The following is a 279702-nucleotide window of genomic DNA, read 5'->3' as shown; positions in this document are numbered from 1 at the left end:
GAGAAGTAGAGACAGAATCCCAAGCAGACTGTGCAATATCAGTGCAGAGCCCGATGCGGGGCTCGAACTCACAAACGGTGAGACCATGACCTCAGCCAAGATCAAGACTCGGATGCTTAACTGACTGTGCCAGCCAGGCACCCCATTATTTTCTCTTTAATGTGTGAAATCACCCACACTGAAGACATGCCTGGATCCAAAACACAGTCTGCCAAGTTAAAGTGTGTTATTAAGGAAAATACATTATTTGAGGAATATCCAATAGAACTGCATGAGACAGGTCAATAATTCTATACCATGAAGCTTTCTTAGCAATGAAAATCCAGTATGGACTAGAGGCTATGGCCTTACCTAGATTGATAGTCATTTGTGCTATGTATCTTTTTTTTTTTTTTTTTTTTTTTTTTTAAGTAGGCTCCATGCCCATTGTGGTGCTTGAACTGGCGACCCTGGGATCAAAGTCAGATGCTCCACCGACTAAACCAGCCAGGAGCCCCTGTCCTATGTATTTTTCCACACACTCGGTCATCATATTTTTACAAATTGACACTTTTAAGTGTCCATGGGAACATTCTCTTATGCCTCATGTAGTGGCCATGAGGACATGCCTTGTGAACCTTTGCTACAGGGAACAATTGGCTGAGGTCCTAACTGCCTCAACACATGCCTCCCAGGCGCTGCTCCCTGGCACTGAGTGTGTGTAGACCCTCTAGCAGACCATCCCTGGAAGGTATGGGACTCTTCTTCGGCTGACATTGGCTCGAGATTCCCCAAGGACTTTGCTGAATTTTCCTTAAACTGCAGGGCGGCATCATGCTTCCACTGACCATTCCCCTCTCCTTCCCGTGGGGTAGTCTTGCATCTTGGGCTCTCCCCAGCTTTAAAAACTCCCACCTTATTTGCTTTCTCACAGGCATGTCTCCTGATAAAATCCTTGCATGTTTCATCACATCTTGGCATCTGCTTCCTGGAGGACCTGGACTAACATCACAGAAAGAGCAATTTTCCAAAAGCCCACGCTCGCAAAAGGAAAAGTCTAAGCTATTTCATGTACCGTTAGCCTGTTCTCTACTCTGTGGGGAGACTGAAAGTCTCTACTGAAAGTAGAGACTGTTCTCTACTCTTCTGGGGAGACCAGAAGAGGGAACTGGCTACTTGCTACCATCATGAGAATTCAGGTTAATTTTGCTATTACAATCCCATCATCACACTCTTGCAAACCAGGGGATAAGAGCAGTCAATGAGTATGCTGGAAAGAGAACAGATACTGTCTCCTAATATTGAGTAATCTCTTTGAAGCCTGATTGTTTACAGTTTCTCACTTGCCAGGGTTAGACGGCTCTGTCCTTTGCACATGCCCCATTTTTAGAGGGCCTACTTCCATTACCCCAAGAATTCAGGTCTTAAAGAATATGGTCAATGCTATAGACAGCAGTGTTAGGTACTGTAAGTCTGCACCAAAGCACTCATGAACTGTTTTGTAGATGCTCCGTTTGTGTGCCAAATTTGACCTCTCCGGTGTCCATGCTAGTTAGTCTTGACCAGGCCACTTAGATCCGAAATCCTCTTTCCAAGATGTTTTATGTTGCAATTCTTTATCTCAGGGTCATGAGTTCAAGCTCCACATTGGGCGTAGAGATGACTTAAACAAATAAATAAACAAAAAATAAAAATGTCTTTGTGAACATGTTCTCTTCGTACCTGAGAGGATGCATTTGATTAGGGATTCTGAGAAGCCTGGGATTATGATTTTGGATCTAAAGATGCCGATAATCTGGGACATGTTAACTTCATTTTCCTGGACGTTGCTTCTAATCCATATCTTCCCCCTTATATCACTGACTGGGAGTCTCTCATAGATGTGGGGAAACTTCATGCTGTTAAGAAACATCACAATGACCTTTGAGGTTGATACCCTGAGCAGTTCCTTGTTGTATTCTCTGTTCTCCCGGGACTTGGAGGTGGGAATGATAATTAGGAATTTCTTATAGGCTCCCACTTTGTCCAGCTCAGTGATCAACAGAGAGCTCCCCTGGATTCCCAAATTGTCATCTTGAGTCACAATGCCCACTCAGATCCATTTAAAGTAGGGTCATTCCCTGGGCCCAGGATTGGTCACTAGTGTCCTCTGCAGAAAAGGAGTCTCATTACTGAGACAGACTCCAGTGGGTACATAACTGACCCAGAAAGTGAACACATCTTTTTCATAAATCAGAAGCGAATCCTGACAGAAGCGTATAGAAGGAATACTGAAACCTATCCTTACATTTAAAGTTTTGATATGTATGATGATGTTTCTATACCAAATCGTAATATACATGTAAATTGTTCTCTCCAGTTTATTTACTTTCTAAATAAAGGTGGGGCAATTCTCAGCCCTTGGAAATAATTTCTCCCTAAACTCCTGGGCAGAGGAGGCAATGTAATCTAGGTTCAACTAGAGCAGACCTCTTAGAGTTTAATTCCCAACGTTAAAGGCAAACGTATCCCTGATATTAAGGAACAGCCGGTTCTTTTGTTTGGCTACTTTCTGTATTTAATTTAAATACACATTTAAAGTAAATAAATCTAGGGGCGCCTGGGTAGCTCAGTCAGTTGAGTGTCCAACTCTTGATTTCAGCTCAGGTCATGGTCCCAGAGTCAAGGGATCGAACCCCACCTCAGGCTCTGTGCTGGGCATGGAGCCTGCTTGAGATTCTCTTTGTCTCTCCCTCTCTCTTTCTCTCTCCCATTATCTCTCTCTCCCTCTCCTGCTGCCCCTCTCCCCTGCTAGCACTCTCTAAAATAAAGTAAAAACAAAATAAACAAATCTAAAAAGAAAATAATGAATAAATCTTATTTTGTATTCTTGATAGTCCAGGGATGGACTAACCAATTTACAGAGAAATTACAGCTTAAGAAAAAAGCAGAGCATTTATGAAATGACTAAAATAGCTTCAGAGCAGCTAACACAGCTTTGCATTAAAAGTCATCTCTTGATTCAAACTACATGATTGGAATAATAGATTTCCCCATTGTTTCTATTGCACTATAGCAATGCCTTTCCCCCTTGACAATCAGACATGTAGCTAATGTGGTTCCACATCCCTCAGATTGTATCCCTTCCTCCCATAGACCTGCCTAAGAGGAAAGCGGTGGTCATAATCAGGAGTGCAGAGGGAGGGCATTTCCAGGGCTGTTGTAGTTTCTCACAAGATCTAAAACAGTGAGGGTAGGTGCACATGATGTTGAAGCTGAAACAATTATTATGATTATGATTTTATAAATTTGGAACAGCTACATCCCCAGAAATTCTGGGCAACTTGTGTTCTAATGTGTATTTCACCATTGTCATCCCTGTGCTTAGGAAAAAGAAAAAAACTCATTAGATAACCAAGGCCCCCAAATAAAGTCCCTATTTTTTTTAATGTTTATTTTTTGAGAGAGACAGAGCATGAGCAGAGGAGGGGTAGAGAGAGAGGGAAACTCAGAATCTGAAGCAGGTTCCAGGCTCCCAGCTGTCAGCACAAAGCCCAATGCAGGACTCGAACTCATGAACTGTGAGATCATGACCTGAGCTGAAGTTGGATGCTCAACCGACTGAACCACCCCAGTGCCTCTAAAGTCCCTATTTCTTACCCTAATGTCCAGGATCCTCTCAGTATGAATCATGCCTTTTCTGTCAAAATCCAGTCAAACCAGTTATCTTATTTCCCAAATATTCTATTTACTGTGAAAATACACCTTAGGTGGAGGATAGGTTCTGAATTTAGATGGTGAGATGAATCAAATGACTTCATAATTATTCCTGTAAAATCCTTTACCTTATCCAAAATATGTGATTTTGTATGAACACTTGTACACAGCAAATATGTATATATGTAAAATATATGCAGTAATGTACAGTATATCATTCTCGAGGGGAACTATACTCAAATCATTTAAGTTATTTACTACTCAGCTCTTTTCAGCAAATACGTGAAGATTCTAGGCTCTTGCTAGCTTGAACATCTTCCTGTTCATCAATATCTTGTTCTCTTGTAGAACAGTTTAATTATTTCCTTGAACTTCGTTTTGGTGTTTTCCCATGGCTCTCAGTTAATTCCCATGAGTCTCAAAACTTTTTCATTTCTTCCTTGAAACTGTGAACAAAGTTATCACGAGCCACTTTTCTGGTTATCTGAATGATGCATTTTATTTCTTCGGCAATGGTTGAGAATCCCTTAAAATCATTCATGTATTTTTATTTTATTTTTTTTCTTGAGGGAGAGCACAAGTGGGGGAAGAGGAGCAGAGAGAGAGAGAGAGAGAGAGAGAGAGAATCTCAAGCAGGCTCCATACTCAGTGTGGAGCTCAACGCACGGCTCCATCCCACAACCCTGGGATCATGACCGAAGCCGAAATCAAGAGTCGGACACTTAACCGACTGAGCCACCTAGGTGCCCTGCCCCTCATGTATTTTTATTAAAAGTTTATATAATGACCAAAACTAATAGGTAATATCTTGCATTTATTGAGGATTTCCCTGTGTTCCAGGGACTATCTCATGCGCTTTACATGAATTAATTTACAGCATCCACATAACAACTCTGTGAAGTAGGTGCTATTGTTTTCCTCATTGTACTGATGAGGAAACAGGGTCACGGGAAAATGTTTGCTGAATGAGGAGGAATGCCTGTGTGCTCCTTTACATTTTGAGGGGGACTGCATTGTGACTTTGGGTTGAAACTGCAAGGAGGTTGTTCAGATTGGTGGGTAAAGGGTGATAAAATGAAAATGAGCTTTTTATTCACTCACCTGAGTTAATCTGTATAGTTCCAGCAATCTTGCCATGAGCATGGACAGCGCCGACTGAGGTCCCCAGTTGGAGCAGGGATAGGAGCGTGAGCTCAGCAACTGTAGTTGGATATTGGGTTTTTGGACCCTGTCAGGAGGCATGTGGTTCCCTGAAGGGCCCCTGAGATGAAGCTTCCAGACCTCCAGATGGAAAATCCTAGAGTGAGATTGGGTAACCGATGGATGTCTCTGTTGATTTCCTCAGTCACAAAGAAGAAAACCCAAGTTGCCCAGTAACACCAAGCTGTGATTCTTAGTAAACAACAACAACAACAAAAATACAAATCAAGTTTTAGAATTTCCTAAAACCTACCCATATATTTACAGTCTTTTAATGAGGTGTTTTTTTTTTATGTTTTTGTTTATTTTTGAGACAGAAAGCATGAGTTGGGGAGGGGCAGAGAGAGAGGGGGAGACAGGAATCAAAGAGGGCTCTGCGCTGACAGCAGAGAGCCCAACTCGGGGCTCGAACTCACCAGCTGTGAGATCATGACCTGAGACGAAGTCAAACACCCATTCTACTGAGCCACCCAAGTGCCCCATGAGTCTTTAAAGAAATATGTCCACAAAGAGTCTTTGCTTTCTTTGGGCGTGATGAAAATCACTGAATCTCCTCCATTCCAGCTCTCCAGCTCCAGATGATCCCGTCTAATGTGTTCAGGGCAGGGATCAGGGTGAGGCAAATGAAGCAATCACCTTGGATGCAAAATTTAAGAGGGCACCAAAAAACTCAGTAATCAAGAGAAATAATGTTTTAATGCAGTATTTTCTAAATCAAAATTAATGCAAAAAAGTCCATGAAAAACAAAATATCAGACTTTTAGATAAGACAAATTGTTGTTTGCTTGTTTTATAATCCAGGATTATTGTGAATTTGGAAGTTATTTCTAATCAGCTCATGGTTCCTGGACTATGAAGCCATCACATCCCACTCTGTACAGGTTGTCATTTTTTTGGTAATTTTTATCTATCTATCTATCTATCTATCTATCTATCTATCATCTATATTTTTATTTTTTAAGTAAACTTGATGCCCAGCAAGGGGCACAAACTCACAACCCCAAGATCAAGAATCACATGCTCTACTGACTGAGCCAGCCAGGCGCCTCTATAGTCATTTTTTCTTAATTATGGAGCTTTTATTACCTTTTCCAATCTGATTCAAATCACGGGAAGATATTTTGGTAAGTGTATATAGGGGCATATATGTTTCTTTTTGCTTCAGGATCCAATATGGCTTAGAATAGCACTAGATGGATACTAAAATTTTTTGAGTGACTCAAAAATCAAAACAAAATACAGTAGAGGGTGGCACTCTACCCCTGCTCCATTCACTTCACTCCCTCCAATGCCTACATATAATTTTCTTGTGTACTCTCCCAGTTTTCTGTTGTTTGTAAAAGTAGCCATACACAAAGTACCAACCTTTGCCTTTGTTGATTTTCTTTATTGTGTATCTGCTTTGTATTTTAAAAATTTCTTCTCTTTATCATATATTTTCTTTTACTTTGTGTTTAAATTTGCTTCCACTTTTAGTCTTCCAATGGAAACTGAGATGATGGACTTTCAACCCTTTTTTTTTTTTTTAAAGTTTATTATTTGAGAGAGGGAGAGCACAAGTGGGCAAGGGTTAGAAAGAAGGGGAGACAGAATCCCAAGCAGGCTCTGCGCAATCAATGCAGAATGCGATGCGGGGCTGGAACTCACAAACAGTGAGATTATGACCTGAGCTGAGATCAAGAGTCAGAGGCATAACTGACTGAGCCACCCAGATGCCCCTCAACCTTTTTTTTTTTTTTTTGTAACATTTATTTATTTTTGAAAGACAGAGAGACAGAGCACAGGTTGGGAGGGGAAGAGAGAGATGGAGACACAGAATCCAAAGCAGGCTCCAGGCTCTGAGCTGTCAGCACAGAGCCCGATGCAGGGCTCGAACCCACAAACCGTGAGATCATGACCTGAGACAAAGTTGGATGCTTAACCCACTGAGCCACCCAGGCACCCCTCCTATTTTTTTGTTGTTGTTGCTGATTTTTTAAAATTTATTTTTGAGACAGACAGAGACAGAGCATGAGCAGGGGAGAGGCAGAGAGAGAGGGAGACACAGAATCCGAAGCAGGCTCCAGGCTGCGAGCTGTCAGCACAGAACCCGACGCGGGGCTCGAACTCACAGACCGTGAGATCATGACCTGAGGTGAAGTCGAATACTTAACTGACTGAGCCACCCAGGCGCCCCACCCCTCCTCTTATTTTTATTGATCTCTACTTTCATCAAATGTAGTAGAGAATATTCTAAGTCCTTTAAATTTACTGAGCCTTGCTCTAAGGCCCAGTGTACAATCTAACTTGAACATTTCATGTGCACTTGAAGGGAATGTGCACTCTGAAGTTGCTGCGTGTTCCTTGTGTGTTCTATAAAGTATATATGCCACTCAATTCAAGATGGTAGACAATATAGACATATTGTTCAGCTCTTCTAAATATTTAATATTTGTTGTCTAGACATTCTATCAACTGCTGAGAATGGAGTGTTATAATTTCCAATTATAAAATTGTGGATTGTTCTTTTTTAAAATTTAGTTCTGTCAGTTTTTACCTTGTGATTTTGGAAGCCCTGATATTAGGCACATAATATATTAGTAAACTTAAAATGATCTTATTTATAATATTAACACGTCACATCTGTAACATAGTTACACATTATAAGATTTACCAACCTTGATGAATTGACCATTTTATCATTATAAAATGTCCTCTGTTTATGATGATACCTTCTTGAATTCTATTATATCTGATATTAACATATCCAGCTTTCTTATTAGTGTTTTCATTGTGTATCTTTATCTCTTGAATGCTCACCTGTGTTTCTGTATTTAAAGTGTTCCTCTTTTAGATATAGTTGGGTCATTCTTTATTCAGTCTGACAACCTGTCAGTTTTATTTGGAGTGTTTCTTTTATGTTTAATGCAATTGCTGATATGGTTGAACTTAGGTCTCCCAGTTTGCTGCCTGTTTACAATTTGTTCTATCTGTGTCTCTCTTCCTCCTTTCCTGCCTTCTTCTGGGTTAAACATTTTAAGTTTTATTTATTTAGGTAATCTCTACACCCAATGTAGGACTCAAACTCACAACCCCAAGAGTCGCATGCTCCCTGACTAAGCCAGGAGGCACCCCTAGGGTTAAACATTTTTTAATATGTGATTTAATTCCTCTACTTGCATTATTATTTAATGGGTATTCTTTAGGGATTACAGTATCATCTGTAATTTCTCGTAATCTCTTTAGCATTACTACTGTTTGTCATACTAAATGTAGAAACACTTTTTATTTACCTTTCCTTCCACCTACATCCCTTGAAGTTCAGTATTAATTCGTGCACACAACTAAATTTTATTACAATTTCAGGAAATTCTGAGATACAAACTATACAGTTGGAGTCAAAAGTTTAACCCTTTGAAGTTCCCTTCTAGTCACCCTGTCTCCACTCCTGATTTTGGTCTTTAGGTTCTCCTCTTGTTTCTTATGGTTAATATTTGCCATCATCGGGCCATGGGTAGCAAGCAAAATATATGATCCTTGTGGGCAGAAGGGGTTGAGAAAGCTGTAAGCAGGCTTAAAAGAGCACATTTAGCAAGGGTAAGGGGCCAGAGCAGAAGTTAGGATCAGGCAGCTCAATTTACACAAAGTCAGAGAAAACAAAAAAGGACCAAACAAAAGGATCCAACGTCAGGTAAAAGAAAGGATGACATTATATAATTGGCAAGAGAAAAAAAAAAGGCAGAAACAAGGACACAGAGAGCTCCCGAGAATGAACGTGGGTTGTTATTATCCTTCCTTATTGACTTGATCCTTGTGCACTAAGAGCCTAAGTCAGTGGTTCTTAATCTTGGCTGCATATTGGAACTACCTGGGGAGTTTTTAAATTCCTGATGCCCAGGCTACACCCCAGGCCAAATTTAATCAGAATCTCTAGGACTGGGACCCAGGTATTTTTCAGATGATTTCAGTGTACACCCAGGATTAATAAGCAATGGTTTAAAAAAATTTTTTTTCAACGTTTATTTATTTTTGGGACAGAGAGAGACAGAGCATGAACGGGGGAGGGGCAGAGAGAGAGGGAGACACAGAATCGGAAACAGGCTCCAGGCTCTGAGCCATCAGCCCAGAGCCCGACGCGGGGCTCGAACTCACGGACCGCGAGATCGTGACCTGGCTGAAGTCGGACGCTTAACCGACTGCGCCACCCAGGCGCCCCAATAAGCAATGGTTTAAATGTTTGCAAATGTTCAAGTGAACAAGTGGAGTGCAGGGACAGAGAAAAGGAGGATTTCCTAGGCTTCGATATTTTTCTTCCTCTTTATTTTCCTAGAGAAACATCCTGGTGATTTTCCTCTTTGGGATCCTGATCCTCCACACTTGGCTTCAGGTTGAAACTGCTATTTAGAGAGCCATCGGCCTCAAGTACTGTTAAGTCTGCTGCTTGGAGTAGTTTTTCTACTGACATTAGATGCTTAGCTCCTGACTCTCTTTTCTCTGACTTAACCAGACTTTCTCCTTCTGTGCTCCCCTAGGAATTCTCCACTCTTCAGCTTCTTGGGTTCTGTTACTATACCTCTTGTCCTCTTCCCATACCTAATACCATTTCAAGGAAGAGAGCTATTTTTTGCATGATGCAGCCTCATACATTTTTGTAGTACCCTGTAATATTTAGAACACAGGTCTACATGATCAGTAGAGAATACATAATTCTTTTTCTTTTTTCAATGTTTACTTTTAAGAGAGAAAGACTGCCAGTGGGAAAGGGGCAGAGAGAGAGAGGGAGACACAGAATCTGAAGCAAGCTCTAGGCTCTGAGCTGATGTAGGGCTTAATCTCATGGAGTGCAAGATCATGACCTGAGCTGAAGTCGGATGCTTAACCGACTGAGCCACCCAGGTGCCCCTCTTTTTTCTTTTTTTAAGTAAACTCTGCCCAACATGGGACTCGAACTCATGACCCCAATATCAAGAATTGCATTGAGCCAGCCTTATTGAGCCAGCTGGATGCCCCAAGAATACATAACTATTTCATGAATTTACTGCATTCTATTCATCATGAATTTCTTTATGTTGATAAAAGGCTGAACGCACACTGAAGGTTTTCTCACATTTCTTACATCTGTAGTGTTTTTCTCCTGTATGGGTTTTCTGATGTTGAATAAGAGATGAACTCTGACTGAAGGCTTTGTCACAACCACTGCATTTATATGGTTTCTCTCCAGTATGAGTTCTCAGATGCTTTGTAAGAGATGAGCTCTGGCTGAAGGCTTTCTCACATTCTTTACATTTGTAAGGTTTCTCCCCAGTATGAATTCTTTGGTGTCTTATGAGAGCTGAGCGATCACTGAAGGCTTTCCCACATTCGTTACATTTGTAAGGTTTCTCCCCAGTATGGGTTCCTTGATGTTGAATAAGAGCTGAACAGTAGCTGAAAGCTTTCCCACATTCACTGCATTCATATGGCTTTTCCCCTGTATGAGTTCTCTGATGTTGAGTGAGGCCCGACCTGTCACTAAAGGCTTTCCCACATTCTTTACATCCATAAGGTTTTTCTCCAGTATGAACTCTTTGATGTTTAATTAGGGATGAGGTATCATTGAAAGCTTTCCCACACTCCTTGCATTTATAGGGCTTCTCTCCAGTATGGATTCTGTGGTGTTGAATAAGGTATGTGCTTTGGTTGAAGGCTTTCCCACATTCATTGCACTCATAGGGCTTTTCTCCAGTGTGAATGATATGATGCTGAATGAGGGCTGACCGATGACTGAAGGCTTTCCCACATTTGTTACACTCGTAAGGTTTTTCTCCCGTGTGAATTCTCTGATGCTGAATAAGTGATGAGCTCCGACTGAAGGCCTTTCCACACTCAGTACATGCATAAGGCTTCTCCCCAGTATGAATTCTCTGATGTAGGATAAAGGCTGAGTAGTAACTGAAGAACTTCCCACATTCATTGCACTTCCAAGGCTTTTTCACTGAGTAAATATTTCGATGTTTGATTGGGTTTGAACTTTCCCCAATTTCATTACAATCCTCCACAGTGGTTTTCTTGTGTTTAATTATGGCTTCCCTTAAATCTTTCTTCTGGTTTCCTTGCTGCCTTTCTAATGTGCCTTCACATTGCCAGGCTTCTATCAATCTGGAGTCCCAGGCCTCAACCTTTTTAAGTCTTTCTATTATCAGCTCTCTTTCGGAGGACACTTCTTCATAAAGTTCTTGCTTTGAAAAAGATTCTTTAGTTTCAGGTATAGATTCGGAATCTGAAATAAATAAAAAGTACACGTATTTTTGTTTTCTCTGTGATGAGAGAAAGAAAACTGCTGAGTTAGCAAGAGGAAAATAAAACAAAAATGATGCTTTTTAAAAAGTGTTTATTTATTTTTATAGAAAGAGATCCAGAGAGAGGGGCAGAGAGGGAGAGACAGCTCCTTGCTGTCAGCGCAGAGCCCAGCGTGAGGCTTGATCCCACAACCATGAGATCATGACCTGAGCTGAAACCAAGAATCAGATGCTCAACCAACTGAGCCACCTAGGCAACCCCAAAAATGATGCTTATTAAACATGTTTATTAGAATGTTTTCAGAAAGCACTTCCTGGCAGTGGCAGAGGAAGTGTCAGAAAATAACAGAGATGGGAGAATGAGTAATATAAGGCACAATAAAAGGACAATGAGGATGCTGTACTTAAGAGAGTGGAAAACTGAGCAGACTAACCAGAAAGGAGGATATAAGCAGGTGGGATGAGAATAAATGTTAATATAAAACATCTAGAGAAGGGTGGAAAGATGAAAACACAGGTTGAGATTAGACAGTTTTGAAAAAGTACAAGACAAAAAAAATCATTTATAATAATCACCCAGAAACAACACTTTTGACTTTTTAAATAGTTCCCTCCAGTCCCCCAGAAATAAGTCAGAGAAAGACAAATATTATATGACTTCACTCATATGTGGAATTTAAGAAACACAACAGATGAACATAGGGGAAAAGAAGCAAAAATAAGATAAAAACAGGGAAGCAAACCATAAGAGACGCTTAAATACAGAGAATAAACTGAGGGTTGCTGGAGGGGAGGTGAGTGAGGAGATGGGCTAAATGGGTGATAGGCATTAAGGAGGGCACTTTCTGGGATGAGCACTGGGTATTATATGTAAGTGATGAGTCACTAAATTCTATTCCTGAAATCATTATTACACTATATGTTAACTAACTTGGATTAAAAAAGAAAGAAAGAAATGCTCTTATAGGCAGAAGGTGATTGATACAAGTCAAAAACTTGTATCAGTGGGCCAAACTGATCCACCACAGACCAAATCTGGCCACTCTCACTTGTTTACATATTGTTTATGGCTGCCTTCATGCTACAATGGCAAAGTTAACTAATTGCCAAAGAGTATATGGCCCACAAAGCAGAGAATGTTTACCATCTGGTCCTTTATAGAGAAAGTTTGCCAACCCCTGATCAATATAAAAAATGAATAGTGCTGGCAATGGCATAAGTGAAAATAGATATAAAATTAATTTTTTTCTTACTAAAAAATTTTTTTATGTTTATTAGAGAGAGACAGAGCATGAGCAGGGGAGGGGCAGAGAGAGAGAGAAACATAGAATCTGAAGCAGGCTACAGGCTCTTAGCTTTTAGCCCAGAGCCCGACACTAGGCTCAAACCCATGAACTTTGAGATCATGACCTCAGCCGAAGTCAGAAGCTTAACCAACTGAGCCACCCAGGGTCCACCCCCCCTTTTTTTCTTATTTTTAATTACTCTAAGAGATAATTGACTGTCAAACAAAAATAGTAGCAATGTATTGTGATTTTATAATGTAAAAGTAAAATGCATGAGAACAATTATACAAAAGATGGGAGAGAGGAATTAGAAGTCTCCAGAAGTAAGGTTCTTATACCAGACATGATGTGGTATAATATTCTTTTTCTTTCTAATAAATGTTTACTTATTTTTGGCAGGGGAGGTGCAGAAAGAGAGGGAGACAGAGGATCTGAAGCAGGCTCTGTGCTGACAGTAGAGAGCCCGATGTGGGGCGCAAACTCAGGAACTGTGAGATCATGACCTGAATTGAAGTGGGACGCTTAACCGACTGAGCCCCCCAGGTGCCCCTGGTATATTACTCTTTGAAAATATACTGTGATCGGGGTGCCTCGGTGGCTCAGTCAGTTGGGCTGCTGACTACAGCTCAGGTCATGATCTTGTGGTCTATGAGTTCGAGCCCTGTATCGGGCTCTATCCTGACAGCTCAGAGCCTGGAGCCTGCTTCCGATTCTGTCTGCCCCTTCCCTGCTTGCTCTCTGTCTCTCTCTCTCTCAAAAATAATAAACATTTTAAAAATTAAAAAAAATAAGAAAAATTTAAAAATAATAAAAATATACTGTGACTGGGGTACCTGCATGGCTCAGTTGGTTAAGCGTCCAACTCTTGGTTTTGGCTCAGGTCATGATCTCATGGTTTATGAATTCTGTCTCTCTCTCTCTCTCTGCCCCTCCTCTGCTCTCTCTCTCTCTCAAAATAAATAAATTTTAAAAATAGATAACTGTGATTAATTAAAGAAGCATTTGGGAACTCTAGGACAACCATTAAAAGAACTTTAAGGTTTAATGGTAAGCTAATTGTGGATATAAAATAGAGTAAAAAAAATATGCAACCAAAAAAGTGAAAAAGGAAGAAAAATGAATAAGGAATAGATGGAACAAATAGAAGACAAGTAGCTACATGTAAGATTTAAATCCAACTATATGGGGTGCCTGGGTGGTTCAGTTGGTTAAGCGTCTGACTTCGGCTCAGGTCATAATCTTGCAGTTCGTGGTGCAGCCACTCTGGAAAAGTTTGGAGGTTCCTCAAAAAATTAAAAATAGAACACCCTATAACCCAGCAATTACACTATTAGTTATTTATCCAAAGGATACAAAAATGCTGATTTGAAGGAGCACGTGCACCCCAATGTTTATAGCGACACTATTGACAATAGCAAAATTATGGGAAGAGCCCAAATGTCCATCAAATGACGAATGGATAAAGAAGATGTGGTATATATATACAATGGAATATTACTTGGCAATCAAAAAGAATGAAATCTTGCCATTTGCAACAACACGGATGGAAATAGAGTGTATTATGCTAGGTAAAATAAGTCACAGAAAGACAAATATATGATTTCACTCATATGTGGAATCCAAGAAACAAAACAGATGGACACAGGGAAAAGGAAGTGAAAATTAAGATAAAAAACAGAAAGGGAGACAAAACATAAGAGACACTAAATTCTATTCCTTAAAAAAAAAAAAAAAAAAGATAAAATGAATGATTGCAAAAAAAAATTGACCACATATGTGCAGGTCTATTTCTGGACTATCTATTCTGTTCTATCGATTTACATCTATACCAGTACCACACTGTTTTGGTTACTATAATTTTATAAATCTTAAAACCAATGTAATAAAGCTATCCTTTTTCTTTTCTTTTTTTTTTTTTTTCAACGTTTATTTATTTTTGGGACAGAGAGAGACAGAGCATGAACGGGGGAGGAGCAGAGAGGGAGACACAGAATCGGAAACAGGCTCCAGGCTCTGAGCCATCAGCCCAGAGCCTGACGCGGGGCTCGAACTCACGGACCGCGAGATCGTGACCTGGCTGAAGTCGGACGCTCAACCGACTGCGCCACCCAGACGCCCCAAAGCTATCCTTTTTCAATACCAGAAATAGTAAACTTTTACTTGCCAAAAGAGAAAAAAAGCCCAATTCTGAGCCCAGAGTGATCAGGGATCTCCTAGGAGATCAGGGCTTTCTGGATTTTAAGCAAAACTATGGCATTTTAGATGCCATGAGTTATAGAGGAAGTTTATGTCCCAGTAAGCAGTTTGCATTACAAAATAATTTCCTTACCCCAAAATACCAGGCTCCCACAATTCTCCACTTTCATATCAATGCCCATGTACCTTTGGGCAGAATTCAGCTCTTCTTCCTCCACATGACTGAAGTCCATTTCCTCATCCTTGACTGTCACCAATTCCTGGAAGAACAAGCATATTCTTTAATTTTTTTTATGTTTATTTATTTTTGATAGAGAGAGACAGAGCACAAGTTGGGGAGGGCAGAGAGAGAAGGAGACACAGAATCGGAAGCAGGCTCCAGGCTCTGAGCTGTCAGCACAGAGCCCGATGCGGGGCTTGAACCCATGGACTGTGAGAGCATGACCTGAGCCGAAGTCAGACGCTCAACTGACTGAGCCACCCAGGCGCCCCAAGAATAAGCATATTCTTATAGAACTTGGGGAGGAGAACAATCTATAAGAGACAGTATTTTTTAATATGATGGTTAAACCTTTATTTTAATGGAACAGTCTAAGATTTCTATGTATTAGTCTGTATTAGGGAAAATAATAACAGCTAACGCTTATATTTTCTATGTGCTGAGCCCTTTGAACTACCTCTTGTAATGATAACTTCATGAGATAAGTACTATTATTAACAGTATTTACAGATGTGAGGATCAGATATGACATCTGGACCCAGACAGTCTGGCTCCAAAGGTATACTCTTTCGGTTCTTTTTTTTTTTTAATGGAACAACATATTTTATTTCATTTCATTTCATTTCATTTCATTTCATTTCATTTCATTTCATTTCATTTCATTTTTACTTTACTTTAGAGAGAAGAGCATGAGTAGGAGAGAGGGGCAGAGGGAAAGAATCTTAGGCAGGCTCCATGCTCAGAGTAGAGCCTGATGTGGGGCTCAATCCCCCGACCCTGGGATCATGACCTGAGCTGAAATCAAGAGTCAGACGCTCAATCAACTGAGCCACCCAGGCACCCCATATACTCTTTCTTTAAATTCAAGTATAGTTGACATAAAGTATATTAGTTTCAGGTGTACAACATAGTGACTTGATAGCAAAGCTCTCCTCTTTCCTTTATTTTTCTGTCTCTCACATATTTTACTAAATAAATCTAATATAAATTAACCACTGGGGGGCGTCTGGGTGGCTCAGTCAGTTGAGCGTCGGACTTTAGCTCAGGTCATGATCTCGCGGTTCATGGGTTTGAGCCCCCGCGTCCGGCTTTGTGCTGACAGCTCAGAGCCTGGAGCCTGCTTCGGATTCTGTGTCTCCCTCTCTCTCTGCCCCTCCCCTGCTCATGTTCTGTCTCTCTCTCTGTCAAAAAAAAAAAAAAACAAAACAAAAAACATAAAAAAAATTTAACCACTGAATGACAACCAAATGTCAATTACTAATTGCACTTAGTTGTTGTAGATGGGGTAAGTCTCAGATATGTAATTTATACTGATTCCTGAAATATTCTGAGATTTTATAGAGCTTCTGCTTGATATCCTGAATGTATTCAGAGAGTCATGCTGTTCTTCCTTCTCTGTACTTAGGGTCATGACTTTTAGATTTATCTAGTTATCTTTTAATAATTGCAGTTGTTCTGAATGAGTGGATTTACTGATTTTATGTTTTTTAAGTTTATTTACTGATTTTGAGAGAAAGAGCATATGCACGTGAATGGGGAAGGGGCAGAGAGAGGGGGAGAGAGAGAATCCTAAGTAAGCTTCACGCTGTCAGCACAGAGCCCAGCAAAGGGCTCAGTCTCAGGAACTGTGAGATCATGACCTGAGCCAAAATCAAGAGTCGGATACTTAACCAGCTGGGCCACCCAGGCACCTGAAATTTACCTTTTATGTATGTATGTATGTATGTATGTATGTATGTATGTATTTTGGATTTACTGATTTAAAAATAATTTTTTTATGTTTTTTTTTTTATTTTTGAGAGACAGAGCATGAGTGGGGGAGGGGCAGAGAGACAGGGAGACACAAAATCCCAATCAGGCTCCAGGCTCTGAGCTGTCAGCACGGAGCCCAACATAGGGCTCGAATTCACGAACCATGAGATCATGATCTGAGCTGAAGTTGGACGCTTAACCTACTGAGCCACCCAGAGGCCCCTAAAAAAAATTTTTTTTAACGTTTATTTTTATTTTGAGACAGAGTGTGAGCAGGGGAGGGGCAGAGAGAGGGAGACACAGAATCCAAAGGAAGCTCCAAGCTCTGAGCTGTCAGCACAGAGCCTGACGTGGGGTTCGAACCCACAAAGCATGAGATCATGACCTGAGCCAAAATCGGCCACCCAACCGAGCCACCCAGGCACCCCCACAAGATTTTATGTTTAAGTAATTTCTACACTCAACGTGGGTCTCAAACTTACATCCCTGAGATTAAGAATCGCATGCTCCACTGACTGAGCCAGCCAGGAGCCGCTGTGAGCCTCAGTTTTACTGTGAAATAAGCATCACTCCTAACTCACATGATTTCTTGTTTAAAATAAATGAAGCTATGTTTGAAAAGTGGCTCTAAATGTTAGAGTTCCCCAGAGCTCAGTTGTGAGACATCTTCTCTTCTCCATCCATTCTTTTTTTTCAACGTTTATTTATTTTTGGGACAGAGAGAGACAAAGCATGAACGGGGGAGGGGCAGAGAGAGAGGGAGACACAGAATCGGAAACAGGCTCCAGGCTCTGAGCCATCAGCCCATAGCCTGACGCGGGGCTCGAACTCACGGACCATGAGATCGTGACCTGGCTGAAGTCGGACGCTTAACCGACTGCGCCACCCAGGCGCCCCATTCTCCATCCATTCTTACATGCCTATAAGCAACCTGTTATTTCTCCCATCTTAAAAAAATAAAAAATAAAAACCCTCTTTGGTCTTGCTACTGCTTCCTGCTATCACCCTATTTCTGTCCTCTGCTTTAGCGTAAAACTCTCCAAAATGGCTGTCAGTCATCCCTGCTTCCAACTTCTCTCCTATTCTCTTCTGAACCCTTTCCGATCAGGCTTTCATTCCTACAACTCCATGACATTGTTCTTGGCAGTGACCAGTGATCTTCATATTTTTAAATCCAATGGTTAATTCTCAGGCCTCATCTTACTTGACTTAGCAGCAGCATTTAACAGCTGATCACTCCCTGCTCCTTTTAAACACTTTCTCCAACTGTTTACCAGGATGCCAAACTTTTGACTTCCTACCTCACTGGCCACACTGGCCACATCTTCTCAGTATCCTTTGTTGGTTCCTCTTCATCTCCCTGATCTCACAGTGTTGGAGAGCTCAGTCATAAAATCTCATCTCTTTTCTATTCCCTTAGTTTTGTGATTTAAAATACTGTTCACACTACTACCAAAATCAGTGCTCAAGCCTGAGCTCTCCCCAGACCTTCAAGTCTTCAAGGAAAAATTACTTTGGTTCAGTTCTCTAGTTGGGATTGCCGTGGACCTCCAAAGCAAGATGAAAAAAGCAAATGACACACTGTGAACTCCAAGCTAAGATTTCATATGAGGAAATCAAAGACTTGCCTGGAACTCAACAGGAAGGAGCTCAACAGTGGGTTCCATTTCTTCAATGTTCTGTTTTTGGGGCAGAGAAGCATCCTCGGTAGTAATGGCTGGAAGGACTAGAGGGAGAAGAAAAAGCTATGAAGGAGGTAAGCTCTATTTCCCCACTTCCAAATTCATTAGGACAAAAGTTATCACAAGCCAGGTAAATTGTATACACAGGGCCCACTTGACTTCACTCCAAAAGGTGGGATGAGGGTACAATAAGACGATAAAGTGAAAGTCTGTTGCCCAAAAAGCTAAGCTTATAGACCCACAATACATCAACCTTTTATAATAGCCTACCAGGGGGTGGAAAATGGAATATTCTCTCTTCCATGGCTGCAGAGGGAATGTGGATGGGCACAGGAGTGCTGAAAGAGGAAAATGGGACTGGAGAATGTGTCACAAGGAGCCTGCTTAGTGATTTCCAAAATTGGTCGCTTACTGAGTTTCTCTACTTGGGGACATGTCTGCTTCCATTTCCTTTCATCCAGGGGCATCTAACCTTTTAATTCTCATCAAAGGTGTTTTTCCACTTGTCCCCACTTTCAACTTCATGTTTATTTCTGTAATTCTTACCTTCTTCCTCAGCTTCAGTGGTCAGATAATCCATGATTAGATTCTCTTTTTTTGTCCTGTTATTGCTATGATTTCTCCTTTGTTCGCTGTTTCAGATGAGATAAACACGGACTTTCCAACAATACATAATCTGCTTCTTTGTGAAAATCATTCAACTCTACTCTGAAGTTCTGGAGAGAGATTTTGAAGTTAGGCTTGCCATCCTCTGGAGTTGGTTCCTGCTCCCTGGGGCATCTTCCTCTCTATCTCTATTCCTAGGAGGATTATTCCTATGTGTTTAAGTCTTAGGGCCTCAGAAGTAATTCTTCTTTGCTTGTAACCTTTATTATTTAGGCTAAATTAGTCTCCACAGCTAGAAGAGCATTCTCTAGAGTACTGATATCAGTCACTATATGCCAAACCAGGGCAAAACCAGGAGAGAATCAGTGAGTGCAGTGAACTGTGAGCCTCACACCTGGCTCCAGACTGTGCAGAAATACCCAGGAGACCCTAAAGCACACAACTGGCCATAAAACAGCCTGTGATTATAGCATCAGGTAACTATAAAAGCAGGACTCCCACAGTTCATTCATCCTTACTATTCAAAGAGACAGGCAGTTGATAGATGGGGCCTGTATACAGCTGATTCCTAACCTTTTTAAAAGACCCTGAAAATGTACAGGCCAGGATTCCCTTGCATGGTCAGGGCGAGAACAAAAGACTTCAGTAATAACTGACAATAATAACTGACAGACAGTAACTGGCAGACAACATGGGTTCCCTCATGTCAAGGAAGAAAAACTAAACTTTAAACCAGGCTGAATGACCAGGAAGAACAAAACGAGTCGGTACAGCCTAAGGGGACAAGCTGACACAAAATTCAACAGAATTTGCAAAAAAGACACCTGCAGCACATCCTGTTGAATGGCTGCCACATCTTGATACTCCCACCAGAAATAATTTATTAACTGTATCCTGCTTGCACTTGAAATGCGTGGTTTGGGACTTGAGCCTGACCAATCTTTGTAAAGGGCACGGAACTTGCGGTTTGTGCCTGTTTAACCGCAGGCTTAATCCTTCCCCTTGGAAGCGTACTCTTGGCTTGTAGCCAAAGGCTGCGTCCTTTGGGGAACGAGTAAGACACAGACCCCACTTTTTTTCTTTCTGTCCCAGGAGTTCAGGTTAAGGCTCTTAGTGCAGTGGCAAGATTTAAGGCCCAAAACGGCGGGAGCAGTCGCGCTCCCACAGTCCCCCGCTCGGCCACGCCCCCTCCACGCTCCCGGACTCCACTTCCCAGAGGGCTTAGGGGCAACCGCGCTTCCCGGACGCCTCCTGGCTCAGAACTAAAGCCTCAGACCCGGCTTGCCTCCCAGCCGGAGAGAAGCGGGAGGATTACGCACAGCACCGGGGAGCGGGCCTAGGACGAGGGCAGGGCCGGCCCTTTATGTGCCGGGCCGCAACCTGAGAGCCTGGCCCGGGCTGCTGCGGGAGGCACTGCAGCCGCGCGCACGGACCGGCGGGTCGCCGACGCCCGCGTCTCAGGGTCCAGCTTTCTCTTACCCCCGGACGCGCTGCCCACTCGGCTCCGGCCACAGGGCGGGTCCCCGCCGGGCTGCGCTCTGGGAAAGACGGAGGGGAGGACGGAGTCGCTTTCCGGACACACGGAGCTGTGGGGGAACAAAAGGCTCGAGCCTGAGGCTCCGTCTGGAGTCGCATCTGCGCACTTGGAGGCGACCCCGCCAGGTCGGGGGTCCCGGCGGAAGGACTCCACTTCCCAGAGGGCTCGGGGACATCGGTGCCTGCCCTCGGGGGGGCTGGGGGGGGGGGGCTCTGGAGAGCGAGGGGAGAGAACTGCAGGCCTTCAGTGTCAACCTTAAAATGCAGACATTTCCCCATCTGATAGGTCTCCTTTCTGAATACAGTGAGAATCTGTCGTTTAAAAGCTCCAAGTATTTTCAGTGTTGGATTATTAATTGGTGGTGGTGTGGGGATACACCTGTTACACAGTCTTTTTCCCTAGTATTTCTCGTTCTTACAATAAAGCCCCGAGTCTGCAAACTCACTGCTAGTGATTTCGTTGAAAGCATTCTGATAAGTAAAAACCACAGGCAGGGTGAGAAGCCATTGTCCTGGTTGATATAAAATAAACATGAATAGGAGGGAATTCACAAGGAAAAGTTAGATGTGAGAAAAAGGCAAGTAGGGAGGTTGGGCTTTGAAGTGGGGATTGTGCCGACCTGGAGTTTATGAACATTGGTACTGGATGGAAGTCAAAGAACAACCAGAGGAAAGATACTTCTTTTTCTGTTTATAAAGGCTCGAGGCTGTAGTTCCAGTTCTTCACCAGGAGAAACCAGTTGTATCACGTGTCCTTGCAGTCCAAATTACCAGCCACCTGAATAGTTCCTCCACATCTAATCGTGCCTTTCTCAATCCATGCTATTCAAGACAGCCAAAATGAACGTTTAAAAATTAAATCTGGGGAGGGGCGCCTGGGTGGCTCAGTCGGTTAAGCTTCTGACTTCAGCGCAGGTCATGATCTGGCGGTTTGTGAGTTCAAGCCCGGTGTCAGGCTGTGTGCTGACAGCTCGGAGCCTGGAGCCTGGAGCCTGCTTCGGATTCTGTGTCTCCCTCTGTCTTTCTGCCCCTCCCCTGCTCGTGTTCTGTCTCTCTCTGTCTCAAAAATAAATAAAACAAAAAAAAAAAATTAAATCTGGGGGGCGCCTGGGTGGCTCAGTTGGTTAAGGGTCTGACTTGGTTTCAGCTCAGGTCATGATCTTGCAGTTCATGGGTTCCAGTCCGCATCAGGCTCCGCGCTGATCATGTAGGGCCTGTTTGGTATTCTCAGTCTCTCCTCTCTGCCTCTCCCCTGCTCTCTCTCTAAATTTAAGAAAAGAAGAGAAGAGAATTAAATCTGTTTATGTCGCTTTCCTCAGAACCCTTCAGTGACTTCCCTCTGCTCTGGAATAAGACAAACTCCTTAGCACAATTTATAAAACCCTACATAATCTGGCTGTGCCAATCCTGAATTACCTGCTACTATCTTCCTTTCATTCTCAAAACTCCTCTATTACATAGGCTTTTTGGTAACTCGCACATCCCAAATTCTTTGCTGTCCTTTACACATTCCCTTTATTTAGAATCTCTCTCTACCATCCTTCAGATTTCAGTTCAAAAGTCACTTCAGGGAAGCTTTCCCTGAACTCCTTCCCCTTAATTCAAATTGATTTTCTCACAGAACCTTGTTCATTCTCTTTGTAGACTTGCCACAATTTGTAATTATACATTTTTTTCAACGTTTATTTTATTTTTGGGACAGAGAGAGACAGAGCATGAACGGGGGAGGGGCAGAGAGAGAGGGAGACACAGAATCGGAAACAGGCTCCAGGCTCTGAGCCATCAGCCCAGAGCCCGACGCGGGGCTCGAACTCACGGACCGCGAGATCGTGACCTGGCTGAAGTCGGACGCTTAACCGACTGCGCCACCCAGGCGCCCCTGTAATTATACATTTTTTTTCTGCTACATTTTTAATGTATACCTTCCTTACTTGACGGTAAGCTCCATGAAGACAGAGACCATGCATATTTTGTGCATCACTGTCCCAGTGTCAAGCACAGATCCTTGTCAACAAAATTGAGTGCTGAGAAGATGTCCTTCCACGATTATGAATCCCAGCTTCAGCTAGGTCCTAGCATAATTTAGCAGTCCTTTGTTTATCCATAGCTATCTCCTTGTATAAGTGGTTGTCTCCCCTTCTGACTCCATTCTGAGCAGCCATTGCAAATACTGCTTTACTAAACTCTGCTTCATGACCAACCCCTCTCTCTTAGTCAATGAGTTCACTACCATTTATTTCACAGAACAATGACAGGTTTTCAGGTAGGAATAAATCCAGCTTTGGGTTAATTTTATGTGTCTACTTTAGGGGGTGACAAGATAGTTGGTAAAACATTTCTTGGTGTCTAGGTGAGGATGTGTCTGGAAGAGATTATAATGCATTTGAATTGGTAGGCAGAGTAAAGAAGATGTTCTCATAAATGCTAGTGGGCATCATCCAATCCATCAAGGGTCTGAATAGAATAAAAGGACAGAGGAAGGACATATTTGCTCTCTCTGCTGGAGCTGAGACATCCATCTTCTGCCCTTGGACATTAGCACCCCTGGTTGTTGGGTCTTCTGACTTGGACTGGAATTTACACCATTAACTCCCCTGGTTCTAGGCGTGGACTAGAACCTGTTACCAGCTTTCCTGGATCTCTAGCTTGCAGATGGGACTTCAGCCCCACTATTGCAGGAGCCAATCCCTAATCATAAATCACATTTTATCTATCTATATATTTCCTATGGGTCCTGTTTCACAGGAGAATTCTGACTAATAAAACTTCCCTGTACTCAATCCCAAAGTCATGGAGTATCTAAAATATTTGGGAATGAGGCGCCTGGGTGGCTCAGTCCATTGAGTATACGACTTCGGCTCAGGTCATGATCTCTCGGTCAGTGAGTTCTAGCCCTACGTCGGGCTCTGTGCTGACAGCTCAGAGCCTGGAGCCTGCTTTGGATTCTGTCTCCCTCTCTCTTTGCCCCTCCGCTGCTCACGCTCTGCTCTCTCTGTGTCTTAAAAATGAATAAACGTTTAAAATTTTAAAAAATATACATTTGGGAAGTGGAAGGAGGCACCGATTACATCAAGGGTGTCTTTCCTTAGGTGTATCTTAACCACGCCTAGAGTTATTACATTATTGTTCAAAATCTTTGCTGCCCCTCCTTGCAAGAGGATCATACTTTCCTGCCCAGTTGAATTCAGGCTTGGATCTGTGACTTGCAATAACCTTCTCTTGAGAGAGAGAGAGCCATCCTTTTCTGTTTAAGAGTCAGATTCTAGTCTGCCATTTCTTTTCCCTCTGCCATGAGACTTAGAATATCTCATATATAAGACTGTTCGATCGGTCTGGGTTCTGGAGTGCAGACATGGACACCTAGCATGAGTAGGAAAGACACCCTGCTTGTTGTCACTGAGAATTTTCAGGTTGTTTGATTCTATAGCATAACCTAGCTCATACCTTCAGAGATGCCTTCTGAGCACTTTTAGGGCAATACTTTTCAAATGAATGTATGCTTGTTTATCTTGTTTTGTTTTATCTTTTAAGTTTATTTATTTTGAGAGAGAGAGCAGGGTAGGGGCAGAGACAGAGGGAGAGAGAGAATCCCAAGAAGGCTCTATGCTGTCACCATGGAGCCCAAACTGGGGTTCAATACCACAAACTGTAAGATCCTGACTTGAGACAAAGTCAAAAGACCAACCCATTCAACCGACTGAGCCACCCAGGCACACCTATCTTGTTTTGTCTTAAATAATGAAGGAAAATAATTTTCCCATCAACATGTTCCCCAACATAATCATAACAGGCAGCTTTAGGTCCTTTAAGCTTAAAATACAAAATACAAATAAAAGCTTAACTGCAAAATTTTAATAAAGATGATTAAATTAACAGGACCTCTTTCTGCAGTGTGATGTGCAGATACTCATGATACTACCACTGTTCATAAAGCCTTACAAAGACAGTGAATACACTCTGACTGAAGGCACTTCTCAGCTTGAATCTCAAAACCACGACAAGGAACACACAATATACACAGAAATGATCCAGGAGTGGTTGTCACAGTTGTTTCATAAAAAGTAGATTTTACTGTTTCCCCTGATTCTAATACACGCAGGTTTCTTTTACATTTTCATATCTCTGCTATCCAGAAGTGCCTTACAATTGTTGGTCAGGTGTCACTGGTGAGTAGTCACCACATCATGGATATCAACAGCATGGAAGAAAATCCCAGAGACAACAGTGGAGCATACTTAAGAGTACTTAAGAGATGCCATATTACCAATACGCTTGGTAAGAGTAGCCAGAAAAATACCATGGGAAAACATGGGCACAGACAACATTGAGTGGGAAAATGATTCAGAAAAACAGAATTCTGAAGGTGAAGAGTCTAGCAATGCCTTCATCATTTTACTCTCCTTTTTTATGTGAGTACAAGAAAAGAATATATCATTAAAGGGGCGCCTGGGTGACTCAGTCGGTTAAGTGTCCGACTCTTGATTTTGGCTCACGATTGACGAGACGGAGCCCCTTGTTGGGCTCTGCACTGACAGCACAGAGCCTGCTTGTACCTACTGTACCCTGGGGACTGAGTTTGAGCTTAGTGTCTTCTCCCACATGACGTTTGAGTTGGTGATTTTTGTCAACAGTTCTCCAATTTACTCTTTTTGTTTGTTGTGTTCAAATTTTCCCCAGCTGTTTTCTTCCCCCAACTGGGTCCCAACCAAGACCATGATTTCTGTGACATTATTTACCATATCTCTTCTGCCTTCTTAGTAGGGTGCTATTAGTCTTTCAGAGACAAGGGTGTGATAATAGTTAAGTACTCAGTTGTCGGGGCACCTGAGTGACTCAGTTAAGCATCCAACTCTTGATTTTGGCTCAGTTCATGATCTCAAGGTTCATGGGTTCAAGCCCAAGTCAGGCTCTCTGCTTAGGGATTCTCCCTCTCTCTGCTCCCTCCCCCACTCATGCTCTCTCTGTCTCTCAAAATAAATTTCAAAAACAAGTAAACATATTTTACTCTTTAAAAGAAAAAGGTAGCAATTGCCTTCTTTTTAAAACAGAACAAACCAACCACATAGTCTTTGTCAAAGGTGCAGTTCAAGAACGCTCTGTGTTAACGGCTGGAAGAGAGTCCCCATCCCCACCACGTGGTCGCCTCGGTGTTTGCCTCCCTCTTGGGTCGTTTCTGTCACGTGTACAAATCTTATCAGACATACAAAGAGAATCGTACTTCCCTGAAAGTCCAGTCTGTTTTGTTCTCTGGCCTGTCCCCAGCTCCTACAACAGTGCTTGAATATCCTGGAACATTTTGTGTGTGCATTATGCTATTATGATTATGCAAATGTTTGGGAAATGAATTAGGAAAACTGCTCTGAGTCACTGTAAAGAGGGGGAAACCTTCAGAAGCAAAGAAACTCACCCACAGCAGTGCCTAAGTTTCTCTTTACAGAAGGCAAGGGATGATGGGGGCGGGGTGAGGGGGAAGGTGTAGGTCAGGTCCAGGCATTTGAACTTAGGGAAAGGAGGGATGGTCAAGGTTGACTGTTTCTAGGCATATGACTTGGGGAGTCAGTTCTGCAGGTCCCTTCCAGGAATGTGAACGTAGGGGGGGACAGGGATGACAGGTCGGGTCCCCGCGCCACTTCTGTGTCCTCTGAGTAGGACTTGGCTCCAGCTAAGAACCCAGAATGCTCCCAATCTGAGATCCCAGGAAGATGATTGACCTTCATGTAAATTTCCTTCCATTTGCTCCCGCCCGCTTTCCCTGGGTGGGTAGAATTTCACCTAGCGCCTGCCGCTTCTGAGGACGCTCCTGTGTCAAAAGAACTCTCCCCAGTTCACCTCACATTCCTTCTGAATAAAATTTGTTCTAGGGGATGCTAGAACCTGAAGTTCTTCAGAAGAGGCGGGCCCAGCAGCACTGTGGGGGATGGATAGCGGTACCTTCAAACCTCCAGGGAGGGGAGGCTGTTTCTGAATGGTGAAGGCAAGAATTCTCTGAGGCACCCTCCCCTCCCGTTTACCTCTACTTTACGGACCTTTTCATCTTGCTTTGTATATCTCCATAACAAAAGGACCAGAAGCCCAGAGAAGCCCAAACTGTCTGGTGCATGGATAGCAAATATTAACCCCTGCAACTGAGAACTGAGGAAATTACCAGATGTTAAATACACGAAGAGGGTCTGGTGCCAGAACCACGGTAACGCATCTCACTGGCTCAGAAGGTTGCGTGTTCACATCACTTTAGCTTCAAAGCAAGTGCTATGCTGTCGATTCCAAGATTTCATCAGGCATTCACAACTTTAGAAGCAGTACCTAGAGTGCTGCCTGGCTCATTCAGTAGAGTGAGAGACTCTTGATCTCAGGGTCTTGAGTTCAAGACCCACGTTGGGTTTGGAGATTACCAAAGAAAGAAAGAGGAAAAAAAATCCCTAGAACATTTTTTTTTTTTTTTTTTTAAGCTCAGCAAAGGACAGACTTTTAAACTGAAAGGGGAAGTGAGGCTGGTGTAATGAAAGCTTAATCATGATACGTCCACCTCGATCTCTCTTTCTGCTGGGTTTCTCCTTGCTCTCAGGTCATGGCAACTGGTTTGTATCTGAAACCTGATAGTTTCAAATCTCTACTGGAAGGACGATTTTTAATGAATCCTGAATTAAAAGGTGGTAAATGCCAGGGCAATTTCCACTCTCAGAAAGTTCAAGAACAGCATCCTCAACATAATACATTTTGAACCAACCTCACAGTATTTTCTCTTTAACCACAATGTTCAGAGACTTTCGACAGGAAGCTCAAACCATGAAAACTGTATGTGTGTGTGAGCTTGTGGGGGGTGGGGGAGGGTGGGAGAACTGGAAAACCGACATCTTCTTCAAAATGACACAAAAGCAACCAGAGAGATTGTGCCATGCCTGGCTAGCGACCCAGCAAAACTACTTTTACACCAGAGTGAATTCATTAGGAAAGTCTGCCCTGTTTTAATGTCTTCTCTGAAGCATAGTCCCGATAAGGATAGGGACACAACGACCTATATGTCTGCTCCTGGGGGGGGGGGGGTTCCCTTCCAGGTCATCCTCACCCTTCAGTTTAAGTGCCTGTCCATTGCTGAATTGTTCCCAAGAAGTCCCTTTGGACTAAAGAAAAAGAGAAAGCCCAAGGTTGGGAGGTAGCAGACAGACGCTTTCGGTATTGATTCGGTGGCCAAACAGAAAAGCCACCGCTGTGACCCCGACGTGATTTGAACACGCAACCTTCTGATCTGGAGTCAGACGCGCTACCGTTGCGCCACGAGGTCGTGAAAGCTGCCCGGGTTTTTGTCCTTTAGGACAACATGCATTTCAGCAGTTGTCAGGTGCAGCGTCCGGTATTTTTTTTTTTTTTTTTTTTTTTTTCCACACTGCTTTTATTTTGACTTGGGACTGGCTATGAGCTCTCTGTCCCTTTTACAACGGGGCTATTCAAAGCAAAATGTAAATGTAAATGAAGCAAAGGAGGAGCTGAGGGCTGGGAGGATACTCGTAATTCGGGAAAGCCACCTCCCCAGGGCTTTTAGGGAGCGTTGCCTGTGGAAATGCCAATCGCAGCTCCCAGGGAAGGCAAGAGCGGAGCCAGGGGCGCGGGTCTCTTCTCTCCAAGTCCTTCAGCAGGCGGAGCAACAGGAGGATTTGCGCTCCGGTCACACCTAAGGAGCGAGACTACTTCCGTTTCTCAAAGAGGGCACTTAGAAGTTTCTTTTTCTCTTTTGCTTAAAAAAAAAAAAAAAAAGCTCACATATTCATTGTAGAAGTCTTATTAGATACGGGGGCGGGGGGAACACTACAATAAGTAGGTTGAGCACTGCTGACACAAAAGACCCAGGGGTCGAGGAGGGGAGAGTGACGCTTTGCGGTTGGGATGTGGGGCGTGACCACGGGTAATACGTTTCCGTAGCAGCGCCGCGTTCATTGATTGCGCTGAGTGAATGGAGCGGAGCCGGCATCAGGGAGATTGTGGACGCAGGAGGCATGTGACAGCCGGGTGTCCCCGACGTGGGCATCATAAAGGCTCCTTGAGTGAAATTCCAAGACTGATCCCGCCATATCCTTGCCGGTGTAACTGGAAACCTTCCACTTCTGCGTTTTAGGACGCCCAGACCAGAATGATGATTTTGAGCTGGGAACAAACAGTAGTTTAGGTACTTCCTCATTCGTGGGTCACAGACAGCCTGTCAGACTAGCTCTGTTGGGGACACTTTATTTTTTTAATTTATTTTTATTTTTTTACATCCCAGTTAGTTAGCATATAGTGCAACGATGATTTTAGGAGTAGATTCCTTAATGCCCCTTACCCATTTAGCCCATCCTCCCTCCCACAATCCCTCCAGTAACCCTCTGTTTGTTCTCCATATTTAAGAGTCTTTTATGCTTTGTCCCCCTCCTGTTTTTATATTATTTTTTCTTCCTTTCCCTTAGGTTCATCTGTTTTGTGTCTCAAAGTCCTCATATGAATGAAGTCATATGATTTTGTCTTTCTCTGGCTAATTTTGCTTAGCATAATACCCTCTAGTTCCATCCATGTAGTTGCAAATGGCAAGATTTCATTCTTTTTGATTGCCGAGTAATACTCCATTGTGTGTGTGTGTGTGTGTGTGTATGTATGTATATATATATATATATATATATATATATATATATATATATATCACACCTTCTTTATCCAGTCATCCATCAATGGACATTTGGGCTCTTTCCATACTTTGGCTATTGTTGATAGTGCTGCTATAAACACTGGGGTGCATGTGCCCCTTGGAAACAGCATACCTGTATCCCTTGGATAAATACCTAGTAGTGCAATTGCTGGGTCGTAGGGTAGTTCTAGATTTTTAATTTTTTGAGGAACCTCCATACTGTTCTCCAGAGTGACTGCACCAGTTTGCATTCCCACCAGCAGTGCAAAAGAGATCCTCTCTCCCTGCATCCTCACCAACATCTGTTGTTGCCTGAGTTGTTCATGTTAGCCATTCTGACAGGTGTAAGGTGGTATCTCATTGTAGTCTTGATTTGTATTTTCCCTGATGATAAGTGACATGGAGTATTTTTTCATGTGTCGGTTGGCCATCTGGATGTCTTCTTTGGAGAAGTGTCTATTCATGTCTTTTGCCCATTTCTTCACTGGATTATTTGTTTTTTTGGGTGTTAAGTTTGATAAGTTCTTTATAGATTTAGGATACTAACCCTTTATCTGATATGTCATTTGCAGATATCTTCTCCCATTCTGTCTGTTGCTTTTAGTTTTGCTGATGGTTTCCTTCACTGTGCAGAAGGTTTTTATTTTGATGAGGTCCCAGTAGTTCATCTTTGCTTTTGTTTCCCTTGCCTCTGGTGACTTATTGAGTAAGAATTTGCTGCGGCCAAGATCAAAGAAATTTTTGCCTGCTTTCTCCTCGAGGATTTTGATGGCTTCCTGTCTTACATTTAGGTCTTTCATCCATTTTGAGTTTATTTTTGTGTCTGGTGTAAGAAAGTGGTCCAGGTTCATTCTTCTGCATGTCACTGTCCAGTATTCCCAGCACCACTTGCTGAAGAGACTGTCTTTATTCCACTGGATATTCTTTCCTGCTTTGTCAAAGATTAGTTTGCCATATGTTTGTGGGTCCATTTCTGGTTCTCTATTCTGTTCCATTGATCCGAGTGTCTGTTTTTGTGCCATGTTGGGGACATTTTAAACTGAAGACTTGAGGTCTCTGGTTCTAGGCTGCCTTTCTACATGGGCCTTACTTTTTACCACATACCCAGACCCCCTGGAGGAAACTTAGAAGGTCCTATGCCATTTATAAGAGAGTACACACAGTAAAGCTTCCATTGTACGTGCTGCAGTGAATTTGCTGCAGCGACAGAAGAACCAGACTTCACTCTGCCAGCATTTCTCAGAGCTTGGACCGAGTCACTAAAATTTGCAACAAGAAGAAAAGTATCTTTTTGTTGTTTCAAAAATGGGTTTAATTTTTCAAATACAGCAAATGATTCTAGTTTTAAATTGAAAATAGGGACTTATGAGATGTAAAGCATCTATAGATATATGTCCTTTCAATGAGAGTCCATTTTATTACTTTTTTAATGTTTATTTTTGAGAGAGAGTGTGTGAGTCGGGGAGGCACAGAGAGAGAGGGAGACACCGAATCTGAAGCAGGCTCCAGGCTCTGAGCTGCCAGTGCAGAGCCCTACGTGGGGCTGGGGCAAACGAACCGTGAGATTGTGACCTGAGCAGAAGTCAAATGCTTAACTGAGCCACTCAGTTAAGGCACCCCTAATGAGAGGCCACTTTAAAGTAAAAGAACAGTCGGGGTGCCTGGGTGGCTCTGTCAGTAGAGCATGTGACTCTACTGGGCTTGTAAGTTCAAGCCCCACCTGGGATGTAGAGATTACTTTAAAATAAAATCTTTAAAAATAATTTGAAGTAACAACAGTAAACAGTACGGCCAGGACAAGGACTTGATCATTTCTATGTCTGAAATGAGGAATTCTCCCACAGCTCCAAACTGGGTGTGTGGATTTCTATTCCCCCAAGGAGACCTCTAACACCAAATGCCCTCGTAGGATATCAAATAGATCTCAGTGAAAAGATAAATGAAAGAATTAAGATAATTGTAACATATAACATTTAAGGGGAATGCTTGCTATAAGCCTCCTGCCCCTTCTAAGTATATTGTTAATCTTCTTACATACTCTCTGTGGTAGACATTGTTATTATGAGTCCCACTTCTCTGGAGAGGAAATGGAGAAACAGAAGATAAGCAAATTGCCCAAAGTGATTTATCTAAAGAAGTGGCAAGAACAGTTCCAGCTTTTCCATCATTGCCCAGTTAGAAGAGTCTGGGGTGAACAAGTTCCCCTCACAGTTTGGATGGGTCATTTATCCTGGGTCACTCTTGGGAGTGAAAACTCTAAACCCCTCCATTACATCCATGGGAATTGTCTCTAAGAGGAGGCCTTGTTTTATTTTTATTTTTTTTAAGTTTATTCATTTATTTTGAGAGAGTGTGTGTGAGTAGGAGAGGGGCAGAGAGGGAGAGAGAGAGAGAATCCCAAGAGGCTCCATGGGCTCTATCTCACCAATCTTGAGACCATGACCTCAGCTGAAAGCAAAAGCCAGAGGCTTCACCGACTGAGCTACCCAGGTGCCCCAAGGAGTCCTTGTTTTAGAATGGAGGTATTGGGGGCGCCTGGGTGGCTCAGTCTGTTGAGGAGCTGACTTCAGCTCTAGTCATGATCTCATGGGTTCGAGCCCGGAGTCCAGCCTGGTGTTGAGCCCTGGGTTGGGCTTTGTGCTGACAGCTCAGAGCCTAGAGCCTGGTTCAGATTCTGTGTCTCCCTCTCTCTCTGCCCCTCCCCTACTCACACTCTCTCTCTCTCTCTCAAAAATAAACATTGAAAAAATAGAGTGGAGGTATTTGTTCAAGTATATGGCAGAATAGGTGGTTCACTCTTTTTTTTTTTTTTTCCTGCATATGTATTGATTTTTTAAAGCTTTGTTTTATTTTAAGTAGGCTCCACACCCAGCGTGGAGGCCAAGGGAGGGCTTGAACTCGGGAACCTGAGATCAAGATCTGAGCTGAGATCAAGAGTCGGAGGCTAGGGGCGCCTGGGTGGCTCAGTCGGTTAAGCATCTGACTTCAGCTCAGGTCGTGATTTCACGGTTCTCATGGGTTTGAGCCCCATATCAGGCTCTGTGCTGACAGATCAGAGCTGGAGCCTGCTCCAGATTCTGTGTCTCCCTCTCTCTCTGCCCCTCCCCTGCTCATGCTCTGTCTCTCTCTGTCTCTCAGAAATAAATGTGAAAAAATAAAAAAGAGTTGGAGGCTAGGCGCCCGCTGCACATGTACTATTTTTTATTGACATATAACACTGTATTCGCTTCAGATAAACAATAGAATGATTTGATATATGTATATATTGTGAAATGGTCCACTCTTTTATAGATGTAAATTTTCACCAATTTCCCACATAGCGGCTCAGTGCCAATTCGGCCCAATGATCTGTAATGAGCTCTTAAGTGTAACTGTCAGGAACAATCCCGAGACTTCCCACGACGAAAAGCACAGAGCTTTGAGGTCAAGACGTGGTTCTCACCTCATGGTTCGTCTTCCTTCATGGTCGCTCGGTTCTGAAAATGTATCAGTAGTGTCTGCACGGGAACGCACTTGCAGCTGATCCTGTCATGGGGAATACAAATATCTCTGGAATAAATTGCACCCCACCCCCGCCCCGTTCATAACCTGAAAATCATTGCTTGTGCCCCTAGGCCCTCCACCCGAGGGAGGGGTCATCACGGCGCTCCCCTCCGGCCTCTCTCTGTGGCCTTCCAGGCTCTGGATGTCTGCGGTGCCTGATCCCCCACGCGTGCCAGGTGGCGGGCATGGGGGGAGGGGAAAAGGAGGGGATGCAGGTGCCACCGATCGTTCCCTCCCTCGTGCGGGTGAGCCTCCCCCGACAGCGGTCTCCGCCGCTCGCCAGCCCCTGCTCTCCAATTCACGCACGCCAGCCGCTCCAGAGCCTCTCCAGAAGCCAAGCGCTCTGCCCCGGGCTCTCCCCTCGCAGATGCGATCTCGGATCAGACCCTGGACCTTACGTGTCACCCACTGAGCTCAAGGCAATCACCTCAGTGAAAGGGAAGGGGATTTCCTCCGGCGAATTTAGCGGCAGAGTATCAAGGACCACCCGCCCAGCATTGGGTCCCTGCGCCACTGGTGGGGGTTCAGATCCCATCAAGGAAAGCCCACCCCGGGAAGGTGGGAGTTACAGAACCAGACGCAAGGTCAGGGTCATCCCCGACTCCGGTTGCTTGGGACCAGCAGTCCAACTTGGAGGTAAACACCGTTTAAGGCTCAGTTATACTCCCCAGACACCGTCCATGGTCCGCAAGCACCCTAAAGAAAACCTGAAATGAACTTTGGAGAGAGGTTTCAAGGAGCACGAAACCGTTTAGATGCGAAAAAAAAAAAAAAAAAAAAAAAAAGAAGAAGAAGGGGTCCACACGATCCGCCTGCAGGACTCTACCCAGCCTTCCTCCCCACGCCCCCACGCTTTCCGGCTGGAGGCGCCAAGAGTGGAGCGAGGCTGGGACGAGCAGGGGGTTGGGCCGGACGCCGCTGGGGGTGAGGCCAGAGCCTGGCCCCGGGCGCGCTTCCACCTGCGGAGCGCAGGCTTCTGCTCCGGGAAGGCGGGGAGGCCTGGGCTCAGGGAAGGGGAGGGTAAAAGAGAAGTTAGCTGCCCACCTCTGCCTGGGCGAGAGTGATACGGCCCTGAACACGGGTGTTCGCCACATCGAAGTGACTGTCTGGGAGCCCCCTTCCCACTTTGCGCATCGACTTCCCTTCTCAACCCAGACGCTGGCGCCCAGAAGTCTAGGAGGTAGAGGCCGCTCCCAAGGCGTAGCGGCCTACCGATCTCCCTTTCCCCAGAGGCGGGGCGGAGAAGGGAGCAGACGGTCACCTGTGGGCCCCAATCGCCCATTGTTGAGGATGGAGGCCCCCACGTCGCCTCCGCACCTGGCTCATCTTGAAAAAATAATTTGTTAAAGCTTATTTGTTTGTAATATCTACACCCATCGTAGGGTTCTAACGACCCGGGAGATCAAGAGTAGCACACTCCTCCGACTGAGCCAGCCAGGCTTCCTCGGGCTTGAAATCTTGAAGGGTCCACTAGAGACACTGCACGAAAACCTCCAGGACCAAGGAAGGTGAAGGCCAGTGCACTGGCTGGCGGAGGCAGGATGGAGAGGCCCCTCCAGTCTCCCCAGGGCGCAAAGGTGCCCGCATTGCCTTCCGGGAGGGGAAGGTGGGGAGGAGGAGCGCCGGTATTAGGCCTGGAAAGATGGAGAATTCCGGTGAAGCGCGGGAGAGTCCGGAAGGGCAAATCGGCCCTCTAGTCTTGTTATTCTTCGGGCAGAGGATGACTTCTCTGCGGGAGTCAGGTGGGGATGGTGACTAGCACCAAGTCCCATTGTGACGTGCCCGGAGCCTCAGCTGAAGATTGGCGGGGTGTGTGGGGGCGGGGGGAGGGGGGTGGTGGTGGTGGTGGAGGGGTGGGGATAAAAGCCCCGGTCGCCAGGACCTGTACTGGACACAGTCTTGGCGCCCAGTGGAGGCCCTCCAGCTTTTGTCCTTCTGCTGGTCCCTTCCTTCCTGGAGCCCTTTAAAGCTGACTCTACAGAGGTGACCATTCTGACCCGCTGCTCCTCTCCTGATTCTCAGGCATAGACTCAGGTTCCCACTTCTCACCGTATCTAGTTCTTCTACCCTTGAGGAAGCCAAAGAAAAAGTAGGGAGGGGCGCCTGGGTGGCTCAGTCGGTTGAACTTACGTTGTCCGACTTCGGCTCAGGTCATGATCTCAGTGTTGGTGGGTTCGAAACCAGCCTCCAGCTCTGTGCTGACAGCTCAGAGCCTGGAGCCTGCTTTGGATTCTGTGTCTCCCTCTCTCTCTGTATCCCTCCCCATGCTCCCCCCCCAACTCTGTCTCTCAAAAAGTAAAAAAAAAAAAAAAAAAAAAAAAAACATTAAAAAGAAAGAAAATAAAAAGTAAGGAAACACCAGGCTGAGCCCCATTGGCTTCAGAAGGAAATACCCAACTTCCAATCCTGTTGGAGAGCACATCACCGGAACAAAGGACATTGTGAGACAATGACCCCAGTGTTATGGGAAATCTCAGACAGCTTGGAAAACTCTGGCCGACAAGGGAAATTGAAGTGACCGTACGAAAGCGTTGTCAGCAGTAAGATCTGTTTGCAGAACACACGGGTGAAAATGAGCGTCAGAAGGAACAGATGCCAGGTATTCCTCACAGCAAGGCTTTTGCAGCTTTTGAAAAAAGATGCAGACCTCTTCCCAATCCAGAGAACAGAGGGGTCAGGTGGGCAGGGGCTGGGCAGACCTTGAGGAGACTGAATCCTGACAAGTCCTTACCGCATGTGGCACAAACCAGAGATGAAAATGTAGGTAGAACCTTTGAACAACAATAAAAATCAGAGCCCTAATGAGCACTGTGGTCAGAGGTTCTGGGTCTGCAAAAGGAGGAGAAAGAAAAAGAAAGGGAATGCTAAACACTTGGGCTCGTGCCCATCCTGGGAAGTGTCAGGGCCCTTGTGGGTGACGTGACAATCACATTTCAGGATAAAATGAGATTAGTTCACCAGGTCCCTGTAATCTTTTTTTTTTTTTTATTTTTTTTAACGTTTATTTATTTTTGAGACAGAGAGAGACAGAGCATGAACAGGGGAGGGGCAGAGAGAGAGGGAGACACAGAATCTGAAACAGGCTCCAGGCTCTGAGCTGTCAGCACAGAGCCCGACGCGGGGCTTGAACTCACAGACCGTGAGATCATGACCTGAGCTGAAGTCAGACACTTAACCGACCAAGCCACCCAGGCGCCCCAACCAGGTCCCTGTAATCTTAAATACAGTCATCCCCCACCCACCACCACCACACACACCCCTGCCCCAGACAGTCTGTCAATTCCAATCACCAGCATGCTGTGGTCAGCAAACTTAGCTTAGGTAAGTCCACTCTGCCCACATGCTGAAAGTGGCAGGGACAGATTCTTCAGGAAAATTACCATTTAATTCTGTTTACATCACTTCTTTAGATTCCTGTTATGGACTACATGTTTGTGTCTTCTAAAAATTCATTTGTTGAAACCCTAATCCCCAATGCGATGGTATTTAGGAGGAGGGGTCTTTGGGAGGTAATTAAATCATGAGGGTGTAGCCCTCTGGACAGGATTAGCGCCCTTATAAGACACACAAGAAGGAGGCTCTCTGCTACATGAGGATATAATGAGAAGGCAGCCATCTGCAAACTAGGAAGAGAGCCCTTACCAAGAGGTGAATCTGCAGGCACCTGATCTTAAACTTCCAGTCTCCAGAACTATGAGAAACGAATTTCTGTTGTTTAAATTTCCCAGTCTGTGGTTATCTGTTAGAACCACTCAAACTAAGACAGTCCCTTCTGTTTTTTATTATATTGCAATTTTCCTAAGACTGTGTATTTCTCCATTTTAACACACATTCACACCTTCCTTCCCATTTTCCTTTCATTGATCCCTTCATCATTTAATTTGGCATTTTGTACCATTTTTTCTTGCTTTTCAGTTCTTTGTGTTTTCTACAGCAGTGAATTATGAATTCTCTTCATAATGTGCTATATTTTTGTTGATGCCCGTTTTTAATTTTTTCAACTGCCTTTTATTTTATTTTTAATTTTTTTAACATTTATTTTTGAGAGACAGAGACAGAGCATGAGCATGGGAGGGGCAGAGAGAGGAGGAAACACAGAATCAAAGCAGGCTCCAGGCTCTGAGCCGTCAGCACAGAGCCCGACATGGGGCTTGAACTCACAAACCACGATATCATGACCTGAGCCGAAGTCGGACATTTAACCACTGAGCCACCCAGGTGCCCCTCAACCGCCTTTTATAGTTTCATTTATTTTTATTTTCCCTCATCTCTCATTTTGTCTTCATGATTTATGGTATAAACTTTATTTCTAATCTTGGTGCCATTATTATTATTATTATTTAGAGAAAGGGTGCCAGTGAGCAAGGGGCAGAAAAAATCCCACAAGGAGCAGAGAAGGAGAGAGAGAAGTGGGGCTCACCTGAAGCGGGGCTCGTGTTTCTCACCTGAAGCAGGGCTCAAACTCACCCAAGGTGGGGCTCAAACTCACCAAGAGATCATGAGATCATGACCTGAGCCAACGTTAGATGCTTAATGACAGCCACCCAGGCTCCCTAAGCTTTGTGCCTTTTGAAATTAACTTCTCATTTATTGTTTTCTGTGTTCTACTGTTTCTTTTAACCTGCTCTCTCCCCTGTTGCAATCCTCCTGTTCTATTTCTCTTTACTTGCATATATATCAGGTCCTCCAGGATTTCTTTGTTCACTCTTCAACTCCTCTCACTTCACTACTGGTGGCTAACTTTGCACCAGGTGTATCCCCTCTGCACTACCCCCTCGTGCCTCCTTGCCATTAGAACTTTGCTTCGCTCCCACTCTGTGATTTAAAAAAAATTTTTTTAATGTTTATTTATTTTTGACAGCGAGAGACAGAGCATGAGCAGGGGGACGGGCAGAAAGAGAGAGACACAGAATCCGAAGCAGGCTCCGGGCTCTGAGCTGTCAGCACAGAGCCCAACGCGGGGCTCGAACTTACAGACCGCGAGATCATGACCTGAGCTGAGGTCCGACACTCACCGACTGAGCCACCCAGGAGCCCCTCCCACTCTGTGATTTTTAAAGCCCCTTTTCTTATTATATTAGAAATGCACTTGGGGCCTTATTCACCTTTGGTGCACTGAGATGGCATGCTGACATGCTTCTTGTACTTCTAATGTATTGAGCATAGTGACTTCTTCAATTGCTGTCTCTGTGGTTTTTTTCATTTATTGTTTTGCTCATTTTCCTCTCTGATCTCACAATAATTTAACACCTATTGAACATCTTGAATGAGACAGCCACGCTTTGAGTTCAGAAACAGAGCTTTAATTTAAGGAGCTCAATTTTTATAGTGGAAGAAGCAGGAAAATAAGCTGACAACTGATTGATGCTACCATGATGTACTTGCCAATAAGAAAAGAATCAGAAGGAATCTTGTTTGATAAGTGAAGGTAATGAACCCTATCCCCCAGCACCATGTTGAATGAGACAATTATCACAATAGCCTTTGTTAACTTGTAAGGAGCTCCCTGTTACAGGGTGGTTCTCCCTGGTATATCTGGTGAAAGGAAACGTCTCTCAAGGTCACCAAAACTGCAATGGCCACAACTTTTTGTCTAACAGTTGCCCTATCCCCTCTGGAAACCAAATCCCAATGTCACCCCCAGAAATGCAAATCCTTTTAGGACAAATCTTAATGGGTATGATGACTCCTACTCCCACACCCCCACACACTGCTGGTGACAACTTCTCGAACTTGTCAGGACTTAAGGAGAAATTTTCTGGCAACACAAGAACATGCCATTCAAAGGCTCCTCAGAGAGCACTGGGTTTTTTGTTTGTTTGTTTGTTTTTTGTTTTTGTTCTCAGAGGAGGAAGGAAAGAAAAGGTATTCCAAATGAATTAAACTATAAGGAGACAAATGTCAAGAAAATGGATCTCTGCCCCAGGGAGGAGTCCATTTTCTTTTCCCTTATTTTTTTATTTTTTTATTTTTGAGAGAGCACACGGGACAGCACAGAGCCCGATGCAGAACTCAAACTCACCAACCATGAGATCGTGACCTGAGCCGAAATCGAGAGTCAAATGCTTAACTAACTGAGCCCAGGTACCCTGAGGAGCCCATTTTCTTGATGGACCTAGGAAAATAGTAAATTACAGCCCTCTTGCCCAAGGTGCAGATCCTGGCATTGAGCCTCTAGTCCAGGAGGTTTACATGATGCTCCAGGGACAGCAGGATCCTGGGGTTCACCCCTTCCTTGTCCCTGTTTTCTTCTGAAGATCAATGGCTAAGGGTTAGAAATCATGGGTCTTGGGGAAATCTGTGCATGGTGACCCCAGGTTTTATTTCTCATTGTTTTCACATAACCACAAATCCTATGTATGTATGTATGTATGTATGTATGTATGTATGTATTTCCACAAATCCTTCTGTTTTTCATACTTGGGCTCTTTCTTGAATAGGGAGGAATATCGTGCAATCCCATGTGTACAAAGGCAGGAAGCTCCCCTGCCAGTGCTGCTCCAAGTACACCCCTACTTTAGAGAAGGAAGAGAGATTAAGGGAATTGAAGCATCTTGCCCAAGTCAGAATTTCTTAACCAGTAATGGTTATCGTGGCCTTTCCAGAAAAAAACAAAACAAAAGAAAACAAAAACAACCCAGATGGTGGTGAGACATCATTGTGCATGGAAAAGAAGTGACAGAAAGAAGGGCTGGAGTTGTGTAACCCTAGGTCTTGCTTTTTTCTGTCTTCAGAGCCCAGCCCAGAGCTGGGACACATAAAGCTATGCTTGCATCAAACCTACATGGAGCCCAAGCCTGGACACCAGCTTTTCTGGTAACTAGGAATTCTGTGAGAGTCCCAGCTTATCTCCCATCCAACACAGTTGGGAGGAAAGGTCTTCATATGCCCCTGTAAATTCCCACAACAATTTTAAGGCGACAAAGTAAGAAAGCCAGGACGCTCTTTTCTCCTTACTTCCCATTTCTGGCTCCCTTCCAGCCTCCTCCCTCCTATGATGGGAAGCCCAGGCTGAGCCCTACCACCACCACCACCCCGTCCCCCACCCACCTACCTCCCTACCCCATTCCCCGCTTTCTACGACGGAATACCCGGACTTTGCCCTCCAGGGACTTTGCCCTTCCCCCTATGGCACACTTGCAGCTACAGCCCCGCACCAGCCGCGACCTGCTTCCCATGAACCTTTGCTCCACGCTCCCGCGAGGGCGCGTGCTTCCTACCCAGCAGTCCTCGCGCGGCCCGGTACAGCGGACACCCAGGACTCCAAGATGGCGTCGCCCGGTGAGTACCTGTACCCGGTTAAGGTTACAAGATTGAGGGCAGGATCCGGGGTCCGGGGTCCGGGGCTCAGAGCCGCACTGGGAGGGGAGGGGGCTGCGGAGCAGCCTGCCCTTCATTCAGGGCCTTCTCTGCGGCCTCACCGGAGGCGCACCGGACCCTTTGCTCAGGGTCCTGCACCATTCGATCCTTCTCCCCTCGCTCAGCCGCGCCGCCCGCCTGCCCAAGGGCCCATGTCTCTCGGCTGCAGCGGGGAGGGTGAGGGCAGCCGGGCGACGCGTTTGCAAATTTGGGAATGCACCACCTCCGGCTCCCACCCCACCCCCTCGCAGAAGTATCGCTATAGTTGTCCCCGCCGTCACCCAGGCGCTTTGCATTTGAATCCTACGCGCAGCTTCTGCCCTTCTTCCCAAAGCTGAAGCTCAAATTAAGCTCCCGGAGGAGCTAACACCCAGGATGGTGCGTGACGCCACGTAAGGTTGGACGCATGCATATATGTTGAATGTGCGTTGAGTAGGCTTAGAGAGGTGAAGTGGCTTGTTCAAGGTCACAACTAGTGAGAGGGCTGAGCTAGGATGCAAACCTAGGTGTCTGGGGCCTCGTGGTAAACTGAGCTTTAATTGCAAGTGTGGCCTTATGATCTGCAAGCTTTTCAGTGACGTGTGTATAAATCTACACTCATCGTACTGACTCACTTTTTTTTTTTTTTTGGTATGGAAACCATTTTTTAACCCTAGATCCTCACAGTAGCCTTGTCAGTAAGTCTCTGTCTGGAAGGTTGATCCCATTGTATTAAAGATATGTTTATTTAGAGAGCGCATGTGAACGGGGGAGGAGAAGAAAGAGAGGGAGAGAGAGAATCCCAAGCAGGATCTGTGCTGACAGCACAGAGCCAGTCTTGGGGCTGCATCCACAAACAGCGATCATGACCTGAGCTGAAATCAAGAATTCCCCGCTCGCTTTTACGTCTGGATTTGGGAGGCGTTGTGTCGTTTTCGGAACAATGGCTCTCAGTGGCATAACGGAGCTGTTACCTGGAGATGTTCAGATACAAAGGAAAACTAGAAAATACGTGAGGGAATATTTGCTGGGAAATTACTTGGTTGGAACCTGACCAAGTTCCTGGGAGTTGACGAATACTAACAGACCTACAAATGTCACTGGCTAGCAACGTAATTTTTTTTTTTTTAATTTTTTTTTTCAACGTTTATTTATTTTTGGGACAGAGAGAGACAGAGCATGAACGGGGGAGGGGCAAAGAGAGAGGGAGACACAGAATCGGAAACAGGCTCCAGGCTCTGAGCCATCAGCCCAGAGCCTGACGCGGGGCTCGAACTCACGGACCGCGAGATCGTGACCTGGTTGAAGTCGGACGCTTAACCGACTGCACCACCCAGGCGCCCCGCAGGCGCCCCGCAACGTACTTTTTAAATGAGGGGTCGCTGGGAGTTGACGAATACTAACAGCATCCTGGGAGTTGACGAATACTAACAGACCTACAAATGTCACTGGCTAGCAACGTAATTTTTAAATGAGGGGTCGCTGTCTTTCCATTGAAAGAGGCCAGTTTGCTGTGACCTTCCTAAGATGTAACCCATTTCTGGTTAATACCACCAGATTTACTTGTGAAAAATCGATAAGGAAAAGCTCTTCATTTAACTGACATGGGAAGAAAACCTACAAATCAAGACAATATTTTTTTATTTCTGTAAACAGGTTATGAAACCGCATCAAATTCAGATTAATGTATTTGTAAGATTTAAGCCATTACTTTTTATGTCATACTGCCCTAGAGAATCCTAACCTGTTAAGCAGATTACTTTGTAGATCTATTTCTATTTTAAATACAGGAATGCAAAGGAAGGTACATATTTTTAATGGAGAAGTCTTTGATTTCAGTTAACCAGACTTGTAATCAGCTTATTGTGAATGTTTCACCTTTGGCCACCTGTTTGAATTTAAAATCTACGATTGTAATTAAAGCTGAGTGAAAATTTACACTGAAAAAAAAAAAAAAAAAAAAAAAAAGAAAAAGAATTCCCTGCTCAGCTGACCGAGCCACCCAGGTGCCCCAATTTTAAAGGTGAAAATAATGGTCAGAGATGTGGTGTGGCCTGCCTGAAACAGAGTTGATGAACCTATGTGTGTCTTACCCAGTTTCTGTATTCTTAATATCAGCATGGAGAAATGAAGAGGGGATCAGATGAGAATGATGCTGTTTTTCCCATCTGTAGAAACAGGCATGAGAATATCAACAGTGGTTGTGTTGTTTAAAACAGGATGACATGTGAAAAGGAAGCATTGAGACTTGGCATCTTGTTTAAGTAGAGTGGAGTGATGAGCACTGTGGACTAAGGACTAAACAACTTAGTACATGTAAGGTCCTTGAAACACTGCCTGGCCCAGTGCTAGTCATCTCAGCTTTCACTCTGTGACCACTGAACGGGGTCATGTCACTTCTGGTCCATCCAACAACACGACAGGTGAAGGAATTGAAGCCCAGGTCTCCTAAGTACTGATGATCATTTAGATGGTGTCTGTCAGGGGCGCCTGGGTGGCTCAGTCGGTTGGGCGGCCGACTTCGGCTCAGGTCATGATCTCACGGTCCGTGAGTTCGAGCCCTGCGTCAGGCTCTGTGCTGACAGCTCAGAGCCTGGAGCCTGTTTCAGATTCTGTGTCTCCCTCTCGCTGACCCTCCCCTGTTCATGCTCTGTCTCTCTCTGTCTCAAAAATAAATAAAACGGGGCACCTGGGTGGCTCAGTTGGTTAAGCATCTGACTTCGGCTCAGGTCATGATCTCGCGGTCCGTGAGTCCAAGCCCCGCATCAGGCTCTGGGCTGACAGCTCAGAGCCTGCAGCCTGTTTCAAATTCTGTGTCTCCCTCTCTCTCTGACCCTCCCCCGTTCATGCTGTCTCTCCCTGTCTCAAAAATAAATAAATGTTAAAAAAAAATTTAAAAAAAAAATAAATAAATAAAACGTTAAAAAAAAAAAAAAATTAGATTGTGTCTGTCACCAGAGCATAAAGCCACTAGTTTATTAACAAATATGAATTAACAGCATAGATGAAATTGGGTCAGCAAACTGTGGCCAATGGGCTAGATTTCCTGTGGTCTGTTTTTGTATGGCCTATGGACTAAGAATGATGTCGTGTGTGTGTGTTTGTGTGTGTGTGTTTAGTTTATTGATTTTTGAGAGTGAGGGAGAGAGAGAATCCCAAGCAGGCTCTGCACTGTCAGCACAGAGCCCAATGTGGGTTTCGAACTCAAGAACCGTGAGATCATGACCAGAGCCAAAATCAAGAGTTGGACACTTAACCGACTGAGTCACCCAGGCACCCCAAGAATGGTTTATAAAAACAAAACAAAACAAAACATCCAGCAACTGTGTTACAGAGGCTCTATCTGGCTTAAAATTTTTACTCTCTGGCCAACCCCTGGAGCTGGATTTAGCATTCAGAAGATACTTAGCATTTTCATGCCTCTTCATGTAGGTGGACAGTATGCTTCTTTGAAGTCATAAAAGTCAGGCCAGGTAGCCACCTACCCTCCCAAAAACATGTACCCCTTTGTCAACCTTCACTGTAAGTCTGCCATGACCACGAACTGTGTGTGGTGTTGTTTCCACCTTCACATAGCCCATAGGCAGAAAGATAATTTCCATTTACTTAGTACCTAGGGGCACCTGGGTGGCTCAGTCTGTTAAAGCATCCGACCCTTGATTATGGCTCAGGTCATGATCTCACAGTTGGAGCCTTGCGTTGGGCTCTGCACTGACAGGACAGAGCCTGCTTAGAATTCTTTCTCTCTACCCCTCTCATTCTCTGTCTCAAAAATAAATGAACATTAAAAAAAATCTATTTACATAGTACCTAGAGCCAAGTACCAAGGTGAATCCTATTCTTTTTTTTTTCAATATGTGAAGTTTATTGTCAAATTGGTTTCCATACAACACCCAGTGCTCATCCCAAAAGGTGCCCTCCTCGATACCCATCACCCACCCTCCCCTCCCTCCCACCCCCCATCAACCCTCAGTTTGTTCTCAGTTTTTAAGAGTTTCTTATGGTGAATGCTATTCTTAACCTTATCTTACAAAGGACGAAACTGAGGCACAGAGGGCAGTAACTGGTCCAAGGGCACACAGAAGTGAAGAGCCACTAAACCCAGAATACTTGACCCCTGAGTCTACTCTGTTCATCACTGCACCACTGGTAGAGTGCAGAGGGATGTGCGGCACTGCAGAAGTGTTGGGGGAGGGTTCCAGTATGACTGCCTAAAGACTGAGGTCTTTGTCTTCCATTAAGAGAAATTCTTGGAAAAAGTATAGATGCATCTCTGATGAATCTGTTCATCTCCTGGAGTTTTGTGATGGTGCTGTGTTTGGCTTTCCTTAAGCCTAATGTGATTCCCACCCCCCCACCCCCACCCCCATGCTTATAAATGTTTAGTTTTTGTTAAGGAAACACTCTATATGTCTAAATATATAGAAAAATAAATTTTAAATTGTTGGCCTTTTCTCCTGTGATGTGCCAAGGCACCATGCCAGCCCCTGAATGTGGTCACGATGTGAGTATGTTTTCATAGTTAAAATACGGTTTTTCTTGGGGCGCCTGGGTGGCTCAGTCCGTTAAATATCTGACCCTTGGTTTTGGCTTAGGTCATGATCTCATGGTTCCTGAGATTGAGCCCTTTATCGGGCTCTGTACTGACACTTGGAATTCTCTCTCCCTCTGTCTCTGCCCCTCTCCAGCATGCACTCACTCTCTCTCAAAAAAACAAAAACAAAACCAAACAAAAAAACAAGCTTTTTTTTGTTTTTTCAATTTTTTAATGTTTATTTATTAAAAAAAAAATTTTTTTTTTCAACGTTTATTTATTTTTGGGACAGAGAGAGACAGAGCATGAACGGGGGAGGGGCAGAGAGAGAGGGAGACACAGAACCGGAAACAGGCTCCAGGCTCTGAGCCATCAGCCCAGAGCCCGACGCGGGGCTCGAACTCACGGACCGCGAGATCGTGACCTGGCTGAAGTCGGACGCTTAACCGACTGCACCACCCAGGCGCCCCTAATGTTTATTTATTTTTAAGAGAGAGAACGTGAGTGGGGAAGGGGCAGAGAGAGAGGGAGACACAGAATCTGAAGCAGGCTCCAGGTTCTGAGCTGTCAGCACAGAACCCGACACGGGGCTCGAACTCAACCGAGAAATCATGACCTGAGCCAAAGTTGGACATTTAACTGACTGAGGCACCCAGGTGCCCCAACAAAAAAACTTTAATGGAAAAAGTGTTTCTTTTGCACATCTCCCCCAACGTGGTCCTATTATTAAAATCATGTATACTTTTAATGTATTTTTTATAATTTTATTTTTATTTATTTATTTATTTAAAAAAAATTTTTTTTTTCAACATTTATTTATTTTTTGGACAGAGAGAGACAGAGCATGAACGGGGGAGGGGCAGAGAGAGAGGGAGACACAGAATCGGAAGCAGGCTCCAGGCTCTGAGCCGTCAGCCCAGAGCCCGACGCGGGGCTCGAACTCACGGACCGCAAGATCGTGACCTGGCTGAAGTCGGACGCTCAACCGACTGCGCCACCCAGGCGCCCCAATTTTATTTTTAAATAAATTTTTTTTTTTCTTGAGGGAGACCATGGGGAGCGGCAGAAGGGGAGGAAGGGACAGAATCCCAAGCAGGCTCCATGTTCAGTGCAGCACTCCACACGGGGCTCAGTCCCATGACGGTGAGAACATGATCTAAGCCGAAACCAAGAGTTGGACACTTAACCAACCAGCTGAGCTATCCAGGCACCCCTTAAAAGCATTGTTAAACTTTATTATGGAAGACTTCAAATACAAAGGAAACGATAATGTAATGAATGCTTTATACTCATTACCTAGTGTCAACAGTTAGCAACATTCTGCCATTCTAGTTCCATCTATACCTTTCTCATGCACTCCCCACCATGTATTCATATTTAAAGCCAGTTGGTTTTAGAATGACATGTTTGTATTCCTCACTGCATGCAAGAAGGCTTTGAGACTGTCGCAAAGGTATGGAGTAAATGTTAAGAAGAAATGTGGTATAGTTATCCTTGAACTATAAATAAAGCCTCCTGATCCAAGTGAAGACAGAAAGGGCATGTAAGATGTGTACTATTAAACTTACCTAGGAATAGCTTGGACAGGGTGACAGAGAAAGGTAATCATTCTCGAATGACATTATTGTTTGCTGTTGGGTTAACATCATAGACACTAAACTCTCCAGCAGAGATTTGGTTCATTTGAGACTGTCTCATATTTCAAAAATACTGCCAAACTAATCAGTTCTCTGCACAGAACTAAAGGGTGTGATTAATCCCTAAAGTTCTTTATGCTTAAAATGTACTAAAGTTTGGGGTGCCTGAGTTGATCATTCGGTTCAGTCTGACTTCAGCTCAGGTCATGATCTCACGGTTTGTGGTTTGAGCCCCACATCAGGCTCTTTGCTGTCAGCGCGGAGCCTGCTTTGGATCCTCTGTCCCCCATCTCTCCTGCCCCTCCTCCCTATTTCTCAAAAATAAGCATTAAAAAAAAACAAACCCAAAAATGTATTAAAGTTTGGTTTGTATGCCATTTCTTTCTCTACCTTTGTCTTTTGTTTGTTTCACCATAGTGTAGATCTTTTTTTTAATAATTTTTTTGGAATGTTTATTTTTGAAGGAAAGAGAGACAGAGTCCGCAGGGGAGGGGCAGAGAGAGGGAGACACAGAATCTGAAACGGGCTCCAGGTTCTGAGCTGTCAGTTCAGAGCCTGACGTGGGGCTCAAACTCACAAACTGCGAGATCATGACCTGAGCCCAAGTTGGTCACTTAACTAACTGAGCCACCCAGGCGCCCCTAGTGTAGATCTTAATGACATTTCAACAATAATATTAACAGTTGACAGTTCTTTTTTTTTTTTTTTTTTTAACAATTTTTTTTTTCAACGTTTATTTATTTTTTGGGGACAGAGAGAGACAGAGCATGAACGGGGGAGGCGCAGAGAGAGAGGGAGACACAGAATCGGAAACAGGCTGCAGGCTCTGAGCCATCAGCCCAGAGCCTGACGCGGGGCTCGAACTCACGGACTGCGAGATCGTGACCTGGCTGAAGTCGGACGCTTAACTGACTGCGCCACCCAGGCGCCCCAACAGTTGACAGTTCTGAGTACTGTTTGAAATGCTTTTTTTTTTTTTTTTTTTTTAAAGAGAGAGGGTGCAAGTAAGGGGCAGAGAGAGAGAAAGTAAGACTCACCTGAAGTGGGGCATGAGCTCACCCAATGTGGGACTCGAACTCACGAACTGTGAGATCATGACCTGAGCTGAAGTCAGATGCTTAATTGACTGAGCAACCCAGGCACCCCAAATGCTTTTACATAGATTCTCATTCAGTGCTTGGAATAGCCATTTAATAGACAAGGAAACTGGAGCTCGGAGGTTATATGGGAGGGTAGTGCTAGTGCTTGAGATAAGGAGGGGGGAAGGAGGCCTTTTAGGACATAGCATTTAAGTTGAGATAGCCATGTGGTGGCTTGGGAGCACTGCACATACCAAAGCCCTCAGGTGAATAAGCAGAAAGGGGTCTGACTGAAGTATGGCGAATGGATGAAATGGTTGTCTGGCGATAGAATGTTGGCTCCTGAGAGCAAGGCTCTTGTCTGCAGTCAGTGCTGTACCCACAGTGCATAGCATGCTGCCTGACATACAGTAGGTGCTCCATATTTGTTGGATGAGTCTAGATGGAAGGTTGGGGCCAGTTTGTTTGGGACAGGCAGTCTAAACCATGACCCTAAAGCTATGTATGCAAGTCATAGGCTTGTGCCTCCACTTGTCACCTGTGGCTTATTGACAAACACTCAGTCTGGTCCATCTGGGCCAAATGTTTGCTTCTCCAGATGACCTATAGCAAGTTAGAAGCTGCCATTAAGCCTTGTATTTCTGTTTATGACCCAACAATCCTTGCCCTTGTTAAATGTTGGGAGATATTGAGATCTGTGGGATTCCCCTTAGTGGACTCCTGAAGGAACTTTAGTCTTTCCTTGGATCCCCAAAATGGAGAAGAAACCTTTGAGTGATTTAATCTGGCTCCTTCTCTGGTCGGTCATCTTTAAGAAAGGACAGTAGTCTTTGACTCCTTACCCTGAAGAGGATACCTGCTCAGCAGCTTTTTAAAGTTGATCTCTATGGGGAGGATGGAAAGGGAGACCATTCCCTTATTTAAAAAAATTTTTTTTTAATGTTTATTTATTCTTTGAGAAAGAGAGAGAGCATGAGCAGGGGAGGGACAGAGAGAGGGAGACACAGAATCAGAGGCAGGCTCCAGGCTCTGAGCTGTCAGCACAGAGCCTGACACGGAGCTCAAACTCATGAAACACGAGATCATGACCTGAGCCGAAGTCGGACTCTTAACCGACTGAGCCACCCAGGCGCCCCGGACCATTGCCTTCTTATGAGCATCTGAACATTCCCAGTTCTCCCCCACTGTGGTCTTCCCCGGTCCCCCTCCTATTTTACTCTTAAGTTGAGATGAGTACAGTATGGCCTCAACCAGGAGCCCTTCCTCATCTCTGTCCCCAGACTCTCATTGGAATATTTTCTGGGGCCCAGTGGATGATTTGGAGTGGTTTGTATTAAGCCATTAGACATCTGTGGTCCCAGGTCGGTTGCTTGAAGTAGAAATCAGATTGTCTTGATGACCTGAGGTTGAGCACTGCCTCCGCTCCCTGCATGCCGTGTGACCTTGGCCAATTGACCCAATTTCTCTGAGCCAGTCTCCCCTACCCCTTATAAAATAAAGGCATCAGCCACCTGCTGTGAAGATTCAGTGAGCTGATACATGTAAATATTAGTTTTGCAACAGTTTTTTGGTCCTCCACTTTACTTTCTTCCTCATGGCCCTTAGGTTGTTTTTACATAGTTACTGTTCTTCAGAATCTTGTTCATTAATACAGCTGTCGCTTTATACAGACTCTGACTTAAAATGAATATGGTATAATATATTTACTCATAATATTACCTGTGTGTAACCTCTCTGTAGTGATCTTATTGAATGGTTGAAATAAGTGACATAGAAGGATGCTGTTTGTCTCACTGGAGATTTTTCAGTGTGTCTTTCTACTCTTCCTTTTTAGTACCAGTGAAAGAGAAGAAGCTCATGGATGTGAAGCTAGGAGAGCTTCCAGGCTGGATACTGATGCGAGATTTCACCCCTAGAGGCATTGCTGGCGCATTTCAAAGAGGTCAGAGCCTTTGGACATGTGTAAACAAAAGCAAATGCCCAGGTCTCTTTTTGCCCTGAGCTAGCTCAGCCTGATAAGTTATGGAGAGAAGGACAGAGATGAGTGGTTAGCCCCTGGATCTCCGTGACTGGTCCTATCAGAGTCTGGCTCTAAGAGATTTCAGCCAAGAAAATGTTTTCTGCTGCTTGGAATCAGTACCACTGCCTTTGTCTTAAATATGTCTGTGAGCATTTTTACATTGTAAGATTTTCCTTAAAGAGGAAATTGAGTTTGAAGCATGGTAGCCATCAGTCTGTAATGTAATGCTCGTATCTCTGCCAGGCAACAAACTTCCAGGACGAATGTTTGAAATCATCTATGCTTCGGGCTGTGCATGATCAGAATCAGTCCTGTAGAACCAGTGTCCTCATTCCAAGAATTAGACACCCACATCACCCCAAGGGGACCTGTGTGGTCTCCAGCTTCCTGGGTGTGTGTGTGGTGGGGAAACCTTCCTTCCATTTTTCTTTCCAGTTCTGGCCACCCTGTAGCTGGCTCTTGTGTGCCATGTTTCCTTCTGCCCTGAGGCCTTTCCTGAACCCAGATTAGAACACTCTGCCTTTTCCCCATACTTAGTTTACGACAGTCCCTGACTCCTCAGCCTGAGTGAACGTGGCCTGTTCATGCCCACAGCTCCCTGTACTGCTCCTTCACAGCTTCCCTCACAGTTGTAAACTAGGGCCTTCTAGGATCACTTCATTCTTTTTGTCAACTAACCCATGAGCCCAGAAGGCAGAAACTTTCCTCACTGGTGGGGGTACCCAGAAAAGAGATGATCGCACAAAGCCTTCCTCTTCCCTGATAGGCTGACCCAGCTGGCCACAGCTAAGTGGCCCTTACTGAGGTTGGATTTTGGGTCAGAATTAGGGTAAGAAGATCGCATAGGGCTGGAGGTGAGGGTGAGGTAGGATCAAAGGCTAACAGGCTGAGCCAGAGAGCACAGGAGCAGAATCAAGGTGGGCCTGCCTAGTGGGGTCTTGTCCTGGGCTCCTGGGGCAAAACCCATGGGGCACTTGTGCTCTTCCCTTTATCAGCCAGTGAACTTAGGGGTGAGTGGCTTCAAGAGCCACAGCAGGACTGGATCCCTGAATTTAAGCCAGCCTCCACTTTGAAGTGTGTGCCTCATTCACAGCAAAGCAAAAAGTGCCCTCCTCTCCTGTTTGCAGGTTACTACCGGTATTACAACAAGTATGTCAATGTGAAGAAAGGGAGCGTTGCTGGAATTTCTATGGTGCTGGCAGCTTATGTGCTTTTCAACTATTGTCGGTGTTACAAGGAACTCAGTGAGTGTCTCTCAGATTGCCTTCCCTTCAGTGGGGTTTCTCTCATCAGGGTGGTATTGGTTTGCGGTCAGGTTTACAAGTACATCATTCTACCGACAATTGAAAGATTGGGAGGGACTTGTTAGAATATAGAACGTAGGATGTTATTTTAAGTGAGAAAGTTGTGGCAAAGAGAAAATACAGGAAAAAGTGACATGAAGCTGGGATAAAAGTAACACTTGGGAAGCGTTCTCTAAGGTACTGCAGGGCTCCGTGGAGCTTCATCTTCCCAGCAGCCAGCGCGAAGAGAGAAACAGGTTGAGTGGTACAATCCAGGGTCTGTTCAGTGCTCTGGAAGAGGCTGGCTTTTCCTGGTTCTAAGACCAGAGAGGATCTCCTGTGGTGGGAGATGCCCAAACAGCTCCAATGGCAGCCACGGACTGGGTTTCATGGGCAGTTTCTTACAGTGTCTGGCCCCTTGCCAGTCTGTGAAATCCAGGTGATGCTAGCTCTGAAGGCCAGAATCTTGGGGACTTTTGAGTGTGTGTTCCTTTTGGGAAGGAAGAGGCTGGCCAGGCAGCAGATTCGCTCGAGATGCCTTTGTACCTCCAGGTCTGTGGATTCTGCCCAGATGCTGGCAGGCAGGTTCTGGGTTGTCTCCCGAAAGTTCTCAGGACGCTTTTATGTGAATTTAGCCGCAAGCCCTCCTGTCGTCTTGTGCTTTCACTATACCTTACCTGAAACTTACCACCTTGCCTTTCTAACTTCAGAACATGAGCGGCTACGCAAGTACCACTGAAGAGGGCCCAGTATGGAGGCAGATTCGGCATTCCTGACCGTGACCTTTGAATCCTTTCATATCCTAATTCAGAATTAATGTCCAATAAAAGATGACTGATACTCAGACTGCTTCCCTGGTCGAGCCATTTCCCTGCCCTCTAAGAGCTCTAAGAGCTGGGGTTCTTGTGGAATGCCCAGCGCTTTGAATCCACGGGGGGCTTCCTACCACTGCTTTGGGGTCTCATCCCAGCTTACCGTAGGTGGGGGTGTCATCTAGTTAAGCCTGTCAAGTGCCCAGAGGGGTTTCCCTGCTCTTTGCCTTGAATGTTGCATACTTCTGGCCTCTTGTCGGCTGATGGTTTTACATCTACGGAACTGGGGAACTGGTGCCCAGAGTTCTTAAGAATGCCTTCCCCTCCCCAACCTTTCTGCATTTCTCAGGCCACAGAACCTGTAGGAAGTTCAGTGGGATGACTCAGGGGAGCGAGGGAAAACACAGGCCCTGACAGAAGCTCACAGCTGCCCATTTCCAACACCTTCATCCTTACCCTTCATCAAAGGTCTTCAGTAGGGGTGCCTGGGTGGGTCAGTTGGTTAAGCATCTGACTTCGGCTCAGTTTATAACCTCAGTTTGTGAGTTCAAGGCCTGCATCAGGCGCTCTGCTGTCAGCACAGAGCTTGTTTCAGATCCTCTGTCTCCCCCCTCTACTCCCCTCAAAAATAATAAACATTAAAAAAAAAAAAAAAAGTCTTCAGTAAAGTGATATGAGGGCCAGAATTGGCCTCTTGAGGTGTGTGGTAAGCACATATACGGCATGGAGTCTAAGGGGTGAGATGCTGCGGCTAATTCTCTCCTAGAAGATCCAAATTTGAATAAGCAAGTATCATCCAGCATCTGAAATGAAGGAGACCTACTATGTGGCTGTTCCAGAGGCTGAGCTTCCAGACTTCACCAGCTGCCAGTACAGAGGCCCTTCCTTCCTTCCTTCCAGCAGGTTCACGTTTGTTGAAAGGGGACAAGCAAGCTCTGGTATGGAAGCTTTGTGCCAGGCATTGAGTGCAGCCAGGAGCAAGAGTCCTCTCCTTGGTGTGGGTCCCTGAAGTAACCAGACGCAGCTTAAAAAACAAGCTTTAATCGATCTCATAAAAATTGTTCTTGTAACTGAACTTGAACAGGCCCACTTGCCCAGCAGGCTGCAGGTGACAGTCTCACATTTCCAGGTTCAGGGGCAGGAGGTAGGTGCACAGATAGACTGTGTCATCGATTTACTGGGTGGTCTGCAGCTCCAGCTTAAGGCATACCTTCAGCCATGCCACTGATAAGGAGGCGCTCCAAGGAAAGGAGCCCAGAACAAAAAGCCCCTCACTTGAGAGCCCTGTGCCCTTCCTCTCAACCACTGCCACCTTGGAGCAGGGCCCAGTCGTAGAGAGAAGGAGCGCACTTAAGTTTGTCCCAAGGGGCCGCCTCATTCAAGTCACACGGACAGGCACAGCTTCTGAATTCAGCAGGATGTGGAGGAAGCAGGCATGACCAGCTTTAAATGATCCAACAGCCCCTGGGGTCACCAAGAACTGGTGTTTAATGAGGCCTCGAGGGGAAGGGCTGCCTTCCCTACAGACTGCTTGGCAGGAGCCCTTACCCACCGCTTCCTCCCCTCCCCAGAGGGCGGTGTGCAGGGAATTGCGGACAGGTGTCGATGCCTAGACAGACATGATGCCGACTTGACCAAACTGGAGCACTTGTCCCCTTTTAAAAAAGTTTACAGCAAACAATAGGGAAACTGTCAGACGTAGCCCCTCAGAATGATGAACCCTGGCGTGCTTGCCTGCCTGCTCCAGCCAGAGTTGCACCAACACTGGCATTAAACAGTTATGTGCACGCTCCCAAGGATGGCCCAGGGTGGTCCCCGAGAGTGGGGACCCTTGGGCTGCTCTGAGCTGGCTCCAGCTGCTGTCACTGTCCACTGAGAAAGGCCAAGTGGCCTTTGGTGCATCTGTTGGCGTAGTGTCCTTTCTCGCCACACTGGGAACAGCAGGGAGGGAGGGAGGAGACAAAAAAACAACACCGTTTTCAAATGCAATTTTCAGGTAAGGTAGCACCTGCCAAATACCAGGTTCGGTATGGGGACTCCAAAATTCTCAGTCATCCAGACTTTCATTCAGACACAACGAAGAAACTCCAAAGGTATCACAGAAACTGCAGAAACTCCAGGAACTTGGCAGATGGAAGGGGGCTGCAGAGCCAGAGGGTGACCTGAGAGCACACAGCAGGGGTTTCTGCAGGCTGGGCCCATGTCAAACATGGGACCTATCCATGGAAGGTCTGTCGTGGGTGGCAGGATGAGGAGAATCCCATGGGCATCGAGCTCCCCCACCTGTCTGGGGACCAAGCCCCTCTGGAAGGCTGGCCAGTCACTTACCTTTCTGAGGCACTGTCTGAAGACGGGAGGCAACAAGGTGAGAGAAGCCACAAGGCTCCTTCCCCAACTCGGGGAGTCATTGGCATGGACACGGAGGGCGGGCTGCACCCACAGTTTTCCTGCCTGCCTCTTGCACCCTTGCTTAAGCAACCCCCCCCCCCCCGCCCCGGGGCAAGTTTTGGTTACAGGATCAGAGAGATGGGACAATGGTTAGACTTGGGTGAACAGACCCAGAAAATCACTTGAAAAATCTAGCACTGACTCTGACCTGTCCCAGCTCTGATTTTCCAGGCCCTGCCTTAGCTTCTCTTCATTCATTCTTTTCACTCCCCAAAAAGAAAGGAATTAAAAGGTAGTGAATGGCAGCCTCAAGCACGGGACAAGGGTCAGGAGACGGGTAGGAGCACTCACCCTGCACTAATGCACCCAGTGCTTTCCCATCCCCAGCTTCCTCACCCTGGAATGCCTAGATCTCTCGTCTGCTCTATCCCCCTGACCCCACAGTGCCTGCGTTTTCCAAGGCTGTCTGATATGTATGTGTGACTTTGGATGAGTGGCCTGTGGAGCTGCCGGCTGACCCTCTGGTGAGATCACCAGAGGGAAGGACTCACTGGGGCCCTGCTCACAGCACCTGGCATATCTGTCAGCTTCCACAGCTGGCCCTGGAGAACCCAGGATTCCTACAAGGTGTCTTGAATATCAACTATGAAGAGCCTGACGTGAGAAGAGGTTGTTGGGTTCTGGCTACACCTTTGTAAGTTCCAGGACTTGGGAGAGCTGGCTTCAGAGGCCTCGCTGCAGAGTCCTGGGGCAGGGTGGGGGCGGGGGGTGTCCAGAGAACAGCTACAATGCCTCTGTTTCCTCGTACTTGACGAATGACTGGTCAGAAGCTGTCTGTTCTCTCCTCACCTGGGAGGGCTCAGGCTCAAATCTCTGAGGCATTCTGTGAACCCAAGTGCACATTTAACTTTAGTTAAAGCACCTGGGAGTGCTTGGGGGCACCTGCCTTCCCCTCCTTGCAGAACACAAACCCCTCCTGGGAAACAGCAATAACAGTCTTGGTTCTCTCAGTAGAGCTGGCCCAGGGCAGGTGCTCAGTGAGTGAGTGATGGCTGTGGGAAGTGGCTTAGCCTTTCTTAAGAGAAAGTTCTAGGAACAATTTAAGCTAAGCGTACGCCCCTTGACTCAGACCTTCTACTTGTAGGTATGGATGCTGCTATCAGACTAGAGCTCACAGAGATCTAAGTGTCAGATTCAGCATGGTTTTTAGTAACAAAAACTATAAACTGCTATCCGCAGAGAACTGGGAAAGTAAATTGCAGTTATATTACACAGCCAGTGAAACCGATTACATTCACATATATTGACATAGTTCAATCCACAACATAGTATTAAGAAAAAGAGACTATAGAAAGTTATACATACTAGGGCCCTATGTACATTAAAATGTACTTTCATTGTGCTTATGTAAGTTTGGCACAGCTGTCCTCTAAGTGGGGTCCCCCATGGGGCCTGAAGGAACACCAAAACCAAAAATCGTGACAACACAGCACACTAAGTCAAGTGGCTGTTTTAGGAAAGGTGGGAATAGAGATAACACTGTGTACCTGAAACATCTCTGTCCTCTAAATGTTTTTACAGAAAGCGTGTACTAATTCTGTATTTTGTATAATACTGAAATCTGAAGTTTTTGAAGCCTAGTTCTACTATCAGTTGTTTCTGCTGACTTCCCTCAGTGGGGTTTGCTTCCTTCTAGGTTTTGTGATTTTTGATTATGAACTCATTCTTCGGAACTTTAGCTGTGGGAATTCTGTGTGGTTGGGCTGAGAATAAATTCCTCATAGAGCCAGATTCCAGGGGCCCACATTTGGGGCTGTTTCCGATTAGAAAATTCAAGTCTGTATAGCTTTCACCAAGGGTGTGCATACAGCCCCAAACTCATGAAGGGTCCGTTAGTGACTATGAAGTCTCAAGGCACTTTTCTCCCCCCTTTCCATCCAGAGCCAAGAACAATACAAGTTTTCTAGCAGGACTTTTAAAAGTTTACCCTTCCCCTGAGCGTCCCACTCTGTTCAGGGGGATTCTAATCTGTTTTTTTCCTGGGTGGTAAAGCTGTCTCTCTCATTCGGGTATGTGCCCTTGTGGGATGTGAGGACATCCAGAAGCTTCAGGGCTTACTCCCTTCCCTTAACCCATGCTTCCATTTTGTTACTGGCCTCTGGAAGATTCCCCTCCCTTTCCTTCAAACTCTGTCCTTGCATTCAACAGCATGTATGATCGTTCTGTTGGCTCTGGTGTGTCGTGGAAGGAAGCAGCATGGTCTCTAGCCCACCAGAGTAGCCCATTGTCACTTTTATGGTCAGCAAAAACATAGATGTTTTCCTTTTTCAAAATTAACTGTCTGGGGAATGAGGGAACAGCCCCTGACTGTGAAGACCCTGCCCCATCCCCCAGCCCCAGGACTCACCTTGTAACAGGTGACCTGCTCCAGCGGCCGGGGTCCCCGGTTGCCTGCGCTGCTGTTTTGACTCTGCATGACCCCGATGACCTGCGGGGCTCTCTGCTGATTGGGAGAAGAGTTCTGACTCGTTAACTGGATCAAGGAGGACGACCTTTGTAATGGCGGATTGTTACTTTGCTGGAAAGAGTTACACAACACGGTTTTACTGCGGAAAACACGTGCACGCAGACTACCAATGGGGACAGGAAAAAAGAGGGCGGGACTGCTCCCGCATGACCAGCAGGAAGAAGGGCTTCCGCGGTGGCCCTGCTCAGGAGAGCAGCCAGAAAAGAAACATCTGGTGATGATGGCAGGAGCCGCTGCCCGAAAAACACCATGCAGACACACAAAAACGAAAAATAAAAGTAGAAAACAAAACACCAAAGAGACGAGGAGGTCTCTGGGGCAGCAGGGCGAGGGCATGAGCAGGCCTTACTTTTGTTTCTGAGGTTCTAGCTTCAGGTCAGGATGAACGCTTGGTTCAGCCAGATGTTTAGCAGCCTACACGGCGAGCAACAGTCACAGAAAAACAGTTGGAGGCTGACGTGCTGACCTGCGGTCTAGGGGCTGAGAGGGCCCTCCACTAGGGAGTCATGTGAGCAAGGGGGACGGGGGGCTCGGGGCTCGGGCCGGATAGCTAGGCCACCTCCTAACCAAGAGGGGTCCCGGCCCGGCCTCCGCAAATACAGGAGCACTGAGCTAGAAAGCCCCAGGTTGTCATGGCTGTACCCACACCCAGTTCCTAGCTTTGCGAGGAGTTCGGAGTCGTCCCACAGCCTCCTGAGGGTGGGGGTCAGTGCAGTGGGGCCAGGGGCGGGAGGGCATGCCCCCTACCAGCTGCTCAGCCTGTAGCAATGAAGGATGAGCAGGGCTTTGGCAATGGGGTCAGAGTCCAGCCAGGTAACAGGTAAGGATTCAAGATCAGTAGGCGGGTTTACTCAGCCTGTTGAGACCCTGCTTAGTGCACCTGGCCAGCCCTTCTGGGCCCCCAACCCTTGACTCCCGGTGCCCTTGGTTTCGGGGGTTGCTGCTGCAGATTTCCACTTGTCTATGGCATCTCTCCCTCTCCTCATGCTTGAGGGGATCAGCCCATTGCTGGGTTGTGGGACCCCCTTGTCTAGAAAAGTGAAGCCAGCTGGTCCTTCAGCTCTGTTCCCAGCCTGTCCTGCTAGGAACCTCCACTCAGAGCGCTAAGGGTACTGGCAGGAGAACCAGTCAGCCTCAGTTCTGCTCCCCAGCTGCTCCTGCCCAGCTGCGGGACCTCAGACGAGGCCCTCCCTCTAGTTTGTTTCCCTGTTTGAAACAGGAAGGGCTGGAACCAGAAGCAAGAGCAGCAGACCCACGGCGCTTGCGCTGCCCTCCGCTCTGGCCCCTGGAGTGGGGGTGGGGGGTGAGGCACCACTGAGGCCCTCGCCAGGCAAGAAGGGGCGAGAAGCCAAGTGGGCATTCGGCTCTAGCAGACATAGCAGAGAGCCCTCCACCTCTACAGGGAGATGCAAACCATTCTGCTCCCTGAATTTTCTGCTGGAACTCAGGGTGACTCCCCTCCTGTCCCACCTCCTCACTGCCTTCTCACACATCACCAGCCGGGGCTGTGGCGGACCGTGCACCAGGGCAGGCAGTGCAGGGGCCGGCAGCACTACGGGGCCAGGGAGGGGCAGGGGCACAGTACCTTTGTCGGAGGCTGCGTCTGCTGTGGCAGTGGGGGCTGCTCGGTGGTTCCCATCGGCAGTTCAAATCGAGGGCTGGTCACCCCGCAGCCAGAGGGGATGAGAAGGAGAAGAGAAGAGGGGATGAGAGAGGGGCCATGCCAGGAGGTATTCCCGGGAGATCACAGGCAGCCTCTGCCCAAGCACAGAGCAACTCACCCAGACGTGGGGAGGGTGCCGGCTCTGAGCTCCGCCCCTGAAGCCTCTGGGGGACAGGGGTGAAAAGAACTGACTTGCCTGGGCATCTTTGCCCACATCTAGCTTCGGGACCTTCACAAAGTGCTGCCTCCGGAGGGCTTTTTGTTCATGGGACCTCCCCCCCCCCCCCCCCGCCCCTACATCCACTTCTAACTCAGGTGCCAGACCACCTCCGACAAGACACAATCCCGAGGGACACCCCAGCCGCCCCGCAAGCAGGAATCCCTGGGCCCCCTGCAGGCTCCTGGCTCTCATCCAGAAAGCGGCGCCAAGTCTGCAGCAGCTGCCACCTGCCCACTGGGTGGCAGTGACCAGGATACCATGCTTCTGTGCAGGTGTCCGTGGTGTGGACAGAAGCAGCCCAGGGTGGGGGGTGGAGGGGAACGACACTACTCTGTGGTCCCAGCGCCACCCCAGGGAGAAGTCCGACTCCACAACCACCCAAAGTGACAGATGTGCACTAAGGCCCAGGAGAGGAGCTCTGAGCCCTGCTGGGCAAGGTGAACCCCGCTTTAGAGGCTACGGACCTGCCTCAGACCAGGTGCCAACCCTACCACCATGTGACCGAGGCCAGTGGCTAAGCTCTGAGCCTCAGTGTTCCCACGCGCGAAATGGGGTCATCCTCTCTCACACACACTTGAGAGTTATACAAACTAGTGTATGTGGAATCCCAAGCTCTGACTCCACAGAGGCCCCCAAACTGCAGTCTCCTTCCTTTAGGGCTCAGGTTCTTAACCAGAGGTCCCTTACAAGGCATGAGCTTTTCTCATGCACGCAGCCCAGCTTTCATCAGATCTATGACCCAGGAAAGGTTAAGTGTTGGGCTAGGCAGAGCCACCTCTGAGCTCAGGGAGCAGCAGTGACCCCTGCCCCAGGTCCTGTGGGGACACCACCTAATGATCAAAGCCCAGCTGGACCCAGGAAAGATCTAGAGGGCAGCAGGGCCTGGGGCAGGAGTGGGGTAGGGGAACAGGGTCTGGCTACTCACTGCATGAATTTACACGAGGGCCCCTCTGGGCAGAATCCCACGAGGTAATTCACACAGATGACTCTCCGTGTGTGCCGGTGCCTGCACAGGGGACCTGTGGAGCCAAGCGTCTGGGTCACTCAGACTCCCCTCTTCGGGGGATGGCCTCGTGCCCCCGTGCCAGTCAGAACCCTGCCTACACCACTGCCTGGGGTGCAGAGAGCAAGAGCAGGGCTTTAGATGCTGGCTCTGTCTCATATCCATTCACAAGGGACAGCAGGCAGGGCACACAACCTCTAAACCAATAGTTTCCTTACCGAAAATCTAGGTGAGAGTGCAGTCCACACAGGAGCTTTGGGAGGCTCGGGCAAGCTGAGGGTGTAAAAAAGCCTCACTAGCCCCAGATGCCTAACACCAGATTTTGCTGGGACAGGTAGAGGGTCATGTGGGGACAGGAAGTAAGGACCAGCGTGTTGCTGGGGGCCCAGCCACCCTAACACCTACCATGCTTGCAGAAGCCACGGTCGTACCAAGGGCAGTCCTTGATCTTGGATTCAGGGTCGATGTGCAGGAAGGGGCACTCCTTGTTGCTGCACTCCCCTGCAGGGAAAGCCAGACGTGCGTCCACCTGGGGCAGCTCTGGGAGAGCCAGACCCAGACCCACCTCATGGCTCTCTTACCCAAAGGGGGTATCCTGGACACTGGGCAGGGGCCCAAATATGCAAAGGCACCAACTGAGAGCAGGAAATAATTGGCCTACCCTGATGAGCCCTTCACATCTACTAGCCAGGACAGGCGAAGGTCTGAGGATTCCACCTTTCAGAACAAACAGGGAAGATTTGGGAATTCAAGGCTGAAGTCCTGTGGCAGAATGTGATAAAGCCTTTATGACGACAGCTCCTCTTAGGAGCAACTGGACCAGCTGGCCAGTGGCATCGTTCACCCAACTACGGGATCCACCCCCTCCGCGCTTGCCCTCCCCGATCCATGTGACACATGGAAGGACAATCTGATCACTGGTGGCCAGAGAACACGCAAATCCCTTTCCAGACCCGCAAGCCTCTATGTGGTCTAGCCCACTCCTCCCCAGGCTCCTCCACCCCCGGCCACATTGCCCCCCGCCCCACGTGACCGGCCCCTTCTTAGCCTTCAGATCCCAGCTCAGGTCTCCCCTCTTGAGAAAGACCTTCCTTGACCACTTAGCCTAAAGGAAAATATGGTCCTCATGTGGTCCCATTGCTGTTTATTTCCTTTAGAGTGCTTACTGCATGTCATTTTCTTTTCTTTCTTTTTTTTTTTTAACGTTTATTCATTCTTAAGAGTGAGAGAGACAGAGTGTGAGTGGGGGAGGGGCAGAGAGGGAGACACAGAATCAGAAGTAGGCTCCAGGCTCAGAGCTATCAACACACAGCCTGACGCAGGGCTTGAACTCATGGACCGTGAGATCACGACCTGAGCTGAATTCGGACACTCAACTGACTGAGCCACCAGGCGCCCCTTGCATATCATTTTCTTTTATTTTTTAATTTTTTTTTTTAACATTTATTTATTGCTGAGACAGAGAGAAACAGAGTGCAAGCAGGGGAAGGGCAGAGAGAGAGGGAGACACAGAATGTGAAGCAGGTTCCAGGCTCTGAGCTGGCAGCACAGAGCCCGATGTGGAGCTCAAACTCACTAACGACGAGATCGTGACCTGAGCTGAAGCCTGATGCTTAACCGACTGAGCCACTCAGGTGCCCCATGCATATCATCTTCAACTTTGTCTCACTGCTGTCAGCTGCCTCTTTCCCTGGGCCACCAGAACAAAAGCACCGCGGGACGAGAAATGGGTCTCTCCTGTTTACTACTGATACTCCAGTGCTGAAAGAGGACCCTCACTTGTGTCACAGGTAACAGAAGCTGCACGGTACATGTGCACCGGGGCGAGCTCTGTGGGGAAAGGGCAGGCAGAGAAGCATCAGAGGCAGTGAGGAGGTTGCCAGGCCCGGCAGGAATGAAGGAACCCAGGCCAGCCTTCAGGGGTGCTCTTAAGAGTCTTCCAGGAGGGCTGTCTCCTGCCTTTGGGTCCAGATGGGAGATGGCTTCCATGAAAAGGGGACACCCCCCTTCCAGTGCTGGTTCCAGTGCTGGTTTGGTGGTGGCAGTGGGGGGGAGGGGGTTGCGGCTGGGAAGCCTGGGTCCTACTTCTGACTATCTGTGCATTGACTTCACAGCTTATGCTACCTCTACAAAACTATCATAATAAACCAGCAGGGCATGCCTGTCGGGCTGCTGGAATAATTAATGTCTCCTAATGACAGTGCTTTGAAAGCGTGCTGCATGTCCAGTGCTCCCCAGCACCCCCAGCCCACCGCAAAGTATAGCAGGCTTCCAGCCCCCCGCTGAGCCCCTGCACAAGGCCAGTGGTCCCAGGACCAGAGCCCATCCTCATCCTGACCAACAGGGCTCCTTCCTGGGCAACCTCCACCCACAGCAGAGAGCGGTGGATTCTAGTTCCATCAGGGAGCATAAGAGCTCTGCTGAGCAGCCCCCTCTGCCCCCGCTTCTCCATGCAGTCCTCAGGACAGCCAAGGGCACATGTTCTCTACACAGCGAGCAAGGCAACCTCAAGGTGAGGAGTGGAGCTCTTGGCCACCACAAGACAGCCCCCTGTTTAGGACAGTCAAAGTAATACCTGGGATCGCACTCCCAGACAGAAGGAACCAGCTCAGACCTGGGGGGCAAGGAGTCGCCAGTCTGGAAGCAACAGCCGATATGAGGGAAAAGGTCAATGTGAGCAGAAACAAGGCCTCCCGCCAGCTGCACCCACCATGGGACCCTCAGTTGCCTCAGCTTCCAAAGAACTTGAAACTAGAGGGCCAGCTGAGGTTGGCAGGCACTGCGTGAGGTTCTCATGTGAAGCTGTAAAGATGGGAGTTAGCAGACACCATGGGCACCTGAGCAGCTGTTTATCCCCTCTGGGCCTCCGTTCTGGGTGCCTCTCCAGAGCTCCTGAGCCTGGATGTCCGAGTACAGAGAGGGGCCGGGCCATTTGCTTACCAAACTTGGAGTAGAAGTAGCACTCAGGCATCTTGGTCATATCGTACTCGTGCAGGAACTCGCACTGGTCCCCCTTCTTGCACAGCCCCCGCAGCCAGTGTTTACACACAACCGTCTTCTCGCCACTGATATGGCGGAATGGGCACATGCCCCCTGCCAAGAAAGACAGCGCACTGTGAGGAGGGCGGCGCCTTCACCCCACATTTCCCTGCAGTATCTGGGAGCAACATGTCCTGGGCGGCGGTGGTTGCCCCTGGCAGAAGGCAGTACATGGGCACACGTCTAAGTTTTAGTACTTCTATATTTTCTATGTGTTTTGGAAAAACCTAACTAAAACATCAAACCATGCTTTCACAGATATTACTGTAAGATGGAAACTTTTTTTTTTTTTAAGATAGGAAGCAGGATTTATTGGTGGGCATAAATAGGGAGGGGTAGTGCTGAGATTCTCATGAGTGCAGAGCCCACCATTTGTCCAAGGGGCCACGATTAGGGATGTATTTGACCCCATAGCCATCTGGGATGAGCTGCTTTTCTGCCACCATGTCTTCAAATTCGTCTGCATTAAACTCAGTAAAGCCCCACTTCTTGGAAATGTGTATCTTCTGGTGGCCAGGGAACTTGAACTTGGCCTTGTGTAGGGCCTCAATCACATGCTCTTTGTTCTGCAACTTGGTATGGATGGACATGATGACTTGGCCAATGCGGACCCTGGCCACTGTGCCCTGGGGCTTTCCAAAGGCACCCCGCATGCCTGTCTGGAGCCTAGACTGGAGAAAGCGTGAGGCCAAACTTCAATGTCCACCAGAAAAAGCTGTCTCCGAGGTCCCTTAGGGCAACCCATACAATCAACAGGCTGTATAGACCACCAAGGAGGCTGCTGTTTGCAGGCACACCACACCGGGCCCCATGGGAAAAGAGCACAGTCGGCTTAATTGGCTGCAGTAAGATGGAAACTTAATAAGCCTTAGGGTGGTGGGGAAATAAGCTTATTTGTTAATTAAAGAATAGCTTTAGTGATACACAGACATAGCAAAAATTGTAGGGGTAGTGAAAAAAAAAAAAAGATTGGGGTTTGGGAAACACGGCTCTAAGAAACAGAAGGTAAAGAGGATACCAGCAGAAGCCTGGACCCCAAGTGGGCTCCACCTCTAGTTATAAATGCCCACTTAGCCTCCAAGAATTAGGAAAGAACATCAACTTCAGAATTGAAGAAATGCTCTGTATACAAACTGGCCTTCTGTGGCAGGAACTGAGCGACCAGCCACCCAGATGGGACAGAGCTGCACCCTTGGAAACTCGTATTTATTTTTATTTCATTTCATTTTATTATTATTATTATTTTTTTTTTTTTTGGAAACTCATATCATTTCATTTATTTTTATTACTATTATTTTTTGGAAACTCTTCTTTTTTTTTTCTTTAAAAAAATTTTTTTTAATGTTTATTTATTTTTGAGACAGAGAGAGACAGAGCATGAAAGGGGGAGGATCAGAGAGAGAGGGAGACACAGAATCCGAAGCAGGCTCCAGGCTCTGAGCTGTCAGCACAGAGCCCAACGTGGGGCTTGAACCCATGGACTGCGAGATCACGCCCTGAGCCAAAGTCGGACGCTCTATCTCTCTCTGTCTCAAAAATAAATAAACGTTAAGAAAAAAAAAAATTTAGTTTCCAAATAAATTTGCCTACAGGAAGAAAAATGCCCAGACCTATACATGGCATGTAAGGTCTCACCTGCAATCTGTCTCCTTATGAATCAATGGATGGTCTGGTTCCAGCAGCCTCTGTTGGAGCCCGGTTAGTATGAACAAAGCTCCACAGGACAGACTATTGTAGGGGTTTTTCATGAGAGGATACAGAGGACAGTGAGCTTGTGCAGACTGTAGAATCAGAAAGGCTTGGGTTCAGACACTGGCTCAGCCACTCACTAACTCTGTAATCTTGAAAAAGTGCCTGAACACCTCAACACTCACACCTTCTGCCCATGTCACAGGTCAGCTCGTGGCCACAGGGAAAGTGAGGTGAGAAGGCAGACTCAGAGTGAGGGTCCATCCTGTGTTTTAAATTTCAGGCAAAATACCCCATAGTGTTCCTAGCCTATCCAAAGCACAGTGATTTCATCTAGGGACACTGTTAGTCTGCAGCAAACCAGACCTGACAGCCTATAAGTCTGCTTGAAGGCTGGGTGGTGGAAAGCACCTCAGGAGGAATGTCGGGGAGCCAGTGATTTCTTACCTTTGCCACAGGCAGCTTTCAAAAAGAATTCGCAGACAGCAGCCCCTGACTCTGCAGAAAGGAAAACAGAGACATCAAACAAAGTGAGGTGTGACTAGGGACAGCTGAAAACACAGGGAGGGGACCCTTCTTGCCTTTAACCACAAAGGGTACAGGAAACGTTCTGGCAAAAAAATGCAAAGCCAGACCAAGCCAGAAAACAGCTGCTCATTTTAGCCATTCCCTGCAACATGAGACACATATGCTGGGACCAGTTATTCTGAGAACCTCCTATAAGCAAGATGCTTTCAAGTGGCTGTGGAAAGGTTAGGGCATAAGATCACAGAAGTTAATTACCCCCAGTTCGGACATGGGATGGTCCAGAGGGCTAAGACTGTGCATGAGAAGTGTGGCCACTTGAGGGGAATGAGGCTACAGGGGGCTCTTCCAGGCCACAGACTGGTAGGAGAACATGGATCTCTGGCAGTCATAAAACACAACATAGGGAACCGCACACCGAACCAGTCAAGAACACTGGAGAGCTCACCTGGTTTTACTAGGAACTGAATGGCCATAGACCAAGTGGTCTTCCACAAGTCCCTTCCCCCTCCCAGGCCTCAGTTGCCCCATCTGTGGATTGAACGCAATGACCTCTAGGCTTTAATGTTACAACATCAGATTCCAAGTGTGTCCAGAAAGGAAACAAGAAAACTGCTGGGTTTTTTAAAAAAAGTGCTAGACATGGGAGCACCACTTGGGTGGCTCGGTCAGTTAAGTGTCCAAGTCTTGATCTCAGCTCAGGTCTTGATCTCAAATTGTGAGTTCAAGCCCGGCATCAGGCTCCGTGCTGGGCGTGGAGCCTACTTTAGAAAATAAATAAATGAAAATAAAGTGCGAGACATCCACCTAAGTTGGGGGGTGGGGGAGCCAGGGGCTACCATCTGAAGGTGGAGAAGGAAGGGAGCTCAGGCAGCTGCCCAGCTGTGATGAATGACCCAGAGCTGGGGTCCAGAGAAAAAGTGAGGGATAGGCTCCCAGGGGGGCAAGTCTCAGAAGAATGGAGCTTGAGTGTCTAATTGGGAATCTCCTACAAAGAGGGACAGGTGGTCCTTCCTCCAGCAAGACTCCTCCAACCGCCCAGTACTGATGAAAGCAAGAAGAGGGTGCTCAAAGTGGGGAGCAAGTGGAAAAGGTGGATATCTAATTATTTTCCTTTAGTTGGGGGAGCGAAGTAATTTCCAATCCAGGACATTCGCTTTCATTCAAGAATTATTTGAACAGCCAGACATGGTTCTGCCCTCCTGAAGGTTGTATTGGGACAGCCCCAGGGGAATCAAAGATCCAAGAAAGGGGGGCTCCCGAGCCTGAAGGGGGTCCCAGAATGGGGAGGAAAGGAGTCCCAGGCCCGATGGGGAGCAGGCCCCGGGACCGAGGGAGAGGGGTCCCGGGGCAGAGTCGGTCGCGCCCCTCGCCCGCAGCCCCGGCCCCGCGCTCACTGTCCATGCCGGGGAAGGGCAGCGGCTGTGCCCCGAGCTGCTGCTCCACTGCGATCTCCAAGTCGAACTTGATGTGGTCCACGCTGGCGATGATTTCCTGCATGGCGGCGGCGGCGGCCACACGGCCCGACTACCCCTGAGGTCCCTCGCCGCCCTCACACCTCTACCCGCCACCGGCCCCACCGCTCACGGTCCTCCGCCTCGTCTCGCCTCGCCTCGCCGCCGCCGCCGCCGCCCGAGGGATGCCGGGAGCTCCCGGAGCCCGCGCCGGCCTTTCGCCTGTCCAGACCCGGCCAATAGAGCGCGGAGTACGGGACGCTCCGCCAGGCCCGACTAGCTGCCCGCCGATCTCCTGCCTCGCCTCGCTGCACCGGATAACCTGCATCCGCGCGCACCGGGTGGGGAGTTCGCGTAGCGGACTGAGCCTGCGCGAAGTCGGCGGAGGCGCGTGTCTACGGGAAGGTGGCCGGGAAGGAGGGCCTGGTGCGCGGCGCTGTGAGGCGGGCACGCGAGTGGGGGCGACGCGGCGGGGTGACGCGGGGCCGCACTGGGGGTGACGCGGGGCTGGAAGTCCGGGCTGCGTTCTCTGGGCCAGACTTTTCGAGTGGGAGCCCATTTGACCTTTCCTGGAGCCCAGTACTTGGGCCGGGACAGGACAGGGGCCGCGAGGGTCACCGCCGGGGTCGGAGTGGGGGACGTCTAGTGAGACGACCGAGGCTCTAAAGGCCGGTGTGGAGTGGTCGGGCTGGCCAAAGGGCCCCTGGGAGCGTCTGCCGAGGGGCGGATCCCCCAGAGTGGCCAGCGGCAGCGCGTCACTAAATCAGGGGTTATTAGCTTGGGCAGGTTAATGAACTTGGGGAGGAAGAAAATTACACCTTTAATTTTCTCTGTGTGAAATGAGCATTTCCTTCCGTGACGGAGTAACGTTAGCAGTGCCCTAAACTAAGTCGTGATTTCCAGTGGGGAGGAGGGTAAATGATGGTTGGACATAGAGTATCTGCAACTACTTACAAGCTATCATTTATGCCCATCACTGCTTTGACAGGATGACAGAATCTTGGTATTCAGTGTGTTGCAAAAGCAGCGTATAAACTAATGTAGCATGAGTTTGTTTTCAAAACGATTTGATACCTATTTTGATATCATTGGGTTTTTTTTTTCTTGCAGTGTTATGTGTTTCATTTAATGCATATAAGCACTTTAATATGGCTACCTGAAAATTTTAAATTATATATGTGCTCACGTTATATTTCTGTTAGAGTTGCAGGCCTCATCCAACGTGGAAAAGGCCCTTTGTGCTAATGTCACTAGGGTGGTGGTCAAAAGAGGCTGTCCAATATCTTACTCGGACCTGGGTTGGAAGTCAGCCCAAGCCCAGTTCCACAGCTGGCCGGTCTTACCCTGATATTCCACTGTACTGCGGCAGGACCCCCCCAGCCAGTTGCTCCCCTTCCTGAGCCTCAGTTACTAATCTGTTCAATCTGCAGTCACTTCTGCAGTCTTACCAAAAAATATTTTCAGGCTGGCTATTCTGGTGTTTTTTCTTTATTAAAGAGTTTCAAGTATGCAGACCAGGATGTCTAGCTGTCCAATAGAAATACAGTGCAAGCACATACGTGATTTAAAATTTTCAAGTACTCGTGTTATTATAAAGTTTAAAAATTGGGAAACTCATGTTAATTTTCTTTAGCCCAGTGTGTCCAAAATTATTTCAAAATGTCATGTCGAAAGATTATCGTGTATATATTTTACCTTCTTTTTTTTTTTGGACACAGTCTTTGAAATCTGGTGTGTGGTTTGTACTTAAAGCACATCTTCATTCAGACTAGGCATATTTTAAGTGTTCAGTAGCCACGTGTGGCCAGTGGCCACTATATTGGACAACACACCTCTAGTCCATTTACCCACAGATTTTGCAGGAAAGACACGTTTGAATTAACTTCCCTGTGCAGAGGCCCAGAATGCTGACAAATTTTTCCTAATAATACATTATAATAGCTACGATTTCTAAAATTTCTATTAAATGAAATGTGCTAAAAATACCTCATTTAATCTTTACCCTCGTGGTGAGGTCGGTAGGATTATCCTCACTTTTTAAATTTGTTTTTATTTTTTTAATGTTTATTTATTTATGAGAGAGAGAGCGTGAGTGGGGGAGGGCAGAGAGAGGGAGACAGAGAATCCTAAGCAGCCTCCAGGCTCCAAGCTGTCAGCACAGAGCAGATGCCGGGTTTGAACTCACGAACCGCAAGATCATGACCTGAGCTAAAGTTGGACGCTTAACTGACTGAGCCACCTAGGCACCTCGGATTATCTGCATCTTGCTGCTGATGATATCTAGGCACAGGAAGGTCAAGTAATGGGCCTAGTCCCACAGGACTCAAACTCAGCTCTAACTTCAGTCCCCGATCTCTTAAATCATGGCTTGATAATATCAATAGCTTATGTCTGTCGGGTGTTTACTATGCCAGCACCATGCTGCAGGCCATGTATTCGAAGCCTCATTTGATCATTGCTACAGTGCTGTAGTTGACCCCAGTTTACAGGGGAGGAGGCTGAGACCAGAGCAGCCAGTGCTGGGAGACTCGTGGGTGATGGTTTGGCAAAACTGAAATCTGAACCTGGGCTTTCTAATCTCAGAGCTTGTGCTTGTACTCACTTCTGTGTCCTCTTTCTGCCTCTTGTGACTACAAGACCAGTTAGACTTCATTCTTTTTCTGACCTTGCCAGGCCCTAGAGGGGAAAAGCCAGAGATGGACCTTGTGAGATTCGCCCGGCTCTTCTCCGGCCCTCGCCCAGTGGGACTGTATGCCCTTCAGCACCTTGACCCTCTCAGAGCCAAATGGGCAGGAGGCAGGGAGGGGCCTAAATGGCTGAGGGCTGCGGGGCTGACACAAGCCTGCAGCAGCTCCCCCTCTCAACTGCCCCTTGGCCAGGGGAACCAGAAGAACAGGAGCAGCGTCAGCTCTGACCTGAGCCAGCCTGGCCCCATGGCCACTCAGGAGGAAGAGGAAGAGAGCTTTGGGACCCTCTCCAACAAATATTCCTCAAGGAGAATGTTCCAAAAATCGACAGCCCATTTGTATAACCTACGGCTCAGGGAACAGAGTGTTGATGAAGATGAGGAGAGGGACCTGGAGCCAAAGCCATGGCGGGGCCGGAAAAACACCCCTTACTGGTACTTCTTCCGGTGCAAACACCTGATCAAAGAAGGAAAGGTGAGGGAACCTTTGGATTCTGCTGCTCCTGGGTCTACTTCTTGGTAGTTCAGTATTCTTAAAGGGCCACCTTACCTTCCCCATCTCTAAATATTTGGATGCTCAGGGCTCTTCTCTGTCCTCACTCACCCTGGGTGCTGCACTAGGTGACCCACCAACCCCCTGGCTGTCAGTTACAGTTACAGTTCTCCTTGTTACAGTTCTCATGTTGGTATCCTCAGCCCATCCTTCCCAATCTGCATATGCAGCTACCTCACCATCTCCCTTACACTTACCCACATTCATCTGAAGGTTTTGTTCACAGCCTTGTTTTCCCTGCACTGTCTTCATCTCACTAAATGGCGATGCCTCTCAGGCCAGATGCCTTCAGGCCATCCCCAACTCTTCTCTTTCTCTCACCAGCTCCAGGTTCAAGATGTTTCCAGTCCTAACACTTTCCTCAGGGCTACCTCCAGCCTTAACCTCAGCCCCTCAGCTATCAAAACCCTTGTCACTGGGCTCCCTACTGCTCACACCACCTCTTTCTCCCACATCTGCTTGCAGCACAGAGCCATCCTATTAAAGCAGAAAGGAGATTGTTATTTTTCTTTCCAGGACTCCCAATGTGTTCAATGACATTGATGTTCATTTTATTAAGTATTGATAAAAACATTGCATTTATGTTTAAAAATCTCTTAGGGGTGTGTGTTGAAGATTTGGGGAGTGAAATGATGCAATGTCTGGAATTTGCTTTAAAAAATTCAGTTTGGAAGGGGCGGGAACAGGGTATGGTGAAACAAGATTGGCTGAACATTCATCATCGTTGTAGTTCTATTCTCTTTTGTGTGCGTTTGAACTTTTCTTTCTTTTCTTTTTTTTTTAATGTTTATTTATCTTGAGAGAGAGAGAGAGAGTGTGAGCAAAGGAGGGGCAGAAAGAGAAAGGGAGAGGGAGAATCCCAAGCAGGCTCCGCGCTGTCAGTACAGAGACTGACGCGGGGTTCGATCTCACTTACTGCAAGATCACGACCTGAGCCGAAATCAAAAGTCAGACGCTTGGGGCGCCTGGGTGGCGCAGTCGGTTAAGCGTCTGACTTCAGCCAGGTCACGATCTCGCGGTCCGTGAGTTCGAGCCCCGCGTCGGGCTCTGGGCTGATGGCTCAGAGCCTGGAGCCTGTTTCTGATTCTGTGTCTCCCTCTCTCTCTGCCCCTCCCCCGTTCATGCTCTGTCTCTCTCTGTCCCAAAGATAAATAAACATTGAAAAAAAAAAAATTAAAAAAAAAAAAAAAGTCAGACGCTTAACAAACTGAACCACCCAGGCACCCCTGTTTGAACTTCTCCATAACGAAAAGTTGAGAAACAGAGAAGTCAAAGCCTCACAATAGCTTATGAAGTCTGCAAGATCTGCCTTCCACCCTCCTTAGCTTTCCACTCGTCTCCCCCTCCCTCACTGTGCCACAGCCATTCTGGCCTCCTCTCTGCTTCTCCAACTCCCAGGGAGACTCCTGCCTCAAGCCTTTTGCCCTGGCTGTTTCCTCGGATAGCTGCATGCTTCCTTCCCTCGCCTCCTTCAGATCGCTGTTCTGTCATCTTCTGGTTGAGGCCCTGCTTGGCTGTCATATCTAAAACTGAATCTCCCATACCCTTCTTTTGGCACTGCTTGCTTTATTTTTGTTTTAAAACCTATCACCATTTGACACAGTGTATATTTTTCTTAGTTATCTCATTTGGTGTCTCTTTCTACACTAGAAGATGTGTTCCATGAGGGATCTCCCTCTTGTTCATAGCTGTATCCCAGCGAATAGACTTTGCCTGGTACATAGTAGGATTCAGTAATTACTGGCTGAACCGACGGACAAAGAAAATAATTAAGTTGTAAAGGAGTGAATTGAGGATTTAAAGGGGGTGGTATAGGAGTAGGGATGGGGTAGAGACGACTATGGGCCAAGGGGATTTGCAGCCAGAGGAAGCTAGTCATTCAGGGCTGCTGTCTTGTGCCATCTCAGGAGGCTGCTGCTGTGAATGGCCCCCTGTGATTGTGCAGCACAGTGGCCCTGAGTGTACCTACGAAACTGGCCAGAACCCAGTCTCCCATCCAGCTTAGACCCAGGGGGCTGGCGCTACAGATGGGGTCACCAAGGAAGCAGGGGGAGGGCAGATTCCAGGATCTGCAGAATTAATATTTTCTGAGGACTTACTGAGGATGAGGCCCTGGCTCCACTCTAGGCCCACAGACAGGCAAAGACAGGCAAAGGCCCTGCCTTTGAGGAGTTTAACATCTGGCTGGAGGGAAGGCAGGCATGGCACGGGGGCTGAGAGCTTTTGTAGGTGGTGGGAGTTTAGGGGGCTTTTCTTCCTGGCCACCACGAAGCTCCCTTGTTGCAGAGCACAGGAACCAAGAAGCTGGTGGCAGAGGCCCGGGGTGGATGTGTGGCTCCCGGGCACGCCTGGGAGGGTCCCTCAGTCTCAGTCTCCTTCCCTTTTGCTGAGGGTCTCTGAGGCTGACCTGAGCCCCCTCCCATGTCCCCCCCCCCGCCCCTCCCCCCCACCAGCTGGCCGAGGCCCTGGAGCTGTTTGAGAGGCAGATGCTGAAGGAAGAGCGACTCCAGCCCCTCGAATGCAACTACACGGTGCTGATCGGGGGCTGCGGGCGAGCCGGATACCTGAAGAAAGCCTTCAGGCTCTACAATGATGTGAGTGGGGGCTGGGGCACGGGGCCAGAGGGGTAACGCTCCAAAGAGCATGGGCTTTAGAGTCAAAAGGAGCTGGGTGCATATCATGAGATGTCACCTGCTGGTGCATTACCCTGGTCAGACCGTTTAACCTTCCCAGCCTCTGTTTCATCATCTGTAAATTGGAGGTGGTCTTGGAAGATTACATGAATTTGTAAGTCCTCCGACCAGGGCAGGCCCCACCCGACCTCTTCCTTTTCCACTGCTACCCACCCCCAGTTTGTTTCTCCTCCTTACCCCCCATGCTCTATGCACATGCACACCCTTCTTTCAGAAAAAAAGGGCTTTTACTTCTCTTGGAAGATGATTTTACTTTATATTCATCCACTTTTTGTGTTGTATTTATCACTCACAGAGCCAGGAAGCTGTTTCTTTTGTGAGTCAGGAGAGAGCTTTGCCAAAGAGGATAGTAGACTCCAGTATTAGAGACCCCATCCTCTCTTGGAGTCAGAAGCTGGGAGCATCCTTTCTCCCAGCAGGACTTGTTGGGAGCCCTCGGCTGGTCATTTGGGATGCTCTTACTGTAGGCCTGATCATCCCTGGCTGGAAGCAAGGGGGAAGAGTTGTGGTTACAAATGATAAAGTAACATGTCCTCTAAAAAACCTAATTAAATACCATGGTGTAGAAAGACATGATCAGCTAGCCAGCAAAGAGCATTCAGGTGGTAAGTGAGGGGCAGGTGGGGCCAGAGGGTATTTATTGTGGTTCTTGGTAAACAGTCCAGAAGCAGGCACTTGCTTACACTTGGGGGATCCTTAAGGGAATTGGCACATGTCACCTCGGAGAAGCTCAGTTCATTCTTTTTATTCTCTATCAATTTGCTGCTTTTTTTCCCCAATACACTTTTTATTTTGGAATAAGTTTAGATTTATAAAAAAGCTACAAAGATATGTTTTCCCAAATACCTCTCACCTAGGTAATCCCCGTATTAACATCTTACATAGTGAAGGTACATTTGTCAAAACTAAGAAACCACCACTGGCACATTACTGTTAACCGAACTCCAGACTTTACTTGGATCTCACCACGTTTTCCACTGATATCCTCTTTCTATTCCTGTATCCCGTCTGGGTTCTCATACTGGCTTCTCCATTTTGTGATTATTATTACTTTTTTGAGTTTCCTTTTTTTTTTCCCCTGTGACATTGACAGATTTAGGGAGTGCTGGTCAAGGATTTTATAGAATGTCTCTCAATTTGTACTTTTTTTTAAAATTTAAATTTTATTTTTTATTTTTTAAAATTTGCATCCAAATTAGTTAGCATATAGGGCAACAATGATTTCAGCAGTAGATTCCTTAATGCCCCTTACCCATTTAGCCCATCCCCCCTCCCACAACCCCTCCAGTAACTCTCAGTTCTCCATATTTATGAGTCTCTTATGTTTTGTCCCCCTCCCTGTTTTTATATTATTTTTGTTTCCCTTCCCTTATGTTCATCTGTTTTGTCTCTTAACGTCCTCACACGAGTGAAGTCATGTGGTATTTGTCTTTCTCTGACTAATTTCACTTAGCACAATACCCTCCAGTTCCATCCATGTAGTTGCAAATGGCAAGATTTCATTCTCTTTGATTGCCGAATAATACTCCATTGGATATATATGCCACATCTTATTCATTCATCCATCAATGGACATTTGGGCTCTTTCCATCCTTTGGCTGTTGTCGATAGTGCTGCTATAAACATGGGGATGCATGTGTCCCTTCGAAATAGCACACCTGTATCCCTTGGATAAATACCTAGTGGTGCAATTGCTGGGTCGTAGGGTAGTTCAATTTTTAGTTTTTTACACTTGATCTTAGCCAAAAGGCCGAGAAGCGATCAATTTTTAGTTTTTTGATCAATTTGTACTTTCTTGTGATGAGGTTGGGGTTATGGGCTTAGGGAAAGAATATCACAGAGGTGAAGTGCCCTCTTCACTTTGTGTCACGGGACCTATCACAAATGACATTACCTTCTTGGTCACTTGGTGAAAGTAGTGTTTGCCAGGTCTCCCCACCTGTACTGGTTTTCCTTTTCCATTTTTCTGTGGGTGTCCTTCGCAGCCGCTACTACTATTGTTGATTACTTATTTGTCTGGTATGATTCTTCCTGTCTAGAGCATGAGCTCAATGAATACAAGCTGTGTCTGTCCTGGTAACCACTGGTGGCCAGTGCCTGGCTTGTAGGAAGTCCTCATACACGTCTGTTGTATATGTGAGTCCACACAGAGCACGCATCATCCATCCTCAAAGTCAGGATCACCATCCTCATTTTTCAGAGGAGGAAACGGAGGCCCTGGGAGATAAAGTGCTATGTCCAGAGTTACCCTGCTTGAGAGCACTGGAGCTGGGATTTGAGCCCCAAACGGCCTGACTCTAAAAAGAAGTTTCTTTACACTCCTCTGCAAGCAGCTTGTCACCTGCCCTCAGTCAGGTGGCCTTCGTCTGGGAAATAGCACTTGGCTTTACCAGGAGCTTCTCAAACTCGAGCTTGCTCAGTCACCTGGAGGGCTTCATAAGCACAGCGTCAGCCTCACTCCTGGGTGTATGACTCTGCAGGGTGGGGGATCCTGAGATGTGCCGCTAGTGTGGGGGCCACTCTCCTACCTGGCCCTTGCAACAGCCTTTCAAGATGATGGTATCACCCCCGTTTTTCCAGTGAGGAGCTAGCTTGCCTGTGACCACTCAGTTAGGAAATGTGGGAGCAGGGGTTTGATTGTTCCCTCCTACCTTTCCCCAGACCACGTCCACCCCATAGATCTTCACAGTCAAGGTGACCTCGTCGGCCAGTGGGTAGGAGCATCTGGAGGATCCTGCTAAAAGCATCTCAGGCCCAGAGTGGGCTGATGGCCATGGGGAGGGTGACTTTGGTGCATCTGGAGTGCAGGGGTAGCTTTCAGAGTCCCTCTGGCTGAGTCAGGGTTTTGGAGAAGTAGGCCCTGGCATATTGCTCAGCTCCACCTTAGCACAGGCCCTGCTGGGGGCCTGTTTAATGGAGGAACAGAGTCCTCTCTAGCTTCCTCTCAGGGCAGCTTGTCACCTGTGTGTCCAGCTGACCCCAGAGCCACTTCCAAGTTTCTTCCCATCAATGCAGATGAAAAAGCGGGACCTGGAGCCCTCAGATGCCACATATACGGCCCTGTTCAACGTCTGCGCTGAGTCCCCCTGGAAGGACTCTGCTCTGCAGAGTGCCCTGAAGCTCCGGCAGCAGCTCCAGGCCAGAAACTTCCAGCTCAACTTGAAAACATACCATGCACTGCTGAAGATGGCCGCCATGTGCGCAGACCTCAGGATGTGCCTCGATGTGTTCAAGGTGAGGGTGCCTCTTCCTTCCTCATCCCCCGCTTGGGGCCAGTCTCACGTGGCAGGTGTGAGGTTGTGGCTGCGTCCCTCGTGCAGGAGTCAGTCGTGGCTTCACGACTCAGAGGCCTCGTGGGACACATAAAGAGGCCCCTCCCCTGCGCAGGCAGGTTGTGTGTGCCGCTGTGTGCTGTGTCTCCCTGTGCGGGACTCGGTGGTGCCGCAGAGGAGGGCGGGGCTTTATAGCGCTGAGGGCAAGTCAGCGCCCAGCAGGGCAGGCCTCCTGCCTAGAGAGAGCAGTGGGAAGAAAAATCCTGGTTTCTGGGAGGGCGGAGTCTGGCAGGTCAGTGTGCCAGGTTTGAGGGGAGCAGGTGAGTGGGCTCATGGGAGTGCTGAGCAGGGGCCTGAATGCCTCAGGGCTTTGGCCTGCAGCCTCTTTTATTCCCCAGCTGCAGGGTTTTTATCTCCAGTTCCGGAGAAGGAGACAGTGAGGGAGGTTTAAGCAGGGAGGACCGAGAGCAGGGTGGTGGTTCTGCACTCTCAGGTAGTGAAGGGAGATCAACATGAGTTAACACCCAGACAAAGGCTCATGGGAAGCAGGGAAGGCTCTAGGTGCCTATGACCAAACCTCGGGAGAACTGGACACACCCTTGGCAGCGTTGTCTTCCCTCAGGGCCGGCCTGCTCTCTACTTTTAAGTTCTGTCTCACTCTTCCCATGGCTGACCGACGCTTTTCCTCACTACTCCAGTGAGGTCCCACCTGCGCACTGCAGGAGCCAGGACCCGATGGAGTGTCTAAGTACCATGTGGTGCGGGACAGCCTTTGACCAGTCCCTGGGTTGGCTGCCTTGAGCCGGCCTGGCCTGTGGGAGAGGCAGGGTCATGGGGTCTCAAGTCTGGAGACCTCCCTGAGTGACAAATCCCTCTAAAGGGTGCTGTGTGAGAGGCTGGTGGCTGAAGCTTCCAGAAGAGGGCGGTGTGGCTGATAGGCCTCTGACCTGTCCAGAGATGGCATTGGTATTTTATGCAGGTCACTCTGGCTGATGGGGGATAGGGCCCAGTTCAGAAAGAGCAGTGATTGTCCAGGAAGAGGGAGCATAAACTAGAAGCTCACTGAGATGGAAGAGTTGGTGACTGAGGGGGAGACGGGAGAGCGGCAGCAGACCGGAAGGGTGGGAACACCCATGCTCACAAGAGGGACAGAGGAAGACAGGCTTAAGGAGACTCTGAGGTGCTGAGTGGTGGAAGAAATTTCAAGAAGTCTGGCCAACCCCGACAGGCCCGGGAGAGGCCAGCGCCATGAGCGCGTACCATGTGCAGGCCCCACACCTTTTGGTAGGGTTGTTCCAAAAGTCCTCTAAGGCACGTCCTACCTGTGACCCCACTCTACAGATGAGGAAGTTGAGGCCAGGGAGCTTAATGCCTTTCCCACACTCACAGCTGGCCTATGGCGAAGCTGGGACCTAAAGCCAGTTCTGTGCAGTTCCAGTGCCTCAAGCACAGGGGCTAGAAGTGGCTGTGGGGATGGTCTTTGCCAAGGGGCTGCACAAAACTGATTGCTTCGGCCAGGAAGAGCAGCCTGGAAGGAGTGGAGGACAGAGTGCAGGCAGCAGCTGGATGGCTGTGCTCAGGAGCTTGTTCTGAGCCACTCTAGAGCCAGATTCAGGTCCCACCTCTTCAGGATGCACAGCCTGGGGTGCGCTAGGAGTGTCTGCCCTGAGTCAGCCCCGTCGGGCCCAGGACTGGGCTCTGCCACAGGTTCTCAGTGTGACCTCTGTTCCCTCCCCCAGGAAATTGTCCAGAAAGGGCATGCAGTCACCGAGAGGACCTTCAGCTTGCTGCTCATGGGCTGCATCCAGGACAAGAAGACGGGTTTTCGATATGCCCTGCAGGTCTGTCCCTCCCAGCTCTGCCTTCCTACCTCTTCCGCTGTGCACCTGTGTCAGGTGCAGATGATGATGCGTGCATTTGAGCGGCTGTGACGGCCCTGTGCTGGGTGTTTTTATATTTGTGGTATTTTGGCCTCTGCAAAGCACATGGCTTCCCACCGTTTTACAGATGGCAGGGAGAGGAGGCCCTCAGACGCGGCATGGCTGACCCCCAAGTGAGGGCATAGCCAGTCCTCTCCCACTCTACCGAGTGGCCTTCTGTGCAGCTAGCTCAGATCGGCTATGCTCACGGTCTCTGAATGCCCATAGCACACTTAGCCAGAGTGCTTGTTCAGCCCACCTCCCTCAGGCCCCCACTCAGCATCTCTGCAGGTGGGACCCAGGGGTCTGCATTTAATCCTGAGAGATTCTCATGGACATCGAAGTTGAGACACACTGCTGTGATTCCACCTCAGGTCCCCCGAGAGAACCCCCCCTAATGAAGTGGGGTGGTGGTATTAGGAATGGTACCACAGCTGCTTTCGTAGCTTCTCACAGGTGGGGAGGACCCAGAGCTCACCGAGAGCCCTCCCACTTAAGGCGGGGCCCACAGACTGGCAGCTTAGCTTCACCTGGGAGTTTGCCAGAGAAGTAGGGTCTCAGCCCGACCTGGGCCTACTGCGCCTAGATCAGCATTTCAACAAGATCCCCAGGTGGCTGATCCACATGGAGTGTGAGCCCCAGTGACCTGGGACAGCCCTGACCAAAAGCTCGCCTTCCCTCTGCAGACTCCCTGGTAGCAGTAGCTTTTTTTTCTTTTTTCTTTTTTTTTAATTTATTATTTTTTTTTTTTTAATTTTTTTTTTTTAACGTTTATTTATTTTCGAGACAGAGAGACAGAGCATGAACGGGGGAGGGTCAGAGAGAGGGAGACACAGACTCTGAAACAGGCTCTAGGCTCTGAGCTGTGAGCACAGAGCCCGACGCGGGGCTCGAACTCACGGACCGCGAGATCATGACCTGAGCCGAAGTCGGCCGCTTAACCGACTGAGCCACCCAGGTGCCCCTGGAAGCAGTAGCTTTATAGTGAAAATCAGCCAAGATCTTGTTCCTCCCTTTCCTTGTTCTAGATCTGTTCTAGTTAGAGGTAGTTTGTAACGCTAATAGCTGGTTTGTGTTTTGCACCTATTAAACTGCTCAAGCTAGGCACCAATAGCCCTGTTTTACAGACAAAGAAACTGAGGCTCACAGAGGTTAAGAAACTTGCTGAAGGTCCCAGAGCTACGAAGCAGAGCTGGGAATTGAACCCACATCCGTCTGACTCTTAGAGCCCAAGCCCCCACTAAACCTCAGTTCTGTCAGCGTTTCCCATGGGGGTACCTGCTGAGATCCTTGCCCTTCTTAAATCCCTGTCTGATGGGCAGCAGATGTCTTGCAAGCTGCACCCACCTGGGCCTGACCAGCCCTTACCTTGTCTGCACACTTACCCTGACAAGGAAAGGAAGTCGGATGTGAGCTCTCATCCCACTGAAGGTGGCCTTCTTTTGAGCCCACAAAGGCAGTGAGACCAGTGAGCCCTGTGTGGCATCTCATGGCATCTTAGAAATGGCGTGGTTTTGGTGTCAGACTGACCCAGACATGATCAGGGCAGTCCTCTGTGGAAAACACAGTTGAGTGTGCAAGGCACTGTGCTGTGGGATAAAAATGATCTCAAGAGGAAACAGGGCTGTCAGCTTGTGAGGCACTCTTCCTGGTTGAGTCCCCTTCCATTGTGCCTGCTCTCCAGGAAGTGTGAGAAGGCTGCACGGGGCAGGGCACACAGTGAGCACCCAGGAAGTACAACTAAATCCAGTTCTTAAGTCATTCTAGACTCTTCCGGAACCTAGCCTCTCTGATCGTCCCTCCCCAGAGGAGTACAGAGAAGGCAGGCAGAGACCCAGGGCAAAGTCTGTTCCCAGTACAGGGGCCTTGGGAGAGGACAGAGAGATGAAATTGCGAGAACAGTTTTGGGGTAAACTAGAGGGAGGACAGGGGTCCTCCAGAGAGTCCTCAGATTCTCAGGATTCTCAGTTGTCTAGAACCTGGCGTTGGATTAGATACTGTCCAGCTCCTTCCTGTGCCCTTTGCATTTACCGAATGGTTGTTGACTCCCTGTGCCAGCTCTGCCGAGGGCTTTTCTGAGAAGGAGCACAGGGCCAAGCTTGTCTCTCCCCTGTAGGTGTGGAGGCAGATGCTGAGTCTGGGGCTGCAGCCAAGCCAGCATGGCTACAACCTGCTCCTGGGGGCAGCTCGAGACTGCGGCCTAGGGGACCCGGAGGTGGCCTCGGCACTGCTCCTGAGGCCCAGGGAGGAGACAGTCTTGCTCCAGCCCCTGGCAGGTGGGTTTCGGGCAAGGAGGAGAGCCCAGGCCCGGGGGGGCGACGGCATGTCAGTCAGGCTGGACGTGGAGGCCCTGGAGAGGCAGCTGTTTCTGGAACCTTCTCAGGTGCTTGAGGGCCCTCTGGAGCCTCAGGAAGCCAGAGGCCCCAGCAAGGCCCAGCCCGAGGTGGAAACCAAGACAGAGCCTGACCACATGGTGGCCCTCACTTCTTTGGCCCCAGAGCCTTCTCCCCGGGGGCCGGAGACCAACCTCCTGACCTTGGGAGCAGTCTCCCCAGCTGTGGTCTCCTTTGGGACTGTGACCACCCCGGCTGACCGGCTAGCCTTGATGGGGGGCCTGGAGGGCTTCCTGGGCAAGATGGCAGAGCACGGGCTCCGACCCAACATCAAAACCCTCACACTGCTTGCTGAGGTGGTGGAGCCCGGGAGTCCCGCGGAGTCCTCACTGCTGACCGTCCTGGACACGCACCAGGTGGAGGCTGATGTGACGTTCTTCAACACGCTGATGAGGAAGAAGAGCAAGCTTGGAGATCTGGACGGGGCGAAGGTGAGGGGCTCAGAGGCAGGCACCAGGTTCAAGGCTGCGGTCCCTCCTTTCCCTTCTCTCCTCTGACCTTCTGACTGCAGGACCTGGCTCCCCTGCAGGGTGTGTCATCCGTTCCTGCAGTAGGTGGCCAGACTGTCTGGGGCCTCTGTTCTGGGCCTGGGCCTGAGCCTGGGCTTGGGCAAAGCTGACAGTCGAACGGTGAACCAGCCAGCCACTCTCCCCATCCCCGTTGAGGAGCTCCCAGGTGGGTGGAGGCAGACATCAAACATCCTCACGCTGCTGAGGGGCACATGGGACACGTGGCCTAAGAGGCTGGTGGCTCCCAAGTGTGCCCACCCTTCAGCCACAACCCCTGACACACACACACTGATTTAGCCCTCTGTGTTAAATGCTGTTCTACAAGCTTCCCATCCTTTCCTCTCTTCACTGGCTGCACCACAAGGCTGTGCTGGTACAAGCCTTCCCCATTTCACAGATGGGGACACGGGAGTCCTTGTGGGATTTTGTCAATGTGTCTTTGTCACGTCTCTTTTGTCAGAGCACTGACCTGGGCTCTTGTGGGCTCTTGTGTCTTGTGAAGAGACACAGCCTCTGCCTTCAGGCCCTCAGTGCAGAGCACACCTTCTAGACAAGGTAAACATGACAGAACCCCTCCCTGAGCCAGGCAGGCTGTGAGGCCATCTTCTTCCGCAGCCCCTGGCCCGGGCAGTCTCGGCAGTTACTTCCCACGCTGTTGTTGGCGCTGTCTCCTGCCTTAGACACTGAAGGCCGAAGACCAGGATGGATGACCGACAGTGGAACAGAGACAGGAATGTGAAGGGATTCATGTTCCCATTCACGTTCGGGGAGAAGGCAGGGTAGTCCTTGCAGAGCAGCTGAACTCTGGGGAGCTGGGCTGAGAGCAGCATCTAGCGTGGCTGCAGAGGGGGCTGTGAGGCCCCCGAGCATTGCTGTGCCCCCGAGGCCTACAGCACCCAACCGGGGCTTCAACCAGGGAAGGCTCTGGCCGGGCCCGGTGGGTTACAGCTTACAGAAGTGCCATGTCTGTCCCCACAGGCTCTGCTGCCACTCCTGGCAAAGAGGGGGATCCTTCCCAACCTGCAGACGTTCTGCAACCTGGCCATTGGGTGCCACAGGCCGGGGGACGGCCTGCGACTACTCACAGACATGAAGGTGAGTGGGTCCTGGCCAGGCCAGGTGCTGAGAATTCAGGGTGGGGGGGTACTTGGGAAGAGAGGGCCTGGGCCCTCCTGAACCCCCAGGCCTCTGCACCGAGACAGCATAAACAGTGTGCATGGGGGTGGGGAGTGGGGATGCTCTAGCTTCAAGTGTATAATGGCCATTGGCCCAATGTGAGAGAAAGTGGACCCTGGTCCGTTGCTGCAGGAGCCGGCATTGAAAGCAGAGGGTGTGACAGTCTTCAAGGTGGCTGTGGTGGGAGAGATTGAGGGAGGTCGTGGGGAGAGACTAGGCCCGGTTCTGGAGGGACGGAAGGTATGACCGGAGCAGGGATCTATCAGAACTTTGGGGGCAGGGGTTGCGGTAAACCTACAGCCAAGAGCCAAAGAGGTGGTCTGCACGTGGTTTACTGCCCAAGTCCACTGATTTCTGAGCAAGTTCTTCAGGACTGAGGGAGTAGGATCCTCAGCTGGGTGGGCTGGGCCTGCCCTGTGGGGCACACGCTTTCCTCCTGGAGCGGGAAGGACAGCCCATTGTTGCCACAGGGTTCTGCCCTTCTTGCCCTGGTTGCTGGTCTGCAGAGCAGGCCTGAATGGCAAGGTAAGCCCCCTAGCCTGACACGCACGGTAGGCTGCTTTGTCCCAACAGTGGCCATCTCCTTGCTGATTGTATGTCTGTGATGTTCCAGAAATCCCAGATGACCCCCAACACCCACATCTACAGCACCCTCATCAACGCCGCCCTCAAGAGGCTGGACTACACCTATCTCATTGACATCCTGAAGGACATGAGGCAGAACAGAGTCCCGGTGAATGAGGTGGTCATCCGCCAACTGGAGTTTGCAGCCCAGTACCCACCCAGCTTTGATCGGGTGTGTGCACCAAGTTCCAACTCACCTGTCTTCTCTTTAACCACCCCTGCCTCTCCCCTCACCCCTAGGGCCGGCCTTTCAGCGGTGGAATTCCGTTGCTTTAAACTGTCAGTGGCTTCCCTTAGGAGAAATTCCAAATTCTTCAAAACACAGCCCGTGAGTCTCCGTCCCTGTGGCTCATTTCATCTTAGGCTACTCTTCCCTGTATTCACAGTCAGTCCTACTGGCCTTTTTCCTGCCTTGGGGTTTTTGTATTCCCTCTGCCTTGATAGGCTCCCCGTTTTTCCCACAACTGGCTCTTCATCCTGTGCGCCTCAGTTTGAATGACTCTTTCTCAGAGCTGCCCCACTACTGCTGCCCCTTCCCATCACGTACAGCACTGTTCCTTTTTGCCATGCTTCACAACCTGTCATTACACGTGCACGTGACTTTCACCTTTGCAAAACCATAAGCAAAACCTGGAGCTGGAGACTGCCTGGCTCTGCTGGCTCCCCGGGGCCTGCCCATTGCCCAGTGCCTAATGCAGTCTGTTTGTCAAGTGAATGGGACAGCAGCAGCAGCAGTGAAAGAATCTGCTTTGTACTGGCCACTTCTTTCCCTGTTGTTCTGAAGAGAGCAGGCTCGGGGGCAGGGTGGGGGTAGGGGGCTCAGATTTTAGGTCTATGGAGCCAGACTCTGTGTTGAGTGGCTCCAGAGCAGCTGTGGCCTGGAGGAAGGAGCACAATCCCAGGGGGTAGGGAGTTGGCAGGGACACAGCAAGGCATGGGGTCAGGGACAGCCGTGCAGGTGCAATGCTGGAATGCCATTTTGAAGGCCCAGTAAGAATTCATGAGATGGCAGTAGAGAGCGTGCCTGGCAGAGGGCACAGCAGGGAGTATTTGGACAGTTGGTTAAGTCTTCTCATTGGTTCTTCCGAGTTATGTATTTTGGATGCTAATCTTTTGTTGGCTCCATGTTGCAATATCTTCTAGTTTGTGGATCTGTCTCTTTACTCCGTGGTGTAGGGCCCTCGGGGGGTCTTCTCAGGTTCAGTCAAGTCACTGGACTACCACAGGCCCAAAGCTTATTGGATTCAAATTACATTTGTATTCCCTTACGACGGTGACGTATTTCCATTTGAGATGGTCAGGTTTTTGTTTTATGTACTTTTAGGCTGTATGACATACATACAAATTTAAAATGGTTGAATCTTTTATTTATTTATTTTTTTTTCTTTTTTTAAATTTTTTTTCAACGTTTATTTATTTTTGGGACAGAGAGAGACAGAGCATGAACGGGGGAGGGGCAGAGAGAGAGGGAGACACAGAATCGGAAACAGGCTCCAGGCTCTGAGCCATCAGCCCAGAGCCCGACGCGGGGCCCGAACTCACGGACGGTGAGATCGTGACCTGGCTGAAGTCGGACGCTTAACCGACTGCGCCACCCAGGCGCCCCTGGTTGAATCTTTTAAATCAGACTGTTTGTCATCATGTGGTAACAGTCTTCAACTTGGACATTTTTTGGGTTTTTTGTACATATTCCTCTGCCAGCTTTCCTTTGGGATCTGCCAGGTTCATGCTGTTTGCTCCTTTCCTGCCTGCCTCTCCAGAGACCACTACAGCAGTGCTGAGAATGGAGAGAGGCACTCAGGCTGTGGAGGCAGAGTTAGCACCCGGGGATTCTAGCTTGGGGGGCTGGGGTGACGTCCCTGGTGTGGCACGGCAGCTCGTATTTCGAAGGAGTGTCAGCAGAGGAAGTCTGGTCTACCCCACAGCAGCTTTGTCTCTCTACATAAGCTGCTCAGGGACCGAACAACTCTTCTGCCCTCTCCCTTTAACCACCTAGGAGCAAGAACAGCTTCCCTGAGGCCTGAGCCAGCTGCCATGGCTTGGGATTAGCTACAGGTAGCCTGCAATGACTAATGGCTCCTCTGAACCCCATGCGTTTCCATTTGTAGTACAAAGAGAAAAACACCTACCTGGAGAAGATTGATGGCTTCCGAGCTTATTACAAGCAGTGGCTGAAAGTGATGCCAGCAGAGGAAACCCCCCACCCGTGGCAGAAGTTCCGGACCAAGCCCAAGGGGAACCAAGACGCCATCACTGAGGCTGATGTGGACAGAGGCCTTGGAGGCAGGTGAAGGGAGGCCCCGGGGACTTCCGGCAGAGCTGGAACAGAGTGCGTGGTGTTTACAGGGCTCCATGGGAGCCCCGGGATGCTTTCCATAGCTGACCCACAAATGTGTTCCAGTGGCCTCCAGCGCAAGGGAATGGTCGGGCCCAGAGGAAGCGCTGCAGCATTCTGCAGGCATCGGTATGAGGACACACTGGGCCCAGGGCCTGATGAGTCCATGGCAGGTCCAAGAGCAGACCGGCTGACCTTGGCACGCCCTCTCAGGTCATCCTTGCCCCCATCACCGATGGGGAAAGTGAACTGGCTCAGAGTCACACAGCACCTACAAGGTGGAGTCAGGATTGAGTCCCAAGGGTGACGGGTCCCTGGGGTCTGGTGCTCACCCACTGGGTTCTACAGATGGCTGGCTCTCTGAAAGAACAAATGCAGGGCCCAAAAGGTTTAAAAGTTTTATTTCTACAAATCACAGCTGATAAACACCAAAGCCTTAACATGTAGAGACCATGCTCCCACTCGGGCCTGGAGCACCGCTCTGCGAGAAGAGCTGCTCCCAGGAGAGGGCGTGATGCGACAGGCAGAAACCTGCGAAGTCCAAGGTTCAGGGTGAAGAGAGGTCAGGGCCCGAGGGCCTCAGCCAGAGCAGCCCCGACAGCCGCAGTGCGTGCACTCGATGATCCGGCCCTGCAACAGAGGACAGCTGAGACACCGCACTTCCACCATGTGCCACCCCTCCCCCCACGTGCAGCAATCCTCCCACCAAGAAGGTGGTGGGACATTCACGGTCTACTGTGACGCTCTTCAGAGTGTCTGCAGGACACTCTTCAGAAAGCCCTCCATGATGGATGGAAACAGCTACTGTGGACCCTGAAGCTACACTTCTGTGCACTTAATATATGCAAATTCTATGTACACGCTTATCCCCCCACCACAAAAGGAAAAAAAAACCTGTGAGCAATTCTTGTTATTCTATGAAGTGAGCATGACACACCCTTCAATACGCTGGAAGTTGGGTCTGTGTATTACTTGGGGCTCAGTGCCAGGGGCCTCTGGGCTGGGGAACTTTCTAGTGGGGGCACCGGGAAAGAGGATGTACACCTGAATCTGTATGGCAGCCGAAGAGTCCTATCCCCTGGACCAGGTGGGCCCCCATGTCTGGCTGGGGGCTTGCCCAACAGAAGGCCCTAGAGCAGTGGTTTGTGTTGATTTTCCTTTTTCCTGTTTTGGAGGAGCAAGACCCTTACCTAAGCAAACAAGATCAGAAGGTGAAACCCAACTAAAGCTAAAGCAGGCTCTATCCTGGCCGCAGGGCTGGGGCAGCACCGCGGACCCAATGCCACCACAGAATCCTGGGGCTCTCAGAGGGGAGGCTTCTGCCACTTCACCACCTCTCCCTGCCCCTACCAGAAAATTCACACCCAGATTCTTCCCTTGGGGAGGCAGCCCTCTCCGATGCCCCTGCCCTTTGGCCTTCCAGGTGATTCAGGGAGACAGAGCTACCCGCTGAGCTAAAGCCCCGTGCCTGGAGTCAAAGCTCTGTAAACTGTAACTAGTGTGCAGCATAGAGGGACCCTGTGATGAGGCACCTGTGTGACAGGCGGCCAACTGGGAGGCAGGCAGTCCAGTCTGACCACCTGGCTCGGCCCACAACGAGCAGCCAAGGGTGCTGCACTCAAAGGCCACTAAGGCTAACATCACGGTAACTGTCTGCCTCCTTCTCTAGCTCCAGTTCAGAGAGGCTGATGCTGTGAGCTCAGCTACTGCACACCCAGCATCATTCCGGAGCTCCCCAGAGAACAAGGTTCTGACAGGAGAAATACAGTGTAATTCTGAGGAAAAGGAGGCATGGAAAAAAGCGTACCTGAAGAGTGAGCCCCAGAGGGGAAGGACAGGAATGTCTGCTTACTGGCCTGTGCTTCCCTGACTCAGCCTTCCCACCCCCAGGTCATACATGAGGAAGGACTTCAGTAACTTGCCCAAGGGTGGAGTTGAGACTGACCCCCGCCCCAGACCTAACACGCCATTGCTGCCAAACTGCCGGGTGTGGGTTCCCCTAGAGAGAGATTCCCTCTCTTGGGAATGGCCAGCAGGCCATCCGGCAATAAGGACTACATTCCAGCCCAACAAAACAGTGTAAAATCCCCTGGCGTCACCCAGGACACACTTCTGAACTGAAAAAGGAACCTCCAACTTGATCATCAGATGTTACAGGGGCGGAGACCTCACTTACCACTTCCAGCTTGCTTTTGGGGACCCGGCAAATGCAATTCGTCCCAAAATTGGTGTCCCGTGTCTGAATGCACCGCAGGCAGCATAAATTCTCATACCCCTGCTTTTTCCATTTTGCGATCAGGTTTTTGTCTGCGTAGCCTTCTTTAATACAATATTCATATAGTTCTGTCCAAAAAATGGGGAAAGGGCATCAGACCACGGTATAACACAGCTGCCCCAACCCATCACCACTCTTCCTTAAAAAGACTATTTCGCCAACAGCGGCCCCTCCCCACCTTTTTTAGTGATAAGACAAATGACATTTGCTAAGGCTGTAAGAATAAGAACCATTAAACGTGAAAGCCACTCAAGTTGTCCAGGCCAAGAGAATTAACTAATTACCTCTGCTTATGGCTTTCCGCTTATAAAAGAGATCAAAAATATAGCGGGTTTTCTGGTGGTGGATCCTGAAGATGGGCCACAGAGATTCCACTTTCCTCTTTCCCTCATGAGGTTCTGTTTCAGCTGGGGAGAAAAAGGGGCGTGTTTGTTTTGTTGTGGCAGGCAGCGTTCAATCACAGGTCACAATGTTTTGTTTTTTAAATAACTAGGGATAAAGAATAAATCGTACTTCATACCCTCTAGGTTTGCTGTCATCAAAGTGACAGTAACAGGTGTTGATGTGGAAAAATTGGATCATATGCTGCTGGTAGAAATGTAACATGGTGCAGCCTAGCCTCTCTGGAAAAGTCTGGCACTTCCTCCAGGAGTTAAACAGTTACCAAGTGCCCTAGCAGTTCTCTTGCTAGGTATATTCCCAAAAGAACTGAAAACACATGCACACGGAACTCCTCCATGAATGTTTAGGCGGCATTATTCACAATAGCCAAAAGTAGAAACAACCCAGCCTCAACCCACTGATGAATGGATACACCAAACATAACCCACCCACAGGACAGAATATCATTCAGCCGTAAAAAGAAATCAAGTATGGACTTACTACAACACGGATGAACCCTGAAAACATGAAGCCAAGTGAAAAAAACGTCATCCCCAAAGCCCACCTACTGGATGACTATCTGCAGAGACACAAAGTAGGTTAGTGGTTGCCTCAGCCTGGGGGGCAGGGGAGGCACTACTAAAGGGTGCAGGGTTTCTTTTGGAGGGGTAATGGTTGCTTGATTCTGAATATACTGAACACCCTTAACACTTCAAAAGGGCAAGTTTTACAGAATATGACTTCTGTCTCAATAGAGCTGTTATTTTAAAAAAGATAAAAAATGAGCCACATGATTTAAACATGATTGAAGTGGCAATTCTGTCTCTTAGCAGCTCCAAGTTGATCTTTATCACCTTGACTCAGTTTTTAGAGAATGGAGAAAGGGGAGGAGTGGTCAAGAAAAATGTGCCTCCGTTTCTCCAACTTTGGGGACATTCTATGACTTAGGACGTAGAACTCAGCTCCACGAACAGGATTCTGTGATCCAAGCAAAAGGCAGGTGTTGAGGCCTGAGCAGTGCGCACTGTGTGCCTGCTGCAGCTGAGGCCCTGATCGAGTGCTGAAGACAAGGCAGTGGGGCGGACAGAGCAGGTCTGGAGCCCCGTTCCGAGGAGGGAAGCAGATCAGCACCTGGTGGGAAGTGGTAGAGGCCAAAGAGAACACAGAGGGGATGGCAAGTGGGGAGAGGGGGGACTGCCACTTTATACATGTGATCAAAGAAGGCACAAGAGGGACATCTGATCACAGACCTTAAGAAACAAGGGGTGGGCTGGGGACTGGGCAAAACTGGTGAAGGGGATCACAGGTACAAGCTTCCAGTTAGCAGACAGGTCCTGGAGATGTAAGGCATAGCATGGGAACTATAATTTATAATACCGTATGGTACATTTGTAAGGCCTGGATGTTACATTGTGTTAATCATTTCATATACACATATCAAATCATGTGCATGTGCATGATTTAAAATCATGTGCATGATATAAAACATGCATGTTTTATATCAATTAGATCCCAATTTAAAAGGGGGAAGGGAGTGGGGCATTGGGTGTCTCAGTCGGTTAAGCAGCCAACTCTTGATTTCAGCTCAGGTTTTGATCTCATGGTTCACGGGTTCAAGCCCCATGTCAGGCTCTGTGCTCATAGTGTGGAGCCTGCTTTGGATCCTCTGTCTCCCTCTCTGCTCCTCCCCCACTCATGCTCACTCACTCTCTCTCACAAACATCAAAAAATAGTTTTAAATAAAAAAGGGGAGGGGCAAACATGCTTATAAGGCAAATAGCAATGCAAAGGCCCTGAGGCAGGACTACTTAGGGATCCAGGAACAGCAGTTGTGGGCAGGGGATGAGGGAGAGAGACGGGGGATGGAACTAAGGAGGGGGCTGCAGTGAGACAGTGTTTGACCTGGAAGGCCACACAAGGACTTTGTTTATTTTTGAGAGACTGAGACAGAGTGCAAGTGGGGGAGGAGCAGAGAGAGAGAGAGAGGGAAGGAGACACAGAATCCAAAGCAGGCTCCAGGCTCTGAGCTGTCAGCACAGAGCCCGATGTGGGTCTGGAACCCACAAACTGCAAGATCATGACCTGAGCTAAAGTCGGATGCTTAACCGACTGAACCACCCAGATGCCTCAGGACTTTGGTTTTGCTCTGATGGGGAAGTGAATCACTGGAGGGTCCTGAGCACACTGTGATCTGACTTAACAATTTGAAGCCCTCACCCTGGCTGCTCTGTAGAAACGACTGTAGGGAGAGAAGTAGGAAGCTACCGAAGTAACCCAGGTGAGAGTAGCTTGGACCATGTGGTGGAATTTAAAAGGAATCAAAATTTAGACTTGTGGATTTTCTAACATTGCACTATGGATAATTTAAAATGTACACAGAACAGCATATTGGACCCCCAAGACCTATCACACAGCTTCAAACATTTCTAGTATTCAGCTATTTTTATTTTATCTGGTTCTCCCCACTTCTGGGGGTGGGAGACTGAAGTATTTTAAAGTGATCTCAAACCATCAAGTGTCACATTCATAAATATCTATGTATCTCTAACATGTTAAAGACTTTTAAAAAAGGATCCACAATGCTAATATCCCACACAACAAAACCAACCATTCCTCCTTATTAGCAACCATACTCAGTTCAGTTTTCACTCATTGCCTCAAAAACACCTGCTGACAACGCATGTGTTTGAATTAAGGTCCAAACAACATCCAGACGTTGTACTTTGTTGATCTGTCTCACAACATTTCCTCCATCCTGTCACCCTTCTTAGGAATCTGGATGTCTTAGATGCTTGGATAGGAAGAAAGAATGAGAAGAGTCCAGGATGGGTCCGTGGTTGTGGCCTCAGAACGGAAGCAGCTCTGGGGTGGATGAATGGTTCAGTTCTGGACATGGTTAAGTTTGAGATGTCCAAATGGGGCCACTCCATAGGCAGCTGGTATATAGAGTCTAGTTTTGAGTCACGGCTGGAGAAGATGTGGTCACCTGGGCAGAGTGTGGAAAGCCATGCATCCGGATAAAGCCACTGAGGGAAGGGCACACTGCTGCCTAGGCTGCAGCTGGAAGCAGAGCCTCCCTCCCTGAGCTTTGGTCATTTTTCAGTCTTTTAATCATAGCAGCACTCCCATTTTTAAAGTCCCGTTTGGACCCATTTTCCCAAAACCACGTGCACATTCTTGGATGTTGTTTTGTACAGGTCCACACACAAAGTGGAACGTCGTTTCTGGTGGCTGATGCAGAGTCCTGCCCCTAGGAGGATAGGGCAGGAATAAAGGCCGGGGGTAGGGGCATCGTGGCGCAAGCTAGATGTAGCTTTTTGCCACTTTGCTAATGCCAAAAACTTCAAAAGCAACTGCCCGTTAACTTCAAAACCTTGGCAACAATTCTTTTAAAATGTTATTGTTTAAAAATCTAGCTAAGGGTTCTTTATGCAAGTGTTCATGCTTATTTTCAACTAGTTTAAAGTCCTTATAAAAGCAGTTATTTACAAGTCCTGGTTATAGTCCACAGAAATAGTGCCTTTATTTCTGAGTTACCCACCAAACTCCCCTGCCACACAGTTTCCCCCATCTCTGCCCCTCAGTTGCTATAATCAGGCTCTTTGGGGACCTCCAGGGCCAAAGCAGCTGTACAAAAACTTGACTATGACCTAACAGACACATAAAGAGCCAGGCAGGGTCAAGAGTCAAGCTAGCAAACACTGGGGACAAACTACAAGAGAAAACGGGAACTCCCCATCTGCTTCAGTAAGTGTGAGTTGTCCTGTAAGTGGCCCTCAGATCAGGACAGGCCTGGTAATGCCACTGGCTTTGGGCTCCTCTGTGCCAAAAGCCACACAAGGGTCCCCCATGTCTAGGAGTGTGGCCACAGATACCACAGGCAAAAGTTGTGCTAGAGGCTACAAACGAGAAACCAGCAGCCCCAGCCAGCCTGAAGGCAGGCTTTGTTTGGCTCCTTTCACAAATACCTGTGGTTTTTTGTTGCTGTTGTTGCTAAAGTGTGAGCAGGGGAGAGAGAATCTTAAGCAGGCTCCATATAGCATGGAACCCAACATGGGGCTCAATCCCATGACCCTGGGAGCATGACCTGAGCCAAAATCAAGAGTCGGAATCTTGATTTTTTAAGTTTGAATTTTAAATTAGAAGAGTTCACATGGGGGCACCTGAGTGGCTCAGCTGGTCAAGCATCTGACTCTTGGTCTCGGCTCAGGTCATGATCTCACAATTTAGGAGATCAAGCCCTGCATCAGGCTCTGTGCTCTCACACAGAGCCTGCTTGGGATTCTCTCTCTGCCCCTCCCCTGCTCATTCTCGCTCTCTCAAAATAAACCTGGAGGAAAAAAAAAACCAGTTCACATAAAACAGCTGGATTTCTGGCTTCTCTTGGGGAAACCCCCCCCTGAAAATTTGGCAAAACTTAGCCTGGATCCCAAGGTAAAATGGGCTTCGGGTGAATAGCAGCTCCTGCCCCTGTCCAGTCTGCCACATCCTCAGAGTTTCCTATTGTTCCCAACACTAAAGCCAAGTCTGGTGCCCCCTGCCATCCACTGTTTTCTACATAATGGAAGGAAGGACAACATGAAACAGGTCTTACACCTGTGAGTTTATCAAAAAATGGGAAAGCAAAGAAATGCTGATGGCCTATACGATTAAACAAAAATGGAAGAGAATATTTCTTTTGGAGACAATTTTCAAGGACTCACAAAATCTTTTCTATTACAGCGCTCTCCAGGTTCCTTTATTTTGACTAGAGATCGGTTTGGGGAAGAAATCTCTCAGCCAAAAATGACCTTGATTACTGGAAGTTCTAGGTATTTAACAGAAGTTATCTGATACAATCAGTTTTGGGGAAAAAAGGCAACGTGACTTAACAATGATTTAATAATTATTGCTGGAGGTATGACCTCATAACAAGGGTTAGTTACCAAAAAGCTTTAAAGAAAGGACCACTTTAAAAAGCAATTCAGGGGGCGCCTGGGTGGCGCAGTCGGTTAAGTGTCCGACTTCAGCCAGGTCACGATCTCGTGGTCCGTGAGTTCGAGCCCCGCGTCGGGCTCTGGGCTGATGGCTCGGAGCCTGGAGCCTGTTTCCGATTCTGTGTCTCCCTCTCTCTCTGCCCCTCCCCCGTTCATGCTCTGTCTCTCTCTGTCCCAAAAATAAATAAACGTTGAAAAAAAAAAAAAAATTTAAAAAGCAATTCAGTAAGTAGTTACACTGTGATCATATAAGATATAAGGCTCATGGTTTCGGATAAATTTTTTAAAATCATACTACATGATTCACAAAGTTCAGGATCATCGACATTTTTTGGGAACGTACGTTGTAAAAAACTAGCGTATAATGCAGAAACAAAGTGATGATGAAACCAGTGTCAAAGACCCAATATTTTTATTAAGAAAAATAATAAAACTGTTTCAGAAAATGTGAAAATGAAAAAGGACAGGATTTTCCAAGTAAACATATTTTGTAAAATTCTAAGTATGTACCTAACCAAAATAGTAACTAATTATAGGTCTGCTATTTGATCTTTATTCTCTAAAGCTTTCATATCTAGTTGGCCCCAAAATGGCTTTGAGGACCTTTTCATTGGTGCCATCCTATTTTCCAGGACATAGAACATTCCTGAGTTAATAAGCAAACAAAACACGTCAGTGTCAGGAGGCCATAGTGGTGCTGCCTGTCTCTTCCCACTGATACTTGCATTTATGCCTGGCCCCTGGGGGGTCATCTAAGCCTGTGACCCTTAGACACACCTCACCCAGTCGCAAACTCCCCCACTCACCTTCTCTCATCTTTTGATCTAATTCATCCAGTGTCGGCTCGATCAACTCCCAACCATCTGGGGGAGCTTTCCGGCTTCTTTTGACTTTAGGCATGTTTCCCACAAGATAATTTGCAAAGATCTGGGAGAGGAAAATTAAATGGATTGGTTTCTGAACCTGAGATCCCCAAAGGCCTTCACTAGCCACCATTTTGGTGCACATTCACTTCCCTTACTCTGTTTCTTCATCTGTAAAATGGGGATAATATAATCTACCTATAGGACCATTGTGAAGATTTAACTGTAGTTATATGCAACATGCCTACATTAAATGTGTTTAGTAGACTTTTTGGTGTTATCATTAACATCACCTATGAGCCTGGCCCTGTACTGGATATTGGGAACACAGAACAAAGAGTAAGACACAATTTCTATAGTTGAGAAGGTGACATTCTAGCAAGGAGATAGAAAGTGACAAGGCAATTACAACATAGTGTGGGAAGGACTATGGTTGGGAGAGACAAGGGAATGAGCGTTTAAAAGGGAAAAAGATGCTGTCAAGTCAAAGTACCTCAGGGTCTGCTTCCCAAGAGTGTAACAGAAAGATCTCTGATCTCTTCAGTTACAAACTCAAGTTCTTGTCCAGCTCTACCAATTACTGTAACTTTGGGGGAGGCCACATTCCCTTTCTGGTCTTCAGTCTTATCTGTAAAACGAGAGCAGTGAATTAGCTTGATTGCCAAGGAGTTTTTGTTCATTTGTTTGTTTTTTAAGAGAGAGAGCACACAAACAGGGCAGAGAGGGAGAAAGAATCTTAAGTAGGAGCTCAGCACGGAGCCCAACACAGGCTCCATCCCATGACCCTGGGATCATGACCTGAGCCATATACTCTACCAGCTGAGCCATCCAGGCACCCCCAAAGAATCTTCAAACCCAACAAAGTATTACATAAAGGCAAGTTATATAAAGTCCACACAATTAGCCAGTCCAAATCTAAACAACCACATTTTTCAAGTCACAAGGCATTTCTAGGTGGCAAAGCAAATTCAGGTTAATTACCTCCTACTGTGCAGCATAGCAGACTCCTATCCCCCAAACTCATCGGTCCCTCCCTTCTGTGGGGTGTCTGACAGTTTACAATGTCCACTCCCCCCCCCCCCACACCCAGCCTCCTTTCCTTAATCCTCCACTAACAACCTTACCGATGAGAAATGAAACTTCTGCAGGTAAAGTCAGAGTCACACAGATAAAAACTGGCAAAGTATGATTCGGATGGCGGGGGGGGGGGGGGGGGGGGGCTCCTGACTCCCAAATCAGTGGTCTTTGGACGTATCTTCCCTGCTCTGAAGCTAGAGATGGTCAGAATCTGGACCCTGCCCAAGCGCGCCCGGCTGGAAGAACAAAGATACGGGACACCAATTTGCTATGACCCAGGGAAATTCGAGAGCCATGGCTCATCTGGAGGTCAGAGGACAACCCACAATAGAAAACTGGTAGGAAGCAACTAGATCAAGGGGTGTCGGGTGGTATAAGAGGTGGTAGCGCTCGTAAGAAGAGCGTGGAAAGGTATTCGGAGCTAGGGAGGGAAAACATTACAGTCGCGACTGTACAAAAGGCTCATTGAGAGGACATCTGGGCCGAGCTTACAAGAACAAACAGCATTTAGACAGAAAACATTTTCGGGAGAGAAAACAGTGGGAGGAGTGGGAACCTAGAAGCAAGAGAATCCCTAAACCCATTCCCTGGGCAGAACGAACCAGGCGCCGACTCTTCTCGGGAACTCACTCTGACCTCCCGCTCCAGAAGCCCGCACCCGTCCCAAGCCAACCGCTCCCACCGCCTCTGGGCCAGTGCAGACCTCCGATTCCCGGCCTTAGCGGTCACCAAGGTACTAGAGAACACAGGAAAAGCACTCACCTGAACCACCGTCGCCGTCAGCTACCTCTTTATCGACGGCTTCCGCTTCCCAGGCAATCTCTCCAGGATGAGGTCCTCGCGGATCCCCTCCCTTTCTCGCGCTGAGATTGCGTCATTTTAGGTGTCTGCAGCTCCGCCTGTATAAATTCCAGCCCGCTGTTGCCTTTTGCCGTCACTTCCCGGGGGGAGACCGGCAGGCTCACGCGTCTCCCCGGGGGCTGAGGGACTGGGGGCGCTGTTGCCTGGGCAGCGCGCGGGCGAGCCTGGACTCAGGCGGCTCGCGGGACAGTCTTCGTGCTCCGGCCTCCTTGAAGTCCCCGGTCCTCGAGGAGGCGGCGGCGGCGGCGGCGGCGGCGCGCTGAGGGTACTGGGCCGGGCGGAAGAAGTTGAGCCCGAGATATTTCCGGTTCCGGTGTCAGTTCGAGGCGCCGCCGCCGCTGCCGCAGCCGCCGGATCCGCGATGCCTAAAGGAGGTGAGGGCCAAGCGCGCGTGGCCTGCGGGCCTCGAGGGGCTGCCCGAGTCCGGCTCCCGCTGTTCATTCTGCCCGCGGGTGTCTCGGAGAGCGGCGCCGAGGGAGGACGTCCGCGCCGGCTGAGGGCCAGGCCTGGGCCTCGGCGCCCAATTGTCCCGATGGAGAAACTGAGGACCGGAGTGGCTACGAGCCACTCCTTCGGGGGTTTGAGGAGACCCAAGGCTCCGGCTCCTCGCCGACGCCGAAGGCCTGATCTGGGGCGAGCTTCTCTTGGCCTGAGGGACCTGGAGTTTACTCCCTCTTCCAGGCTCGCGGGGACTGAGTCACCGCGTCCCGCGCCTGTGCCGAGCCCGTCTGCCTTGCGCGTAAAACGTGGGGCCTCTCGAGCTCCGGGCGAGCGAGGCCTGCCTAATGAGACCTAACTTGATGCTCTCGAGGCTGGCTGACTGGCTTTGAATGTCCCTATTCGGCAGCGGCTCTATGTGTGTCTCTGAGCCAGTCGCTTAACCTCCCTGTGTCTCAGTTTTCTCGTTTGCAAGGGGCTTTTGATTGTACCTACCTCATAGTAGTGATGTGAGGCTTACACCACCAGGTGATCCACGTGGAGTGCGCAGCACAGCTCCAGGCGGTCAAGCGCTCGCTAAGCATTATTTATACGGTTTCGTCAATTTCTTGGCCAAGAGGATAGAAGATGCGTGGCTTCCCAGTGCATTGTAGACAGTCCTTTCTCTTTCCCCTAAGAGTCCGTAGTTCTTGATTTCAAGTCTAGCTGTGTCACTGCCCAACTCTGTGGCCTGAAACAAATTATTCAATTCCTGCCCGTTTTTGTCATCTGGAACACCTGGCTAATAACCCTTAGCTTGGAGAGCTGGAGATGGAGGTCGTAAAATAATGGAGCACTTAAAGTGCCTGGCTAACTTCTGGCCCAGAACAGATGTTCGGTTAATAGTGGTAGCTCAAGTGTCATGTTGGTTAAGATGCTTTAGCCCACAGGAAATCTACACGGAGCTTTTTCAAACCTAAATGACTTCCTGACTCTCTACTTGCAGAGATATTGGGGCTTACAGAATCGAATCCATTTAAACCTACCTCTCTGTTGATTTAGCCTGGTAGGAAGAGCCAGGTGTCTTCCATTTTCCACAGCCTCCTGTTGTGCAAAATGAGGGTGCCATCTGAACCCTTCTGGTTCCAAGTGTCCTACTTCATAGATAGTTTGAGTCACAGTTGGAGGTTACAGAATCCTAAATATGAATTCTTGGTTAAATGACTTGGCCTTTGGCTTGTGAAAAGCTTTATGAGCAGATAAGATTTACCTATTTTGCTTGGGTTTATTTGCTTGAAAAGCAAAAGAAAACAAGATTTTTAAAAAAAAAAATTTTTTTTTTCAACGTTTATTTATTTTTGGGACAGAGAGAGACAGAGCATGAACGGGGGAGGGGCAGAGAGAGAGGGAGACACAGAATCGGAAGCAGGCTCCAGGCTCTGAGCCATCAGCCCAGAGCCCGACGCGGGGCTCGAACTCACGGACCGCGAGATCGTGACCTGGCTGAAGTCGGACGCTTAACCGACTGCGCCACCCAGGCGCCCCAAGATTTTTTTTTTAAGTATAAAATTATCCAAGAGAAAAGGATGAACTCTTGTTTCCATTAGTAACTGTAAAGCATTTTCAAAGGCATGCTGGTAAAAGTTATTGTAGTCTGAAGGTCCATATCCCCTAGCCAAGTGTGCAGAATGACAGCGTGTAGTAGCCAGTTTTGAGTTGTTATTACTGCCTGGAATATTGAGAGGCCTGGGAAGCTTGTTGGGTTTTTTTTTTTTTTTTTTAACTGGCAAGCTTGATCTCTCACAATAGGACTTGGATGAGCGTAGACTGAGACACCCCCCGGGTACCCAGGTAGTCATTAAAAATGGGTGGTGTGATCTGTAGCAGCCCAATTATGGCTTTGCAGCTGCTGTCTAGGAAATAAGAGGAGGTTGGTATCTCTGCTACTGTCTCTTGAGTCCAGAGAAGCTGTGGCTGTCTAATTACAGATTCTCTGCACTCAGACTCACTAGAAATCAGCTGGGCCGAAGCTTCCAGAAGAGGTGGGGATGGATTGAGGCCACAACCACCCCAGCGTCCTCCAGGACCAGCAGAGCAGGGGTCAGTCTATTGTCCTAGCTCAAGAGGCTCAGACTGATAACTCTTAGATGAACTTTAATTGCTAATCACACTTTTAACTGTTAGAAGGGAGTCAGCTTTATTTTCAACTTTAACTTTGCCAGCTATGTTTCTTACTCCGCATGCAAGAAAGTTTCCAATAGGTTTAGGGTTTTTTCCTTATAATGCTCAGGTGAACAAAAAGTGTTTCATTACATCCCCTGACCTTTTTTTTTTTTTTTTTTTTTAATGTTTATTTATTTTGAAAGAGCACAATAGGGGAAGGGACAGAGGGAAAGAGAGAATCCCAGGCAGGCTGTGCCATGTCAGCACAGAGCCCAATGTGGGGCTTGAGCCCACAATCCATGAGATCACAACCTGAGCCGAAACCGAGTTGGACGCTTAACCGACTGAGCCACCCAGGTGTCCCATATTCCCTGACTTTTATAGGGAATCACTAATGTGGTCAGTGGCTTTGTTTTTTATCTCCTGCCAAAATACCTTATTAGAAAATTAGCAAACATAGCATACGTTTTTGTAGTGCTTAATCCGATCTCGGGCACTGTTCCAACAGTTTTACATGTGTTAACAAAGTCATTCCCATGACAACTCCAGGAGGTAGGGACACAGCTGAAGACACTGAGACTGAGAGGTTAGGTACCCTCCCAAAGCTTGTAAGTGGTAGAGCTGAGATTTGAGCCTGAGGGTCAGACTCCAGCATTCGTGCTCTTCATCATTCGGTTTCAGTCTTGAGTGTCTTGTCTTTAGAATGGGATCAGCCATGATTCTCCACATATGGGCTCAAAGGTGGGGCTAGATTCAGGCCACAACTACCTCAGCATCCTCCAGAACCAGCAGAGCAGGGGTCAGTCCATTGTCCTGGCTCAAGAGGGTCCATGGTTGTGCCAGAACTTTTGCAAGTAAAAAGGACTGTAGTGTTAAATGTTCTTACTGCATTTTGACCTGAGTTTGGATTCTAAGGCACCATGGGATTTAGCCAGTTATTACATGCAGCGTGCCCTCTCCCACATCCTCCTCTCAGGTATCTGTAGGAACCTATGTCTAGCACGTAGTTTGGTGCTGCGTCAGGTGGTTGCACATTACCTCTTTTGTCCCTTTGGATATGTGAAGGGAGGAGAATAGGTTTGGGTGGTGCTTGGTGAGGGGTAGGGGAGGTCTCTGCAGCTTCTGATGACAGCACCTCAAGCAGGACGCAGCCCTTTGGGGCTCAGGGCAATCAGGGAAGCTGATTACCTCCCACCTCCTAAGCTGCCGATCCTCGTGCAGGGAGAAAGGGAGGCCACAAAGGCCGGGCACGGCAGTACACAAGCCCTGAGGAGATCGACGCGCAGCTCCAGGCTGAGAAGCAGAAGGCCAGGGTGAGTACGTGCCTGTGCCAGCCACTCCAGTGGCCCAGGGCGGTGCCCTGCCTCTTTGTCATCCAGAGAGGCCAGGCAGGGACCACCAATTCCTAGGCAGAAGCCAGCACCTGGGGGGGGGGTGGGGCACGGGCAGCAGGCGGGTGTCCCTGAACAACCAGCGACAGTGAAGAGGAGAAGTATTTTCTGATTGAATCAATTAGAACTTTGTTCTTTTAGCGATGGTCGCCTTAGTGGGTGTCTCTTCTTGGTCCTGTGTCCTGCTTTCTGGGAGCTGTTGTTTTGCCAGGCCCTGCCCATCCATAGCTCAAACTTCCCGCACTCCCCATCTGTCTGCTGTAGCCATGCCACACCCAGCACAACATGGTGCCCTGCCTCCCCTCACCCCCAGCAGGAAGAGCACCCTTCGTTCCTCCAGACCTTGCTCAGAGTCATCTCCTCTATGATTCTCACTGATGCTCTTCACCCTGCCCCCTCTGGTCCAAGCTTAGCAGTTCCCTCCACTCTGTTCCTGCGGTGTTTTTTCCAGCCTACTGTCAGGAAGTGGAATATTTCTATCCTTGTCAATGTCCACATCCCTGACCACACCATTAGATCCTCGCCTGAATAAGGGCCGAAAACAGCACCGTCAGGCTGGATGGGTGACACCGCTGTGAAGGGCCTGGGAGCCTCTAGAAGGGAGGGGCTGCATTTGAATGGAGGAGGGGGCAGAGGGCTGGATGGAGGAGCTGCCAGCTAAGTGGGACCTTGGAGAGTATGTGGGCAAGTGGTAGGGGGAAGGATGTACTGGCTTTGTTAGGAATGTTTTTGGTGGGGAAGCAAGAAAGGTGGAGGGAAGTGGCATGTTGAGCATTGTCCCAGGAAGTCAGCGCAGCAGGGCATCTGCAGGGGCAGGCTCAAGTGACTGGCCCTCCATTTCCACCGTGGGAGTGGGACACGGGAGGACTTGCCCAGGAAAACAGTACAGTTTGGCAGCTGCATGTGGCAGCTGGGGAAGCAGGAGGGGGGCTGAGCGGGACTGAGGTTCCCCGCCCCACAGCCGAGTCCTTCTGACCCTGGGAGATGAACTTCTCACCCAGGCTGGAGTGTGGGAATGGCTTCCAGGCTGTGGAGCCAAATATATAGGCTGCCTCTGACCCAGGTCCCCTACCAGGGGCCGGGGTTGCAGAGTAGGACCCTTGTCATACTTGGTCCCAGCCTTGTGGGGGTTTAATTCCTTGGGGTCCACAGTCTGGAGGTGGTGGGAGCAGGGTTCACAGTCTAGGGGGTTTGTGCATTTTTGATTTTGCAGGTTGTCCATTTCTGAAACAGGAAGAAGAGGAACAAGGAGAAGAAGGTGGAGATGGGGCTGCGGGGGACCCCAAAAAGGAGAAGAAATCCCTAGACTCAGATGAGAGTGAAGATGAAGAAGATGATTACCAGGTGCTGAGTTTGGTGGAGGCCTGGGACTTGGACTCATTCATTCAACAAACATCTATTAAGTGCTTGTTGGTCACCATTCCCAATGGTGGATGCAGACAGAGTCTTCAGTCTTAAGGGGTTATGTTTTAATAGCAAGGTACAGACAATGAGGATGTGAACGAATGTTATGATTTCAAGTAGCAGCAAGTATTATGAGTAAGATGGACTGATCATGGGTACTTGAAGCAGTGTGTGGTGAGGAGGGTGACTTTTAAACTGAGATCTGAAAAACAGGCTGGAGCCCAGTGTGTGAAAGCCCAGTGTGTGCAGAGCCATCAGGGTGGCCGGATTGGCAAGTGCAGGGGCTCCGGGGTCGGACAGGACAGCAGGAGGCTGGTGGGCATGTGCCTAGGTGGGTAAGGGGTAGAGTGGCTAGGGATGCGGGAGGAGAGGTTGGCCAGGGCAGCTCCCGAGTGGCAGTTGAAGGGTTTGAGTTTCACTGTTGCGGGTAGTGGGCAGCTGGTGGAGGCCTTGAAGTGGCGGAGAGTGATGACCAGATTTGCTTTTAAAAGGTGGTTGTGGCTTCTCTGCAAAGAGTAAATTGTAGAGGATGTAAGCGGGGAAATGGCAGCAGGTCACCAGACAAGAAATTGTGGCTGGGCCAATGGGGGAGAGGGGGCAGGTTCACGCTGTGTTTTTGGGTTTGCTGAAGGGTGGGTCCAGGGACTGAGGGAAGGAGGCATGAGGCTATGGCATAAGGATGGTCGGAAGGAGCAGGGTAGGCGAGGGGTGAGTCTCGAGTTCCATTTAGGCACATTCGCTTGTGACATGAACATACAAGTGGACGTGTTCACAGGTAGCTCAAATGGATGTTGTTGTCTGGAGCTCTGCGTCAGACTGGCTGGTATTTGGAACCTGTTTCCCTGGTCACTTAAAGAGAAAAGCTGTGGTCAACAGCACCTGAGACTTGGGCCCAGCCTGCTATACTGGGGACTTGTGCTCCTGTTGAACATCTCCCAGGGGAGGTGGGAGGTGCAGGCTCCCTAAACCCGTAGACTGCGATCCCATGGCTCCTTCTCATGTCACATTTCCCTCCCATGAGCTGAGATGGGTGGGAATTGGAATTGGTCCTGAGAACATCCTTAGTGTGGCCTGCCCTGGGGACCCAGTAGTGGTTGTTGCAGTCAGACGTGAGCTTCCAGAGGCTGAGCCTGAAGTAGGGGCGTAGTGCTCTGTGTTGAGAGCTTGTGAGTTGGGCTTGGGTTCTCAGCTCATCGGTCTGCTTCCTGGTTGGCCTTAGGCAAGTTGTTTAGTCCTGTGCCTCTGTTCTGTCACCTGTGAATCTTAGACAATAACCTCCGGTTGCTGGGACTTGGCATAGGTTGGGCTCCAGTCACGTGCACTTGCTGTCCTTGTACCTCCCGGGCTGGTGAAGACACCCCGAGGTGCTGTTCCCACTGTGAGGCTTGGGCCGAGCATCATGTTGTCCGGGGGTGGAGCAGAAGTTTGTCCCTGCCCGGGGGGGCTGTTGGGAGATGGTGGGCATGGCCCTCAGGGGCTCTGCTGGACGGACTTTTCCAACAGCCGGCTTCTTGTCTTACCTTAGCAAAAGCGCAAAGGCGTGGAAGGGCTCATCGACATTGAGAACCCTAACAGGGTGGCACAGACAACCAAAAAGGTCACACAACTGGACCTGGATGGGCCCAAGGAGCTTTCAAGGAGAGAACGGTAACCTCTGCTACTGGGCCTTGTGACCTGGGCACGTGGGCAGGGGGCTGACCTTCGTGGCGGGGTGGGAGGAGCGGCTGAGGCACCCAGTTCCCCTACCCTTGCCTCCTGGGCCCTGGGGTTCCCAGGGACTGGGTGAGGGCTCTAGCTACAGTATCTGTTCTTTTTTTTTTGTTTATCTCATTCCTCAAAGGCTCTATAGAAGCTTTTCCAGAAACACCAAACAGAAATAATTTTTCACCAGTAGGAACACAACAGGGAAAATAGAACAACAGTTTTAGACCTGAGCGTCACACTTGAAGTAATGCCCAAGGAAATGGAGGGTTGTGGTACAGTCTCTTCCTCCACAGCACCCCACTCTGGGGACAGTTCCCTTACCCAGCCCGGTCTGACCATTCTTGGCCTGCATTCTTTGATGTCATTGCCGTGGGGGTTGGGAGAACCCAGAGGTTCACGGTGCAGAGAGCACAGTACAGAGAGGTCTGCTGGCTGCCCCAGTGCTCCCTAAGTCCCAGGTGGAAATGGAGCTGCAGACAGCCTTCTCTTTGCAATTATATGAGGGTCTCAATTGAGTGCTGAAGTGTCCTGCACATGGCCATTCCTTGACAGGTAGTGCCTGGACTTTCAGTGGCCACCAGCTGACAGCAGCGACCTTATAAGAGGTTGAAGGCCACTAGGGAAAGCTGTCCTGTTTTGTTTTGTTTTGTTTTTTGTTTTGTATTGTTTTTTTCCTTCCTGGGCTGCTAAGATTTAAATCCGTCTTCCTGGCTAACCCCATGACGGCTGAGGGTTTTATGAAAAGGCTCACAAGTTCGGGGTGTGATGAGAGGCTGCTAAGGATTCTACTCCTCCAGTAGCTTCCTTCTCACCAGTAAGAAGAGGATCCTGTTGTTACCCCCACCCTTTGAGGCTGCAGAGTGAAAGCCATGAAGGCCGGCATCCTGCCTGGCCCTGAGCCTTCACTGAGAGGACCTTGCAGAGCTTCTGGTAGTCTTGCTCATTGTTCCAGATGCCTCCAGGGAACCCCCCTCCCCACCCCCCAACCCTGGTTTGGATCTCTGCTGCTATCTCAGAGGCTCCTGACCCTGCACCTGCCTCCCAGGGTAGGATCTGCTGGGCTGACAGGTGTTCCAGTCTCCTCTGTATTGCACGTGTCTAACTGAGAGTCTCCTGGGCGAAACGTCTGCTCAGCTGACTTTTGGTGGCTGGCTCTCCTCCCCTCTGGCCAAGCCCCATGCCTTGTTTCTTATCACCGAGCGCGGTGTGCTGTCAGGGCCTCTGGGAGGCCAAGTCCCTTTCCCATGCTCCTGTTAGGGCTTCCCTGTCCCCTCCTCCAATACTTGGCTCGTCCAGGATTCTGGTATAAGTGGGACAATCTAATATCTCAGTGGAAAGTGCACGCTTCACTCCAGAATCTCAGGCCTGGGAGGAGGATCTCAGAGGGAAGACTTTATGAGAGGGAGGAGCTAATGACCATCACCTCTCTACCTAGTGGGTTGGTGACTGACACCTTTGTCCTGTGGGAGTAGAGCTCTTAGGCCCACACCCTCCTTGGTGGGGGCTCACCACTTTGAAGGCAGCCTCTTACACATCTGAGCTGCTCTAATGGAGAATGTGCCATGTCCTGTGGACCTGAGATTGGGTGGGTGTGGTTCCCATCTGTGGCCACTCCCTTCTCCACCCCTCATAGAATGTGGTTCCCAGTGTCTTCCTCCTCTTGCTCATCTCTTGATACACAGTCCACTGGTTTTGCTCCCCCTTTCTTACCGGGGACACCAGACCCTAGTCAGCATCCCCCCGCCAGCCAATGCAGACATTGTTCACCGTGTGCTCAGTTCACCCCCATCCTATGTTACGTGTCTGGGGAAGCTGGTACACTGCTTGAACTTCCTCCAGCCCACTGAGAAGTCCAGGCCTGTCCCTTTGCTTGTTTGTTTGGTGAATGTCCATCAGGGAGGGGGCACACAGAGCAAGGGCACCCTCCTCCACTTGGGCTCCGGGCCCAAGTACTTGGCTTTTATTCTGGCTCCCACATCTAGCTCGGCTGATAATAGTGGGGAAGATGTCCCTTATGACACCATTTTATCCAAACAGAGAAGAAATCGAGAAGCAGAAAGCAAAAGAGCGTTACATGAAAATGCATTTAGCTGGGAAGACAGAGCAAGCCAAAGCTGACCTTGCCCGGCTGGCAATCATTCGGAAACAGCGGGAAGAGGCTGCCAGGAAGAAAGAAGAGGAGAGGAAAGGTAAGTCCTGAGCTGCCCGTGTGACTGCCTGACGGTTTCTGGGAAAGCCGCTAAACCCTGCGCTCCAGTCTCCTTGTGAAATGGGATGGGGTTGGGTTGTTGGGTGGAGGGCCAGCCTGTGTGTAAATGCACTTACTTTCTCATTAGTGGAGGTGGGTGTTTCTGCCCCAACCTTCTGGGGTGTTGGAAGGGCTCAGCAGCAGCTGGAAGTCAGATGAGGGTTTGGATCTAAGCAGAGCACTGTCTACAGCATCTGAGGGAAGCCACAGGGATGTACCTAGGGCAGACCTTCAAGGCTAGAAGGTTCCACTGAATTATCCGGTGCCTTGTGTGGCTGGGAAAGCTACCTCGGAGAACCACCGTCCATCTGAGGGGCTTGAGAGGGTGCGGCAGGGCTGGGCTGGACCAGACTTCACCGTCCAGACCCAGGTGAAATCTGGCCCAACTGTCCCTCTTCCCTCATGCCCTCCCTCCCAATGGGGTCAGAGGTGGAGCCTTTTCCTAGGCCAGGATAGCTGTGGGGAGTTGGTCTGGTTTACAGGAGCATTTGACTCAGGACCTGGTCTCATGTGGGGCCACAAGAGCCCTTAGGGACCAGCATGCTGTCGTGCCTCCTCACCAGATCATGGGGAAACTGAGGCCTAGATCGGGAAATAAGTTGCCCCAGGGTTGTCACCACACTGGAGGTAGCCTGCTGTCCCGGCTCCCTGCTCTTGCTTCACAAAGCCCAGGCAGGGGAGGAACTTCAGGTGTTGCTGACTGGAGGTTCCGGCCCCCACAAAAGAGGCTGTAATTACGGGGTTCTGCCTCTGGGTGGGGTAAGAAGTTTCTCTTTGCCGGTAGCTTGAGTGTTGGGGGCCCTGTGTCAGGGGCAGCCACCCAAACTTGGCAACAATGTCTGGACAGTGGCTCCTGCGGGAATCCTTCCTGGTCTGTTCCCCCTCTGCCAGCTGAGTCTGTTGCCCAGAATGTGTTCTGAGGTCCCTCGGCCCTCCAGGGCAGTGCTTCTGGGGTGCGTGGGGGTGTGCGCAGGGAGGGGGTCTTGTGTTAACACCAACCGTTCCCTTCCTGCCCTCAGCAAAAGACGACGCGACCTTGTCGGGAAAGCGAGTGCAGTCGCTGTCCCTGAATAAGTAGCACGGCCTGTGGGAGGAGGCACCGGGGACCTGGGCCGCTCTGCCAGGACCTCTGCCGCGTCTCGCCCGCCCTGCCCTGGCGCCGCTGCAGCAGCCCCTCACGGCAAGGAGCCCCCACCCTGGCCTGGGGCCTCCTTTTCATCTTGGCACAGAAATCGTTTGGGGGGGGATGGTGGGAGGGTGCTGGGGGAAGGGGCAGCTGCCATCTTTGAGACAGAAAGATGCGGGACAGCATTTCATATGTAACCATTGGAATGTCTTTGCTGTTTTTAGAATTCAGAACTCTTGTTGGGGGAGCCTGGGAGGTGGGGTAAGAAGAGCTTCTGTTTATCCCGTAGATTGCACAGTAGGGGCTGGTTGTGCAGAGGGGCAGCTGCTGCTGAGTTTGCAACAACCAGCCCCAGTCTGTGTTGCCTGGGTGCTCGCTCAGAGGGGCTGTTGTCCAGGAGCCCGTGTCCCTGGATCCCTGAGGGTCATGGCTTGTCCCCAGTCAGTCCCCTTCGCTCTTCCCCGCCCCATTCCCACCCTTCTGGCCAGAGCCAGGGCCCATTCTTAACCTTGCCCATTGATCATTTCAAGAAACCTCTGTTTACTGTGCAGCACCCAGGCAGAACATGCTCCACAAGTCCAACTTGTATATTTGGCAGATTAAACTTGACATTATCGTAACGTTTGTTCTGTGATCCATTTTTGGGCCCCCGTGCTTGGGCCCTTTTCACCCAACAGGGCATGGTGTTGCTGTCAGGCCAGTCTGCCCTGCAAGGTTCAGGCGGCATCCAGCAGTGTGTGGGGACTTGTCCCTGGGCCTCCGAGCTAGGAGAGACCTCAGGACAGAGCCAGCTCCTCCCCTCCCTTTACCTGACCATGGCGGACCTTAAGTTGGAGTGGCCAGGGTGCCGTCCGCTGCCCTCAGCAGGCCGACAGCAGCTCCGCGCCTCCCCGCCGTGCCCTCTAGGTGCCCCTGCTGGTAACAGTCTCAGGATTTGAGTGCTGGAGGGAAGTGTCCCAGCACCCACGTGACTGCCAGGCATCACCTCATCCCGTCTTTACCACCCCGGGTGGTGGAGATGGCAGCAGGGAAACAGACTTCGTGGTCACGTGAGCCGCCTGCAGAATTGGCCACTGTGCCTGTCCCTTCTCCTGCACTCCTTCATGAGGGGCGCTCTGCCTTGTGAACAGCAGTGTCCTTTGTGTACGATCCTGAGAGGTCAGTAACTTGTGCCAAGCAGGGGTTTGGCCTGAGGTCAGAAAGAGGGATTTAATGCGCAGAGATGGAATCAGGCCCCTGACTTCCAGGGACTCCTACCATGCCCCCCTGGGCTTGACCGTGCTAGAGGTCAACAGACCCAGGAGCCCCCGGCAGGGACACCACGGCCGCCAGTGTCTACAGCTCACCCTGGCCTGCAGAAAATCCCTCTGCCCCTGGGACCTGTGAGAACACCTCCCCCTACCTGGAGGTCCTGCCGTAGCTCAGGTTCGGTCTGTCCCACGCAAATGAGGTTTTCTGACGAGATGGAGAAGGTACAAGAAGGTGGTGGCTGTTTGGCAAGGTGCACAGATAGTGCACGGTCGTTGCCTCCAGGGGCCACCAGCCAGCAGAACTGGAGCCACGTGGGGTGGTAAGGAAGTATCTTCTAATGTGCTGGAAGCTGATTTGCAGGAGTGGCCGGCATGAAGAGGCCGTGCTTGGCCAGCAAGGCTCCCGGTGTGCCCAGGACTGTTGTCTTGTTGGACCTGGTGTGAGACCAGAGGCGAGGACTTCCCTGGTGGCTGCAGGCCCATGAGAGGTTGTATAGATCTCAGCTGCATGCCTGGGTGACATGCTGGCAAGAGTTCTGGCTTGAGGCATTTCCTTCCTGGTTCAGCTAGAGATCCGGACACACATCGAGTACGTTTCAGCAGACGCCCCTCAAGGCTTGGAAGTCAAACCTGGGCTTGGATCCTGGCTCTGCTGCCTCCTGCCCGTGAGACCTTGAAGAGGTAACTTCTTTCTCTGGCATTCAGTATGCTCTTAAAATGGGAATAACAAAGCCTTCCTCCCAAGGTGGGGACACAGTGACTCTTGGGTGTTAGGATTCTCCCAGTTGTGTCCTCCACCACTCACCCAGGTCACCCCACTGCTCCCTGTCCCTCCTCCCCTGAATCCTCTTGGTCCCCAGGGCCTGTGCTGTTCCCACATCATCTCACACCCACACAACAGCAGCAACCTCAGATCTCTGCCCAGTTCTAGTGGCCTGATTCCCCAGGATGTGAGGGGCCTCCAGAAGCTGGTCTCTGGGGACCTTCCCAGCCTTACCCACCCATCTCATCCCTGTCCTGCGCCCTATCAGTCCTCTGACTCCTAGAAGGGTCAAACCCTTGCCCCCAGCCCTTGCATGTTATTACTTGCCTGGAAACTTCCCTCAGCCCCAACCCTTCCTTTTCTTTCTCTGCCACCTTCTCCCCCTACCAAAAACACTGGGTTGTCATCATCTACCTCCCCCACCAGACTATGAGCTTCTTGTCTCCTCCACTGTCCTCAGCGTCCAGTAGGACATGGCACAGAGCACAGAAGAAGGCCCAGCAAACCCGGCCAGTGGTCCTGGTGTCCACTGGTGATGTGCACATCACAGAACAGGGTCCAGATCCCCTCCTTCCCTGATGGGACTTCCCACCTGCCACAGGAGCCTTGACCACCCTTTGAGTAGCCAGTCCTACCCCACAGTGTCATAATGCCTTTTCCTTCTTGGTAGAAGCAAATGACAGCTTATCAGGGTTTTTTGGGGTTTTTTTTTAGTGTTTGTTTTGTGCGAAAGAGCACTTGAGCAGGGGTGGGGCAGAGAGAGGGAGAGAAAGAATCGCTAGCACGCTCTACGCTGTCAGAAATGAAGAGTCTGACGCTTAACTGACCGAGCCACCCAGGCACCCCGAGCCTGTCAGCTTTAAGCCAAGACTTGTCTGTAATGAGGGCGGACGGTTGACACTGTGAAGCCTCTGCTTGAGGCCTCGGTGGCCGAACAAGAGCCTGTTTGCTGTTCATCTTTCTCTAAGAGTAAGGGGGGGCCTGTTCCTCGCGGTCTCGGAACAACACTGATACCCTGGGGCCGTGTTTCCAGCCCCGAGCTGAGCTGTAGAAAAAGGTATGTGAATATCTCCCTGGCCTTCCGGGGCCTGACGACAGCTGAGTCAGGACCAGAAGCTCACTTTGCAGAGGGCTGGTACTGGCTGGGTGGACCTTGGCACTGCATTTCATAGACATTAAGAGGAGTTGTGTGGCCCGTCTCATTGTGATTTAAAAAAGGATCTGTGGGCCTCTTGCGACTGAGGAGGCTCTCCTGAGGGACGGGCCTAGAACAGTTTGAGAGAAGGCATCTTGAGGTACCATTTTTATGCAAATATAAGGGGGAGTTCACAGTTCTGATCTGTTGATGTAAATCATGTTACCCAACTAGACTAAGAAAAAACCTAAGAAGCACACGTTAAATAGGCGCTCTGAGTGAAACAGAAATGGGGGAAAAACTGTCTCAGGAAATCATGTGCAGGTATCAGAAATCAACTGCCAGCATCGAGTAGAGAAATACTTTCCCATTAAAGCCCAGAACCAGCTAAAATGTGCAACCGCTGGTCTGGGAATCAGGCTACTGAATGACGGGACGGAGACCTGCTTCTGGCAGCCCCCTGGCTGGCCTGCAGGGAAAGGAACCATTTAGGGGAAGGCCCTTGGGTTTAAAGATCAATTTTGCTGACAAGGAAAAATAAGCTACCTGAGCCCTTGTGAAAATGAACTTCTCCCAGACACAGAGACCAGGTCTGTGACTGCTTTTTTATTCCCTCCATGTTTTTGAAGCAGTTCATGACCAGCACCGTGCTTTGGGAACATTTGTTTTTCACAATAAATGAAAGCATTTCTTTAAGAAAAAGGCACATGTTCCTTCGATAGGTAAGAAAAGCTTCCCACCCCGCCCCTCCCCTCTGGATGGAGCAGTCCCCATGGGGACCCAAACTGGTACCCTAGAAACGTTCAGCAAAGCAACCCTTAGCCTCCCTGACCCCCTCCCCCCAGCAGTTGAGATGAGGGCAACATATTTCTCACAGGTCATTTGATCTTGAGGTCCTTCAAGGCTGATTCCAAGCTCTGGAAGGAGACAAGCAGGACAGGCTAGTTCTCAGTGGTCCTGCCACACCCCACCCGCAGGGACCTTACCCTCCCCTGTCCCAGCCCTAAAGGGAGGTGCCAGAGAGGGTGTCCCTCATCACCCTTCGTCCCAAAGGAGTGCCCTTCTGTAAGAATGAAGGGGGCTCTCCAGTGGGGAGGGTGAGGGAGGGGCACGGTGGGACAGGCCTCACCTTCACGTCCCAGATGCTCATGCCGCCATCCATGCCCGTGGTGCAGAACTGGGAGCACTTGGCCTTTCCTCCGGTGAGCACCGAGATCTGGCTGTAAAGAAGACGAGGGCTTGATGGGTCCCAGCCTGTGGCCACACTGGACTCCAGCCTGCCTGCCCTCCAGGAGCTCCCACCCTTCTGGGGCAGTGGCTTGCAGAGAGCCCCCGGGGGTGGGCTGTGAGGGGTCACAGAGAACGGGGTTCGCGAGTCTGCTTTGAGGAGGAGCAGGCGTGTTCATAGAGCCGAGGGGGAGCCTAGGCGAGTGGAACGGGACGTGCAAAGCCCTGGGCAGGGCCTGCGTCACACGTGTGTGGGGAGTGTGCAGCGTGGCAGGACTGTAACTGGATGGGGAAAAACCAAAACGCAGGGGTGGGAAGATATGCAGGGCTAGTTCTGACAAGCCCTCAAAGGGGACATGAGTTTAGTCTGAAAAGGACACTGGACCTTGTGGCTACTGGAGGGTTTAAGCGGCCACACTTCTCCCTGGTTTGCTGTGGAGTGGACACCTGTGGCTGACAGGATTTGTGAGCTGTGGACTGTCTCTCGCTCCCCTCATTCCTCAAGGAGGCACAGCCTCGGGGCTGGTCACACTCTGGCCATCCCAGAGCTTCTACAACGGTCCCCACACAGCCACGTTCTAAAAGCGAGGGGCACGCTGACTGCTGTGTCCCCACCTGATGCTAGTTTTGTGCAACCCTGCTCCCTAAATCAGGGCCCTCACCTTGACCCTGCTGGGAGGAGAGTCCAGGTCGGCCCCACCCTCACCTCACGCTGTTCTTGTGCAGCGAGTCCAGGCCCGAGCCTGCGGCCGCACCGCCCTCTGAGCTCGCCTTCTTGTCCAGGTTCTGGAAGCGCTCCCGGGCCGTCAAGCCACGCTGCGAGCTTTGCTTGGGCACATCCAGCCGCCCACCGAAGCTTAGCGTCCCCGTGGCGCTGTCGTAGGTAAACAGCACCGGGAAACAGTCGTGGCCCTGCAACAGTCGTGAGGGTGCCATTGGAGCGCTGGCTGAGGGCTGGCACGGCGCCCCCAATCTGAGCACGGGGATCCAAGGCCGGAGGCAAGACACGACACCGACAGGGGCTGGGCGGCGGGGGCCTCAGGTGGATCCAGCGGGAAGCCAGTGCCAGCTCAGACACACAGCCGGCTGGACGGACCCCAGGTACAGAACAGGGACGGACAGTGGGGGCAAGCATCTAGGGGTGGCCCCTCCCCCAACAAGGCCAGTGGACAGTTGAGAAAGCTTGTCTGGGACACCCCTGGAAACCTAGGGACTTTCTGCCCGAGCAGTCACACCCACTCTGGGAGACACCCCACAGCTGGGCGCTTCTGTTAGGCAAAGCAGGCCCAATCCCCGCCCCCCGCCCCCCCCCCCCCCCCCCCCCCCGGGACCGGAGTATATTTGCTGAGGGCTGAAAGGGGACTTGACGGATAGGTGGACAGAAGGAAGGAGGGAGGGCAGTGCGCTTCTGGATGTGTGGCTGGACCATGTGGCCGCCACTGAGTTAGGTGTGACCCTGTAATTTCCACTGGCCCGTGAGATGTAAGCAGAAACCTCAGGGTCCAGGGCGTGATTCTCCACTTCCTTATTCTTCCTCCAAGGTGGGGGGGGGGGGGGGGGAGTGTCTTGGAGACAAAGCGTCCACCTGCACAGAGCAGGGCCCCTCACGACGCCCACACTGTGTTACGTCATAGCAACTGGGGTGCTGTTACTGCAGTGTAACCGACCCATTCTGACCACAGGTTGACGGCTGGCTGGAGCTGGTGGGAGTGAGGAAGGAGGGAAAGAAGGTCGGGGGTGGGGGGTGGGCAGTGGAGGGCTGCCTGGCCATCTCTGGGAGACCTTTTCTAACTAGCACCGCTCCCCTCCCTGCCTCACCGCTGCCACCAGACTGTTCTCGGTGATGAAGGTCAGGGCCAGCAGCGGCAGTGTTTCAGAGGCCAGAGTTGCCACGCTGAGAGAGAGAGAGAGAGAGAGAGGTCAGCCACTCCGTCCCCGCCTGCTCTGTGCCTCCATTGCCCCCCACTCCCCTGGCCTGTACTCACGCCATTTTCTTGTCGGCATCGGCCAGGCACACAGTGCTGTCGTGGCTGACCCAGGCCACGCGGCTGCCACTGGCTGAAAAGCAGACGCCATGCACCCAGCCACAGCTACTGCTGGACTCAAACATGAGCTCCCCAAATGGCATCTTGGAGCCCCACGGGGTGGGTGCTGGACGCTCCTCTACCTCCTTGATGTAGGCTGAGAAGATCCTGCCAGGAGAGACCAAAAGAAAAAAAACTCAGGAGACCGGGGGTCCGGGAGGGACTGACCAGGGACTCCCTGTCCCAAAGTGGCCTGCTGAGGTCAGTGCCCAGCTAGAGGCTGGTGGATACCACAGCCAGCTTTTCACGCCCCGCATCTTCACACTTGGACGAGTCTGGCCTCAGTGCCCTCCTGTGCAAGGGAGTGAGTCCCGGCTTTGCATCCTGTAACTCCCAGGGCCCTCGGGCCCTTATCTAAGGACTGACCACGCACGGCTGACACGGTCCCCAGGGGGTGTCCTGGTCCCCATCACGCTGGCCCCTACACTTCACAGACAGCCCCGTGGATGCCCCTCCTCCCTGCCCTGCTTTCCCAGGGCCAACACGGGGGTCCGCCCGACAGGTCAAGGTGCCAGCAAACCAGCTCCCCACCCACCAACGGAGCCTCATCAGGACGTTCTGTGCGTGTCGGGGGCCTCCAAAGGGGCCTCCGGTGCCTGCTGCAGCCTTGTTTCCCCGGCGCCCAGGCCATCTGCCTGGAGCTGGGAGCCAGAGGCCTCAGGAGACTCGGGGGCACTGGGCCCAGAAGTGAAAAACCGCCAGGAGCAACCAGAGGCTCCATTCCAGGCCCGAGATAACGGGGCACGGGTTTGTCTAAGCTGCTCGTTGTCCTCCAGATGGAAGACAAGGAAACCGCGGGAGGGGGACTCTAACGAAGCAGAAGAGGAGGGCCCAGGAAAGACTCCTTGCTGACACGGAGAGGCAGCAAGGGACGCATCCTGCCAAGACTCTACAAGGGCTGGAGACGGGGCCCAGCGACGACCATTCTCGAAAAGCAAAACCTCTCAGATGCAGGGCTGAGGCCCCGGGTAAGCCTGCCTGCCAGCAGAGCTGGTCTGGGTCACGGGGTGCAGGGCTCCCTCCACCCTCCACTCCTAGTTCCTGTGCTGACATCCAGACCCTGCCCGCTCACCGGCACTTGAAGTCACAGGAGCCTGCGGCCAGGAGCACGTTGTTGGGGTGCCAGTCCAGGCTGAGGACTGTGGAGCGGATGGGCTTCTTGATGTGCTTGCACACCCACCTGGACAGATGGATGGAAGGGGGTAGGGACAGGCGAGCTCAGCACCCATGGCCTCTGTGCCCCAGGGACTCCACGTTCCCATGGGGCTTCACAGACCCTCTACCCCCAACCCCCCCCCGACAAGGTCCCAGGAGGGAGGGGCCTGGGTGCTGCCAGCCCACCAGCCTGCCAGGGCCCAGATCAGGCCAGTGATGTGCCAAGTGGCCTCCAGGGTGGGCCCTCTATCCCGGGTTTCCTTTAAACCCCATGACAACCCAGGGGACCTGCGTGGCTCAGTCGCTTAAGCGTCCAACTTCAGCTCAGGTCACGATCTCAAGGCCCATGGGTTCGAGCCCTACAACGGGCTGCACACTGACAGCTCAGAGCCTGGAGCCCGCTTCGGATTCTGTGTCGCCCTCTCTCTGCCCCTCCCCGACTTGTGCTGTGCCCCTCTCTCTCTCTCAAAAATAAACGTTAGAAATAATAGTAAACTGCGTGACAACCCGGGGGGCAGGCTCAGTGAGGAGTCACAGCAGCCAGCTGGCCAGGGTGCTATGTGATCTCAGGTGTCCCAGACTCCAGCTTCTCCTCTGCCCTCAGGGACCTAGGGGAAGATACTACAACGCGGCCCTGGAACATGACAGGCTGGACATCCTGGGCGAGTGACCGCCTCAGGGCCTTCCTTTGCTCATCTGTAAAGTGGGGACAACAGATGTCCAGTCCAGGGGGCTGTCGGGGAGTCCGTGCCAGCATGCATGCAGGGCTTTCCGCAAGGCCCACCGAGCAGTCATGGTGTGGTCTGTGCCCTCATCAACGGGACGGCTGTGGAAGTGCCCCTCGCCTACGAGGCTCTACTCTGCCAGGGTCACATGAACAGTGACCTGGCACACCATCCAGTGCTTCCTGGGACACCAGCCCCACCGCCTTTTAGTCTGCAGCCCCCAGGGTTCCTCCCAACCCACTCCCAACCCTCCCAGGCACCCACCAGTCATTTTCCTGCTCAAAATAACAGATGGAGATGACACGGGAACCACTCCCCACAGCAAACTTGTTCTCGTTGGGGGCCCAGCGCACACAGCGAGCAGCCCGGTTGATCCGCAGGATGACCAGCGTGGGCTTCCACGTGCGGCCCTTCAGCGTCCACACGTAGGCGTTGCGGTCTGTGCCGCAGGTCACAATCCGGTTACTTTCGGGGGCCCAGTCGATGCCTGTGGGGCGGGGAGGAAACGCGGCTGAAGTCATCCAGCAGAGGTGGCTCTACAGCGCTGGTGGAGGAGGGGATTAAGGGACACAATCTGGAGGAAAGCTGCTCCAAGGGATACTACTAGAACTTCTTGAGAGTGTTACAGCTCTCCAAAATATCTCCAAACATGCCGGAAAGCCAAGAGACAGAAGAGAAACGGGTCCTTGGTGACTCTGAGCTGAGCTGCTGGATCAAACCTTTCCTGAAGCCCAGAAACCTGAGTTTTTCAGTAATAAGGGGCAACATGATCCCTTTTAACTTAAGCCAGTTTGAATCAGAGTTGTGTTGCTTGCAACCCAAACTAGCCTACCTAACACACTGATTGGGAGGATGGCCCTGGCTGGCCCTGCCCCATCCCCCTGCTTCCTTCCAGGAGAGTGATCCCAGTCGGTCTGACGCACCTGTCACCTGTCCATTGTGCTCCTTGAGCTCGTGCACCTTGACCCACTTGGCCCCGCTCTTCTCATAGATGTGTACCTCGTGGTTGTTGGGGCAGATGGCAATCTCTGCGGGAGGGGAGGGGAGGGGAGTGAGGAGGCATGCGTGCCCAAGTCCCCCACCACCCATTCCCTCATGACTCCCTTCTACCAGGAACACCCTTCACAGGCCATCTGGGCAATACCTCGCTCTTCACTGCCTTGGCAGGGGGTTCCCTGAAACACCTTGTGACCCCTCCCTGGGGACTAGCCATCCTTCACCTGCGCCCGCTACCCCCAGGCACCCCCACAGTGGTCTCATGACCTCTGGGAGTTCTCCCTTCCCCCTGCTACTGCCCTCTGCTCCCCAGCTCCAGCCCTGGGCTCCTTGCTGCTCCTGACGACGCCAGGCTCTCCTGCCTCAGGGCCTCGGCATGGCTGGCTCCCCCGCCTCCTCTGTGTCTCTGTGCACATGTCCCTTCCTCCCGGCCACCTTTTCTAAACCAGCGCCCCTGCCTCCCATGCTTTCCCCTCCTGCGTGTTTTTCTTCACTGCTCATGTCACTACCTGCCACTGCGGGCTGTCTTCACCTCTCACCCCCAGCCTGGGAGCCCGAGCGGCACCTGCAGCAGGTGCGGGGCTGTGCTGTCACCTCCACCCCGCGGTGCCCACTCGCCTGCTGCCCCCCCCACCCCGGCCCCGAGCTCATTCATCCCCTCTTACACACTCAGGACCAGAGATGAGGAGGGGAACAGCCAGCCCCCAGAGCCCACAGGCTAGGGGGCTCCCGCCCCTCCTCTGCCAGCCCACAGGCAGCGGGTACTCACGGGTGCGGTCCTTGTTCCAGGCGTGACAGCTGATGGGCTCCACGAGGAAGCTGTGGTAAGCCATGACCGCTCAGCTCCTGTGCCCGAGAGGAAGGGACCCCAAGTCAGCCCTGCGTCTGATCCCAGACCGGGCTCCCAGCCGACCCCGTGGGCAGGCAGCAGGGGCTGGCCTTCCAATGCCACTTCCTTCCCGTGGGTGGGGTGTGTTGACCTGTGCCTTGTCGGTGCTCACCACCTGCATCTGGGTTTCCTCACAGGTAGAGCGCCTGCCCCCCCCTCCCCCCGCCGGAGGGATGGGGTGGGGATGCAAGGCAGGTGGTGCCCAGCACGCAGCAGGCCTTCCACACCTGGAGCTTGGCTTTCAGGAGATGGGGGGGGGGGGGGGGGGGGGGGGCGGGTGGAGGCAGGTCTGCCCTTTCTCACCCAGAAATCCTTTCAAGGGGAGGAGGGGTGGGGCGGGACGGCCCAGAGTGGGTGGCTGGGCTGTGGGGATGAAGGCAGGTACAGAGGGCAGCTGGGTGCACCCCCAGAACTGGGACCAGCACTGACGGCACTTCCCACTTTAAACCCCCACCCCACTCAGGCCCTGCCGCTGAGCTTCAGAGGAGCCTGCTGAGCCTGCGACCGGGTGGGGTACACACAGGCAGTCCTTTCGCCCCCACGCCTTCCAGCACAGCTCTGCCCACCCCTGTTCCATTTGGCAAAGCCCTGCTCACCCTCTCTGAACCTCAATGTCCACATCTGCAAAACGGGAACAGGAATCCTGCCCCCGGAGGTGTTAAGAGGGTAAAATAAGATGATATGCCATAGCAGGTGTTCATGAAATGGCAGCTCCCGCGTGGTAACACCCAGCCATGGTCCACCCACTAGGGGTCTGTCTCCCCTGCTAGACCCGCGGCTGATCCTGGGGCACACCGGGCCTCAGGCCTTTGCACTGGCGGTTCCCTCCACCTCCTAAGCTCCATCCCTGGGGGCCTGCGTGGGGAGCCCTCATCGCTGCCCTGTTTAAGTCTGCATCCCAACACCACCTTCTGGCGAGGCCCTCTCTGACTGCTGATTTGAAACCGCGACCACCTTCCCCTACCTCAGCACTCCCTCTTCCAGACTGAACTTTCTCCACAAAGAATCCTCATGGAACATTCGTTACACTGGACTCACTCCCTTCACCCGTTCTCTGTCCCAGCTGGGACAGAACGAGCTTGATGGGGACAGACATTTTCCACTTGTCTTGTTCACAATTCTTTCCCTGTTTTGCTTGGCATGTAATAGGTGCTCAGTAAGTATGTGAGGAACACGACTGTTTACTCTCACTAGCGTCCAGAAGAGTAAGTTCTTTATTTAAAAAATTAAAAAGGGGCACCTGGATGCCTCAGTCAGTTAAGCATCTGACTTCGGCTCAGGTCACGATCCACGGTTTAGGAGTTCGAGCCCTGTGTTGGGCTCTGTGCTGGCAGTTTGGGGCCTGGAGCCTGCTTCCGATTCCGTGTCTCCCTCTCTCTCTGCCCCTCACCTACTGGCGCTCTCAGTCTGTCTCTCAAAATAAATAATAAATAAATAAATAAATAAATAAATAAATAAAATTAATTAATTAAAATTTAATTAAATTAATTAAAAAATGGGTGCCTGGCCGGCTCAATTGATTAAGCGTCCAGCTCTTGGATTTCAGCTCAGGTCATGATCTCATGGCTCGTGGGTTCAAGCCCCACATCAGGCTCTGCACTGACAGCATGGAGCCTGCTTGGGATTCTCTCTCTGCCCCTCCCCTGCTTGCACGCGCTCTCTCTCAAAATAAACAAACAGTAAGAAAAAATTTTTTTTAAACACTACCACCCAACATTTCCTGAATGCTCCTTACTTGCCAGCTCTAAACAGTGCAGGTATTTTTTTTTTTTTTTTAATACCAGTATAATTAACACACAATGTTAGTTTCAGGCGTATAATATAGTGACTCAACCGTTCTGTGTATCACTCGGCACTCAGCAAGGTGAGTTTTACGGTTGGTCCCCTTCACCTATTTCATACCCCTCCCGGACCCTAGGCGCTCTCGACTTTTGTGCTCAGATGCCACAGCCCCAGATGACAGATGTAGAGGCCGAGGTCCAACAAACGGAAGCTACCCGCCCAGTCACACAGGTGTCTGGTGTCACCAGGAACTTGGCTGCCTCCCCCACCAGACCGGCAGCTCTTGTGTCCCAGGGACTGGGCTGAAGAAAGGCTTCTCCCCAGCTCTGGGCCTGAGCCCTGAAAACCCAGGAACCTAGCGGGCACCTAGCCGGCCCCTCACAAGATGGGCCACCTGTTCGGGCGGAGCTTACCCAGGTGGCAGGCCAGGAGGCCCTGCTGGAAGGCACAGCACTGAGCTCGGGCTCAGGCACAGGAGAAGGACGAGCTGCACGTGGCCCGCCGTCCAGCTGAGAAATCCGGGGCTCAGTGACCAGCTGGCCCGAGGTGGCACCACGCACCCTGCCGGGCCCGGCTTCCTGACCCCCTAGCAACTCTTGCCCAGCCCAGATGCAACACCTGTTTTCATTTATTGCAGGAAGCTCTGGAAGGTTCTGGGGCAGCCCAGATCACACAGACATGTACAGGGCAGGGACATGCCTGGAGCAGGGCACCAGGCGGGTCCTCAGCACTGCGGAGAGAGCGGACACACCTGCAGCCACTCCAGCCACACACACTCATGTGTGCTCAGCCCTGCGCACACACACGCACACGCACACACACGCACACAAGCACACTGCTCCCATCATGGCTACTTCCCCAGCCTCTCCTTATAAAGCCTCTTTGTGGAAGACAAAGGCCCCGGAAGTGGCTCTTTGGGGGGGCCCCCAGCTCGGGTCAGCAGGCCTGATGGGGATTTCCCCTGGCACTTCCGGAGCCTCGGGGCTGGGTCAGCTCTGGCATCCAGCTTGGCTGGGGCGCTTCATTGCTGTCCACACCACAGATGACAAGACTAAGAAGTGGGAGCTCCAGGCCTACTGGAACACTTACTGTGCTCATCTGCCCACCCCCATTTCCCACGGTCACCAGTGGGGCCGAGATCAGGCAGAGGCCCACTTCCACACCCCAGCTGGGCTCTCGTGGCCTTGAAACTCCAGCTGAGGCCAACCACCCCCTACCCCTTCAGCCCCCGGTGGCCCAGGAGGAAGCCCTGTGGCTACAGCCCTGGGGGCGTGGGGGTGGTCTCTGGGTCCTAGACTTGAGCCCGCACCTCATTAGCAGAACACAACTTCCCAGCTCCAGCTGTCCCAGACTCTGTGGCCGGGGGTCTCCGCTCCTTGCAGGGTCTTGCTAAGAGTGGCTAGACACATGGGCCAGGCTGTAGAAAGCCCATCTAGCGAGGTGCTCCAGAGTCCCAGGCTGTGAAGATGGAGAGGCTGGGTCTGCTGAGACAGCAGCTTCCATAACTAGTGAATAACGCAGCCAAGAGGACCTGGGGAGCCCTGACTGTTGTTTCCTGAGACCCAAAGGTTCTCAAGTGGGAGAGGAAGGGGCTGATAAAGATGGCTACAGGCACAGTGGGACAGGCAGGGGCGGGAGGTTCAGACCACATCTATCAGCCAATCACACTTTAGCATGAATTCATTCAGAAATACTCGTAGTACACTGAATCAACACCTTAAAGGGGGTAGAGGGTAGGGAAGGGGATGGGAGAGAAGGTGCATTTTCTTCTTTTCATCACTTTTTCGTAACTTCTGCAAAGCAACTAAAGCCAGCAGGGCCTCAGCAATGACTCCCAACCCCCACGTTTCAAATGAGGAAGTGGCCATCCAGAGAGGGGAGTAGGTATCTGGCCACTGTGGCCTTGGGGGCTGTACCCTCCTAGAGGAGAATCACTGGATTGTTCCCTGTGGTCAGAAGCAGTGAAGCAGCCTTCACACCAGGCCACCCTGCCGCGGGGAGCTTGGGCTGCATTACTCCCAGGAAAACCTCCACAGGGGTTGGGGGAGGGGGGCACCCACTCCCAGCCAGCCGCCCTGAGGAAAATGCAACTAGGGCTACTTGGCCCAAGTGGGTGGACAAGGTGGTGCTTCTGCAGTGGCTCCTGGCAGAGACCAAGGCAGGCTGGGGCCATGGTCTCCGGAACACCCACCCACTCGTCACTGCAGCCCTGTGAGCCAGCACCATGGGCCCACTTAACTGTTGGGGACAGAGAGAGGAAGGAGCCCAGAGGTCCGTGTGCAGGACTCTGGCTCTGATTAACCCAGAAACAGAGTCTGGGGGAGTGTGGGCCAGACCCTGAGTCTCCCCCGGCTGGCTCCCCTCTGCCAGCCTGAAACCAGGATCTCAGTGTTCCCAAAAGCACTTCCCCTGCGTCCTTCCAGCACACCGTGAATGCGCAGTATGAATGGACTGGAGATCCCCCAGGGCTAGGGGTGGGAGAGCACAGGGAAGAGGGGTGAGGGCTGAGAGCGGGGAGTTGGGTCTCCAAAGTAGGGTGTGGGTCTCCCTGCACGGGGTTCCAGAGACGCACTGGGGTAGGGACGTAAGCTCCATAGGGGCGGGGTATGTGTTTGTTCGCCGATGTATCCAGCATCAGTTAGAGTGCCTGGCACATAGTAGGTGCTCAATAAATATCTCTTGAATGTGACTGAATGAATCCCATCCTTTTCTTCAGGAGATAGGTTATAAGGAATGAATATGCTTCATTATTTCAGTGACATATGTATGCAATTTATAAGTATTTACCGGGGAGTACGTGCTCAGGGTTTTTTTTTTTTCCTGATTAGGGCCAACAATCAAGAAAGCTTGGAAACCTGAAATCAAGAAGGTCCTCTCTGAGGATGTGGGCAGAACTCAGCTCCTCTCCAAAGCAAAGCAAGGCAGGTAAAGCCTTGGGCCAGGCTGCCTTCCTTACTACAGTGCTGGGGTCAAATTCTGACTCTCTCCATGGATACCCTCAGTTTATACTTCCTTCAACTTCTGTATCAGAAAAGCCTGGGGCTGAACAAGGCGTTGGCAGTAGGTTTCTTACTGCTTCAGCTTCTCTGAATCCAGAGAATGGTTCGGCCGCATTCGAGGCTAAACCAGGCAGGAGCTGTCTGGAGCAGGATCTTGGCCCTACAGGCACTCAGGGAAGTCCCCACCCAGCTCAGACGCTCCAGGGAGCCACGAGCAAGCCATTTTGCACACGTGCTAAGCAGTTACTCAGCTTCCTGTTGTGTATGGAGCAGCCCTTGCCACCCCAAACAGACCAGCCTGTCTCTCCTCCCCAACTCTGCTCCTGAAGTCTTACAAACCAGGCAAAAATCAAGAAGCGTAAATGAAAACAATCATAGAAAGGCACCATAAATCTTGATGAAACAACCCAAACAGAAACAAAGTCCAAAAACACATAAAACTCAATGGGGGCAGGGTTGTGGAGAAATGCTCATTTGTTGCTAAGTTGTTCAACCTTTCTGAGGGGCAGCAACTGTAGGAACAAAGAACAGGAACTGAAAAATAACACACTTCGCTGGCATAAATTCATTTTGGTGCTAAGCAAATAGCCACTGGCTTTTTTTTTTTTTTTTTTTTAAAGCAAACACATCCATAATAACCCCCTTTAAATGGTGGAAGGGGTGGAAAAACCCAAAGACTACAAATATGGAACGACTTGTGACACTAACATGTTAGGATACCATTTAACTATTTGAAAAGACCTATGTGGATTACGCACAAAGACACATGTAAACTAACTTTCCTGGCATCTTTAAGTGCCCAGTATTTACCCAAGACTTTGACGGACATTCTCTTTTACTTCCTAAAACAAGGCTGAGAAGTTATTTTGATGTTTGTTTTTTTAAACCTTCATTTTGTACAGGAGGAAACAGACTCAGACAAAAGCCACGATTCGCTCGAAGCCACACAGCTCCTCAACGTCAGTTTGGGATTCTGACCCGAAATCTCGGAGTTTGGCATCATCTGGACACTGATAAGTGTGGGCAGGCCTTATCCTGGCAGTGGCAACAATAAATAAGAGAATCCTCACCCTGTGTGCCTGGCACGTTGCCAAGTGCCTTCTACACGTTATCTCATGTAAGCCTCACAACTTGAAAGGCCCCCATTTTACAGATGGGGAAGGTTGCGGCCCAGAGAAGTGAGGCGGCTTGCTGAGATCATGGGCCAGGGAAGGAATCTGGCACCCTCACCCGGGTCCCTGAGGCCTCGCGGGGAATGCGCGCGCTTAACCACTGGGCGGCATTGCCTGCCCCGCGCGGGGAGTCTGGGGCCAGCCTGGAAGAACCCCGGGGAGCGCCTCCGGCTCCGTCCCCGTGCTCGGCGGGCTCCGGGGCTTCCTGCCAGTCTTCACAGTGTTACAGTCACCGCCCTGGACGGCCTGTCTGCCCTCCCCGCCGCCGGCGAAGGAGGGGCCGCTCGGTCCCGCATTCGGGACCCCCTCCCGGTACGGATCGCGGACCCGGCCCCAGGGGCCGGGGGCGGACTGGGGGCTGGGGAGGTGGCCCGGGGGGGGGGGGGGAGGGCGGGGAGGGAGGGAGGGACAAGGTGGGCGGGGGCGCCAGCTCATTTCCCGGCCGGAGCAACCCGGAAGGCTGGAGGATGGAGGGGAAGTGACTGGGCGTGGGGCCCTCGCGGCCCGAAATAACGGGGGACACCGACCTCGGGGCAGAGTCAGGGAGGGGCGGCAGGGGCAGGGGGAACGGGGGGCAGGAGGAACGGGGGGCCGGGGCCGCCCCGAGGGCGCCAGGGGCAGGGAGCCCTGCATTTCCCTCACCCGGAGGAGAACACCATCCGCTGGTCCCCTCACCTCCAGGCGACCCCACACACCTGGAGAGGCCCCCTCCCCGCGCCCCCACACCTGCGGTCGCCCCGTAACCCTCCCCACCCGCGTGCAACTCCCCGTCCCCTCTCCTCCGAGCGCCCTCTCCCCTCCCGACGGCCCCCAGCCCGCTCACCTCGGGGCGCCCCGGCCGCGGACTCTGGGCAGTCGACGCGCCGAACCGGCTCTGGGCCCCGCGCCGCGCCGCAGCCACTTCCTCGTGGGCGGGGGGCGGGGCCTCCCGGCCTCAGCCCCGCGGGGACGGGGGCGGCGACCAGGGTGGCGGCCGAGAGATCCCAGGCCCCGCCCACCCATCCGGGGTGGGGGCCGCACCGAGCCAGGGCGCCCTGAAATCGTCCGCGACCGCTCCTCACTACTTTATGCGTGGGGAAACTGAGGCTCGGAGAGAGGCGCACAGCCCGAGCAGCAGCTGGGCGGGAAGCCGGGAGCTGGGCGGGGAGCGCACGTCCCCACCGCCGCGAGAGCGTCCTCTCCATCCTTCCTCTGTGAGCCGATGCCCACAGGGCGCAAAAAGTGCAAGCGCGGAAGCGGGTGTAGTCGGAAGCGAGGCCCTCCCCGCGCTCTCGGCAAAATGCGCCCCCGGGCGGGGGTGCGGGTCGGCCTCTCGCAGCGACCGTGGCTGGCCCAGCTGGGTCCCTCAGCGGAGTTCTTGCCCTTGGAGTCCGCTGCAGCCCTCCTCTCGCTCCTAAGTTACCTGGTGGCCTCGCAGCCACCTGAATTTGGGTTTGGGGCCAAGGGGTCCCCAGGGGTTTTTCCATCCCTAGCCTCTGCCTCATCGGTGCAGATGTGGCCCGGTGGCTGCGCGGATGCGGGAGACCCCGGTGAAAACCTTGTTGCGCCCTCGCAGTCGGTCAGGCCCCTCCCTCGGGGCCCTCTCTCCCAGTGCCAGGCAGGCGGCGGGCGGCAGATGGGGTGCGGGGTCTTCCGGGTCCCCGGAGGTCTGGGGGCTTTAACGCATGCCGTTCTTTCCGCCTAGAACGTTTTTCCCGCCCTGTCCCCACCTGGCCAACTCCGGTTTGTCCTGCAGGACGTGTCTCTTAGGCCACTGTGTCCACAGCCGGCTCCCCATCAGGGGTGTCCGCTCTCCACTGGACTCCCAGCTCCTGTACACCGAACTCTGCCCTCTGCCGGGCCGTTGGGAGGACTCCATGGATCCAAACACGGAGCACTTCCTGCCGTGAGCGCGTGGAGCTGAGCAAACTTAACTCCAGAGGTTTGTAGGACCCGCAGCCCCCGGCTCTGAGGAGACACTGAGGGGCTGTTACCAGCCCTCCCGTCTGGCTGTGGCCAATCCCAGAGATGGCTTCGGTCTGCACAGATAGAAAGTTTCAGATGGTCTGTAGCGGCACCCCCTTCTTGTGGGGACCAGAGCAGCTTAACACCGAGGCAACATCTGTTCCTTCCATTCCTGGCTTCTAGATGCCCAGGGAACGGCCCCAGGTGGGGCTGACCCCCATCTCCGTCACCCGCCTGAGTGCTCTAACCGGGTTGGGCTCCGGCTGTCCCCTGTCCTGAGCTCATGACCCAAGACTGGCAGGGGCAAAGCAAGGCCCGCAGCTTTGGAGTGTGGAGGAAGGAAAGGAAGACCGTTCGGGTGAGCCGCGTGAACCTGAACCTGAAAGTGGAGCAGCTGCAAGGGAAGATGACGACATAGGTAGAGCTCAGGTGGAGAAAATCCCCGAGAGATGGTCAGCCTCTGACTGGTCAGCTTGAGCACAACCTGCTTCCAGAGGTTTCGGACAGGTGAGCCAAGGAATCGATTTTACTATTTAAGCTGGTTTCCGTCGAGACTTTGTTACCGGTTGCCAAAAGCATCCTGACAAATGTGAACACCTGAGGACTCTCTCCTCCTGTGTAAACTGAGCTTGTCAACTTAGTGGGAGCAGAAACCGGGGCGCCTGGGTGGCACAGTCGTTTAAACGTCCAGCTCGGGGATTTGTTCAGGGTGTGATCTCACGGCTCAGGAGTTCGGGCTCTGCGCTGACAGTGAGGAGCCTGCTTGGGATTCTCTCCCTCTCTGCCCCTCCCGCGAGCGTTTGCTGTCTCGAAATTGCAGGAGTTAATGACTGCAACAAGTTAACTTGTTGTTAACGCCAGCAAGTGGCGTTAGAAAATGGAGTTTCCGGTAAATGGTGCTTCTTGCTGTGCCTCAGTCTCTGAATCTATGAAGAGGCTGACTCGTGATAAGTGCTGCAACCCCCCCACAGGCCTGCAGCCACTGTGGGAACACCCGACCACACCACACACTGGAAAGCCATGGGAGGGGTTATGTGAAACCGCTCCCTTCTGGGATCAAAGTTCTGCAAGCCTTAAGTGAGGTTCTCCTGAGCGAGGGGGACCTGGGGCGGAAGGCTTCACTCGGAGTTCTAGGAACACCTCACAGAGCTTGTTTCTTGCTGGAAACTGCGTGCCCCGTCCCCTGGGACCCTGGGGTGAAGACGCTGCACTCCCCCTTCTCAGGTTTCCAAGAAATGCAGCTTGGAGGAAGGCAGTCATCCCCAGGTCATCGAGGTTCTTTCCGGCTTCCTGTTCCACCTCCTTGCTGCCTCCTGGTCACAAGAGGGCAGCCAAGCTCCAGGCGTCTGGACTCCGGAAGTGGTGGGCTGGCCCAGGCAGCGGGGAGACCGGGGAGGAAGACTTGTCCCAGAAGCACCCAGTCTGAGCTCCTAATCTTAGCATGTGCCCACCCCCAATTGGGGACCACGGGTCTCTGTCCCTGAGATCAAAGGACTGCCACCCGATCCCCAGGAGGAGGAACCGGAGAAATTCTTGTGTCTTCTTTCTCAGCCTAGGAGGACAGATGTCCACCATGCAGAGGCCCAGAACACGCTTAGCATTCCACGTGCCAGGACCCCGATGGGGGCAGCGCCTGTTGAACACCCCCTGCCAAGTCACGTGGTTTTGTACCAGTTCAGCTGGAAACTCCAACAAAACCCCACAAGGTGCAAGTTGGAAAGGTCCCCTCCCGTCACTTTCAGTGACCTGACCCCGCCCCTGAGCTTGGTCACTAGGCATCTGCACTCCCGGCCCAAGCCCAGCAGGGGGCGTGCTTAGCGGTTACCACCAGGGCTCTGGCCAGCTTGCTGGTGTTCCAATGTGGGCCGTCACGAGCCTCTCTGGCCTGGCTTTGTCACCTTTCAGTGTTCCATAGGGGCACCTGGGTGGCTCAGTGGGTTAAGCGTCCAACTCTCGATTTTGGCTCAGGTCACGATCCCACGGCTGTGACACTGAGCCCCACGTTGGACTCCATGCTTTGAGCAGAGATTCTTGGGATTCTCTCTCTGCTCCTCCCCCCACTCACACTCTCTCGAAATAAACAAGTAAACATTAAAAATAAATAAATACAATGTGGCTATACCAGTTCTAACCCTACAGGGTTGCTATGAGTAGTTAATGCCTATTGACTGTGCTGGTGCCTGGTCCAGGATTCTCACCGTAGTGCAGCAAAGGTGTGGCTACAGCACCCTTCCTGGGACCCTGAGGGGACTGACATTACGGTGGTGCCTTTCAGACTTTTTTTTTTTAGTTTATTTTTTGAGAGAGAGAGAACATGTGCAAGTGGGGGAAGGACAGAGAGAGGGGGAGAGAGACAATCCCTAGCAGGTTCCACACAGTCAGCACAGAGCCCGACGTGGGGCTCAAACACACGAACTGTGAGATCATGACCTGAACCCGAAATCAAGAGTCAGAAACTTAACCGACTGAGCCACCCAGGTGCCCCTCGAACACGCAAAATATCTTCTCTGGGTTCAATTTTTCAAATGCCAGTCGTGACCTACTAAATTGATTTTTACAGCCATTGATGGGCTCTGACCCTCAATTTGAAACACTGCTCTAGACCACACTTCCTTTTTCTGAACTGACCTCGTCTATTAGTTTCCTGTCACTGCAGGAGCAACCTGCCACAAATAGGGCGGCTGAAGACAACGCAAACATGTTCTCTTACGTTTCTGGAGGTCAGAGTCTCCCGTCTCAGCAGGCAGCGTGGCGTTCCTTCCAGAGGCTCCAGGGGAGACCTGGTTTCCTGGTCTTTGCCAGCTTCCAGAGGCTGCGGGCGTTCCTTGGCTCCGTGGCCCAGCGGCTCTCTAACCTGTGGCCACATCTCTGACTCACCTGCCTGCCTCCCTCTCATAAGGATCCCTGGGATACCGGGCCCAGCTGGATAATCCAGGATCCTTTTCCTGACTTGAGCTCTTAATTATATCTGCAAAGTTCACAAGTTCCAGGGATTAGGACATGGACATCTCAGTGGGGGGGGGGGGGGGGCATTATTCTACCTACTGCACCCGGTTTCTAATTATACATGCATAAACAAGCAACCTAACCTCATAATTTATATACTGATCTACACGGGACTTGAGTCCACGTGGGGTCGCTCGTGCCTCGGCCACACTGCAGACACCTGGGGAAATCCTGGCCCTTCACACCATTGCCTCCAGAGTGGGGCACACACGGCTTCGGGGCCAAACTGAAGAGTCATGCCTAAGCAATTAACCTGGGTTCTGAGGCAGACTGCGGATTTTCTCAGAATACTCTGCAAATAACTTAAATTTTTCTTCAGGTAGCAAGAACCTTCATATGTGGTTCCCATTCTACCCCACTGTTAATAAGGGTCTGCGGGGCTATTATGGCGTCAGTGCAAAGCCTAAAAGCAAACCTCAGCTTTACTAACAGGAATTACCAATTCCTGTTTTTACTGCCATTTTACAGGTGAGGAGACTGATGCTCAGAGAGGTTAACTGTATGGCTCAAGGTCACACAACCTGGCAGAACTATAACCTGCCATCAGAGCCCAAAGGCTTGAATCAAAGGGCTTTGGCAGTCACCCAGAGGCTCTCCAGATGGGTAATAATTGTGGCCCCAGGCATGGCCTGAGTCTCGGAGCTAGTGAGAGGAAGAGGGGTGCATAGTATATAGCCCCCAGCATTGCAGGGCTGTGGGTTTCTGGCTGTCCTCACTGGGATGGGCCTTCCTCCCTGGGGGAGACACGGCCCAAGTTATAAAACAAACAAAGAAACCCACTCTGGCTAAATTACTGGAGGCAAAGTTAGAAATGTGTCTCCGTTGCTGTTGTTTCTCTCGTGGAATACATTTCTCTAAAAACCTCTGGGCCTGTTGGCCAAACCATGTGATTTAATTAAACTAAAAGACTTTTAGCTAATTCCTGTTTAGGGGCTACTTCTGTCTCTCCTCTGGGACAACAGCCTGTGCACTGGTGCAAACACATTTATACAAGCGGTTCCTGCCACCAGCGGTCCAGAGAGGAGGCCACAGCAAATACCTCCGCCACAGAGATCCCCTCCTAGAGGGGAGTATCGTTCCCAGGAGTCGCCGAAGGGCAAAATTACTCAAGAGGGTATCATGATGTCCTCTGAGAAGCATGGTTACCAGTGTCTTAAAACTAGAGCTGTCTTCAAATCACTGGGAGGCAACAGGGAAGGCTTGGGAGGCAAGGTGACCAAAGTAACGCCATTTTGGTTTTAGGTTGACCCTTAACCTAAAAGTCAGCAGATCATAAAGAGTCAAAATATCTGACTCATGGAAGACTGCAAGACTCCACTCCTGGCAGTAAAAGCCACAAAGCTAAACATTCTTTTTTTTTTTTTTTTTTTTTAATTTATTTGAGAGAGAGTATGTGCATGTGCGGGGAAGAGGAAAAAGAATTCCAAGCAGGCTCCTTACTGTCCGTGCACAGTTCAATGCGGGCATCGATCTCACAAACCATGAGATCATGACTGGAGCTGGACACTTAACTGACTGAACCACCCAGGAGCCCTTTTTATTTTCAGAGAGAGGGAGCTTGCGTGTGCGCACGCATGCATGGCTGAGAGAGGGAGAGAGAATCCCAAGTAGGCTCCACGCTGTCAGCACAGAGCCTGACATGGGGCTCGATCTCACAAACTGTGACATCATGCCCTGAGCCGAAATCAGGTGTTGGACGCTTAACTGATTGGGCCTCCCTGGACATTGCTAAAAATTGCTCCCTGTGGGTAATTCTGCAACCCTAAGACAATGGAAAAACTACCCAATGTAAAGGATAAACCCAAAGTTAAAGAGCATCAGCTCCTTTCTGTACAATTAGCTAATTTTTAAAACCTTATAAAACCTTTTGTTAGGGGCACCTGGGTGACTCAGTCGGTTAAGCATCTGACTCTTGACTTCCACTTGGGTCACGATCCCCTAGTGTCATTGGGTCAAGCCCTGCGTCGGGCTCTGCACTGAGTGTGAGCCTGCTTAAGGTTCTCCCTCCCTCCCTCCTCTTCCCTCTCTCTCTGCCCGGCTTATGCTCTAATAGAATTAAAATAAAGCAACTTAGAATTTAAGATTTTACCCTAAGGGGCACCTGGGTGGCTCAGGGGCATCCGATTTTGGCTCAGGTCATGATCTCACGGTTTGTGAGTTCAAGCCCCGCGTCAGGCTCTGTGCTGACAGCTCGGAACCTGGAGCCTGCTTCAGATTCTGTGCCTCCCTCTCTCTCTGCCCCAACCCACTCACATTCTATCTCTGTCTCTCTCAAAAATAAATAAACATTAAAAAAAAAAATTAAAAAAAAAAAAACCCTGGTTATAAAGATTTTACCCTAAAAATTAAATAGTTTAATGAAGAATTTGTCCATAGTTTTCTACTAAAAGTAGTTATAACGAAACAAAACCAAAAACACATTCAGTATTTTTATTTAACTGTTTAGCAGACAATTTACATATCTCCCCACCCTTTCCTTTAAGTTAGTGTGACAATTTTCCATAATAAACTACTTCAAGAGAAGCTTTGGTCAAGAATGGAATGAAATAGCAAAAACAAAAAACAAAAAACCCAAATCATTGCTGCTTTTTTAAAAAAACCAACACTTTCACCAATTATATTCAAACAAAAACACACAAACAATATTGGCGCGATACGTGTCTTCAGTGTTTCCTTGCGGCTGGCTCTCCTCACCACCATGCAAACGGCGGGCCGTGTCAGCACACTTTGTCACTTTTGTCAGTTTGTCATGCTGGATCTGGGAGGCTCACTCAGCTTCACATTATCCGGAGGCCCTGGATAGAAGACTCCAAGGTCTTGAAAATGGCAGGAAGAACACCAAAGGTTACTGAGGACTGTCGGTCCTGGAGTCTTCCCCCTGACCACCCTCTCCTCCCTGACCTACCTCCAACAACCCCCCTGCCCTGTGCCCCCCAAATCTGGCCCTGCCCACCTGTGAGACATGCTCTCCCAGCACTGGGCCCTGCAGAGACTCTGCAGTACTGGGCCCCCCACCGGCCCTTTCCAGCCATGTGCTCCCCTGTCCCCATGGCTCCAAGCCACAGGATCTGGAAGCGCTCCCACCTGCATGTTTCCTCCCTGTGCCATTGGCCCATAGTGATGAGGGCCAATATGTACATGTTCTTTGCCTCCTCCTACGTCATAGGCCACGTAGTGGCCAGCCAGGTGCACAACACAGAGCAGGTGCTCAAAGGCAGACGGACCAAGGGGAAACTACCCTGGGACCTCCTAGCTTAGAGGGGTCAAAGAATAAAGTGTAGAGTGTAACTGCCCAGGGAGCTAATTTCACAGCCATGATGCCCAGGATGGAAAGTGCCGGAAGACAAAAAGGTGGGAGGGTGGGGAGAGACTTTGAGTAAGACACTTTGTTTCTCCCAAATATTCTGGAGGCTATTCCACATTATATGTATTTCACCCAAGGAGCGGGGGCGGGGGGACACCGAACATGGTGGAAATGCACAGGCAGTAGCAAAATTCTGTGAACGTTAACCTGTTTTGGAGGTTAACCACTGAGAGATTAAATTTACAGGGCTGCACACAGGGGCCAGCCTCTCCTACTCCTGCTCCTCCTCTCTGGTTCCTCATCTTGTCCACCATCTGCCCAATTGCCAAGCCAGAGTGTGAGGGTCCCCCTGCTTGTTCCTCAGTGTCACGATGCCCTTCCATTTGGCCTCTGAAATCTCCCTCCAATGCAGAAGTTCTGGGTCACAGCCCCTGCCACAGCTGGAGATCATCTCCTCACCAGATCACGGGACTCCCCAGCCTCTGCCCAGGCCGCCCACGCCTTACTCTCTGGTGCTTTGCTGTCCGGCTCTGGACCAGCTCCTGGGTGTCTGCAGACAAAGCCCAGCTCCCTCTCTCTGACCACGCCACAGGCCCTTCTAGTTCCATCTGGTGCTTCTGCAGGACCCACATCACAGTGCAAACCACTGGTGGTGCCTCCAACCAGAACGTGCTCTGAGCTCGGCTGGTCTGCACCTGCGGCTCCTACTTGCCCCGCGCCCCCGCGTGCCCTGAAATCCCACTGCACCTGGAGATACAGCTCAGCCCATCCCTTCCCTGCAGCGCTGGCAGTTTATGTGCCCCCCGAATTCCTCGGTGTAGAAACACGGGCACTGGCTGCTCTTCTGCAGATCCACCTAACCCCCACCCCCTCTGCCACACGAACCCCTCTCACCTCGGTGTCCTCAGTGCCTAGTACGAGGCCTGGCACCCAGCAGACACTTAGCAAACGTTTACTAGATTAATGAGTATAAACCACAAAAACGTATCTATAAAGACACTGGTGCCCAACACAGGGCCAGCTACAAAAACAGCACTGAATTTTTTCCTCCACGGATAAATGGACATCTAGAAGGATGTACCCCAAGTCACTGAGAAAGTCTGGTTTTCTTCCAATGGCTTTCAAGTCTTAAGGTTTTTTTTTTTGTTTTGTTTTGTTTGTTTTTTAAAGTAACCTCTACACCCGATGTAGGGGGTCGAACTCACAACCCCAAGACCAAGAGTCACACGCTCCACTGACTGGGCCAGCCAGGTGCCCTGACTTTGGTTTCAAAGACGACTACAGTCTCCTGTTCTACATTTCTGATGTGCACTGGATTTGACATTTTGTTCCAAGAAATGAGAAACATTCTGGTCACAGGAAGAATTTCACACAAACAAGATTTCTTTTGAAAAGCAGAAAATACCTTGAAATCCCAAATTGTCATGGCTCCATCGATGCCAGTAGTGCAAAATTTGCGACAATCTTGTTTGTCCACTTCATAAATAGACACTTGACTGAAAAGAAGGAAAAACAAGAGAGACTGTAAGATATGTGGTGGGAGTGAGTCCCAACCTTCCTAACAGTGTAAGGGCATTTTAAGGAAATGGAATTCCCGACCACAAAATATTAAGTTGTCCATCAAGATTAGGCTGCGGCAATCTGCCTCAGAAAACATTCAAGGGCACCTCGTTACCAGACATCCAGGAAAGTCAAGACTGAAAAGAGAGAAAAGGTAAGAAGCTGTATTAATTACAGTGACGCGGAGAAGCAGGACGAGCCAGGCACACAGCATGCAAACTGCCAGGGAGCAGAGTGTGGGCAGGACCACAGCAATGACGGAGATGGAAACAATTAAAAACAAAACAAAAACAAACTAGAGGCAGGATAAAGCATGACTGAAATCCAACTGGCTCCAAACAGAAACTCCCAAATCACCCTCCAAGACAACCAGGGCCTGTAAGCCAAGAGCTCTCCCTGCTCTCCCTGCATTTGAAACTAATCACTGCAAACATGAGCAACACTCAGACACCCTGCAGGATTCCAAGCAAGCAAAGGAGAGGAAGAGATTAATGCAGCAACTTGTCTTGGCCTAATTATCTGAAAAACTTTCAAGAAAATCAATTCCACAGTTCAGACAATATTTTTCTTTTTCCTCTGAAACGTCTAGAACATTCTGTCTGGGGAAGGAGATGGCAAAACGGTGCACACGGCCTGTTTCTGTACAGCCTGTAAGCTAAGAATAGCTTACGATTTAAATGGTGACAAAAAAATGAAGATTATTACTTCATGATGTGAAAATTATGCGGAAATTCAAACTTCTGTGTCCATAAAAGTTGTACTGAAACACATCCACGCTCATTTAGATACATACTGCCAATGCCTGCCTGTGTGCCACAACAGATGTGCATAGCTGAGCCTCTATACCTTCTCAGAACCTAAAATATCTACCCTCTGGTCCCTTACAGAAAAAGTCTGCCGATCCTTTGCTTAAGGGCAAAGAGGATTTAATATCTGCAAATAAAAGGAGCCTTGCCAATCTCCAAGGGTCTTTTTACTTGAAAGTCTCAAAAGATGCAATGAGTTGTTTCCTTCCTGATACATAGTCTGCAGAGAAGCTTCAGAGAAATTCACAAGAAATAGTTTTGAAACTCATTCAAGACAAAGAACCTGAAGTGTGGAGAAAAGTTCTGTTAGGCCTCCAAGTTATTAATTTTTTTTTTTTTACTTTTTTTTCTTAACGTTTATTCATTTTTGAGAGACACAGTGCAAGTGGGGTTGGGGCAGAGAGAGAGGGAGACACAGAATCCGAAGCAGGTTCCAGGCTCTGAGCTGTCAGCACAGAGCCTGATGTGGGACTCAGACTCACGAACCGTAAGATCATGACCTGAGCCGGTCGAACACTTAACCAACTGAGCCACCCATGCACCCCTCAAGTTACTATTTTACAAGAGAGTGCAGATATTTTCAGCCTATTTTAAGTCCAGCAGCCCTTTCCACTGAACATGATCACAAGCACAAGGTGCATTTAATAATTCTCTCAAAGAGAAAGTCTAGACCTTTCTGTTCTTCTTCCCACCATCATCACCACAATGAAAATCTCTCAACACAAAAGGTCTAATCAAAAAGAGAGAGTTCTGTGGTACCTAACTCTGACCACAGTCATTTAAAATATCAAGAGCAAACTACACTTCTCTAGAGTTAAAACAAACAAACAAAAAAATCAAACCTTTTGGATAAAACACAGTTCACACACGCCTGATGAAAACTTAAGTCAAGAAACTCCTTGGTTTTACCATATGGTATCAAATAATTCTGTTTCTTTCATTAAATCATCTTCTTACTGGTGTGTGTGACTAGAAACCCACGGCTGAAATGACGGGTATAACCAGTGTTCCTGTCCTGTGCTCACTGAGAGGAGCAGGACGTTCAGGAAGGTCTCCTCTCGTTCTCAGCCACGGTCTAAGAATGCCAGCCCTGGGAGGAGGCGTCTCACACAGCGGTGGCGGCAACAGGACCAGTGCAGCTCGAGGTGGGGGAGGCTGTCTCGTGCCATCTACACTTCAAAGGACAGAACGACTCTGTCACGAGCTGAAAATAAAAGTCTGCAGTCGGGAGGCTAGAGACTTGTCCCTGCTCTTGCTCCCAAAGGAATGTCTGGGCACACAGCACACACGACTGGCACAGGGATCCAGCCAGGAAACAAGGAGGCAGAAAGGCATCTTGGTCACCTAAGCGCTTCTCTACAGGTGGTCGGGGCCCTGGCTGCAGGTGGCTGAGTGGCACCTACGTGATGCTATTCTGGTGCAGCGTCTCCAAGGCCGTGTTGCGGTCCTCAGTCGTGGCCCTCTTGTCCATGTTGCGGAAGCGCTCCATGGCGGACATGTTGCGCTGGATGCTCTGTTTTGGAATGTCTAGTTTGGAGACGAAGGTCAAGCAGCCACGGTCATCGTAGTTAAAGAGCATCGGGCAGCAGTCATGGCCCTGAAACAAGACATCGGTCAGGCCTACCTACCAGCCCCTCAGCAGAACAGTCACCACCGCACTTAAACACACACAGACACGCACACCACACGCCACACCACCCAGTCTCACAGGCCAGCTGTCCTAAAAGGCTGTGCTGGCCTGTGAGAGCACAGCAAGTCACAGAGCACGCGCTGTTCCCGTCCTGGAGAATTAAATACAGTGCACTGCAAGGGGAAATAAAGAGAAATACTCACGGCAGCTACAACGCTGTTCTCTGAGACAAATGACACACTCAGCAGGGGCAGGAACTCCGTTTTCAGAGTTGAGACCCTGAATACAAGAACAATTGTTAAACTGAGATGGAACAGACCACACAGCTGCTTTATAGACACAGAAAATGACTAAGGACCCATTTTCACAGGTGCCTGGACAGTATAAACAAGCTCTTATGCTTAAAAGGAGCCCCATGACCTACACTTTCAGGAATCAAGAATCTCAAGCCCGACACAGCCCTGGGGTAACCATGCTTATCCGAAGTCCACATGGTTTCTGAAGCTCAGCTCTAATTAGATCACCTCCATGAAGCTTTCCTGGACCTCTTCACCCTAAAGTGGCTTCTCCTTTCTGGCTACCCAACACTCTTCCTGTCACTGTCACTGTCACTGTCACTCATGACTGAACGCCTTGTGCTGCCATCCTCTCCTCGCCCGTGCTCACCCTGGGCTCCCAGAGAGTGGGCACAAACATCTGAAGAGTCTATTCTCTTTTTTCTGCCAGGCACTGGGGGAGGAGCTGGAGCCACCGATGAATAGGACACTGCCTTAGCCAGCCGGATCTCACACACAACTGGGCTGGGGCACATGTGTGTACATGTACAGATAGTAGTTATCTGCTCCAGCACCTGGCCAACAGGTCACATAGAGATGGCAGGCACACACGGTGGTTGATGAATTAGGATCTCAGAGCTTCATGTAAAAGAGAAATTTAGAAAACTTCATGTAAAAGAGAATTTAGAAAACTGTGTCTAAGGAGACCCCCTCCCCCCTGCCAATACCACTGGCATCGGATTAAAGTCCTAATACCTCATCTTAAGGCCTTACTGGGGCACCTTACTATATAAAACACTGGCTGTTACTACACAAAACATTTATGTTCGAGAAGGGGAAGGGTGGAGAATGTCATCTGACTTGCAGGACTGGAAAAGCCAAATCATAAATCAATAGGAGGGCAGACAGGGGCTTGTAATAAGCACATGCTAAAAGCTTATTACACATTACAACAAACTGTACACAAATCAAATAACTATGACATCAAAACATTACTGAATAAAAAGCAAATTGCTGTACAAAATGTATAGCATAACCCCATTTGTGTTAAAAATGAAAAGATACATGAAGTACCTAAATGTGTATAGAAATCTGGGAGACCACAACATTTAAGGTGGTGTTTTCAAAATAAATAAGAGGCGCTTGGGTGGCTCAGTCAGTTAAGCATCCAACTTTTGATTTTGGCTCAGGTCATGATTTCATCGTTTGTGAATTCAAGCCCTGAATTGGACTCTGCATTGACAACCACAGTGCCTGCTTGGGATTCTTTCTCTCTCTCACTCTGCCCCTCCCCCACTCTCTCTCTTAAAATAAAACAACTCCCCCCTCTGCCAAAACCCACAATTCAATCCACTTAGGAAAAAAATATTCTCTCTGAAATGTCACTTTGTTGTCACCATGCAGCAGAGGGAGGCAGAGTCACATGATGTGAGCAGTTCTCAGCACACAGCAACAAGTTAGGAAATCTCTAAAGGTGGGTAACCTTTAGCTGCCAATAAAAAAGGATTCACCAGGAAAGACAAAGATTCGTAAGGGGAAGGAATTCCAATCATCATCTCTGTCCCTCCAACATGATGAGCAGATAAAAATTCCGACGTCTGACAAGGTGCCTGGTGCCCTCCCCAAGGCTGGGCAGGTGTCTCACTCACAAATGAGTCACTGTAATTCGAGTTCTTCCAGCATACTCCAGATGAACTGGCATCGGGGTTTTAAGTATTACTGGATGGAGTCCCAAATGAATGGAGTCACTGTTCCTTGACTACAGAGTAAGAACTTATCTCCTACTTAAGGCTGGGGGATGACATTTACCTGTCGTAAGGAATCCACAGTAACAGACTAAACTAACCACGTGAAGGAACTCTTAGCAGCAGCAGCAGCAGCAGCAGCAGCAGGCCAGGAGGGTCCTTCAGAGGAATCACCATCACTACCTCCATTAAGAAGTGTTTCTGCAAGTGAGACCTAACTCTTTCAAATTTCCCCAAAAGGACAACCTAAACGTGTGTCTGGGACTTCAAAGGCGGCCCTGTGGTTCTGGGTCAGAGTTTTATGCTCACATCCTGAACCGGCACCCAGGGAAGAACAGCCTTGGCCAAGCTGCGGAGAGATCCCAACCCCACTCCCTAACTCCAAACAAAAGGCAAATACTCACTGTACGCTTTTTGAGGCATCAGCAACAGATACGGTGCTGTCATGGCTGACCCAGGCCAGACGGCTCCCACTGGCAGAGAAGCTGACCCCATGCACCCAGCCACCAGTGCCACTGCCGCCAAACTCTGACATCAGCTGACCAAAAGGCATCTTGCTGCCCCATGGCGTACTGGCCGGCTTTTCATCCACTTCTTTAATGTAGGCAGAAAACACTCTGTAGTTTAAGGGGCAGGAAAGAAGGACAAAGCAGGTGAAAATATGTGTATAAAGAAACAGGCCATAGGCAGCTGCCGTAAGGGATCTTAGGATGCAAAGAGATTAATCCTTGAAGAGCAAAACATGACAAAGTCACACACACAAATCTCTTAAGACAAGAATGGTCGCAGGCGTAGGGGTGCAGTTCTAGAAGTAATGAACACAAAGGCCCTTCCCTCCCAGGAGTGCGGAATTCTGGGGGAGGGTCCTGCTGTCACGCCGCCCCCTCACACATGGCAGACCCCGCTGAGCACAGCATTCCTTCCTGTCTCAACACAGTAGGCCAGGAAGCCCACACAGCCCAACGGCAGGAGAGGAAACTATTTGCTACGCTGCAACAAAGCAGTGGTATGAACCCATTTAAAGAAAGGGACACCCAAGGAGGAAGCCAAGGGAGACCAGTGAGAGAGCGGACAGGCTCCCCCTCGTGCTATCAGGAGGGCGGGCTTCACGCGGCCCTGGGCTCCCTGTCGCGTCTCTGTGGCAGGTATGGTCTGGGTTGAAGAAGGGTGCTTTCCAGCCTGCTGTCAGCAGCCTCTCTCTCGAATTCCACGAAGTTGTGTGTGAGGAGGGATAAAGAGAGGCTGGGACCCCCCCCCCCCGCCCCCAATGCTATTTCTACTTCATAGAGCCTCTCTTCAAGAACTTCTGGACCTAGAGACTCCCTAAAATGATCTGGGATATTTCCTCCCAAATGACAATGACAGCAGCAGCTCTGGAAGAGGCAGAGCACTAGGGAGGCAAAAGGCGCAGTGAGATTACAGGACGTGACCTCAGAATCACTGGGCTTTATTTTTTTTTATTGAGTAGAGCTGACACACAATTTTACTTTAGTTTCAGGCGTACATCACAGTGATTCAGCTTCGCTACGCTTTATGCCCCGTTCACTGCTGGTGCAGCTGGCATCTGTCACCATACACTGCTCTTGCGGCATCACTGACTATATTCCCGGTCATTCCCGTGACTCACTTTGTAACTGGAAGCCTGTACCTCCCTCTCCCCGTCACCCATTGTACCCATCCCCCCACCCCCCCTTCCCTCTGGCAGCCATCAGTTCGTTCTCCATTTTTATGGGACTGAGAATGAGAATCATTAGAATCACTGGGCTGTAAGTTAGCATCACAATGGCCACTGCTTTAGCCACCGGAGACCAAGACATCGCTGGTGGTTCTCAGACGCCAACTCAAGAGTGCGACCTGAGCAGACTCTTACCCACAGTCAAAGCAAAGTTTATTTCTGGAAAGTAATATTAACAAAAGAATTGGTAACCTATTTTCACAGTCAGATTTTTTAGACACAGCTTGATAACCCAGGTGGTATGGATCATTCAGTTTCATCTTCTACGGGAGCTAGAATGACTCTGGATAACATATCACAGACAACAAAACTTCTGAATTCTCCTTAAGAATGTCTATGCATCTTTGCTGTTACACTGATTAAGTCGAAACAAAAATTTTTTTTTAAGAACCAATCTTTTTCCAGAGAGTGCCTTGACACCCCTGTACCCCCCATTCCACAGCCAAATTCCCACACGTATCTTTAAAAACAACCAACCAACCAACCAGTTAACATGAAGTAACATTTATTTGCTTTTCTTCTAAGGGAAGAAAGCCTTCTTGATAAAGAATAACTTTAAAAAGAAATTACACCGTTTGACCTTAAAGCTCTTAGCAAAGTGGCTGTTTCTTCTAGCCTCCCACGAACAACAAATAAAAAAGCTTTAACTGAAAAGGAACAGTGCATTAATAGCTCAGCAGTGCACTGTTCAGCTATGTTTTGTTCGTTTTAGCCTCACTCTGGAATCTGCCAAGTCCCTGCCTGGGTTATCAAACAAGAAACAATACTGTGGTCCGAGGGCCACTAGATCACTGCTCCAAACACGGATGCTCTGCCTAAGGTGAACTTCCGGGCCCCACTCTTACATCTCCCCACTCCCGCGCCTCCAAGTCCACTTCCCTCTACCTCGGCTTTCCTAGATCACAAGCTCCACTCATCTTCGAATCCCTTGCAGTGCCTAGCACAGTACTTTGCAAAGCAAAGAAACCTTAAGAATATGTGAAAGATGGGGACGCCTGGATGGTTCAGTTGGTTAAGTTTCTGACTTCAGCTCAGGTCATGATCTCATGGTTCGTAAGTTCAAGCCCTGCATCGGGCTCTGCAATGACAGTGCAAAACCTGCTTGGGATTCTCTCTCTCTCTCTGCTCCTACCCCACTTGGGCTCTCTCTCTCTCTCTCAAAAATAAATAAACTTAAAAAAAATATGTGAAAGATGAACAATGAACAAACCAATTCTGCCTACCAATTCTCATTTGTTCCCACCTGCATTTGAAATCACACGATCCTGCTGCCAGCAAAACATTGTTAGGATGCCAATCCAAGCTGAGGACTGTGGAGCGAATCGGCTTTTTAATGTGCTTGCTGACCCACCTACAAAAGGAGAAAATCCATTTCAGTTTATCCACACATCAAGCAACAGCTCCCAAAGGACCTACAAGTGCGTGTCAGGTGAAACACAGGTGGCTACCAGGCCTTCCGCCAGAGACCGGAAAGGAGAGAGGGAGAAGAGCCGTAAATGGTCCTTTCGATTCTGTCTTTCACAACATTCTCATCACAGCAGCCCCTTCTGAGCCTTCCTGGCTATCGTGGGATCCCCGTTAGTAATTATATTTATGGATTAACTCTGGATACGGCTCTGTGGAATTTCAGATTACATGTGACCTTAACCTTTCAGATAAAAATTGCAGTTTGAATTACTTATATTTTTATGATAAATATTTAGTGACTTGTTATTTCATTTCGGGTTAAGTCTGGGTTGTAAAATAACTTCATTTCTTTTCTAAGCCTCTGTGAAGCTGCAAATTCTTTTTTTTCACAGAGGAATCACAACCAAGAAAATCACAACCTCTCAGAAGTTCTAATTCTCTAGCTCCACTCCAGGGGTATTTATGTCTGAGATTTATGTCTGAGATATATTTATAACTGAGATCAGTTATTATTCCGGCTTAGCTAATTCAACTTCTCCCCCTAAACTGCTGCTTAAAAACCAATCATGTTCTGCTGTTCAAGAGCTCAAAGACTGGGGATGCCTGTGTGGTTCAGTTGGTTAAGCATCCAACTCTTTAAAAATAAACATGAAAATGGGGCGCCTGGGTGGCTCAGTCGGTTAAGCATCCGACTTCAGCTCAGGTCACGATCTCGCGGTCCGTGAGTTCGAGCCCCGCGTCGGGCTCTGGGCTGATGGCTCGGAGCCTGGAGCCTGCTTCCGATTCTGTGTCTCCCTCTCTCTCTGCCCCTCCCCCGTTCATGCTCTGTCTCTCTCTGTCTCAAAAATAAGTAAACGAAAAAAAAAAAAAATAATAAATAAATAAATAAAAATAAACATGAAAAAAAAAATTAAAAGCATCTGACTCTTGATTTCGCTTCAGGTCATGATTTCACGGTTTGTAAGATCCAGCCCTATGTTGGGCTCCGTGCTTTCAGAGCAGAGCCTGCTTGAGCTGCTCTCTCTCTCCTCTTTCTGCCTCTTGCTCTCGTGTTCTCTTTCTCTCAAAGTAAATAAATTTAAAACAAAAAGGTATAAGAGTTAAGAGACTGAGTATCAAGCCAAACGCCCATCTTTGAATGCCAAATTACGTTTCCATAGAATCTGTCTTAGGAACTTATATAAAAAATTTCATTCTGAAAAACAGACATTTTGACTTGCTTATAATGAAGTTATTTTAAAGGCTTTTAGAGATTATTTTAAAATATTCACATCATTCCAATAAAATGTTGTTCTATAGCCAAGAAACGCCTCTGAACATATAGCTTGTTCAAATGACAATACCTTGCACTACAGTACAGCCCAATTTACCTATATTCGGAACTATTTTTCAATGAATAAAAATGTGAGCAATCTCTGAGACTGAAGGTTACCTAGGAAGGAAAATTTTTCGTATCTATTCATTACAGTGAGTCTTCTAAATGATTTTTGCCAGGCAACGTTTTGTTAGACTTATTTTTACGTGCTTGAAAGAAAAATGCAAGTCTTGAATTCCTAACTGAATCGTTGCAAATTTACAGACTTTCTTTTCAAAGAATCAAAATTTCTGAGATTTCACTCAATTACAAAACATTAATATAATCCATTCCTTTCACTGTTTCAGTAGAAAGCAAACAGTAACGCTAACACAAAGAGTAATGTATACTCTGCTATTTTTAGTGCAAATACAAACACTGCCAGATTCGTACTAAATGACAATTCCATGTTGAAGGCTACTTACCACCCTTTCTGAGTGCATGCCAGATAGAACAGAGTTGTTTTCTTATTAAGGTAAGTGGGAAGGAATAGGTAAAATAAGTTACTTAGCCATAAAATCAATCTCTGTATTGTGAGTGGCTCAGCTATAAGTAATTTATACAAAAAGTTTAACAAGCTGATCACAGTTCCAAGATTCTGGTCAATTTTTACTTCAACAGCTCAAATGAGTAAAATATTATACGAAGACACAGATTTGGTTAGCAAATAAATTAAAAAAAAAAATTCTTAGCATTTATTTTTGAGACAGAGAGAGACAAAGCACAAGCGGGGAAGGGGCAGAGAGAGAGACACACACAGAATCAGAAGCAGGCTCCAGGCTCCGGCTGTCAGCACAGAGCCCAACGCAGGGCTTGAACCCAGGAACTACGAGATCATGATGTGAGCTGAAGTCGGATGCTTAACCGACTGAGCCACCCAGGCACTCCGGTTAGCAAATAAATTAAAAAAAAAAAAAAAAAAAAAAAAAAAGGAGAGCACTGTCATCTGTAGGAATCATAGATATTCTGTATCTAAAAAAATCATTCCTCAGGTCATGGGAATCTCTCAAGTTTATGATTTCCCTGTTAGAGTAAGAATACAGTTTGGACAGCACAGAATGAGGAGAGCAGCATCTTATAGTACATACTAGCTATGATTTCAGAACATAGGGAGACAGGTCTCTATCAATATGAGAAAGATGTGAGATTTGACCCAATGTGCACACAAGAAGGAAAAATCTTCAGAGGAAATGGAGATTTTCAGAGGAAAAAAAAAATCTCCAGATGAGGAAACGCTGAAGTTATAGGTAAGCCTTCACCCAGGGACTCACGAAGTCACCAAGAACACAGGTGGTCCAAAGGTGTAATTCCACAGACAGAAATAAAAAATACTCAGCTGTTGCTCACCAGTCATTTTCAGACTCAAAGTAACAAACAGAAATGAGTCGTGCTCCACTTCCCACAGCAAATTTGTTCTCTAGCGGGGACCACTTGACAAAAGTTGCTGCACGATTAATTCTCAGGATCACCAGGGTTGGCTTCCAGACACCATCTTTCTGACTCCAGACATAGGCATTGCGGTCTGCCCCGCAAGTGACGATGCGGTCGCTCTTGGGAGCCCAGTCGATACCTGCAAGTGAGGCGTGGTGTCATCTGCTTTGTCTGGCCCATGATAAAAGCCATGAGACAGCCAGGGGGGGCACTGCCACGCAGGGCTACACGGGGGCCTGGTATCTTCCTCCCAAGCCCCGTCCTTCCCCCATCTATGGTCCTGATTGTCACCTCACACTCAAAGGCAAGGTTTCTCTGCAAAGTTCTGCAACTCAGGATCCTCTACAAGGCCAGGGAGAACAGAGCTGTTTCAGAACTGTGGGGGGTAAAAAACTAAGCAGCAGCATTTTTCCACCTGTTCACAGGTGGAAGACCTGAAGATCTTCTTACCTCGTTATTAGATATTTGGTGGGGGGGGGGGGGGGGGGGGAGGGGTGTTTAAAGTACCATTATTCATTCATTAACAGACCTCAATCCATGACATTAACTGAAAAGTCTGCCACATCTAAATAAAACAACATCAGAGCAAATTAAAATAATCTTCAGTAGAGGGAAAATATAAATTGTGATTCATTATACATTCTTCTGAGGGTCACTGTCATTTAAACTAACTTAAATGATACAAGTTCTGGAGAGAGTCCTTGAGTATCTCTGCATCTAAATTAGAAAGAGGTCTACATATGTATCTGAACATAAGGTTTATTTTTCATATCTGACCAAACCTTTACTTAATTGGTGGGTCTGTGAAGGATCCCAAAATCAAGATCAGTTTGTTATATACCAAGAGTAAAATCTGCTATGACTCAATCATTTTATAGTTACTTGATGAGGTTATTTCCTATAAATATCATTCCACATTGAAGATATTATTGGAAATGAAGGAAATATTACTAATTATTATAGGCATCTCTCTAAAAATTAATCATTAACATTCTTAACAGGTATATGGAAAAAAGTAAGAGGACTACAAATCAAAGTGTCCACTGGTCATAACTCACAGTGATTTCAGTTGTATGAAGAAAGAGTTCATTCATTCATTCACCTATAGGAATAGTCTGCTCAATTATTTGCACCACTGAGGGGAAAAAGATGTGGGGGAGTGTATTCTAAGTGATGTGTATTTTGACTATAAATCTATTTATTATAGGATCGTCTTGCAACCTTATTAGAGTTAAAATTTCATTTTTAATTACAAAGGTAATATTCACATTACTATAAAACAAACACCACAAAGAGACATGCAGGAAGTCAATAAAGCCCATTCTTATGTCTATACACATTTCTCCCCCAAAATGGTATTAATATTATGGCAAACATTTTTTCTGCTTTTTATAAATTAGTACTGGTTTACACATTATTTCAGAACATTGCTCTTATCATAATAATTTCCCTAACATCCCAATGTTGAATGTTTTGTTAGTTTCCAACCAGTTATTAACAGATAACACTGGACTAAACATTCAGGAACATGCCTTTTTGTTCTGGTTAAAATGATCTATGATAAACTCCTCAAAGTGTGATGCAAAATAGTTATTTTTATGAATGTCTTGCTTTCTTTTTTTTTTTTTTTTAACGTTTATTTTTATTTTTGGGACAGAGAGAGACAGAGCATGAACGGGGGAGGGGCAGAGAGAGAGGGAGACACAGAACCGGAAACAGGCTCCAGGCTCCGAGCTGTCAGCCCAGAGCCCGACGCGGGGCTCGAACTCACGAACCGCGAGATCGTGACCTGGCCGAAGTCGGACGCTTAACCAACTGCGCCACCCAGGGGCCCCACTTTTTTTTTTTTTAAAGCTTATTTATTTATTTTTGAGAGAGAGGGACAGAGCATGAGTGGGGGAGGGGCAGAGAGATAGGGAGACAGAATCCAAAGCAGGCTCCAGGCTCTGAGCTGACAGCACAAAGCCCGATATGGGGCTTGAACTCATGAACAGCAAGATCATGACTTGAGCCGAAGTGTAACACTTCACTGACTGAGCCACCCAGGCGCCCCAAATGTCTTTTCTAAACTTGATTATAAGCTTCCTGACAACAGGAAGCAAATCTCTGAAACTACTGTGGTGGGCAGACCACAGACCTATGGAAGTCCCCTCCCTCGAGGTGTGTGCAGGACCTGTGACTTGCTTCTAATCAATGGAATGCCACAAAGGTGATAAGATGTACATTTGTGGACAAGATTACATAAGGGTGTGGCAGCCCTCATGAATCTTACAGCTGCAAGGACATGAATTCTACCACCAACAATCTGAAGGAGCTTGGAAGTGGATCCTTCCCTGATTGAGGCTCTGATGAGAACTCATCCTTGGCTGACACCTTGATTACAACTTGTGAGACCCTAAGCAGGGGTCCCAGATAAACCATGCCCAGACTCTTGACCCACGAAAACTATTAGATAATATATGTGTTTTGGTTAAGCTGCTACGTTTGTAGTATTTGTTACACAGCAACAGAAAATAAATACGTCCTCTAACATCCAGAATACTGCCTTATAGTGAGAAAACTCAGGGATTTTGTGATGATTTGACAATCTAAAATTTCACTCCTTATTCCATGTGATCACCACTCTAATTAAACACATTCATGTTGTTTTTTTTTTTTTTTCAACGTTTATTTTATTTTTGGGACAGAGAGAGACACAGCATGAACGGGGGAGGGGCAGAGAGAGAGGGAGGCACAGAATGGGAAACAGGCTCCAGGCTCCGAGCCATCAGCCCAGAGCCCGACGCGGGGCTCAAACTCACGGACCGCGAGATCGTGACCTGGCTGAAGTCGGACGCTTAACCGACTGCGCCACCCAGGCGCCCCAAACACATTCATGTTTTATAAGAACTCTTGAGGTGCTTAAGCATGAGGTACTCTTAAGAAAAAAAAAAAAAAAAAAAAAAAAAGAATCAACAGGGGCACCTGGGTGGCTCAGTCAGTTAAGCATCTGACTCTTGATTTCAGCTCAGGTCATGATCTCATATTTTGTGAGTTGGAGCCCCACGTCAGGCTCTGCATTGACAGGGCAAAATCTGCTTGGGATTCTCTCCCTCCCTCTTTTTCTCTGCCCCTCTCTTGCTCCCAAGAACGCATGCACGCACTCTCAAAAATAAACGTTAAAAAAGAAAAAACTCAAAGAAACAAATTCCACTACTCTGGTATTGCTTTGATGTTAACCATATTCTTTTTCTCTGTAGTACTGACTGGTCTTTTTCCTTCTAGAAAGCTTCAGAAGATTTTTTTTCCTGTAGTTACTATCTTTCTGAGAAACTATGTTTGATCCCTGGTCTCTTGCCACAGAGTTATACTTAGATTTTTCCAACAACAGTTTTTTAAGATCTAAAAAAAGAGGTCATCTGAGCATTTGGATGAAAACAGGCCCAAGTTCAAAGGATTCCAAAAGAAGCAGGGGAGAAAAAGAAAATAACTAAATATTTCATTTTTTGGCTATTTCTTTGGCCTTTCACCTTAGCCCTTTCTCACTTAAATGTACTTCCCAATGATCAAATTCCAATTTAAAGTATGAATGTTCTTATTTTTAGGCCATAATGCCACTGGCAAAGGGACTTAAAGAAAGAAAATAGGCCAAACCTAATAGAAATAAGGTCATGGGAAAGCAACAGCAACAAAAATAGAAATTACACATTATGTCTTTTGTGCTGGTTCAGGAGTCCAGTCAGTTGGCCCCTGCTGCTCACTAGCACCATATACAAATCACTTAAAAGCAAGAAGGGATGGTCACGAGTTTTTGCTGGGAAACAAACATAAAGGGTGCAGAAGGTCAAAACACGCTGTTTCTCTCTGGGGAGAGGGTATCTTCAGGCCAGTCAGTATGTTGGAAGATTAGAGGCAAAATTCCAGGGTCATGATTAGAAAAAAAAAATCACTATCAGTCGCTTTGCTGCCCACTTAAAAAGTAAATGTCATTGAGAGGAGAAGGAAACTCTAAGACTTCAGTGAGAAATTTGTAATTGAAAGGTTATGGAGATTAAGTTTTGGTGTGCTTGACCAAAGTGTTCAAAGCAAGAGGTTGAATCAACTCAGCCAGAAAATAGATAAAGAAAAAATTATAGGAGTAAAGGTCAAGGAACAAGAGTTGTTTCTGAACATAACAGTAAGTGAGTATATTCTTTTAAAAATAGCCAGATATCGGGGTGCCTGGGTGGCTCAGTCGGTTAAGCACCTGACTTCGGCCCAGGTCATGATCTCACAGTTTGTGGGTTTGAGCCCCACGTCGGGCTCTGTGCTGACAGGTCGGAGCCTGGAGTCTGCTTCGGATTCTGTGTCTCCCTCTCACTCTGCCCCTCCCTGACTCATGCTCTCTCTCTCAAAAAGAAATCAAAACTGGGGCGCCTGGGTGGCTCAGTCGGTTAAGTGTCCGACTTCGGCTCAGGTCATGATCTCACAGTTCGTGAGTTCGAACCCTGCGTCGGGCTCTGTGCTGACAGCTCAGAGCCTGGAGCCTTTTCACATTCTGTGTCTCCCTCTCTCTCTTCCCCTTCCCTGCTCATGCTGTGTCTCTCTCTGTCTCAAAAATAAATAAACATTAAAAAAAATTTTTTTTAATAAAAAAAATAATAAATCAAAACATTAAAAGTATTTAAAAAATAAATAAATAAAAATGGCCAGGTATCACTTCATAACAAAGCAATTCATGCTCTTGAAATATGATATCAGGTTTTGGGTCACTGAATTCTGAAAACCATTATAGAAATTCTCCATTTTTCTCTCTTACTCTTTTTCCTTCCTTATTTGACAGTTCCTTAATGAAATTCTGCACTGCCCTGCTTGCCACCATTAGCCATCTATTCATCAATAGTTTTTGTCAAAGATGAAAACTAACGTACATCCAGGAATCTGCCTCAGAGGCAATGCTTTAAGATTCAGTCTTCTACAAACCCACAAGAAAAAGATAAAAACTCAATGGAAAAATGGTCAGGAGTAATGGACGGTAAAGTATGAGAAGTAAACCCAGATAGCTAACAAACTTCTGAAAATATGCTCAACCTTTCCATCAATCAGGGAAATGTAACTTCTAGAGACACCACCCTCTCACTCATCAGACAGCCTGACCGTATCCAGTATGCGTGGGATGCAGGAGAGTAAGCACTCCCCTATAGGGCTGTGGTGGTGAAGGCACTATGACCAGCCTGGCAAAGGTGAGGATGTACGAGTCTTCAATAAACATTCACGTGTGTACAAAGAGATCTGCACAGGGCTGCTCGATTTAGCACTTTAATATAAGGAAAACTGGAAACAACCTAAATGTCCTTCAGTGGAGAGAACAGTAAATAAATGAGGTATGAAATGTTAAACAGCAGTTAAAAGGAATAAACTTGATGAACACAGAGATCAGGAACGACGTGAGATGCAAAAGCAAGCTGCAGGAGATGTGCAACATGATGCCATTTGTGTAGCATTGGAAATACTAGCCAATAGTACGAAATTTGTATTGCTTACAAATATGTGTCTATGTATGTAAAAGTATTAAAAATGAACTGGGACAATGTCATACCGAATTACGGACTGCTTCTGGGGAATGGGAATAGGATAGGACTGGCAGATGAAAGGGGACTGTACCATTATCTTGAATGCCACTCCTGATTATTAAACCTTTGTCTCCTCAGTCTTCTGGCCCAGGAAAAAAGAGACATAGTTGTTAACTCTAAGCGGTGGCAATGTGGGTGTTATATTGCTCTTTGTCCTTTTCAGTATTTTGGAAGGTCTTCCTCCCCGCCACAAACAACATACAGAAAGCTTCCGGAAGACACTGCGGCCCCTCAGCACTTGGGGACACAGTGTGGCTTATGTTTTCTGCTGACGGGCCATCTAGTTTTCCTTTCACATTTCATCACCTAATCTAAGCTCTTCAGTCCTCAGAGAAGGATCAGTGTTTTCCCTAACACTAGCAGAGTGCTGTGAACCTGCTGGGCTAAAAGAAGCACTTAAAAACGGATACCATTATTATGATGTTTTGTCAAGTTTTCTAAAGAAAATTCCATAAATGTTGCACAGCTTTAAATACTATGGTAGACTTACTTTATCAGGCTCTTCCTTTAAATGGAAAAGCACTAGAGATGCCTGGGTGGCTCAGTTGGTTGAGCGTCTGACTTCGGCTCAGGTCATGATCTCATGGGTTTGTCAGTTCGAGTCCCACATTGGGCTCTGTGCTGACAGCTTAGAGCCTGGCACCTGCTTCAGATTCTGTGTCTCCCACTCTGCCCCTCCCCAGCTTGCACTCTGTCTCTTGCTCTCTCTCTCAAAAATTAAATAAACGTTAAAAAAAAATTTAAATGGAAAAGCATTCAATTTGCAAGTCTCACACTAAGCTCACAGATGTCTCTCTTACCTGTGATGTGTCCATTGTGCTCCTTGAGTTCATGAGCCTTCACCCACTGGCTCCCGTTCTTCTTATAGATGTGGACTTCGTGATTGTTGGGGCTAAGAGCAATCTCTGGAGGAAAAAAGTCAAGAGTTAACTTGAAATTGTGACCAAAAAAAGGTATGTTACACTTGGCTTTTTTTTTTTTTTTTTAAAGATTTTTATTTTTTTTAAGTAATCTCTACACCCAACATAGGGCTTGAACTCCCAACTGCAAGATCAAAAGTCACATGATCCACCAACTAAGCCAGCTCTGCTTTGGGTAAGCTCAAGCTCCGCTTTGGGTAAGCCTTGCTTCTGGAACCCCCCACCCCACCCTGCCCCCCGGGCCCCTCACTCACTTACCCCTGAAAAATTCCTTTTATTATTTTTACCTCTACTTGGATCCAATATTTTAAAATGTTTTGTAGAGGAATGCCTGGGTGGCTCAGTCAGTTAAGCATCTGATTTCAACTCAGGTTATGATCTCACGGTGAGTTCGAGCCGAGCCGCGCCCCCCCCCCCCCCCCCCCCATCAGGCTCCGTGCTGACAGCTCGGAGCCTGGAGCCTGCTTCAGATTCTGTGTCTCCCTCTCTCTCTGCCCCTCCCCTACTCATGTTCTCTCCCTCAAAAATAAATATTAAAAAAAAAGTTTTGTAGAAAAACTAAATTTAAAAATTCATTTTATCAGAGATATCTACAACTGTTAAGTAAAGATTCTAACCAGTAAGAACAATGTTATCATACTTGGCTGATATAATATTAGCCCACAGTAAAGATATTTGACATTTTAGTTCACTCGTCCACCATTATTAGCAATAAATATTTACTTTCTGTTAGAATTTCCAAAACACTGAAAATGGTTCCTAGGTTCTTACTGCTATCATGAACCCAGGTTGGAAACATCAGTTTATCAAAAAAACTTGACTCTGCTCATAAAATACATCAAAGCTTTCCTTTACAATAAAGCCAATATGAATCACAAAATAAAATTCTATTTTCAAGAGAAATCTCTTGGACCAATTTGAAATATAAAGAATGTAATATTTATGACAGATTACTTTTGAACTTATATTGATTTTTTCCCCCTTTCTAGTTCATTCATTAAAAAAAAAAACCCAAAACACTAATTTCTCAAAATTAAAATTAGGATCTATGACTCAAACTTTAGATCAATTATTTACTAGTTCCCGCTTCTATTATATTACCTTTCCTTCCCTCCTTAGGAAAGGTGTATCTGTTTTACAGATGAAACTGTGGAACCAGATAAATACCTAGCTCTAAAATCCTAAGACTTCAAGTACTTCTAGAAACCAATTATATGTATTTCTCTAAATTTCTAAGATGCTCACAGGGATTTCAAAAGTCAAATCTAAATCTGAAAAACATTACAAATTTCAAACTACATTAAGAAAAGTTTGACTTTAAGTTTATCAAGTAGTTTAAATAAGGACAATCATAACTTTCTTTTTTTTAAATGTTCATTTTGAGAGACAGAGGGAGGGAGAGAGAGAGAGAACAAGTGGGGTAGGGGCAGAGAGAGAGGCGGAGGAGAAAGAATTACAAGCAGGCTCTGCATTGTCAGCACAGAGCCCAATGTGGGGCTTGAACTCGACCTGAGCCAAAATCAAGAGTCGGACGCTTAACCGACTGAGCCACCCAGGTGCCTTGAGGACAATCATAAGTTTCTATTAAAAATAACTGGAGGGGCACCTGGGTGGCTCAGTTGGTTAAATGTCTTGACTTCAGCTCGGGTCATGATCTCACAGTTCATGGGTTCGAGCCCAGCATCGGGCTCTGCCCTGGCAGTGCAGAGCCTGCCTGGGATTCTCACTCCTTCCTCTGTCTCTGCCCCTCCCCAACTTGTGCTTTCTCTCTCTCAAAAATAAATAAACTTTAAAAAAAACTCTTTAAAAAAAAATAAAAGTAACTGGAAAGACTCCAAAAACCCATTTTTACATGGGAAAGGGGAGACAGAAGACACAGGAAACTCAGCTATAAAGATCTGTGAGATGATCACAAACCAGAAGCTCTAGATTCACCATCGTATCATGTTACAGACTGAATTAAAAAAAATTTTTTTTTTAAATTTTTTTCTTAATGTTTATTTATTTTGAGTGATTGAAAGTAGCCCCTATCAAAATCTCAGCTGCCTTCTTTACAGAAATTAATAAGCTGATCCTCAAATTCATACAGAAATGCATGAGACTAGAAGAGCGAAAAGAATCTTGAGAAAGAAGTACAAAGTTGGAACTCACACTTACCAATTTCAAAACTTACTATAAAGCTACAGTAATCAAGACAGTGTCCTTGACATTAGGATAAACATAAAGATCAATGAAACAGAACTGAGAGCCCAATAGACCTTCACATTTACAGTCAACTGATTATCGACAAAGGTACCAAGACAAATCAGCAGGGAGAGAACAGTCTTCAACAAATGGCGTTGGGACAACTGGATATCCACAGGCAAAAGATGAAGTTGGGCCCCTATTTCATGCCTTATACAAAAATTGGCTCGAAATGAACGCAAGATATAAATATAAGAACTAAAGCTATGACTCTAAAAAGGAAACATACATTTTTGTGACTTCGAATTAGCTGGTTTCTTAAATACAACAGCAAATGCGTACGCAACTAAAGAAAAATGAGATAATTTGGACTTTTTCAGAATTAAAAACTTTGGTGCTTCAAAGGAATCAAGAAAGAGAAAAGACAACCCACAGAATGGGAGATATTTGTAAAGTATCTCATATGGGACTTGTATCAAGAGTATACAAAGTACTCTTACAACTCAATAATAAAAAGGCCAATAACCCAATTTGAAAAACAGTCAAAGGATCTGAACATTTCTCCAAAGAAAATACATAAATAGCCAATAGCATGTGAAAAGATGCTCAACATCATTGGTCATCAGGGAAATGCAAATCTAAACTACAGTAAGATACTACTTTATACCTACTAGGATATAGTGGGAACAGGGCCATAATGAAAAAGACAAGACAATAACAAGCGTTGACAAGGATGAAGAGAAACTGGAACCTTCATCCACTAGTGAGAATGTAAAATGGTGTGGCCACTTTGGAAAACAGTCTGGCAACTTCCCAAAATGCTCAACACAGTTACCATATACGATCCAGAAATTCAGCTCCTAGGTATACCCTCAAGGGAATTGAAAACATAAGTCCACAGGGGCACCTGGGTGGCTCGGTTGGCTGAGTGTCCAATTTTGGCTCAGGTCATGATCTCACAGTTTGGGGGTCGAGCCCTACATCAGGCTCTGTGCTGTCAGCTCAGAGCCTGGAGCCTGCTTCAGATTCTGTGTCTCCCTCTCTCTCTGACCCTCCCTCATTCACTGTCTCTCTCAAAAATGAAAACATTAAAAAAAAGTTTTAAAGAAAACATGTCCACATAAAAACTGGTAAGTGAATGTTCATAGCAGCATTATTCAAATAGCGAAAAAGTGGAAACAACTAAAATGTCCACCAACTGATGAATAAACTATAGGTCTATACAATATTATTCAGCCATAAAAAGGAATGAAGTACTCCTACTTGGTACAACATGGATAAACCTTGAAAACATTATGGTCAGTGAAAGAAGCTACATGCAAAAAGCCTCATATTATAGGATTCCACCCATACAAAACGTCCAGAATATGCAACTCTATGGAGACAGAGTGGATCAGTAGTTGTTAAGACTATAAGTTTTGAGGAGAACTGGGAGTAACTGTTAATGGGTATAGAGTTTCTCTTTGGAGTGATAGAAAATATTGTGAAACTAGATAGTGGTATTATTGCATAACTCTATGAATACAGTACTAAAAACCACTGACCTGATCCCTTAAAAAGGGTGAATTTTATGAATATGAATTATATTTCAATAAAGCTTTATTTAAAAAAAGGTAGCTACAGAATATAACTTAATTTAAAAATAACTCACGAAGGGGTGCCTGGGTGGCACAGTTGGTTAAGCACCCAACTCTTGATCTCGACTCAGGTCATGATCTCACAATTTGAGGGTTCAAGCCCCACATCAGGCTCTGCGCTGATGGTGCAGGGCCTGCTTGGGATTTTGTCTCCCTCTCTCTCTGCTCCGCCCTGGCTTGTGTGTGCGCACGCTCTCTCTCTCTCAAAATAAATAAATAAATTAAAAAAAAATTCATGGGCACACTACTATACTTCTGTCTCTGTTTTTAGGGTTTTTTTTTTTTTTTTTTTTTTGCCTCTTTCATACTGTCACTTTGCTTGCTGTAGTGTCCCTACTTCTAAGAGGGTTCTCCATCCCTTTCTAGTTGGTTACAGCTAGAAAACTAGAAACTCAAGTTTATTACAAATAATACGGTAAATACTAGCTAATACCACTCTTAGCACATCAGGAGTAAACTATGTTTCTGTAATAGCTTTTATTTAGGTCCTAGTATTTGGACTAAATATTGGATGAGTGTGGTGATATTACACAACCATTCCAGACACCGGGTTCTTAGGGCCTCAGATATAAACCATCCTCCAGCTGGTACTGGACAAGGAGCCAGAAGGCTTGGATGCTAGCAATGGCTCTGACATTAACCGCTGGAAAGTCCTTCCAACACTCTGGACCTCAGTTTCTCTCTATATAAACCAAATGACTGACCTAGTTTCCTTCTGAATCCATGCCCTTTTCACATGTGACACTGAAATATGTGATCCCTAAAAAAGTGCCTACATATAAAAATATTAAAGGCACCAAAATAAAGGAGTAAAGTTAATAGCATACTTACGGGTACGATCCCTATTCCAGGCATGGCAGGTGATTGGCTCTAGTAAAAACTGATGCAGGGACATTATTCTTAGTGTTTTCAAAGGATAGGAAGCTGTAATAAGCAACAGAAAAAAGCATTTAAAATGGCAGGCAATACATACTTCAGTTGTCGGGGGATCCCAAAATATTTGAGGATAAATAAAACATTATTGTCCCGTTAGAAAAGAAGCAATCTCAGTGTCAAAACTTAATCATTTAAATACAACAAATACTGTAACCACCAATGTATACCTTATTCTGTCAAGGGTCATCAAGGGACCCTAAAACCACGAGTTAAAAATTGTTGGGGAACAGGATATTCACACAGTCTCAAATTATCATCCCACAGAATACTTACTAATTTTTAAGAGAAAAACATGCCTTAACAATAAAAAAAATCTGGTAATTGGGGCGCCTGGGTGGCTCAGTCGGTTAAGCGTCCGACTTCCGCTCAGGTCACAATCTCACAGTTCGCGAGTTCAAGCCCCGCATCAGGCTCTGTGCTGACAGCTTAGAGCCTGGAGCCTGCTTCAAATTTTGTCTCCCTCTCAATCTGCTCTTCCCCCGTTCATGCTCTGTGTCTCTCTCCTTCAAAAACAAATAAAAACGTGAAAAAAAATTAAAAAAAAAATCTGGCAATCACTATCTTAACCAAGGGATCAAATGCAGTATCATAAAGAGTGGAACAATCTCACGTGATGGGCTTCCTGAAGGGAGGTGACGTGAAGTACACATCACCACTTACAAATAGTGACCATTTAATTTATCATCTAGATCAGAATACTTTCAAGAAAGCAAAAGTAAAAAGGGGTATTATTTATTAGTGCTGTGACAATAGGTCACAGGACTATCCTGGGGAAACCTGCTAATATGGCCAAGCCTACCTATCAAGTATTTATGCCAAATATATTTACTCTAAATCAAATCAAGATCCAGACCTACTTTCCAGTTTACAGGAAATAAAGGGGAGTGGAATTAGTTAAGTAGCACAAAGGGAGAATAAACAGTTCAAACCAGAATATGTGCCATCCTAGAAAACAACTGGCCTGGACTATTCATAAAAGGCAATGGGTGTGAAGCAGGCTGTTCTGGATTAAAAGAGCTATGAAAATCAAACTCGACAAATGAAACTTGATTATAATCTACAAACATATTTAAGTTTATTTATTTATTTTGAGAGAGACAAAGACCGTGGGGGGAAGGCGCAGAGAGAGAGGGAGACAGTGAATCCCAAGCAGGAGCCCTCCGCACTGTCAGCAGGAGCTCCACGCAGTGCTAGAACTCAGGAACCATGAGATCATGACCTGAGCCAAAATCAAGAGTCGTCACTTAACCGACTGAGCCACTCAGGTGCCCCGACTGTAATCTGTATTTTTAAAATAGCCATAAAAGACATATTTAGTCCAATAAGGAAAACATGAATATTATTCTATGTTACATAACAATATGCAGTTATTTCCAATTTCTTAACTATGATAACTGCCATTAGGAGCATGTTCCAACTCTTAGGAGATAAAGAATGAAGTATTTGGGGATGAAGTGTCACAATGTCTTCTGTGATTTACTCTCAATGGCTCAGGACAACAAGTAGATATATAAAGAGCAAACGTGGCAAAATGTTAACAACTGGTGAATCTACACAAAGGGTGTATTACACAGGTATTTGTCACACTGCTTTTTTACTGAAAACGAAAAGCAGGAATCTGTGTGACACATCATTAAGTTAAAAATCAAATAAAATTCTCTACTTCATAGACACCCAAATCTAGATCCACCAAAGAGGCAACCATTACCTGAAAGAGGAGAATTTTTTTTTTTTAAAGCAGCCAGATCCTTCTCCCCTTTATCACTTCTAAGAAGCACTCACACAACACTCTGAAGTTTCAATACACTTCTGTACAAGTCTGATCACCTAGGGTGGAGGCTAAAATGTAAGAATTCTGATGCAAATAGGAAATGAATGGAAAGGAAAGCAGAAGGTTAGGAAGTGAACAATGAAAGTTCAGCAGACAAAGCAGAAATCAATCTCAGTGGAAAGCAGAAAAAATGTCTGTTAATTGTTGTAAAGGAATCCAAAGGTCAAAAACAGATTAAACACACCCTTAAATAAAACATCTGATATCTTGAACTGGCAGAGAAATGTCAGTGTTTCACATTCTAAAGTGAAGATATTTAGGTCACTGACTTTACTCTTACATGTCCTAGAAAGCAAACTGCAAATCACAAATAAAGAAAAAGCCTCTGGAAATTAAAAAAAAATGTTTTAGGGGCGCCTGGGTGGCGCAGTCGGTTAAGCGTCCGACTTCAGCCAGGTCACGATCTCGCGGTCCGGGAGTTCGAGCCCCGCGTCGGGCTCTGGGCTGATGGCTCAGAGCCTGGAGCCTGTTTCCGATTCTGTGTCACCCTCTCTCTCTGCCCCTCCCCCGTTCATGCTCTGTCTCTCTCTGTCCCAAAAATAAATAAACATTGAAAAAAAAAAAATTAAAAAAAAAAATGTTTTAGATGAATTCATATGAGGCTACTTAATGTGTTTTTTTAAAACATAAACTTCCAGATGCTCACCGCATGATTCTCTCTCTATTCTGGTATCAGATGCTTACCCATCACCACAGGTTTAACTCATAGTTACTCACAATAACGTATCATGTCACAAATATCTCCTTAATTAAAAACAATTTAGTTCAAAGGGCATATTTTATAGGCTTATTTGTTAAACAAAATTGGCCTACAAATAATAATTCAATGTGAATATCTACATGCATTAAAAGCACATATATCATGTATAGTTAAAAAAAGAACAGCTGCAAAGACTTTCTCATTCTTCAACTCACCCAATGTGGGGCTCGAACTTAAAACCCCGAGATCAAGCGTTGCATGCTGCACTGACTGAGCCAGCCAGGTGCCCCTCAACTCAGTTTTTTAAGCAAAGTAGCAAAAAGAGGTGAACATTTACATAACAACATAATTACTTCTAAGATCACATTTCTAAATTTGTCATATCATTCAAGTTCCATATTTGGACATACTTCAGTTATAATCATGTGGGTAATTTAAGTCTGTAGGGTAAGACAATACTCTTGTTACATTTACAAGACACCCAGGAAATAGTCTGTATTCATCAAAATTAGTGAATGCAGGAGAATAATAGCTTGAATTTTGTTCTTTTGTTTAAAAAAAAAAATTTTTTTTTAACATTTATTTATTTTTGAGAGAGAGAGAGAGAGACAGAGCATGAGCAGGGGAGGGTCAGAGAAAGAGGGAGACACAGAATCCGAAACAGGCTCCAGGCTCTGAGCTGTCAGCCCAAAGCCCAATGTGGGGCTCGAACTCACAGACCAGGAGACCATGACCTGAGCCGAAGTCGGACGCCCAAACGACTGAGCCACCCAGGCGCCCCAATAGCTTGAATTTTGTACCAAGATAAAGATACCTTCTGGCATAGGCTGATGATTCTAATTCTAAACTGTTATTAATATTTAAGGGAGATCTGAAAACCTAAGAACAAAAAAAGGTGGTGATGTTAAATTTAACATGCTTCTGTTGAAAATCTTTTATTATACAGCACTGAGAGAAACAACGATTTATAACAATTCATAGCATAATCCCAGGCACTCCCCTACAACACACCTCCTTTCTTTACCTATCGCTTTGAGTACAAAGTCATCCTAATGTTTGGTTGCCAGGTCCAAGGGGACCCGGGTTTGAACCTGGGCTTGGGCACATACTAGCTATGAGACCGTGGGCAGGTCACTTTAACATCCCTAAATCTAAATTTTTCTTCATATGTAAAATTGACGTTATCACTGACATCCCAAGGCTGTTGGTATGAGGATTAAATGAGATAACATATGAAAACATGTAGTAAAAAGCCTAGCCCAAAATAGATGCTCACTAAGTTAGCTCTCTCCACCTCGAGAAGTACACACTGGTTAGTATCCTCTGAACTTGGAAATGTCTATACATTTTGAATTCTTGGCCCTGAAGCCTGAAAGTATTTATACAGTGAAAATTTCAGTTGCCTGTTTAGAGTCAAGTTTTTAACACTGTGATTCATCCAGTTTCTAATTGCTCTCATTACCCAACCCAGCGATACCAGGTACTCCACAAAGATCACCACACCCTCCACAAGGTTCAGAGATGAGGTTTCAATACCAGGCACCAGCCTCACCAGCAGATCATTTTAAACTTCCCCATGGAGAATTTGTTTCAGCACAGGATTCTAGATCCAAATACTGCCACTCTTCCTCCAAGCCAAGTGTTTTATTTTTCCAAGATACTCCCCTCCTTTCATTATAATAAGTAGATGAATTAACCTTGGAAGCTCTCTGAATACTCTGTAGTAGGAAGCAGCCAGTTACACCCACCCCCTAGCACGGTAAAAACACCTTCCAGACTGATAGCCTCTCCTTTTTTCTTAGATACCTGAAAACCCAGGACCCACCAGAAACCAAAAGGTGAGATGAAACTGATTCAAAAGGGGGAGGGGGGGGGAGTGGAACTAGGATAACGTAGTTAATTTAGACAATGCATCGAAGCAGATAAAAGTAGGTTAGCATCTCCTTCACGTTCTAGAGCTGCAGTATGACAACAGATAGCTTTATAATCAAGGATTCTAAGCCACAATTTATTACCATGCCTATCATGTTCCCAGCAGTGTAGTAAGTACACGGACAGGGCCAGAAACATAAATAAATCCGACACTTTTCTGGTCCTCAAGTCTGCGGGGAGAGGAGGGTAGCAAAGGAAGGGAAGATAGGTATGCACAGAATGCCCAGGACGGTCGCAATAGCTAATATTTACTGAGCGCCTACACTCTGGGCCAGGAACTAGTCTAGGCAATTAATGCAAATAAAGTTACTTGATCCTCAAAGAAAACTCTAAGAACCTTCCTACTGTAGGTGAGGAAACGCGGACTCAAAGAAGCAATCTTCCCAGGGTCCCCCAACGAAAAGGGGTGGTGCCGGGATCGCAATTTTGGTATAAAAGGTTCCACGGAGCCAGCGGGAGGAGCGAGTCTGCACTACTGACTTAAGATGAGGCACTCGGGCGGGGGGATCTTAAAAGAACTCGGGGGAAGGTCTTTTTCTCGAGTTCGGGAGGGCCCCCCGAACTGAAAGATTGACGGCGGCCCTAGAACGGAGCCGAACATTCCGTCGCTCACCGCGTGGTGCAGTACCTATTCTAGACGCTAAAGAAAGGAATGGTCCGTCGTGACGTTCGACTAGGGGAGGATGATTTCATTTACTACAATTTTACAGATTGTGATAAATGCCCATAATAGGGGTGCAAATAGGGTTACGGAAGCACAGGAGAAGGAGCCGCTAATTCTGGCCCTGGAAGAGGTCTGGCGCTGGAGAACCTAGAGAGAAGCCAAGGGTGGAGACCCCACGGGTTCGGCCGGCCTCACCGAGAACCGGGATCCCCCGCCCCCTCCGGAGGCCGGGCCAGGAGACCCGGCCCGCCCCTCAGCCTGTGGGCCCCGCGGCCTAAGCCCCCGCCTCACCGCCCCCGCGGGTTCAAGAACGTCTGGGGAGAGGCCGGGCCACTGGAGGCCAACAGGGCCAGAAGCTGGCCCTGCTGTCCCTTACCTGGGATCGGGGCAGTCCGGACCGGCTCGGAGCGGAGAATTCGCGGACTCTGGTCAGTCGACGCGAACAGGCTCCGGCGGGCGCGGGCGGAGGACCGGGGCCCAGAGGGAGCGGCTGACAGATCCCGGAAATGGCCACGGCGCCTGCGCGGCGCATCCGCCAGGCAGTCTGCGCACGCGCGCAGCTTGGGCGCGCGCGGCCCGAGTCCAGAGCGGGTGAGACGGGGGAGGGTCTGGCGTATGAGCGGGGCTCCTGCGGCCCTTTGCCAGTGGCGTCACATAGAGGCTCCAAGGTGGTGGCGAAGCAGCATGGATGTCTTATTTCTTTTTTCAGAAAGTTTCCTCGGACTCGCGGACCGAACCGTGGAGCCTTGGCGCTTTCACAAGTGGTTTTGTCAGGAGATGAATTAGTGAGAACTGAGGCCTTTTCGAGCCACATGGACCCGACGAACGACTAGTCTTTTCCCTTCAGAGGGAAGTTTCCCTCTTCAGATCCAGTTTCCTACTGTGGAAACCTCTGAGGCCCTCCCCGAGGAAACTTCTCGACCTTTCCTCGGTCGGAATCACGTATTCCCTGCTCCCAAAGTGGCGCCACGACACGGAGGAGTTGGGATTCGTCAACTCCAAGCCCCCAACACGTGGAAAAAGTGTTAAAAGCTAAATATGTAAGAAGTGGCCTTGGCCTCCAGATTTACAGGCTAGTGAACTACAGACTTACAAATTAAGAAAACGTGGAGGCAGCGCTTGCTGTACAGATTTGGCTTCTACAAAATGCCCTGAACCCCGCTTCCAGCTAGACTTGGCGCCCTTGAACCAGTAGAAATTCTGGAGCAGCACTCCTGGCTTCGCAGCCACTGCTAGTCACCAGCAGAGTGCCTCTGGTGGTTTACGAGTTTGAACCCAGTGTTTGCCTAGAAGGTGATGTTCACACAAGTGAGCTCGTCCAGTTCCTGATGTCAGAACCACACTGTTTTCTAGGATTAGTTATTCCAGTTGTTCAAGGAGCATTGCATTGGGAGCAGTTGGTTTCATTTTGCCCCATGGCTACAAAGTTGGTTCTGGGGAGATGAAGGACAGATTGAGAGAACAGAAGGATCATTTTAAATTAATTACTTCCCTCTCAGTGACACTATCTTGGCATAGGAAGGAAGGCATACGTAGAAGCAAGGGTTCCTCGTGCATCTGCAAGTTGACGTGAGCCAATCCAGAAGTATGTAGAATTGGTATCTGGAGTCAAAATATTAACTGTTTTATTTAGATCTTTACAAAGAACTGTTCCTTCTTCGAAGGAGTTTATAATCTGGGTAGATGAGAATAATACAAATCAGTAAACCTTGATGAAGGTTTTGATTCAAGTCGATGCCAGGGATGGCCTCCTGATGCCAGGTCCAGAGCATTTCCCATTATCCCGTCATGCCCTGGTTATAAGAGCAATTGGAGTTCCAAGGAGGGTGAGTTATTTTCAGTGTTTTGTTTTTTACTTGCATAAGGACACTGATCTTGTATTCCAAGTGAGGATTCTCTCTTAAAAAATTAGCACCAGAGAAGGTGGTACTTAGAAATGGGAAATGGGAGGAAATGAAGGGTTGGATACTGTCACGGGATGATTTTGTTTGTGTTATTGATTCAGTTGAAATTAGGGATGATTTTGTTTGTGTTATTGATTCAGTTGAAATTAGAACAGGATTGAACTGGAATTTGGTCAGACTTCAAGTCATCAAGAAGTTAATGAGTACTCACCAAGTGCCAAGTATTGTGTTAGGCATTTCAGTAAATTAGAGAAGAGTCGGGTAAGATCTTTCCGTCCTCAAGGAGCTTAGAAGCTAGGATAAGACCAGTTTACACATAATTTTAAATACACACAACTACCCAGTGCCTCAAACCAGTAAGGTCCTACTTAATACTTGTTGAATGAAACTATGAATGAATGAAATATACAGTGAGGGACTTCAAAGAACACAATATTACCACCAGTTGTGAGTGGGAGGAGAGGCTTGTGTAGACACATCAGGAAAGTACCCAATCGTAGGTCAAAAAGATTACTTGTTTGCAAAGGTCTAAAGATTTCTTTCTGCTCAGGAGGGATTTGATTTAGTATCTGGAATGTGGTTTGGAGGGTAAGAAGATTGGTTTTTGCTTTAACTCCAGCTGAACAACAGTGAACACCGCCAATCTGCCTCTATTTTGTTGTTGTTTTAATTTTTATTTTTTTAAAGTAATCTCTAGACCTAACATGGAGCTCGAACTCACACCCCACGATCACAAGTGTCATGCTCTTCCAACTGAGCCAGCCAGGCACCCCTCTGCCTCCATTTTGTATCTTACATGGGTTAATGCCTACCATCTACTCACCATAAAGGCTGTTGGAAATATATATCGAATCAATGCCTGTAAAAGCTATAAATAAACAAAAGGACAAAAGCATAAATGCATGCACTGTGTTAATGATTAATAATGCTTATGCTTTAGATATTGCCCTAATTGCCCCGCTCCTTTAGACATGTCCTAAATGGTTCCAAGGAGGGAAAGTTTCCTATAGAAAGGATCTTGTACAATTCAGTACAGAGGACTGAAAAATGCATGCAAGTTTTGGCACTCTAGGCTGCTTCCCCGGTTCATTCCCATAGTGCAGGGATGGGACCAGTTAGTTTTTGGGGTGTCTAGAAGCATAAGATAGTCTCAGATGGTATATAAATACCAAAGTTTAACAAATACACTTACAAGACAAACACACAAGCAAACTTATGAATACCAGGTATGGTTTTCCTAATTTCACTAGCCTGTAAATCTGGAGGCCAAGGCCACTTCTTAACGCATTTTGCTTCTAATGCTTTTTCCATGTTGTTATGCAAACTTAGATTATTTTAATAGAAAGATAGTATGATAGAGTACTTAAGAGAATTCATTGACTTTGGAAATAAATTGGACTGGGTTCAAACTCTGCAGCTTATCATCCATATGACTTTGGGCAAGTCAACTTCTCTTAGTTTATCTGTCAAATGAGGATAGTAGTTTCCACCACTTAGGGTTGTCCTTAGGATTAAGATATAGAACGCATACAAAATGCTGTCAGTTCAGGGTGCCTGAGTGGCTCAGTTGGTTAAGCGTCTGATGCTTGGTTTCTGTTCTGGTCATGATTTCACAGTTTTGTGAGTTTGAGCCCTGCGTACAGCTCTCTGCTGTCAGCGTAGAGCCTGCTTCAGATCCTCTGTCCCCCCCCCCACCCCTCCCCTGCTCACACTCTCTCTCAAAAATAAATAAACATTTTAAAAATGCTTATCAGTTCTTGGCTTATTAAAAGCACTCAATAAATTGTGGCAGTTATTGTTTGAACATATTGTACCAGGTTGGTTCTCACAAGGTATTACTTCCCAATTGTTTTCTTCCAGTCTGTGGCTTCTCTTCATTTATTATCTTAATTAATATCTTTCAAAGAACAGAAGTTCTTAGTTTTGAGGAAGTCCATTTATCTGGTGTCATGTCTAAGAAATCTGTGCCTAATCGAAGGTTATATAGATTTTCTCCTATGTTTTTAATAAAAGTTTTACACATTGATTTTAGAGTGTTAAACTAAACACGTGTTGTTGGGATAAGTCCTACTTAGTTCTTTCTAAAAAAAAAATTTTTTTTAATTTAATGTTTTTGACAGAGAGACAGAGCATGAGTAGGGGAGGGGCAGAGAGAGAGAGAGAGAGAGACACAATCTGAAGCAGGCTCCAGGCTCTGAGCTGTCAGCACAGAGCCCGACATGGGGCTCAAACCCACCAGCTGCGAGATCATGACCTGAGCTGAAGCTGGACGCTCAACCGACTGAGCCACCCAGACATCCCAGTCCTACTTACTCTTGGTGTATTATTATTTTTATATGTTATTGCATTCAGTTGCTAAAATTTTCTTAACAATTTAGCAATTTAAAGAGCGTCTGGGTTGCTCAGTTGGTAGTGCTTGTGACTCTTGCTCTTGGGATCTTGAGTTTGAGCCCCATGTTGGGGGTGGAGATTACATAAAAAAAAAAAAAATTAAAAAAATTAAATCTTTAGAGGCTATAAGCAACTTGCTCAAAGCCATACTATTAAAAGTAACAGCAAAGTATGGGGAGCCTGGATGGCTCAGTTGGTTGAACATCCAACTCTTGATTTCAGCTCAGGTCATGATCCCAAAGTTGTGGGATCAAGCCCCACTTGGGGCTCCGTTACTGAGTGTGAGCCTGCTTGGGATTCTCTCTCTCACTAACATGAAATAAAAATTTAAAAAAGTAATAAAGTCAAAACAATTGCTTAAAATATTTATCAATTAAGATCTTGGCTTATGAAGAATATTGTTTTGCAGTTTACTTTTCTTGTAATCTTTTTTTCTGGTTATTAGAGTAATTCTGGCTTCATAAAATGGGCTTAGAAGTACTCTTTGTCTTAAATTTTTGGAAAGAGTTTGTGGACAATTGGCATTTCTTAATTTCTAAACTTGGGAGTTTTATATTTTTGTTATTGATTTCTGTCTTAATTGCATAATTTCTAGCTTAATTACTCATTTGTTGTTGCTTGCTTATTCTTTTGATTACTAAGGAAGGTGGGTTAATATCTCTCAAGTGATCGTGGGGTTGTCTATTTCTACTGTCTGTTATTTTTTCTTTGTATACTTTGAAGCTATATCATAGGTGCCTCCATGTTATAGAATTGTTATGTGTTCTGAATTGGACATTTTATCATTTTGAAATATTCCTTTTTTTTTTTTTTTCAAGTAAGCTCTACACCTAATGTGGGGCTTGAACTCACAACCCTGAGATGAAGAGTCCCATGGACTACCAAGTGAGCCAGCCAAGTGACCTGAAATATTCCTTTCTAATAATGCTTTTGCTCTCAACGTTTACTTTTCTGATATTAATATAGCCATATTAATATAGCCAGTTTTTTGAGGGGGTTAGGGTTTGCCTAGTATATCTTTTTTTTCCTCTTTTTACTTATAAGTATTCTCTTACTTTATGTTTTTAGATGTGTTGCTCATAAACAACATATAGCTGCAATTTATTATTATAGTATATTTATCTTTTAACCGAAATATCTATCCATTTACACTTAAAGTAATTGCTGATATATTTGAGTTTAACTCAACCATCTTGTTATATGCTTTTTGTCTTGCCTATTCTGGTTTTTTTCCTCTTTCTTGCCTTCTCTTGGATTGTTTTTTATTACTCCATTTTCTTTTTTTAAATTTTTTAATGTTTTATTTATTCTTGAGAGACAGAGACAGAGTACGAGCAGGGGAGAGGCAGAGAGAGAGGGAGACAGAATCTGAAGTAGGCTCCGGGCTGTCAACACAGAGCCCGATGTGACCTGAGCCAAAATCAAGAGTCGGATGCTGGACACTTAACCAACTGAGCCACCCAGGCGCCCCTTTCTGGGATCACCTTAATCTAATTTTAGGATTTGAGAATTTTCTGGGTCATCCAGGTGACTCAAAGATGGACTTCAGTCTCTGGGAAAGATGTTCATCTTCTAATTCATCCTTACTCCTATTGTCCCATCCCAAAGCACAGATGTGATGGCTAATTTTGCCAACTTGACTGAGCCACAGGATGCCCAGATATTTGGTCAAATATTGTTGTGGGTGTTTCTGTGAGGATCTTTTTGGATGACATTGACCTTTAGACTGGTAGACTGACTAAAGCAGATTGTCCTCCATAATATGGGTGGGCATCATCCAATAATAGCATCTGTTTACTACTCAATAGAACAAAAGGCTGGCCTCTCCCAAGTAAGAGAGAATTCCTGCCCCCTGACAGCCTTTGAACTGGAACATTGGCTCTTTCTGGTTGTACAGCAGCTTTTGGCCTTCAAACTTGAACAAGAATATCCACTGTGCAGAGTTTTTGCTTGCTAGTCTCCGTAATCATATAAGCCAATTCATTTTATAAAGTCTTTTTATGTCTGTCTACCTGTATAACCGTGTATCTATTTCTATATCTACATGTCTTTTTTCCCCCTTTCTTCCTGTCTTTTTTCATTTATTTTATTTTATTATTATTATTTTTTTACATTTACTTATTTTTTGAGAGACAGAGAGAGACAGAGCACAAGTGGGGGGGTGGTGCAGAGAGAGAAAGAGACACAGAATCCGAAGCAGGCTCCAGGCTCCGACCTGTCAGCAGAGTCCAACGTGGGGCTCGAACCCATAAACTGTGAGATCATGACCTGAGTTGAAGTCGGATGCTTAACCGACTGAGCCACCCAGGCGCCCCATGTCTTTCTTTCATTTTTAAGTTTATTTATTTATTTTGAGAGAGAGAGAGAGGCAGAGAGAGAGAGAGGAGAGACAGAGGATCCCAAGCAGGCTCCATGCTGCCAGTGCAGAGCCCCATGTGGGGCTCCACCTCATGAATCGCAAGATCATAACCTGAGCCAAAATCAAGTCAGATGCTTAACCAACTGAGCCTCCCAGGTGCCCCTGTATTTCTGTCTTTCTTTCTGTCTTTCTCCTATTGGTTTTGTGTCTCTGGAGAACCCTCTCCAATATAATAGATGTTTACCAGGACCTTTGTCCTTGGAGGGTCCTGGACTCCATCTTTTGTCTCTGTAGTATGATAGACTATTAAAAGTACTGCTTGGGCTCTCAGCCAACTAGTTTGGAATCAACAAATAGTCCTTGGGGTAAAGCAGTCCTAAAATACTAGGCTCACTCTCTGATGGTCTCTCTTCTTTTGGATATTGACTTGTATTGACTACCTGATTAGCTCTCTCTTATCTCTGAGCAGATGTTTTGTATATTCTTCCACCTTTCTGGTGCTCATTAGCGGGAGAGTTGTCTGTCACCCTAGTCCTCCATTACCAGAATCATTTGGTAAGTAATTATTTTTAAAAATTGCTCTATTTTTAGGGCGCCTGAGTGGCTCAGTTGGTTGAACATCTGACTTCAGCTCAGGTCATGATCTCGCAGTTCGTGAGTTCAAGCCCTGCATAGGGCTCGCTGCTGTCAGCCTGTCAGCTCAGCCTGTCAGCTGCTGTCAGCTCAGAACCCACTTTGGATCTTCTGTCCCCCTCTCTTTCTGCCCCTTCCCCATTTATGTTTTCTCTCTCTCTCTCTCAAAACCTAAATAAAACATTAAAAATTAAAAAAAAATTGCTCTATTTTGTTTTGCTAACTTCTATTGCATTTATATCTTTGTTTTATTAAAATTTTTTTAATGTTTATTTTTGAGAGATAGAGACAGAGCACAAGTGGGGGAGGGGCAGAAAGAGAGGGAGACAGGGGATCTGAAGCAGGCTCTGCACTGACAGCACACCCCCTGACACAGGGCTTGAACCCATGAACCGTGAAATCATGACCTGAGCCAAAGTCGGTTGCTTAACCAACTGAGCCACCCAGGCGCCCCTAATTATGTATCTTTAACACATTATCACATTGTTATTTGCTTTGCAATACATGTTTGTAGCAGGTTAAAGGGAATATTTAATTGTCATCTGATATAGTGCATATCATTGCATACTACTGGCAAATGTAATCACTATGGAGTGTTTATTAAGTGTTAAATAATTAGGTAGTGATACATATAAACATATAAAATGTTTATATTATGTGGAAATGTTTGGAGAATTGTTTTATGGGTGTTTAAGAGGGTTTTAGTGATATTTAGAGAAACTGGTTGGAGTTTTTGGGCAGACAATGCATGCATTCTTTTCTCACTTGAAATCTAATATGGTCTCCTTTGATCTTAGAATCATTTTCAGAAATGGATTAACTTGGATGACTGTAGTTCAGTTGTGGTGTATAGCATACCTTTGCTTTTCTGTGCTCATATCCCAGATATATTTGTGGGTGTCTTGTTTTGTCAAACTCCCAAATGAAGATGTTGGTGAAAAGTTGAGTAATTCCACACCTGGAGGGAAACTAACCAACACAAAGAGTGTCTCTCCAGGAACAAATTTAAAGTGGTGGAGAATTGCAAATCTGATAAATATTTTTGTAAGAGGACTGAATGAAATAGCTGGTTTGCTTATGAGTATAACTGTTCTTGTTTGGTTCCTACCTCTGGGCCTGAACTTCAACTACTGATGAATTCAAGTTTCTGCCTCCCTCTGCACACACTTCCTAAGTGATCTCCGTAGGCTTGCAGCTTCAACTACCATACAGAGGTAGCTGACTTCTGATAGTTCTGACAACCACTGAGTTTCTCCATCTGATGTCCTTCAGCTCCCATTCCAATTCAAAATATATAAAACCTGTTATTTCTCGTCCCCTCCCCACCTCAGATTCTATTCTCCTCTCTACCCCTTGCTTCAAGGTGTCATGATCTACCACAGATTGATTACTGGTTCTCAGGCAGTTAGTTACCAAGTCATGTCACATCAGTCACATCTGTATTTCTTACCCCCTCCCCCAAAAAGCTTTCAAACCTACAGAAAGATTGCAAGAATAGTATAGTTAATATCAATATACCTGTTTACTTAGATTCACCAAATGTTAGCATTTTGTTACATTTGCTTTCTCTCTCGTATAATAACAGTGGTTATTATTTGTTGAATCATTTGTAAGTCACAGGCATCATGACTCTTCAGGAGCCCTAAACACTTCAGTATTTATCTTGAAGAACAAGGGCCTTGTCTTACGTAACTATAATACAACAATCACATTCAGGATATTTAATATAAATTTAATATTATTATTTAGTATCAAAATAATTGGCACGTTAATTATAAAACTTGAATTATATAATACATAATTTTAAGTTTGTTATAAGTTTGTATTCAAATTTCACCAATAATGTCCTCTCTAGCAATTTTTTTTAAGATTTTTTTTTAATTAAGTAATCTCTGTACCCAACATGGGGCTCGAACATGCAACCCCAAGATCAAGAGTCATATGCTCCACTCACTGAACCAGCCAGGCACGCCTGAATTTCTTTTTCTTCATGCCAGAGCAAATCTAAGATCATTTGTTGTATTTAATTGTCATATTTCTGTAGTCTAATATGAAATAGCTCCTTAGCCTTTTTTTTTTTTTTTTGGCCTTTCACAACATTGACCAGTTTTGAAAAGTCCACACCAATTATTTTATCAAATGTTCTTCAATTGGGGTGGACACCACCTTAATCAAGTAATCAAACTTAACATCACAAACAGTGACACAAACTGACATCATGTATTTTCTGGTGTGATGCAGTGGGTGGGACACAACTTTGCTTGTTAGTAGTCCTTGCCCACAATGCATAATCTGAATTGAATTATGACAAACCTCTCTCGCTCTCCAAATAAAGTCCATACTCCGTAACAAGTTGTCAAGGTCTCCCATGCTCTGTCACCTTCATCTCTCACCATGTCCTTTGTGCAGCAGACACTGTGGCTCTCTACACATCACCTTTACTCTCTTGGCATCTCTACTTTTGTTCAGGTAGTTCTCAGAGAAGCCAGGCCCTTCCCTAGTCCGGGGAACGAGCCACAATTGGTCCATGCCTCACGTGGCAGCCCCATTGCTGCTTGCCGCTAATTGGCTTAGGGATGGGCGTGTGACCCATTTCTGCCAATGGACTCAAGAAGTTTCCTAGGGACCTTCTGGGAACAGATAAGGTCCCTGATAAAAAGGATGATGAGGAAGTCTGTCTTTTTTTTTTTTTTTTTTAAAGACATGTTTTAACCTTTTTTTTTTTTTTTTTTTTTTTTAGATTTTTTTTTTTTTTCAACGTTTATTTTTTTTTATTTTTGGGACAGAGAGAGAGCATGAACGGGGGAGGGGCAGAGAGAGAGGGAGACACAGAATCGGAAACAGGCTCCAGGCTCCGAGCCATCGCCCAGAGCCCGACGCGGGGCTCGAACTCACGGACCGCGAGATCGTGACCTGGCTGAAGTTGGACGCCCAACCGACTGCGCCACCCAGGCGCCCCATGTTTTAACCTGTCTTAAACATGGTTGTGGGAAGATAAGATGGTTAGAGCTGTGGCAACTGTCTTAATAGACTTGAGAGTAAAGTAGTGTGGAAAGGTGGAGACCTAATTCCAAAACCGTCTGGGACTGCAGGGGTTGGTGTGTAAGATCATTAAATGTCTCTATTGCTTGTGCCACTGTTGCTCATGTGCTGCTATCTGCCACCAAGCGCACACTTAGCTGGTCCTCCCCACGCCCACCTTCCATTCCCACATGCTCTACCTCCCCTTTATGTTTAACTCCTGCTCATCCTTAGACTTCAGCAAAGACATGATTTCTTCTAGAATGCCTTCCTCTATCTTCCAAGACTGGGCTGAGCGTGTGTCCTGTACCTAACCCCACAGTAGCCTTTCTAATTGCTAAACTCTCATAATACACTTTTCCCCTTGGTCTAAATGTCTGGTTACTATTTTGCTGCCTATACTTAAACTTTTTTTCAATGTATGTAGAGAAAAGTTTTATGGAATCAGTGCTTCAAAGCTGCAGGGTACAGTTTTCAGTAGTCTAAGCCAGGGTTCAGGAAGTAGAGGGAAGAATTGTCCCTTATAATAGCCAGCAGGTTTCCTTCCAGTCTTGCAATTTTACTGTAACTCAGGGTTGGCCTTTTCACAATAGATCTCCAGGCCCAGTTCCTGGTAGCTTATGAGTAGAAGGGTCAAGGGGCCTTTGTGATGATTTTGTGATTTCTGAAAGCACCCAAAGATGTGTTCCTTGGGAAGACCCAGACATGCTCGTTTCCCTACAGGGACTCAGGATTGGTTCACAAGTGAGAGGAGGGGGAAGATAATTGGCGTTTTTAAATGTACCTGGGATTTGTTTTAATGGGATATAAGACATACAGATATGGAAATGATCGTCATGAGGGAGTTTCTATACTCACAGACCCATCCCTAGAAGCAGGAGCATTGGCATGTCATGCCCCTTGGGGCCATGTGGGGAAGCACCAGGGTAGGCCAGGAGGGAATGCATGCACACGAGTCTTTATTGTGGTTTCATGGGCAGGAATGGGTGAGGCGAGGTGAGCAGGTTTAGGATTGGCTAGTTTGAATAATTTCATTAGGTTCTGGAACATAGGAGCTGTTCCTAGTTGTTTGGAATCTGGCCCTGGGATGATTAGGACAGAGGAATATTGCCTCCTAGAACATGAGAGCTAGATGGAGGAGGCAGTTTGGAGTGTGGGCTCTGGATTGGTTAGTCTATATGGAAGTCGTTTGCTATCTGTAAGAATTATCTAGCTGTGGGAGAGGCAGTGTCTCCTCGGTCAGAGAGGCCACAGATGGCAGAGTATCAAAAATACAGAAAATAAGGGACTCCTGGGTGGCTCAGTCGGTTGAGCAGCCGACACTTGATTTCAGCTCAGGTCATGATCCCAGGGTCGTGGACTGAGCCTCACATCAGTCCGCACTGAGCATGGAGTTAATATAATCAGTGATACAAAATTTAACAGCCTTGAAAGCTAGCCCAAAACATTTAGCAAAACCATTTGAATAGTTGTTGTTCCATTTACTCTGCAGTACCTGGTGCCAGTGCCCTGATTTTGGTCATCGTGGATACTAATTTAATGTTATTATTTTGCAAAGCCATAGATTATATCCTTTTAGGCTTTTGCGCCATTCTGAAATTACATGTCCTTGGGCAAAAACAGCATGTGTGTCTAAGTGAAGTCCATTCTCTCATAAATACTGGGTCTAAAAGCTTCCCTCACCCCACTCAACAAAGGATGTTTAGCTCTGTCATTAACTGAATGGTCTTGGGCAAGTCACTGAGCCCGTCTACATCTATTTCCTCTGCCTCCCCTCCCCTTCCCCCAGCAAAGTGAGGAGCTGCTCTGGAATTCTCCAAATGTGGGGAGACCATGAGTAGACCATCCACCAGGAAACAATGATAAGTTCTTAAAATTCCATGGAATTCCCCTTGCATTTGTCCAGCAAGAGGCTTGTTGCTATAAGCTGCTGGACTGGTAGGCCAGGCCTAGCCTCCCTCGGGAGATTGAGTGTTAAGTCCTAAAGAATGCTAGAAGAAACGTGGCAAGTGTCTAAGTGTTATGCATAATAGGCTCTGTGCCAGGTTATCTTGTTTAAACTTCACATTCCTAAGAGGCAGATACTGTTATTATTCCTCATTTAGTAGTTGAGAAAACAGGAGGTGAGATAGGTTAAGTTGCCCATGGTCTCACTGCATGAGAAAGAAAGAAAGTGGAACTCATATTTATCTGACTTCAAAGTATAAGAATTAGACTTACTTTATGTAATTACAGAGGTGAAGAGTAGATCAAAATGAAGGCAGAATACAGGGAGACATTTTGGTTCAATATTATTTTGAACCATGAATGTCAGTCAAAACTGCAATGGGCTGCCTTTTTTTCTCACTGGAAGGGTTCAGGTACAAGTTGGGTTACCATTTTTTCAGGGATGTTACAGAGGGGAATCTCCAATTGGCTAAGAGTTGGACTAGACACCCTCTGAATATCCCTTTGAACCCTAAAATTCCGATATGTGTAATTCTAAGATTTTATGATTTGTTGTCTCCCAGAAAATTCACACAATGCCATTGGAGACCCCACCGCCAGAGGGCAGTGTCTCCATGTTTGATCCACTTACACAGAAGGAACTAAGTGGTTCCCTCTGGAGCTGTCTAGAGAAAGCCAGCACTGAAATGGGCCAATGTGAAGAGAGAGAGGGAGTCACCCACGGAATGTTAACATCCCTTCCTTTACCAGCTGAATAATGATTTCCGTAGGCCAGGGGACTGGAGAGAGGTCAGAGTGGTGAAAGTCAAGGGAAGACACCATTTCCAGAGAGTTGGAGAGAGGTGCCTTCTGAGGGCTGTGCGCTGGCAGGGAGCCCTCCTGGTGCCGTCTCTTCCAATCCTGCATTCCAAAGACTAGGAAAGTGAGGGGAGGAACAGGGTTGAGGATGTTAAAAGGTGACAGTGGAAACCCTCTCACGCTTGAGAACGTTGAAGGACCCAGGTATATTCAGCCTGGAGAAGAGAAATCTTGGAGGGACGGTGGGAACTGTCTTCCTCTGAGGTTGTTATGCAGGGTCTTAGGTATCAAAACCAGTGTTAAAAAAAAAAAAAAAAAAAAAAAGATACCACTAGGGGGCAGGTCTCGGCTTGATTTAAGGAAGAACTTGCCCATGTCTGAACATCCTGGGAGATGCCTAGGTAGAGCATGTGGGGGCCTTGTGGGTCATCAGCCTGAATGGATCTTAACATCCCTTCAGGGATTCTGTAGCTTTCTCGGCTTTACGAGACCTAGTTAGTCTTCATATGTCAGAACACCTTTTCGCCAAGACTGCATAGTTTTCATGGTTTCCGATAGAAGTAAGCCTGTGAGTTAGCATATAGGGATAAAACAGAATTCTGACATACTGAAAAATTGCCTTTGGGTTTGGAAGCCTTAGAAAAATAAAATTTCTTCACTCACAAACAATCCCTAGTCTATTTTTCATGTTTCTTTTATTTAAACTGCATTGGGACAGGGCATTACAATTGTCCACATGAGGAATTATTTCAAGAAACAGCCAGGTCACACAGACAGTTACATATTCCGTCTTTGACATGAACATGTAGGATCTCAACTAAAACAGACCCACTGTTGCTGTTATCCGAGTGCTTGCACATCTTGATACAGTCTCAGAGAAGCCACACTAATTTTAGTTCCTCTGATGCCTGGGTATTTACATCCCCAAACCCTTTCCCCCACAGCTATCTTTATTCTGTTGCACCTCTTTCTGGCTTATACTTTCCTTTGCATAGTAAACATTCTCAGGATACCCGGTTTCCTGCTTTCATGTATTTTCCCTCTCGGTGGTCTGCTGTTGAGATCTGTATCACCCTGAAAGAAAAAAGAGAGAGAGGTTGAGAAAATCCTTGTGGACCAGAGCCAGGAGTTCTGACATCTCTGCCTCCTTCTTAATAGAAAGACAGTGTCCCCAGGATGCTTCCTTCCTCATAATGGACACCATCATTGGGTCATAGCTGGTTCATTCCGCCTGAGGTTGTGAAGGTTTAGACATCTTTGGGCTTGGGGTGCCCAACTGGGCCTGGACTCTATACAGGCCATCGAGAAGGCTGGAGTGCCATCCCCTGGGACAGAGTGCCCACCACGAGCCTGCCTGTGGTGTCTCATGAGGGGCCAGCAGGCTTGTTTTGCCATTGTGATATGTCTTCCCAAGAAGGAAAAGCTACTGCTCATCACATCCCACACGTGGATTTCCAAAGTTAGCAAGATTTCCTTATGGAAATTATGGAACACTCGTACCCAACGGGGCCCCTCACAGCCTCACACATGGCAGTGCTTCTAGCTTCATCTCTCACCCCATTTCTCTCCCCTCTTCCTGAGCTCCTCTTCTCTAGCTATGCCGTTCCCTTGTATGAATCCAGCTTCGGCACTGTTGGCATATGAATTCCATCTGGAATTCTCTTCTTTCCTTCTCTATCTGGTGAGCAATCAATTTTACTTATTCTTTTTAATTTCCATTAAACATTTTGTTCTTTCTCATTTATTTTAATTAATACCAGAAACTAATACTTTTATAAAATACATTGATCATGCACTTGGATGTCATAGCAGTATCAATTGTTATAAAAATTTCTAAAAGCTTCCTCTCAGTTTCTGTACTTTTGTTGTCTTGGGCAGGTGACAAACAGGGACCACTCGTGGAGTGGCACCGCCTTAGGCTTTTCTACAGGTCACATCCTCCGTGAAGGTGCTCCACCCAGCCACCTCAGGTTAAACCAGTCACTCCTCCCCTGTGATCCTCCCCGGTGAGATGCAAACACAACATCACAGAACATTTGCTCACAGCCCTGTGGTGATGTGTGCTTCTTCCTCTCCACCAGATTCTGAGCTCTGCCAGGGAGGGTGTCCTTTCTTATTGATTCTTCATCTCTGTGTTTCAGAGTCCAGACCTAGGCCCTGTTCAGAGCCTGGTCAGTATTTGTGCCACTGAATATAAAGCCACTTTGGAAAACTAAACTCTTGTGGGGTCTTGGCTCAGTGTTGACTCATGTACTGGTTTGCTTATGACATCTCAGGGCTACGGATGGCATATCTAGCCCTGTGACCAGCTAGGGGAGATGGGATAAAAGAGCCTCATCACCTCTGGGTGCTTGTTGGCAGGACTGTGGCCTCATGGTATGGAGACAGAGCAGTTGGACCAGAACCAGCAAGCCCCAGCAATTAACAGTCCCCAGGCCAGGGCAGAGAATCTGTTTTACAAGATGGCTAATACCGGAGACTAAGACTTTGCAGTTGGAAGGACTCTAATACCTCCTGAGTCTGGGTGGTGAGTAGTAACCCCCACCAAGTGAGAGTTCAACAGAAGGGACCCCTTTTGGGTTTTTGCCCTGAAAGGAGATGGCTATACATTAATTGTAGGACTCGTCCAGAGGCAAACCTCTGGTTTCCTTAACTTCCTGAGCTAACCATTATTTAAGAATTAGAGAATTAAGAAAAAGATTTTTTCCTATCTTTTGTTCCCTCCCTAAGCACATGGTAAGAAAAGGCTCAGCTTGAATTCAGAGGCCAATGGGGTTATCACTTTTGGCTAAAACCCAAACTGACCCAGTACTGAGAGAGAGCTGTGAGTGAGTGGGGAACCTTACCCTCACTGGGGGGCTGATTCACCCACATGTTTGAACACAAGGCCAGAAGAAAATTCCCATAATCCATGGGGGTTGAACCATCGGTACACAGAAACTTCAGTCCCCTTCCCTCCTGACCTAAACCAGGTCCTTGATCTTGAGTTGTCCTGGTTAATCCTAAACAGAGGGCAGCCTTATCAATCTCCAGAGTAATTAAAATAAAAGACAGTTTGCCTTTCCATAGCATAGGGCTCGTATGACCATGAGCAGGTCACTGAACTACTCTGAACTCATTTTCCTCACCTGACAAATGGAGATATTTATATATCTCCTTATCATAGGGTAAATAAGATAGTGAAAACTACTACCATGTGCCTGGTTCTGATAAAAGGAGGAGAAACATCTGTTCCCTAGCTCTGCGTTTCTGTAAGGGGAGATTTCTGCTACAGTGTTGGTTTTAGCACACGTGATCATACATGTCATTACTGTAGGGGTGATTAAACCACAGACACTGGGCCTACCTCTGTAGCTTCTGACTCAGTAAATCTGAAGTGAAGCATAAGAATTTGCATTTCTAACAACTTCTCAGGTGATGCTGATATTGCTACTGGTCAAAAGGACCACGTTTTGGGGGAACCACTGCTCTAGAATAATGTTCTTTGCCTCTCTCCTCATCTTTCCCTTGCTCCTCTCATGGAGGAGGAATGATTTATTCTGTGTTTGGAAGACGGGGTCAACATGTACCCCATCTGGCCTCTCCTTTTGGATCTGCCTGTAGGGTTGATGAATCCTGGTCATCTGTCTCCTTGGAGTAAGGGTTGGTCTTTATGGAGCAGGGCTGTGGTTGATCAGTTCTGCAGGTACCTTTAATTCTGGGGTAAAACACAAGGATGCCCAGGTTGGACACCCATTAAATTCTCAATCTAGAATTGTAACATAGTAAAACTTGCATTTTGACTTTTATATATTTGCCTCCTATACTTTTTTTTCCTCGGTTGATTCTGAATTAAAGAAAACAAGAAAGGACTACTTCACGTTGTCCCCCGGGGGACAATAATAATTATTACTTCCTTAATGTTAGAAACCTAAATTCAACCAGTATTGATGAAATCCTCAGGAATAATGCTATTGTGGGGATGTGAAAGATGAACACATACTGCCCGTAGGCTTGCAAATGTCCCTGTGGTTCTCCACTGAAACAAGCATTGGCACCTGTCTGCCAGGCCTAGTGTCAAGTGGCATTAGACATTATCTCCAAGGAGCTTCCACCCAGACAGAGGAGTGTCATGACCTCTGGCACCTGTATCACAGGTGGCGCTCACACGCCCGAGGGCTTTGAGAATCCAGAGAGGGAGAGGGAAGTGTTGCAGCTGAAGGGACAGGGGAGGTTTGGGGTTGGCACTGCATGAGGCCAGGGCCTGGCAGACAGGAAAGCAGAGAAGTCGGAAGGAGCAAAGCGGGAGCAGGGAAGGTAAGCTTGGAGCACGGGCATCGAGAGTGGAGCCCATACCTACCGGCCGTGGGCTGGAACATGGAGAATCTCACTCCTCAGAAAGGGTTTTGGAGGAGCCTGTCTTGGACACCTGGATGATCTCCACGGAGGTGATGCCCTTGCCGGCCACGCGGTGTCTGGTGCGCAGCTTGTTCAGGGCGGTCTCTGCCATGCCAGCCCGCTCCTCAGCGTCGTCCAGCTCATGCACCGTCTTTCTGTAGCGAGCCAAGGTCTGGTTGGCCTGCTCCTCCTGTGGCAAAAGCACGGTGGAAAATAGGGCGTAAACCTGGGTTCTCCTGGTTAAATGTGCATCGTTATCGGTTGGTTCAACGTGGACACGTGAGAGTCCAGTCTTTCAGTACTTTTAGCTGATTCTTTTTTGGCCTTGACATCCATATTTCTAAATAAAATGTGCTGTGTTGATGCTTCTATAATTTGTAGTTTTAGCCATTAGCTACTGGTGCCCCACTATGAAAGGTGTGGATTTAGCATTTTTCCCCAGCCCCCACCGCACAGCTCCCATCCCCTTATCTTCCCAGTAGAATCACAGTGCTATTTCGGTTAGAACCATATGAACTGTAAGCCTGATCTTTATCGAGCCGTTTGGGAAAGGCGCTGGTTGTGTGGGTGGCTGATGGATTCAGCGTAGTAGCCCCAGAACTGGCAGCAAACAATGGCAGAGTCCAAGTTCTATGTCAAGGTGGGGGTGGGGGCGTGCAGGTGCCGGTAGGCAGACGTGTGGTATAGGGTTGAGGCTTGAAGCCATCATTTGCTAACCATTTGACTTTGATTTTGACATTTGCTAACATGACATAAATATCCCACTCTGGGCTATGTCCTCACCTGTGAAACAGACTAAGAAGATCAGTGTTCCTGCCTTGTATTTGGAGGATTAAAGAAGGGAAGGGTCGGGGCGCCTGGGTGGCGCAGTCGGTTAAGCGTCCGACTTCAGCCAGGTCACGATCTCCCGGTCCGGGAGTTCGAGCCCCGCGTCAGGCTCTGGGCTGATGGCTCAGAGCCTGGAGCCTGTTTCCGATTCTGTGTCTCCCTCTCTCTCTGCCCCTCCCCCGTTCATGCTCTGTCTCTCTCTGTCCCCCAAAAAATAAATAAAACGTTGAAAAAAAAAAAAAAAAGAAGGGAAGGGTCTTGTGTTTAACGGTCTGAGCAGGAGAGAGAAGTTATCCTGGCAGAGGCCACCAGGGGCAGTGGAAGCAGGACAAAGGCAGCAAAGACTTTCCCTGGTTTTAGATCACACCTTACAGGTGTTCTTGGGGGATATTTTCATTTTCTACGTGTTCTTATCTCCAGTGTGTGGTGTCCAGTCCACCTATGAAGTGCCATGGACACGAAGCTCACAGGGGCCATCTTTTGGCAGGGCTCGATTCCTTTCCTGTGGTTAATGCCAACCAGGTGCTGAGACCTGGCCTGGGAAGGGAGGGCACGTTAGGGACACACGTTAGGGCGAGCACCCACCGCCTCTTCAATCTGCCGCTTGTAGATCTTCAGCTTGTTCTGCAGCTTCTCCACCAGCTCCTGCATGCGCTGGTTGGTCTTGTGGTCCTCCTCCGTCTGGAAGACCAGCTCTTTGAGGCGGCGCTCATTCTTCCGCAGCGTCTTCACTGTTTCCACATGCTGTTTCTGCTCACCGTCCAGCTCTGTCTCTAGTTCCTTGATCTGAGGGAGGAAGAGAGGGACATGGCTGTGAGAACACAGGGTTTTGAACTTGAGAGCTCAGTGGCCTTGAGTGGGGCATCATGGTGACAATGTCCATCCACCTCTTCCCCATAGGAGAGCAGGCAAACCCTGGACAGAGGGTCACACAGGTTCTGCCCCTCATGGGTCTGCTGTGGTAGTCAGATGGGTCCCTTTCCCTGAGCCTCACGTTTCCTTCTCTGGGAAGTGGGGGAGGGCGGGGCCTGACAGGGTCGCCCCTCTAGCTCTGACACCCCATGGGTGAAGACCAAGGCTGGTTTTAAGGAAGTTGTAAGGGAGGAACAGTGTTGGAAACAGAGACTGGGAACAGACAGAGGAAGAATCCTGGGAGCTCCCCTGCTTGGGGGCACAGTCTGGGGGAAAGGTGACAGGAGAAGAAGGAAGAGGAGAGGAGACCTCTGTACAAATAAATTACAGCTCTCCTCTCATTTTCCTTTCCCTTCCTAGCATCTGAATAATCCAGTTCCTCATCGAGCACTGGGTGCTTTGGGAAGCTTTGGGAAAAGGCCCCTGCCCAGCCATGTCTCCCTTCTCTCCCTCCTGGCCCACCTCAGGGTCGCCCTCACCCTGGCTTCCAGTTTCATGATCGTGCGCTTCCCTCCCTTCAGAGCCAGCTGCTCAGCCTCCTCCATCTTGGCCTGCAAGTCTTTGATGGTGATCTCGTAGTTCTTCTTGATTTTCTCCAGGTGCATGCAGTGGTCCTGCTCTTGCCGGAGCTCCTCCGCCATGCGGGCGGCCTGCGGGAGGAGCAGAGTGGGGACTGGAGCTGGGTTCCCATGCTATTGAGAGATGAGGGACCTTGACCTCTGGAGACCAGAGGACCAAGTGGTTGACAAGGAGAACCTTGCAGATGTGCTGCTGGGTTTTGGTGGAGCGGGTGCCCCATGCTCCTGTGTCTCTCCCAGTGACAGGGAGGAGGCAGGCTCATGCACTCACCACCAGGGCCCCCAGTCCCACAGACTCCCACCAGCCTGGGGCTCTCCAGCCACTCTTTGCTGCCTCCTCCATCAGGGGCACAGCACAGAGGGTGGGCATAGCGCAGATCTGGAGGAGGAAGATGAAGGTCTGCGTGTAGCTCCTGTGTGGCCTTCAGCAAGTCACTTTACCCTCTCGTTCTTGCATTCATTCCACAAGTATTCATGGAAGATCTGCATGCTGGGTATGGGTCTGTTCTCTCGAGACCCAGCACCAGATAAGACCTGCAATGGTCCTGAGCTGGCATTTCAAGCAAGTGCAACAAGCCTGGCGATAGCATCTGTATTCCTTCATCTTTAAAGTGGGGTGCGTGGTATCTGCCGCTCAAGGTTGTGTGAGTCCCCAAAGAGAAGTGGGGCAAGACCACTGGCAGCACGTCCTGCTGAATCTGCCCCTGAGCACCTGGGCATGGCTCCCATCTTCCTTTCACTAATGCTTCTCCTTAGGGTGCTTTAATGCTCCTCTTTGCCAAAAGACCTGCCCAGGAAAGCCCACTTTCTATAGCTTCTTTGACCCATGTCCCCAGGCCTCAAGCTCTGATCTCTCACATGGTCGTGTATAGCTTGTACTTATTCCTTACTTGTATGTGTTTGGCTTTTCAGAAAGGCCTCCAGACTCCTTAGGACAAGGACCACAGCCCTACTGGCAGGGTGTTGGCGCTGCACAGTGACCTTTGAGGGGAGGAAGTGGCCTTCCCTGCTGAGGGTGGCCTGGTCCTCCACAGGCGGCCCAGGCTAGGCCCCCCTCCCACCAGCACCAGGCAGCGTGCACACGTACATCAGTCATGGCTTTCTTGGCCCTCTCGTCGGCAGAGCGGAACTCACTGATGAGCTCCTCGTGCTCGTTGGAGATGCGCTGGACATCCGACTCCAGCTTGCGCTTGACCACGAGGAGGCTTTGGTTCTGGAAGAAAAAATAAAGACATTGCCATGAGGCAGAAGTCTGCACAGCCTTTCCCGTGTCCAGGAAAGAGAAACAACTCTCTCACAGACATACTTGCCAAACCCCCCAACAGGAAATGGCCCTGGACCCCCTGCTTGTGGTAAGCGTCTCTCCCTGCATTTTTCTCTGTGTTTTAGAGCAGAACATGTATCACAAGGAGTCCAGGAATAACGTCATTTTGGCCTGGGATGGGTGGGAACTCTAGAACAATCCTGAACTCAGAGCTGGGAAAACCCAGGTTCAACCCTGGTACTTCTACCTATGTGGATAAATTCTTTACCTCTAGGCTTCGGTCTTATTTCTAAAATGGGGTTGTGATCCCTAGATGTCCCATGCACATTTTTTCTTTTGGTGAATTCACATGAGATGCTAAGTAGGAATTAAGTTTGTGCTGGCAAAGTATTGCACTGTAAGCGGTATTGGTGTTACCGCTGGTAGATAAGGGTCCCCTTTTTTGACCACACATAAGCCACTCAACTCTCTGGGTCACGGTTTTTCATTTGTAAAATGAATGTCAGACTTTGTTTTTATTTACTGGTTTTTTTTTAAGTAGGCTCCATGCCCAGCAGGGAGCCCAGTGCATGGCTTGAACTCACAACCCTGAGATCAAGACCTGACTGGAGATTAAGAGTCAGGCTTAATTTAACTGACTGAGCCACCCAGGTGCTCCTAGACTTTGGAATATTCTAGATCCCTTCTAGTTCTGAAGTTCTATCCTCAGTGACACTGAAGGTAATGGCAGTCCTTAAAGTTGGCTAAATCATCAGAATCTCCTGAGGAGTTTAGATCCAAAAGTTTAAATTTCTGGAGTCCCACCACAGACCAGATTCTGGATCACAGTCTCCAAGGGAGAGAGTCTAGGAGCCTGTCTTTGAAAGCTCTGCACAACAATGTACATATAGTTCACACACTGCGTGTGCACTAAAAATGGTTAAGAATGGTACATTTTATGTTACGGGGGTTTTTGCCGTAACAAAAGAAGTCTCTGCAGGTGAGTTCTGAGGATTTCCCAAGTGGGGACACCATCTGCCTTTGAGTTTTGAGGGGAGCCCACACGGTTTGGGCACCATCCTGGCCCTGCCCCCACACGCCAAGTGTGAGTCTGCATAGACGCCCCCCCACTCCCAGGAAGCCGCCATCCTACCTGGATGTTGACCTCGTTGTGCCGCTCGGTGATCTCTACCACCTCCTGCTCCAGCAGCTTGCGGGAGCGCTCGCTGCCCTCCAGGCCCGCGCGCACCTCCTCCAGCTCCGTCTGCAGCAGGCTCAGGCGCCGCTCCTGCAGGTTGTACTGCTCCCGCAGCTCCTCGTGCTGCCGGGCATCCTCGTCCATCTGCATCTGCAGGTCCTGGGGGGGCCAGAGGACCCGGCCTGAGCCCATCTCCCGGACCCTGGCATGGTCTGGGCTCAGCAGGGAGCTGGGGTCTGGCTGGGGAGTTCGAGGCCACAGAGGAGGAGAGTGGAAGGTATCGATCTGCGCTGGGGGAGTTCCCAGTCTGGTTGCGGCCTAGCTGGCCAGGGCCCAAGTGCCGCCAGAATTTGTCCAGTGAGAGGTAACCATAAGGTCAAGGCTTTTCTGAGGACAGAGCACCTTGGGTCTCCAGCAGGCCCTTCTCACTGAGGCCTTCCTCAGTGATCTTGACCATTACACCCCCACTGGCTAACCCACATCTCCCTTCTCCTATTTGGTTGTTTCTCTGTAGCACGTTATCGCTGTTTTTAATACTACAGTTTTATTTATGTGTTGTTTATTGTCTATCTGCAGGGATGTCTGTTTATTATATACATTCTTGTACCCCTAGCACCTAATACAGTGCCTACGCTGGGCAGGTCTCTAATAAAATGTATGTCGAATGCATGGATCCAGCTACAGATGCTTTAAAGACCAATGATAGCAATAAAGGAAGACTTCAATTCTATGTGTGTTTTTTTCTTAAGATGAGTGGTGGGCATATAAGTATTTACTATGTTCTTTATTTTTCTGTCCTGAATTCACTTATAATAAGTCAAATGACTTTAAGAACCAAGACAGGCCCAACTTTCTGTTTTCCTTCTTTCTTCCCTCTTTTTAGTGGTCCAGGGTATGGACTTAGGTGGTTGGGGCCTCTCATATAGATAGTCCCCAAGTGTCCTGTCCCTAGACTTCCAGCCACCCCATGCTGCCACTTCCATGCTTTTCTCCTAGCTGCAGACATGCATGAAGTTAGCTTCCTGGACCTGCAAGCTTGGGGATGGCTTACTTTGTGATTAGGTCCCAGATTGCTACCTTGATTTGCTGTTGCAGCCTTTTCAGGGTCTTTACAAGTTCGCTGTTGTTCTTGTTGGCGTGGTCCAGCTGGATTTCCATCTCATTCAGGTCTGTCTCCATCTTCTTCTTGAGCCGAAGTGCCTCTGCCCGGCCCTTGGCCTCTGCCTCCAGGCTGGCCTGCAAGGACTCGATTGCCCGCTGGTGGTTCTTCCTGCAAGTGCAATCAGAGAAGACCCTGGCATACTGGGCCCGCTGGTCAGGCTGTGCTAAACCTCCCTAGTTAAGAGGTCTGTGAGCATCCAGGTCATGATCTCACGACGTGGGGAGTTCAAGCCCCACGTCAGGCTCTGTGCTGACAGCTCAGAGCCTGGAGCCTGTTTCAGATTCTGTGTCTCCCTCTCTCTCTGCCCCTCCCCTATTCATGCTCTGTCTCTCTCTGTCTCAAAAATAAATAAACGTTAAAAAAAAAATTAAAAAAAAAAAAAGAGGTCTGTGAGCATCAACATGCATATGGCCACCATATTTGAAATTAGAGTGTATCTTCCCTTAAAGCATTTAAGTGGGGGAGTGTGTGCTTTGGGAAAGGACACAGAAGGTCAATGTTTACCTCATATCTTTTGTGATCTCAATTCATTCAACATGCAGAATAGCCCTGCAAGGAAACTGAGGTTCCAAGATGATGAAAAACATGCCAAAGGTTTAGCCCATGACAGAGACAGGATTCAAACCCAAATGCTAGCTGTTTTGTTTTTGTTTTTTTAATTAGAAAATGTGAGCTTTGGCTATACAAGCCAAAGCTTGTCTCTCTGTAAAACAGCAGTTATTGGTTGATTGTATTTAATATATTTAGTTATTTTGTAATCAGTATAATGAGCATTTTCATAAAACCCTCCATAGAAGGAGACTAGAGGAGGCAATTTACATGTTCAAAAAATATTTGTTTCATTGAGGGAAATAAATGGCTAGCATGAAAAGATCCTGTCACCTGCCCCTTGTCTGTAGTGTTCACCTCTGCTCTACCCCTGCACACCTTCTATTGTGTAGGCACATTGCTGGATTTATAGCACTCTGAGATGTATTCAATTTCTAGACATGGGAGAAGGTATCATGACATTCTCAAAAGTGAACAGAATTTGTATTCAATTTGACTTAAAAAATAAATACAAGAAAAAAAAACTATAAAACATGTTGAAAAAAATAAAGGTCTAAATAAATGGAAGGACATTCATGTTCATGGATTGGAAGACATAATGTTGTGAAGGTGGAATTCGGTGCAGTCAGTATCAAAACGCCAGCTGATTTCTTTGCAGAAATTGACAGGCTGACCCTAAAATTTATATAGAAATGTAAGGGACCCAGAATAACCAAAATAATCTAGAAAAAGAACAACAAGGTGGAGGACTCACACTTCCCAATTTCAAAGCCACAGTAATCAAGACATTGTGCTCATGGCATAAGGATAGACCTATAGATGAATGGAATAGAATTGGGAATCCAGAAATAAACCCAAGCCAATTCATTTTCAACAAGGATGCTAAGACCATTCAATAGGGAGAGAGCAGTCTTTCCAGAAAGTAGTTCTGGGACAACTGGATATCCACATGCAAAAGAATGAAGTTGGACCCCTACCTCATACCTTATACAAAAATTAACTCAAAATGGACCAAAGACCTAAATGTAAGAGCTAAAACTGTAAAACTCTGATCTCATCTAGGAAAAATAGGCAAGAATCTTTGTGACTAAATTGGGGAAAGAGTTTTTTAGATATGACACCTAAAATACAGGCTACCAAAGAAAAAAACAGATACATAGACTTCATCAAATTTAAAAACATTTGTGCTTCAGAGGGTATTATTAAGAAACTGAAAAGGCAACTCACAGAATGGGTGAAAATATTTGCAAATTACATATCTGATAAAAGGATGGGTCTAGTATTCAGAATATTTAAAGAACTCTTACAACTCAACAGTAGAAAGACAACCTAGTTTTTAAAATGGGCCAAGGATTAGAATAGACATTTTTCCAGGCAATATAGAGAAGTGGCCAATAAGCACATCAAAGATGCTTAGCAGGAGCAGCTGAGTGGCTCAGTTGGTTAAGCATCCAACTCTTGATTTCAGCTCAGGTCACGATCTCATGATTCGTAGGTTTGAGCCCTGCATCAGGCTCTGTGCTGATGCGTGCTCTCTCTTTCTCTCTCAAAGAAACTTAAAAAAAAAAAAACAACTTAAAAAGGTGCTCAGCATCATTAGCTATAATGGAAATACAGTTCTAAACCACAGTGAGATACTACCTCCCATACACTAGGTTGGCTAGGGTAAAAAAAGGTAATGATAAAATGTTAGAGAAGATCTGGAGACCCTACAGCCCTTATAACCCTGAGAATGTAAAATAGTACAACTGCTTTGGAGAAGAATCTGACCATTCTGCAAAAAGTTAAACATAGAGTGAACATATTACCGGAACTTCTAGTCCTAGGTACATACCCAAGAGAAACGTAAACCTCTATCTACACAAAAACTTGTATATGGATGCTCATAGTGGCCTTATCCATAGTGGCCAAAAGGTGAAAACAACCCAAATGTCCATCAACTGATGAATAGATAAACAAAATGGGATCTGTCCAAACTATGGCATAGTATTCAGGAATAAAAAGGAATGAAATATTACACTTGCTCCAACTTGGATGAAGCTTGAAAACATGATGCCAAGTGAAAGAAGCCAGTCACAAAGGACCACATATTGTAGGATTCCATTTATATGGGATGTCCAGGATAGGCAAATCCAGAGAAAGTTGTTGGCTAGATTAGTTGTTGCCTAGGTCTGGGAGTGGGGGTGGTGGGGAGAAATGGGGCAACACTGCAAAAGGATATGGGGTTTCTTTGGGGGAGTGATGAAAATGTTCTAAAATTGCAGTGACAATTGCACAACTGAAAACCATTGAATTTTTCCCTTGTCATGGGCAAACTATGTAAATTATATCTCCGATCTGTTGCAAACTCTCTCTCCTCCCCTCCCCCCGCCACGCCACATGGTGGCATATAGCTAGATATTTAGGGTTTATTCTAATGGCTGCGGAGTCATGGGGCTTCTCCCTCCAGTGGCTCTGCCTACAGCTTTGTTAGGGGTGATTGTGGGGGATGTTGTAAACTCAGGAAGCAATAGTGCAGGAAGATTTCAGGCAGGCAGTTTAGGCAAGATGCCAATGTGGACAGTTGCAAATGTGTTGATCTTCTCAGAATCACAACAAATCATATTTCTGTAAACAAAAACTTAGTGCTGAGTCCAAAACCTACTGGAACCTCAGGCAGCAACAGTGGACACTGAATTAAAAAGAAATCTCCAAATCCAGCACCCAGCAGATCAGTTCTTTTCCATGACGTGGTGGATGTTTTCTGAGGGTTCATGAATGTTCATAGTAATTTATATCTGTGTGGCTTTGCAGGTTACGGAGTACTTTCATATTTATCATCTCAGTTAATCTTCACCACCCCTGAGAGGGGTGACGAGAAGCTATCGTCATTCACATCTGTCAGATGGGGCAACTGCATCCATCTCACAGGGGGGCTTTCTGATTTTTTTTAATTGTGGGAAAATATGCATTACGTAAAATGTCCTATGTTAACCATTTTGAAGTGTGCGGTCCCATGGTATTAAACACATACATCATGCTGTGCTTCTACTGGCACCGCCTGTCTCCAGAACTCTTTTCATCTGATAAAACTAAACCATGTCCCCATGAAACACTAACTCCCCAATATCCCACTTTCCTCTGGCCCCTGGCAACTACTACTCTGCTTTCTGTTTCTGTGATTGTGACTGGTCTAAGTACTTCCTCCTGTAGGTAGAACCATGCAGTATCTGTCTTTTTGTGACTGGCTTTTTTTCACTCAGTTATAATGTCCTCAAAGTTCACCCATGTTGTAGCAGGTGTCTAAATTTCCTTGCTTGTGAAGGCTGGATAAATTTGCACTGTGTGTAGAGACCACATTTTGTTTATCCATTCCTTTGTCAGTGGACTTGGGTTGCTTTCATGCCACGGCTCTTCTGAATAATGCTATGAACATGGTATACAAGTATCTCTCCAAGACCCTGCTTTCAGTTCTTTTGGGTAAATATTCAGAAGTAGACTTGCTGGATCATATGGTAATTCTATTTTAAATTTTTTGAGGAACCTCTATTATGGCTTTCACATCGGCTGTACCATTTTACGTTCCCACCAACAGTGCACAAACGTTCCAGTTTCTCTACATCCTCACCAACACTTGTTATTTCTTGCGTTTTGGATGGCAGCCATCCTAATGGGTGTGAGGTGGTATCTCCTTGTACTTTTGATTTGCATTTCCCTCGTGACTAGTGGTAGTGAGCATCTTCCCATGTGCTTATTGGCCATTTGTATATCTTCCTTGGAGAAATGTCTGTTAAAGTCCTTTGCCCATTTTTGGATGACGATGATGATGATGATGATGATGATGATGATGATGAATTATCCCATGGTGTTTTGTGATCACTGAAGTACTATGTTTCAGAGTATTCACCTAAATTGCCCAAGGTCAGATGACTAGTAGGTGGCAGAGGCCCATCAATGCTACCCAAAGTCAGCCTCCCATCACCTCAGCCCCATACCTCGTAGCTTCAAATTCCTCTTCTTTCTCGTGGATTCTCCGGTCGATGTCAGCTTTAACCTGAGCCAGTTCCAGCTGAATTCGAATCACCTTGCTCTCTTCAACCTGCCAGGAATATAAACATCAGTCTTTCTGGCCAAGTAGGTGCATAGTCCCTGGCCAAGCGTCCAGCCTCCAAGGTGATGGCCACATGGTTACCTCCAGGGAAGATTCCGCTTCCTCCAGGGCCACCTGGAGTTCTTCTTTCTCAATCTCCAATTTTTTCTTCAACTTCTGCAGCTCATGCACACTCCGTCCTCCCTCACCAAGCTGATCAATCAGTTCCTTTATCTCCTCTGAGAAAGGAATATTCTCGTTAATAAGGCACACGAGGACCACCAGCTTCCCAGGGCCATGGCATGTGACACAGACATTCTTACATCAGGGCAGAAGCAGGCACTCCTAGCCTCACTGTATCCAAAGAGAAGCAATATGCTCCAAGTCATAGACTCATGGAGCATCAGGGCTTGGGCATTGGAGAACAGTGAGTTCAAGCTCCTCATTTTACAGATGAGAGGCTGAGGCCCACAGAAGAATGGGTAAGCACTGAACAGCTTGGGGGGCCAGTGCCCAGGACTCCCCAGGCCCATTAGACCTAAACTCCAGGCCTTCCTTTCTCAGACCCTTTCTCCCCCTCTGCATCCCCCCACCAGGTCTGAAAACCAAGAAAACGTGGGAGGAGTAGAGCCTTTCTGATCTCCTTCCTCAGTTGGGAGACCTGTTGCTCACCCAGAGGAGCTCCCAGGGACCCACCCAGCACCTTGGAGCAGCCATAAATGTCAGCTGCAACCAGAGGTGTCCAAGAAATGTGACTACCTTGACTAATCTATGACCAAACTCCATTCCTACATCAAGCCTCCCTGAGTTCAGAGAAATCTCATTTAATCCAATATCTTCCTGCTTGGGTTTCTAAGTTCCAGGTAGAGTGGAAAGCACTGGGGGCATCATCTAAGTCTCAGCTGTTGGGGTCCATCTGTGCTGATGTCACAGACACACTCGTAGCCCACATGGCTTCCCATTGCCTGTCCTGGACATAGTGGCTGTTTCCAGAACATTCTCTACTGCGCTGCTCTGGGACCGTGAGGTATGCTGTGATGCTGCCTCACACCCTCTCAGCCCAAGTAAGCTGCTTGACCATTCTCCTCCATGGCTCCCACCAGGCTTAGGCTACTTTACTTAATTTCTTTTTAATTTTTTAAAAATTTATTTTTTGAGGGGGAGAGAGAGAGAGAGAGAGCGTGAGCAGGGGAGGGGAAGAGAGAGAGGGAGACACAGAAATCCAAAACAGGCTCCAAGCTCTGAGCTCTCAGCCCAGAGCCCAACACAGGGCCTGAACTCATGAGCCACAAGATCATGATCTGAGCTGAAGTTGGATGCTTAACTGACTGAGCCACCCAGGAGCCCCTGACTGGGGCTACTTTACAAGGTTTGTTCCCACCCTATGCTTCACCGGCCAGGTCGAAGTGCATATTCCTCTGCTCTTAACTCCCAGGTTACTGGGGAGCTTTCTCATCTGTACTAGGAGTTGGAGGTGGGATGGGGGTTAAGGGAGGAGGCAGGGCCCTGGGACCTTCAGCAGAACCTAATCAGCAACCCCCTCCTATTTTCTGTCCTCTCCTAGTCCAGGCAACCTTGATCTGGGTGTTCTGGTTGTTTCTCCCCTATCTTAACTCAGGTATTTATATTTAAGATCTTTAGTATTCACACTTTTGAGACTACAGAAGCAGAGCCTTCATATCTCACATGCTGGGCTCTTGAGATTATCCCCTGTGAGCTGACAACTCCCCAGGGAGGGACTCATAGGACCTTGGGCAGGTTTGGGGGACAATCAGGGACCATCTGCCTCTACCCTCCATTGCAGTGACCCTACATCAGGCACCTAACCTGAATTGAGGAAACCCTGTGTTGACTGAGATTTTTGCTGCTCAGCAGAACAGTTCTTGAAAACAAAAAAACAAAACAACAACAAAAAACCCTGACCTATCTTACACAACTGATTTTGTGGTTAGAAATGTGTACCTGCCATAAAAACTCATTAATGCAGTCAAATCCCTGTATAGCAAAACATTCTTCAACAGATAGGCACCAATTTTCAAACAACATCCAACAGAACGGAATTCCAGCATGAGACTCCTATACGTAAGAAAGCTTGCGTGTGTGTGTGTTGTGTGCATAGGACAGATGTAAGGGCTCAATACATAAAATCTGTTGAGCCCTCATTTCTGCCAGCTACTCTACCCAGTGAAGATTTTACACATTTTATCTTCTTCCAACTGTCTCAACCTTACAAGGAAGACATTATTATTTCCCCAATTTACAGATGAGGAAACTGAGGCGCAGAAAGGTTAAGTAACTCACCTGCTCGAAGTCATGTTGCTGAGTGCCCAAGTGCTTCTACAAATTGCTTGCCAGGCAGTTGGCATTTATTGTGTGTACCTACTATGTGCCAGGTACTTAAACATGTGATGCGCTCAGGAGGAGGGAGGCCCTGCCTGGGTCTTTGTCCCTGCCCTCAGACTCACCCTGCAGAGTCTTGTTCTCCTTCTTCACCGACTCAAGGTGCTCCAGGGACTCCTCATAGGCGGTCTTGATCTTGAAGCTCTCGGTCATGTACATGCGGCACTCCTTCTGCGCACTGTCCACCTCCACCTGCAGCTCTTCGCACTTCTGCTGCCACTCAGCCAGCATCTTGTCAAAGACCCGCTGCTTCTTGTCCAGGGCAGCAGCCGCAGCGTTGGCCTGGGGAGGGGTGGGGATGATGGTCTCCGGGGGTTCTGACTCTCCAGCCAGTTCCTCTGCTTCTGCCCTCCTCCCTGCCTTCCCCAACCCTCCCCAGTAACTCTGGTGACCACAGATTTCTTGGGGATTGGGATATAATTCAACATTTATAGCACAAGCACAGGGCAAGGAGCCTGGAAAGTGTTACCCTCCAGTTCTAAAACTCCTACTACTAGATATGTGACCTTGGGCAGTCCATTTTATCTTCCCAGGCTAGGATTTTCTTAGGTGTATGATGAGGGATCTGGGTCACAGTGGCCTTCCCAGATTTATAACATTCACCCAACCCCCTGTAACATTTTTCTCTATGACTTACTAATACCTGTTACATGTCATTGTCCAACTCAGAGATGGGTTTGGTGTTATTTTTCTTGTGAATCAAAGCTGATTATTCTCAGACCTTATTTTTCATAGACCTTTCCTCCTTTTCATAAGTGTCCAGCAACTATGTATTTATTTTTTAATGTTTATTTTTTTTTGAGAGAGAGAGACAGAGCGTAAGCTGGGGAAGGGCAGAGAGTGAGAGAGAGAGAGTGAGAGAGACACAGAATCTGAAGCAGGCTCCAGGCCCTGAGCTGTCAGCCAGAGCCCTATGTGGGGCTCCAACTCACGAACTGTGACATGACCTGTGCCGAAGTTGGATGCTTAACCGACTGAGCCGCCCAGGCACTCCAGCAACTATGTATTTATTGCTGTGCAATACTGGATTTTGTAAATTTCTGCTTCATTTCTTAATTTTGGAGGAGCAAAACCTTTTCAGGTTTTGGGGCTATTTTCCTGAAGCCTCTCACATGGATATGCCCCTCTGCCCCTCACCACTGGCATGAAGCAGTTGCCCTGAAACACCAAGACCAGGTTCCTGTGTACCAGTTGAAATCTTATTTAATTTGGCTGAAGTCTGGCAAATCAGTCTGAACCAGGGATGCAAACAGGAATATTTAGCCACACAAAGTGTGTGTTATGTGGTTTGTGTGAGGAAAAGGGGAACAGAGACAATAGGTTGCATGACTTCCTGGGACTGTTTTGTCCTCACCACAGAGCTATTTGAATAGCGACCTGTTGGGTGTTAAGATTGCAAAATTATGAGTATATAAACACATTTGCAGGCGAGAGCCTGTGTTCAGTGGGCCTGAATACAGACCCTGTGCTCCATCCTGTTGGGCCACCTGTTTTTTCTTGGTAAGCCCAGACATGTGACAGTTTCCAACAGCTCCCTGGGGTCCCTTGGACCCAGCATATAGGCAGCCTTCGAACATTTTGACCCCCTGACCTTCTCCAAGTCGATGGTGAGGTCCTCGATCTCTGCCTGGAGTCGCTGTTTATTTTTCTCCAGGGAGGCAGCCCTGGCCTGGGCGGCTTCGGCTGTCTCTTCTGCTTCCTGGAGTCTGGCGGCCAGTTTCCTCCTGTGGGTGAGGGCAAGAGAGGCCATCAAGGAAACATAGAAGCCCATGGGCTAGGGGGCTGTGTTTGTGGTCCTGAGCTCTGGGGTCACAGTGGAGAAGATGCAGACAAAATGGAGAGTATTAGAGGAAAGCAACCACTGTCTGTCCGTGCATCCATCCATCCATCCATCCAACAATTATGTATTGTTTCTACTCGGTCAGGTATCATTACAGGCGTTCGAAAAACAGCATTGAATAAAAAGAGACTAAGACTCCTGCCTTCACAAAACGTCTGTTCCAGACGAGGGATAGACCTGGAGACAGAAGCACCACGGAGAAAGTAAAGCAGGGAGGGGAACACGTGAGCGGAGGCCGGAGGGAGAGGAGGACAAGGACCCTGTGGGTGTCTGGGGAAGGAGGTCCAGGCAGAGAGAGGTGAGGGACTGAGATCTAGAGTGAGCTTTGGGGTGGGACCAGGCAGCTGCTGGCCGCTCTCAGCAGAAAAGAGAAAAGGGCCAGAGCTCAGGAGCTGGAGGCTACAGGAAGGCAGATTTAGGCTCAATGTATGAAGACCTTTTGATAAGAGATTTACGTCAGCTGGAGGGCTCTGTGCTTATCACTGTCATGTTGCCACAAATTTCCAGGGGGCGAGCAAGACGGGCAAGCAGGCCGGGGTTCCCTCCCTGCCTGGTGCCTGGTGGCTCACATGCAGGGCTTCCCATGGGCAAGCAAGCCAGCCTGTTCTACAAGAAGGTGGCTCTGAGCCACATTCACGTGTCCACTCTTACTTCCTCAGGCCCATCAGGCAGGATGTCCACCACTCTAGTTTGCAAATGAGGAGGAAGGCTTGCAAGCTTTGAGGGCATTTCGCACAGAGCTGGGGAACCAGCAGAGTGAGGACCTTTGGGAGTGTGGTCTGAGCCCTCCCAACATCGCCCAGAGGCCCCGCCCCAGACCTAGCAGACCTGTGGAAGCTTCCTGAGCACTTTAAGGGCAGAGAAACCCTGCCTGGAGGTGGAGGCCCTGCTCTTGACTTCCTTGCAGGAGCCTGAGCACTTTCATGATGACATGTAGAAATCCTTGAGGATGGAACCCAAAGGCTGACAGTGGCTACTTTGCTAAGGGCACAAAGTGGCCTCTCCTATCTAGACACGCATCCCCCCTGGCCCCCACTTTAAGAGGAGCCTGTGCTCAGGTCATGATGTCACAGTTCATGAGTTCGAGCCCCACATCAGGCTCTATGCAGACAGCTCAGAGCCTGGAGCACGCATCGAGGTCTGTGTCTCCCTGTCTGCCCCTCCCCCACTCACACTCTGTTTCTCTCTCCCTCAAAAGTAAATAAACATTAAAGAAAATTTTAAGAGGGGGCGCCTGGGTGGCTCAGTCGGTTGAGAATCTGACTTTGGCTCAGGTCATGATCTCGCGGTCTGTGAGTTCTAGCCCCACATCGGGCTCTGTGCTGACAGCTCGGAGCCTGGAGCCTGCTTCGGATTCTGTCTCCCTCTCTCTCTGCCCCTCCCCCGCTCATGCTCTGTCTCTCTCTTTCTCTCTCTGTCAGAAATAAATAAACATTAAAAAACATTTTTTTTTTTTAAATTTTAAGAGGAGCCTGTGAACTGCTTTCTCCTGGACGTGACCCTGGCCTCAGCAAGTGTCTGATGTGGTCAGACCACCAGCACCACCCACACCCCAGCCTTCCCAGCTCTCTGGCACAGGGTCACACTCACTTGGTCTCCTCCAGCTCCTCGGTCCTCTGGATGGCATCCGTCTCATACTTGGTCCTCCAGGTGGTCACCTCAGTGTTGAGCTTGGACACGAGGCGCTGCAGCTCTGACTTGCCTCCCTGCTCCTCCTCCAGCTGCTCCTTCACCAGGTCCAGGTCATGCTTCGTGTTGGCAAGACTCACCATGGCCGTGCTGCGAGACTGTGGGGACCAGCGGAGGCCGTCAGAGGCCCCGCTGGTCTCTGTGGACCCCAGGGCCATTGCTTAGACATCCGCAGCATTGGATTGACAGTGCGGCAAGTGAAGGGGGGAAAGGACACCGATTCTACAACCCAGGCCGTCAGGGTTTATTTTCCTCATTTTGTTCCAATTACTGTCCACGAGGATATGGGAGTTCATCACTTTCATTTAGTCATACACGTAGCATATTACAGTTTTGTAGTTGACTTAAACATTTTTTTTAATGCTTTTATTCATTTTTGAGAGACAGCCAGCGAGAGAGAGCAAGCATGAGCCGGGGAGGGGCAGAGAAAGAGGGGGACAGAGGATCTGAAGCAGTCTCTGCACCGACAGCAGTGAGCCTAATGCAGGGCTCAAACTCACAAATGCGAGATAATAGCCTGAGCTGAAGTCGGATGCTCAACCAACTGAGCCACCTAGGCACCACTTTTCTTAAAATAAAAAAAAAAAAAATTTTTTTTAATTATTATTTTTTAATGTTTTTTATTTATTTTTGAGACAGAGAGAGACAGAGCATGAGCAGGAGAGGGGCGGAGAGAGAGGGAGACACAGAATTCGAAGCAGGCTCCAGGCTCCAAGCTGTCAGCACAGAGCCCGATGTGGGGCTCGAGGTCACAAACCACGAGATCACGACCTGAGCCGAAGTCGGACGCTTAACCGACTGAGCCACCCAGGTGCCCCTAGGTACCACTTTTCATGTTCCTTCTACATCTTCATAACCTGTAACTTTCTTCAGGAAGGTAGCTCTGTCGCCCCCACCCCATCACCAAACAAACCTTGGATTCTTCATCCAGCTGCCTCTTGTAATCGTCCACCTGCGACGTCAGTGATGTCTTTATCCGCAGGATTTGATTGAGCCGGCTCTGTGATTCTTCATACTCCCGGCTCAGTTCACCATTTTCAGCTGGGCAGGAAGGGGAATGGGAGAAATAGTGGATGAAAAACTGGCTCCCCGGCCAGATCCTAAGCTATCCCAGTGCATTGTTCTCAAAGTACCCAATAAATATGATGACTTGGCCAAGTGGGCTGGAAGGGGGAGCAATGGCGAACCATTGCCGGCCGCCTAAAGTAAGCGAGCCCAGGAGGGGAGCGGTTGTCCAAACATTGCTGACATCCAGGTGTCTTGCATGGGGTACAGGGCTCCAGATAACGAAGTCCCAGCCCCGGCACGAGATCCCGCAAGGAAGTTTAAAGGAAACAGTGGGGCAGAGAGCCTTTACTTTGAAAATGTAATTGTCACGGTCCCAGAACCTATGCTCCTGTCATCTGTGAACTGATTGTGGGGGCCGGAGGCCAGGAAGACGTGCATGAGCCGGAGAGCACGAGCGAGCTTGAGTCCTGCCCTGTAAGTCATTCTGGTTTTGTGGCAAGTTACCTCGTCCCGCTGAGCTTCACTTTTCTTATCCATCAAAGGGAATATTGATTTTAGAAAGTATTCAGGATGCGGGAAATAAGGCCAAAGGATGCCAGCGGGTTCTCTGGGGTCACACTGCAACGTGGTCTAACTGGCCTGAGGAGTGTTTACTCCTCTCAGGGAGTACGTGTCTGTGAGGGCCCAGCCTCTGCAAGGTTAGGTGTTAAGTGAATAGTGACAAGTCACAAATTATTTTTGTCCTAGGATGCAAAGGATTTCTTCTGGTAAAAAACAAAACAAAACCAAGAGGTTGCAGTATTACTGTGTGGTAGGACATTAACCTGTTCTGCCTCTAACTTAGCAAAGTTATTGAAGCCTCCCTTCCCCCAAATGACTGTAAATCTCTGTCCTTCAAATGCCCCTTGAGGGCAAGTTCACCATTTTCTGGCTCCTTTAGTGGTGACACATGTTTGCTCTTAATATGTGGGTCATGTTTTAAAATGTTTAAAAACTGAATTTTGTCTACCGCCCCTCCTGCTGATCTCGCAGGGTGGTTGAGACAACTGATAGGGAAATGCTTTGAATAGTGTCACTTGTTTTATGTTGCAAAGATGCTGCTTGGGGCACTCCATGGGTGGAATCAGATCTCCTGTCTCATCACAGCGGGTGAGAAGTTTCCAAGGCCGAGAAAGCTCCGGGAAGAGGACATGGGTACTCTTTCGGTTTCCTTGAGCATCCCTGTTCTGTTCCACACACTGTTCCTCGGGAAGCTGCAGGGAGAGGCATGCTCACCTTGCAGGCGGGTCCTGATGGCATTGATTTCTGCCTGGTTTCGCTCCAGCTCAGCCACCTTGGCGTTGGCTTCTGCTAAACTGTCTTCCAGCTTTCGGATGTGGGCCTCGGCATTCATCTGCTCAAGGAAGATGTACCCAGTGGGGAAATGGAGAAGCCAGGCCAAACCCTCCCTGCTTTCCACCTGGGTTCCCCTAGTGCAGCCTCCTAGACTACCTCCCTCGTCCTTCTAGAACGTGCCTATCTCAGAACCATCTCCCCCGATCCCCCTCGCCCTGCCCCACCTTATCATTTCTATACATAAACTTAGAGTCTTTGGGTTGGCACACAGACCCTCACTCTCTGGCTCATCCCCCTTTTCTAGCCACTCCGGACCCCTGAGGACCTCACCCAGTAAGAAAATGCAATGGGCCAATTTAAGAAAAAAATACTAGCCTTAGTTCCAGGGTGTGCAGATAAAATGGGAACTGTGAAGATGCCTCATGAATGTCTGAAGTTTGGAGATACTGGTTGGCTGAGCCAGGGACCCCAAAGCATCATCCTTGCTCACCCTTGGAGCCCCCTTTCCCTCATGTCACAAGAAGGCTCTTTCTGTGGCAGCTGCTTCATAAATGCGTGTTGAATGGCTTACTCGCTTTTCCTTCTTGCCATGTATCACTTTTTCATTATGGTGATGCATGCATTTCTGTTGTCACTCTTCCTAGTCTGTCACATTTATTGATCTTTTCTTATGTGCCAGGAACTGTTGAAGCCCTCACAACAGCTCTGTGAAGCAGGGATTATTATTATCTCCATTTTACAGAAGAGCACAGTTAGATTATGAACTTGGCCAAGGTTATACACCTTCCTGTGGGATCTGTGACAGGCTCATCTCGATTCCCTTCACGACATCTAGAACATGCCCCGGGCTTGCTGGGGGCTTGGGGAATATGTGTGAAGCAGCCAGATGCTGGGGCACGTCCCTGGGACTTGGGGGGGAGGGGTCCCCCCACCTCACCTTGGACTTCTGCACCGTCTCCATGCTGGCGTTGAGGTCGTCGATCTCAGCCTTCATGACTTGCTTGTCCTTCTCCAGCTTGGCCTTGACCCTCTGCAGGTTCTCCACGTGCTCCGTCAGCTCAGCCATGGAGTCAGTGTGCTTCTTGCGCAGCGTGGAGGCCGCTGCCTCACTCTGCAGGGCCGCCTCCTCCAGCTCCCGCCTCAGCTTTAGCAGCTCTGCCTCCCGCTTGCGGTTCTGCTCAATCTGGGAGAGAGAAGCAGGGCTTTAGCAGAACTGACCGGCACTGGCCTCCTTAGGGCAGACGCTGCCCGCCTGCTCAGTGGTGCCCCGATATTTCTGCGCCCCTCTCATAGGATGTCTTGACTGAGATGTCAGTCCCGAGCCTCTGGGTGGATTGCCCATAGGATTCGTTTAGATGGTGTTGTGTGTCCAATTGTGCCCCCCTAGAAGATATGCTCAGTTCTTTTTTTTTTTTTTTTTTTAATTTTTTTTTCAACGTTTATTTATTTTTGGGACAGAGAGAGACAGAGCATGAACGGGGGAGGGTCAGAGAGAGAGGGAGACACAGAATCAGAAACAGGCTCCAGGCTCTGAGCCATCAGCCCAGAGCCCGACGCGGGGCTCGAACTCACAGACCGCGAGATCGTGACCTGGCTGAAGTCGGACGCTTAACCGACTGTGCCACCCAGGCGCCCCATGATATGCTCAGTTCTTAACCCCAGATACCTGTGAATGGAAACAGGGTCTTTGCAGATGTAAACAAGGTAAAATGTCATACTGGACTAGGGAGGCCCCTAACCCAATGGCTGGTTGTCCTTATAAGGGGAGAGATTTGGATCCAGGGAGACCCATAAGAAGGCCATGTGACCATGAAGGCGGAGGTTGGGGTGATTCAGCTACAAGCAAGGAACACCAAGGATTGCCAGCAACCCACCAGAAGGCAGGGGAGAGTCCTGGGACAGATTCCCCCTGAGCCTCCAGAAGGAGCCCGCCAGGTAGGCCCTGCTCCAAGGCTCCCGATGTCACAGCCCCATGACCCTGCTTCCTCCCATCCCTCTGGTGCCCTACATCCTGTCCCTTCATCTTCACTTTCCCTGCATGGCTGGATGTAGTCCTTTCTTGATGCCTCTCACTCAAACCACCTGGGATGATTTTGTTTTCTCCCAGGACCCCGACCACAGCCGCGTACCAGCTTTGGTTCTCAGCACTCCCCCCTACAACAAGCAGCCTGAGGCCAGGATGGTGAGGGAGTGGGGTGTGCAGTCCAGGGAGCCTCGGGAAAGGATGCCTAGCCTTCCAGTGCTAAGGGACCCCATCCACTTTCCTTCTCTCAGCTCTGACCCAGGGGCCACATTTGTAAGCGACCTGACTATCCGGAATTAGAAGGAGAGTTTCAAGCTTCTGTCAGTCTCCATGATGCCTTTATGTGAGTTGGAGGAAGAGGCATTCCACACCAGAGGCCCAACTTGGATTCCGGCCCTGGCAGTATGGGGTCACCCCTCTGTATTAACCATGTCTTTATTTTCTGTATTCTTATGCCTTGTCCTCTTGGGGTTTTGCTGACCCTGGACAACAGCCCCTCCCAGGGTAAGCTAACTCCTAGAGATAGCAAACAGCTAGATTTCCAGTGCAAAGCAACCAGTCTAGAGCCCACACCTCCAGCTCCTCCTCTCTGGGGTGCTCATACTCTCAGCCACTGTCCCCCTGCTCTCATTACCCCCATGGTCAGGTACCAACTGGGCTCAGCCCCGGTGCCTCAGAGCCCGCTGAAATTATCCAAACTAACCAGTCCTAAGCCTGCTTCCTCTGCCTTATCCGTTCCTTCCTCAGAAACCACAATAAAGGCTCTTGCCTGCAATTCTCCCCTGCCTCTGCCGCTACTGACCCTGCTGCTTCCCGTGTGGCCCTGCATGGCACGCCCCCTCTTAGGAACTGTAACAGACTGTCTGCGCAGTGGCAGTCCTTCCCCTAATCGGTTGGCATTACCGCAGCTCACATTTTCTGAAAGACACGTTATATCTTACAACGTCTGCCCTCTGCATTCAGTCCCGTTCCGCGTCTGTCCTCACCACTGAGCTAAGGATCCCCAGGAGAGAGGGGACCAAACCAGCCCCTCTCTGGCCTCTTCTTTATTATTAATTGTTCTCTCCTCAAGTTAGCCCCAGGAATTCAGCAACAACTAACTGGTCCTATTCTCACTGCTTCTCATCCAGCAGTTTTTTTTTTTTTTTTTCTCCCTGAAAGCAGGCAGGAACTGGGGTCCTTGGGCCCGTCCCCTCCACAAGGATGGTACCTGAGCAGACGTGGCTCCCCCAGCCTCTTCCAGCCTGTCACTGAGGTCTTCAAGATCCCGGGACAGGTCGCTGCGTTGTTTCTCCACCTGGGGGTGGGGAGGTTGGGTGACCGTGATGGGGAGCCATGTGGGAGCCCCTCCCTCTGGTAAAGACTGCAGTGACCGCATGGTGTCTGTGGGGCTGGGGGCCCGCACTTTGGGAGCTCTGCACTCTGCCTGCCACCCCACACACTCAGTGAAGGATGTCTCTGTCCTCCTCCCTGTACTGGGTGGGTCTTCCTGCCCATCCTACCCCCGGCCCCCGTTTGGCTGAATCTGGAGTTTAGGTGCGTGACGATTCCTCTCCCACTGGCTCTCTGGCCTCATCCTCATCTAAAGCCTCCTTCCACTCTTTGCTGGTCCTTTAGCATCTTTGTACCTGTGCAGGGAGATGCCGTCGCATTCCCTCCGTCTAGACATTCTTTCCCTCATCAGCCTGTTGAGTTCAGTTCTCCGAGCTCCCAGGCTCATGTTGTCTCCTCTGCCTGCGCTAGGTGGGGCCACGCCACGAATCGTATCTTTACGCCTTACATCCTAATTAATACTGCACCTGTAGCACAGTGCCTGATGCACGGTAGGGGCTCAAGAAACAGTGAGGGCCTTTTCAGTTGGAAACCTGCCCTCCCCTCTGGTGCTTTCCTGAGTGGAGTGTCTACTTATGGTTGGATCGTGGCTGGCACTGGGTCCTTAGACTCAAGTAAGTGTAGAAGTAGTTCATTTACCTTGGCTCTCATTGCCCTCTCAGCTTCCAGTTCTTCCTCCAGCTCCTCAATTCGGGCCTAGCAGACAAATCGGTGGGGGTGGAGGGGTGGGATTTATCTCTTCTGTGTGAAGTTACAGACTTACCCACTTGACCTTTTAGTAGGGAAGTGATGGAAAGGGGCTGAGCATGTGATGGACACTGTCAAAAGCAGAGGGAAACAGGGCACAGAGAGTATGTGCAATGGTCCTGAGGCAGGGGAGAGGCTGGGGTATGAGACCCCTCAAGGAGCCAGCATGGCTAGGGAGTGGGGGGCGGGAACGCTGGGTGACAAGGTCAGGGAGGGGGCAGGGGCAGATTGTGGAGGGCCTTGTCCTCATAGTGGGGGCGTTAACTTTAAGCCTGCATGAGGTGAATGTGGATCAGTGTCAAGGACTCTGGGGCAGCCTTGCTCCTCAGGAAACCCAGGCGGCCAAGCAGCTGATGGGGGCCAAGGTGCCTGGAAGGCGTTTCAAAAGGAGAGTTGCGCCTTCTCGGTCCTGAACACACCTGATGCTCCTTCAGTTTCCGCTGGAGTGTGGAATTCAGAGACTGCTCATCCTCATACTTGGAGTTGACAGAATTGATTTCCATATCCCTCCTGCAAGAGAAGGTGTGATCTCCTGAGGAGGAGCTCTGAGGGGATACCAGCCAGCTGGTGAGGGAACAGAACCTGGGCTACCGGAGGAGGCCTTGAACCTGCTGAAACCCATTCATCCCCTAACCCCCTGACCCTCTGCGGTGACAGCCCAGAAGGTCTCGCCCTACAAAAGCCCTCAGAATCTGCTGCACAGGCCTCCCACTCACTCATGCATTTGTTAATCTGGCACACGTTTATTGACTATCTACTATTGCCGGATGCTGTCTGGGGCTCCAGGGACACATCCGTGAATAAACCAGACAGAAATCGCTGCCCTGGTGAGCTTACATTCTAGGGGCTCCAGCATCATATGGGCGCTTTGCCTTTTTAGGGAAAATTTCCTTCCAAAAACTTGCCACAAAAGGCTGTCTCCTTCTGATATGTGGGTTCCACATGTCAAGGAGCCATGTGTGAGAACTAAGACACCAGAGACCAAGTAGGTGAGCAGGATGGTCAAGGTCACATGCAGCTTCTGGGTGTGCCACAGAAGAAACGAGCCGCGATGCAGCATTAGCCACACGCGTCTCACAGCAGCTAGTGGAGCTGTCAAACTGCCTTGGCAAAATGTACTTCAAAGTTGTGTCATCCAAATTCTGCCCCCTGAAAGCTTGTCCGTCTCCTAATCTCCATCCCCTCAGCCTCTTGCTTTAGTTCAGGTTTATACCTGGACTATTGCAGTAGCCTCCCGGTTGCCTTCCTGCTTCCAGTTTTTCTCCACTCCACCTGTCCCCCATAGTTACTGCCGCAGTGATATTGAAATACCCCTCGACTCCTTGTGATCTTTGAAAGCCCAGCTTACAGGTTTCTGCCAAGACTCCCTGCCTATTGGGGAGGGGCATTGCTCAGTACCAGCCCCCTTTCTGGCGCCCAGCTGGCCCTGTGTGAGGCTAGGAGCTCCCTGTGGATGGGCAGCGCCTACTGTCCCCTCCCTATGTGCTCTGTAGCAGGCACCGTGCCTGGCACATAGCGGGTACTAGGGACGTGCGTTAATACATGCGAAGCCCTCGGCACGGTGCCTGGCACCTGGCACCACACAGAAAGTGCTAATGTTACGGATGAAATGAATGACCGCACGGGCGTACTTTTTCACCACTTCCTCGAGGTCCAGCTTGGACCGCTCCATCTCGTTGAGGTTGTCAATGGTTATCTTCAGGTCACTCTCAGCCTTCCGACGGGCCTTCTCCACCTCCGCCCGGATTTTCTTTTCTTGTTCCCAGTTATCCTCCAGCTACAGAAACAAGAAGAGCGAGAGAAAACGCGTGTGTTGAGGGGAGTGGGGTGAGTCTGAGGCCAGAATGCAATTGAGGAACCAGACTGGGCCTGGTTCCTTAGCTGTGGCAACAGAAAGGCCCTCATTTCCTCAGGGGGACGTGTCAGTCCAATTCCCCAAATGTATCTGAGGACCCTGGGCCCCATGACAGACCTGGCCCTTGAGTTATAGAACTGGCCCCAGCAACAGGGCATTACCTCATGGATCTGGGTGCTGAGCTTGCTGTTGGTCTTGGTCAGGTGGTTCACCTTGTCTTCCTCAGCTTGCAGGTCGTCTAGGGTTTTCTGGAAGGAAAGATCTTGTATGTCCCACGAGACATGCAGAAGCAGCTGAACAGACCTAGTTCTCTGTCATCACTTCTGAGCTGGGTTGAGGTGACTTCAGGGAACAGCTACTGAGTCCCTTGCCCTGGTGCCAGGTGAGGCAGGGGCAGACCCGAGCACCCGTTAGCTGTAGGTGGGCCCTCAATGGTCAGTGGGGCTCTGGCTCTCCATGGGGCATGCAGGAGGTCTGTTGGGGGGCTTTTGTTCACCACTATGATTGGGGGCCCCACTGGCACTTAGTGGTTCCAGGGATGCTGGACATGCCTCGCTCTGGACAGTCTGGTACCGTGAAGCATAATTCTGTAGTCCACACACTTGATGCCCCACCCAGGCATTCACGTACGTAAAACAACAGTTCTACTCTTCTAAACCCAGCAGCCAGGACCACTGGACACATAACTCAACTTTTTTTTCCCATTTAGTATACACTATATTTTTAAAGAATGATCTACCATGAAAACTGAGAGATTTGTTATTGTCAAAATCTCCCTGAGAGTTCTTCACCATTTTGTAAACCCGCATCACTGACGGCAGCCACACTTTGCCGTCAACGTCACCAACACACCCTCTGTGCCCGTCCGTCTTCGACCACCTAGGCAGGCTCGGGTGTTCAGCCGACTGCTCACGACGTCTTCTAGTGGATCTGCCTGAGCGCTTACACACGGACAGCCCCATTATTTATTATAAATTACATTCTGTTCATTTCCCCCTTAAAAAGAAGGGCACTCTATTGATTTTTTTGAAGGTATGTATTAGCTATAATAATGTTTATTTTACGATAGTAAAGAGAGGCTTCCAGAATGCAGTCTGCCCTCATTATTTGTGGATTATCTATTTTCCAATTTACCTACGAGCTAAAATTTATGTGTAATCCCAAATCAATACTTGTGGTGTGTTCATGGTCATTTGCAGACATGCGCAGAGCAGCGAAAAGTTTGCGTCTTCTGGAGCGCACATTCCCAGCTGACGTCCAATAAGATGATGCCCCGCCTTCTTGTTTCAGCTCATACTGCAAACAGGTGGCTTTTTCACAGTCTATTTAGGGCCATGTTTTTTTTTACATTTTTTGTGCTTTTGTCTTGGTGAGTTTGGCTCATAAAATGGTGCGCCAAGCACACTGGTACTGTGCTATCTAGTGTTCCCAAGCACAAGAAAGCTGTGCTGTGCCTCACAGAGGAAATTTGTGTGTTAGATAAGCTTTGTTCAGGCATGAGATACAGGGTTGTTGACCGTGAGTTCATTGTTCAGGACTGGACAGTGTGTACCAAGTAGTGTCTTACACAGAAACACACATAAAACAAAGTAATGTATTGATTGATTGACGAAAACGTGACCAGAGGCTTGCAGGAACCTAACCTTCTATTTCCCCTTAAAACCGAGGTTCAGTATTGGGGCGCCTGGGTGGCTCAGTCAGTTGGGCATCTGACTTTGGCTCAGGTCATGATCTTGAGGTCTGTGGGTTTGAACCTCATGTTGGGCTCTGTGTTGACAGCTCAGAGCCTGGAGCCTGCTTCGGATTCTGTGTCTCCCTCTCTCTCTGCCCTTCCTCTGCTCGCTCTCTGTCTCTCAAAATTGAATAAATGTTAAAAAAAAATTTAAAAACAAAAACAGGGGTCCAGCATTTGTTTATTCAGTGTTTGTGGTGACTTTATAGAACATAACTACCTGGGATAATGAGAATCGACTGTATTTGTTATAAACGGGGGCTCTGAGTTTTAAATGGCTGAGGGTTACAGTCTAAGGGGAAGTATTTCCAGAGGCAGCAGAGAGAGGCACTAAAGGGGATGTGCTGTGGGTTCATGGTGTCAGCAAACATGGTGACGGGGGTCTGCTGTCCGGTTCTGGGCTTCAACTTGCTCTCTGCACCTGTGTCTTCAGAGCTAGGAAGTGGTCTGTGCCAAGGTCAGCACTGGTGGCTGGTCAGAGCTGGCTCTGCCTCCAGGAGCCTGAGCCCATAACGGTCAAACGGGTCTCCTCACAAGAGCTCATGCCCTTTGTCGCCAAGATGTATTGGGGTTCACTGGTGCTTTAGCACCACCAGGGCACTCATCCTGATAAGTCTGGGGACCCTAGCTTCCAGTGCACCTGGGACCATCTCCTCATGCCCGCTGCCCCTCTTTCACTCTCAGACTAGTCTGGGTGATAAATTATATGGTCGCCCCACTTACAACAAACTTGGGAGGAGAGCAACAAGACATGACAGTGCCCGCTTCTCTGATGAGGAAATTGAGATTTAGGAAGACCGACTTCCCTATGGGCCCCAGCTGAGGGGCAGCAAAGCCAAGATTTGAACCAGGGTCTCCAGTCTCCGAGCTCCACCTGCTGTGCCAAGTAGAAGCCCGTGGTGCCTACCTGGTGCAGCTCCTCCAGAGCCCTCTTCTCCTTCTGGAGCTTGGCGATGGAGTCTTCACGGAGCGAGAGGTCCCCGGTCAGGGTGCGGACCTTGTGATCCAGGGCCTGGAAACAGGGGCAGGAGAGGGACAGGCCTTTAAGGCTGGGAACAGCCTTGGAGGGGGAACAAAGAGGGAGGTGCTTGCTCCGAGAGAGGGGCTCTTCAGCTTGGCTGCGTTCCAGAGTCACTTGGGAGCCTGAGAAATGCTAGTGCCCAGGGCACACCCCAGGCAGGTCAGAATCTGAGGGTGAGGGCAGCAGTGAGAACCACCAGTCAGGCCTTGGCTCTTCAAAGCCTGGCCCTCAGACATCAGCGGTGTCTGAGAGACGTGGACCCTCGGGTCCCAGCAGACTTGCTGATGCAGAACCGGCATGTTATCAAGATGCCAGCACTTTGTGTGCACATCAGAGCTGAAGAGGCACGGGCTTAGGCAGCATACACCTTCCCCTGCTCTGGATCCCCCCTGCCAACTTGTGAGGGTAAGAAGGGGGCTTCGGGGCCAAGGGCCCACCAGATGGTATCAGGAGCCAGGGGCTCCCCCTGGAGCCGACTGGAAGGGCAGCAGCTGCTTGTTTGGGCAGAGATCCAACAGCTAGCGGTGGCCCCATGCTAGAGAGAGGGTTGTCTCTTCCGGGAAGAGGGGAGAAGGCAGATGTAGTGAAGAAGAACATTCTGTGAGGGGCCCAGGGACGCTGAGTCTGAGTGGGCCACAGGCTAGCAGAGACACCTGGGTTTCACGGGCACGAGGAGAACCAGTCAGTCCTGAGCCTGGATGTCACCATGAGGGAAAGAGCCCTCATCCCTCTAGCTACTTTGTCCCGACGGAACTTTCTGCAGCAACAGCCACGTTCTCAGTTCAATGCGGTAGCACTAGCCTCGTGTGGCTATTGAGCACTCGAAATGCTGCTAGGTCAACAGAGGAGTCACGTTTTCCATGGCGCTGAGTTAAGTTAAACTAGCCCCATGTGGCTGGTGGCTAGGGTCCTGGGCGGTGCTGCTGAGGGGACTCCAGGTGGGACCCCCACAGGGTTTCCTGTTCCCGAGGCGGGTGTAGTGAGGCCCCAGGGCCTCCTCACCTGCTTCTCCTTCTCCATCTTGGCCAGCGTGGTCTCCAGGCCCTCCAGGTCCCGCTTCAGGTCACTCATCTCGCCCTCCAGCTTGCGCTTCGTGGCGCTCAGGGAGGCCGCCGTGCCCTCCTCCTCTTCCAGCCGCTCCCGCATGTCCGAGATCTGGCTCTCCAGCTCCATTTTCGTCTTCATCATCTGGGTCAGGCGCTCCTCGGCATCTATCAGGTTCTCTTGCTCCTGGTGGAAGAAAGAGCGCCGGTCAGAGGGGGTCCCACAGGGGTCTGGGCACTGGCTCCGAGCTCCTTGTGATGCGTGTGACAGAACAGAGTCTCGCAGAGCCGTCCCCAGGCCACCAGCTGCATCACTCGTGAGCTGGTTAGGACGCAAGATCTCAGGCTCCACCCGAGACCTGCTGTGTTGAAATCTGCCTTTGAACAGATCCTGGGTGGTCAGGTGTACCTGAAGGATGTAGCCAGTGGTCCAGGACAAGTCGAGGACACACAGGCTGCACACCGCCGGTAGGTGGGGCTGAGCCCGGGAGGGCCTGTGCTTCCGTCTGCCAATGGGGAGTGACTATCTGCCCAAATGACTCCCAGCATCGATTTAGCGCCTTTGTGTTAACGAACCATTTCCCACCCACAGTTCCTCCTTATAACGACCCCAAGAAGCAAGCGAGGCAGATGTCACTGTAAGCGACGGTTTAGAGATGAGGGACCTGATATTCGAAGGAGGTGGGGTCGTCAAAGGTCAAACGGACAGTACGTGGCAGAAGAGGGACACCCTGGGTGTCCACTGGGGTCTCCCCAAGATGGGGTCAGTGGCGTAAACAACAACCGGCCACAGACTCAAACCAGACCAGCTGTGCGACTTTCGGTTCGTGGCATAACATTACTGAAATTCAGTTCTTTGTCTGAAAAATAAGGGAATTCATCACTGTGAGGCATTAAGGGGTGGAGCCCACATATAGGTGCTCCCATAAGCGGGTGATTCTTTTATTACGGGGGTCTCTCTCGTATGCTGATTCTCAGAAGGCTCACCCCCCACCTGCCTCCCTGGGTCTGGCTCTTAGTGGCCCCGGGGATCCTGGTAGTTGCCAGGGCCCCCAGCTCCCGCCCTCCCTCCGGGGCCCCACATACGGCCTGTAGCTGGATGGTGAGGTCATTCTTCTCCTGGCTGAGCGTGGCCATCTTCTCCTCCAGCTCCTTTACCCTGCTTATCAGCTCCTGTGTCTTGCACATGGCGTTCCTCAGCTCCTCCTCCTTGGCCTTCATCTCCTCCTCTTGCCGAGCCACATTCAGGAGTGGCTTGACCTGAGTGGCGGGCGACACCCTATGGCGTTAGGGGGATGGGCCGCGGGGGCTCGGCGGTGGGCTGTGGGCTCTCCCTCAGACAGGACCTCACACCCCCATCGGGGCGGAAAGCAGCCATGAGGGAGTCCCTCTCCACAGATGCCAGGAAGTATCTCTCGCCTCCACAGAGAAGGCCCATCCTTGCCTAGGACCAATCCTCAGGGGTCTCTGCGATCCTGACAGACACAGTTAGGTGTTCCTTGGCGTCTAGCCCCATTCAGGGCTCACACCATTCTCTAAGCTGTGTGTGCCTGGCCGAGTTCAAGCTCTGGTTTCCCTTGCCTTTCTCCCTTACAGGGTCCTCCTCCTTGCTGTCTCTCTCTCTCTTCCTGTCTCTCTATCTCTGTCTCTCTCCCTGTTTCTGTGTCTCCGTCTCTCTGTCTGTGGGGACCTGGGATACTGCAGAGGCAAGTTCACATAAACGCACAACTACATGACATTTTTATTCAGTGAAAGCCTACCGGAACGTGTTGGGTTTTTTTTTCCCACTGACTCATCCTATCTGGCTTAGATAAGACTAGAGAGTAGTTAAAAACTAAGAGTAAAGGATTTTTATTTTATTTTACTTTTTTTACTCATTGGAACAGGACCTTGCTTTGCCATGTTCAATTAGTGAAGTGTTGCTTTCTAGTAAAGAACAGAGAAGTTTCCAGGCTTTGTCTCCTCATCTTCTCTGACCACTGGTGTCCTGCTTGGGAGGAATCTTAAAGGCTGTTGGTCTGGGGCTTCCCAGAGGGCAACACAAATACCGAGGGGGCAAGTGAGAAAGATTTAAGCCTTGCATAGAAATGCTTTGATTTTCATTGTTACACAGTTACTTTAAAATTACTTTAAAAGTAACTTTTTTAAATTTAAAATTGTCTCATGTTTATATATTTTGAGAGAGAGAGTGAGCTTGAGCACAAGCGGGGGAAGGGGGGGAGAGAGAGAGAGAGAGAGAGAGAGAGAGAGAGAGAGAGAGAGAAAATCCCAAGCAGGCTCCACACTGTCAGCACAGAGCCCCATGTGAGGCTTGATCTATAACTGTGAGATCATGATCTGAGCTGAGATCAAGAGTCAGACACTTAACTGACTGAACCACCCAGGCACCCCTAAATTTCTTATTTTTTAAATTTATTTTTAGGGGTGCCTGGATGGCTCACTCGGTTAAGTGTCTGACTCCTGATCTCGGCTCGGGTCATGATCTCACGGTTCATGGGTCTAAGACTCACATGGGACTCTGCACTGGCAGTCTGGAACCTGCTTGGGATTCTCTGTCTCCCTCTCTCTGCCCCCCCCCCCCCGCCCCCCGAATGAACTCTGTCTGTCTCTCTCAAAATAAATAAACAAACTTAAAATATATACAAATAAAAAGTAAAATAAAAATTTCAAAATAAAAAAGTAGCTGGCATCAGGAAAGCTCAATCATGGAACAGGTGGGGGAAGGACTGGCAACGACTGAACTTTGAGAAATGCTCCTCTGGACGCTCTGGGATCTCAGGCCCTCGAGGGGGCTGGCCTGTGTGGGAGAGCCTTTGGGGAGGCAGAACTTACTATCCCTGCTTTGAATCTGTGGTCAGCACTGAGTGTTAGAAAGCGCTTTCCCATGGGGAGGGGAAGGAAGCTTCCACAGGAGCCTTGGGGGCCTCAGGGCCACCAGAGATGACCTAGAGCCTGATCCACCCTCCTCATGGCTGTCCCTTGAGACACCACCATACTCCGACTCCTGAATGCAGCCCTGCATCCGGCCTCTGCTGGTGCCCAGCAGCACGTTCCCTTTGAATGGAGGCCCGAGGTGGGGACCCCATCACCCAGTATGATTCCACCTGCGCCAGGAGGAAGGCTCCCTGCCTGCTGCGTTGGTTAAGGGCTGACTCACTGCCCTCTCAGCTGTCTCGGAAAGACCTGGGAAATAGGCCGGATCCCACGATTTCCTGAGCTCGCTCCAGCTCTGAAGCTGAGGACCTCACTGAAGGAGCTGAAGATGCCTCAACATGTGCAGGGGGAGGGGCTGATGACCAAGCCCCCTTTTTGTACTGAGGGGCTTTCCATCCTAAGGGGGTGTTATTTGGAGGGATGACATGAGGCAGGAAGGTCCTCTGTGGTTTTTCTCAGGGAGGAATTAGCCCCTGACCGGAAGGGGACTGGATTCCTCATTTGTCTCCCAGGCACCCTCATTTGTGGACTGTCCCTGCTGCATCCTGTGGCCTCCCACCCCCAAGAGGCACCTCCCCACCAGGACTGCCCCCCCCACCCCCTCGACGCACACAACGAACTGGTAGCTGCAGCCCAGCTAGCCTGGCCCCTCAGCCCTACCTTGTTGTATAGCTTCCACCAGCCCCAGAAACGCAGCTCCAGGAACTTGCGTGTGTTCCGCTGGATGACTTTCAGGCCGATTCTGCAAAAAAAGGAAGCCGGGGTTCCCTGGATGAAAGTGCAGGTGTCAGGGCCTGGCCTCCCTGATGGAACGGTTCCACCCAGACAGCACAAGGCTGAGACAGACCACTCATTTCTTCTTACATTTCCTTCCTTCCTCTCCCTCACGGGAAATCACCCATTACTCTCTGAGTCCTATCCATTCTGCAGTCTCTGGAACCCACCCCCCCTTGTCCCCTCCAGCTTCACTGGACTGTCATTTACCGAGGACCTCCTGCGTGCCAAGGCCCTGCTGTCCTACACTCAGCCCCTGACTTGTGTCGCTGCCTTCAGTCACGGTCCCAGGGAGGGGGTGGGGGGGGGGGCAGTGGATATCAGGACCTCATTATTGTTATTTGCTCATTACTGTTATTATTACTAATACTATGCCCACAAGGATCCAGAGTCAACCACAGGTCAGCCAGGGTAGCCTGAGTTATTTTCTGATGATCATTTTGGAAAGATGGCTGGAAAACACAATTCAGAGGGCAAGGATTTGGAGTGAGGACTTCTGGATTCCAGTCTTGACTCTTTCTGCCTGGACCTGGGCCGGTTCCTTCACCCTTCTGACCTCAATTTCCACATCTGCGAAGCAGGGGTGCCGGCCCTGCCACCTCCCTCTGACAGTATCATCACAAGGACCAATAAGGGGAAGTCTGGGAAAGTGACTTGTAGGCTTTAAGAGAAGGGTCTGTATTAGGTGGTCCCTCTTATGGGTTGAATTGTGTTCCCTCCCAAAAGATCTGCTGAAGTCTTAACCCCCAGTGCCTGTGAATGTGACCTTATTTGGAAATAGGGTCTTTGCAGGTGTCATTACTTAGGTTAAGATGAGGTCATACTGGAGAAAGGTGGACCCCTGACCCGAGATGGCAGGTGTCCATATAAGAAGAAGGAAGGCCGTGTGGAGACACAGACAGAGAGATGGTCTTGTGAAAACAGGCAGAAACTGGACTGATGTGGCCATAAGCCAAGGAACGCCTGAGGCCACCAAGACTACAAGAAGCAAGAAAGGATCCTCCTTTAGAGCGTTCAGGGGGAGTGCAGCCTGCAGTATTCCTTGATTTCAGACTCCTGGCCTCCAGCGCTATGAGAATTGCCATTGTTTTAAGACACCCAGATTGTGCTGCTCTGTTCCAGCAGCCACAGGAAGCGAATACAGACCCCAAACAGGGTTCTCTGGGCCAGTGGAGATGTCGGCGCCCTCCCCTCATCTCATGGCCCCGAGTCGTTACTGGAGCTGACTGCTGGGTGTGTGGACGGGTCCCCGGTCATTCTGCGTGGATGCTTCAGTGGCCCCGCCCCACCCGTGTTTGTGAGTGCTACCTTCGCTCCAGCATCTTCTTGAACTCGATCCTCATGAGGAAGCCCCGCAGGCGACACTGCAGCATTGTCATGATCTTGGCCAGACGCTCGTCCCGCATGTCCTCAAGCTTAGCTAGGATGCCCGCTCGGAAGAATACCTGTGGGAAAGGCACACTCCTCTGCATGTGGCCCAGCTGTCGCCGATGGCGGCCACTTGTGAGGCAAGCCCCAGAGGTTCAGAAAGGGCCTTGAAAGTTAAGAGACCCAGTCTGGTGCTGGTGTTTGAGGCCCCTTGGGAACAGCTGGCCCTGGCCTGGACATCCCCAATAGCGGGGCCCCTGCCAGCCTCTGTGTCTGTTTCCTCTTAGCCTCCTATGGGTTCCAGCTCTGGCCTTGCACTCGCCGGCTGGGTCACCTTGGACGCGTCTCCTCACATCTCAGGGCCTCAGTTCCCCATCTGTGAAATGGGGATGTTGATCCCTCCCTGACAGGGCTGCTATAAGGAGTAAATAGAGATAACTGGGTGGGAAAGTCTCACGTAAACTGTGAAGTGGTAAGTAAAATATGATAGGCTGGGGCACCTGGCAGCTCAAGCATCTGACTCTCGATCTCACGGGTTCATGGGATCGAGCCCCACGTTGGGCTCTGCGCTGACAGCTCGGAGCCTGTTTAGGAGTTTCTCTCTCCCTCTGTCTCTGCCCCTGCCCTGCTCACACACCCTCTCTCTCAAAATAAATAAACATTAAAAAAAAATGTGTTAGATCGTCATAATCCTCACTGCTGTGGTGGCTGCCCAGCACGACGGTGGCAAGGGGCCTCCTTTACTGCTATGCAAACGGCCTTTAGACAGTCACAGTCTCCCAGGATCTGGGAGTGGGAAGAGGGGGTGGTGTTGGGCAGGGGAGAGGTTGACTTTGTAGAAAGGATACAGAGCTTTACCAGTGCTGCACAGTTTCAGGCACCCAGCTCTGGTGTGTGTGAGAAAGCTTTGCAGTGGGTTAGAAAGATCAGGAAATACCCAACTTTGCAGTGTGTTAGATCAGGAAACACCAGATTTCCAGCAAATACAGATTAAGGTTGCAAGGTAACATTCACTCCTCCCTCCACCTGTGACTTTTAAGACTTTTCGAGAGCACGGGTGTTGGCACGGTTGTGGATCAGGGGAGGGTAGATTGGTACAACAGTTTGGGAAAAAGGGTTGGCATTCCCTCATCAAGTTAGTTGTTTGCATACCCTGAAACAGTCAACTGTCCTCTGCCGTGTTAGTACATCTCAACCCCGGCTGCACATCTCTCCAACCTAGAGGGTTGGAAAGATACCGATGCCTGCACACAGTGATTTCAAACAATTTCTGGAGTGAGGCTCAGGCATTGGTATTTTTATCCCTCCCCAAAGTGATTCTAATGTATAGCCAAGGTTGAGAATTTCATTCTGGAGAAACCTCTACAAGAGATCATGTGCAAAGATACTCAAAGCAGCATTTGTTGATAACTGCAGAGGGAAAAAAAATCAATTTCCAAGGGCAGGAGAAAGGATAATTGTTATCTGGCTGTCTGAGGCAGCATGATACGGTGGTGACAATGAGTGAATGTCCTATACTGACCAACAAGGATGAATCTTGGAAACATGAATGAGTGTTAGAAGCATGCTACAGAAGATTGTATCGAGTGTGGTACTTTCATGTGCATATGTGACAAAACTATTTTTTAAAAGGCAGGGGGATGGTTAGCATTCGGAGCAAGGGGTTACTCCTGGGGGTGGGGAGGAAGGGGAGGAAAGAGATGAGAAGAGATTCTGGATTTTTAAGTGGGCCCATGGGTGGTGACTTTATTATCAGTTATGTTTCATAATGTAAAATCTTTTTATAGTCTTCCAATAGGACATGATAGAAACTTCTAGAGGGATAGAAGGAGCCAGGAGACCTGTACCTGGCCTCAGCCTCCTTGGATGTGCTATGTGACCTTAGCCAAGCCACTCCCTCTTGGGAGGCCTCTAACTCCCCTCCTGTTCAATGGGAGTGCAGGACCCTGAGTCCTCCCAGCTCTAAGACTCTGTAACTCCACACCTTGAGGCCAGGAGCAGAGCTCTTGATTAAATCCTTTATGCGGATGCTATGGATACCAACAGGAAAAGAATGGAAAAGAATGCTCCCTCCACCTGCCTTCCTCCCCTACAAAAACCCAAAGAGCTAGCTAGCCATGATGGGGTAGAGACATTGGGCTTGATTTCATAAAATGTTTCTTGATATTTCAAAATGAATTGTCGTTGAGTTGTGCCTTTTAGGAGCAGTGAGGTGAGCATGTGGCTGGGTGTAGGGACACAGTTTATAGGCAAAATCATCCTGTTCTCTGTTCTGCCTCTGCCACCAGAGCCTGCCTGGTCCTTGTCCCCAAGCATGATATGGCAGGGACAATGACTGAATGTCATGTACCAACCAACACGGTTGAATCTTGGAAACTTGGGTGAAGCTTGGAAAGCTATCCCCAGGATCCCCAGGACTCTACCTGGACCTGAGGTGCCCAATGCAACATTGAACAACAGCAAAATGCAGTCCATTCACCCAGCCAGTAACCGCATCAAATGTTGGCAACAGCAGCCCCATCCCCTTTCCCATGACCCAGTGTCGTGCGGCCTGGGGCCTGCTCCATTCTGCCTAGTGCTGTGGAATTGGGCACATCACCTCCACGACCCTCTCCAGGCTTCCTCAAGGTTCCGCTCCTTCAAAGGTGGGGGTGGGGAAAGGAACCGGTCTCTGAGGTTCTCTCCCACTCAAGTATTCAGCGACTCTATGACAAAACCTGCAGTGTTCCTATAAGTCAATTTAGCTATACACAGCATTTCTCAATTGTGAAGGAGGCCAGAGCTCGCAGTTCTGGAGGATTCCAGAGCAGCGCTACAATTCTGCTAATGCTCACTACCACGAAGCAAGCTATAGGGGCTTAGGGACTCTTCCTGTTCTGTTCACTGGTGTATTCCTAGAGCCTTGAACCATGCTTGGCACACGGAGGTGCTCTATGAGCATTTGCAAAGTGTCCGCGTCCTCTGCCAAGCCTGTAGGGAAGCCATGTTGCCTGTGGCATCCATGAGACTTGGAGAGGTAGTTGATCTGTCCTGGGCTACACAGAACTAGACTTTGAGCCTGATGCTCCTGAATGTAAAGCTAGTACCCCTCCTTGGTTGCCCTGCTTGTCATGTTGGGTGCAGTCTGGTTGGGCAGCTATAGATGGACACCTTGCACCATTAGCCTGGCTGGCCCTTACAGTCCCGGCAAACTCTGCAGGGCCAGGAAGTGGGACAGACACACGGCAGCCCAGGCCCTATGAGTCAAGATCAGGCAGCCTCTCTGAGTCACCCCCAACTCACCTGCCAGCTCAGGGCTGGAGCTTTCGGTGTGGGTGGGCTGGGATTATGGTGCTTTGCTCTCAGACCTCACCCCCCCACACATACCTCCATGCCCCAGTAAAATCCAGGACCTTGATTCTGATTGGGGCTCATACAGTACTAGGAAATAACCTACCATTTATTATGTACCTGTCCAAGCTGGGTTCTCACCCACGTTATCACTAATCACCCCCGAATCCCATGAGATCAGCTGTATCAGCCCTACTCTTGCAGAGGAGGAAACTGAGGCTCTCAGCAGCTGTGGGGCTTGCCTAAGGCAGGCAACTGGTCAGAGGCCAAGCTGGAATTCACACCCTGAAGCCCACCTTCTTGGGACGAGGCTGAGTGGTGGAGGGAGGGAATATCACCAGAAGCCCCTACCTTGGTATGCCCAATTTTGTATTCATTCACATCCAGGTCAATGGACCCGAGCAGCAGCTCTGAGGCCTTCTTGTTGTCTACAAACCCCTGAGGAATCACATTGGGGTTTAGCACTTGGTACCTGTTGGGAGAGAGATGATGACAGCCACCATCACGCCCAAGCTGGCAGTTCAGGAAGTACATCCATGCAGTTGACCCATCCATTGGTATTTGTGATGGCCTTGGAATCATGGTTAGACCTGTTCTGCAGATGCTCGAGGCAGGCACTGGGGTGGGACTGGCAGGAGACTTTGGGGAGTGAATGTCTGTGTGGGTCAGGAGTTCAAAGGGCTGGTGCTCCTAGAAATGAAAACACTAAAAATTTTCCTTCCTGATCTTTTCTTCCAGACATAGGAGAAGCACTTCTTTTTCTGGCCTGCAAGCAGCCCCCTTTGTGATTTAGACAAGTCCTTCCCTGTTTAGAGCCTTCAGAGGGCTTGGACAGGATGACCTCTAATGACTTGTCCATCAACCTATGGTCCTATGTTCTAGCATGTAGGGAGTGGGTAGAAGGGAAATAATCCCTAAGGTGGAGGTGTTACTTTGGGTTCCCCCAGAAGCAGACCCTGGGACAAGGTATCCAAATGCAAATAGTTTACTTGGGGGATGGCAGAGTTGGGGAGGGGGACAGGGCAGTCAATAAGAGGCATGTTATCAGGTCAGTTATCAGAATGGGCAGCTGGGGATTAATGTTGCTAGGGGGTGCTGGGAACAGTGGTGTGCTGAGACCAACTCCTACCGGCCGGCAAGAGCCAATTGGGTGAATCTCTCCCCAACCCCACATTCACTGGTGTCACATCGCTTGGCTCGAAATCAGCCATGGGAGTGTTTACACCATGGAAATCTAAAGACACTACAAATCAGGGCTTTTTAATTTCTTAATTTTTATCATTTTTTAAAAACGTAACCTGGAGAACCTGTTGTTAGACATTTATCTGGGAGCCTCACTCATAGTTAGCCCACCAGAAGAGTGAGGGAATTGAAATGCTGATATGCCAGTTGTCTGTAAGTCATTGGTTATGGGCCGCTCCTAGGGAAGGCATTAATTCCTGAGACTTTCAGCCTGCCAAGTAACAAAGCTGGTTCAAGAGCCAGAGAAAGCCCTCAGGCACAGAAATGCAGGTTCTGGCAGTTGAAAGTCAGGCCAAGGTGTACTCAGGTAGTGAGCTGCCGTCATCGTACCCGTAGCATCTGCTACAACAGGACTATATTTATCAATCAGTCCATCCCTGGAAACTGAGAACTGTACTCAGGCTATCAGGAAGACATCACTCACCTCTGTTTGAACTCTGGGTACTGCATCCTGTTTGGGAAGCCCTTCCTGCAAATACGGATGCCTTCCAGGACTCCGTTGCAAGCCAGCTGGTGCATGATCAGGTGGGCGTCCACCACGCCTGCCAAGAGGGAGGGTGCAGGATGTAGTCAGTGTTCTAGGGTGGCACAGGCCACTCCTTGTCACTGCAGAAAGCTAACTGAACATCTGTGTTGTCAACCCCAGTCTCCTCCCGTCATTGCACGCAGGGCCCCACAATTCAGCCAAGACCAAAGGCCCTCCTGAGTATGACTTCTAGCTGGTTCTCACCCAGCCAGAACATGATTTTCGCTTTACAAAACAGCTAGAATATGATTTGGGGGGATCCATTTGGGGGGATCCTTTCAGTGCCCCATTTTGTGCCCTAGTCATCCCTCGTGATTAAAAGTGAACTTAATTCAGGGCGCCTGGGTGGCTCAGTCAGTTAAGTGTCCAACTTCGCCTCAGGTCATGATCTCACGGTTAGTGAGTTCAAGCCCCACATTGGGCTCTGCAGTGACAGTGCAGAGCCTGCTTCGAATCCTCTGTCTCTCACTCTCTCTCTCTCTCTCTCAAAAATAAAGAAACATTACAAATTTTTTAAAAAGTGGATTTCATTTATACCTGGCTCACAGTTTGTGTGCAACAAACATTAGCTATTTTTATTAACGGTTATTGTTTCATTGGGTCAAAACTGTCCCAAGTTTGAAAAATTGGTGGGAGGAGAGGTTGGCAAAGAAGAGAAACAATACATAAGGTTTCAAAAATACTAAACTGCTCTCTACGTGTTCACTATGCTAAAAACAAGAAAGGGTATGTAGTTTAAGCAAACACTAACTTCACAGAGCCTGAGGACTTCCAGCAGGGAGACATGTCCCCATGATGTACCTGATTGCTTGAACTCGTTGGGGACAATGCAGCGGACAAAATGGGGAGCCGTGCTGTGGAGGGTGGCCATCAGCTTATTCAACTGCTCCTGGGGGTGGAGGAAAAAGGAGAAGAAAGACTGAGTTAATAAGCTCAGTGTTGGTGTTGCAGGATACCGATGCTCAGGACAGGTCTTTATTTAGATTTCAACTAATTCATGTCTTTTTAAAAATTTTTTAATGTTTATTTGCTTTTGAGAGAGAGACGGACAGAGCATGAGCAGGGGAGGGGCAGAGAGAGAGGGAGACACAGAACCCAAAGCAAGGCTCCAGGCCCCAAGCTGTCAACACAGAGCCAGACACGGGGCTGGAGCCCACAAACTGTGAGATCATGACCTGAGCTAAGGTCAGATGCTTAACCGACTGAGCCACCCAGGTGCCCCTAGAGTGCAATTAATTAAGTTAAAATGTAATTCAAATTGAGTTCTTCTGCTGCACCAGCCTCTTTTCAAGCACTCACTAGCCATGTGTGGCTAGTGGCTACCATCATGGATGGCATATTGGGCAGTGGCCATCTGTCATCTCAGAGGGACTTGCCCAAGGTGACGTGGCTTTCAATAAGCAGGGCCCTTCTTGATTCAGCGCTGGCTCATCATAGAGTCTCGATACTAGAAGGAACCATAGTGCCTGTGAGGACGAAGCCCTGCCTGTTGTTAACCTCCCTATGGAGGTTCCCTCCTCCTCTGCTTGGATTCCTCCAATGAGGTAGCCCACTCTGCTTCCCGGCAGCTAGATCCTTGGCAAATATTGAAATCTTTCTTCGGGCCACATCTCCCTATTGGCTGCCTTTCTACACTTTGGAATGTATCCCCAGTAATGCCCCAAATCTGTGAAAGTTGTGACCGGCCCAGAGGATCTGCCAGCCAACTCTGGGGCTCAAGATCTTAGGCACTGATATCTCCAATGATGCCACTCCCTGGGTTTCAGTCCAAAATGATGTGGTTGGACTGAACCATCTTTAAGGGTCTTTTCTGCTCTGAGGTCCTGTGGTTCCGTGACCCCTTTGGAAGGAAACAGACTCCTTACATGGAAGAGGCAACCGTAGGCATAGAAATGAACTCGTCCTGTCCTGGGCTGGGAGGTGGCAGCCAGACCAGCACACCATTAGAAGGGAGTGTTCAATGGAAAGGAGGGTTCACCGGATGCACAGTGGCCTCTGGAGCAGCCCCTACTCACCCTGTAGAAGTTGGAGACTGTCATGAAGGAAGACCCCCTCTTCTGCTTCTTGCTTCCAGCTGAGGAAGAAAAACACACGTCTCATGTCAAAACGCAGCATGGAGACAGGCAGCCCCATTCAGTGCTCCGTGTCGAGGAGACACATTCTCTGGTTTAAAAAGGCTTTTCTTAGGACTAGGTGAGGTGGGGGCCCTCACACCAGGAAAAGGACATCTACCAGGGAAGGGTTGAGTGGGATGACCGTGGTCTAATGGTCAAAAGGAGCGCTATGCTCTCTGGAGAGGGTGTAGCCCTTTGTGACTTAGGGCTACACATAGGGACAAACTGTTCCCATTGCCTGGGCAGGAAGAAGAGCCTGCAGACCATCTGGAGGCATTGCACATTGGTGGTGAAAACGTCAATGAACTCAAGGAAATTTGCAGGTCTTGCCCCACTGAGTGGCAGCCACCTTGGGCAGCTCCCATCCAGGCCGTTCCCTATGGGCCACACGACCTCGATTGGGTAGGAGGCAGGGCTGGGCGTGGCCTGAGCCTCAGACAGAGGAGAGCGGGGAGCAGAAAATAAGCACACGCATTTGGGCATCCACTCTTCCAAAGCAGTATTGCTCCACCCAGAGGTGACACGGGCCCAGCGGGCAGTACAGTTGACGGAAGCTCGCAGGATGTGTGCGCACCTCTCCACTGCACTGTCACCCATGGCCTCCCTCAAGTAACTTGTCACCCATTCATCCACTTCGCAGGAGTTGAATAAGATGAGTTTTGTTTCCTTGTTTCCATTTTGGCCACTAAAGGGCATCAGCACAGGGGGACTGGACACAACAAGGGGTCATTCGTACCTGGAGCCTCCTCTTCTTTGAAGAGAAGGGCCAGTAGCACCAAGGATGATTTCTGGAACAAGCCCACCACTGTTTCATTCAGGGGGTCTTTGTTCTTCTCCAGCCATCCTGTGATGTTGTAACCCACCTGGAGGGGACAAGCGCCAGTGGTTACCTTCCAGGTCTAGTCTCCACCTTTTGGGTCCCACGGCCAGAACCTCTGCCTACAGGTTCTGCCTGCTCTGGGTTCCCAAGATCAACCTCCAACCCCATCTCCTGGGGCTTCAGCTCTTGACCTGATGACTTTCCTGGAGTCCTGGGATGTCCCTGAACCACAGTAAGAGGTGGAGTCCCCATTATCTGCTTTCTTGGGCATTTGCAGTTTGCCTGTTTAGGTCACCCTGTCTCTGAGCTTTCCCCACAAAACAGGACTCCCCAGCTACTTTCTGTCGGGGTGTGACCTCCTCTTGCAAGTCTGGTTCGGCTGGCTACTCTGAGCCTCCCTGACCTCCTGGCTCTTTTTCTACCCAGGTGGGTTGATCTTCTTCCGGGCTCAGCCCTTGCTCTGACTGACTGGCCTCGACCAGGGAAGTCCTGAGCTACATGAAGAGCTCCCTACAAGGGGGTCTAGTCTCCCCTTGCTCAAGGGCACACATCCCTTGGCCATTGCCTGGTGGAAGGGGGGCTCCATCCAGCCACACCTGGGATCCATGTGTTTAGTTAATTGGACATCCATTAATTTCTATTTCCTGTTTTGCTACGTGGCCCTAGCTGGGGAGGCAAAGAAGAAGGCGCATTTCAAATTCTTCCACTGAGCGTAGGGAACCGAGGAAAACAGATAAGAAGCAGAAACCTTTGGGCTTTCCTTCCCCTGTAGAGCATAAAGACATTCATCACCTGCGGGCCTTACTTTAGAGCCTTCTTGGAGGTGCATAGGTCCCATTAGACTTTGAATATTCCATTGCTATCAATACAGAGCCCTCTCATTTCATCGTGGGAGGTGAGGCGGAGCACTGCAGTCGGCCTCCAAAGCTGCTGTTTACTCTACTTGTTGGCATAATTCATTTTGCAAGTAATTGGCATTGTTATGTTTGATGAGGTCATAAAATCCTGGCCCCGATACCCAATCCAAGAGCAACTTTCCTGACAACTCTGTGCTAAGGCTGCTGTTTCCCTGCAGTTAAACCCACAGAAGCTCAACAAACTCCAGTGGTAACAGGGAGCACAGGCGTTTACAGTAATACCGCAAATCGCAGGGAAATAAAACACATTCTCAAGAGCTGGCTGAACAAACGTGGTCTCCCCTATCAGTTATTCAAATAAGAAGCTAATTCCCTCTTCCCCAAGGACTAAGTTTGTCATGAGTGAAAAAGCCACTCCAGAGATGTCGTTTTGTTGCTTTGGTGGCCATGAGCCGTCAGAAGGATAAGTTAATCCATTGGGGGATAATTGATAGGCTCGTGGACTTTTTTCCCTTTTTTGCACGTGTTGTAAATTCTGTCCAAGATCTAAGTGCAGCTGTCAGACCAAGGGCCACAAACCATGGTGTGGCCCTGGCAGGTGAACTGCTGGCGGCTCCCTGGCAGGCATCCTTGGCTGGATTGCTTTGGATTTCTCAGAGGGAGAAGTGATGAGGAAGTATGAGTCAGGGGTCATTTCACTGAGCTGATCACCCTGTTCTATGGCCGCTGCACCAGCTGGAGGCAGGAAGCCTCAGCAAGGTCACGGCAGGAAGGACCTACAATAGCCAGAGCCGCCTGCAGCAAGAAGATAGATGGCCGCAGGAGACACCAACAGGGTACTCACCGTGCCTGCATAGTGGACGAGCTCGAAGTGGGCCTCGGGCCCCTTGCCTTTGCCCCCCTTGGGCTTGAGGAAGTTGCTGGACTTTCCCAGGTGGTTGTCATACAGGGCCGCCTTGAAGGTGGCATCGGTGGCCTTGGGGAAGACACACTGTTCCTCCAAGATGGAGAAGATGCCCATGGGCTAGAAGGAAGAGCAGTGGATGTTGTTAGAGGAGGCCATAGGACCCCAACGGGGCCACTCAGGTGTTGGCCTGGGGGTGGTGGGAGGGGCACCCCAGACACCCGTGTGGCCAGCCAGGAAGCAGAACTCTGGGCATAGACCCCCAGGAACGGTGAAGCTGCTCCAAGGTCTGGTCTTCGAATGCCAAGGCCACTTACACTTGAAAGAGACTAGAATTCATTGAGTCTAACAGAAGGGGAGATGGAAGTCTGAAAGGGCTACTTAGCTCCCCAAATGCTAATCCCTCCCAAACAGTGGTGCCAGGCAGCCTTGGTCCTCAGGGAAATGGTGAAATCAGTGACACCCGTCCTCTCTGCATTTAATTCTCTGTTATCCGCTCCTGCCCTCCGTGACGTTCCTGGCTACCAAGAACCACATATGGTTCTTCTCACAGAAGAGGAGAGCTCACGTGGGAGCTCATAAAACTGTCAGTGACTTAATATCTATGGAGGGTCTGGATTTCTAAAAATTTCTGGAAGAGGGCAGTGCTTAACCCCAAAGCTCAAACATGAGGGACATTTCAGGCTCTGTGACAGCCGGACAGGGGGGTATTTGTCGGTGTTAGAGGACAGGTGGATTGTGTGTGCAGCCTGTTTGGGGAGACTCTTTTCCTGGGAGGTTGAGGCTGGGCTCACATCGGGGACCCCAGCCTGCTTTCTCACCCCTAGGCTGAGTCTCAGAGACAACATATATTCTTTCTCCTATCTCTTGAATTTTTACTTTTTAATAATTTTAAACTTGCAAAAGAGTGCAGAGCATTCCTACACGTCCTTCATTCAGCTTCTCCAAATGTTAATGCAAGCTTGGTAACGACAATGAAAACCAGAAAATTAACATTGATACAATACGATGAACAGACTGTTCACATTTTGTCATCTGTCCTGTCAATGTCCTTTTCCTGTCCCTTTTCTGCATTTGCTTGAACAGTATATATTCTTGAACTAGGCCATGTGCTAGAACATTCCTGATGGTGTGACTACAGGGGTGGCGATTAGGTTGTCTGGGTTAGAACCTGACTGTGCCATTCACAGGGTGTATAATCTTGGACAAGTTTCTTCCCTTCTCTGTGCCTTAATGTTCCCATCTGTGAAATGGTTGTATTGTGTCACACACACACACACACACACACACACACACACACACACCCTGCCATATATATGGTAGCTTGTGATGATCCAATGAGTTGAGGCATACAACAGCCCAACTAATGGTGACCATTGCAATCACTGTTGTTGTACCCATTTTGCAGAGAGGAAGCTAGAGGTCAGACCAACCAAGGTCATTAGTGGTGTTGCTGGTGTCACTTCCCTGCGGGTCCCCGTGAAGCCCCCTTCTGAGGGGCAAGCCCTGATCAGGGTCCTGGCCTCTCTCTCGAAGCCCCTCCTCTGAGCAGCAGTTACCTTTTCCAGGAGATCAATGCAGGCCTGCAGGTCAAGGCCAAAGTCGATGAAGACCCACTCGATGCCCTCCCTCTTGTACTCCTCCTGCTCCAGCACGAACATGTGGTGGTTGAAGAACTGTTGCAGCTTCTCGTTGGTGAAGTTGATGCACAGCTGCTCGAAGCTGTTGAACTGAGGAGGGAGGGCAGAGAGCAGAGTGTCAGCCGGGACCCAGACAGAGCCTCCCGGGGGCCGGGACTGAGGGACAAGTGACAAGCAGAGCTCAAATTTGCCGAGGGCCAACTAGCATCAGGCGCTGCCCAGATGCCTGAATGCCGACCCTGGGCGGTGCTGCATCAGCCCTGCAAGAAGCCCTTCTCGGTGACCATCCCCTGCAAAGCCACAGAGCAGCTTAGCACCTGCAGAGGAGGGTGGGGGCAGAAGGGGGCAGAGGGAAGTAGGAGGGAAGGGGAGGACAGGGGGCGCCCAAACCTCGGATGCCGTCTCCTGTAGTTAATGAAAATCATTATGGAGGGGTGCCTGGGTGGTGCGGTTGGTTAAGCGTCCTACTCTTGATCTGAGCTCAGGTCATGATCTCACAGTTCGTGAGTTTGAGCCCCACATCAGGCTGTGCATTGACAGTGCGGAGCCTGTTTGAGATTCTCTCTCCCTCTCTCTGTCCCTCCCCTGCTTGGGCTCTCTCTCCCTGTCAAAATAAATAAACTTAAAAAAGAAAGAAAAAGAAAATCATTGCGGAAAGAATCATTTTTTTTTTTTTCCAGGATAGAAATCATTTGAGAGGCTTTATGGATTCTGCCCCGCTGTGTGCCTTTGGACAGTTCTCTCTCTGTGTGTAGTTTTTTTAATCCTCATCTGTAGGATGAAAGGGCTTGAGGGGTTTACAAGCCTTTAACAAAAAACCAGAGAGTGCTTTCTCTTGATGAAACCCCAGGCTAAAGCAGAGGTGCCATTGTAGTCACAGAGCACACACACGTGCTAGACCCTGCACTGAGATGCCTCTGCTCAAAACCTGACGAGGCAAGAATGATTAGTGTCCCCATTAATACGTGGAGAAACAGAGGCACACAGCTTGGAAGTGGCCCAAGATGGGATTCGAACCCTGTTTGTCTATAGCACACACTTCGCTGTTGGCACATGTCATCCTCCCTTCCTCTCGTCCCTCCCCTGCTGGCTCTCAGGGGCTCCCCAGGATACCAGGGAGCACAGTCCAGAAACTCTAAGCCTCCTTCTACCTACGAAATTAAATGACTCTCTTGGAAACGGCAGCCAAATTAGCCTTTTAGAGCCTGAAAGAAATTGGGGTAAGCTTTTTTTTTTTTTTTTTTTAAATCCATCTGTGGCCAGTAGAAATTCTTAAAATAATAGGATAGTGGAGTGAAATGGACTTTATAGATCATCTCTCCCCGTTGGTTCATTTTAGACTTGAGAAAACTGAGGCTCAGAGAGGGATAGCTACTTTCCTAAGGCCACATAGCTAGTTGATGGCCAACCTGAGTCCAGAACCAGATCGACCGACTCCTAATCACGTGGCCTTCAGTTACAAAGCTAAAATATTCCTGACCCACTGCACTAGCCTGGGATGAGACCCGAGTCTCTCTTGTGTAGGAAAAAGGTGAGAGGTCACCAGTGTTGTGCTGGTACATCAGCTTGCTCACTCGCTCTCTCCCTCCCTCCCCCTCTAAATAAATAAATAAAGAGCAAATAACTGAGATTGGCCCGCCCCAGGTCCGAGATGAGAAACCAGAGAACCACGGTGAGAAGTAGCTTCTGGAAGAAAAATGGCCACCCCAAAGCAGAAACAGAATGCCAGGGCAGGCACACCTCAAAGATCTCGAAGCCAGCGATGTCCAGCACGCCGATGAAGAATTGCCTCTGCATCTTGGTGTCCAAGGTCTTGTTGATCCTGACCACCAGCCACTTGAACATCTTGTCATAGACGGCCTTGCCCAGAGCCCCGATGGAGTTGTGGCACTGTTCCATATTCTGGCCCTTCTGCACAAACTCATTGCCTACTTTGACCCGGGGCCTGGTGATGCCCTTCTGGAGCTCCCCGGAATTGAGACCCATGAGATGGGCAACTTTGTCAGCCACTGAGTAGGGACAGAAAAAGCAGGCGAGTGAAAGAAAGATGATGCCCTGCCCCGGAGAAGCCTGGCGCCATCTATTGTGTTCAGGGAAGGGGGTGAGGGCAGGGTGGCAGAGGCCCCGTGTTGCCAATGAGAAAACAGAGGTCTGAGATGGTTTCCACACTCGCTCAAGGTCAAGTGGCAAAGCAGAGTAAAGAAACCGAAACTATGGCTCTGACTCTCTGTCCTGTCTCTCTGATTATTATTGATGTCTGGACATCCAAGGAACATTCTTGGTTTATAGCATGTCTCTGAAATGTTCACAAAGCCTCAGAGATCTGTGAGCCCCCGCCACTGGTGCTGCCTCCTCCCTGAACAGCCAAACACCCACCCTCCGTGGTGTCCACTTCAGCCTGCTCCTCTCTGGGCTTCTGCTTGAACTTCATGTTGCCAAAATGCATGATGCCCCCGGTCAGCTTATAAATGCCAATCTTCTCGTCAGCGCTGAAGCCCAGCACGTCAAAGGCAACCTGTAAGTCCACAGGGAAGAGAAAGGCAAGAAGCTCCTGGCTTCTCGTTCCACAGAACAGAGGCCACGGCACTGCAGTTGTGGGCTGGCCCTGATGGGCCACTGCGATACGGTGTGGGCTCTGGAGGTCAGACACACCCTGGCCAGAGACAGGTCTGTTTTCCTCCCAGGGGCCCAGACCAAATGCTCTGCACTATAGTCATTTGTGTTTATCTAACCTCCCCGGCCTCTGTTTACTCATCTGCAAAATGGGGATAGTAGGTGGTCATAAGGATAAACTGAAATGATGTGTAAATGTTTAGGCCATTACTTCACACACAGTGAGAATTAGATACACAATAACACATTGGAGGTGGCATTATTATTACCATCATTATTACTGTTCAGGCTTCATGCTAGGTCCTGGGAGAGGGAAAGGCCAAGATGCATCACAAATCAATTCTACCATCAAAGAGGAGAGTGGACACAAATACCCTAACAGAAGTTACAGGTGCTTGGAGTGAGAAGAGGAGAGAGAGAGAGAGAGTGGTGGGAACTTAAGAGACTGGAGGGTCACTTCTAGCCAGGACGTGAAGCAGATGGCCCCTTAGGTTCCGTGGAATCCTAGTTCAATTCTGCTTGCTGTGACGGGCCGGAGAGAAGAGCCAGCTGCAGCCCGGGAGACCCCCGGGGGGAGAATCTGGGCCGCTGCCTGGCTGCTCTGGGTGGCCCCACCCCAATTCCGGTGGCAGCGCATGCAGGGCCCCACAGTTTCTGTCTTGGCTGTCCCTGTGGTGTGCCGGCCACGCCCACCCACTCACGTCTGTGATCTGCAGCTCTTCCCCGTCGTCCATGTTCTCCACCACTGTGACGCCCTGGCTCACCCAGTGGTACTCCTTAGGGTTGGGGACCAGCAGCAAAGTCTCTGCCAAGAGCAGGAAAGCAGATTAGCAGCTTGATGACCTGCGGTTTTCTTCTCTTTCCTTTCTAAGCCGTATCCCCTAAATGCCTCTCATGTGCCCGGCATGATGCAGGGGGCATCATGGGGCTACAGAGCTGAATAAGATATGATCCCTACCCTCGGGGATCACCCAGAGTCATGGAGAGATTTGAAAAGGGCACATGAGGAGTTTTAGGACAGCAGGAGGGTCTCAGGAATTTGGTTGTGTCCTCCATCACTTGGCCCAGTACCTGGCACCTCCTGGGCGCCCTGTAGATATTTGGGGAATAAATGAATTCCTATTTATTTTCCCCTTCCTCTCCCCTAGAAAAAGCCATTTACATTCTAAGGCAGAAGGTAACACAATGATTGCAGCAGGCAATAACAATCACTCGCACGTAAGAAGCGTGAAGATTGTGCTTTTACAAAGAAAGATACACACTTCGATTTTTCCTCAAATGTGTGCCCCTCTTGATCTGTCTTTGTTTTTCTGCTTTTGGAGGAGACGTTGGTGCAAGAAATACTTTCATTTTCCTTCATCTCTACTGTTGAGAAAAACCAGAGCCCAAGAAGGAAGATAAATGTGGGCGGTCACCCTGCTCGAGGGTCAGGGATGCAGTAGGGCTTGGTGGGGAGTGTGGCAACCAGGAGAGCTTGAGCCCCATCTGAAGGGGCCACCACCATCCGACTGCCTTGATTGGAGCCGTGTGGGAGGGCAGGGCCATGGCTGCTGGATCTTCTATAACTTCAGAGAAACAAGAAGTCGGTGATGTTTTTTTGTTTTGTCTTGTTTTACTTACAGCAGGGATTACTATCAAATTCCACCCATTGGTTCAGAGACTCTAGTGTTGTCAGTGAAAGACTTGCCCCTCATGGAGCACACTACCCACGCTTGTGAGTTTATCAACAAGCCAGTGGCCTCAAATCCAAGGGTGGTGATTTGTTTTGTTTTGTTTTGTTTTATGTGAAGTCTTCCAATTTCAACATGCCGTCCGTTAATTAAAAGGGACAGTGTGTCCAACACAAATAAAGCCCACTTGTGAGTGGGGAGAGGTCCCTAGTCTTTGGTGGGGTTAGAAGGTGTGTGTGTGTGTGTGTGTGGAAGAGTGAGTCTTCATCTCTCCCCTGACTTTATAGCCTGAGCAGGTCTGCCATGAACAGTTGAGCAGGTTGGTGACTGCACAAGAGCATCTAGGTGAGTGAGTGAGTATACTCTGCTCATCAGACTATGCACTCTGTGGGCTCTGTCCACCTAGAGGGGAGCCTCTTGTTATTGCATGTGCAACGGTCCTGGGCTGACGTCTCTGCTGCTGTCTAGCTCTGGGCCCAGAGGCAGCAGGTGCAAGCCCCATATCTCAGGTCTGTGTTGCAGGCATTCCAAAGCCCCGTCTGCGGTATGGGCCAACAGCGGTGCTAAATCTCATGAGGCTGTTGTGAAGAGGAGACGTGAGGAGAACCTCAGGCAAGTTCCCTGTAGCCTATGCACACAACTGTAAGAAATTCATGCAGAACCACAAGGGATGGCACCAGACCCTCTGCGTTCGGGAGTCTGTTTGTTACTGAAACAAGAGGAAAAGCAAGTTAAGGGGCAGGTGGACAGACATCACGATCTTTACCAATAAGTTCAGGCTTCTTGTTAGAGAGAATCTGGTAGAAGATGTGGTAGCCCCTCTCAGCTGCTTGCTGGGAGATGACACGAGATTTCTCTAAGAGATCTGGAGAGGAGTAAGTACAGGAAATGAACACAGACCCATGCCGTCTGGGGTGCAGGCTGCCATCGCAGAAGGGCTCCCCTCTCCGTACAGTCCCATGCGATAGCCAGCTCAGGGGCCATTTTCTCCACCCCAGACACAGCTTCTGGGGGCCTCACTGCCCACGGAGGGGACCCCCGGGGGGAGAAGGGCCAGCCCCCTGGGCATGAGACAGCAGGCTGCCTTCAGAAGGGCCCTGCCCCGGTTTCATGTTCCTCTGTTGCTGTTTTGAAATTCTTAAAAACTTTTTTTTAAGTGTATTTATTGTGAGAGAGAGAGAACTAGTTGCGGGGGGGGGGGGGCAGAGATAGAGGGGGACAGAGGATCCAAAGTGGGCTCGATGCGGGCTCGAACTCATAAACCGTGAGATCATGACCCGAGCCGAAGTCTGACGCTTAATCGACTGAGCCACCCAGGCACCCCAAATTCTTAAATACTTTTTTTTTTTTAAAAAGGAGATTCTCGGGGCGCCTGGGTGGCATAGTCGGTTAAGCGTCCGACTTCAGCCAGGTCACGATCTCGCGGTCCGTGAGTTCGAGCCCCGCGTCGGGCTCTGGGCTGATGGCTCAGAGCCTGGAGCCTGTTTCTGATTCTGTGTCTCCCTCTCTCTCTGACCCTCCCCCGTTCATGCTGTGTCTCTCTCTGTCCCAAAAATAAATGAACGTTGAAAAAAAAATTTTTTTAAAAAAAGGAGCTTCTCATTTTCATTTTACCCCGGGCCCCACATGCTATGTAGCTGGTCCCACCCGGAAGAACCCTCCAAAGGGGCCTGACTCACAGCTCTCGATGTCCGCTCCAGCCAGTTTGCCTGTAGTTCCGAAGTGGATTCGGATGAACTTGCCCTGAGCACGGAGGAAAGGGCCGTGAGGGAGGACGCGTGTGGTGCTAGACTAACACGTGGGCCGGGTTTGGCCACAGTCCCCCACTGGCAGCCCCCCTAAGTTCCAAGGGCGCTGTTTGGAATGTAACTGGGCCAGACATGGCTGTACGTGGAGCCGCGGATTTCCCGTGCAGAGGAGTTAGATGGGGCTTGGAGCTAAATTTAAGGTCTGTGGGGTAACCCCACAGGGTATTTGTGGGGAGAGGAGCACCAGCAGGAGGGACTGGGATCACTGGAAAGTCAGCTTAGAGGCAGGCATGGTGAGAATTTGACCAGCGGGCGTGGGGGGCACGCTACTGAGTCTCTTTATTGAGACACCACATTCCTCTCCCTGCCCTTTGGCAGAACCACCAATAAATTCTCCTGGAAAGAGGCTTCTCTGTGTCTCCGCCTCTGCTGCTCCTGGCCCATCTGCTCACCTCTATTCCTCACCTGCCTCCACTTCCTCCCTACCCAGCCCTGTTTACCTAGGCTCCCTGCCAGCACCCTGGTAATGAGTGGCCCCCCAGCAGGAGACTGGGAACCAGGAAGGAAGCCCCTCACATAGTGCCCCGGTAGACGTCCCACAAGAGAGCTGAGCTGGTTCCAGAATCCACCAGGGCCCTTCGGATGGACGGCACCTTTCCTGCATCCCTCCGGCAGGGGGATGGGCAGAGTTGTCTGCAGCTGGGGGGATGGGGAGAGCTGTCCACAGCTTCCAGCCGCTGTGAATCTCTGGCTCCCCCGTCTGACTTCGCAGCCCCTCATCACCCTGTTACCAAGTCTCTGCATTCAAGCTCTTTGATTTCAATACTGATGTGGGCTATGTGTGATGTAGACCTTGACAGATAAGGCCTTAAAACTCTCTGGGAAGGAGATGCTGTGACTTGCCTCATTCCATTTGCATGTTTAAATCAGCCCTAATTTGCTTACCTGGAATAGGGTGATGGCACCTGTCCCACCACCCCCAGGGGCCACTGTTGTCGTTCACACTTACAAAGCGAGAAGAGTTGTTGTTTCTGATGGTCTTGGCATTCCCAAAAGCCTCCAGTACGGGGTTTGCCTGGATGATTTGATCCTCCAGGGACCCCTGGCCCAGAGAGAGAGACACACACAAAGTTGGGTGCTGCCTGGGGATTCAGGGCTTTCAAATGACTATGGCTTGTGAGCTGGGAACCAGGAGGGGAATGGCCTTGGGGAGGCCTGGAAATCAGGGCAGGAAGGGACCTGTGAAGAGGGCCACCCCCTGATGACCATCCCCCTATGGCCCTGACACCGGACGGCCACCTGTCAGATGACAGGCCCTGATTCTTAGCTGGTGCTGGAGAGACTCCAGAGTGAGCCTGAAAACCCTTCCCTGGGCATCCCTGGTCTTCCTCATGAGCCTTTCCTTTGTTGGCTTTTGTAGCTGCCCCTGGCCTGGCTATTGCTCCTTGGGCCCCGGGGCCATGGGGGCCTGTGGAAGCAGCTGATGAGGAGCTGATGTCCCCCATCCTCCCCTGCCAGGCACAAATGGCTCTGCCACCTACCCCTCTGGGGACAGACATGGGGGGGGGGCGGGCAGCAGAATACATCCTGTAGGGGGAGGCCCAGGTCTGCGGCCTCCTCCTCCCAGTGTGGTCCTTCCTACCCTTCTCTCCAAGATGCCTCCTCCTCTGTAAAATGGCCCAAACCCCAGGACACCTATGAGGGTCATATGGGCTCTGCATGTGTGCTCTCCTGTGTGTGTCCCCCTGTGTGTGTCCTCCTGTGTGTGCCTCCTATGTGTGCCCCCTTGTGTGTGCTTTCCGTGTGTGCCCCCCTGTGTGTGCTCCCCTGTGTGTGCCCCCCGTGTGTGCCCCCCTGTGTGTGCCTGAAGACAGGGTGGGCCGGGGTGACAGACTCTGAGTCCGCCCATCAGCCCTACCTTTCCATCCGAGGACTGTTTGCCAGTTCCTCCGACATTGGCAAAGTACTGGATGACCTTCTTCGTGTTCTCAGTCTTGCCAGCACCGGATTCTCCACTGCAAATGGATAATAGGAGCAGAGTGAAGTGCAAGGAGGGGCTTGGCTGCAGAGAAGCAAAGCAATAATCGGTGCAGCCTGAGTGTTGCCATGATTCATCCCTCAGCCGGGACACACAGGTGGGGGAGTGGGGACACAGACCCCCCCCGCCCCCCAAACTCAGTTTCACAAGGGCAGCCTTAAGGTCCTGCTAAGCCCATTCACAGCCTGCAGATTTCCATACCAAGTCCCACCAATTAATTCTAAGAAGGCTTAATTACATGTGGAAGACACAGACCTAATTATATGTATATAGACCGAGAGACAGAAGGGACGCTTACGTGATTAGCATAGACTGATTTTCACGATCTGCAGGGAAGAAAACGGCGACAGGAAGATGTAATTAGGAATCACTCAGGAACTAGACATTTGACATGGCCCTGGCCGAACAGTCTGCATCTCCCTGCATCCCACCCAGCTTGGAGGTGGGCTGCAGTGACCAGCAGAGGCCAAAGCCCCCAGATCCTGTGGAGTCCCCTTCTCTAGCATGCATGTTTGTAGAAGGGCCAAGAATTTACCGGCCACTCTTTCCACCAGCCCCATCCCGTACAGATAGCTACCAAGTCATTAGCAACATAACAGAAATTGCTTCACCAGCCGCTGTGCCACATGCCAGAGTCCTACAGGGAATGGTTAAGTGTTGGCTTGAACTCTGGGCAAGTCGCTTAACCTGGCATCTGTGTGTTTTGTGAAGCTTAAATGAGATGGGGTGTGAGGTGGGGCCAGTACTTGGCAAGCACCCTCACTGAGCCCTGGTACCCAGTGTTAGCATCACGTGCTGCTGCTCAACACGTTAGCAAAGAACTTCAGCAGGTGGCATGGGGTCCAGGTTGGGATTGGGTAGCCCATGGTTCTCATGCATTTGGAGCCAGTGGCAAAAGAACTTTTGTTGCCCACCCCAAGAGCCCCAGCAGCCCCCAGCCCACTCACTCATGAGCATGTCATGGTAGGCATTGTCAGAGATGGAGAAGAGGTGGGGTGGCATCTCTGTGCGCTTTTTGCCTTTGTACATGTTGGCCACGCGGGCCCCGTAGATGGGCAGCCACTTGTAGGGGTTGACTGTCACACAGAACAAGCCTGAGTAGGTCTGGTGGGAGGGAAGGGAGACAGTTAGCTGGCCTTTCCTCCTGGTGTCCTCTTCCTTCCGGGCCCTAGCCTGCCCTGGAGCAGCCTGGCTGGAGGTCACTGCCAGCCTAGAGGGATAGAATGGTGTCCCCTCTGGATGCAAAATCTATGTCTGAGCGTCTATTCAGTAAGCAAAGCCATCTTTCTCTTTCATATATATGTGTCTCATTTTATTTTGGTTTAATTATTTGGATAGATAACACAGTAATTCGTATGGACAAATAGGCAGCAGAAAGCCCGCCCCCACCCCCACCAACACACATTGCCCCCCTCCTCCTCCCACACACAGGTAAACACGGTGTTAATTTCTAATACCTGCCTTCTGTGGTTTCTGTTGCATATACATACAAACCCAGGGATACATTCTTATTGCCCCCTTCTTGTTTTTAAAACAAAAGATAGCTCTCTATAATACTGTTCTATATCTTGCTTTTTCCATTTAATACATCTGGGAGATTTTGCGCGAGTGTTCACGGAGAGACCTCTGTGGTGTTTTAACAGCTGCGAAGTGCTCCCTGTGTGGACACGACCCCTCCTGGCGGACAGCGGGGTTCGATCCACTCTTAAGAAGAGATGCTGGCTTCTCTTTTCATTATAAGACAATTTTATAAGGAAATCAACCCATTGAAAAGAAAAAAAAAATCAGAAAAACCAATGAGGTAGTAGAAGAAATTGTCTGAGGGGAGAATAAGTGAGGCCAAATCTGTGGGTCCCCATCCATGAGTCCCAAACTATCCTTCTCCTTGCTGGACACTCACATCAACCTGATACTCCTGCCCACCGCCCCCATGCCTCTTTTCAGTTGAAGTGAAATCTTCCACTTTGGCCTAGATGGGAATAAACACCCACCCTGCCCCAGCTTCTTCTTAGCATAGCTGTGATATACATAATGAGTTTTTTTTTTTTAATTTTTTTTTCAACGTTTATTTTTATTTTTGGGACAGAGAGAGACAGAGTATGAACGGGGGAGGGGCAGAGAGAGAGAGAGACACAGAATCGGAAACAGGCTCCAGGCTCTGAGCCATCAGCCCAGAGCCTGACGCGGGGCTCGAACTCACGGACCGCGAGATCGTGACCTGGCTGAAGTTGGACGCTTAACCGACTGCGCCACCCAGGCGCCCCACATAATGAGTTTTAAAAGATATCTTATTACATAGAAAGTGATCCCGAGAAAGAGAAACAAAGATGAGATAGAGAGAACTCACTTAAGGAGTTGAGAGTATGACACACAGCGTGTTACCCTGGAACTCCTGGTGCTGAGTCACTCTTTCCCGCCAGCCCTATCTCAGGGTGGGGGTAAGGCAGACAGCAGGTGGATGGATGGATGGACGGACGGACAAAGGGTGACATCTAACAAGGCTGTGTGAAGTCATCAGGGGGGTAAATGATGTTTTGATTGGAGAGTTTGCAGGGGTGCGGTGGGGAGGAAGACTTCTGGGAAGTCTTCCTTAAGAGGTATTTAAGCTGCCCATGAGATGGCACCGTCACGGAGACATCGAAGGCTTGGAGTGGAAGTTCTAACGTGTCAAAAGCATGGTCCCTGTGCCCTTGTCTGAGCCATACTGTGTGTTGATTGCTGGGAAGGTAGAGGAGCAGCTGTGCCCTTCCCATCAGGAGAGGGGCAGAAGATCCACAGTCACCCCTCATCCCCAACCTCAGCCCCAGACACTCACATAGATCCTCATGTTGGTGTAGCGTTGGCGCAGGTTGTTCAGGACGCTGGCCTCATTCAAGAAAGTCATGTCCGCCATGTCGTTGGCTTGGTAGAATTTGGGCGGGTTCATCTGCTGGACATCATCCTTCTTCACAGTGACAGTCTGGGTGAGGGGAGTGTCAAGACGCAGCAGGAATTAGGAAATAGTACTGTCAACAGCCATATGGGCTTCTGGCACAACGTACCCCATACTCTCTGGTATCCTGGAAGGAGCTAGAGTCAGGTGACCATTGTGCCCAACTCCTGGTCCAGCCATCACTGGGCAGCTTGGGCTGAGGAGGGACCTCCAAGGCCATATGAGCCCTAACTGCCTCCCCTATGAAATAGGGATGACAGAAGCTTCCTCAGCTGGTTGCTGTGAGAATTATATTAACATAAGTGGGAGCGTCTAAAATACCTTATGAGCTATCAAGTTCCATCCCTAAATTCAGAGCACCTCTGGGCTCTGCTTCTCTTCCCACCAAGTCCATTCTGGTAGCTGATCAGAACTTGCTCTTTGATCCCGGGGACACTTTGCAGAGGTGTGATTCTTGGATCTCTGCCTTGAGAATTGGTGGTGGTTTCTAAACAGCAGTGAACTTTTTCATTAAAAAAAAAAAAAAAAAAAAAAAGACAAGAAAAAGACATTTCCCTGCTCCTACCAATCCACCAAGCCACTTTGAAAGATAAAATTGAAAGCAAGCAAGCAAACAAGACAAGACCAAAAAAAAAAAAAAAAGACAACAATGAGTGCTGAGCAGTACATGTGTCAGGGTGAGGATAACACAGGGTTGGGAGTCTGGAGCACCTGTGCATCGCAGGCAAATCCCGTCCCCCCTCCGCGCCCCAATTTCTTAATCTGTAAATGAAAACTAGCAGCAGCTCTTAAGTTCCAGCCTCTGGGACCGAAGCTCAAGACATGTGATCCAGAAAACAAACATCTTTGAGCTGCCTACAGCCTGACGTGAGAGGCTTGAACACATACTGGGCTTTCTGGGACTTTTAATAATTTATGAGTCCAATAGGCAGATAATTTGAAACCTTGACAGTTCTGGAAAATCTACCCACTAATGGTCACCACGCCCCCTAGTAAATCAAGCTGGGTTCTATTCAGAGTCCATTTCCCCGGAGTTCCCAGATCTCTGGGCCTCGCCCTCAGGCAGAACCTCTCTCTCAGCTCCAGCACAGGACAGAGGCCTTTGCCTTGATCTCAGAAGCCAGGTGAGTCAGTCTTTCTGTCCCAAACCTGCGGATTCACACAGAAGTTACGTGCTGTCCTTAACGTGTATCTAGACCGGGGCCTCCGGGGCTCCACACTCTCCTTATAACACTGCAATGCTCTGCCCTGCTGAAAAGTAGGTTCTCTGGAGAAGTGAGCTGGACTTTCATGTTCCAACTCGCTTGAACCCAGCGATGGCCTCATCTCCCTCCTGCACTCCCCTGGAAGCAAAACAAAGCACGAGGCTCAGATGCCACAAGTTGTGATCACACAAGGTCTCTGGTCTCATGTATTCCCGACCGTGACCAAAGACCGCCTCACGCTCCTGCTGCATAGCCCACCATGGAGAGGTGATGTGGTGATGTGGGGGCATACGGGTGTTCGAGCCAGATACAGCTAGGCTTGAATCTGAGTTCATCATTTGCTGTCTTTGTGACTATGGGCAATTTACCTAGGGTTTCCTTGATCCTTTGCAAAATAGGAACTCCTAAAATCCTACTACATAAGATTCTTGAAAGGATTAAACAAAATGTCCAGCGCCTCACTGGGAGTCTGCTGCGGGGTAGGGGTTTAATTAACCAAACTTTCCATTCTCTCCCCAGTCAGACACAGCAGAGAGAGCGGTGTATTGGTAAACCAGCTATACAGGGGGTGGGAATGGGGAGAAATCCCTGATTTATACCATTTGTCAATTCCCATGGTGTACATACATCTGCCATGGTTGACATCAAGCTGCTAAATGTTTAATATGCAGCTGCAAAGCCCCTGGAGTTTTAGCATTGTGTCCTCACAAGCTAGGACAAACCAGCTCCAGCACACTGCCACCGTGCAGCAAGGGGATCTGAAGCCACCATCTATGCTCACACAGTTGGAGAGCCCCCGGGGTCAGCCAGGGTGTTCTGGGCCTGTCCCACACTCCTCAAGCCATCACGGGCACATAGTGCCCCTGCTGATGGCTTCCCCTCACTCCTTCACTTGAAAACCGTCTGGGACTTTGAAGGTAAGTAACTCCCTTGACGATCTGGTGCACAAATGGACTGTTGCAACATACAAAGTACTTCCATGTGCCCTACCATGTTGGAGTCTCTATTGGGAGAGAATCAAAGCTCAGAGAGGGGAAGTGTCTTGCCCAGGGCCACAGTCTGGGTGCAGTTGAGTCTGAACTTGTACCCGGCACAGAGGACCCAAGAGGCATCTACTCTTCTTTCTACTCTGCCTCTTGAGCAGAAGCATGGACGGCAGCACCTGGGTGTCTGCCACTCCCAAAGTTTCATCCTTGGAGATTATTCCTCACTCACCTGGTTGTTGACAGTCTTCACGGTGACCTGGTCACCCTGTTCAGACTGGATCTCCCCAGCGACGAAGCCCTCCTTCTCGTCTTTGACCCAGCAGGACCTCTTGATGTCATAGGGCTTGTTCATGGCTTCTATCCTCTCCTTTTCGGGAGGTGCCAGGAAGGGCATCGGGTCCACATCGTCCCCACATTCACCTTTGTATCCACCAGGCATCGCGGCTTGGCTAAGGGAGGAGCAGGAAGGAACCGAGGGAGGGAACCAGGACTTCCCAGGGTGCTGTAGGAAAAGCAAGGACACTTTGCCAAGGCTCATGTGTAGGCTGGAATGAGTGCCCTGAGAGATGGGGCTGCTTCTCTCATGTCACTTTGGGTGTCTTACTGCCATTAGGTTTTAAAATTTTTATTTATTTTTTTTATTTTAATGGGTGCCTGGGTGGCTCAGTCAGTTAAGTGTCTGACTTCGGCTCAGGTCATGATCTCATAGCTCATGAGTTCAAGCCCCACATCTGGCTCTGTGTTGTCAGCTCAGAGCCTGGAGCCTGCTTGGGATTCTGTGTCTCCCATTCTCTCTACCCCTCCCCTGCTTGCGTTCTGTCAATCTCTCTCAAAAATAAATAAATATCAAAAATTTTTTATAATGTTTATTTATTTTGAGAGAAAGAGAGTGCGATCTTGATCTCACTCACTTGATCTCACAAACTGCGAGATCGTGACATGAGCCAAAATCAAGAGTCAGACGCCTAACCGACTGAGCCACCCAGGGGCCCTGGTGCCCTTAAGTCTTAATAATTGAGAGTAAGAAATGAGGTAATAACTCCACAGAGTTGCTTACCCCCCACCAACCACAAAACACTTCTGTATCTGCCTCTCTAATATGCCCCTCACACCGGGGCTGTGAGGTAGGGATCAGGAGGCTCATTTTATGGAGAAGATGAGAGCCTTAAAATTTTTAAAGTAAGGATTTCAACCATGAAATTGGGACAGGAAAACAATAACTACTTGGTTTCCGCTTTCCCTTAAGGTATGAGCAGAGGCCACAAGCCACATTAGTACCACAGTCACACAGTTTCTGTCGGGTTTGTCCCCAACAGAAAGCACAGCTAGTCTCCTTTCATTTTAGCGTGGTTGCAGACATCTCAAAATAGTATTTACCCTCATTTCAACTTTGAGATTATGGTTTTATTAGACCCTCGGTTAGTTGCTATTTAAGTCTACTTATGCAGAAGTGTACTTTTAATTACCATATCACAAATTGACTTTTAAATATTTTGATAACTGTATTTTAATACAATTGGGTTTCCTTTGTAACCCTATGTAGTTTTTTTTTTTTTTTTTTCTAAATGTATTTTAAAACACTAATGTGAGCTGAAGTCTACAGGCTTCACCAGATGCTAAGCAAACACTCGGTTCAGAATAATTGCCCAGATTCAATGATTACCTCTCTTAAGACAAGGCCAGCCTAGGGTCAAGTGGGGGCCTCTTGGTCTCCAAATCTAGACAATTTCACCAAACCATCAGGAGGGAGGAGAACTGGGGACTTCTGGTAGCAAAGAGAGAAGTCAGGGCATCCCAATTTGTCTTGAAGGGGAAGAACCTTCTTGAAAGTTTGGGAAGGGGTGTGGTTCTGACAGGCAACACTGTTCTCCAGGCTGAGTATGGCCTCCAGCTCTAAATAAACCAGTTGGAGATGGAAGGGTCTCAGGACCGTGCCTCCCAGGCCCCTGCTGCACAGAGCTATCCTCCAGGCAGCTCCAGCTTTTCTTGTCTGGGGCCCTGGTGTTTCCAAAAGAGGCTGACCCAGGATAGGCAAGAGGTGGCGGTGAAGCCAGATACTTCCTCCTAGTCTCACCTCTCTGTGGGCCCAGCTTAGAGAGTTCTGCTTGCAGCCTGGGTTCCCCAAGCCCAAAGTGGGTCCCTTTCACAGGAAATAATGAGGCCAGCAGGGTGGGCCTCCTGTGCCAGACGGTGATGTCTGTGTTCCCACTGGACACACTTTTAAATTCAAGTAGTAAAATGCATAGGGTCACCAAGGAAACAAACGGTATGAGAATATAATTAGCAAAATAGTAAACAACGCGTGATACGGCAATCCACGTAATCCTTCACGAATGCATCAAATTACACGATCTGACCGCGGCTCTGACAACCACTGTATTTCTGAAGCAACAATGGAAACTGACAGTCTTTCGAGCTCTCTGCATCAATTGTACCGCGATATGAAAATAGCAGTGATTTCCATTGCCGACAAAGTCACAGGTGTGGGTGACTGAGATTATAAAGGGGAGGGGATGATACATTCCAGTCAAAGGATGTGAAAATCAGGATGGAATTGTTTTCCCACTGAAGATCCCTGAGCCTAGGGAGAGAGCCTGCCTAACCCGTCCTGAGTCCCATCCAGGGGAGCACTGGGCTGAGAGTCCTCTGTGTCCCTGATATCTTCCAGCAGTTTGTCCAGCACCCAAGACACTTGGGTCCCCCTGGGCTCTGCCACAAGTCACCTTGGGCAGTTCAGTGGCTGCCTTGGGCCTCCCCCACCCCCTTTCTGGAAGAGAGGATTGTGCCACATAGACTTCCATTTGTTATTTGTTGTCCCCGATGGCTCAATTGCTTTGTCTTTTTGCTGCCTCATTTTCCTGCTTCTGTTTAACACAGATGGAAGTCACCAGGGAAATGAGACCAAAATCCACATGAAAAGAAAATGCAAGTATCAGCAAAGTCAGATTAAAATTCATTAGACTTGTTGTTAAAACAGAACCACTTTTAAGACTAGGACTGGGTGCCTTTTAAAATTGCTCTAATGTGGGAGGAAGGGCCAGAAATTCTCCTTTGTTGATTCCAGTGAGGCTGTGTGTGTGTGTGTGTGTGTGTGTGTGTGTGAGTGTGCACATATGTGTGCACTTCATGGTTTTGCCATGAACCACAAGCTGAGATATCGTGGCTATTGTCCTGGCCTGGTGGCCCGGGGCACAGACCCCTGGAACCAGACACTGCCCCAAGGACTATACAGGTCTTGGACACCACTCACCCCCTCAGTGGCCACCAGCCTCTTGCTCAGTTGTGAGCTCACCTCCCAGGCACCCCCTGCACATTCAAGCTACTCCTGTCCCCCCAGACAACAGCTCTTTCCAGGCATCCTTGATAACTAAGCCCACTTTTTCTGTCTTTTTTTTTAATTAAAAAAATTTTTTTAGGTTTTCTTATTTTTTAAGTAATTTCTACACCCAATGTGAGGCTCGAACTCACAACCCCAAGATCAAGAGTTGCATGCTCTTCTGACTGAGCCAACCTGATGCCCCTAAGACCCATTTTTTAAAATCATGAAGCACAGAGAAAACACTCAGCTCAAGGAATGCAGAGGCTGAAAGGGTCCTGGAGGGGAGAGGGGGAGCAGAGATGCATTACAGAGGGTGGGAAGGACAGAAGGACAGGGCTGGGGTTGAGCCCGACATGAACCCAGCACCTTCTTCCTCCCCCACCCCCGAGCAGGGAAGGCAGGTGGTACAGTGAATGGGACTGATCCGGCTTCAAATCCCGATGGCTCCTGTCTCGCTGTGGAATGTGGCACAAGCCCCCCGGCAGCTGCCTCCTCACCCTCACGTCCCCTGGAACACTGGATGAGGTGCTCCCTCTGCAGCCCCTGGGGCAGACCGGTGCTCAAAAAATGCTCATCTCCTGATCCCCCTTTGCCAGTCTCTCATCATTACACCCACTTTCCTCAGGTGGCCCCTCCGCAGCCCCCACCTCCCCCTTTCCCATCTCCCCCCGCATCCCCCATGGTACCCACCTGAGACAGCACTGGAAGAGACTGGGTGCCCAGCAGAGGCTGGCCGTTCCCTTTTATACCTGCCCAACAGGTCTGAGCCAGCAAAACCTTAAAAAAGAAAAGAACCCCCTCAGGGCTCTGGTGGCTCAGCTGGCTTCACCTTCCAGCGTTTGACTGGATGCTCCCGGGTCCCTCAGGGGGGATCAGTGAATGCTGTAATTTTAGGACATCCTCCTTCCTCCCATTGCCCTTGTGGGGAAACTGATGACCTCAGCCCAGGGGTGCGGGCGGTGGGCAGAAATAGAACAGCTGGCTAATGTGTTTTCCACTTAAAGCTGGGAATCTGCTCATGGAGGGAGTCGACTCTCAAGGAGGAAGACCCGGGTTGAGTCATCTGAAGCCTTTGGCATGGATGAGCCCAGATAACCAACTGGTTGATGATTAGCCTGGAAGGCCGGTGTGAGCTTGGACTTCACTCATTTGTTCACGGCCACGGGCCCCCTCCAGCCCACCATGGCCAGCAGAGATATCATGATGTGACTCCAGCTTTGAGTCCTAAAGCCTGGTGGTCCCCAGTTCCTCCATGGCTTCTCATGCACTTAGTGACCTTGAGCAGGTCATTGCCCTCACTGGGCTTGCCTTTCCCACCTGTAAAGTGGGAAGAATGGACTCTAAGTGACTTTTGTACCCTTCTCCAGGTCAGAGATGGTCTCTGAGTCTGGAAGCAACATGCGTCTGGAGGTCTTTCTTCCTGGCATCTGCCATCACCCTTCTCTCCACCCCCAGTCACTGTTTTTTGAATTGAGAAAAATTAATAGAACATAAAAGTAACCATTTTAAGTGAGTAACTCAATGGCATTGAGTACATTCACCATGTTGTGCAACCGCCACCTCTGTCTAGTTTCAAAACATTTTCATCAGCCCCAAAGGAAACCTGGGAGCCTTTAAACAGCCTCTCCCCAACCCTGGCAACCACCAGGCTGTTTTCTGTCTTTGTGGTTTCACCTATTCTCGGTTATTTCATGTGAATGGAATCATGCGGCATGTGACCTCTTGGGCTTAGCTTCTTTCATTTAGCATCATGTTTTCAAAGTTCACCCTCCTTGTTGCAGACATCAGTACTTGACTCCTTTCTGTGGCCGAACAGTATTCCATTGTATGCATCTGCCATACTTTATCCATTCACCCATTGGTGGACATTTGGGTTGTTCTCACCTTTTGGCTATTGTGAATTGTGCTGCTATGAACATAGTTACATTTATTTGTCTGAGTGCCTGTTTTCTGTTTTTTAAAAATGTATCTATCTAGGAGCCACTCGTGTGGCTCAGTAGGTTAAGCGTCTGACTCTTGATTTCGGCGCAGGTGGTGATCTCGCGGTTCATGAGATTGAGCCCCTTTTCGGACTCTACGCTGAGTGCAGAGCCTGGTTGGGATTCTCTCCCTCTCTCTCTGCCCTTTCCTCTCCCTTCCTCCCTCCCTCTCTCTCAGAAATAAACTAATTAAAAAAATGAAATACATATTTACCTAGGAATAGAATTGCTGGATTGTTTGGTAATTCTGTGTTCAGTTTTTTGAGGAACCACCTGTTTCCACAGTGACTGAATCATTTTACCTTCTCTGTATCCTCACCAACACTTGTTACTTTCCTTTTTTGTTGTTGTTGTTTGTTTGTTTTGTTTTGTTTTTAATTATGGTCATCCTAGTGGGTGTGAAGTGGTATCTCACTGTGGTTTTTATCTACCTTTCCCTAATGACCAATGATGTTGAGCATCTTTTCATGTGCTTTTTGGTCATTTGCATATCTTTGGAAAAATGTCTATTCAAGTCATTTGCCCATTTTTAATTGGGTTATTTGTCTTATCTGTTGTTGAGTCATAAGAGCTCTTTATATATTTTTAGATACTAGATCTTTATCAAATATATGATTTGCAAATATTTTCTCCCATTCTGTAGGCTTGATCAATGTCTTGACAATGCCCTTTGATGTACAAAAGTTAATTTTAACAAAGTCCAATTTATCTATTTTTTTTCTTTTGTTGAGTGTGCTTCTGGCCTCATATTTAAGAAGCTACTGCCAAATTCAAGGTTATGAAGATTTGCCCCTATGTTTTCTTCTAAGAGTTGTATGGCTTTAGATTTTATATTTAGGTTGTAGATGCCTTAATTCACTCTTAAAGGAAAAAGGAACCTACTTGAGCACAGAACTGATTTCCTTTTTTGTTTCTCTGGGTTTGGGCCTGTGAAGAAGCTACATTACTGTGGTAATCAAAGAACTTTTTTTTTCAATGTTTTTAATGTTTATTTATTTTTGAGAGAGAGAAAGGGGGGCAGGGGCAGAGAGAGAGGGAGACACAGAATTGGAAGTGGGCTCGAGGCTCTGAGCTGTCAGCACAGAGCCCGACGTGGGGCCCGAACCCACGAACTGTGAGATCATGACCTGAGCTGAAGTAGGACACCCAAATGACTGAGCCACCCAAGTGCCCCGGTAATCAAATAACCTTTAATTTAGTACATTTTAACATTTTGCAGACACTTCCCTTTTATCAGCTGATTCCTGTGGCGTTGTTATTGTGTTCTGAAAACTAGAATCCATCAATGAAGAATTGTATTAATAAGCAATTATGACATGGAAACTTTATTAGCACCTGCTCTGCCCGAATACTTGACACCCTTCTCCTATGCTGGGCCTCAGTTTCCCCAAAGGTAAGAGTTTGGCTGAGACACCTCCAAGCATGGCTGTTATTGATGTTGTTGAGGTGCCATTCCAACCAAATTCTGATCACCTGACAGAGTTGTTGTTTTCAATTTCTTTAGAACTTTGTTTTTTAAGTTTATTTATTTGAAGAGACAGAGACAGTGCAAGTGGGGGAGGGGCAGAGAGAGGAGAGAGAGAGAGAGAGAGAGAGAGAGAGAGAGAGAATGAATCCCAAGCAGGCTCTGCACTGGCTGGAACCCACGAAGCTGTGGGATCATGACCTGAGCCGACACCAAGAGTCTGACGCTCAACTGACTAAGCTACCCAGGTGCCCAGTGGCAGAACTTTGAATTGGCAGATCTTTGTACAGAAGTCTGGTTTGTCAACATATGTAAGTGGACCATCTTTGGGTGGAGCAAGGGATGAGGCCTCCCCATGTCCCACCCTCCCCCGGGGCCTTTGAAGATAGTTATCCAGGAGAGGCTGCGAGGGGCTGGTGGCGGGGTGCTGGTGGCGGGGGGCTGGTGGCGGGGAGCCGGGGCCTGGAGCACATCCTTGGAATGCCCCAACCAAAGCAGGGATGCTTCCAGCTTATTCCTACAGTCTCTTACTGTTCAGTCTAGGCCCCAGCAGGAGAGAGCACCCTGCACACTCAGCCTGGGGTTTAATAGAGAGACTACTGGCTAAGGTGGGCCAGGGTTAAGGGGAACTGACAGTGGGTAGAGAGACATCAAGAAAGCCACCACCCCCCAGATATGGTTGTGGGAAAAGTGAGGTCCTCAGAGGCCGGGCTACTGCTCAACCAGACCCACCCAACCAGAAGCCAGAGAGCAGGGAATTGGGGAGGCAGCCGGGGGAGGTCAGCCTCCTGCAACATGAGGCAAGGTGGCAAACGGATCTGGAGCAACCATAGGGTATCTAGAACCTGCCCCTTGGTCTCTCATGGTTTGAGCTTCTCACTGGGGACTTTTTTAGTGGTCGGTGTTCCAGAAAGTTCCATTTCAGTAAGAGTGCTTGGTTGGGGGAGCGCCCTCGAAGCAACTGTCAGGTGACTAGTACCTCCCAAGAGTAGGTGGGGACACGCGATGCTCTCTGCTTTTAGAAATACAGTAAGAATAACACTGGACTTGGAATTATCTGGCTCATAAAGATATATGGGGGAAGTTTGGTTATGCCTTTCTATAGAAAGCAAGCTGACTTAGATCCCCTAGGGGAAAAAATTTCCCTGGAGTCATGGGTTGTTATCGATTCAATTAAGACAAAGGGCTCCTGTGTCCATTAGCTCATTTGGATCTTTCCAAAGACCTGGGCAGGTGGGTGGGGCAGATGAGTAAGGTCCTGCTTTTAGCAGATGAAAAAGACAGAGGCTCAGAGAGGTGAGGCAATTTGCCCAAAGACACACAGTGAGTCAGCGTCTGAGACATGGCTTTATTTTTCTTTCTAGCACTTATCACTCTCAAGAGGGCATTTTGGATCCATTAGATGATTTCTGGGCTCTTTCCCTCATAGAATGTAAGTGTGGTGAGGGCAGAGACTTGGCCTGGAAGGCAGTAGAGTATGTTGGTCAAAAACAGGACTCTAAAACCAGATTTTCTGAGAGTGCCCCTTACTAGCTCTGTGACCTCTCCAAGCCTCCATTTTCTTGTCTGTAAAATGGGGATGATAGTGGCACTTACTAGAGAGGTTTGTTCTAAGAATTAAGTGAGTTCATAGATGTACAGTACCTGGCATCTATGAGATGATCAATAAATATTTGTTGTATGAATGAAAGCTGGAACCATACGGTGGGAACAATGACTCGAAGCACAATACTGTGTTCGGGTGGCAGTTGAGATAGGAATTATTCTTGGCATCTACATCCAGAAACCCTTGGACTTAGACACACAAAGAGCTGGGCCCTGCCCCCAAAGGGCTGGCTTAGGAAATAGGGCCATTGGCCCTTATGCGTCAACCTCTCCCCCGCCTTCCTTCCTTCTGCCAGTTGTGTGAGCTCTGGGCTAAGTTCTTTGCTCTACCCTAGCAACGATAGACAATTAGTTAGATACTTTCTCTGCCTTCGAGGGCTCTGCATTGTTGCCCCTTGGCCTCTGGTGCGAAAACACTGTACTAAGTGCTATAATGGGAGACGGACTGGGGAGGGCAGAGGAGATACAGCAGATAAAGGTGGAAGAATGGCACCTGATCAATCCTGTGCCCACTGTTCCTTCTGCCTGAGGACCCCCAACCTCAGTGCCCTATGAGGTCTCCCCCGCTGCTGCCCCCAGTGCCAGGACCAGGACCCAGAAACTCAGGTGCAGCCGAGTTGTCAGTCAAGGTATGTTGAAGAAACTCAGACCCTTGTCCAGATCCAGGACCAGGAAGTCACAGCTACAGATTTCCTCCCGTGTGTGCCAGGCCCTGGGCTGGGAACCAACTGCTCCCGGAACAGGTCCCCTTTCTATGAAGCGAAGAGCCAGCTGTGGAAGGTCCACATGGTAGGTGTTCCAGCCTGAGAGAGGCTGTGCTATTGGACATTCAACAGTCACTTGCTCCATACGTTCCCAGGCACCCAGAGGGGAAGGCCCTGTTCTAAGTCCTACTTAGGCTTACAAGGTCAGCCTGTCTATCCATGAAGGTGGGGGGTATGTGGGTCTGGCGTGGTCTTCTCTCCCTGCTTGAAATGAAAAGTGTGACCTTATCCAATCAGATACTAAGTGCTTGCTTCTAGAACATTCTTAGATCGCAGAAACCTCCCAAGTGGAAAGAGTTCCATGGCTTTGAGTCTCAGTTCTGTCCTCGGGCAAGTCACTTAAGCTCCATGAGCCATTATTTTTTCCACTATGAAATGGGAATAATAATAATAATAATAATGACTATTGATCTCACAGAATTGATGAAATGATCAAGTGGGATTATGGACTTGAAAATGCTTTCTTAAACTTTTAACTAATCATCACCAATGAATGGTGTTGAGCATATTTTCTTTCTCTCTCTTTTTTTTTAATGTTTATTTTTGAGAGAGAGAATGTGGAGAGAGAGAGAGAGGGAGACAGAAAATCCGAAGCAGGCTTTGCACTGACAGCAGAGACCCCGATGTGGGGCTCAAACTCACAAATGGTAAGATCATGATCTGAGCTGAAGTTAGTCACTTAACCAACTGAGCCACCTAGGTGCCCCTGATGTTGAACATATTTTCACATGCTTATTTCCTACCCACATATCTTCTTTGGTGAGGTATCCATTCAGATCTTTTGCCCATGTTTTGTTTGTTTTATGTTGAATTTTAAGAATTCTTTATATATTGAGGTGCCTGGGTGGCTTAGTTGAGCGTCCGACTTCGGCTCAGGTCATGATCTCATGGTTCATGGGTTCGAGCCCCGTATCAGGCTCTGTGCTGACGGCTCAGAGCCTGGAGCCTGCTTCAGATTCTGTGTCTCTCTTTCTCTCTGCCCCTCCCCTGCTGGTGCTCTGTCTGTCTGTCTCTCTCTCAAATAAATAAACATTAAAAAAGAAGAATTCTTTATATATTCTAGATACAAAAGCATTTTTGGATATGTATTCTGTAAATATTTTCTCTTAGCCTCTGGCTTGTCTTGAAAATGCTTTCAAGTGGGAATACACTACCTACCTATTAAGGGTCTCCCCAAATGACACAGGATGGAGACCCCAAGAGATTCTACTTCCATCTAATTCTGCTTATCTCCTGTGATGCTTCCATGGAGGATGTTGGGCTCCTCTGAGCAAGGTCAAGGGTTGGAGCCGGGAGTTCTGATAGCCCGGTTTGGGGCTGGAGTTGGGAGGAGACGGAACGGAATTGGAATATATTTATAATGCCTCCATGTTCCTCAGCCTGCTTCTGCAGGTATCTGCAGGGTTTGTGTCCTTAGCAGCCTGATCCCTGCCCCCTAGGGCGTGCATCTCATTGCCATCTCTCGGTTCCAGCTCCACATTCCACACAGTTTGAGTGTGTGGTTATTGTTAGACTGATGGGGCTGGACCCACAGCCCTAGAGTAATTCAGGCTCTGGAACCCTCTGATCTGGCAAAGCCACTGATACAGGCCTGAGGCTTCTGGCATTTACCTCCAGCCTTAGGCCCAGAGCTGCCTCTCCTCAGGCACCGCCCAGACCCAGGCTCCCGCCTCAGCCCTCTTTAGAAGCTCAAGGGTCATCCTTCCTTCTTCCCTCCCTTCTCCCTTCCTCCTTTCCTCCTTTCCTCCTCTCCCTCCCCCCTTCCTCAGGCAGCTCTGAGCTGGCTTTCCACAAAACGTTGGAAACAACTTAAATGTCCATCCATAGGGGATTAATTAATAAAGTGAATACAAGTAATAATATAAATTATGTACCTGTAAGTAAAGTTAAATTAAGGTACAATGAATGTTCTTTTTTTAAGTAGGCTCCATGACCGGCATGGAGTCCAACGTGGGGCTTGAACTCACAACCCTGAGATCAAGACCTGAGCTGAAATCCAGAGTACGACACTTAACCAACTGAGCCACCCAGGCGCCCTTACAATAAATATTTTTTAAACTGACAATGTAAATTCATATTCATTGGCATTCAACAAAGCCCACTGCATACTGTTGGTTTGTTGTTTTTTTTTTTTTAAAGAAAGATTATAGAATAGCTTGAAGCCATTTTTGCAAAATGGCACCTGTGTGAACAGATGCGCCAAGAGTTTATTTGAAAGGATGTTCAGCCAGATGATCATGCCGGTTAGCCCTGGGAGGCAGAATTTCAGGTGATTTTTTGGTTAAACCTTCTTTAAACGTATCAGTGTTGCCTGGAGTTTTTTCGATGAAGACTATTTTTAGGATCTCGAATTATTTTTTAGGGGGGGAAAAAAAAAGAAACAAATGTCAGTCGATGTGTCTCAAGAGGCTGCCTTCGTTTTTCTGCCCCAGGGCAGTGGTTGGAGGGTCCTTCCTGGTAAGGGCCAGAAGCTGCATTCTCAGCTGTTGTTTGCCGCCTTGGAGGAAAGGGGCCCAGTGTCCTCCCAGGAGGGCTGCGGGGAGAAGTCTTGGCAGGTGGAGGAAAGTTCACAGTGTGCTTCTTGAAGACCAAACATGGACACAGAGCCTGGGCCCAGAAATAGCCCCTCGCCCCAGAGACCCTTGGAATCCTGCAGGGTCATGTCAGGGAAGGGTGAGCCCCAGCAGGCCACTGCTGGAATCTTCCTTGCAGGCTCTGAAACAAAAGGGAGGGCCTAAGACAGGCTTTTTGAACACAGCGCTTTGCAGTTGGGACAGAGACAAGCTGGAACCTGGACAAAAAGTTCTCCAAAGTCAGCCCAGCCTAAAAAGTCTCTGATTCCAAGCCAACTGGAGATTTGCTAATTAATGGTGAATTTTATGGTATCCCAGAAATATGATGGTCAAGGCTGCTGAAGATCAATTTCTCCCGCTGCACACTTTTTTTTTTCTCGTACCACACTGAGACTTATATCTCAATTTGATTTTTTTTGGCACTGAAGTGCCATTTTCATATCATTATTTAAAAAATATCCAAAAATCTTTCCAACTTTTCATCCCCCAGGGAATCATTCCTCTTTGTCAGGAAGTATTTATTCTTATTTTTCCATAGGAGTCTCTCTACTTTCTATAAATCTCCCAAGGTTGAATAAAGTCCAGTGTCTGGAAAGCCCAGGGGAACTCAAACCCCAACTCAGCTGGGTAATCTCTCATCCATTCTTCTCTCATCCATCACCCATTTGTTCATCCGTTCATCCATTCATCCATTCATCCATCATCTATCCATCCATCCATCATTCCTCCATCATCCATTCCTCCATCATCCATCCATCATCCATCATCCACTCATCCATTAGCCATTCATCCATCCATCATCAATCATCTGTCCACTCATCATCCATTCACCCATCATCCATCCATCCATCCATCCATCCATTATCCATTCATGCATTATCCACCCATCCATCCATCCATCCATCATCTATTCATTTACCACTCATCTGTCATCCATCATCCACTCATTCATCCATCCATCCATCAACTACTCATCCATCATGCATCACCCTTCCATCCATCATTCCTCCATCATCCGTTCGTCCATCCATTCATCCATTATTTACCCATCATTCTTCCATAATCCATCATCCATTAATCCATCATCTTTTCATCCATCATCAATCCATCATCCATTCATCCATCACTCATTCATCCATCAACCATCCCTCCATCATCCATCCATCCATCCATCCATCCATCATCCATCATCCTTGCATCCATCTATCCATTCAATCACCCATCTGTCCATTCAGCGGGCACCCTCTCTGGAGCCAGGGACTGGGTTGGAGTGAACTTTGGCCTTATTTTCCTGTACTCTGTGAAGACAGCATATCCTCCACAGAGCCATCACAGGGAGTAGGAGCATTATGCTGGACATACAGTGCTGTCATTGAATACCTACCCCACTTAGTTATCTGGGATGATAATAATATCTATCTTACCAAGTTGTAAGGTGAGGTGCTAGGTGAGGTGCATAGGTGAGGTGCTAATGACAGAGGGAAAGGTCTTGTGTGATTATTAGAGTCCAGGTGCTCAAGTGATGGCAGGTGAGTTCTAAGTTCCTTGGCAGCAGGGACTCTGATTCACTCCTGCACCCTGCAGAGCCAGCATAGGGTGGGTGTCCAGTAGCTGGTCTCTGTGGAGCCTTGTCCACAGCCCAGCTCCTGGGTCACATGGTGTCTGATGAAAGCCACACATGACCCTGGACTCTGGGCATGATCTGTGCCTCTGCTAATCAGAGGTCCCAGAGAGAAGAAATTTCTTTTTTTTTTTTTTTTTAATGTGTATTTATTTATTTTTTGAAGGAGAGAGAGAGCAAGCCAGGGAGAGGCAGAGAGAGAGGGAGTGAAAAATCCCAAGCAGACTCCATGTTGTCAGTGCAGAGCCCAGCTCAGGGCCCAAACTCACGAACCATGAGATCATGACCTGAGTTGAAACCAAGAGTCAGACGCTTAACCGACTGAGCCACCCCAGCGCCCTGAAAGAAGAAACTTGCGTAGACTGCCCCCACATTCCCAGAAAAGAAAATGCTTAGGGTAATCAGGTGGATGAGGAAACTCGGGAGCAGTGATGCTGGACCAGGCCGTTAAACAGAACACACTCTTAGGAAATAGCTACTGTATTGAGGAATTCAGGTTCTGATTTTACCAGAGAGCCTGCAGACCTGATGAAGAATCAGCCTTTGGTTTCCTTTTCCGGTATCCCACCCTGCCTGCCTTTTTCTTTTCTTAAGATCCCCTTTTTCCTCATCTCCTGCTTCTAGGCCAAATAGCACCTACGAGGAATCTAAACTTAGCTCCTAAGGGTCATCACCCTGGAGGGTTAAATTTCCCTAGACCCTGGGGGATTTTCTGACACATGTGTGTGTGGACGCACACGCATACACACACACACTCACACATGCAGAGGCCAAGGATGTTGACAGCTGCGTTTGTCAGGAGGAGCAGATTCCCAAAGACTGACTTCCATCACAGAACTTTTCCTAAATCCCCTGAGGAATTGTTACATCAACTCTCCAATTCCGGAGTTCTTTTTCTGAAACTCCTTTTATATTATAATATGATGACTAGAAATTTATAAATAACCAGTGAATGACCACGCCGGGAGGGTGGGGGGAGCAGTTGGCCAGGAACACGGGCAACAAGGCGATGCATTGACCATAGAGGATTCGAGACAATGATGAGCACTAACTAGAAATCAGTCTGCTTTTATTACCCCCCTGCATTGGCCATTATAAGAGATGTGACATCAGTGATAAATACTCCTTCCTGTCTGGGAGGACGTCTGCCCCACACCGCCCGCCCTTGGGATGCCAGTAAAAAAGTATGTTCCTAAAGACAAAACACAAAACCCCCCAAAAACGTGTTCCTGTTTCAAAGAAAGAAGTCGGAAGGAAATTCTGCCACCTGCTAAAACATGGATGGACCTTGAGGACGTTATGCTAAGTGTAATTAAGCCAGTAACAAAAAGACAAATATTGTGCGATTCCACTTACGTGAGGTCCCTGCAGGAGTCGAACTCTTAGAGACAGAAAGTAGAAGGTCAGGTGTCCAGCGCTGGGGGAGGGGGCTGTGGAATTAGGGTTTGATGGGGACACACTTTCAGTCTGGGAAGATGAAAAGGTTCTGGGGATGGAGGGCAGTGATGGTTGCACAGCAGTGTGAGTGTACTTCATACACGAACCGTATACTTAGAAGTGGTTAAAATGGTCGATTTTTTTTTTTTTAAGAAATTAGGAAACATATGCCAGGTATTTCTTTTTTTTTTTAAATGTTTATTTATTGATTTTTGAGAGAGAAAAAGAGAGAGAGAGAGGCAGAGAGGGAGAAGGAGAGAATCCCAAGCAGGCTCCATGATTAGCACAGAGCCTGATATGGGGCTCAATCCTGCGAACTGTGAGATCATGACAAGCTGAAGTCAAGAGCCAGACACTCAACCAACTGAGCTACCCAAGAGCCCCAAAACGGTGGATTTAAAAAAAAATTTTAATGTTTTAAATTTATTTTTGAGAGAGAGAGAGAGAGAGAGAGAGAGAGAGAGAGATGCGGAGAGCAAACGGGGGAGGGGCAGAGAAAGAGGGAGACACAGAATCCAAAGCAGGCTCCAGGCTCCGAACTGTCAGCACAGAGCCCAACGCGGGGCTTAAACTCACAAACTGTGAGATGATGACCTGAGTTAAAGTCGGATGCTTAACTGACTGAGCCACCCAGGCGCCCCCAAAATGGTCGATTCTATGTTATGTGTATCTTACCACCATAAAAGACAGAAGGAAGAAAGGGACAGAGGAAGGAAGGAAGGAAGGAAGGAAGGAAGGAAGGAAGGAAGGAAGAGGGAGGGAGGGAGGGAGGAGGGAGGGAGGGAGGAAGGAAGGAGGGAGGGAGGGAGGGAGGAGGCAGGGAGGGAGGAAGGAGGGAGGGAGGAAGGAAGTCAGGCACCATCCCAACACAGGTCAGAGCCCTGAGGCAAACATGGGGCCACACAGACCTGGCCTTCCCCCATCATGTAACCTCAGGCAAGTCAAGTCAATGTCAGCAGCCTCAGTTTCCTGCTCTGTGAAACCAAATTGGTAATCCCTACTACATCAGAGGAGTCAAGGCAGGTTAAACAAACCAGGTAGCGGTGCCTGGGTGGCTCAGTCCGTTAAGCATCTGACTTTGACTCAGGTTGTGATCTCATGATTTGTGAGTTCGAGCCCCACGTCAGGCTCTGTACTGACAGCTCAGAGCCTAGAGCCTGCTTTGGATTCTGTGTCTCCCTCTCTCTCTGCCCTTCTGCAACTTGCACTGTCTTTTTCTCTCAGAAATAAATAAACATTAAAAAATAATTTTCAAAAAAACCACGTAAATAAACCCATCTGGGTAATTCACTCTTGAAAATTTAATGTGAGAGTTTGTTGGACAGGTGTTATAGGAAAGTGTCACCAGACCAGTGGGCAAGTGGCCCTTGATGGCCAGCAGAGCAGAGGTCAAGAGGGCCAAGGAGTGGGGCTCAGTGGAGGGCGGGGCTGATGAAGGAAGGAGACGGGGAGTGGGGGGCTGATGTCAGGCTCCCAGTCTGGTGGATGATGTGGCTGTTACTCATGACTGGGGCTTAGGCGTAGGGGAGGATGAAGTGACTTCCATTTGAGGACTCGGGGTCCATCCAAACTGCTTTTCCTCCTGCTTCTCTGAGTCCTTCGCATAGCAACTGTGGGCACCAGTGTGCACGCTGATTCGATTTATTCAAAGGACACCGGCTCGATGCCTGGCTTGGGAAGGTTACTGAGCATGCCCACTGTACATCCTGGGTACATTCTGAGTGATGGAGGAGGGACACCTGTAACACAGTGGGGGCAGGAGGAGAGCCTGGCTCTGGGACCCATATGCCCATGCATGCATTCCACAAATATAATGAGCAGTGACTCTTCCTGGCAGTGGGGATAAAGCAGCAAGTAAAACAGACAACACCCCCACCCTCATAGAGATTGCACCACCGGGCTCTGGGGGCTGGTGGCAGAGCAGGAGGTGGAAAATAAACAAGTAAATGTTCTGCATTTAAATGTTAACAAGTGCTGCTAGGGAGTCCGATGGAATGCAGTGTTGAGGTGAAGTTTGATTTTAGACAGGGTGACCAGGAATGGTCTCTAAAAAGTAAGACCTGAAGGAAGTGAGGGAGGCACAGGGAGTAGCAGGTGCAAAGGCCCTGAGGCCAGCACTGGCCAGATGCATTTGACTGGCAGTGAGGAAGCTGCGGTGGCTGAAGAGGGACAATAGTGGGAGTGAGGCCAGGAGGAGTGGAACGGGGTGGGGTGGGGGGGGGGGGAGGCAAGGCAATGCGGGGCCTCATAGGCGATCTGTATGCATGAAGGGCCTCATAGGCGATCTGTAGGCATGTTGGGGAGCACTGGTATAACCTGAGCTAAATGTTGCAGGGATCCCTCCAGCTGTGTCTGTGGAAAAGCCCAAAGGGGAAGGGGCACGGGCCAAAGCAGGGATGAGGATGTGAGGGGGATTCTGGAGCAGGGAGAGTGGTGGGTTATCTCAAATGCCTTGGGCAGAGCAAGGGAGCCTGGGACCGTCCCTCTGATAGCCTTGGATCCCACAAGTTCAGGCCTCCTGTAAATCATCCCGAATGCCCACTACTCACCAGCCACCTCGGTTTGAAACTACATCAATTTATGTGTCTCTGTCATTGTCACCCACCACCACATCCAGTAGGTCACCAAGTCCCGCTCCAGCGCTGAATCGACTGGCTGCATCCGCACTTTGATGGCCTCCAGGCACCTACCTGGGTGTGAGGGTCCAACCCTGAAGCTCCACGCTTCACTCACTCAGAACCTGGCTTCTCCCCATACTTCCCCCTCCAGGAACCAGGAGGTCTTGGAGTCAGACCCTCCCACCTCCACCCCCACCAGCCACGCCCCCATATGCCCCTCCTCCCTCTAGCCACGCCCCCAGAAAGAGTCCTCGTCAGCTCTCCGAGGCTAGCTGAATATTCTAAAATGACACACTAAAGGGGCGCCTGGGTGGCTCAGTCGCTTATGCGTCCAACTCTTGATTTCAGCTCAGGTCGTGATCTCACGGTTTGTGGGTTCGAGCCCCATGTTGGGCTCTGTGCTGACAGCACGGAGCCTGCTTGGGATTCCCTCTCCCTCTCTCTCTGCCCCTCCCCTGCTTGTGCTCTCTCACTTTCTCTCAAAAATAAATACATAAACTTAAATAAACTAAATTAAACTAAACTAAAAATAAAGTCCCCTTCAGACAGCACAGCCTTCACTGCCTGGACCAGAGCGGACAACCCCCACGGAGCCCTCCCCTGTACACCAGGTCACCTTTGCCCTGGCACCTGACCCTGTCACCCCTCTGGCAATCCTGAATGGCCTCTGTTTCCAGGGGAACCATAGCCATTTTTCTTGCCTCAGTGCCTTTTCCTATGCTGTTTCCTCTGCCTGGAGCCTTTTTCTCCCAGTGTTTTGCCTGCTAACTCCTGCTTCTTCTGAGGATTTGGTTCTGGTATCACCTCCTCCAGGAAACCCTCCCTGATCTTCCTTGCCTTATGTTCCCAATGGTGGTCCTGCTCCCACTCTGCTGGGAAGGGCCCATGTCTACTTCTGATGGGAGGGTGGGGACCAGGTCATCTTGTTCACCGTTGCACATCAGGGTCTGCCACACAGTGAGGACTCAATAAATATTTGTTGAATCAACATGTGAAATTTTGTTCCCATTTCCATTTTGATGCGAAAGCCAACCCCATTCTCACCAGCACCCAATCTCCCAGTCTGATTTGGGAATAAACACTTGGTAACTGTTCCACAGCAGTGTTAAGCCTAATACTCCCATTTTAGGAGGAGGCCAATCTAGCCAGATCCCAGATACCTAAACACCCAGAATGGAAACCCCTTCCTGGAGGGAGATATCCCCACCCCACCCTGTCCCTTTTCTGTGGATACTTCATAAGGGTCTCAAAAGGCCACAGCTGCAGAGGCTGAAGGTCCATGGTGCCTCCAAGGCTCCCGTCTGTGCCTCATCCGGACATGAGAAGCAGCTGGAGTCCGGGGCCTCCTCCTAGACCAACTCCATCCGCCTCAGGGCTGGGGCCCAGTCAGCAGGCTGCTCAGAGCTCCCCATGTGGTTCCAATGCACATCCAAAGCCCAGATCCATTGACTTGAGTCAGAAACTAACCCTGTGGGGAAGGGCCAAACGCCCCGAAACACCTGCTGATTGCTGAGGGCATTTAAGGCCCACAGGGGGCTGGAGGCTGTGCTTCCTTTCTAGGTGAGTAACGACTGGGTGGGCGCTGGGGGTTCCGGGTGTGGCTGTGTCCTCTTGGAATCCTCTGTCTGGGCATCGGCGGGACACCTTGCTCCTGTTTGGGGATTGGGTGAGGCTGCTGCAGCCTTGTCCCCTCTGCAAAAGTCTGCGGCCTGCGTAGAGGGACAGCTCCCAGGGAGTCTAGGCCAGGTCTCTTCCTGTTGAACTCAGCCTTGGTTTACAGAAACTGTGCTAAGTGGTGCTTGGCTTGCTCTCTGGGTGGGTGAGGAGGATGTGACCATTGTTGGGTGTCTGTTTACTCCTCAGAGCCCATGTTGGGGCTGACGGTGCATGGGGCCTGACCACACGGCAGCCTATAGGTCTGTGTGCCTGTGTAACCTCTCCCTGAAATGCCCACCAAGACATGTTCACCTGTAGGAATCACTCCCAGGGTGGTTCTGCCCCCTCCCAGAGCCTTCCCAAGCCTCACAGTAGGACCACCGGGAAGAGGACCTGCTCTCCTGCCTCCTTTCTTGCTGGGCCCTCTGCCTCCCAGCCTTGGAGGCACACCTGACTGTGTGTTTCCCTGCACCAAGCTTAGTGTCTGGACACGTTTTGCCCACTTTGGTAAGCCCTGTGAGTGTCAAGTTGGGGTCCCTGTGTCCGTGGCACCCCACCCCCAGCCCTGCATGCCCCCATGGTTGCTTCTTCACCCCTGTACTCCGGCCCTGCTGTGCGAGCTTTCGGACCCATGCACACTCAGTGACCCCAGCCCTTCCCGGGGAATGACCCTTGATCCAACCCCATGTGTAGTTTTAGCTTAAAACAAATCCCACTGTTCAAAGAAGTGGCTGTTAGTGATACAGTTCTGAATATACGTCAATAGATGCCCCCAGTTGGGGTACCTGGCTGGCTCAGTCAGTAGAGCATGTGACTCTTGATCTCGGGGTCGTGAGTTCGAACCCCATGTTGGGTGTAGAGATTACTTAAAAAAAAAAAGTCCACAGTACAGGCAAGTGGAGAAACATGTGGCCAAACTGTGTCTATCAAACCCCCCTTCTATAATTAGCCCCTTGGTACGCTTGTGAATTTTTAAAGGTTAACTTGGAGGAGGGGTAGGTTATGGAAGTTAATGTTCAATCCATTTCTGAGGTATGGAATTTTCTATACCATGAATGTGTGTAAAAATCTGAAAAATAATTTCTAGAAGCTGACTCTTGGATGATCTAGATCTTAATTGAAAACTGTTCTCAATTCCTGAAAGATGGTAACAGTCAGAGCTCGGCTGGATCTAGAAAAGTATTTAAAAATTGGCCTGTAATGCCCCAACCAGAGAAAGTGACTCCGTGCCATCAACAAGACTTAGAAGTCCCCTAGTCTCCTTTTCCCCCAAAAGGAACAAAAAGTCAAGAGCAGCTTGGGAGCCTGGGAGACCATGAGGTTGGCCAGGGTCCCTTGCCACCTGCCCCTCAGGGTAGGAGTCTCCTAGTGTGTGGGGAGCAGCAGAGGTGGCCAGAGGTTGGGTCAGTAAAGCCTCTACATTGGTGATATTTGCCTAAATAGCTAATTTGGCTTTCTTTGGATCTCAAACTCTGAGAACCGACAAAGACAGGTTCTGACTTTGATCTTGTGCCTACCTCCGAGCCTGGGCTCTTTCCTGCGACTGGTAAAGGGTGGCAGGGTCATGGCTCTCTGGACTCTACAAATAGGAACATGAGGGGAAGAGAGCACACTTGGAGCTGAGGCCAGAGAAACTTGCGAAAGCCAGAAGAATTTGCTTTGCTTTGCAGACTATCCCCAAATGAGTGGTTTGGCTAAATCCGTGACTTTCAAACTGCTCCTTCCAGATGCCCCCGGGGGTGGGGGAGGGGAAAGGACCCTGTTCCATCTGAAGTTGAACTTTTTCTGCTTGGGCATCTCCTACCGGCCTTCCGCTTGATACTTGATTTGGAAGGAAGGTGGCGATCACCTGAACCCCTGGATCTACTTCTAAGCTCCCCTGTGGCCACATGTTCCGGGCTGTGGCAGAAGGATGTGTGGTTCCCGTGGCAATAGTCCTGGAGCAGGCACTGCCTTGGGTCTCTCCCGAAACAAAAGCATTTCATCCCCTTGTACCAAACTGGCCTCATGCACATTCAGAGGGTCTCCTGGACTGAGCTCGTCGGGCCACGAACAGTGGATGAGATGGCAATGAAGTGGCCTCCCTCGCCGAAACCTACGCTTTCCTATTTTCCAGCGTCTCCCCCCCATGCGTAGTGACTTGTCTTCCTCCTCAGACCTCGTTACAGAGCTTAGTGATCCGAAGCACAGACGTGGGAGTCAGATCGAGGCTGAAGTCCTGGCTCTGATGTTTCACAGCTGTGGGCACTCTGGGCTTCTGTGGGGAGTGACCTCTGACACCGTTTCCCCACCTGTAAAATGGGGCTCTCTCCACCTTCCTGTTAATGTTGCTTCATTTAATCCCGAGTGTCCGACATTCCTGGCATGCAATAAATGTTTTGGCCATTGCTCCCTGAACTGAGCCCTTAATACGACTCTACTCCAGACTGATAAAATGCCACGTGCCTTATCTCTTGGAGATGTAAGGTAAAGCTCCTTGCTCTGACACAAATCTGTTTCCAGCTGATAACTGTCTTGACCCTGGTTATTCTAGCCAACTAGCAAAACTCTTTGGAGATGGTGTTTTAAAGGACGTCCCAGGGGTGGCTGGCTGGCTGGCTTAGTAGAGCATGTGACTCTTGATCTCAGGGTGGTAAGTTCAAGCCCTATGTTCGGTGTAGAGCCTACTTTAAAAAAAAAGGATGTTCTGTTCTTTTGGTCCTTAAAAGCAACTCTTCTTTCTTACGGAGCAGAATTTGAGATTATTTAAAAGTAGATGAAAGTCTAGAACATGATTACTCTCTGGCTTGAGGCTTAGCCCGCTTGCTCTTTCAAGCTGTGGCTGGCCGGTGGCACTGTGTTTAGGGAATCGTCCTCAGTGGCCTGGTAGCTGCTGTTACAGCTTGTGCCTCAGACACTATCATTGTTTTGTTCTGACTCAAACTCTCTTTTTGCCTGGTCCCTTGCTGGTTCTTTCTTTTAGGCCCTACCAGGAATGTCATCGAGACTCTGTTCTCGTTCTGTTCTCAAACGGAGTTCATCTCTCTTCTTAAGACCTCGGTCTTGGCTCTCTACTTCTGGAATTCTACTTGCCTACACGGTCCCATCCAAACTGATGTGTCTGAATTAGTCTTTCCTGGCCAAATTATTCCCAGCTGTTGTATGCTCAAGAATAGAGGCAATAGACTCTGGTCTTCTTCTTCTTTTTTTTTTTTTTTAACAACTTAAAAAATTATTCTTGAGAGAGAGAGAGAGAGAGAGAGGAAGGAACAGAGAAAGGGAAAGAGAGAGAGAATCCCAAGCAGGCTCCCCACTGTCAGCACGGAGGGCCAACTCATGAACTGTGAGATCACGACCTGAGCCAAAATCAAGAGTGACGCTTAACAGACAGAACCACCCAGGCACCCCAACTCTGGTCTTCTTTATCCAGTTTTCTCTCCAGTGTTGTCTGGCTCATCCCGGATTCTTGGGAACAGATGGACGTTCATTGCACACTTGTAAGAAATGTCATTCCCAGCTGCCTTGTAGAAAGTTAAAATGTGGCCTGATTTGAATAACCTCCTCTAACTGGGGACCAGCTCTCTTTGTGACCTACCACCCACCACCCTCAAAGATTTGAGTACCTACTCACTATATGTCATGCATTGTGAAAGGGCTGAGGAATCGTAGCTAGGATATATGTGACCCCATCATGATTGGGAATAGGGAAAGGAAGATAAACAAGAAAATATTGGGTGGGTGGTAAAATCTGTGGAGATTATAGAACAGACTGAGAAGATCCTTAGATGCTTACATAGGAATTCAAAGTGTTGCTGCAGGTGAAGTGAGCTGGGGCCAGATCACGCAGGGTGGGTATCACAGGAACTGAGTTTTCTTCTAAACTCAGCAGGCAGCCAGTAGAGGGTTTTAAATCAGGGAGAATTAAATGATCAGATGCTCATCTTTAGGAGATCACATGGCTTCTGTGTATTGAACAGATTGGAATACAGCAATGGTAGAAGCAGGGAGAACCATTGGGAGGCAGTTGCTCTAGTGTGGCTGAAAGGTGATGGTGGCCTGTTCCGGGTGGAGGCAATCTACCAGAGTTAGAACGAGCGGGTCATGCTGGAGACCATCCTGACCCAAGGGCTGGTGGATTGGGTGTGGGAGAAGTGGGCCATCCTCTTCCTGTCCTAGCCTGGTTTGGGCACCACCGGCCTGCACGTATGCTCTGTACAGAACTCCTTGGACACAGCCACGTGAGATGGCTCTGTGCTTGCCTTGTAGCTTACCCCAACCACCACAGGCCAGGTTCAAGCCAAAATGCATCTAAAAGGCATCCCTTACTCCTGCAGCCCAGGGCTGGTCTCCTTTGTGCTTGCATGGTGCTTATTGCTTGTTGAGCTGGTATGGTGATGCCCGTGCAAGCTGGCCTCCTGAGTTTGCTCTCCGATTCACCGGGGGCCCCTTAGGGGCTTAGAGCAAGGATGGCCGTCACATAGGAGCCCACACACTGGGCACTGAAAATCTCCTGGTAACTGCCCTACCTACAGGTGGTTGACTGTTCCAGTCAATATGCCGACTTTGGATGCTCCAGAAGAGAGGCTGAGAAAATTTAAGTACCGAGGCAAAGACGCATCTGTGAGTACCAAGCAACTGCTTCGCCCTATGAAGCAGTAGTGCAGTAAAAATCTCACGGCTGGAATGTATCAGAAATGGAGGGGAAGATGATGTGGGGAACCCAGGTTAGATCATTTCCCCCAGGATTCTCGATAGAGTCGAGGAGTTTCTTCTGAACCAAGATAAAAGGGTCTATTTTGTTTTGTTTTTAATTTTAACCTCCCTCAGTCTGGCATCCAGGGCTGGATCAAGGCTCCAATGACCTGTAGACTGATCCCTAATGGTGGAAATGGTCAGGGACATGTGGGTCATGTCTTCAGAGGCCATAGTCCCCATCCCTGCCTGGATCTCCAGTTGGGAGGCCCAGGCCTGCCCTTGCGGGACCAATCAGTACTGATAGAGATGTGCTCAGACTCGGGACAATGAAAGACTTTGCTTGGATGGTTCTACAGCTGAGAGTCCTGGCCTGCCGAGAATGTAGACAGGCTTCCTTCACTTTGGGAAGAAAGTTAACTACTTTTCTGGATGTGGTGTTAGGAGAAAGCAGAGGAGGTAAACCGTGCTATTTACTGTGTAATATTAACTCTTCTGGACTGTTTACTGTTGTCACTGTAAAAGTGAAATCAGACGCTTTGAGGCATGTTTTAGCTAAATGGGGTGACAGCCTGACTCCCCTGCTCTAAGGGCTCTGGTTCTTTCTTTTTTCTCGTTAGATGAGGCGGCAACAGCGGATGGCAGTCAGCCTGGAGCTCCGGAAGGCCAAGAAAGATGAGCAGGCCTTAAAGAGGAGAAATATCACCAATGTCTCCTCTGACCCAGCTTCTGAACAACTAACCAAAGGAGTACGTACATTGGGAATATGGCATTCAGGACGGTGGTGTGGGAGATCCATCCTCAGCAGGTTTCTCTGGCTTGAAAATGTTTAATACATTCGGAACTTGCAAACTCTAATCCAGGGTCTTTAAGGAGGGGGGGTAGAGGTAAGCTGGTGGTGTTGGAAAGCGAAGGGCCATTACCTTTGTGGCTGTGAGTCTGGGATCTATATTCTGAGCGAGATGGGGTAGATGAAGTGCCGCTTCTAATGGAAATGAACTTACCATCCCTTGGCCAGAAATAAGAAATGAGGGGTTACATCTAGTCACTCAACATATAAAGTCTTGCCTAGGACCTGAGTGCTGTCCTTCATCATCAGTTCCCCATCCACCCCAACCTCACTCAGTGCAAATTCTGCGTTGATGTGCAACCTAATGCTGTCTTTCGTGGGTCCTTTCCGGAATACCTTGACCGGGGAGTTTCTCTTCTTAGACTCTGATAGTCGTGGCTCTACATCCTTTTATGATCTGCCACTGTCTGTGTCCCATCTTAACCATCCACATGCATTATTGCACCCTGCTAGGATTAGGAGTCTTACAGGGCAGAGCTAAATTTGATCTGGGCAAGATCTGATGATGCATTAGCAACCATTAAACGGAATGGCTGTTAGCATTCTCTGACTTTCTGTACATGGCTTCTTTCTCTCAGCATAATGTTTTCAAGGCTTGTCTGTGTTGTAACATATGTCAATACTTGATTCCTTTTTTTTTTTTTCAAGTTTACTTATTTTGAGAGAGAGCATGTGCGTGTACACATGTGAGTAGGGGAGGGGGAGGGAGGGAGAAAGAGAGAATATGAATGAATGAATGAATCAATCAATCAATCAATCAATCACAAGCAGGTTCCACACTGTCAGTGAAGAACCCAATTTGGCGCTCAAACTTACAAACTGTGAGATCATGACCTGAGCTGAAATCAAGTATCGGATGTTCAACTGACTGAGCCACCCAGGCGCCCCAGGACTTCATGGCTTTTATGGCTGAATAATATTTCATTGTATGGACATGCCAAGTTTTGTTTATCCATTCGTTAGTCGGTGGACGTTTGCGTTTCCACTTTTTGGCTATAATGAATAATGGTGCTTTGTGCACAAATGTTTGTGTGGATGTGTTTTCAGTTCTCTTGGGAGCATGCCTAGGAGGAGAATTGCGGGGTCATATTGTCATCCTGTTTAACTCTTTGAGGCTGGAGGTAAACTGAACAGTGGCTCCCCCTCCAAATACCTCCATCTCCTAATCCCCAGGACCTATAAATGTTGCCTTGTATGGCAAAGGGGACTTTGTAGATGTGATTAAGTTAAGGGTCTTGAGATGGGGCGATTATCCTGGATTATCTGGATGGACCCAGTGTAATCACATCGGCCCTTACAGTAAGGATGAAGGACAAGTCAGAGCAGGTGATAGGACCGCAGAAGGGGAGATTAGCATATTGTGCTTTGAAGATGGAGGGAGGGAGTCACAAGCCAAGGAATGCAAGTGGCCCCTCTAGAAGCTGAACAAGGCAAGGAAGCAGATTCTTTCCTCAGAGCCTCCAGGAGCAGCCAGCCCTGCCTTTAGTCCAGTGAAGCTGATTGTGAACTTCTGATGTCCAGAACTAGAAGATGATGTGGTGTTTTAAGCCACTAACTTTGTGGTAATTTTTACAGAAACAATAGGAAACAAATATGTTGCCAAACTGTTTTCCTAAGTAGCTGTATCATTGTACATGCTGGCTCTCTTACCAACACTTGTCCATTCTGGGATTGTAGCCATCTAGTGAGTACAAAGGGCTATATTGTTGGAATTTTGGTATGTTTTCCTAACGACTAATGATCATTTTTTGATGTGCTTATTGGCTATTTGTGTATCTTTTGGAGAAATGTGTATTCAAACCCTTTGCTCAATTTTAAGATTGAGTAATTTGTCTTTCTCTTGTGGAGTTGTAAGAGTTCTTTACACTGTCTATTCTGGATACTAGACCCTTACCAGATACATGATGTGCAAATATTTCCTCTTATTCTGTAGATTGTCATTTTTACTTTTTTAGTACAATCCTTGAACAAAAGTCTAAAATTTTGAAAGTGTTCAATTTATCTACTTTTTTATTTGGTTGCTTGTGCTTTAGGTATCATATTTAAGAATCCATTGCCTTGGGTGCCTGGGTGGCTCAGTTGGTTAAGCAACTTCAGCTCAGGTCATGATCTCACGGTTCATGAGTTCAAGCCCTGCATTAGGCTCTCTGTTGTCAGCACAGAGCCTGCTTCGGATCCTCTGTCTCCCTTTCTTTCTCTGCCCTTCCTTCACTCATGTTCTCTGTCTAAAATAATAAACATGAAAAAAAAATCCATTGCCTGATCCAAGGTCACAGAGATTTATGTCCAAGTTTCCTTCTAAGAGTTTTATAGTTTTAGCTGTTACATTTAGACCTTTGATCCATTTTGAATAAACTTTTGTAAATGGTGTGAGTTAGGGGTCCAATTTCATCATCCCATGTGTGGATATCTTATTGTCCCAGTATCAAAAAGACCATCCTGTCCCCGTTGAATGGTCTTAAATCCCTTGTCTAACATCAGCTGACCATACACGTGAGAGTTTATTTGTAGACTTCGGATTCTCTTCCATTGATCAACATGTTTACCCTATGTCCGTGTAGCACAGACTTGATTACTGTAGCTTTGTGGTGGTTTTGATATAGGGAAGTGTCTTCCAACTTAGTTCTTCTTTTTCAAGATATTTTAGCTATTTGGAATCCCCTGCATTTCCACGTGAATTTTTGAATCAACTTGCCAATTTCTTCTAGCAAGACAGCTAGGATTTAGGCAAAGCATAAGAGACTCTTAAATACAGAGAAAACACTGAGGGTTGATTGGGGTAGGGGAGAAGGGAAATGGGTGATGGGCATTGAGGAAGACACTTGTTGGGATGAGCACTAGGTGTTGTATGGAAGCCAATTTGACAATAAATTCAATTTTTTTAAAAAAGACAGCTAGGATTTTAATGGAGATTACGCTGAATCTGTAGACCAGTTTATAAGAGTATTGCCATCTTAACAACATTAAGTCTTCCAATTCATGATCATGGGGTATTTTTTAATATATTAGGCCCTCTCTAATTTTTTAAAATAGTTTCAGCATGTAAGTCATGTGCTTCTTTTGCTAAATTTATTCCCAAGTCTTTTATTCTTCTTGATGTTATTGTAAATAAAATTATTAATTTCAGCTTTGGAGTGTTCACTGCTACTATATAGAGATACAAGTGATTTTTGTATGTTAACCCTGCAGCCTAGCTATGTCTTGTTTGTTAGCTCTAATTTGTGTGTATGTGGGGGGATTCTTCAGGATTTTCCATATACAAATTTTTGTCTTCTGCAGATAGAAACAATTTTACTTCTTTTTCCAATCCAGATGGCTTTGTTTTTCTTACCTAATTAATCTGTTTAGAACTTCCAATACTATGTTGAATAAGAGCAAGGAGGCATCCTTGTCTTGTTCCTGATCTTAAGGGGAAAGCTTTCCATCTTTTACCATTAATTGTGATGCGAGAGGTGGGGTTTTTTTATTTTTTATTATTTATTTATGTATTTATTTTAATATGAAATTTATTAAATTGGTTTCCATACGACACCCGGTGCTCATTTCAACAGGTGCCCTCCTCAATACCCATCACCCACCCTCCCCTCCCTCGAGGGGGGATTTTTTTTATAGAAAAAAAAAATGACCTTATGAGATTAAGGAAGTTTCCTTTTATTTCCAGCTATTCTATCATGGAAGGGTGGTTGAATTTGTCAAATGCTCTTACCCTGCATTTATGGAGATAATTTTGTGTTCCTCCCCGCATTAATTCTATTAATAGAATTAATATTCTATTAATATGTCCTACTACATTGATGTTCCCATGTTGAACCACCCCTGCCTTCCCAGATTGGATCCCAGTCGATCAGGATGTATAATCCTGTTCATATGTTGATGCATTTTTGTTTCCTAGAATTCTTCTTTTCAAGATTAGCTGTTTTTCTTGAATAATCTCTTTTTGGCTCAAAACAAATTGGGCTACAATTGGGCTACAAGCCTTTGGTCAGTTTCTAGAGTTTGGAAGGCTGATTCTACTTGTGTTGTTGGTGGTGGTGGTAGTGGTGGTGTTTTGGAGAAGAGAATTTTTGGAGATCCTTACTCTATTTTTGCTGATCATAACTAGCATGTTCTTCATGGAATGAAAAGGTGCTGAGAATCCAAGTGATTATAAGAATTACCCCTTCCCCAGAGCATGGGAAGGGTCACAGATCTGTGTGTCCTATAAGACCACCAAATATCTTTCTCTCCCTTAATGCAGACCAGCATACTGCCCAAGCCAGCTTGTTCTAATCAGATAGATGGCTAGACCAGATGACCTTCATGGTTCCTTTTCGCAGAGACTCTGACCCAAAAGCATCTCTCCTTGCAGGTCAGCCTCAACCTGCAAGAAATAATCAATGGTGTGAATGCTTCAGATCCAGACCTATGTTTCCAGGCCACCCAGGCAGCCAGGTATGGCTAAACAGACTTCTGCTATTCATAGGTTCCAAGCTAGGAGTAAGTTTCAGGGGCCTTCCTGGTTTTGTGGCAGTGACAAAATGCCCACGCAACATAAGAGAAGGTGAGTCCGTTCAAAAGCAAGACTAAATTGTTCCTCTACACTGTCCTTGAGAACATCTTAAGATATGCAAGTGTTGTCAGAGATGAATTGCTTAATTTAAATTGGCCTCTATAGGAATCTCTGCTCATAGATAATACCTGAAGGGAAAAATGTTGCTTCATCACTGCCAAGTGCCATGGGCTGGACTTTAGGATATTAAGTGGCTCTGGCCCAGCTGTTAGTCTTGTTCGATAGCTAGAAATGCCAAGAGCATTTATAAAGGAGGTTCTTAATATCAGACTCACATGACTTGCTTTTATTTTTTTCCCTCTGATTGCGAAGGAAAATGCTGTCCCGTGAAAGGAACCCTCCTCTAAAACTGATTGTTGAAGCCGGGCTCATTCCCAGGCTGGTGGAGTTCCTGAAGTCATCACTTCACCCCTGCTTGCAGTTCGAGGCAGCCTGGGCTCTGACCAACATTGCTTCTGGGACTTCAGAGCAGACTCAGGCAGTTGTGGAAAGTGGGGCCATCCAACCTTTGGTTGAGCTCCTGTCTTCCCCCCACATGACTGTGTGTGAACAGGCAGTGTGGGCCCTTGGTAATATAGCAGGTAAGACTCTCCTCATAAAGGGCTAGGAAACCAGTGGGTCAGGCACCTGGCCTGGCATGCTATGGGAGTTCTTTGGGTAGCATCATAGACTTGATCATCTGAGTTTAAATATCTAGAAACAGTGGGGAGGCTCTGACAGGCTTTTCCAAAATTCAGAGTCAAATTCAGAGGCTGAAAATTAAAGCTGAAACTAGATGATGCAGTACGTACTGAAAGCTAAAGGCCGCCTAAGGCCATCTGCCAATACTGGGGTCCTACGGCCTCAGGTCTCAATGGCCTCAGGAACAGAAGACCAGTCTTTGACCCATGCACTGTGACATTTATGACACACCCATTCATAATGCAGGACCTTGAAAAAATTCTACCTCCAGTAAAAGTTGCCAAGGGAATGTAACAAAAGATAATATTTCCTCAGTTTGGGGTAAAAGTCTTCCCTGAAAATGCAATCGTAAAATGGCCTTGTGAGTTTGGGGCTTGCTGCTGTATTCCCTGCATGAGCCAGGAAAGCACGAACTGAGGAGTTAGTGCGACAGTGTTGAAAGTTCTAGCATTCCTGGCTGGATATAAATACAATACTCTTGGGGGGGATATGAACTCAATTGGGCCCCTCTGGATTTTGACAAATTAAGATCAGCCAAATGTTAGCAGTTTCAAGTTCAGAGAGTCAACAACCCACCATGACTGAATCAGCAGAAGCAAACACTGTGATGAGACCTCCAAGGACTTAGGGTATTGGGATAGCAAATGCAGAATATAAAGTAAGTCTGTGTGGTAAATGCTTGCAGAAATGAAGCACCTATTACAGAGACTTTGTCCCTCATTTTGTCTGGTTCAGTAAGGAACAGGCAAAATCAGGTGGTATAAAGTAACGTATGCCTTGTCCTGGTGGTTGAAGAATTACAAACTGAGACTTCTAGGGTCTCAAATTGGTATTCTCGCTTGAGCAGCAGATAGCAGATGGCTAGCATCTACCCATCGCCCAGACTTGGTTTTGAGTTGCTTTTGGAAGCCTCTGTCCCATGTCAACATCTTCTGGGAAGACAATTTGGCCTGTAATAGCCTTCATCTTCTTGAGAACCATGCTATGAAGTACCATCGGCATTTAGAGTCTCGGACACTTCCTGGGCTATTGGCTGGCTCCTTGATGTGTCCACAGACTGCCTATGACAGTCATTGCTGTGTGGTGCCCACATCTGGTCTATCTACCCAACCAACATGATGGAGACAGAGAATCTAGTTCATGGGTATCCTAAGTATTTGCCCAACCCAGGAATGCATTTTGGCATCTCACCCTTTGCACAGGCTTTTAAAAAAGTAGTTGCTTACCCCCAGGATTCTCTTTGTTCCCTGTTCAGATGTCACATTCTTATCTATTTGAAGGTGATGGCCCAGAATTCAGAGACCTGGTTATCTCGAGCAATGCCATTCCACATCTGCTGGCCCTGGTTTCATCAGCCATACCTGTAAGTGTCTTTAAAGTAGAAAAGCTAGCTAGGTGACACGTTTCTGAAATTGTGGAAGTATTTTCAAGTCAGTTAGGTCATATGGGTGCTGCCTTGCCCCTTAGGACAGCACTTATAAGCAAGACCTAGTACTGAATATCACCTTGGGTAGAGGTTGATGGAAATTTGCCCCCAGGGGCCACTAGTGCTGATTTTACTTTTGGGGGGGTGGCATTGGAAGAGTTCCATTAGAGTTTTTCTAAAATTATAGTCCTTCAAAAGTAGATGACTAAGCTCTCCATTCAAGGGGCACAGATAGAATTAATGGGTCGCCAGTTCTGTTCCTGGGTACTGGGTGTTGATTTGAAGCTTAGAGTCAAAGTTGATTGATGTGGCAACAATAGAGCTCCCCAACCCCGACCCCACTGGAGATAAATTTGGGTTTTAGATTTGCTTCAAACAAAAATGAAGAGAATGTAGCTTCTAAAAGCCAAGGGAATACCCAGCCCTCAGGGTGGGAGAAAACCTGACCTAATGGAACCAGAAAAAAGCTGACATGACCAGGGAATTCACAAGGAGAGAGCAATGTAAGAGGACAAGTAGGGCAAGGGACTTAGACTTCCTCATGCTGACAGAGGGAAGGCTTTGAAGGATCTCAAGGCAGGAAGTGAAGTGATCTGATCTTTTAGAAAGACCCTTCTGGCTGCTTGTAAAATGATAGCAAACGGAGATGGGATGCTGCCATGTCGGACATGGGAGATAGAAAGAAGCAAGGATGCCCTCCGGTTTTGGGTTAGCTTGTTATGACGGTCCTCCTAGAGAAATGGGAAGATGGAGGGAAGAAGGAATCAGAGCCTTAGTTGTACATATTAAGTTGAAGAGTGTGAGAGACACCATCGTAGCAATGTCAGGATGGATAATGTTGGTCTAGATGATTGTGCACGCATCTGTCATCCAGCTGGGCAAGATCAACTAGAGCAGGGCTAGATGCTTACTTTTATAAATAAAGTTTTATTGGAGCATGGCCATCCCCATTTATTTATGCCCATATTGTCGGTCGCTTTTGTAATGTTACAAGGGCAAAGATGACTTGTTGCACCAGAGAGACCCTATGGCCCATAAAGCTGAGAGTGTTTACTATCTGGCCTTCTATAGAAAGAATTTGCCCCAACCCCTGACCTAGAGTATGAGGAGAGCCTGTGACTAAGTCTCAAGAATTCTGACACTCCGAAGACAGGCAGAGCCCACCCCAAAGACTGAGAAGAAACAGCCCATTTGGCAATAGAAATGCAGGTTTGGGGTCATAGGTGCCAAAAAGAGCTTTTTCAAGAGGGGTACTAAATACCTCTGATAGGGATGGTAACTTTAAGACTGAAAAAGCAGCTGTTGGATTTGGTAACTTGGAAAAAGCTGATTTTATCACTAAGTAAAAAGAAGTAGGGGCAGAAATCAGATCAGAGGGGTGGAAGAACAAATAAGAAGCTGCAAGGTAGATGCAAATATAGACACATCCTTGAGGGCTGGACTCTAAAAATAGAAGCAGGACCATGGCTAGAGAGACGGAGGGGTCCCAGAGTGTGGGAGTGATCCAGGGCAGAAAGGTGGTCGTGGGGACAGAATCTTCAAAGGCAAAAATGGGATCCAGATGTGGAGTTAGAAGACTGACCCCTGAACAAAGATCAGAAATGTGGTTGCCACATGTTGGTAGGGTTACTAGGCAGACCAAGCAACTCCTGCTTGACCTTTGTTTTGTCGATGAGAAGTGAAAACAGGGTCATCAACTGAGTCCAGGTGGGAGGGACATTTTGAAGAATCCAAGGAAACCTACATATAACATTTGAATAGGAAACCTAAACTCGTTCTCAGTCTCCCTAGTGTGCATCACTACTGAGAACAAAGTCTGCATGAAGCTCAAATTCTTTGCTTCACACTGGTCAATAATATTGATGAAATATGGCAAGGACATGTAGCCATTGGCCTTTTCCCTTCTTTGCCCCCGATGCTGGAAGCAGTCTCCTTGTTACAGATCTCGTTTCTGCGGAACATCACATGGACTTTGTCCAACCTTTGCCGAAACAAGAGCCCTTACCCCTGCAAGAAAGCAGTGAAGCAAATGTTGCCCGTGCTCTTCGACCTCCTGCAGCATGAAGATGGCGAGGTTCTCTCGGACACCTGTTGGGCGCTGTCCTACCTCAGTGATGGCTGTAATGAGCGCATCGGCCAAGTGGTAGACACGGGCGTCCTACCCAGGCTGGTCCAGCTCATGACCAGCTCGGAGCTCAATATCTTGGTAAATGTCCCTGGTCCTGCCTGTCTCTGCATGAACCTTCCAACTAGAATGTGGGAGTCATACTCACTTGAGTGAGACCTCTCCCACCATCAGCTCTAATACTTTACCTAGAACAAAGCTTGTGGTCTGCATTGCCCTGGTCTCTGCTACTGTCTAGCCAAGGACTTGAATGTATTTTGATCGAAAAGCCTAGTGGATGTTAAGTAACTTACTTTTTCTTAATCTGGTAACTAGAAAGTATAGAAAAGCACCACATTGAAATTGCTTCTGGTCCCTCCACCCTTTTGTGGCCTTTCCTTCCAGTGGTCTGTGCATGTGGATGTTAACCAGTTGGCTAATGCAGGGTATGCATGAGTGTGTGCGTGTGTGTGCTAACGTAAAGCTCATTATAACATTTAAATTTCTTACTCAAGGGTAAAAGAAAATTCCCTCTTATCCTCTCCCCAGTTTGTTATTAGACTACTGAAATAGTCTAGGTAAAAATGAAACAAAGTCAACATCAAATACTTGGCTAGGATAGGAAACATGTCACTTACAAGCTTCTTGAAGATATGCCTTAAAACATGGGTGCCCCTTTTGACTTCTATGGCTAGCCTTGTATATTTATGCAGGCTTCGCAATCATCTGTGCCTAGATTAGCATAATATTATTCAGACATCAAGGTTAGTTTGGGGGGATGATATTGAGAGGAGGGAGGGTATGAAGAGAATAAGAAGAAATAAGAAGCTGTATGTCCTGGGTGTCGAGGGCCCATTTGGAACCATCCTGCCAAGGCTGTGATTGGCCTATTCCACCTCTCACTTGAGTAGCAGATACCTAGCATGAAAGGCTAGGAAAACTCTAGAACTGTTGGTGGTCTGTGCTGGGGCAGCCACTACAGTGCAGAGAAACCAAAATGAATGCACAGTCAGCCCTCAGAGGACTGTTGTCTTAAGCCCAATTGCAGACCCATCCTGGGGACCTTCAGAGTTGAGAGGGTGTTTGTGAACACATCAACAAATGCCATTGGGATCTCATTAGCTCCAATTAAATATACAGCAGGAACCTGACACTCCTGCTAAATACAAATTCAGTAGAAGTTACCACATTATAAATACTGTAATCAGTTTAGCGATTTTCCCAGTGTAAGATTATGGAAAGGACAGCGTCATTTCTTAATAAAGCCATCCCTTGACCTCTGTCTCACTGAACCTGGAACTGTTGAGAGGCTAGCAAGTACCTTCAAACTATGCAAATGGCTACAGATGTGCTGAATTAATAAAGATCATGGATTTGATCATCATTCACAGGTTTCCTGAGCACCATCAGCATAGCAGGACGCATATTTGGGAGTGCACATAGCTTGGTGTGACTGTCCCCTTCTGTTGTGATAAATTGGCAAAGCTTGCTTACACTTGCAGCCTTGTTCTTCCAGACCCCCTCTCTCCGCACCGTGGGGAACATCGTCACAGGAACGGATCACCAGACCCAGGTGGCCATTGACGCGGGCATCCTGAACGTGCTGCCCCAGCTCCTGATGCATCCCAAGTCCTCCATCCAGAAGGAGGCGGCTTGGGCCTTGAGCAACGTGGCTGCAGGGCCCTGCCAGCACATCCAGCAGCTGATTGCTTGTGGCACGCTGCCTCCCTTGGTGGCTCTGCTAAAAAATGTAAGTGGTGCACTCTGTGACAAAAGGCTGTTTTCCAATTGGCCCCATGTTGAACCCCTTCAGGAGTTCAGACACCACCTAAGAAGCAAATTACTCAAGATCACAACAGAGCTATGAAACCTTAGTTTCCTAATTCTCCCTGGGGAAAAAAAAAGGAAGAGGCATCCATTTTGGACAACCCATTAAAGACTTAGGAGACTAAACAAGCATTGTTCAATGAAAAGGTGACCCCTCCCACCCCTGTCCCCCCACCCAGCTCAAATATTCAGAAAAAAATCCTGAGCTGGTAAATATTGGCTTATCTTTGGTGTTAGAAGAATGTGGCATCCACTCTACTTGTCAAGAGAGGGGGAAGTTTTGTTCTGTTTGAGGAGGAAGAACCTATTGGGTTATGGTGATATTGTACACTGGATTTTTTTCAGCGTAAAAACTCACATTGATTGGTGTGGTAATACATACTGAAAATCCAGATATAAGAGTAGAAGTAAAACAAAACCTCCTTCTTCCTCCAGATTCCCACTTCCCTCCCCAGGACAACTCCTATCCGTCAGCATTTCTTTTTGTCTCCTTTGAATGGATGGGCTCAGTTTAATCATCTATAGGTGACACAAGCCAGGAGTGGTTTTGTCTGGTTGGGGGCAGGGAGGCAAGTGGAATAGGATGGGAAAGAGAAGCTGCCGGTGGTGTTCCTGCCCTGGGGTTGGATGGTGGGTTCCTAGGTGTGCAACCTGAATCAAGGCATCTTTTGATCTATTAGATGCTTCCTATCCTGTGTGCTACCATGAGTCTATATAGATTCTCATCAGAAACCTCCAGTCATGGGGGCACCTGGTGGCTCAGTCGGTTAAGTGTCCGATTTCAGCTCCGGTCATGATCTCATGGTTCCTAAGTTCGAGCCCCACATTGGGCTCTGGGCTGACAGCTCAGAGCGTGGAGCCTGCCTGGGATTCTGTGTCTCGTCTCTCTCTCTCTCTTTCTCTCAAAAATAAACAAACATTAAAAAAAAAAAAAAAAAAGACATCCAGCCTTGAATCAAGAAGTAATCTTACTTCAAATTGCTTTTTGAACTACAGTTGGCTTGGAGCCCGAAGTTGTTTTTGGTTATTGAGTTTCTTTCTTTCCTTTCCTTTTCTTTTCTTTTCTTTTCTTTTCTTTTCTTTTCTTTTCTTTTCTTTTCTTTTCTTTTCTTTCCTTCTTTCCCTTCTTTCCCTTCTTTCCCTTCTTCCTTTCCCTTCTTCCTTCTTCCTTTCCCTTCTTCCTTTCCCTTCTTCCTTTCCCTTCTTCCTTTCCCTTCTTCCTTTCCCTTCTTCCTTTCCCTTCTTCCTTTCCCTTCTTCCTTTCCCTTCTTCCTTTCCCTTCTTCCTTTCCCTTCTTCCTTTCCCTTCTTCCTTTCCCTTCTTCCTTTCCCTTCTTCCTTTCCCTTCTTCCTTTCCCTTCTTCCTTTCCCTTCTTTCTTTTCTTTCTTTCTTTCTTTTACACTGAGGTCACAGTTTTCCCCAGCCATAAAATGGGAATAACTCCTTCTGCACAGGGATAGAAGGATCTATGATAAATTACTCCCAGATCTCTGGGCAAAGTGTTTCTTACAAATGCAAGGAATGCATTGAGTGATATTTCAATGGTCTTCCTCTGACACCTCTGGTCTGGCTCATTCCCTGAGATCACTTTGTGTGCTCAGCTTTGTAGCTATGGAGCTTCTTGTCCATAGTTTCCCTGCATCCGAAAGACTAAGGGCATCTGCCCTTCCCCTCCTCATGCTCTGTCTCTCTCTCTCTCAAAAGTTAAAAAATGAAATAATTCCAAGGATAATTTCTAATATATATAGATTATCTGGATTGGTTTATGTTCATTATATTATTCCCATAACCTGACTTAAGGAAATGAGTCCATTCCAACTTAGAACTTCCCTCTAAGTCCTAATGGGAGCCTGTCTGCTCCTTGGCTTCTCAAAGGTGCTATCCTCTGTTCAAGAACTAGAGGCAAATTGCTGATGTGTTCAACGTAAATTATATATACAGTCTTGGCTGTCACCAGCCTACCTAGAAATTGAACTAAGTTAGCATTGCTATATTTAAGTTCTTCAGGATCCATAAAGATTGTAAACATTGTTTCTTCAGGGAGAATTTAAAGTCCAGAAAGAGGCTGTTTGGACCGTGGCAAACTTCACAACTGGAGGCACCATAGACCAGTTGATCCAGCTTGTCCACTCTGGAGTCTTGGAGCCACTGGTGAATCTGCTTACCATCCAAGACCCCAAAATTGTTACCATCATCCTTGATGTTATCTCTCTTATCCTCCAGGTGAGCTGCTCTAAGCAGGTTGGTTTTTTGTTTTGTTTTTTTAAGCAGGTTGGTTTTGAAATAGCAGTCTCCAAATCGAAGGCATTTATTTTGGTTCTTAAAACCCCTATGTGGATTCTTTTTCCACTCCCCCAACCCTCCTCCTGTTCATGCATCCTATGGAAAACAAAAACAAGAGGCCTTTCAAAGAAGGCCCATCTTCATTTTTTCAAGTGAGTGACCATATGCCTAACATTGTTTCAGATGCTCAGGATACCACAGAACAAAGTCCTTGCTCTGGTAGAGCTTATATATTAATGGGGAGAGAAACAGACCCAACAACTGGGAGTTTATGTGATGAAGGGTCAGTCGCTGATGGCTCAGAGCGGGAAGGTAATGGTGATCCCATCAATGTAGTAGTCAGGAGAAACTTGTCTCAGGGTTCTTCCTATGCATGCAAAGACCAAAGAGAAATGAGTGAATCTTATGGATATCTGGGGAAAGAGGGCTCAAGGATGGGCGGGAGCAAAGGGATGGAAGGTGGTGGTCAGGCTCAGAGCATCCATATCACATAAGGTATGTGAAAACTTTGGCTTACTCTGAGTGAGATGGAGAAACCAGTCAAATGTTTGAAGCCGGGAAAAGCAGTCCTGTACACCACATGGCTGGCTCTTCTAGAAGGCTAAAACATAGGATACACCTGAAAGAGAAGCAAGAAGTTAGCAGAGATAGATGCTGAAATTGGACTACAAAGCCTTGAATTAGAACTCCAGGAAAGTTTTATTTCTGAAATAAAGGCAAATTAAGCCAATGTTCATAAACCATTTGTGTCTGTTCTATATTGCTGCATGATCAGTTACTCCCTACTGGTCTAAAACAAATACAATAAAACCTTGGATTGTGAGTAACTTGTTCTGTGCATGTTCTACAAGACAAGCAAACATTTCTAATAAGTTTTAACCTGATAAACAATCTATGCCTTGCAATACAAGTCGTACATGATGCCGAATGTCCCATGATCACAACTGAGCCAATGGTTCTTCTCTCTCTCTTGCTACTGGATTGTGGGCGATCATCTTCCATGCTTGGATGCTCAGTTTCAGGCTGCAGTGTTTGGCAGAAATTGACGATATTTCAGAATGTTGGAAGGTGCCCACAACTGGCACTAGTGTATTTTTTGTCACTTCAAAGCACCTGTGGACAGTCCTTTGCTTTTCCATACAAGAGTAAGCTTAGGAATTCTCCCATTCTAGGTCAGGTTGCCTGTAGATATAGACCCTTTACTCTATGCCTTATTGCTAGTTACATTAAATACAGTATATGATAAGAGTTTAATAATTACTGTAGTCAACATCCATGCGAGCTTAGACGTGGCCCCCAGGCAGAAAAAGATTGAAAAGAAAGATGGTAATAAGGAGATGATTACGGTGGAAGTGAAGAAGGAAATCAAGAAGTATGAACGAGGTATGTGAGTGGCTAAAACTGCAAGATTTTAGAAGAAGTCGACGTTGACCATTTGCACAATATTAAAGAAGAAAGAAGGGGGCTGGATGCAGCAAAAGGATATCAAATATGAAAGCAGTGGCCACATGTTCTGGAAGATGTAGAAAAGTTGCTTCTGTTTTAGATAGAAGAAACTAGCAGGTGATGCTGTGCCCAAGAACTTTGTCTGCAAGAAGGCAAAGGCCTTGTACACCAACCCTGTAAGTAAACTGCCAGGTATGTCAACAGAAAATGAAGTCTTCAAATCAAGCAGGGACTGGTTTGACAACTTTAAGAGAAGTGACATCCATAGTGTTGCGAGACATGGAGAGGCTGCGAGTTCTGACACTAAGGCAGCTAAAGCTACTGTCCCCGAGTTCCAGAAGCTCATGGTTTCCAAGTGTGACCTGCCAGAACAAGTTTTTAACTTGATGAGCCAGGGCTTTTTTGGAAAAAGATGCCAAAGAGGACCGACATTACAAGATAAGAGCACATAATGCCCAGTCACAAGCCCACAAAAGACCGTCTCACCCTCATGCTTGGTGCTAATGCAAGCAGGGATTTTATTTTGTTTTTAATAATTTTTTAAGTTTACTTATTATTCAGAGAGCACAATCTGGGGAGGGGCAGAGAGAGAGAGATGGACAGACAGACACAGAGACACAGAATCTGAAGCAGGCTCCAGGCTCTGAGCTGTCCACACAGAGTCTGATGTGGGGCTTGAGCCCGTGAACCATGAGATCATGACCTGAGCCAAAGTCAGAATCTTAACTGACTGAGCCACCCAGGTGCCCCACAAGTGGGGATTTTATTTTATTTTATTTTATGATTATTTTTGAGACAGTGTGTGCGTGTGTGTGTGTGTGTGTGTGTGTGTGAATGAGGGAAAGGGAGAGAGGGAGACACAGAATTCTAAGCGGGCTCTGAGCTGTCCACACAGAACCCGATGTGGGGCTCAAACTCACAAACTGCAAGATTGTGACCTGAGCCGAAGTCAGCCTACTGAGCCACCTACTCAACCTACTGAGCCAGCCAGGTGCCCCGCAAGTGGGGATTTTAAAGTCAGGCCCCTGTTCGTGTATCATTCCAAGAATCCATGAGCCTTCAAGAAATGCAAGGTGCAGAAGAGCCAGTTAAACGTTATGTGGAGGTCCAACAGTAAGTCTTGGGTCACTCATATCTTGTTCATTGGGTGGATCAATGAGGCCTTCAGTCCTGCAGAATTTTAGAAAAGAATTTGTCACACAAAACCTTACTGGTTATGGATAATGCTCCTGTTCACCTGCCAGGCTTTGAGGACCATTTACTGAAGGAACTTGAGTTCATTAAGGTCAAGTTCCTTCCTCCCAACACCATTCCAATTTTCTCGCCCATGGATCAGGAGGTTCATTTCGAACTTTAAAAAGCTTCATAGCAAAGCACTATTTCAGCAATGCTTCAAGGTGACCAAAGGAACAAACCTTACCCTCCGAGGGTTTTGGAAAAATCATTTGCACATCAAATGATTTGCACTGCCTCAAGATCATTGATAAAGCCTGGTATGGGATCACCAAGAGAACCCTTGATTTTGCTTGGAGAAAACTGTGGCCCGATTGCATTCTTGGACATGACTTAGAGGGGCTTGCTTATGAATAGGAGCCAGGGACTAGCTCCACACAAATAAGACTGTAGCAGTGTGAGCAATTAATCTGTTTAACAACAATGCAATGTTATTTCCGCAAAATCCTCAAAAGGAGCAAAAGCAATGTCATCGGAGAGGCTCCTTGTTAAAGTTGCATGAAAAGAAAAAGATTCTATTGAGCCAATAGACAGCAGTGATTCCATTAGTGATAGTGAAGTTCGTCCCACACAATAACCCTCCTCTCCCTTGTCTCCTTCACACCAGCCATAAAGATTTTCAAAGATAAGTGCAGGTTAATTAGTGTTTCTTTATACCTTGTATTTATTTTGTATTATATTACAGTATTATAATGATTTTTATATGAATATTTTGGGGTTGTGGAATGATTCATCTGAGTTCCCATTATTTCTTAAGGGGAAATTAGCTTTGATAGACAAGTGTGTTGGATTACGAGCATGTTTCTGGAACGAATTATGTTCCCAAACCAAGCTTTTACTTTATTATCTCATCTAGTTTCTGGGGTTAGGAATCTGGGGATAGCTTAGCTAGATGGTTCTGGCTCAGGGTCTATTATGAGATTCAAGGTGTCAGCTGGGGCTGCAGTTTCATCTGAAGGCTTGATGGAGGCTGAGGAGCAGCTTTCAAGATGGCTCACTCATATGCCTGGAAAGTTGTCACTTTCCTGGACGTGGAGCTCTTCATAGGACCATTTATGTGTATTCTCATCATGGTAGCTGGCTTCCTCTGGAACAAGCAATTAGGAAAGCAAGGTGGACGCCCCAGTGACTTTTATGACCTAACCTTGGAAGTCATTCCAACAACATGGAATGGATTGGTTACACAGATCAGCCCCACTCAACATGGGAGGGAACTGTACAAGGGTGTGAATATCAGGAGTTAGAGATCATCTGAGGCCATCTTGAAGGCTGGCTATATTCATCTGGTTAAGGTCCTTTTATATGCGACGAAGCCGTTTGAAGAATTTCAAAGTAACACCAGGGACAGTAACACATTCCTTTTAAAAGCTCACTTTAATCATCCTTTTCATGTAACTGTCTTAGAAAGAACTGACCTGAGTCAAGAACAGATTTGAAATAGCACCCAATTAGACATGAAGACTGAGCAAATCACATGGATGAAGCATAGAGACTTGGCCGCCCGTAGACAAAGTTGGACATAACGACATAACACATTGGTGAAAGCACACTTATGGGCTGGAGAAATTGAACTTCATCTGTTTCATTTGAATTAAACATTTGGGATTTTTTTTTCCTTGGAGGCATCTGGGAAAACCACATCTGATAGATCAGAGAAAGGCACTGGAATAGCAGGTTAGGAGGACAAGGTAGCAGAGAGCCTCTAATGGCCGGCAGAGTGCAGCTTGAAGTGACTTTGGGGCTGTTTGCTCTTTTGCCAACATCCAGAATCCTTCTCCAGGGCTCTGCTTGCCCTGGGTCATCCCACATCCCCCAGCTTTCTTTCTGAGGCTATCCTAGCTCATTGGTCCTGCCTTGGTTTCTTCACTGAAAGCCAAAACTCATTTTGGACCCCAGATAGGACCAAAGAGTGTCCAGCTTTAGACAAAACAGTACAGACTCTCATCAGGTAGACGGTGTGACCTAAATAAGGTTTAATTTGGACCACAGGAGGTTTTCTTATTGCTCACAAAATAAAGAGCAGAGCCCTTCGGAGATGACACCAAAGCTGCTTCTTTATTTCTCTTTCCCCAAATAGGCTATTTAGCTAGCTGGATTATTCCCTCTTCTCCTAATAAGCAACACTTAACCCTTCAAAAAGTTGTCCTTGCCATTCCTTGTTTTGGGAATGCTGGGAATTTCCTATGGTTGGCCCTGGTGCAGCACTGTTTTTCAAGAAGGTGTGTTACTTCCCAAGCCTTTTATGCACATCTTCTATAACGTAAACCACTGATCATTTACTGTGTTCTACTTTCTGTATTGCAACAATTATCTACCTGTCTGCCCCAAAAATGAGTTATGAAAAGGCCTTTTCTAAATCCCATCTTGAGCTCTAGTTTTGTAGGCCTCACCCACAGTCTATGTATAAGTGTTTGAATGAATGAACAGCCCCAGATGATAAATCCGATGATCAGCATTGGATTAAATCCACTCATGTTATTTGTTTCCAGGGACTTGGTTATTTGCCATGGTGTTGCTCAGGGTCCCCTTAGTCTTACCTCTCAAGGCTTTACGGTAAGGGTAGGGCCAGAACACCTGTATTTAAATAGCATTACTTAGGGTGCCTGGGTGACTCAGTCGGTTGAGCATCCGACTTCGGCTCAGGTTGTAATCTCATGGTTTGTGGGTTCGAGCCCCACATTGGGCTCACTGCTGTCAGTGCAGAGCCCACTTCAGATCCTCTGTCCCCCTCTCTCTTTGCCCCTCCCCTGCTCATGCTCTCTCTCAAAAATAAAGCATTACTTGAACATTCTTTCAAACTGTATTACTATTTTTTTTTTTTTTTGAGAGTGAGAGGGCACAAGTGAGCAAGGGGAGAGAGACAGGGGAAGAGAGAGAATACCACGAAGGGCAGAGAAGGGGAGACAGAGAAGCAGGGCTCCCGCAAAGCGGAGTTCAAGCTCACGAACTGTGAGATTATGACTTGAGCCAAAGTCAGATGCTTAACCGACTGAACTATCCAGGTTCCCCCCTCAAACTGTATTTTAAACCATTTCCATTAATTAGAAGGGAGATAGCTATTAAACAGTAATAGCAATGTATTTGTGGAGGGCAGCTTACTTGGCAAAAATTGTATTTTGTGCAATTAATATAAACCTAAATATGTGTACTATAAATACCCAAAAGAGGAGTAAGATCCTGCAGTCTTAATTAGGGACTTAATTAGGGAAAAATAAAACTATGGCTGCCCATTCTGGAACAGGAGCCTTTGACTCCCCTGAGGCGAAGCTCCGCCTCCAAAGAGCTTTTTTTCTTACATACCCACAGGCAGCAGAGAAGCTTTCAGAGAAGGAAAACATGTGTCTCCTGATAGAAGAAATCGGTGGTGTTGATAAAATTGAGGCCTTGCAACTTCATGAGAACCCTCAGGTTGCCCTGACTGCTTTGAACATTATCGAGAACCATTTTTGTGAGGTAAGTGATTGCAGAGAGGGAAGGAGCACTCACACTTCCTGGTGAGGCACCTTAGCGGGTGATCACTGGGCAGGTGCCTGTGCTGCCCCTGGGAGGTGGGTGACCGGACAGGTGGGCTTCTCTTGTGACTTAGCTCTGAGTTTCTCCCCTTGTCCATGTTGAATGGGCTGCCTTGGAGGGGCAGCTTCCCGGCTCCTGGAAATCACTCTAGTCCCATAAAGGCTTGCCCTGCTGTCTCTGGTTTAGAATTTTGTTCTTTTTTTTTTTTTTTTTTTTTTTGTCTTTCCCCCTGCTTTCCTCTTGTGGTGAGGAAGGGAGCAGGAGGGAGGGGCTATGATGCTGAAGTGATTTATTTTTTATTTCTATTTAAATGTTTTTATTTTTGAGAGAGAGACACATGAGCAGGGAAGGGGGAGAGAGAGAGTGACAGAGACACAGAATCTGAAGCAGGCTCTAGGCTCTGAGCTGTCAGAACAGAGTCTGATGTGGGGCTCAAACTTGGGAAAGGCAAGATCATGACCTGAGCCAAAGTCGAATGCTTAACCGACTGAGCCACCCAGACACCCCTGAAATTATTATTATTATTTTTTTACTGAAAAACCCAACTAAGTCAGTCCCAGCTTCTGAAAAATGATTTTGCTACTTACTGCATTTTGTTTCTTTCCAGAACACAGAGTTTGGGATAAACTGCACACAAGGCTTTTAACTTTTCTGCAGGAGCAGGGAATAATGATCAGACAGCATTAGACATTTCTTTATATGTGTTTTATTTAATAAAATATGTGCAACATAAAACTTAGCATTTTAACCATTTCTAAGTGTATAGTTCAGGGTCATTAAAAGTACTTTCACAGGGGTACCCGGGTGGTTCAGTTGGTTAAACATCCAACTCTTGATTTTGGATCAGGTCATAAGATCAAACCTAAGTCTTAAGATTTGAGCCCCAAGTCAGCTCAGAGTGGAGTGTGGAGCTTGCTTAAGATTGTCTGTCTCTGGGGTGCCTGGGTGGCTCACTAGATTGAGTGTCTGACTTTTCAGCCCAGGTCATGATCTCGAGGTTCGTGAGTTCAAGCCCTGCACTGGGTTCTGTGCTAACAGCTCGGAGCCAGGAGCCTGCTTTGGATTCTGTGTCTCCCTTTCTCTCTGCCCCTCCCTCACTCTTATTCTGTCTCTCAAAAATGAATAAATGTTAAAAAAAAAAAAAAAAGATTCTTTCTCCCTCTGTCCCTCCCCTGTGTGTGCGCTCGTGCGCGCGCTCTCTCTCTCTCTCTCTCAAAAAACAAAACAAACAAAAAAAACTTTCATGTTGCTGGGTAGCAGTCACCACCATCCTCTCTAGAACTCTTTCATGTTTCCAAAGTGAAGCTCTGTTCCCAGTAAACATGGACTCCCCATTCTTCCTCCCCCGAAGTCTCTGACAACCACCATTTAACATTTTGTCTCTGTGAATTTGACTACTCTAAATAGCTCACGTAAGTGGAATCCTACGGTATTTGTGCTTTTGTGATTGGTTCATTTTACTTGGCATAATGCCCTCAAGGTTCATCCATGTTGTAGCCGGTGTCAGAATCACCTTTATTTTTTTTAGGCTGAGTAATATTCCATTGTGTGTTTATACTACACTTTGGTTTATCCATTCCTCATGGATCTTTACTCGGACTGTTCTTTTGACTATTGGGAATAATGTTGCTTTGAGTATGAGCAAATACCAAACAAATACCTGTTTGGAATTCCTGCTTTCAGTTCTTTTGGGTGTATATACAGAAGTGGGATTGTTGGGTCATAGAGTAATTCTATTTTTAACTTTTGAGGAATTGCTATACTACTATCCACAGGGAATGCATCATTGTACATTCTGACCAGCAATGCACAAGGGTTACCATTTTTCAACATCCTTACCAATACGTGTTGTTTTCTGGTTTTTTGATCCTAGTCATTCTTTTTTTTTTTTTTTTTTTTCAACGTTTATTTATTTTTTTTTTTTGGGACAGAGAGAGACAGAGCATGAACGGGGGAGGGGCAGAGAGAGAGGGAGACACAGAATCGGAAACAGGCTCCAGGCTCCGAGCCATCAGCCCAGAGCCTGACGCGGGGCTCGAACTCACGGACCGCGAGATCGTGACCTGGCTGAAGTCGGACGCTTAACCGACTGCGCCACCCAGGCGCCCCGATCCTAGTCATTCTAATGGGTATGAAGTTGTGGCTTATTGTGGTTTTGAGTTGCGTTTGCATTAGATAGTGTTCATATGAAGGTGAGCTCAAAGTTCTTAAGTGGCCCGCTAAACATAGGGCTGGGGTTTTACGGAATGAGTGACACTCCATTAGGTATCAAATTGGAATCGTCAGCAAAATCGAGAGCCATACAACAAATACGACCATGTTGGTGGTTTGTTGCTACCTGAAGTCAGTCAATACTGGTTTGGGACCAAGGGGGTGGTCTCAAAACAGAGAGGACCCAGAACAGCAATCAGCATCTTCTGGGTTAAGGCTCCTACAAAACTTTGTAAGTAGGAAACCCATCTCTTAAAGGAGTTTCAGATTCCTAGGACTCATCCAAGGGCTCCAGGCTAAAGACTTCTGATGTAGAAGTAACAACTACCTACACTGTGTCCTTACTCACTGTAAGGGCACTGTTCTATGTATCAAAACTGCACTTAAAAATAATCCAGACACAAGAGGACAAATACCATATGATTTCACTTACATCAGGGACCTAGGAGTATCAAATTCACAGAGGCCTGCAGGAAAATGGTGGGTGCCAGGAGCTGGAAGAGAAGGAAATAAGGAGTTAGTGTTTAATAAGTACAGAGCTTGG

General features: G+C 48.2%; 11 protein-coding genes, 4 long non-coding RNA genes and 2 other non-coding genes across 34 annotated transcripts in view; 7 read left to right on the top strand and 10 right to left on the bottom strand.

Moving 5' to 3' along the window:
* Window positions 1-9897: 9897 nt before the first annotated feature.
* Window positions 9898-20613, bottom strand: LOC123589177 (zinc finger protein 501-like). Of its 2 annotated transcripts, XM_045460865.1 has the most exons (5): window positions 20354-20613; window positions 18815-18984; window positions 18215-18312; window positions 14748-14874; window positions 9898-11113 (listed from the first exon to the last, which is right to left on the bottom strand). In XM_045460865.1, the coding sequence occupies exons 2-5, from the start codon at window positions 18846-18848 to the stop codon at window positions 9900-9902; spliced, it is 1473 nt and encodes a 490-aa protein (XP_045316821.1). In that variant the 5' UTR covers window positions 18849-18984; window positions 20354-20613; the 3' UTR covers window positions 9898-9899. The 2 variants fall into 2 exon arrangements, with proteins under 2 accessions (XP_045316821.1, XP_045316823.1); XM_045460867.1 differs by lacking the exon at window positions 18815-18984.
* A 7007-nt stretch (window positions 20614-27620) lies between these two features.
* Window positions 27621-27692, bottom strand: TRNAW-CCA. The gene has a single exon. It is a non-coding gene; the product is annotated as a tRNA-Trp (tRNA).
* A 4550-nt stretch (window positions 27693-32242) lies between these two features.
* Window positions 32243-33976, bottom strand: LOC123589313. 2 transcript variants are annotated; one of them, XR_006708252.1, is made up of 2 exons: window positions 33651-33976; window positions 32243-32588 (listed from the first exon to the last, which is right to left on the bottom strand). It is a non-coding gene; the product is annotated as an uncharacterized LOC123589313 (long non-coding RNA). The 2 variants fall into 2 exon arrangements; XR_006708253.1 differs by lacking the exon at window positions 33651-33976 and adding an exon at window positions 33034-33642.
* Window positions 33977-39767: 5791 nt separating this feature from the next.
* Window positions 39768-51341, top strand: ATP5MF (ATP synthase membrane subunit f). 2 transcript variants are annotated; one of them, XM_045460770.1, is made up of 4 exons: window positions 39768-39887; window positions 49029-49136; window positions 50342-50458; window positions 51208-51341. In XM_045460770.1, the coding sequence occupies exons 1-4, from the start codon at window positions 39875-39877 to the stop codon at window positions 51234-51236; spliced, it is 267 nt and encodes an 88-aa protein (XP_045316726.1). In that variant the 5' UTR covers window positions 39768-39874; the 3' UTR covers window positions 51237-51341. The 2 variants fall into 2 exon arrangements, with proteins under 2 accessions (XP_045316726.1, XP_045316727.1); XM_045460771.1 differs by lacking the exon at window positions 39768-39887 and adding an exon at window positions 44421-44448.
* On the top strand, window positions 40908-41882 carry LOC123589118. The gene is made up of 2 exons (XR_006708169.1): window positions 40908-41002; window positions 41334-41882. It is a non-coding gene; the product is annotated as an uncharacterized LOC123589118 (long non-coding RNA).
* A 993-nt stretch (window positions 51342-52334) lies between the features above and the next one.
* On the bottom strand, window positions 52335-66045 carry CPSF4 (cleavage and polyadenylation specific factor 4). 5 transcript variants are annotated; one of them, XM_045460765.1, is made up of 8 exons: window positions 65761-66045; window positions 64286-64336; window positions 62051-62203; window positions 59516-59611; window positions 59033-59126; window positions 57810-57882; window positions 56105-56197; window positions 52335-53240 (listed from the first exon to the last, which is right to left on the bottom strand). In XM_045460765.1, the coding sequence occupies exons 1-8, from the start codon at window positions 65861-65863 to the stop codon at window positions 53172-53174; spliced, it is 732 nt and encodes a 243-aa protein (XP_045316721.1). In that variant the 5' UTR covers window positions 65864-66045; the 3' UTR covers window positions 52335-53171. The 5 variants fall into 5 exon arrangements, with proteins under 5 accessions (XP_045316721.1, XP_045316717.1, XP_045316718.1 ...); XM_045460761.1 differs by having other exon boundaries at window positions 56105-56275; window positions 65761-66037; XM_045460762.1 differs by having other exon boundaries at window positions 52335-53471; window positions 56105-56275; window positions 65761-66012.
* LOC123589116 (60S ribosomal protein L10-like) lies at window positions 62447-63346 on the bottom strand. The gene has a single exon (XM_045460769.1). The coding sequence runs from the start codon at window positions 62800-62802 to the stop codon at window positions 62500-62502; it is 303 nt and encodes a 100-aa protein (XP_045316725.1). The 5' UTR covers window positions 62803-63346; the 3' UTR covers window positions 62447-62499.
* LOC123589849 lies at window positions 62863-62995 on the bottom strand. The gene has a single exon (XR_006708493.1). It is a non-coding gene; the product is annotated as a small nucleolar RNA SNORA70 (small nucleolar RNA).
* Window positions 66046-66100: 55 nt separating the features above from the next.
* On the top strand, window positions 66101-84881 carry LOC123589110 (pentatricopeptide repeat-containing protein 1, mitochondrial-like). 6 transcript variants are annotated; one of them, XM_045460756.1, is made up of 9 exons: window positions 66101-66222; window positions 68491-68978; window positions 71510-71650; window positions 74765-74983; window positions 76761-76862; window positions 79057-79764; window positions 80821-80937; window positions 81632-81814; window positions 83751-84881. In XM_045460756.1, exons 2-9 carry the CDS (start codon window positions 68514-68516, stop codon window positions 83931-83933), a joined length of 2118 nt encoding a protein of 705 aa, XP_045316712.1. In that variant the 5' UTR covers window positions 66101-66222; window positions 68491-68513; the 3' UTR covers window positions 83934-84881. The 6 variants fall into 6 exon arrangements, with proteins under 6 accessions (XP_045316712.1, XP_045316710.1, XP_045316709.1 ...); XM_045460754.1 differs by having other exon boundaries at window positions 66105-66243; XM_045460753.1 differs by having other exon boundaries at window positions 66105-66255.
* Window positions 84362-94494, bottom strand: BUD31 (BUD31 homolog). Of its 2 annotated transcripts, XM_045460767.1 has the most exons (6): window positions 94312-94494; window positions 92966-93100; window positions 92416-92536; window positions 86537-86659; window positions 86154-86320; window positions 84362-84607 (listed from the first exon to the last, which is right to left on the bottom strand). In XM_045460767.1, the coding sequence occupies exons 3-6, from the start codon at window positions 92507-92509 to the stop codon at window positions 84557-84559; spliced, it is 435 nt and encodes a 144-aa protein (XP_045316723.1). In that variant the 5' UTR covers window positions 92510-92536; window positions 92966-93100; window positions 94312-94494; the 3' UTR covers window positions 84362-84556. The 2 variants fall into 2 exon arrangements, with proteins under 2 accessions (XP_045316723.1, XP_045316724.1); XM_045460768.1 differs by lacking the exon at window positions 92966-93100.
* A 129-nt stretch (window positions 94495-94623) lies between these two features.
* On the top strand, window positions 94624-105483 carry PDAP1 (PDGFA associated protein 1). The gene is made up of 6 exons (XM_045460766.1): window positions 94624-94784; window positions 98212-98303; window positions 99615-99725; window positions 101311-101432; window positions 103527-103678; window positions 104757-105483. The coding sequence occupies exons 1-6, from the start codon at window positions 94772-94774 to the stop codon at window positions 104813-104815; spliced, it is 549 nt and encodes a 182-aa protein (XP_045316722.1). The 5' UTR covers window positions 94624-94771; the 3' UTR covers window positions 104816-105483.
* Window positions 105484-108597: 3114 nt separating this feature from the next.
* Window positions 108598-122864, bottom strand: ARPC1B (actin related protein 2/3 complex subunit 1B). 2 transcript variants are annotated; one of them, XM_045460760.1, is made up of 10 exons: window positions 122750-122864; window positions 114968-115044; window positions 114126-114230; window positions 113467-113689; window positions 112395-112502; window positions 111224-111430; window positions 111057-111132; window positions 109945-110150; window positions 109141-109231; window positions 108598-108928 (listed from the first exon to the last, which is right to left on the bottom strand). In XM_045460760.1, the coding sequence occupies exons 2-10, from the start codon at window positions 115029-115031 to the stop codon at window positions 108890-108892; spliced, it is 1119 nt and encodes a 372-aa protein (XP_045316716.1). In that variant the 5' UTR covers window positions 115032-115044; window positions 122750-122864; the 3' UTR covers window positions 108598-108889. The 2 variants fall into 2 exon arrangements, with proteins under 2 accessions (XP_045316716.1, XP_045316715.1); XM_045460759.1 differs by lacking the exon at window positions 122750-122864 and adding an exon at window positions 121864-122077.
* Window positions 122125-127338, top strand: LOC123589119. Its single transcript, XR_006708171.1, has 2 exons — window positions 122125-122233; window positions 122725-127338. It is a non-coding gene; the product is annotated as an uncharacterized LOC123589119 (long non-coding RNA).
* A 1068-nt stretch (window positions 127339-128406) lies between these two features.
* Window positions 128407-158147, bottom strand: ARPC1A (actin related protein 2/3 complex subunit 1A). Its single transcript, XM_045462297.1, has 10 exons — window positions 158009-158147; window positions 152401-152493; window positions 147629-147733; window positions 141154-141376; window positions 138289-138396; window positions 135715-135927; window positions 133494-133569; window positions 133064-133257; window positions 130700-130790; window positions 128407-128806 (listed from the first exon to the last, which is right to left on the bottom strand). The coding sequence occupies exons 2-10, from the start codon at window positions 152462-152464 to the stop codon at window positions 128768-128770; spliced, it is 1113 nt and encodes a 370-aa protein (XP_045318253.1). The 5' UTR covers window positions 152465-152493; window positions 158009-158147; the 3' UTR covers window positions 128407-128767.
* Window positions 158148-158222: 75 nt separating this feature from the next.
* Window positions 158223-212515, top strand: LOC123589757. Of its 2 annotated transcripts, none has more exons than XR_006708451.1 (3): window positions 158223-159458; window positions 178293-178732; window positions 179761-180551. It is a non-coding gene; the product is annotated as an uncharacterized LOC123589757 (long non-coding RNA). The 2 variants fall into 2 exon arrangements; XR_006708452.1 differs by lacking the exon at window positions 179761-180551 and adding an exon at window positions 212420-212515 and having other exon boundaries at window positions 158232-159458.
* Window positions 171572-233789, bottom strand: LOC123589754 (myosin-16). 3 transcript variants are annotated; one of them, XM_045462296.1, is made up of 43 exons: window positions 233557-233789; window positions 231020-231163; window positions 229152-229308; window positions 228503-228530; window positions 228085-228181; window positions 227176-227268; window positions 226098-226161; window positions 225185-225283; window positions 223450-223553; window positions 222512-222650; window positions 221876-222144; window positions 220055-220225; window positions 218436-218615; window positions 216651-216777; window positions 215816-215874; window positions 214602-214689; window positions 213699-213816; window positions 212384-212504; window positions 208643-208779; window positions 207221-207302; window positions 204713-204886; window positions 203586-203813; window positions 202470-202574; window positions 199992-200078; window positions 199607-199752; window positions 198395-198485; window positions 197868-197924; window positions 197107-197193; window positions 194811-195056; window positions 193814-193931; window positions 192444-192571; window positions 191432-191628; window positions 189593-189725; window positions 188067-188283; window positions 185704-185840; window positions 185507-185610; window positions 180899-181091; window positions 179777-179980; window positions 178468-178593; window positions 177282-177452; window positions 176476-176676; window positions 175025-175252; window positions 171572-171759 (listed from the first exon to the last, which is right to left on the bottom strand). In XM_045462296.1, exons 1-42 carry the CDS (start codon window positions 233764-233766, stop codon window positions 175052-175054), a joined length of 5838 nt encoding a protein of 1945 aa, XP_045318252.1. In that variant the 5' UTR covers window positions 233767-233789; the 3' UTR covers window positions 171572-171759; window positions 175025-175051. The 3 variants fall into 3 exon arrangements, with proteins under 3 accessions (XP_045318252.1, XP_045318251.1, XP_045318250.1); XM_045462295.1 differs by lacking the exons at window positions 225185-225283; window positions 227176-227268; window positions 228085-228181; ... (2 more) ...; window positions 231020-231163; window positions 233557-233789 and having other exon boundaries at window positions 175021-175252; window positions 226098-226846; XM_045462294.1 differs by lacking the exons at window positions 225185-225283; window positions 227176-227268; window positions 228085-228181; ... (2 more) ...; window positions 231020-231163; window positions 233557-233789 and having other exon boundaries at window positions 226098-226845.
* Window positions 233790-256877: 23088 nt separating this feature from the next.
* Window positions 256878-279702, top strand: part of KPNA7 (karyopherin subunit alpha 7) — a 23356-nt gene continuing 531 nt past the window's right edge. The window contains exons 1-9 of the mRNA XM_045461715.1: window positions 256878-256963; window positions 257656-257784; window positions 262234-262316; window positions 262747-263015; window positions 264396-264478; window positions 266484-266747; window positions 268162-268395; window positions 270513-270695; window positions 276741-276887. Coding sequence (XP_045317671.1) covers window positions 256898-256963; window positions 257656-257784; window positions 262234-262316; window positions 262747-263015; window positions 264396-264478; window positions 266484-266747; window positions 268162-268395; window positions 270513-270695; window positions 276741-276887 — 1458 coding nt within the window. The 5' untranslated portion in view covers window positions 256878-256897. The remainder of the gene's footprint in view (window positions 256964-257655; window positions 257785-262233; window positions 262317-262746; window positions 263016-264395; window positions 264479-266483; window positions 266748-268161; window positions 268396-270512; window positions 270696-276740; window positions 276888-279702) is intronic.

The sequence above is a fragment of the Leopardus geoffroyi genome, chromosome E3 (genome assembly GCF_018350155.1).
Source record: "Leopardus geoffroyi isolate Oge1 chromosome E3, O.geoffroyi_Oge1_pat1.0, whole genome shotgun sequence".
Classification (NCBI taxonomy): Eukaryota; Metazoa; Chordata; class Mammalia; order Carnivora; family Felidae; genus Leopardus; species Leopardus geoffroyi.
Note: the sequence above shows the minus strand (reverse complement) of the source record. Positions and strands in the feature narration are given on the sequence as shown.

Excerpts from the sequence above, each read along its gene's own strand:
- LOC123589754 (XM_045462296.1), bottom strand. The coding sequence starts at position 233,766 with ATGCCTGGTGGATACAAAGGTGAATGTGGGGACGATGTGGACCCGATG. Across the intron at positions 220,226-221,875 it reads CTGGCTTCGAGATCTTTGAG|TTCAACAGCTTCGAGCAGCT; the intron begins GTGTGCCTGCCC and ends CTCCCTCCTCAG. Across the intron at positions 185,611-185,703 it reads AAGCGGAATCTTCCCTGGAG|GTTGAAGAGAGCAAGGTGAT; the intron begins GTAACCATGTGG and ends TATTCCTGGCAG.
- PDAP1 (XM_045460766.1), top strand. Across the intron at positions 98,304-99,614 it reads CTGAGAAGCAGAAGGCCAGG|GAAGAAGAGGAACAAGGAGA; the intron begins GTGAGTACGTGC and ends TTTCTGAAACAG. Across the intron at positions 103,679-104,756 it reads GAAAGAAGAGGAGAGGAAAG|CAAAAGACGACGCGACCTTG; the intron begins GTAAGTCCTGAG and ends TCCTGCCCTCAG.
- LOC123589177 (XM_045460865.1), bottom strand. The coding sequence starts at position 18,848 with ATGGATTATCTGACCACTGAAGCTGAGGAAGAAG. Across the intron at positions 18,313-18,814 it reads CACTGAAGCTGAGGAAGAAG|TCCTTCCAGCCATTACTACC; the intron begins GTAAGAATTACA and ends TTCTCCCTCTAG. Across the intron at positions 11,114-14,747 it reads TGGGAGCCTGGTATTTTGGG|ATTCCGAATCTATACCTGAA; the intron begins GTAAGGAAATTA and ends TATTTATTTCAG.
- ARPC1A (XM_045462297.1), bottom strand. The coding sequence starts at position 152,464 with ATGTCCCTGCATCAGTTTTTACTAGAGCCAATCACCTGCCATGCCTGG. Across the intron at positions 141,377-147,628 it reads GCACAATGGACACATCACAG|GTATCGACTGGGCTCCCAAG; the intron begins GTAAGAGAGACA and ends CCTCACTTGCAG. Across the intron at positions 128,807-130,699 it reads TGACAATTTGGGATTTCAAG|ACCTTGGAGTCTTCTATCCA; the intron begins GTATTTTCTGCT and ends GCCATTTTCAAG.
- LOC123589110 (XM_045460756.1), top strand. The coding sequence starts at position 68,514 with ATGGACCTTGTGAGATTCGCCCGGCTCTTCTCCGGCCCTCGCCCAGTG. Across the intron at positions 74,984-76,760 it reads TGTGCCTCGATGTGTTCAAG|GAAATTGTCCAGAAAGGGCA; the intron begins GTGAGGGTGCCT and ends TCCCTCCCCCAG. Across the intron at positions 76,863-79,056 it reads GTTTTCGATATGCCCTGCAG|GTGTGGAGGCAGATGCTGAG; the intron begins GTCTGTCCCTCC and ends TCTCCCCTGTAG.
- ATP5MF (XM_045460770.1), top strand. Across the intron at positions 49,137-50,341 it reads TGCTGGCGCATTTCAAAGAG|GTTACTACCGGTATTACAAC; the intron begins GTCAGAGCCTTT and ends TCCTGTTTGCAG. Across the intron at positions 50,459-51,207 it reads TCGGTGTTACAAGGAACTCA|AACATGAGCGGCTACGCAAG; the intron begins GTGAGTGTCTCT and ends TTCTAACTTCAG.
- CPSF4 (XM_045460761.1), bottom strand. The coding sequence starts at position 65,863 with ATGCAGGAAATCATCGCCAGCGTGGACCACATCAAGTTCGACTTGGAG. Across the intron at positions 59,612-62,050 it reads CTACTTCTACTCCAAGTTTG|GGGAGTGCAGCAACAAGGAG; the intron begins GTAAGCAAATGG and ends CTTTCCCTGCAG. Across the intron at positions 53,241-56,104 it reads AGCAGGTCACCTGTTACAAG|TGTGGCGAGAAAGGACACTA; the intron begins GTGAGTCCTGGG and ends TGCTGTTCCCAG.
- BUD31 (XM_045460767.1), bottom strand. The coding sequence starts at position 92,509 with ATGCCTAAAGTCAAAAGAAGCCGGAAAGCTCCCCCAGATGGTTGGGAG. Across the intron at positions 86,321-86,536 it reads GCGGAAAGCCATAAGCAGAG|AACTATATGAATATTGTATT; the intron begins GTAATTAGTTAA and ends TTTTTTGGACAG. Across the intron at positions 84,608-86,153 it reads CCAAAAGCAAGCTGGAAGTG|GGCCGGATCATCGAGTGCAC; the intron begins GTAAGTGAGGTC and ends CCTCTGTTGCAG.
- ARPC1B (XM_045460760.1), bottom strand. The coding sequence starts at position 115,031 with ATGGCTTACCACAGCTTCCTCGTGGAGCCCATCAGCTGTCACGCCTGG. Across the intron at positions 114,231-114,967 it reads CTGGAACAAGGACCGCACCC|AGATTGCCATCTGCCCCAAC; the intron begins GTGAGTACCCGC and ends CCCCTCCCGCAG. Across the intron at positions 111,133-111,223 it reads GATGCCGACAAGAAAATGGC|CGTGGCAACTCTGGCCTCTG; the intron begins GTGAGTACAGGC and ends TCTCTCTCTCAG.
- LOC123589116 (XM_045460769.1), bottom strand. The coding sequence starts at position 62,802 with ATGCGGGGTGCCTTTGGAAAGCCCCAGGGCACAGTGGCCAGGGTCCGC.